This window comes from Hippopotamus amphibius, chromosome 4, assembly GCF_030028045.1.
Source record: "Hippopotamus amphibius kiboko isolate mHipAmp2 chromosome 4, mHipAmp2.hap2, whole genome shotgun sequence".
In the NCBI taxonomy this organism is placed as follows: domain Eukaryota; kingdom Metazoa; phylum Chordata; class Mammalia; order Artiodactyla; family Hippopotamidae; genus Hippopotamus; species Hippopotamus amphibius.
Window position 1 is genome coordinate 111,036,875 of NC_080189.1, and position 223,287 is coordinate 111,260,161.

Sequence of the window (223,287 nt, forward strand, 5' to 3'; positions counted from 1 at the left end):
GATGTGAGGTCCCCAGACAGACCCTGTGCTGAGTTCACCCCTCCTGTCTCAATGTCCCCAGGGGGTCGCACAGAGGACTTTCTGTTGGTGGTTCTCAGAGCCAGGACTGGACCTTGGATCTCCCTGGGACGCTGAGACCACGTAGTCGATGGCAGTGTCATGACCTCCCACCCCATCCTCCCCACCACACAGGCCATGCCCCGCCCCCCGCCCCGGTCTTCATCCAATTCCACTCGGTCATTTGTCCTGGGAGACCTGAGTTCCGTCCCAGTGCGGCCTCCATCCAGCCATGTGACCCTGGTCAGAGCCCTTGTCATGCATTCAACAGATGTGCCAAGGCTGGACTAGACCTCAAGAGCCTGCAGTGACCAGACACTCTCCCTGCCTCCAGGGAGATGGGCTGGCGAGAGATCCCCTCAGAGGCTGGAAATGCCCTTGGGTCCGCTCCCCAAGGACAGCCGTCCTGGGCGGCAGGAAGAGGACTTGCCTTGGAGCCAGGAGATCGTCCTGCGAGGCCGTTTTTGTTCCTCACAAACCAGCTGTACAGCCCTGGGTAACTGCTTACACTTGACGGGTTATAGTGTCAGGAAAATGCGGGGGTTGTGCTGGATGGTAGCTTTCAGAATTTCATTAGCAGCGGAGACACGTTGCAAGTGAAATCTTATTCGTATGAGAGATAGCAGTTAATATCCATTGGGCTCCTACCGAGCAGCTAGCCTCCTGACCCTGCCGTGCACTGAGGCAGTGCCCTGGGCCAGGCTGCGCCCAGTTTACAGGTGAGGCCCCTGACCCGAGAGAGCTGCAACTTGCCCGACACAAACCAAGCAGCTAATAGCAGACTTTCCCGCCTGGTGGTGGGGAAAGCAAGGATATCAGGCTGCTCCCCTTCACCTTGTCCTGTTTCCTCGGCATCTCTGGAAGGACCTCTGCAGAGTCCAAGGGTCTCCAAGAGCAAGTTCAAATCCACCGGATGAATGACCTCAAAGGGAGCTGGAATCGCGCTTTTTCCGAACCACCTCGCTCCTTCTGATGGCTGGTCCGGGTACCGAGCGCAGGCCCTAAGCCTCCTTCCTGCACACCTCACGTGCTCACCAGCAGGCACACGTGTTCACACATGAATGCTGGAGCCTGTGCTCGTGCGCGCACACACATCTTCCTTCGTCAAACGGGAAGGTTCTCATCACCACCACAAGCTTCAAAGGCTTGGAACTTGGAACCAGCGCCTTTCCGGCCTCTTAGGGAGTCCCAGACCCCTCGGGGGAGAGCAGCTTGTTCTCCGGAATGTCATCACCCCCACCGCCCCCACCTCCACCTCCATCCCCCCACCTCCCCTCCCCTGTGGCGACGGGGGGCCGCCCGAGCCACTTATCAAGTGCATCTTTGTATCAAAAGATCTGTAGCACAGAGTTCTACCCCCTCAGCAACATAAGTCCCTGTAATACTTTTGGTTTGTCAGTTTTTTTCAAAATATCAGATACAAGCTTGAAAGGCAGGGGGTCACACACGTGAGCTCTGCCCCCTCCAGCCCGCTCTCCACTGGCCTCTGCCCCAAGGCCAGCCCGGAACCCCTTCCCCGGCCTGCAGCACGGGGGAGGCAGGGAGTGGCTGCGGGCCGAGCTACTTGGGAAAAGTTGCCAAGCCCACAGGAATCACAAAAAAATGGTCCTTTTCCCAGGAAAGCAGGAAGTCTGAGAAGAGACTTAGACTTGTTTGGCTACTTTTATTGTGAGATTTAGCACTGATGTGCTTTGGTTTGGGGTGATGGTTTAATCCTAAATTACTCAAAGTGGCTCTTAGCAACTAAACACAGGCCACTTTATGCCCCTGTGTCTCCTTGGGCATGAAACCACGATGAGGGTGCAGGTGAGCCGCTAAGGAGTTGGGAGGACTAAAGGCAGGCTGGGCCCCGGGGGCCCCGGAGGTGGACTGGTAGCCCGGCCAACTGGAGGAAGCGGCAGGACCTGCCGTGAGGGCCCACCCACCCAGGAAGACCCAGGAAGACCCAGGAAGACCCAGGAAGCACTCAGAACAATCCAGGCATTCGGCTTCCTCCTGGCTCGGTGGACTTCGTTCCACAGGTGAGGCCTCGGGTCATAAACGCAAACTGCCAGGCAGCGAGTGACCTTGAGCAGAAGGCAGGAGGCAGTTCCGTGTCCTTGGAGGATGACGTACCTGGGTGTTTATCAGACTTCAACAGGGCACAGCTCCCCTCCACGCAGCAAAGGTCTCCTCCCTGAACTGGAACCGCAGCCCAGCCCAGCCCAGCACAGACGGGGAGGAATCTCGATGATTCACACCAAGACCGCGACCCAGCAAACCTCACCCCCAGAGCTGGCTCAGGCCCTGAGGCCGGAACAGCCTTCAGGGCGAGGGGAGAAAGGACAGCCCAGGCCCCTTGGCTCCCACAGAAGTTCCCCCACTAGCTGGGAAGAAGGCCCTCTCCTGGCAACGAGGTGGCTAAGAAAGTGCTGCTTTTCCTGTGGTCAGTGTAAGTCAGAAAGAGCAAAGAGACACCTAGGTCACTAGCCTCTCCCAGCCTCGGAAGGAGAAGCAGCAGGAGCTGGGCAAGACCACAGGCGCTGTCCAAAGGCCACCGCCGTCCCCACATGCGCTTGAACTTGACTGTTGGTGTCTCCTTACCACGCCCTGTGTTTGTCTGTGTCGGTGTTGTTGCTTCTAGACTGTGAGCTGCAAAGAGCCCAGAGCGACAGCGCAAGCTGCGTGCCTCCCCCACAAGCCCAGGCACGTCTGCTCACTCCTGGGAGATGTAGGGTTGGAAATTCACACGCAGGAAATTTAGCTGCTGAGACCAAACACCCCAAAGACAATCTGAGACGGGGGATAGCCCTACACTCACCTGGGATGTGGGGCTGGAAACGGGGAGACTCCAAGGAGCTATTCGGAGTTTCCCAGATTGTCCCTGAAGCCACAGGGGAGAAGGTGGAGGACCTACTCCAGGCCCTTGGGCCACACTCCCCATCCAAGGACCCTCTTCCTTCTCCGTCCTGAGCTCCCCCTCTGCCCCCTGCCTGGTCCCTCTAGATCCACGCCGGTTGGCCATTTGGCTTTGAGGGGAGGAGTCCGGCCTCTCCTGAATCCGTCAGCCCTCACTCATCACCCTGACTGTGCTTTGGCCTCTCTAAGGAGCCACTAAGCGGCTGTGGCCATGGTCCTGCCTGGAGATGAAGTAGCCTGGCTCGGGGATGTGTCAAGGTGAAGCTGAAAGATGGGGTATGAGCTGGGAGAGAAAGGGAGGAATTAGATGTGGCTCTGGGGTTTGTTCTGAACAACTGGGTGGTTTTTTTAAGACGTGGGGAGTCTGAGGGGAAGCAGGTTCACATGATGACCACCCACTCCCTTTGTCATGTTAACGTTGAAATGCCTTCTAAACATCAAAGGCCACTGGCAGGTGGATCCCGGAGGAGCTTGGCAGAGGGGTTCTGCACCAGCAGGTGCGTCCTGACACTTCCCAAAGTGGAGGACACCCACCACACACGTGAGGCCCAGGCCTCCCATGTCCGTTTTCCGGGTGTGGACTAAGAAGGTCTAAGACCGAGTTGGGGAGGACTTTGAAGAAAACAGCCACTGGCCAGGAGCTGTAGGAGTTGGAAGGTCTAGTTCCCATCAGAGTTTTCAGCCTGCTGGTCACCTGACCTTCATTCATTTGCCAATTGTCATATCCTGCATCTGTAACACGGAGACATGACACAACAGGAATGGAAGTGCCTTGCTTGCCACAGAGTAGCTGCCCACTGAACAGGCATTCGGTCCATAGATAGTCCACTGGATGGACTATTGTGCTGGGAAGGTGTGCTCCGCTCTATCTGTGTGCCCCCCGCATTCATGTGTGCAAATCCTGAGCCCCAAGGCAACGGTGTTTGTCAGCGGGGCCTTTGGGAGCTGATGAGTCACGGGGGCAGAACCCCCATGATGCAATCAGTGTCCTTAACAAAGAGACTCCAGAGAGAGCCCGGGTCCTTTCCATCAGGTGACAGAGGAAACAAGTCTGCAACGTGGAAGAGGGCCTTCACCCCCCCGGGCTGCCCCTGGGCCTCAGAGTTCCTGCCTCCAGGACCCTGAGCAATAAGTTTCTGCGGTTAACAAGCCACCCAGGGGCTGACATTTTGTTATAGCAACCTGATCCCACTAAGACAAGATGTCGTATTTGTATGGGGGCGGGAGAGAGCCAGAGAGAGGCCCGTGGCCACACCCATCCTAGCAGGGCACAGGAAAGGAGCTGGTTGAAAAGACTGGGCCTCGAAATTGGCATCTTTCTCTATAGCGCCCAGCAGGAGAGGCAGGAATTCTGTTTCACGAAGGCTATGGCAGCCCCAGTGCAGAGGGGAAGGTGACACCTTGGGTCATCTGCTCTTCGAAGGAAGTAGCTGCAGCAGGCGGCCCCTCGCTCTGTGTCTGTTAGGGTCCTCACTAACACCACACTCTGTAAGGCCAACCCCGTCCCCACCAGGATCCCAGCATCCTCAGCTCCTCTCACCTCCAGCCCAGGCAATTCTACACCCGGTTCATTCCTGGTGCTCAACTCCACCACCGTGGTCCTCCAAGTGTGTTCCGTGGATCCATCTGAGGGGAGGGTGTCCCTGACACGACACCCTTTCGGGAAGCCTGGGAGGACACAACTGTTCTAGTAACACCAGACGTGACTGCTGTTTCACGGTGTCAGCTTCTTCCACTGAGATCACCAGCCCCTTGGCAAGAATGAAGGTGGTGACGGCTATAAGCAGTCGTTACAGTCTTCACCAGCACGCGGTCTCAAGTTTTTAAGATGCTGGCTTCGTTTAAGAATGTTCTTGCAGAAGCAGTAAAATTCTTATTTTGTTAAATGTCAGCCCTCACACACACATCCTTAGTACTCCTCTGAGTAGTCAAGTACGATGGATGTTGCAAGAAAAGCACCCGTGTGCACACATGAGTCACAGGTAAGCTTTTTTTAATGGAACACCATTTGAGGTGAAAGAACAGCTGATAGACAAACTGTACCTGCTTTGGGGATTGATCGCAGGTCCAAACGGGAAGGGAAGAGTCCGGAGGAAGGTGGATGACAGACGCCCGGGAATTTGTTTTCCCCTTTCAGGTGAATCTTTGGACTTAATATCCATATTTTTCTCACTGGCAATGAAATTACATGGTGGTGTTAAGTACTCTTACACTAAAAGCAAATTGGAACTTTCCACAAAAATTCAAATTAGTTACCTAACAATCCCAATTATACGGAAAGGCTTCCAGAAATACCTGAAGAAGAGTGGTTTTTGTAGAGTCCTACCCACGGGCACAGTATGCTTCAGACTCCTCTTAATGTCATTGCCCTTCTGTTTGCTCTTCAGTGTGAGAATCACGGAAGCTTAAAAGCAAATAGTTTAGGGACCCAAGAGATGAAAGAGCCTAGCTCCCTCATGATGAGAAGACCATCACTGCAACAGGTATGCACTGCTTAGCATTTGCAAAGGGCTTCAACAGATGTTGGCTATGGCTTATTTAATACAACTCATATTATTATTTCCATTTCATAGATGCTGAAAATGAAGCTCAGTAAGAATACTGAGATGGGGACACTTCCCTGGTACTGCAGTGGTTAAGAATCTGCCTGCCTGTACAAATACAGCTGATTCACTTTGTTGTATAGCAGAAACTGGCACAACAGTGTAAAGCAATGACATTCCGATAAAGATCTGAAAAAAATTTAAAAAAAAAGAATCCGCCTGCCAATGCAGGGGACACGGGTTCAATCCCTGGGCCAGGAAGATCCCACATGCCGTGGAGCAACTCAGCCCGTGCGCCACAACTACTGAGCCTGTGCTCTAGATCTCGCAAGCCACAACTACTGAAGCCCACACACTTAGAGCCTGTGCTCCGCAACAAGAGAAGCCACCTCAATGAGAAGCCTGCACACCACAACAAAGAGTAGCCCCTGCTCCTCTCAACTAGAGAAAAGCCCATGCAGCAATGAAGACCCAACACAGCCAATACAATAAATTAATTAATTAACTAATTAAAAAAAGAGAAAACACACACACACAGAGAATAACTGAGATGACTGGGTTGCTGTATTAAGTAAATGATAGCCCAGTTTTTAAACTGATATCCTACACACAAGCCATTGCTCTTTTTATTTAAATTGATACAAATTGAATTTGTAATTTTAAAACTCCCCCCAAAATAAATCTCCAGATCCAGGAGATTTCACTGGAGAATTCTGCCAAACATTTTAAGAAAAACTAAGATCAATTCTATACAATCTCTTACAGAAAACAAGAAGGAACATTTCCCAATTCATTTTTCGGAATTAGCATTACCCTAACACCAAAAGCAGTGTATAAAAAAAAGGGAAACTGCAGACCAAAACCCTCAGTGACTCTAGATGCATTCAAAAATGGTAGCAAATAGAATTCAACAATATATAAAAAGAATTATACACTATTACCAAGTGGGGTTTATTCCAGAAATACAAGACTGGTTCAATGTTCAGAATCCATTGGTGCAATTCACCATTTTAATAGGCAAAAGAAGAAAATTCACATGATCATATTATGAGGGTGAATCCCAAATTATCCACACTCTGGTTATATCAAAACTTCTGTACATTCTACAGCCAGAGTGTGGATAGTTTTTGACTCACCCTCATGAATAATTCAGGGAAAAAAAAACTGACAAAATTCCACACTCATTTATATTTTTAAAACTATCAGAAAAAAAGGAACAGAGAAGAACTTCCTCAACTTGACAAACAGCATCTACAAAAGCCTACAGCTAACGTTATACTTCACAGTGAAAGACGGAATGCTTTTCCCTAAGGTCAGGAATGTCCACTCCAGACTGGGAGCAAATATTTGCAAACCACATAGTTGACAAAGGACTAGTATCTAGAATCCATAAAGAACCCTCAAGACTCAACAGTAAAAAAAAAATCCAATCAGAAAATGATGGGCAAAAAACATGAGACATTTCATCAAAGAGGATGCACAGAAAGCAAATAAGCACATGAAAAGATGCTTAACACCATTATTAGGGAAATGCAAATTAGATAAAACCCACAATGAGATATCATTATGTATCTTCATGATGACTGAACTAAAAAATAGTGACAACACCACATTGGCAATGATGCAGAGAAACTAGATCACGTATGCGTCACAGGCTGGAATGTAAAATGGGACAGTCACTGAAAAATAGGTTGGCACTTTCTTAAGAAAAAAACTAAAAACCTAAACGTGCAACTACCATACAACCCTATAATTGCACACTTGGGCATTATCCCAGAGAAATAACAACTTCTGTTTAAATGTTAAGTACACAAATGTTTATAATAGCTTTGTTATGCCCTAAAACTGTAAACAGCCTGATGCCTTTCACTGCAGTCCATCCACACCGTGGACTATTACTCAGCACAAAAAGCAATGAACGATTGATACATGTAGCAACCTGGTTGAATGAATCTCCAGGAAATTATGCTGAGTGAAAAAAAAATTGAATCCCAAAAGGCTGTATACACTGTATAATTCCATTTATATGACATTTTTGAAATGACAAAATTATAGATATGGAGTACAGATTAGTGGCTGCTGGGAGTTAAGATGGGAACGGGGACAGAAAGTGGGCATAGCACCGAGAGGGCGTCCCGAGGGACCCCAGCAGTGATGGAGACGTTCTGTGCCTTACGTACTCACGTCAGTATCCTGGCTGTGGTGGTGTACTATTTACAGTTTTGCAAAATATTACCATTGGGGAAAATTGGTCAAGGGTACACAGGGCCTCTCTGTATTATTTCTTTTTTCTCTTCTTTCTTTGTTAAGTTTACTTATTTATTTATTTATTTATTTATTTATTTTTGGCTGTGTTGGGTCTTTGTTGCCACACCCAGGCTTTCTCTAGTTGCAGCAAGCAGGGGCTACTCTTCGTTGCAGTGCACAGGCTTCTCATCGCAGTGACCCCTCTTGTTGGGGAGCACTGGCCCTTAGGTGTGTGGGCTCAGTAGCTGTGGCACATGGACTTAGTTGCTCCTCTGCATGTGGGATCTTCCTGGACCAGAGATGGAACCCGTGTCTCCTACATTCGCAGGTGGATTCTTAACCAGTGTGCCACCAGGGAAGTTTCTCCGCATTATTTCTTAAAGCTGAGTATGAACCTGCAATTAACTCAAAATAAAACATTTAATTATTTTAAATTAGAAAAAATTGGGATCACGCTTTATATGTGTTTTATATTTTATTTTTAATAATATGAGCATTTTCTCATGGTCTAAAGTAGTCATATGTTATATTTGTTGACTGCTTATATTCCATTTCTGGATCTATTATTATTTTTTAATCATTTATTTTTCCTAGGGATCTGGATTATTTTTAAATATTTTGCTATTATTTAAAAATGCTGAGAATAGCACTCTGGTGTCCATTTTTTTAAAAACAGCTCTAATGAGGTGCAAATAACATACCATACAAGTCACCCATTTAAAGTATACAATTTAATGGTTTTTAGTATTTTCAGTGTTGCACAACCATCACCACAATCTAATTTTAGAATGTTTTTGTTCCCCCTCAAATAAGCCCTATGCCCATAGCAGCCAGTCTCTGTTCCTCCCACTTGCCTGCCCCAGCCCTAAGCAACCGCTAATCTACTTTCCGTTTCTATCAATTTCCCTACAGAGACACGTTCTGGACATTTCCTATGAATGGAATCATGCAATATGTGGTCTTTTGTGAGAGGCTTCTTTCATATAATGTTTTGAAGGGTCATCTGTGTTGTGGCAAGTGTCAGGGCTTCATTCCTTTTATTGCTGAATAATATTCCCAGTGTGAATATGTCACATTTTATTTATCTATTCGTTGAACAGTTGATGAACATTGGCTCATTTTCATTTGCGGGGGTAATATGAATAGTCCTGCCATAAACATTCCCATACAACTTTTTCTCTATGGACGTATGTTTTCATTTCCTAGGAGGGGAATTGCTGCATCATATGGTCTTCCTATGTCTCACTTTTTAACCTGGTGCCCATTTCTGATTATTTCTTTAAGGTACATTCCTAGCCATGAAAACAATTGGTCAAATCACATGGGCATCTTTAAAGTCTTTGATGCATATTGTCAAGTTACGCTCCTAAAAATTGTACCAACTTCTGCCCCCACCAGCAGTGCAGGAAGATGCTTTGACAGTACAAATCCAGGCTTCAGAGGCTCTTCAAGGATGGGTCCCACAGTTATGTGATCTGCTTGGAGCTGCAGCGACTCACGAGGCAGCCCACTCCTTTCCTGCATGAGGCTTAGTAGCAGGAACCAGAAGACCTGGCTTCCCCCCTCCAGGCCTGCTGCTTGCTGGCCATGCAACCTCCAGCAAGGTATTTATTTCCTCCTTTGCAAAAGGAAGTTAATTCTTGTCTGCCTACCCCACTCAGCGTTGGCGGGTCAGTGTAGGAACTCGGTGTAGGAATGCTTTTCATTGTGCTTTTCATTCACCCAGACATGAGTGAGTCTCGCCAAGGGGTCATTTTTTGAGAAGCACTGCTTAACTGGTTGGTCCACTGGGCCTTGATATTTGGGGCGGAACTTGGTAGTTAGGGGTCAGTGGTGGGTTGGCTCAAGATATATCTACTTTAACAGAATCTGAGGACAAACAAAGCTTCCTTTTTTTTTTTCTGCCATGAATGTGATTGCACAGCACACTTTTGATGTGTCATTAAGCTAAACACACACACACACACCCCCAGCAGTGGCTCAGTTAGGGAGGGACAGAGAGGGCTGAGGTGCCGGGGAGTCCGTACCTCGAATGTAGGGTTTTCTTATTACTAATAGAAAGTTGTTTCCACCATCGGGATAAAATGTGCCCTCCAGAAATTGTCACCATTAGTCCTTACTCTGCCCTCCGTCCTGCAGCCATGGCCAGGGCAAGGCTGCCCTTCTGAGATGCTTCCCACAAGCCCAGGGCCTTCCTCCGTGGCTCAGTGGACAGTGGGCCTGCACATGAGCCAGAGGAGAGCTCTGTCTGGTGCAGAGCTAATGGTGACAATTTCTGGAGGGCACATTTTATCCCGATGGTGGGAAGGACTTTCTATCAGTAACAAGAAAACCCTACAATCGAGGTACGGACTCCCCGGCACCTCAGCCCTCTCTGTCCCTCCCTATCTGTCCCTCATGTATCACTACTTGGAAAATTAAAATCCAACTGAACTAAAGACCTCGAAAGCCCCTGCTGGCTGGGCGGCTCTCTAATTCTCTAAGGCAGCAGAGGGTTGACTGGTAGAGGATTCGGGGTGGGGGATGGGGAGGGAAGCCAGGTGGGGCTGTTCTTCCCTAAATACCAAGAGCAAGGAAACAAGCACACACCCTCTCCCAATTCTGTGATTTTTTCTCACCCCTCTCCGCTGGAACAAAAACCCTTTTGTGAGTTTAGCGGAGCCTGACCGCACACTTTTCTGTCTCCTCTCCTTACGTGGAGGAAAAAACAAGCCGTTCCATCCGGGTTTGCCAGGTTCTTTTGAAGGGCTTGCGGCTTTGGTTTAGGCAAACAGGAACCTGGCGGAGCTGCCTCCGCCCTGGCCTGACTTTTTGGCAGGACTTCCCCGGGGCCTCCTCGGGCAGAGGTTGCGGCGGGGCGGGGGAGGGGAGCACGGGATGGGCGTGGGGGGAGAGCAGGGCTGCGGGCGCCGTGCCAGGCGAGGGGCCTGGTGCTTAGGAGGTTTCTGAGCGCCAGGTACGCGGCAGGCAGGGCGTTGAGCCCCTCCTGGTGTGATTGGAACCTACCGACATCAGCTCCCAGAATCCTCTCCTGCCCCCGGGGAGGCAGGGACCACCGGCGGGTTCCAGGTCAGGAACGCGCAGGACGGCCTGCCTTTGTCGGAGGCCACCCGCACCAGGTGAGCCTGGCCTCGTGGCCTCTGGGCGCCGTCTGCTCCCACAGAGCCTCAGCCTTGGGGAAGCATCCTTCCCCAGCCCAGAAGGCGGCCTCCACGGGATGCGGCGGGGGAGCCGAGCCTGAAGGCACGTCTCAGTCACCGGAGAGGAGGGCGGGACGTCGGACTCCAGCGCCTGTGAGCGCCGCGCACTCTGCTCACGCCCGGGTTGGGGGGGGGGGGGGCCTGCCCGCCGCACGCTCACACTCACGTCCACATACTCCCCCCACACACACCCCTGGCAGCGCACCACGGGCGCTGACACGCAGGCACCTTCCAGGAGCGCGAGCCTCTGTCTGCAGAGAGCGCCCAGCAGCCCCGCAGGGTGACCAGTGATGGGCGTCATCGCCGAAGGTGCTCGGGGCCTGGGGTTGGAGGGATGAAGTCAGCTTCACGCAGTCTCCTCTCCGCGGAGTGGAGTGCCTGAGCTAAGCGGGAGGGAGGGCAGGTTGGGCAGGAGCCCACGTTTGGGGCAGGGGGTCTACGTTTGGGGCGGGGGTCTGTGAGAGGCGCTTGCCGGAAATCAGGACCGCAGTCAGAGATTCAGAGCCACCACGGCCCCGGGCCGCCAGCCTCACAGCGCCCATCCCTCTGCACAGACGTGCGCACACACAGGGACACACACACGTGTAACAAGCAAGAGCTAAATCGGACTCCATGTTGGATCTGTTTCTTCGACTTTAACCTTTGCTTTTCGTTGCTTTAATCATACACAGCGGCCTGCCTCGGGGAACCCTACCCACCTGTGAAATTAACACACCCCTTCCCCAAGGCAAGTCATTCCAGGAGATGTTGTGCAAGACGGATAACCCTTTTTACTTTACTTCCCCGCCTCTCCCTCTCTGATTCTATAAGAGAAACTGGCATCCAGACCCCGATAAGATGGTTTCTTTTTGGAGACTCTAGTCTGCCATCTTCTCCGTCTGCCCGCTTTCCGAATGAAGGTGCATTCCTTGCCTCAGCACCTCGTCTCCGATTCATCAGCCGTGGTGCTGCAAGTAGAGCGAGCTTGCACTGGGTCACACGCACACCAGCAGCAGGGCCTGGTGGGCTCCCCTAACGCTGCAGGGCTGAACAGAAGCAACAGAAATTCTGAACATCACCACTAAGACCAGCGTTCACTGAACCCTCAGTGAGGGCTGGGCTTTCTGCGGAGCTCTTTCCATGCGAAACAGAAGTTTCCAGTTAATTCCCACGACAAGCCAGGGAGGTAGGCACTGTCAGGCACCATCGTTCCCATTTTCCAGAGGAGGACACTGAGGCTTAGAGCTCGGGTAACCCCTCCAAGCTCCCACTGCTGATAATGGGCCGGAGAGGCACTCGGTAACTGGCTGCCCGCCTCCCCACCCCCGCCCTCACCGTGGGGCCTCTCGGGCACCATGAAAGCCCCTGCTTCCTGAGCACCTACATGCAGGGGACCATGCCCTGAGCTCAGACCCGACTTTAAGTCACTCCTTTTAGCCGTTCTACATTTCTGTGCCACAGTGGGTGGACTTGCAGAGCAGGACTAGGCCTTGCTTCTCACTGGCCCCCACCACGGAGTCCTGGTGGCAACAGCATGGAAGCAGTGGCCGGGGGGAGCCCGGGACACCTCGTATCTTTTGCTTCCCTGGCAGCTCCAGAAGATTTGCAAGGAGGCATGAGTTCGGGAGCCGGAGTGGAGAGGGGAATGGAGCTGAACCACGCCACATCCCCACAAAGACGTCATCCTAATCCCCAGGACCGGGGACTTACGAGGCAGCAGGGACTTGGCAAATGTGACTAAACCAAAAACCTTGAGCTGGGAGACACCCTGGCTTATGTGGTTGGATGACACCCACGGTAACCACAGGGTCATCGCCCATGGGCCACCATCCTCCCTGCCCTCGGACAGCAGCTCCCCTGCTTGGGGTTTGGACTGAAACTACACCCCCTTCCCAGAGGCAGGCAGGAGGGTCAGATCAGCAGCAGGAGCTCACAGATTCTGGGGTAGGTGAGGAAGGGGCCACGAGCCACAGAATGCGCAGCCTCTAGAAAAAGGCAAGGAAAGGGATCCTCCCCGACACCTCCAGAAAGAGCCGGCCCCCCGAAGGCTTGGTTCTAGACTTCTGACCTCCTGGACGGTCGGAGAAGGCATTCGTGTTGTTTCCAGCTGCTGAGTGTGTGGTAATTTGTCACACACTCCGCAGGAAACGAATACAGAGGGAAGCCGGAACAGGGAGGATGTAAAGCAGCTGGAGAAGATACTGGGGACAGGCTCCCTCTGCTCCGGCTGCCCTAACGGAATACCACTCGGGGGCTTAAACAGCAGCCGTCGCTGTCTCTCTGTCTGGAGGCTGGGAGTCTGAGAGCAAGGTGTCGGTGGGGCTGGTCTCCTCGGAGGTCTCTCTTCTTGCTGTGTAGACGGCCGCCCTCTGGACACACACTCCTGGCATCTCCCTGTGTCCTAATCTGTTCTTACAGGGACACCAGCCAGATCATGGGCCTCATGGTAACGTGTCACCTCTGTAAAGACCTTGTTTCCAAATACAGTCACATTCTGAGGTGCTGGGGTGGGATTGGGGAATTAGGGCTTCAACATGGGAATTCGGGAGGCATGTAACAGGGAGCCTCCAAGCCTGCCTCATTCCCACCAGGCCCTCACTTTTCTGGCAGCTTCCAGACCTCCCTAGGGCCCAGCTTGAGCCCAGGCAGCCACTGCCTGTAGAACCAGTTGCAGCTGCCAGGAGAACCAGTTGAGGCAGGCCAGGGGGGCGTGGGTTTGGAGAAGGGACCAGGATCCCTGAGGACTGGTGGTCAGGACAGGATCTAGGCGCGGGGGTCCTAAGTTGGGCGTGAAGAACTCAGTCTCTCCCAGGCCAGACCGCAGAGTCCCTCTCCCAGTCCTGACGGGGGCCCCTGAAGGCGCCAGGGAACAAGCGGTGGTGGTAGGTGGCCAGCAGCAGGGTCAGGAGTTAGATGTGCCCTGGTGACTCGGCTCTTTGCAGGGACATTGACAGGGGAGGACTGGAAGAGCCAGGGGAGTGTGCAGTACTCAGCCCCCACTGCAGCCCAGGACTGAGAGAGGAGAGGTTTCTCCCAACACCACCCGGGCCCCTGACCACACCTGGCCCCAGAGCCTCAGGCAGCAGGAGTGACTCAGAGTGCCTTCCAGACTCCCTCCTCTCAGCCTCCACTTGGCTCCCACCAGTATCTCTCCCCCCCGCTCCACCCCATCATCTCCCCATCACCTCCCCCTCCTCCAGGCTGGGATGGACTCCCTCCCTCCCACAAACTGCAGAGGCAGGTTTCAGACAGAAGACAGCCCATGCCAGGTATGCAAATAGAGAAGACTCAATACAAATAGTTGCATAAGGTATAAATTGCTACACCAGTGACTCAAAGGTAAAAAGAGAACTTTACAATATCACCCCCGAGGCAGAGGCAGAAAAGGGAACAGCTGCGATTATTAAAACATAGACATGTGGGCCTAGGACCTCAACCTCGGAGGGAGGGGGTCCAGCGGGTGCCAGTGTGTCTGAGGTGCCACAAAGTCGTTTTTACAAGTGTCGGAAAAGCCACCAATGGGTTCAGCTCCCCACCTCGACCCTCTATGAAACTATATTTCTACAGCTTCTTCATAAAAGCACAAGTCACAGGCATGCAGAAAGACCCACATCCTCTGTGACACCTTCCTCCCGCTTCGCCCGTGGCCTGTGTCGGCCAAGGGCACAAAGTCTTGGAATCTAATAGGGCATCGTGGAACCCAATGCTGGCCCTTTTCCTGTCTCACTACTTCAGCTTGTGTGGTGGTTGATCTTAGGTGTCAACCTCACAGGGCTGAGGGATGCCCGTAGCTGGTAAAACACGATTTCTGCCTGTGACTTCAAGGGCCTTTCTAGAAGTGATTCACATTTGAATCAGTGGGTGAGGAGCGCAGATCCCATCCCCATGGTGACGGACCCATTTGAGGGCCCACATGGAACCAAAGGGTGGAGGAAGGGGAATTTACACTCTCTGTTGAGCTGGGACGTCCATCTTCTCCGGCCCTCAGACATTGATGCTCCTGGTTCTGGGGCCTTCGGACTTGGACTGAATGACCCCCCCTTACCCCAGCTCTCCTGGGCCTCCCAGATGGAGGGACTTCTCAGCCTCCAAAATCACGTGAGTCAATTCCCAGCATGAGTCTCCTTCTATGTCTCTATATACACTGTTGGAGAACCCAGGCTAGTAGGCCAGCTGGGTCTCTCCTTGCCTTGAAGACATTCATTTTATTTTTTATTGAAGTATAGTTGATTTATAATATTATATTAGTTTCCGATACACAACATAGTGAGTCAATATGTTTACAGATTATGCTCAATTTACGGTTATAAAATATATTCCTATATTACAGCTATATTCCCTGTGCTGTGCAATATATCCTGTAGCTTATTTATTTTATACATAATAGTTTGTATCTCTTAACCCCCTACCCCTGTCTCACCCCTCCCCCCTTCCTCTCCCCACTGGTAACCACTAGAGTGTTATCCATATCAGTGAGTCTCTTTCTGTTTTATGTACATCTGTTTGTTTTATTTCTTACATTCCACGTATAAGTGATAACAGAGTATTTGTCTTTCTCTGACTTATTTCACTAAGCATAATACCCTCTAGGTCCATGCATGTTGTTGCAAATGGCAACATTTCATTCTTTTTTTTTTATGGCTGAGTAGTATTTCATTGTATAATATATATACCACAACTTATTTATCCATTCATCTGTTGATGGACACTTGGGTTGCTTCCATATCTTGGCTGTTGTAAATAATGCTGCTATGAACATTGGGGTGCATGTGTCTTTCCAAATCAGTGGTTCTGGTTGGGTTTTCTTTGTTTGTTTGTTTTGGATATATACCCAGGAGTGGAATTGTCAGGTCACATGGTAGTTCTATTTTAGGTTTTTGAGAAAACTTCATGCTGTTTTCCATAGTGGCTGCACCAATTTACATCCCACCAACAGTGTAAGAGTGTTCCCTTTTCTCCACATCGTCACCAATATTTGTTGTTTTTAGACTTTTTTTTTTTTTTAGACTTTTTGATGATAGCCATTTTGAAAGGTGTGAGGTGATATATCATTGTGGTTTTGATTTGCATTTCTCTGATGACTAATGATATTGAGCATTTTTTCATGTGCCCATTGGCCATCTGTATGTCTTATTTGAGAAAATGTCTTTTCAGGTCTTCTGCCCATTTTTAATCAGATTGTTTTTGTGTGTGTGTGTGTTGAGTTGTATGAGCTGTTTATGTATTTTGAATATTAACCTCTTATTGGTCATATCATTTGCAAATATTTTCTCCCATTCAGTAGTTTGTCTTTTTTGCTTTTCTGATGGTTTTCTTTGCTGATGGTTTCCTTTGCTATACAAAAGCTTTTAATTTTAATTAGGTCCCATTTGTTTATTTTTACTTTCATTTCTTTTGCCTTAAATGACAAATTTTTTAAAAATGTTGCTATGATTTATATCAAAGAGTGTCCTGCCTATGTTTTCTTCTAGGAGTTTATGGTTTCTGGTCTTACATTTAGGTCTTTACTCTATTTTGAGTTTGTTTTTGTATATGGTGTGAGGAAATGTTCTAATTTTATTCTTTTACATGTAGCTGTCCAGTTTTTCCAGCACCATTTATTGAAGAGACTGTATTTCCTCCATTGATTATTCTTGTCTCCTTTGTCATAGATTAATTGACCATATAAGTGTGGGTTTATTTCTGGGCTCTCTGTTCTGTTCCATTGATCTATTTGTCTGTTTTTGTGCCAGTACCATACTGTTTTGATTGCTGTAGCTTTGTTGTATAATTTGAATTCAGGGAATGTGATACCTCCAGCTCTGTTCTTCTTTCTGAAGGTTGTTTTGGCAATTTGGGGTCTTTTTGTTCCATATAAATTTTAGGATTATTTGTTCTAGTTCTGTGAAAATTTTCATGGATTGCATTGTCTGCAGATTTCTTTGGGTAGTATGGGCATTTTAACAATATTAAATTCTTCCAATCCATGAACACAAGATATCTTTCCATTTGTATCATCTTCAATTTCCTTCATCATTGTTTTACAATTTTCAGAGTGTAGGTCTTTCACCTCCTTGGTTAAGTTTATTCCTAGGTATTTTTTAATGTGATTATAAATGGGATTATTTTCTTGCTTTCCCTTTCTGTTAGTTCATTATTATTATGTAGAAAAGCAATGGATTTCTGTATGTTGATCTTGTGCCCTACAACTTTACTGAATTCATTTACTAGTTCCAGTAGTTTTTTGGTGGAGACTTTAGGGTTTTATATATATAGTAGCATGTCATACAGCAGGGTCTCTCTGGTCTGGCATCCCCAGAAGGCTGGGTACGCACAAGGGACCATAGGAGGTTTTCAGTGTGATTACCCAGGCCATGTGCCCAGAGCAAAGGATTTCCAGTTAGTTGCCAGCACTCAGTGAGGGATCCCAGGAGACAGGCAGGCACTCCAGTTCTCATCCACATCCCTGTGAACCCAGTCACGTGCGCACATGTCCCACCCAGCAAAAGTCCAGCGAGTGTGGGCTGTAATTCCACATAGTACTGCAGCCCTGAGCCCCAGGACTCTTTTTTAACTTCCCACCACTTGTTTGCTCTCCAGCACGTGTGTTTGAGGAGCTTTGTTCTCAGAGCATGAGAATGTTAAACGTAACTTTATAGGAAAGTCCAGAAAAGATGGCTTTCCAGTTAGGCTCATTCTAGGAGGGCATGATAAAGGGACTGGTTATGAAGGGTTAGACGGTGAGGAAACCCCGGGGCAGTGGAGGGGACCACACAGGGCAGTGTCTGGGCCCAAAAGAGATGGGAGTGGTTGAGTGGAAGAAAAAGTTGAGAGGAGCCCGACCTCCAGGTGAGAGACAGAGTGGGTCTGTGTAACCCAGCCGGGAGTGAGCCCGTAGCCACGGGCCCCGCACTCTCCTCCCCCACCAGAGCCAGAGGGTAAGGTGTCCACAGAGGCCTCTCAGGAAGGATGCAGGGTGGACGCGCAGGGGTGACAGGAAGGCACCCAGGTCCCCAGAGAAAATCTGCCTTTCTGTAAAAGATGCCTCTTGGAAAATGGCAATGCTGCTCCAAGATGTCCCCAAGGGCTCTCACCCAAAAAGCCAGGATGGGCACAGGACAGCCCAGAATGCCGCGTGGAGTCCTGGGGTGACAAGGGTGGTTTTAGGGTCTGAGAATGATGTGGACTGTTCTGTGGGTCCCTGGCCATCCAGACCTTGGGGTTGAGAATCAGTGGTTTCCCTGGTCTTATCCACTCTCTTTCCAGCACGTTCTCTCTGGAACCTTGGGATTTCCATTGCCTGCTGTGATTTAAAGCCAAATCTGAGAAGACCAGGTAGGACCATCCACTTGCCTCGCTCTGACCCCCGTGGATTTCCCTCTGAGGACCCAAGGCTCCTGCCTCCCCTGCATCCAGAGCTGCCGTAGGGATCACAGGCCCCGTAGTTGATGGGGGCCAGCTCCCCACAGGTCATTCTCCTGCAGCCGCTTTCCTCTCCAACCAGAAGTCCATACATGCAGAGCAGCACCCCTTGCCCAGGAGGGACAGTCTGCCCTGCCCCCTCCCCCCCAGGGCTGATGTTACCCAGAGCCCTCTGCGTGTCTCTCGAGGCTCCTCAAGGGTGCTCAGCACTGCCGGTCAAGGGCAGAGCAAGCACAGGGCACCAACAGGGCCACATCTCAGCCTTCCGCAGGCCAGCATTCAGGCCAGGGCTCAACACCCATCACTCGGTTCAAAACCAAAAACAGTCCTGCAGGAAAGCTCATCAGGCTCGGCTCCGGGCCAACCAGCCAAACATGGATGCTGGTCCCTCGGAGGCTCACACAGATCATTTCTGCTAATTAAACAAATGTTTTTCCAGACCTGTCTTAGTTTCCTCTGCTGCTGTTGGCCCCAGTGGCTGGCACGCCATTGGAGCCATGCCCTGAGAAGCAGCCCAGATCAGAGGATAGACAGAGCTCTGGGGGCAACAGACGTGCCTTCAGAGCAGAGGAGTCGGAGTCCAAACAGAAAGAAGGGAGAGGGAGGAAGCATGGATGCTCCAGCCCTGAGTCACAACCAGCCCACAAATGTCGGCTCCTACACACACACACACACACACACACACACTTTTGGAATGCACAGTCTGTCTCCCTCCCTGAACCCCCACTGCCCTCCATCCCAGCCCCCCCCACCCACCATGCACACAAATAAGCGACATAGTGCAGGAAAATAATTCCAAATTCCGAGGCTTGAGGGCATTTTGTTCCTACCTCGAAGGAAGCATGAGGGCAGCTCAAGACGTTACTTGGAGCAAGGAAGCTGGAGACTGGTTCAAGGTCTCCATGTGGTCAAGGTCAGCAGGGGTTCTGAACCCCTTCCAGAGCATAATTATCACAGTCACCCCCCACTTCCCCTCACCCAGCAGCCCCCGCATCCCGGAGAAATGCCCGCACATATCACGTTACCACACGAGGTCAGGAAGTGCGGGACTCTGAGGCTGGCCAAGAGCAGACCACTGACAGCCGGTCCGGGGTCCCAGTGCTGGAGACGGCGGTCACTGAATGGAAAGCAGTTTGTCCCCTCTTTGCCCCCCCAAGACCCTGACCAGGAGCGCTCCGCACCCCAGTGCCCCCACTGCCATGCCCCCACGCACCCTGCACTGCCCTTTATGCTTGGACCCCTGGCTTTTCTCAGAAGAGGCTGGGCATCTCACTGCCCCACCCCCACGGAGACCGGCCAGGCCCGGCTGCACAGAGGGAGCCGTGCCCGTAGCCTTTTCCTCTCTGAACTCCAGAGTCCTTGCCCACAACACCATGCACAGGGAGCCCTTGCCAGGCCAGGTCTGTAAAGCAGAGAAGAGGGGGTGGGAGAAGACCCCCACTGACCCCTAGGTCTCTGGGAAGCACAGTTAGAAAATGCTGGACCGGCAGATTCCTAAGTGCCCTGTAGCCCAGGAATGTTATGATCGGAGACCGTGGATCTAAAACACTCCCCTCCCCACATCCCACCACCAGTCACCGGTAAAACCAACACTCACTTGACTGCTAATGCATTCCTTCTTTCCAGATCATTCCATTGCCATGAACTGATGAACTAGCCACACTTCAGCATCCAGAGGGAGTTATTAGATCAGTGACCCAGTCCAGCCCATGAGGGAGCTGCGTGGTAAAGGGGCTCACTTTGCTCCAAGTGAGAAATGTTAAAATATATTTTTTGCATTATTTTTAATGTTATAAGCAACTGCTGTACCATAGAAATACATTGCAGGAGAGGTGACAACTCCCCCTCTCCTCTCCCTCCAAGTCCAAGGTCTTGGGATAAAGCAGTGCTTGAGTGACAAACATTGAGCACCTCGGCAGGTCTGGGGATTCCTGCCAGGACAGCTGGATGCCTCCGCCTCCTGGGGGCTCTGGCCAGTGCAGGTGCTGCCGACCAGGGTTCTTGGCCTCCTAAATCAATAGAAATTAATCAGAGGCCAAACAAGAAATTAAGGCTTTCTTAGGACCCCTGCTGCAGCAGGAGGAGCGAGAACAAACAAGGGGGGTTGCGTGAGCTGGCTCCTTACATGGGTTGAGTGTAGGGGTGTGTCCAAGGGCCCGGCCAGAGGAGTGGCTTAGGTGTTCTGCCCACCCCTTTGGTGGTGTTGGGTGCAGGGCACACGTGCGGGGCGCTGGGTTTGCTCCCGACCCCCTATTTTTGCCCCCGGTTCTTTAGGGGTGGCAGTTGGGTTTTTTGGTCTCTCTGTATCTTATCCAGAATTTGCCCCTGCTGCACACAGCACACAGTTATTTTTAGTCCCTTATAGTTTCTTTGTATTTTGTTGCTCGAGGAGACTTTCGTCCAGGTGCAAAGGGTCCTAGGTCCCAGCCTGTCTCACAGCAGCTGCCACGAGAGCCTTTCCTGGAGGCTCATAAAAAAGGGGGTGTGTGAATTCCAACCCTCACTCCCTGAACCAGTGCAGCTCTGAGCCTGTCGCTTGCCGCTGCTGCCCTCCTAATATAAAGGGTTAACCTTTATCTGACCTCACAGGGAGAGAACAAAACCATAAAAGCATCAGTCATCCCCTGATGTAGAAATGGTGGTCCAGCTCATGAAGACCAGACCGTCGGGACTGAATCATCATCAGAGCTTCCAAACCAGCATCATCAGAGCTTCCAATCCAGCAGGCCTCTGAGGTGTCTGCAGACCTGTGCTTCCAGGAGCTTTGAATTAGCAGGACTGCCAAGAAGCATCGAGTCCAGCACCACATGTCGTCTTGTGCAGACTCTGCTTGAACACTTCCGGTGACAGGGAGCTCTCTACCTTGCATTGGGAGAAGGTCCTGGTAATCAGGAAGTCCTCCCTCACAGGGACCCCAGACCCTCCTCCTGGGTTATGCACACCCCCTGGGGCATCTGCTCAGCCCCCCACATTTGGGAGCTCCCCATACTGTATGCTGGCACCTCACCAAAGAAAACATGCCCACCTCACATCAGAGAAACCACTCGGCGTTATGAGTCGCCCGGCGTCTTCCAGGCTGGACATTTTCTCCCCTCATAACCAGACCTTCCCTGAGCTCAGCCAGGCCAAGTGTTTCATGTTCGCGCGTGTCCTGTTTGAGCACCGGGGAAGTCGTGGGTGCATCTGATCTTAGTTGAGGAGCTGGGAGCAAACAATACATCAAAGGCAGCTCCTTTTGAACGTAGCGACCGTCCTGTTAACAATCCTGGGACAAATTCCACCTGGTGTTCCAGGAGGAAATCCCCGCTGACCTCTCCCTCCCCGAGGTCCTCCGGAGCTTAACTCACGGCCCGCACCATCCATCAGACACACCATCACGTGCTCTTTCCAGGCGTCTTTTCTCCCGGAGGGAGTCTGGGCAGACAGGGCGTTTCTCCTTCCTCAGCCCCACATTCTGATCATAAGCTAAGCACGGGTGGCAGAGAACCCCTGAGCTGTCTGGCTGCGGGCTCGCCCTCCAGAGCCCCTCGTGCTGCCACCGCTGCAGCGCTGCACAGGGGGGCGTGGGCCCGAACTCAGTGCCTGCCTGGGGGCGGGCGGGCGGGGGGGGGGGGCGATTCTTCCCGCAGGACCAGGGGCACCAGCTCGCGGACGGCACTTCTGCACCGTGGCGTGGGAGGGTGGCACGGCCTTCCCATGAGCTGAGCAGGCGTGGCAGAGGACAGGCTAACCCGGAAAGGAGGCAACTCCAGGGGTGCAGGGGTGCAAAGGCAGAGCAGAGCTACGGCGAGGAGGCAGACGGGAGCCCAGTTAGGGAGGTGACCCCCACGCGGGGGAGACGGCTGTGCTGGGGACTCACCCCACAACAAATGCGCCCCCAGCGAAGGCCAGCGGTGACGCCTGGGGCAGAGCAGCCATCAGGACCACAGCACCGCTGCCCCTGCATCTCTCCTCTTCACCGTGGCCCCCGGGAGCCGGGGGCCAAGGCAGGAGGCTCCAGCCCGAAGCTGGGAGGGCAGCGGCCAAGGCTGGACAGGGCTGGACCTACACTTCTGGGCACACGTGCCTCATCCCTGGCAGGATCCCCAGGCCCCCTCCTGGCGTAGGGAAGGACACTGTGCCCTCCAGCTGCCTATGTTAGAAGCGGGTTCCCGGACAAAAATGAGGGGCAAGGCGACGGTCTCCACCTGGACAGAGGAATGAGGCACCGTCCAGCTCGTCCGTCTCCATCACCACGTGTCAGGGAAAATTTCCCCTGAGCTCCTCCCAGGGGACTTGAAACTCGACATGCGGTATCGATCTCACCTTTGATTCCCAAATGCCCTGGATAATAGAATGTCTGGTACAAAGAAAGTGCTTCCAGAACAATTACTGGATTGAGTCTAGCAAGGAATCCCGAGTCTGGGGAAAGCTCTGGTGTTTTCAGCATCACAGAATCAGCCAGCTGTCTGGCTCTATCGTCCTTTACAAGTAACAAGGGCATCCTGCCTGAAATCACTGTCTTGGAGGCAGGAGAGTCTTTGGAGGAACGAGGTGTGGTTCCAACTCAAGGTCATCGCGTGCTTCAGTGTATTGGGGTCCAGATAAATCACAGATGATACAATCCGAAATTCTCTCCCAAGTGTCCTTATATGGGAGATTCATCCTACAGCCATAACTCAATTTTACGTAGATGAACTTTTTTTGGTAAGTGCACGAACTTTTTTATGTGTCTTCCCCTCCACAGAGAATGCCTCAGCGAAGTGCTTAATAAATTGAGAACATCGTGTCAGCAGATATTTTGCAGTGTAGACCCTTGGGGCAGTTTCGCACTGACCATTGCTATGGGTGAACTTTTGATCTTTGATCAAGTGGGTTTGTTTTTTTTTCTTTTCACTCTTCCCCCAGGATCCACAATACCTCTGGGTAACCTGGACCATATAAATATTTAATCAAGTTATTCCACGTGGAATTTTCAAGCATGAATGGTGCAATCTCCCTCGTAAGAAAAATCTATGCTTTCCTGATTTTGCAGGCACAACACCCCCTCCCCACAGACACCTTCCCCCTCCGCCACCGCCCCCCCGCCCCCCACTGCCTTTTTCTTACCACACACACACTGTCTGGAGAGAGAGCCAAGGGCTCTCCAGGGAGGAAACTGAGAAGAAACAGAATGTCTAAATAAAGTCAAGTCTTCTCTGAGCACCTCGTGGTCATTATTCAAAGAACATTTCACACATACCTTCTTGCTCTGTACAAAGCGCACCTTCCTGGTGGCTCAGAAAACTCACAGGCAGACAGGCCTAATCAGTAGACACACATCCATAAATATCTGGTCCTCTGAGCCAGCCTCTCGTGTAACGGCAGTCTTGGGAGGAAAATGCAAAGAATATTTAAACTTTAAACGATGACACATCACCAAAACGAACAGGCGAGGGCCCGTCAGGTTCTCGTCTAAAATTAAATGCAGTATTGTTTGCAGTACAGTAACTCAAGTCCCTTCAGATTCTTGCCTGAAATAGATTTGAGTCTTAGCCTCTTGCTCTTGGCTTTGTCTCCAGACAGCGTGCGCTGATGGGAAAGGTCGGAGTGGGTGCTGGAGGAGGGGCCGTGACCGCAAGGCTGGGGGTAATGGACTGATTCCATCCAGAGATCGTTTGGATACAAGTTGGGAATGATCTTCTAAAGGATTTGGACACTTTAAGAGAAACATATTCTACTTTATTTAAAACAGGCTTGCGGCTCAAGCAATCACTCCGTGGCTGTTTGCTGAGAATAGGAGGAAAACGACCAGCCAACACGGGCTCTCAGTGAGCCTGCGGTACAGTTCCCAGAGGCAGGGAGCCGAGTTCACTGGCCTGAGGCCGGGGAGGGTCGAGGTCCAGCCCTGCCACGTACTAGAGTCTGTGCCTCGCTCCGCAAGTTATTAACGGTCCAGTTTCCTCATCTGTAGAAAGGGAATGAGCTTTGTCGTGAAGGCTAAGTGCAGACGTACCCGGGGGCCTGGCATATACCAGTTCCCTATGAAGGTGGGTTATCACTGCCTCCGTACATAACTCCCCGAGGCACCAGGTGACATAGCAAGTAAGTGGCACCATCATTGAATTCATGGAAGCTCAGGGATGGAGGCGACGCAGAGAGGGATGTGCCCCTAAGATGTCCACAGAGGAAACGTTTAGCCGTGGCTGCTGTTTCAAAGGTCTGGTCACTAAATGTCCCACCCATGACCCTCACTCCTCCGTAGGCTTGCTTTATTCCGGTCTTGGCCAGACGGGATGACTGTCTTGTAAAGGGTGGGATTCGGGGCCATCTGCTTCTGTTCTACTGGCTCCCCCTCCCACCCTGGACATCACATCCCTGTGAGCAAGTCGAGATGGGGGGGCGGTCCTCAGGGTGCCCCCAGGGCAGGGCTGCAGAATGTCTTCAGTGGCCTCAGTGAGATGGCCACCAGCTTCCTTTTCCACCCCAAGGAGGACCCGGAAGGATGGGTGGGAGGAGTAGGGAGATCCATCCACCCCTGCAGTTAGAATCCATTTGACCCGTCCCTCCCCACCCTGTGGCCGGCCTGGGAAAGGAAGCGGACCCTGCGTGTCGTATGCATCCCGGACGAAGGGCTGGCCGAGGGTCACGGTGCACAGCCACCTGGGGAGGGTCAGGGAGAGGCTGCGTTGGGTTCCTGCCCTCCTTTGTACACCCTGCTGGTGCGCATCTGCTGACAGGTCATCCAGTTCTCTCAGGAGATGGGGAAAGGTGAGTCAGAGCACATGGGGGCTCGGACAGGTGCCCAGGGCACTGGACTTCATTCCAGGGACAATGTCCCCTCTGGCTTCTTGTCACCGTCAGCATCCCATCAGTGATAACAGTAAGAAAATAACAACAGCAATACCTAGCATTGCCTGGGCACTTAGCATGAGGCGTTGTTTGGAGATTTTGCATGAATTAATCCTTCAATCCTCACTGCACTCCGTAGGGAGAGACTTCATTTTACAGATGAGAAAACCGAGATGCAGGAAGGTTAAGGACACTTCCCAGGGGCAAAACTCCAAGTGGCAGAGTGAGGGTCTCGACTCTGCCTCTCCTGACGGTCCCCTCCCAAGTTCATGTCACCTCCAGGGCCCCCTCCTGCTCCCGACAGCGTCTACCGCCCCGTGCTCTGGTCCTAACCCTCCACCAGGGATTATCTCCACACCTGGTCCATCTTCACCATAGCCTTTCTCAGGCCAAAAGCAGTCTGACAGCCCCATCCCTGTCTCCAAAGTTGGGCTGTCTCCCAGGGGCGTGTTGTATGCTCTGTAACTATCCATTTGCTCCCGTCAGCAGCAGCGTCTGCCGCCTCCTTCATCCCCCAAACTAAACTCAGAGGCCTGGGGTTGTGTTCACTTCTCACTGTGTCGCCTGGACACAGAGCGCGGGGCTCAGCACAGACCCCCAGAGTCCTGGTGGAGCACCCATGCCGAGGGGGTCATGCCAGCCCCAAAATGGTTTCTCGGGCATCCTGACATTTTCTTCTTTAAACCCTTTGAGTAACCGCAGCCAGAGTCCTTTGCTCTCCTGGTACCTCCGTCCCCCAGAGTCGTGTCCTCAAACTTCCTCCCCACCTGGAATGTCTCCATAAAGGAGTGAGAAGGCCATGAAGGGACAGCCCCCCAACAGCAGAAAGGCCTGGCATCACCACCTTCGTGGCCCCAGCCACTAAGGCTTCCTGACCCCACAGACCGAGGCTGAGCCCAAGGAAGAGAGGACATGGACATTTCATTTAACACAACTGAAATCTCAGTGAAATGAACACCAAAGGCAGTAGCCTGGTGTTCCCCAAAGGGAAGGGACTTTGAAGTACGGGAGATCTGAGTTTTTACTATGCATTCTTTTTGTGCCATTTGTGTCATCTGTGAAGTGTGTGTAATTCCTGCTGTATTAGTCCGAGGAAGTACCAGCTGCTATAACAAGCAACCCCAAGCCTCAGGGACTAAATGCAGTAAAGCGCTTCCTGTTAGCTCAGGCAAAGCCGCGTGATGGTGTGGTTCTCCAGGTGGTGCTGCCCTGAGCTCTGGGCTCCATGCTTCTCCCGCACGTGGCTCTGCTCTGCCCTGCGGCTGCGTGGTCCTCCATCCGACCTGCTACCCTAACCAGCTGACTGGGGAGAGGAGGATAGAGAGGAGGGGACTTGGGGCCAGCCTGGAAGAGGTGTCCATCAACTTCAGCCCAAGTCCCCTATCTAGAAAAGGGGAGTGGGGGAGGAAACATGGAAAATGAAATGATTTGGGGATTTCCCTGGTGGCACAGTGGTTAAGAACCTGCCTGCCAATGGGGAGGACATGGGTTCAGTCCCTGGTCCAGGAAGATCCCACATGCCAAGGAGCAGCTAAGACTGTGCACCACAACTACTGAGCCCATGTGCCACAACTAATGAAGCCCGCATGCCTAGAGCCTGTGCTCTGCAACAAGAAAAGCCACTGCAGTGAGAAATCCGCACACCACAATGAAGAGTAGCCCTAGCTCACGGCAACTAAAGAAAGCCTGCACACAGCAGCGAAGACCCAACACAGCCAATAGATAAATAAATAAATAAATTTATTTTTAAAAAAAGAAAGAAAAAACAACACAAAAAGGTGCTGAACAGGGTCCTGGCCTGTGGTAGTTGCCAAAACAACAAATTTCCTTCTTTCTGTGCCTTTGGTGGCTGGTTGGGGATGGAGGGTTACTAGAATGATCTCTGTGTGTAGATGAGCCCTAGGTCTTTTTACTTTTTTTAAGCACCTGCTAATGAGGCTTTTTGAGGCACTAGCCCATCATTAGAGGCCCAGGGGTGTCTGGGAGGTCACCTTGATCTTCCAGAACATTTGAAAAGCTGCGCACTGAGGACCATGACAACGTGTGTCCCCATGTCTCCACCCACACCCGTCAGCCACAAACACACATCTGTCCTGCTCCGGAAGGAGACGGCGGCTCAGGTGACTGGATTCCAAATTTCCTCAGTGCAGATTAAAGAGGCTTAAGGAGTCTGTCTGTGCAGACGGGGCTGGGGAATGAGGTGTCTCTGGCCGAGAAGGTGTGATTCAGTGTGGGGTCAGCTGTTGCCAACGGGCATTAGGAGGCTGGTGGGACAAGACGCAGGGGAGGCGAGAGGCAGAGGCTCAGACTCTTCCCTCCCCTCCCCTCTATCACTTCCTGCCCTCACCTGAGGCTTGTGGATGTACGGGGGGAGGGGATGGGGGGAGGGGATGGAGGGGGCTGTTGGCCGAGGACCCTGTGTCTTGGGGGCAGAGAGAAGGTGCTGGTGAGGATGGGTGGGCTACAGGGATTCAGATCCGCCACCAGGAAGCAAATGGAGCTGAGCACCGGCAGACAGTCAGGTGCACAGGAAGGGAAAAGAAGCAACTGACACGGCTTGGTGGGGGGGGCATCCCCACCGTGGCCTGTGGTTCATTGTCTCTGAGTCTTCCCACCAGGCTGAGGGAGCTTTCTGTGAGATTCACAGGTTATCAGCTTCCGGGAGGAGCCCCAGTACTTTCTCACCTTGGTTTGCGACATCCCGTTGCTATTGGTTACGGCAGCATCCAAATCCAGCTGCTAAGTGGTGGCCAACCCCTCGGGCAGCCAACCCCTCCCACAGCCCCGTGCTCCCCAACGATCCCTGGGGACACCCCACCCGCTCCTCCCCAGGTCCCTGGGCCTCTCAGTGGCTGCGAGCATGGGGCCTCCAGACCCCTTGGGTTCCTTCTTCCCACACCTGCTCTTCACTTCCAGCCCTACCCCACCCCCACCCCCACCCCCAGGAGGAGGAGAGCAGGGAAAACAGTGCCGTGAGAATCCATTCTTCTTCGGGACTATCATTCTCCCTTCGTCTCTTAAGGTTTGGAAGGTGAGGAGGCCCCACGATCTTCATCCTAAGAAAAGAGGCAGAACGTGGCACCTCCGGCCGTGAGCACCCAGGTGTGGGGAGAACTCATTTTCCGTGGGCCGTCTTCCTTTCCCTTCTCCAGAAAAGCCACAAAAGGCAAACACACATGTTCAAATCCAAGCTGGACAAAACCATCAAGGACCCTAACACAGAAGCTGGGGACGCGCCAACCAACGTCTCACTAGTTTCAGGGCACCATCTCCTGACTCGATTTGGTGGTCACGGCACCTGGCTGTGGTTCTGGCCACCGGGCAGTTACTTTAGAGGCTGAATTCCCATAACTGTGTGTCAGGCCCTCCTCTAGGCCTGGAGATGCTCCCCCTGCCTTTCTTTCCCGTCTTCTCCCATATCCGCTCTCTCCCTCCTTTTAAGACTCATATTTCATCTTAAACCAGATTTCTCTTTCCTCCTTCATCGTGTTGCCTGGCCATCACCATGACAACCCTCCCACCCGGCCAACCTCCTCTCAGGAAAGGGCCCACAGGCAGGGGCTTGTCCTTGTCCCGTGTTAGTCACAGTGAGTCAAAGCTCAGCTTCCGCCAGGATCATCGATGAGGACCCCTCCCACTGTTTCCTCGTTGCTAGGACGACTCTGGCCCTGGTGAGCTCTGGGTAGGGCAGCAAAGTCCTTCCCTGGGGGCAGGAACTAGCTTATTTGCCTTTGGAGTTGACTCCCCCAGTGATAAAATGGGGGCTGCCCTGGTCCCTGCACGGCACATTTCCTACAATGCAAGATCATAACCGTCTTAAAACATATGTATTCTTGAAACAAATATATATTTTAAATGTATGTTTAAACATATATATTTAAATATAGATAGATACATGTATACGCATACACTATGTACAACCAACTACTTTGAAGGTTTTTCTCACACACATCGTCAGAAACTGCTTTGATGTGTGATTTTGCTCAAAAATTAAGCTACCGTAAATCCACAAAAGATGTGCACGAGTGACAGTCACCTCACAAACCTGGCTGTATCTTGTGGGAAGTAAACGTACCACACACATTTGACGTCTCAAGATATTATCAAAAGATTTGTGAGGCAAAAATATTCCGAAGGTGTAGATTTAAATAAATTTTGTTAACCATCTATAAATGTTTGCCCAGTGCTAAGGGGAAGTACTCCCTTGCTTAAAACTTGTATTCCTTAAGGAATCGCTTTAAGAGAATCAGCTAATTAAATAATACCAGTATTTTTCACCGTGGTGGAAGGGAGTAACCCACCTTTTCCAATACCTGTGTGCATTTTGTTTTGTTTTGTGACAGGAATGCTATCACATATATTTTATTAATTTATGGCCATGTTATTGAACCTAACTAGAAAAGCCACACCTGGGTGTGGGTGTAGTAGGTGCGGTCTCTCCAACAGGTGAGGTCATTCCTGACATCACTCACCAGGTAAAAGGAGGGAGGTGGCTCAGATCTAAAATGATCGGAGGATCAGCGATCTAAAGTGATTGTTAAACCTTGATCCAGTGGTGATTTCACAGGTGTATCCACATGTAAAAATTCATCAACCTGTGAAGCTTTGTACACGTCACTACATCAGGCCCCGTCCCCTAGAAAAACAGAATAAGCGATGAGGGAGGTGCTGAATGCAAACTTCAGAGAGCATCTCCGTTCCCTTGGCTTTGACCGTAGAGGTGTGGAAATACTCCCCCCTCCGCCCCCATCCCCCACCGCCACCCTCCCCGTCCCCCATCACCCACCCCTGAATTGCAGAGAGAGGCTAGAAGGGAGGAGAAAGGGGCCCAGGCAACACTCCTGTGAAATGCTGCACCCTGTGAGGGCTGGGAGATGCTATCTGAGTAAGCAGGGCCATGCGCTAGCTTCTCCCGGACTTTGTAAGCTGCTTTGTTCTCCGCGTCCTGGATCCTCTCCATTGATTTCGTTTATTGCTCACTTGGTATCAGACAAAGTACGGTTGCTTATTGCTATTCACCGTAGTGAAGTTGGTTAACGTAGGCCGTCGCTCCTGGGTGCGGGGTGGGGGCGGGGGGGGGGGTGTGGAGGTTGGATACAGAACCAGGCTCCTGCGAGCCGCCGGTCACACATCTCATCAACCGCTTAACACGCAACCTTGCTTAGCGCATTTCTACCTAAAGACACCTCACTCGGCGAGTACCGTGGTTAGCACTGATGTGCACCTGAGCACGGCTGATGTAGCCACGCGTTCCCTCTGTACCGCACGTCGCAGCCTCCTTGCCACGGGAACACCGAGCCCCCGCGTCCACGCTAGGGGTGGGGCCCCTTGTAAATGTGAAGTCACCAAGCTAAAGCACAAAAGGAGAAAAAATGTGGCACCAGGTAGGCAGCAAAAAAGACATTTTTCAGAGATGGACGGAGAAGGCAGAGGGTCACCTCCACTGGCTTCAGCTGGGAGCGTGCTTGTTGGGTGATTAAGACTTTTGCTGTTGGGTGCATGTCCATGAATGAGTCTGAAAGTGCTGTGAGTATGGATAAGGTTACCGATAGGTTACCGATAGATTTCAGCAAGTGGGTGAATTCACAAATACAGAATCCCTGTGCAGTGAGGGTCCACTGTATTGGTTTAGCTGTGATAAGAGGAACTCAGGGAAAAAGCTATTGTCTGTACCGATGGTTGCCCAGCTTTACTCCGTGTTAGAATCTCCTGGGGAGCTTTTAAAACCCTCGAGACACAGACCACACTCCCAGCCAATTGATGAAGAATCTCGGGGACGGAAACCAGGTACCAGTTGTCATGTTGTTGTGGTTGTTTTTTCAATTTCCCCAGGTGATGACAAAGCTCAGCCATGGTTTTGTTTGTTTTGTTTTGTTTTGTTTTTTAATTTTATTTATTTATTGGCTGTGTTGGGTCTTTGTTGCTGCACACAGGTTTTGTCTAGTTGCAGTGAGCAGGGGCTACACTTCATTGCGGTGCGCAGACTCCTCATTGCTGTGGCTTCTCTTGCTGCAGAGCACAGGCTCTAGGTGTGCGGGCTTCAGTAGTTGCAGCACACGGGCTCAATAATTGTGGCTCACAGGCTCTCGAGAGCACGCTTAATAATTGTGGCACACGGGCTTAGTTGCTCTGTGACATGTGGGGTCCCCTGCATTGGCAGGCGGATTCTTAACCACTGCACCACCTAGGAAGTCCTCAGCCATGGTTGAAAGCCAGTGATCTTTGCTTTGACCAAAAGTTTACTGGGCATAGCCCATGGAGGGCTAGGATGGTGCTGGTGGCTGCAGCAACTGGAAGAGAAAATCCCAAACGGCCGTTAGGTCACCACATGTACGTTATCTATTGCTCTGTAACAGATTACCCTAAAGGCTTAGCGTCCTGAAAGAACATTTATTATCTCACAGGAGTACAGACATGGCTGAGCTGGGTCCTTGGGCTCAGGGCCTCTCACAAGGCTGAAATCAGATGTCAGAGGGGGCTATAGTCCCATGTGAAGACTCAGCTGGTGGGGAAACTGACTCCAAGTTCAGCTCAGGGATCTTTGGCAGGGAGCAGCTTCTCGTGAGCAGGTGGACCAGGAGCTGGACCACGGACCGGTGGTTGCATGACACCCTCAGTTCCCTGCTGTGGGGGCCCCTCTGTAGGGCAGCTTACAACACGGCAGCTGGCTTTTACCAGAGTGAACAAGCCAAGGCACAAGAGGGAATGTCCCCTCTTTTTGTAACCCAGTCTAAGAAGCACCATCCCGTCCTTTTGCTATATTCTGTTCATTAGAATCAAGTCAGTACCCAAGGCGAGGGGATTACACGAGGTGTAAACGCCAAGACGTGGAATCACTGGGGGTATCTTAGAAGGCATCTACCACACCAGCCCTTCCCACCTGGAGATTTTATTTCTAGAGCTGAAATTTGGAATTGCTAGTTTGATCTTAAAGAAATGATTTCCTTATATGTATACGTTCAAATAAAACATCTACTTATGAATAATTCACCTCCTGGATTATACATGGATAAACCCACAGACTCCAGGACTTTCTTCTCCTTTTCTTAATTTTTGCCTTTCAGAGTTGATAAACACAATTCCACACAGTTAGAAAGATGCGTCTTCCACCAAGAAATCACGTATCTCAGGGCTAAATATAAGTTATTTATGTTAATTATAAATCTGCTATAGTTATAAATATAATTCATATTACAATGTTTAGCTTATATATTATAATTTATAATTCATTATAAATTATGTTAATTATAAATGTGTTAATTTCAAGGCAGAAGAAATACAAGTGTAACGACCCTAAGGCACATTTTCAGCAAAGAGGCCAGTGTGGCTGGAGGAAGCCTTGGAGGGGGGAAGGGTGTTGGGCAGGGAGCTAGTGGAAGGAGAGAAAATTCTAGAAGTGATGCAGGTGTGAGGGTAGATTAAGCAGAGCCCTATAGGCCAGGGATACTAGTCATCTGTTGCCACATAACAAATGACCCTGAAATTTCACCAGGATGGCAACTTTACTCCCCATCGTGACATGTTGTCGTGAAGTGTTTGTTTCTGTTTTCCCTGCATCTCTTTGCACAAGATTCTCTGCCTAGTCAATCAGAGTCACCCACTTTGCCTCAAAGAGGGTTCAGTTTTCCTACAAGAAAACAAAGCGGGGGGGACTTCCCCGGTGGCTCAGCGGTTAAGAATCCACCTGCCAATGCAGGGGACACGGGTTTGAGCCCTGGTCTGGGAAGATCCCACGTTCTGCAGAGCAACTAGTCCCGTGCACCACAACTATGGAAGTCCACGCCTAGAGCCCGTGCTCTACAACAAGAGAAGCCACCACAATGAGAAGCCCATGCACCACAACTAGAGAAAGCCTGCTTGCAGCAACACAGCCATAAGTTAATTAATTAATTAATTAATTTTTAAAAAGAAAGAAAAGAAAACAAAGGGGAAGAAGTGCCCGGGCTCCATTCCTCACTTCCCGATAAGCCTCCAATGCCCAGCCCAGAACCCAGAGCTAGTAGAGTGGAACGTCTGATTCCAAGAGGAGGCGCGCCTTCAGAAGAGGCTCTTTGATGATCAGAGGGGCGGCATGTGAGGAAGTGGGCAGAGCTCACCCCTCACGGCAGGCTGGGGAGAATTCAGGGGAAAGCTGGGGCCACCCACCTCCCAGGAGGACTGGATGACGGTCGCGGGCTGAGGGACAGGGAGCGGGGTGGGCACATCAGAGGGGCCTGAGATAAGGCATCAGATCTGGAGAATCACATCGGCTGCTCCCTGGCGCTGGTCAGAGGCCAGGAAGCCGCATCAGAGCACCAGGCTGATGCCTGCAGATCCCGGTCTGTTCACGCGGGCGAGCCTTCTCGACCCCCACCAAGGGAGACACTCATTGTCCGCGCACCGTGCGTTGCACCGCCCCATGGGTTTCCCCAGAAGGGACGCAGCCGCTGCCTCCCTTTCCCAGAGACCCTTCAAAAGTCCTGCCTGAGTTCCTTTCCGGACAGCCCAGAACGCCTTTCAACTCCAAAACAGAAGGTCAAGTGCTTGTTACCCAGAGTGAGAAGATGAGCCCAGGTGTCTGATACAATTACTTTAATCAGAAAAGAGGTAATTAGAAAGGAAAGAGGAAAAGGGAAAAAGAAAGAGAAAAGAAAGGCAGAGAGGAAGAATGAATGTCAGGAAGAAAGGAGAGAGGAAGAAGGAGAGAGAGAGATACCTGCCCGCTTTTCTCCCGCCTTTCTCCCCTCTTTCCCTTTCCTCTGGCTGAGTCGGATCAACACCTGCCGGCTGGTGGCTTAGCGCTCTCGTAACCCAGGACAGTCACCCACTCCGGAAGTTTCAGGGCCTGAGCAGGAGAGAACGTGGGCCCTGCCTGCCTGGGTGAGTCGCTCCAGGCTCCTAAAAGCAGGGTGACGAGACGATTCTCAGCCGTGTAGCCCGAGTGGGAGGCAGGCAGGGAGGCCTTTGACGCTGCTTCCAGCCAAGAAATGAAAACCCGAGAGGGGAGGCGATTCACTCAAGGTCACACAGCTGGCAACTGGCCTCACGTCCCAGCTGTGACCCCAAGAGCAGCTGTGCTTTCTCCACGGAGCCCTGTGGTCCAGGGATGTGCTTCACAGCCTGACCACTGGCACGGACGGACGGTGCCCACGTCCTCGTAAATTCTACGTTCAGTCGGCAGCACATCGACAGTAATAAGAGCTAACATTTCTCATATACCAGGTCTTTTCTAAGCATTCTGTATTCACTCTCATTTAGTGCATAGAACAAGCCCATTGACAAGCGAGGAAACTGAGGCACAGGACGTGAGCAACCGTCCTGTGCACACAAACGTGGACCCCAGGCTCAAGCATGACAGTGAGACTCCAGAGCTGTGACAATGACAGTATCAGGGGCCCCTTTAGAACAGGCCCCATTTAAGGTGCCTTAAAATGGAATCTTCAAAGAGTCTCAACCAATGTGAAGCTACTTCATGTAGTGCTTGAGCACAGACACCCTGTCCTGAACTCCACACCCTACAGTAGCCCTGATTCCTATCCAGCCCCACCCGGGGTCTCACCTGTACAGGTGTGATGCTGAGCGTTGCCTTGCAGACGTCTGTGCACGCAGTGGGCGCTCAATCAACGTTGGGTTGCTGTTGATCAGTTGGTTGGTGAACGAAACAACGAATATTGTCGTCTCAGAAGCCCACCTCCCCAAAGCCCTTCCCCAGCAGCCTCAAGACCTGACATTTCCAATGTGAAAATCACCAGTTCAATAGCTTGATGGAAACATAAGTACTTTTACAGGATCACAGATTATTTTGCCAGGGAAGGTAGAACCTGTTAACAAGCTAATGGTTACCCAGCACTCATTTCTCTAGTCCTTCCTCCCCTTCATCCAAAGACAGGCACACGGTGGGTGTGCTTTGATGGAAAAGAGGGAAGAAGTCAGAAAAGGTCTGAAGCAGAGCTTCCAAATTAGCTCTAGAAAAACTGTTGTGAGGCCATCTGCCCCTCAAATGAGCTCGTTTATGCATCTTTAAACAATGCTTCTCTGCTATAAAGGGGTATCCAATCCCATCTGAAAATGTCTTTATTCTTTTTTCTTTCCTTTTTTTTAATTGGGGTGTAGTTGCTTTACAATGTTGTGTTAGTTTCTACTGTACAGTGGAGTTCTCTGTGCCACACAGCAGGCTCTCATTAGTTGTCTATCTCATACATATTAGTGTATATATGGCAATCCCAGTCTCCCAATTCATCCCTCCCACCCCCTGCTTTCTCCCCTTTGTGTCCATACGTTTGTTCTCTACGTCTGTGTCTCTATTTCTGCCTTGCAAACCAGTTCATCTGTACCATTTTTCTAGATTCCACATATATGTGTTAATATACGGTATTTGCTTTTCTCTTTCTGACTTGTTTCACTCTGTATGACAGTCTCTAGGTCCATCTCTACCAATGACCCAACTTTGTTGCTTTTTATGGCTGAGTAATATTCCATTGTATATATGTACCACATCTTCTTTATCCATTCACCTGTTGATGGGCATTTAGGTTGCTTCCATGACCTGGCTGTTGTAAACAGTGCTGCAGTGAACATTGGGGTGCATGTATCTTTTTGAATTATGGTGTTCTCTGGGTATATGCCCAGTAGTGGGATTGCTGGGTCATATGGTAGTTCTATTTTTAGTTTTTTAAGGAACCTCCATACTGTTCTCCATAGTGACTGCACCAATTTACATTCCCACCAACAGTGCAAGAGGGTTCCCTTTTCTCCACACCCTCTCCAGCATTTGTTGTTTCTAGATTTCCTGATGATGGCCATTCTGACCAGTGTGAGGTGATACCCCACTGTAGTTCAGATTTGCATTTCTCTAATGATGAGCGATGTTGAGCGGAAGTCCTCAATGTGAGCTGGACTTCTGGAGTGGAAATGAGCGTCTGCGAGCCCCTCCCCTTTAGTCTGGAGTCAGACCCGTTCCGCGTGTCCGTGGACTTGCTTGCCAGCATCACTAGGGGACAACCCTGTTCTGCAACCCCTGCTCTCCGCATGAACAGGGGAGCAGACCTTGGGCGTTCTTGCCTCTGTCTGATCTGGGGAGGGGCCGTGGGGCATCTCAGTTCTACCAGCTGTGCGATCTGAACCAGCTGCTCCACCTCTCTGGACAGCAAGGCAGAGGCTTGCACGGAGCCCACCACTCTGTGGTTAAAGTTCTATTTACCAGTAAGGATGTGGCTCACACATCAGCCGTGTATGCAGACGTGTGTTTGTGCCTGTGGGTGGTGCGTGGGCCGTGTGGGAACGCGCACCCTCCCACATGAACGCCCCGGCCCAGGGCCAGGTCCCTCTAGTGTGAGGGCCCAGGACTTTGTCGTGGGGACCCTGTGCTCCCAAGTCACAGCCTCTGTTCTCAGGACCTCTGAGGACATGGGTCGTGCAGCTGTCACTTCGCAGGTGGCGGGGCTGGAGGGGAGAATTCTTGCAGCAGGAGTCGTTCAACAAGTATCTATTGAACACCTAATGTGTACCATGCAAGGGGGTTAGAATCTTCTTTAGGTGGATGGAGACAAGGTCAGGGAGCCAGTTATTGACACAAGGGTTTTTTTTTAATAAATTTGATACATATTCACACAATGTATGGAATGCTTACTGTGTCTGGGATTTTTTTTTTAACAAATTTATTTACTTATTGGCTGCTTTGTGTTTTCATTGCTGCACACGGGCTTTCTGTAGTTGCAGCAAACAGGGGCTATCTTCATTGTGGTGCTTGGGCTTCTTATTGCGGTGGCTTCTCTTGTTACAAAGCATGGGCTCAAGGCGCACAGGCTTTAGTAGTTGCGGCACACAGGCTCAGTAGTTGTGGTGCACAGACTTAGTTGCTCCGTGGCATGTGGGATCTTCCTGGAGCAGGGATTGAACCCATGTCCCCTGCATTGGCAGAAGGATTCTTAACCACTGGGCCACCTAGGAAGTCCTGTGTCTGGGATTTTGAAAACAGGGGAAGAGGAAATCTATCCATGACCATGATTGGGGCCAGGTTTGCACCAGCCCTGCGGGATCCAGGAGCAAAGGAGAAGGGCTGCTCCTGCCTGCACACCCGAAGAAGCGGGCACACCTGCTCACACCTGCTTCCACACCTGGGGCCCAGGGATGGGGTTCAGAAGGCATGCAGTTGGAGAAATGCAGCCTGGACGGTAGATTCTGGGCGGGGGCCAGGGACAGGAGAGTGACCACAGAGCTGAAAGCAGTCCCATCTGTGTGTCCTCTTTCTCTTGCTTTTTGGGCCATGGACTTGGTAAAGACAGAGCTTCGCAGTGGCATCTCCGGGGGCAGGACTCATACCCGCTGAATTGCTGCCTTGTGCTGGCGGGAGGCTGAGCGTGTATGGTGCCCCCAGGGCCCCCAGGCTTCGGGGGCCGTGTTAGCCCTCTCCCCCACTCTGTCACGGCCACCTTTGCACTGTGCAGTCCTCTGAACCAATAAGCCAGGCCTCACGACCAGGATCCCAAAGCCACGGGCTCTTTGCAGCCCTGACACCGGGGAGGGTGGCTCTAGGCCTCCCTTCAGGGTTGGTTCCTTCTCTACAGGGCATTTGCAGGTTCCCTGGGCCTCCCCCAGCGCTGTTGTTCACGTGGCTTTCACGCCCACAAACCCCGGACCTGGTCACCTTGGCCGCACCCACCTGCATTACAGCATGTGGAACCCAGAGTTCAGGGAGATTGAAAACATCGCCATGGGCAAGCCGATGAGGACCTCTGAGTCACCCAGAGGCCTTACAAACACAGTCTCAACAAGGACAGAGCCCGAGGCCAGGCCCCCCTCCCCACCCCCCCACGGAAATGAGACGCAGGGAGAGAGAAACCCTGAGACGGGGCACGTGGCTAGTGTAAAAGCCAAAGAACAAACTGAGACGCACAGCACCGCCCCGGGCCCCTTCCTCCTGAGGTGCACACTCCATCTGGGACGGTGCCGTGCGTGCCTGACGGGCACTGTACAAAGGCCGGCAGGGGAGGGAGAGGGCTTGGCGGCCCGTGGAATACCTTGGTATTTGTTTAAGTCAGTGTGGTTGGGTCTCCCGTTGGAAAGATGGGGAATCAGTGAGTGTTCATTCGACCTGTCAGGACCTGTGCAAAGTGTTTTCTGTGCAGAAAATTCTCCAAGAGCCCCGGGAGATGGGTGTGGTTGAGGACCAGGGGCTCCTGGCCCCTGGCTGTGGGTGGTACATCCGGGCCATTACATCCCTCCCAGGGGCACATCCAACTCCACTGGGCCTTGGAGGCCCCCGTCACCATGCCCATCTTTTCCGGAACAACATCCCGCCTGCAGACTTACTGCAGCGCCCGACCTGCCCTGCTCAACCCAAGTGGGTCCTCCTTCTCCTCCTCCCAGCCCCAAGGCCAGCCCGGAGGAGGCTGGGGACAAAGTGCAGCTTCTCCCTCTGCAGCGAGCAACACGCGGCATTCCTGGGCCGGACACATCCACCAGAACTTCATGATCTCACAGTATCTAACCTGAAAAACTCCCAGGCCGCTCACGCCTGCTGCAGAGGAGGGGGTCACGGGGAGAAGGCTGCAGGCAGGAGGCTGGGCTGCCCACCTGAAAGGATGCCCGGCTGAGCATGAGGGACCAACGGGGACTTTGGAGAAGACGGGTGGTCAGAGGTGGTGGGGGTGTCACCCAGAGGGGTGAGAGTCAGAAGCAAGGCTGGAGCCCAGGATTCTGACCTCTGTAATGACAAGGGCCACACCCAGCACTCAGACTGATGTTCCCAGGAACCACGACCAACCAGGGGCCAGCACAGCTGTTCACTCACTCCCTCCCCTCCGCAGCCCTGCCGCCCGAGTCACACCCGAGGAATCGGAGGCAAGGGACAGGAGGCCGGCCCCAGGCCACACCGGCCACCTGGTTAATGACCGACACCGTCTCAGGATCCAAAGTGCGTGGGCAGTGTGCCCAGCCTGCAGCTCACCGGCAGCTGCTATGCCACGGACAGTCGTAAGCGTCCTGTGACCATGAGGACCGTGGTTCATAGGCTCTCAAGGCACATCCAGACACACAGCCACCCGGGCGGACGCTCGACGCTTCCTCCGGATGCCAGGCACCACCCCATCGCCCCTGCTGCAGGAGGCCAGCCCACTGTCCCCACCACCCAGGTGTCCCCTTCCCACGCCTGCCTTCTGCCCGGCCCCTGCCGCCACGGGCCTCCCTGGGACGTCCCTGCCTCTTGAAAAGCCTTCTCTGACCCTCCACTTCCACTTCCAAGTGATTCCTCTGATCAGGATATTTTGAGAAAGACAAAGTTAATCCCCCAAAGTATCGCACAATCAAGGGATTAGATAGAAGCCTGCAGGGTGGGGGGGATGAAGAGAGCACCTAAAGAAGTGAGCCCTGGTCGAAGCCTGCGCTCAGGCCAGGGGGCTCTGTGAGTACCTGGACCTACAGGGGTCTCCTCTTCTGGAAGGAAAAAGAGCTGGGGCTAGACACGCATGAAGCCTGCCTCCCGAGATATGGCTGCTCCAGACGGGCCAGAGGGACCCACGGAGCAAAGGAAAGGCCACGTCTCTCAAGGTCTTTGAAGAGCAAAGCCCCTCTGATTCCCCAGGAAGGGCACTATCGAGGGTCCTTGTAGGGGTGTCCCAATGATGGCTGACCTGGGTCCAACATTGCTGGGACCTTCGGAGGTCGAGGTGCTGAGGCTGCAGAGCGAACCTGCCCAGGTGGCCACCATCCCTCCCTCCCCAGGCCTTGCTTTCATCTGATTTTAAACTTACGTCTTATTGGTTCAGTCTTTTGATACTAATGTTCTCATACTTGGGAAAGAAGGGGGGAAACGTCTCACTAGAGGAAGAGAGAAGGGGAGGAAGGGACTGAAGACACCATGGGGAGGGAGGATGTATACAGATGAAAGGGCTCCGCAGGGCCAGGTGGACCCCAGACGTGCAGACGCTCAGGAACACCTGTCGGTGGACACAGCCGGGCGCTGTGGGGGACGCTGGCCGCCCGGAGCAGACAGAGGGATCCGCGGTTGACCTGTGGGACAGTCGCTCCTAAACATTGGACCTGGGCCCAACCCTTGGCCCTCCCCTCCACGCCTTGACCCCCGGAGGCCAGGCCAGAGCCTCTGCTCTTTTCTTGCACTCTTTTCTGCACCCCTGGTTGCCTTGGAAACGGCTGCCGCTGGCCCCTGGCCTTCCTAAGCCCTAGCGGTAATCTGAATCTCAGGCAGGCTTGTTCGCTCCGCTGGCTCTGAAGACAATACGGGAGGGAATGCTGCAGCTCTGGTTTCAGAACCTGTCCCCGAGGACACCCCCCAAGTGCGGGAACAGGATCTGGGAGGAAAGGTAAAGACAGAGCCACAAAGCAGGCAGCTGGGAGAGGAGCCCCCAGGGTGGGGCGGGGGGTGGCCAGGACCTTCCCGAGTACACCCTTTGGATCAGTGATCACCGGTGTCCACAGGGGCTGGTCTGTAGTCGAAGAGAGTGTCTTGGGCCCAGCCTGTTCCTTCGCTGTTTTAATCAGTGACCAGAGTGAAAACACGCTGCTGAGATCCACAGAGGACACCGGGCTGCAGGGCAGAGCTAACGGGCTTCAGAGGACCGAACTGGTAAAGCAGACCTCACTGCATTAGAATCACGGGCCCAGGGTTTCCCTGGTGGCGCAGTGGTTAAGAACCCGCCTGCCAATGCGGAGGACACAGGTTCATAGCCCTGGTCCGGGAAGATCCCACATGCCATGGAGCAACTGAGCCCGCGCACCACAACTACTGTGTCCACACGCCGCAACTACTGAAGCCCGTGTGCCTAGAGACTGTGCTCTGCAACAAGAGAAGCCACTGCAGTGAGAAGCCCGCGCACCACGACGAAGAGTAGCCCCTGCTCACCACAACTAGAGTAAGCCCGTGCACAGCAACGAAGACCCCACACAGCCCAAAAAATAAAATAAATAAATAATAAAATAGATCTTTTTTTAAAAAAGAGAGAATCATGGGCCCAAATCAATCATTTTAAGCATGACATTATGGGAGAACTTTGTACAGAACTTGTCTGGAGGGTTTTGTGGGTTTTTTTTTTTTAATATTTATTTACTTATTTGGCTGTACCGGGTCTTAGTTGCGGCATGTGGGATCTGGTTCCCTGACCAGGGATCAAATCCGGGCCCCCTGAACGGGGAGCACGGCGTCTTAGCCACTGGACCACCAGGAACGTCCCTGTCTGGAAGGTTCTAATCACTCACCAGCCCCGTGTGAGCAGGTAGGAAGAGGGCATCTTGGAAAGCAGATGTGACCAGAGCACACCTGCGCACCTGCCCATCACCTGCTCCCCTCCACTGCCCAGAAGCTGGGAATCCCTCTGGCAAAGTCTGTGGATCTTGGAAGTGAAGGTGACGGAGGCGCTATGCACGCAGGTTCCCGTATTGCACTTAGAATGTACGTAACTGTGTAACTCAGGAGCTGTTTAATGGTGTGTTTAAACTAGCTGGGCTGGGACCTTAACTCCAGTATTTATAAGCTGTGTGTCCTTGGAAAAGCTGTTTACCTCTCTGTGTGTCAGTTGCCTCATCTGTAGGATGGAGGTAACATTCCTAGGATTTCAGCGCGGTGTGAGCCCGTCACTCCAGGTAAAGCGCCTAGGAAATGTTTCTACATGGGTGCTGCTGGTGTTCGTGACTCAGCTGCGTGCTTTTAAGAGGTTGATGAGTTGCTTTTCCTGGAGGGCTCTAGACTCTCAACGCTTGCCCAGCCTCAGTGTGCTCGGACAGCTCAACCTCCAAACTCCTGGCCGCCCCAATGCCATTACGATAACCACATAATGAGCTCAAGGTCCACTGGAGGCCCCGTCTTCCACCATCTGGGGCCTAACGGCTTCTGACCGGTTCATGTCGCTTCCTCGCCGGCTGTGTCCTTCTTTTGATGGTTGTGCCCAGCCCACTTCCCGTCTGCCTCATCGGTGTTGATTTCGGGACCCACACCCGCACTGGTGAGAGACGTCAGTGATTTACGCGGCGCCCGGGGACAGTGCAGGCCTCCGTCCCCAAGACTGGCTGCCAGCGGGGAGGCCGTGACTTTCACTGCTTGTCAAGTTCCCTGTTTGGGACCCTCCTTCCTGCCTGTGTGCCTCTCCCCAAACCCAAACCAGACTCAAAGCAGCTGAAACTAGGCTGCGTCTTAAAACTGGAATACCGCCTCCCTTCCCCCCACTCTGGCCCTTTACTTAGGGCGGTTATTTGTTTTGCCAACACTGTGAGTGTGGGATGCGGGCGCTCTCCTAAGGGCTTTGCAAACAGTGACTCCTTTCACCCTCATAAGAGCTCCATGAAGCAGATGTTTGTCTTCATTCTCATGGGGGCTGGGGGCGGGGGGGGGGGGGGGGTGGGCCACAGCCTGGAGCACGTCCGTACACGCCCCAGGTGCACAGTGAGTAGCCTGGTCAGGATTTAACCCAGGGCAGCGAGCTCCAGGGTCCCTGGTCTCCTGCTGCCTCCCGTCCTGCCAGGCTCGTCTGCGTTGTCCGTAAGTAGCCTGGAATCTTCTAGAAGGTGGAGACTGTCTTCATAAAAAGATCTTGTAGTGAAGGCAGCCAGAGATAACCTGTGATGATGCTGAAAGCTGTCGACCCAGAGGCGCCCTTCACCCCCTCCCCCCCACACACGGATGAGCAACCGCAGCCCCGGGAAGCAGCCCGCGTGCCCTGAGGGGCGAGGGTCCAACCGGCTGGGGAGGGCAGTCTCGTGATGCCCGTTCCTCCAGGGGAGGCGGCTTCCCCGCGGCTCCCGGCTGACCCCTCGGAGACCTGTAGCCGCCACACGCCCTCCAGCTTCCCCAGCGGAAGACGGCATCTCCTCTCCTACTGTCTTCGAGGAAGGCTGGCAGTGGGCACAGACCACCTTCCCTCCAGGCCCCCAGGCGCCCCTGGAGTCCCCGTCGGAGCGGCAGCTCAGGGGCGGCGCGGTCTCGCTCGCTGGAGCTGGAGGGGCTGAGCTGGGAGGACAAGGCTGGCCCCCGGTCACACCCCCAGCAGCTCGGGTGGCCTGAGCCCCAGGGCCGGGCAGCTGCTGTTCCTCAGTGGGGAAGACCCCCGAGCCTGGCACCTGCCTGGCGTGAGCCGAGGCCGCACCCGTGCCTGTCCCCGTGTCCGCAGAAGAATGACAGCGCTCACCGGTGTCACACAGGGTGGGGGCGTGCATCTCCCCAGCCCAGGTCAGGTTTACGGCCCTCCCCTCCCCACGGCTGGGGTCTCTGAGTACACAGGCAGCTGTGCTCTGGGAGGCCCTGAGGTTTACAGCGCGAGGTCTGCTGTGGAGAGCGCACGGATCGGCACCCACGCCTACTGCGGGTGCCGGGTCTCCTCCCACGTGCCAGCGAGGTGGCGGGCGAGGACAGATGTGCGACCTCAGGGCAAGGCAGGAAGGGACACTCGCCGTCCAATGCTCTCTGCACATCTGCCATCGGCAAGCAGGCGGCAGGGCTCTCCGAGGATTGCCCCATCTCACATGAGGATATGTGATCCCAGCAACTCTGCAAAGTAGATGGGCTGGGGCCTTATTACGCCCATTCTACAGGTGAGAAAACTCGGGGCCAGAGATGTGAACAGTGGAATGCTCCCCACCCCCGGCCCTTACTCTTTGCTTTAACGCACTGTGGTGGAGCACAGTACCAGGCTGGGGGTGAGGGGGGAGAGGGAAACGAGGAGAGGGATTGCACAGACTTGAGACTGAGCACCTCCTTGAATTGGGGGCAGGGCGCCCTGCCTGCCTCCCCCCCAGTCCCAGCCCTGCAGAACCCTCCATCCTGGAAGTAAAGGCAGGCATCTCGGCCAGGACCCTGTGGTCACCAGCCGCCACTGTCCCCTTACCCACGCCAAGAAAAGCCCACCCAGACGTAGCAAGTAATTCCTCTCTCCAGGCACCGTTACCTGGTCATCCCCAGGATGTCCCTGGCCAGAGTCGCCTTCCCTTAAGCAAACCGGGGGACACACAGCCACTGTCGGACAGAGAGTGGACCAGAGGGACCTGGGGGGGTGGGGGCGCTGGTGTGCATCCGGAGCTGCCTAAAAATAGGTCTGCCCTCTGGGACGCTGAGTGACAGCCCCTCTGAGGGCACAGCTGGGACCCGGTGACGGGGCAGTGGGGATTGGGAGCCAGGGAGACTGGGTGTCCCCAGTGGGCTTAGTGAAGCTATTTTGAAGCCGGCTTATTGGGCTGCTGGGACAGCTCCCCTGCGATGGCGTGGTGACCCGGGGGCGTGGGGTACCGGGAAATGATGGGAGAGACAGCTCAGGGAAGCTGGGTCAGCCAGCGTGGGAGCAGAAAGAAGGGGGAGGGGCACTGGGAGGGAAGGGGGCGTCCACGGGACTCCACGGGGCATTTCACCAGACCACAGGCCCTGCAGCGGGCAGGCCAGCTGGCCACCTCCAGCCTCCGCGAGGGCTGGGCTGGGGGAGGGGTGGCAGGTTCTGTCACGCGGGCAAGTCCAAGATGCCCCGAGCGAGTGGCCTCCACAAGTGTGTCCTGAGGGCCGTCACCCCAGCTGCAGGTGGTTCTATCCACTGGTGGAAGCCTGTGGCCGACCGGACACCCAGCCCTGCTCTGGGTTCCTGGAGGTCCCTGGGCACAGTTTCCTAGAGAGCAATCCAGGTGCAGAGGTTCTGGTACTGCAGCCTGACACCTGTGACACCTGCTGCCCCAGCCCCCCTGCCCCCCCCCCAAGATGCTTTGTGGTAATTCAAATTCTGCTGAGAAATGACTACACGGATGTCCCAAAGTTCAATCACATGAGACACAGGTGCAGATGGCATTATCATCTAGTGATAGAGTATGTGTGTAAACAAGTGAGTGGCTCTACAGTGGTAAGAACCAAAAAAGCCTCGCTACAATAAAGGCGGTTCTGAGAGTTCCAGAAGGGGACACTGCAGTGCCCAAGGTTGGCCAGGCTTGAGGGGGATTTGAGGTTGAGCTGAACTCAGACCCCCATCGCGTCATGGGGACATGGGGCGGGGGGGCAGGCGGGAAAGCAGGAATGCACCTCTTGGGGATCGAGGTCTCCTCCTGGGGGTCGTTGGGGGAGCGGGGGCAGATGAAGGAACCTGTCTTAGAGCTGAGGGCAAGGGGCTTAGTCCCCGTCCTGTGACCAGTGGGCGACGGTCAAAGGTTTAAAGTGTGGGGGGCCAAGTGGGGTCTCGGGTGATTAGTCTGCGTGCAGTCTGGCTGGGCTGCAGGGAAGAAATAGCCGTGAGGACCCGAGCAGAGTGCAGGTCGTGAAGCAGAGAGGCGGGGACCGGTGAGGTGGGGGAGTGGGGAGGAGGGGAAAAGGATGGCTCCGCAGTTTCCAGACTAGAAAATCCAATAAAGGGATGCTTGCTAACTGCCCTCTCGAAAACTTAGCAGCCTGATTACCCGGCATCTTTGTAAGCGGTCCCTTGAGGAGTGAGGCTGGTGCCGGGAATTCCAAACACAGCAGGCGCAGGGTTTGCGGCAAAGTGGTCCCGGCTGGCCACCCTCTTTCTGTGCCTGTGACTGGCGGGGCGCTGCCTGCTGGGCTGTGGAGCCCAAGGATGAAGGCAGAAGGAGCCCTCGGCGTGGAAGAAGAAAGCCCCCCGCCCAGCGGACAGACCCCAGCCCCGCATCCACCCTCCCATGGCCGACTTTGGGGGCCCCCACCGCGTGCGTCTGTGGAAGGGGCCTGCCCACCCTCTGGCACAGACAACCCAGGTTTGCTCCAAAGCACACGTTTCACTTCAAGCTTTACTTGGCATAGGGCGTAGACTCACAAGCCTTCCGCGCTTTCGATCATTCTGCTTGTGACCTGCGGGACCTCCCTTCTCCAGAACTTGTTCTCTGTCTCCCATGCACTGTGACTCTGTTTCTGCCCCCCCAAAAAAAATGAAGGAAAAGAAGTAATGAGGTGACGAGGTGACATGTGTCTGAGCGATCAGAGCAGGGCAAGGAGGAGGGGAGGCACGGCTGGACTTCCCACTCAAGGAGGCGGGCGGGAGCCGGGGCTGCAGGAGGACAGAACTGCAGCTGAGGCTGGGATTAGATGCAACTCCCCCGACCCCACCCCAGCCCAGCCTACCACACCCCCAGGCTTGAGGGCCCCTCCAATCCATCTCACACATGCCTCCCCCCACCTCCCCAGCACAGTCTCTCTCATTAGGGTCTTGACCTTCAGTCCTCCTTGTTGGTTCTCTGTCATATTTGGCAAAGTTATCCTGATGCCTATAAATCTTCATCTTCTCTGAGTCCAGACAGGATGCGAGCGGTGCGATGCAAACACAGTTGCATTTTGCTTTTATTTCTCAAGGCTTCATATATACATAAAGTACCCAACTAAACCATTAGGAAGAACCTAAAAGGCAGACTCACAGAGACCACCCCTAAGTGGCCCGCTTGAAGATTTGGGAAGGTGGGCAGACAGAGCACCCCGGGCTGCCCTGCCGGTGACAGGGCCCCAGCCTGGAGGTGGAATGTACTCTCCAACCTGCACCGTCAAGGCCCACACCTGTCCCTGCTTTTCACCCCGCCCCTCAAGAGGTCCCAGGGCGGCTTCCCAGGCCCAGACTGGGAACTTTCGAGGCTGGGTCTGGAACGAGGTCTTTCCGGGTCACCGTCGTGCAGAGAGCTGGCCTCCCAGCATGAGCCGCTCTAAGCTGGAGGTCTGCGCCTGGCGAGGGGGTGACAGGCGTAGCTAAAGGCTTCCTGGGACAATGAGCCTGGCCTGCTTTCACCTGTTGTTCTCTGCCGACAGCTGCGGGAGATGAATGAGGCAGAGCTGGGCCAGTGGAGAAGGGGAGGCCTCTCGGCCCCTGTGCGCCCCCTGCACGCCCAGAGCCCTGCAAACGCAGCCTCTGGGATGTGCCCAAGACTCAGGCTGCAGCCTCTCCATGCAGGATTCACAGTCCCCAAGCCCCAAGGCGACCATGGCCCGAAGCTGTGCTTGTCACAGGATCTTGGGCCAAGTTCCTGGGGTGAACCTCTGGAAAGATGCATGGAGGAGGCAGCAGGACCACAGCTGTGCTTTCCATCAGGGTCAGTTCTGGGGGCCCCTCCAGGCCACACCTGCCACAGCTGCTCCTCGACCACCCAGCAGACAAATGCAATGACCCGTGACCCCCAAGGTTTCGCGGCCTTTCCCTGCATATTCTGCCTGCTCACTGTGTCATGCCCTGATGTTCAGAACTCATCCTCTTTCTCTGTCGTATTTGGCAAACTTCATTCTGATGCCTTGAAGTCCTCAACTTACAGAATCTCAGAATTCAAACAGGATGCTGTCAGTGCAATTCAAACACAATTGCATTTTGCATTTATTTTTCATTGCTTAATATATATGAAGCACCAAGCTAGGCCATTAGAAATAATGTAAATGCTAAAACTGGAGCGATCCAGAGACAATTATCCTGGCCCTAAAGCAAGGGTGACCCATAAGTGCATGAGGCATTCCATGTTTTTGAATGTAACCGAAATTATTGTGGTAATGATTTTGCTATACAGACATAAAGTCACTAGTTTGTACACCTGAAACTTACAAACTGTTATATGTCAATTATAGCTCAACAAAGCCAGGAAAGAAAGAAAGAGAAAGAAAGAGAGAGAGAGGAAGGAAGGAGGAAAAGAAAGAGGAAGGGAGGAAGGAAGGAAGGAAGGAAACAAGAGGGAGGTGACATGATTACTACCCACAAGGGACGTGCTTGAAGATCTGGAGAGGGAGCTCACAAATGGAGCTGAAATACTGCAAGGACAGCACGAGAAAGATCAGAGTTCAGGGCCCTCAGACATGGGGCAGAACTGAAATGCTGTGGAAGGAGAGAGGATCCACCCAGGCCACGGGTGTCCCACAAGACTGGCTTACGAAGGATGGAGTCATGTGATCCTGTGTGAGGTGCTGATATAAGAGGAGTGTGTAGAATTGCCCAAACCCCAACCAAGAGGAAGGAAGAGTGGGGTGGTTCTGTCCCTGGGGGCGGCAGGAAGCCCATTGCCCTGGTCGCGGGGAGGACCCCCCCATCATTCCTAAATTATTGATTAAATGGGATTGAGATTTTTTTCTTGATATAATTCATCTGTGTTTGTGGTTAAAGATACAGAAAATACAAATAAACAAGCAGAAGAAAATGTAAATCATGTGTGTTCTCACCCATGGTACCACTTCATCCCACCCATCTTTTTCCTCTGAGTGAGCACAGTTTTGCTAAACTGCAATTTGCCAAACAGAGCATCGATTTAGGGCACGTTTATCTTAGTCTGTGCTGTTGTTGGATGTGTTCAAAAGGTTCCCAGTGACAGCGATTCCTCTTTCGTGTGCAGAGGGCTGAAAAGAGTTCCCCTTTGGGAATCATGGCCGTTATTTGTCACCCGTCGACCTGGACGTCTTTGAATACAGAAAGGCAAGCCCTCTACCTGCCAGGTAGGATGGCCTGTTACCACCCACTTCACCTTCGTTTTCCATGGTGCACGTCTATGATGCAAAGTGGGGAGTGAAGCTTATTTCAAATTCTTCTAAATAACCTTCCTGCCTCTCACTTAACACCTTTGGTTCAAGAGTATTGAACCCATAGGGGCGAGAAGTGGTAGAGAAATAGCCGTGTACCCCCAGACATGGCCCCTGACCTCCAGGAAGCGTCCACCTTGGGAGAGAAGGCACGTGGACTAAAAACACCCACGTAATACACAATTGAACACACTCACGAGCTTGCACAATGTAAGGGCTGGAGAGGGATTGAGAAATAGCCTGGTGCCCCACCCCCACTGTGATATCACAGATGAGGAAACCAGTTCCACAAACAGACTTGTCCAAAAGCCTCTTGCAGAGGCTTAAAGTGTCTGTTTCTGAGCCCTCATGTAATTTCTAAGCAGTTTCTGTGCCTTCTGGTTGGGGCACAGACACATCAGACACATTTTTGGTGGGTTTGTAGTAAATCACTGTGACTCACCACCTTCCTCCAGAAGGCAAAATCGCCCAGAGCAAGTCCAAGGTCTTCCTCAACCTCAGAGCGTTGAGTGGGGGCCAGTGACGTAAGTGCTGATCCCACTGGTGCTGGGACAGGAAGAGAACTCGGGGGCTGTTTTTCTTCTCCGAAATCCCCTCCCAGTGGAGTCGCTGGGCTTTTATAAACCAAATGTCTTCACAGCTAAAACGAATAACCATGACCTCAGCCATCACACACGCAGCCCCTGCTGCTATACATTTAGCATCACGGGGTCCGGGCGTCCTGTAAATAACCTACGTCTGGGGCACATGTGGGGGACGAGCCGCCATCAGGAAGGGTTCTCGTTGGAGGCCAGAGACCGGAGCCTGTGAGCCCCATCGTCATCTGTTAGCGATTTCCCGCTCCCATTAAAGCCAGACGCTGGATCCGTTTGCGTCGTCCAGACCGTCACAGGGGATTCGTTTTTATTGCTCGGACTCGGGTCTCTGAACCACATCAATTACAGCCCTTGGTGTTGCCAATGGGGGTTGTGGGATGAAATGAGGACAGTCTGGTTGGGAACAGTTCACAGATTGTGCGCAGACGGATCCTGCATTCACGGTGAGAACAGAGGAGGGAAAAAAAATCTAGGTTCTAGGCAAATCAACCCCCGAAATACAGTGCCTAATCATGATCTGCGAATCATTGCATCGGGGCGTTTAGGCTGCATTCAAACCTAACTTTACGAGGGTCACGCAACAGAGATCTAGGACCCAAATTTAAGGAGTAACTTCCAGAGTTACAGAAACAATATGCCATTATTATTATTATTATTAATTACAGCACATGAAACATTGAGTTGTTATTAACTAGCCTCATGGAAACTATAAAACACACAGTGGACCAGCCGGAGCGGAAGCTGGTGTTTGCCCACGTTCTTCCGTGAATTTTCTCTGTGACCTTGGCACGTCACAGGTGTGGACCCTCAGTTTCCTCTCCCGTCAGATGAAGGGTTTAGATGATCCAAATTTCCCTCTATCTCTAACTAGGACTCAGATTCTAAGCACCCTTGGGAGGTGTGGAAATAAAATCATCAGCAGAAAAAGTCACACCTGACCTGAGAAATCATGGTACCGTGGCCATGAGCTGTGCTGGCCTGAGAGGCACCAAAGCCTCTTAGACAGAAAGGCTAGTGCCTTCCCAGAGTCCACAGTCTAAGCTGTGATCACAGCCACGGGAACTTGGATCCACAGCACAAAGCCCTGCACCCTGGAGGCTGCTAGAGAGCTATGAGGCTACAGGCTCTCCAGCCCCTTGGCAACCATGTCCTGCCTCCCAGGGAACGCCACCCCCCCCCCCCCCCCCCCCCCCCCCCCGCCCAAGGAGAAGAGCTGAGGTTATGCCCTGGGACAGGGACTCTGGAAAGTATGCGGAGAATAGTCTTCAGGGAACTCCCACCTCACAGAACAGGCCTGACTTAGTCAAAAGACACCCCAGCCCCCCATGACAGTTCCACCAAATCCTAGAAGAAAAGGGACATTTGCAACCAGGAGTTTGCAGCCTGTCCCTTCTCTTGCTCTCTTCTGTTTCCTGCGAGTGACTGATGATGCCCTGGTGAGGAAGGGCCGCCAGGGAAGTCATTTCCTCCTCGAAGGTGCTTGACTCACCTCTGATTCACCTCGAGCAAGTCTGCTCAGAACCAGACAATGAGGGCATTTTTCCTGAGACTCTGATCTGTTGTGGTTCTTGACTCAAGCACCCCACCACCCCACGTTGTGCAGGAAGTTGGGGTCTGGGGCCTGTGGGGCTGAACCCTAACCCTGTTTCTCTGCTCAGAACTTGGTGCGGCTTAGAAGACATCCCACTCATCTCCAGCTTCTGGGCCAGGAGAACAGGAGGATAAGGCTGCCAGACTCACAGGGGCCCTGGGTCCAGCCACAGGCGGGACCAGGCCCCACTTGTCCTGAGCACACAAGAGACCAGGGGCCCTCGGCAGTCACCAGCCTGGCCTTACAAAGGAGTCTGACAGCAGCATGCACCAGGCTTGACATCCATGGAGATCACATCCTAAGAAAACGCAGACGGTATTTTCCACTTTAAGAAGCCTTAATCATCCACTAACCACATTTCTTCCAGACTTACCCCCAGGCTTGGTGGAGGGACCTGCACCGGACAGCCTAGGAGAAAACAAGGAGACTCCATACTGTGCCCTTTTTCTGAATGCCGTGTGCCCAGGGACACACACACGTACACACACGTATACGTACAGCTAGCAGGGACCATACATTAGCAGCCACATCAGGATGGGCAAAGGGGTCAATGAATAGAATGGTCTTGGCCAAGACAGAGCTGCCCCATGGGCTCCAGCTGGTGGGAGAGGAAGTGGCAACTCCACCTGCATCCCATAGAGGATGCTCTCAGCCTACATGGAGGTGACCTTCCTCTGCCCATTCACACCGGTCGTTCCGTGAATAATCACTGACTCTACAAGATGGACCGGCTGTGGTCAACTTGCACCTTGGCCATGACCTGGGCCTGGCCACTGACTCCATCAGACCATGTAGGGTGCTTCCTAGGAGACACTGAGCTCACAGGTGACACCATTGAAATCAGGTGGGGGCAGCAGTCGGTCACCCAAAGGAGGACGGAAGTGCTGGGATGAGTGGGTGTCTCTGCAGAGCTGCCTGTCCCTGGGGAGCCTGAGCGCAGGCAGGATGGGGGACCCGGAGGCTGTGCAGAAGCTTCCAAAGACTCTGCTGATTCTCACAGTCCATGGATCACCCAGGAGCAGGCTTCTCCATGACCAAAATACGTGGTGTGCTCCAAGACAGGAGAGTGGCTATGGAGAAGGGTACTGGGGGAGGCCCCTCAGCCCTACACTTTTGGGCACTGAGGGACCACCGAGGCAGCCGGTGAAGGTGGGACATGGTGTCATCCTCAAGCGACATGGGGAAATATGAACACCAGAGGGCTTCTTCTTCCTGAATTTTCCCCTCTCCAATTCAAAATCTGTGTCTCAACATCCCCTGAGTAAAAGCGAGCAAGAGTGAGAATTAGGAACATCTATTGGGCACTCGTGTGCACTAGGCACATTTATTATTAACTCACTTAATCCCAAGGGAGGCAGCAGGCGGGCAGGAAGCAGAAGTGGCCCGCGCGTTTCCCTGGTTTGTGCAGAGGACGGGAGAGAGTCGGCGTCTTGACAAAGCTTACAGGGAGAAGGGTCTGGCCCGTGAGGAAGGAACCAGGGGAGAGGAAAGGAATGAGAGAGAGTCTCGTGTTTCCTGGGTGGGAGCTGGTGGGGCCCTGTGCTCTTGGCTTCTCTGGGGGAGGGGACACGTGGGAGCATGAACAAGGCCCCCCTCCTACCTCAAGCCTGACGTGGAAACACAGGGCCGACTGGTCACTGGACTGGACAGTGAATATCTCAACGGCTCCTGTGTAGACTGGGCGTCACGCCGTAGGACTGCACCCCACCCCCCAGAGCTTTTGCACTACTCAAGACCCCGGGACTCCCACAATCTTTGGATGGGGAAAGCCCGAGAAGGACTGAGGCTAAGTTTCCCAGCAGCCTGGAGGAAGATGGGCTTGAGATCAGATATTATGTTGTCATAGAAAGATAAAGTCGGCTGTTTCTTTTGTAACCGCGTTTTGGGGCTGAGACTCATATATTTATCTTCAAATTCCCAGCTTAGCACTCAGCAATTCTTCAGTGAATGTTTATTACATGACAGTATGAGCTGGGGTAAAAGATGTTAAAGCTGGATAGATCACAGACCAGTGGTTCTCACGGTGTGGTACAGGGAACCCTAAGGGTGTCCAGGATCTTTTTGCAATAATCCAAAGACATCACATTTTTGGATTTTTTTTCACTCTCAGTCTCTTACCGTTGAGTTTTCCAGAGCCTATGTGACGTGTGATATTGCAAACGACTGAGTGTAGAAGCAGATATAGCAATCCCACCATCTTCTCTGAAGCCAGGCAAGAAAATCACTTGCAAAATGTAGAATAACACCACTCTTTTCACTAATTCTTTTGTTTTGGGAAACAGTTACTCATCATAAAATATGTTGCATTAACATGCAATGAACTTATTCATGTATTTTCATGAATTAATGAATCATATACTTCTAAAATGTCTCAGCTTTAACTTTTTTTAAAGTTTTTTTTTAATAAATTTATTTATTTATTTTATTTATTTATTGGCTGTATTGGGTCTTCGTTGCTGCACACAGGCTTTCTCTAGTTGTTGTGAGCGGGGGTTACTCTTCATTGCAGTGCGCAGGCTCTTCATTGCGATGGCTTCTCTTGTTGTGGAGCACAGGCCCTAGGCGGGTGAGCTTCAATAGTTGCGGCACATGGGCTCAGTAGCTGTGGCTCACAGGCTCTAGAGCACAGGCTCAATAGTGGTGGCACACGGGCTTAGTTGCTCCATGGCATGTGGAATCTTCCCATGTCCCCTGCATTGGCAGGCGGACTCTTTACCACTGCTCCACCTAGGAAGTCCTCAGCTTTAACTTTTAACATGGCATCCATGGATAGCTATGACCCAAATAAGCAAAAGCTCTTGGGGGTCCTCAGTAATTTTTGAGAGTGAGGGTGGTCCCAAGAGCAGATTCTTTGGGAACTGCTTAACAGACACAGAGCAGGAGGGATTGGAAGTGGGGGTGGACAGGAGGACAGTTTTGCAGTTGACCCTCGACCTCTCCAGGCTCACCCCCCAAAGATGCTGGACCGATGGGCTCCATCCTTAACAGTCTCTAATTTCACAGGCAGAGGCAGAGATGGAAGCTCAAAAAAAGCCAATGGGGCCCTCCCTGAAGTTCTGGCTCCCTTGAGTGAGCCGTGGGAATGCCACAGGATGGGTTTGAGGCTAAAAATACCTGCCCTAAGACCTGGGGGTCAGAGGGCTCCTCCCAGAGCCAGAAGGGAGGATGATGTCAGCGCCCGGGAGCCGGCAGCATTCCTGGCCACTCAGGTCTGGGGGCGACTGCTCAGGAATCCACCATCCTTTTGTGCCTCCAGATCTCTGCTTGAGCCATGGGGTGTGTGTGTGTGTGTGTGTGTGTGTACGCGTGCACTCCATCAAATGCTAGAAGTAATCCGATTCAGGCGCTGACGTCCTTTCAGGGAAGCCTCGGTGGAGGAACAAAGCTCAGAGCCCTGTTTTTCAGTCACCACGCCCACCCGCATGTCGGAGCCCCAGTGAGCAGAAGAGCTAAGGAGAGGGCGGGTGGTGATGCCAGCAGTCATGACATCCTTTCTCCCCCGTGCTGCACCAGGGCTGGAGCCCACGCTCCTTCCCGGGACTTTAGAGAAACGGTCTGAAACACTGTTATAAATAGTCACTAGTAAATAAACATGAGTTATTTCTGAAATGTACCCAGGAATAGCCAACTACCCAAGTAACCAAGGTTGTTCTTTAGATCCTGGGAAAAATAGAAATGTAGGCATCGTTTATTTTTCCACTGCCCAGAGCAGAAGCATCATGCATATATGCCTAATTTTAGGTTTCTGTTTCCATTGCTTTTTTACCTTATCATCTTGTAGCTTGGGGCAAGAGAGAAGAGGGAGAGAGAAAGAAGGAAGAACAAAACAGAAGAGGGAAGGAAGATACTTCTCTTACAGCTCTTTTGATAACATCCCGAAAAACAACATAGTCTAAGTTTTCATGCTTCCTTGACCCCGGCAGAGGTGAATGCCAAAGACCCAAGGTGGCAGGTGAGCTGTAGAAGGATGTTATCAGCTTCCAGGTCCCAAAAGAATCAGAAAAAAAAGAGAGAAATCTGGGGAAAAGAGGCCATAATAAAGACTGGAGTGACGCGAGGCATCAGAAGAGGAGTTTAGGGGACGTCCCTGGTGGCGCAGTGGTTGAGTCCACCTGCCAGGGCGGGGGACACGGGTTGGATCCCTGGTCCAGGAAGATCCCACATGCCTCAGAGCAACTAAGCCCCGTGCACCACAACTACTGAAGCCCGCACACCTAGAGCCCGTGAGCCACAACGAAGCGTAGCCTCCGCTCGCCGCAACTAGAGAAAGTCCACACGGAGCAGCGAAGACCCAACACAGCCAATAAATAAATAAATTTATTTTAAAAAAAAAAGGAAAGAAAGAAAAAAGAAAAAACAAGGAGTTTAAATGTAAGTAATATAAAATCTCCAGTATTTTTTAAGCACCTGTGGTCCACCTGTCATTTTACATGCATTGTCTGGTTTAATCACCAAAATCCTTTTCTCCTTGTACAGACGAGGAAGAGGCTCAAAGGGGTGGACTCATCTCTGAGTTCTCGGTAGTCTGGCTGCTGTTGGGGCCCCTCGGCCTGTCCGCTAACCGCCACACCTCAGTCCTCTGTCTTTCCCGTCCGTCCCCTCTGGGCAGCAGAGGACCCCTTGAGGAGGGGACCCGGGGTCAGTCAGCTCTGCAGCCCCAGCCCTCTGCCCAGCGCTGACACCAGGCACCAGCACGATTCTAGCCAAGCACTGCGGTTGGCATCTAGGACGCGGTGCTGGAAACAAGAGGAACCCGTGTCCTCACGTTCTCAGAGGGCTTGAAGGGCCCAGAAAAGGGACCGCCCTAAAGGGCGGAGGTGGCAGAACCAGCCTACGACCACCTGACCCCACCCAGGTGGATGACTGCAGAGGGGAGCAGGAGGTCAGGGTGCGGCCCTGCGGGGGGCTACGGCGAGGGGCTTCTCTTCCCCAGCCCACGGGATGCCGCACTCCCCTGCGGCCAGGTGAGGCTCACTCAGGTGCCCTTCCTCCAGGCAGGGCACTGCCTTCCCCTCCCAGCCGGTACCTGCAGAGCAGGAGCGGAGCACTTGGGGGGACCCAGGAGTGTGTGACACGGCCCCCCAGGTGTGGGGCACACGTGAGGGCGAAGGTCACCGTGGCCAAATCAGCAGGTGCTTTAAGAGACCATGGCCCGGGAAGGACAGAGAGGACATCCAGTTCCACGAGGGTCCGGAAGGTCAGAAAGGGACGCAGGGGCTCTCACGGCCACCCCAGAGCAGAGGGGAGGAGGGGAGCCTGGAGCAGGGGCCCCCACGCAGGAAGGATATGGGGAGTGTCTGCCAGGGGACGGCTGTGGGGGTGTAGTGGCTCCTTCCTCAGGGAGCCTCCAGCCACAAAAGGAGCCTGGGACCACTACACACGTGTGTGTGCCCACACACACACACACACACACACATATGCACACACACAGCAGACCCACCATCTACACAGGACCTGCAATGTCATCAGAGGCCCCAGTGCCCACAGAACCAGACTGAGCTCGGGCCCCTCCACCACCAAGTACAGCCTCACTCAGGTAGGCAAACGTCTTCCTATGCCACCCCACACTTTTGTTAAGTTGAAGTATAGTTGATTTACAATGTTGTGTTCGTGTCTGGTGTACAGCAGAGTGGTTCAGTTATACGTATATGTTCTCTTTTTGATTCTTTTCTGTTATAGGTTATTACAAGATATTGAATATAGTTCCCTGTGTTTTACAGTAGAATCTTCTTGTTTATTTTAGATATAGTAGCTTGTATCTGCTAATCCCAAACTCCTGCTTTATCCCTCCCCCTTCTGCTTTGGTAACCTGAAATTTGTTTTCTGTCTCTGTTTCTGTTTTGTAAATAAGTTCATTTGTATCATATTTTAGATTCCACATATAAGTGATATGTGGTATTTGTCTTTCTCTGTCTGACTTACTTCACTTAGTGTGATCATCTCTAGGTCCATCCATGTGGCTGCAAATGGTATTATTTAATTCTTTTTTATGGCTGAGTAATATTCCATTGTCTATATGTACCACATCTTCTTTATCCATTCCTCTGTTGATGGGCATTTAGGTTGCTTCCATGTCCTGGCTATTGTAAATAGTGCTGCAGTGAACATTGGGGTGCGTATGTCTTTTCAAATTATGGTTTTTTCTGGGTATATGCCCAGGAGTGGAATTGCTGGGTCATATGGTAGTTCTATTTTTAGTTTTTTAAGGAACCTCCATACTATTCTCCATAGTGGCTGTACCAATTTACATTCCCACCAACAGTGTAGGAGAGTTTTTTTTTCTCTATATCCTCTCCAGCATTTATTGTTTGTAGACTTTTTAATGATGGCCATTCTGACCGGTGTGAGGCGATACTCGTAGTTTTGATTTCTTTTTTTTTTTTTAACAATACTTTTCTTTTCTTTTCTTTTTTTCTGTCTTTTTTTTTTTTTTTTTTTTTGGCTGTGTTGGGTCTTAGTTGCTGCACACAGGCTTTCTCTAGTTGCGGTGAGCAGGGCCTACTCTCCGTTGTGGTGTGCGGGCTTCTCATTGCAGTGTCTTCTCTTGTTGCAGAGCACAGGCGCTAGGCGTACAGGCTCCAGTAGTTGTGGCTCACAGGCTCTAGAGTGTAGGCTCAGTAGTTGAGGCGCATGGGCTTAGTTGCTCTGTGGTATGTGGGATCTTCCCAGACCAGGGCTCGAACCCATGTCCCCTGCAGCAGCAGCTGGATTCTTAACCACTGCACCACCAGGGAAGCCCACTTTGGTTGGACTTTAAAATAAAAAAGCAGCAGCAGCAGCGTGGGCTTCACAGGAGAGCCTGTGTGTGTGCGATGCCTGGGGTCAGCCCAAAAAGCGTTCCTCTTTGGTGGTTTCCTGGGCGGTGAGGGCAGGGCATCTTCCCTGGGCGTCGGGGCTCCTTGGCCCTGGGAGGCTGGGCAGCACCCCCGGCTGCATCGTGGAGGCTGTTTGGAGGCAGCACTTTGCACAGAGGCCTCTCTGGACCCGCCCTGCCTTCCCCGCAAGGTCCTGTTGGGAAGCTGCCCGCTGGCTCCGGCGTCCGGATGACACGGCTTTGTCTGGGGGTCCCTCCAGGGAGGTGGGACAAAAACACTCAGCAGAGGGAGCCAGACACAGAGAGCAGACCCTCGACACATGGCCCCAGAAGGGGCAGAACCACTGACCTGCTGGCGTCCGGGTGCCCTGGGCTTGGGGGCCAGTGGGAGGGACAGCGACAAGGCGCCTGGGGGCCGACCTGCTCTGTGTCTCCAGCTGCGGCTGACTTCACAGCTGGGCGCAGTTTATGTCAATTAGCTGAACGTGCACGGCTTGGGTATTTTTCTGTCAGTACATTCAGTGAAAAGTGAGACACAGACAGAGACAGAGAGAGACAAAGAGAAACAGAGAGACAGCGACAGTCAGAGACACAGACAGAGACATAGAGACACAGGGACAGAGACACAGAGACAGAGAGACAGAGAGACAGAGAGGAGTGAGGCACCAGCACAGCCAAACTACCCTCCAAATGGTGGGATCTGTGCAGACTTCAAGCTCGCTTGTCCTCTTCTACACGGGATGAGCTCCTTCCCGCCTTCCCATAGAAGTGATACTAATGTTTAATGTCCCAAATCAGAAAAAGCCTGTTCTCCAGCCTCACAAGGGAGAAGTTCAGCCACGGCCCCATTCCCTCGGCACCCAGTGGCCCGAACGGGAAACGGCCCCAGAGGCAGGCGATGCTTGGGCTCCAGGACACCAGGCAGATGTGATGCAGTTCCTGTGACGTAATTACTGATCAGGACCGGGGACAGGCACCCCCAGGGGCTGCAGGGACACAGAGACGCCCGCCCCGCCTGTCTCAGAATTAGGCTCCCTCCCTCTGGCCCTGTCTCCACCTGCTTCACCCAGGACTCCTCTGGGGAAGCCCCGAAGGTGAGGTGGAAACCGAGGCCGGGGGGCGGGGGGTGGGGGGGGAGTGCGGGGTGGCCTGGGACGCGGTTCCCGAAGCTGCTCATTCCCAGAACCCAGGTGAAAACAGCACATTAATTCCCAGAACAGGCGTCAGCCAAACTGAGTTCCACGCCTCCTAAGACCTGATAAGTAATCTCTCTCCACCTGAAAATATAATCTGGCTTGAGAACCAGCCCACGGGGTTATGTAAGGCGTAGGGATCAGGGGAACAGCAAGGCTGAGACGACCACCCTCAGAAACAAAAGCAAAAGTCGTGCTGACAGACCCTGCAGAGGTCCCCTCTTGCCCCCTGATTTCCCCAGCGCCGGCCCTGATGGTTTTGTGAGAACACGCCTCACGGACGCGAGTCAAAACCTCCGCTCAGCTGCTTCTCTCACACTCTGTCACCTTCTTAAAGCATCTTAAGGCTGGATTCCCCTAGGGCCACAGTGGAAAGGGACCACGATGTCCCCTCCCGCGACAGTTACCTCCTGTGCACCAGCACAGGAGCTCCGAGCTCTTTACCAGAGAGTCCAACGAATCAGGTCTCAGAATCCTGAAATCTGGACGGGCCCGCCCCCCCCCACTCCGCCCTCTACCGGACAGGTGAGAACGGACAGGTGAGAATCCATCTCAATATGACCGGAAGGCCAGGAACTGGAAGTGATGACTGCTTATCTTTAGGAACCTTTGCTATTTGTGTGCATCTATTATTACACAGGAAGTAAACACATTGTGCTTGCTATAAAGGTCACTCCAAGGCAACTTCTAATCCCTCCCATCCAGCCAGTTGCCCCACCACATCCCCCTGTCCAAGAGCCTCCCAGATGTCCCATCGTGACATCCCGACTTGTCCCCACGACATGCTGAAGTTATAGATCCTTGAGCAGAAAGGGGGACGTGATGAGCGAGAGATTCTAGGATCATCTGTCGACAGGACAGAAGCCAGCGGGAGGCTGCGGCAGTGATGCTGGCGGGGAAGGGAGGACTTTGAGAGACACGTCCAAGGAGGAAGGGCCAATGGACTTAGCGGGACCAGGTGCCAGCAGGGACCCCGAGCTGCGCAGAGCCTGGCAGAGAGGAGGACATGGGGGGGGGGGTGCGGGGCGGGGACTAGGAAGACAACTGGTTAAATGAACCGCGATGCCCGCAGGGGTGGAACCAGGAAGCACCTATTTTGGTCTTAGATCATTTACAGTTTCGTCTTTGTTTTGCTTCTCGGGGTGGGTGGGAGTTCCAGTGTTGAGTGGGAGATTTATGGGAGAGCCTGAGAAATCCCTGCTCTGCACAGAGCAGTAGAGACGGGGATGAGGGGAAACAGGACTTGTATTTCACTGTTAAAACCCCATTGGCTGCGGGGCGAGCATCACCAAGGCTGCCGTGCGGGGAATTCTGCGCGGCTCCTTAAAAGGTAAGTTCAACTGAGAAGGTCCTTCCCTCTAGGAGATATTTTAGAATAAGTGGAGTAGTTTCCCCCACACACACACAATGAGATAAACTCCTGTAAAGCGGCTGACGTTTGTTGGGTAACTAGAGGCAGAAAGTATCCCATTAAAATAAGAACATTTTACAATGAGGAAACGGCCCCAACAGACGAGCGGCGGGCCGGCCTGGAGTCAAGTCTCCTGGTCCTTGCACTAGAGTCTGGGGTCCGTCCAATCCAGCATCATTATTGGGCTCCCGCTTGCACGCTGGCAAGGGCCTGATTTGGACAATCCGTTCTTCGGTCCACTACCTACGGAATGGAAGCGTCTGGACGCAGAGTCACCAAGTCCTTTTCTCAGTCGCCGTGAGAACCTGGAGGGAGACTGGGACTGAGCGGAGGTTACTCTGGGTTTGAGAACCTGCATTTCCTGCCCACTGCCTGGGGGCTCTGTGTGGGGGCTGGGAAAGGGGTCCCTCCTCTTCGGAGGGTGCGGTACGAACTTCTCTCTTGAGTCTGTAGTCCGCGAGTCACCTGAATGCCCGCTCATCCAGCTCTCTCCTCCCAGCAACCTCCTGGTCCACTTCTGAGCCATCTGGCCACCAAAGTGCTGTCACCGTGGGGACCGCAGGCAGCCAAGGGCATCTGCATCCCTCCCCACCGTCCACACGTCCATACTGAGCTCTCACAGCACAAGTTCAGTGGCCACAGACTCCCAAGTCCTCAGGGTTTCAGGGAGCTGGCCTGGGCCAGGGGTCCCTGCTCGGGGTCACCGCTGTTTGCCACTCGGGACGCACGGCCAAGGGGGAGGGAAGAGGCGGGAGAAGGCTGGTGTGGTTCACGGTCACAGGGGTGTGGCCGCAGATGGGGGACAGAGTCCTGTCAAGGCCTCGTTGTGCTTCCAGGCAGCTGTGCGGTCTGCTAGCCTGTCCTCACTTCCCCGCAGACTGGTGAGAGGAGGGAAGGTAGCAAGGCGGGTGTATCCTTTCCAAAGAGGAGAAAACCAGTGATTCCTCTGCATGTGGAACCAGAGTTCTCCCCATGTCCCCCTATGCCCATGACCCTGGCCCGTGCGGAACGAGGGGTCTACCAGTAAATGGACAATCAGCGATCTGACGGTGCTTCCCACTAAGATGTGTGGCGTTAACAGAAGTCACCGTGAAGGCGGGGTGTCAGGCACCCTTCCAGCCACTGATCAGTTCTGACTTTATTCCCAAAGTACAGCTGAGGAAACTGAGGCCCAGAGATGTTGGCTATTTTTGGTCCAGGTCACATGGTTCGGCAGAGGCAGAGGGAAGATTGGAACCCAGGTACTTGGAAAGGCAGCAGTGCTCCACCATTCACTGCATAGACGCCACACCCTCTTAGACCTGAAGAGGCGTCTCCACGTGACCCCCAAGAGCCCATCCGCCTCCAATGGCTCTCGTGTAGCAGCAGGGCTGGGGAGATTTTTAATGTCCCCCCTTTGTGTTAGTGAGCTCGGCTGCTGCAACACAGCACATCAGACTGGTGTCATTTATAAACAACAAACGTTTATTTCTCACAGTTCTGGCGGCTGAGAGTCCAAGATCAAGTCCAGGGTCTGCGTCTGGTGAGGACTCGCTTCCTGGTTCGTAGTTGGTGTCTTCCTTCCGTGTCCTCACCTGGAGGAAGGGTGAGGGGCTCTCTGGGGGTCTTCTTTATAAGGACACTGATCCCACCATGGGGGCTCCACCCTCATGACCCCATCCCTTCCCAAAGGCCCCGCCTCCTGACCCCATCCTTGGGGGTTAGGGCTCCACATGGGAATCTGGTGGGGGACACATGTTCGGTCTGCAGCACCCTTCCTCTCCTTCCTGGGGCCTTTTGGTTTGGCCCCAGAGAAACATTATTTGTGGGAGGGGTTAAGAATCTGCCTGCCAAGGCAGGGGACACGGGTTTGAATCCTGATCCGGGAAGACCCCACATGCTGTGGAGCAACTAAGCCCATGAGCCACAACTACTGAGCCCATGTGCTGCAACTACTGAAGCCCAAGCGCCTAGGGCCCGTGCTCTGTAACAAGAGAAGCTACTGCAATGAGACGTCCACGCAGCGCAGCAAAGAGTAGCCCCCGATCTCTGCAACTACAGAAATCTCATGCGCAGCCACGAAGACCCAACACAGCCAATAAATAAAAATACATAATTTTTTTTAAACTTTAAAAAAAAGACTGTACATAATTTTAAAAAAGGAAAAAAAGAAACATTATTTGTGGAAAAACTCAAAATGCACAAGCTTTGGGGAAATGCTGGGGGACTGACACGGGCGTGGAAAGAAGCTGACGTCCTGAGGGCAGGCACCGTGTCGCCTGTTCCCTGCTGACCAGCGTTGGCCCAGGTCCTGGTGCGGAGCAGTGGGAGTTCACTGATCACTTCCTCAGTGAGTGACTGGTGATTTTTAGTGGGTCTAGCCTGTGTGACGGCCAAGCAGATCCACTGAAGCCTCTACATCCTCGGGCTTTGTTCACAGCCTCGACAGCATCCCGTTAATTACATGTTTGTGGACGTACACATTCTTCAGGTCTGCTCACCATACAGGAGCCCCCAGGTGACCAGAGTCTTTACCCTGGTCACCTTAGCATCACCAAAGAGAAGAAGCATCTCAGGGAACCTACTCTCCACCTGGTCCTACCCTTCCGGACACCCCAGGCTCTGCTGGACCAGGCAAGCCTTGTACTATTAGCTTGGTGCGGCCAGCCCACGCCCTCGGGTGTACACATCACATGTGTGTATCTATATGTACGTGTCCAACACCGTTTCCCGGAAGGCCACGGCTATGCCGTGAGGAAGCAGTGACTCACTGCCCCGCAGCAGCCCTCACCAGCTCGCAGGCCTGTCTGGAGCTGCCCAGAGCCCGGGTCTCATGGTGAAGGGTGCTCAGCTCACTGTGGGCCAGCGCCCTGGCCCCCGCCCTCAACCATCTCTTTGGCTTTTAGCCACTGAGAATAGAAACCTGCTCTCTCTCTGGGTAATACCCTCTCTCTTTAGCTTCTAAAGTATATATTCCAGAAGGGGAAGCAGTCAGGGTTCCAGACAACAGCAGAAGTCAGAGAAACCGGGTCCCGTACCTTCCCATCCAGGTCACCAGTCCACTGTCTCCTCTGCATTTCCCCCACCTCTGGCTCTGCAGGTAACCTCTCTGCCCTCCTTCCTCTCCCCCTGGCATTTCCTGACTCTTACTCATCCTTCTCTTAACACTTTAAGAACCCACTCTGTGCTCGATTTTAAGCTTGGCCCTGAGGATACAAGGATGGAGCAGGCAACATCCCTGTCCCGAAGGCAAAAACTGAGATCAGCTAGGAGAAAAGTTTGCTCCGAGCCCCACTGAGTGTTTGGAGCAGGAAAAAGAGAAGCTGAGTCCTGGACCACTTCTCCTTGCAGGTAAGCCGTTTGCAGAGGAAAGTCTTCACTGCTTTGAGTCGTCCTTGGAAACTAGAAGGCAAGGCTGGCGTGGGTAACTGCATTCCCAAACAGTTCTGCCATGTCAATGGTATGTAGTGGCTCCTCTTCCAGCCCAAGCACCTCTGGTCTCCCGGAAGTACTCTCTTCAGCATAGAATCAAAGATATGGCCTGTGTGTGGTTGGTCCTGCACAACCAGACCCGCTAAAAATGGCGAAACCAGACAAGGATGGGACTGGAACAATCTGATTGATGCCTCTGCGCAGAAGTAGAGAGAACACGGGGAGGTCCGGAGGCGTCCTGAACCCAGTCTACCTTCGTCCTGCCTCTTTATTAAAGCCCACGAGCCAAACCATCTCACAGGATGACCTGGACGGTCAGGAAGCAGAAAGAAGGTCTGTGTTCACCATCCCCTTGAATCCACTGGCCAGGGTAGAATTTTCCTCCCAGGCAGGTCAGGTCTGGGCCATCAGAAGGATCTGTTTGCTTGTGTGTTTTGTTTCTTCGATGGTGGGGTGGGGGAAGCCTGGAAACAAGGTGCCTGTTGACTTTTCACCAGTTAAGGTCCTAAGGGCCCAACACCCATGTGAACAGGTGGTAGAGGGGCCAGTAAGCCAGGGACAGGTAGACCACCCCCCGCCCCCCCACAGCCCCACTGATCAGGGAGCAAATGCAAACAAGGCAATCCGTGACATCCTTGAAAAGCATGCTGCAGGCTGATGTCTCCAGTCCCGGCAGAGAGACGGTGGGAGGCTGGGAGAGGCTTTAATCATGCACAAGCCCCCACACCAGGGAGGTGCGTCTTCAGTGCCCCCCCACCCCAGCCTGAGACGGAACCTGAGATCTGTCCAGTTCTGGACTCCACCACCCTCATCCCTACAAGCAGCACAAAAAAAAAGAGGGACGGGGACTTCCCTGGTGGGGCAGTGGTTAAGAATCTGCCTGCCGATGCAGGGGACACAGGTTCGATCCCTGGTCCAGGAAGATCCCATGTGCCATGGAGCAACTAAGCCCGTGAGCCGTATCTATTGAGCCTGTGTGCCACGACTACTGAAGCCCATGCACCTAGAGACCATGCTCTGCAACAAGAGAAGCCACCGCAGTGAGAAGCCTGCACACCATAACGAAGAGTAGCCCTTGCTCGCCACAACTAAAGCCCATGTGCAGTAACGAAGACCCAATGTAGCCAATAAATTAATTAATTAATTAAAAAAAAAAAAAAGAGGCACGAGCACAAGGTTGAAAGCTCTAGTCCGGGCAGTTAGGACCACGGGGTTTGCTCCGTCCTAGAGCTCCAGGTGGACCCCCAGCTCTGAGAGGCTTTGTAGCTGGAGGGGATGGACCTGTGGCTCCAGCCAGTTGGGAGCTGGGGTGGCATCCCTGGGGATGTCGGGTCCAGTCTGTGCCAGGTCCACAAGGTGCTGGGTTCACCCAGCCCAGGGAGCCGCGTGGGGCGGGGAAGGTGAACAGAAGCCTCGGTGGTCTGTAGGGGGGTCACAGATGAAGTCATCAACCTCAAAGCTGCTGCCTGTGATTATGGGGCAGAGGGTGGTGTGCCATGGCTTTGGGATCACTTTGTGGAGGATTTTCAGGAAATCAAAGGTCTGCTGGGAACCAGGAATCCGGGTGTGTTTAGCTCCGCACCCTGCCCTCGACAGTCATGGAATCGTCCTGAAACCCACATGGCTGGCCCGCCCTAAACGCCCTGTTTTGGTTGGGTTTGTTTTGCTCTGTCTCATTACTAACCCTGTGGTTTTCGAATGCCTCCTCCCTGCCCCTGTTCCATGAGGTCCCTCTGTCCCCACAGGGGTCTGCTGCCCGGAGCCAGAATAAATAAAGGGAGTTGGAAGAGAGGAGGGTTGAAAGGCAGCGGCTCCCACAAGTCTCTCTGTAGGGTCTACACCCCACCCCACCTGCGTTTCAGCTGCACACCACGGCCGGCTCCGGTCCCGCCCTGGCCCCAGCTGCCGGACTCCTCGAGTTTCTTTAGGTTGGCAGCAAAGGGAACTGGACCCTGCTGTCCTGGAGGGTGTCGTGTCTTTACATCCGCCTCAGACCACGGCCCTGTGACCACAGAGATGGAGAAATCGATTTCTTCCCTTTCCCCCAACCATCCCCAGTGTGGGTACCTCTGCCCCACGGCCTGTGAAGCAAGGAGAAGGCACAGCAGACACTCCCCCTGGGGCGTGGTCTTTGGTTGCCTTGGATACGAGTTCTGCTTTCCCTGTATCCACAGACAATAAAGGGCTGAGATGTCACAGCTCTCATATTTCATAGCCACGGCTCAGATGCAATCACTACCTTCCTATAACAACCCCACGCAAGATATGGGATCTTCATTAAGTCAACAAATATTCATCACAACTGAGACTCAAATAGGAGCCCGATTAGCAATTGGTTTTCATTCTTCTTGGTTGTGGTATTTTAGCTATTTCCTTCCTTTCTTTCTCTCTTTCTTTTTCTTTCTTCCTTTTCTCCTCCCTCTTTCCCTCCCTCCCTCCCTTCCTTTCTTCTAACTATTATCCCTAATATCCTTATTCTTCAAAGTATTTAGGTAAAAAGAGTTTCAAAAAGTCTTTGGTCACTTATTCTAGTGTCCTTCAAGGACCACGGTCAGCAAGTTCTATTCACGTTCTAACTTAAATCATGTTGGCAGCTAAAATAAACAGGCCTGCTTTATCTCAAAAATGTGACTGTCTGTGCTAAAAAGCCTCAGGTTCCCATACAAGTCATTCTGTGTTGACATAGGAAGACTTGGAAGACTAGCCTGAAGTTCAGGAAGACATAGCATCAAAGAAGGGCTGATGACACACGATCTCAGAAGGTGAGGCCTGGATCTAAGAGGCTCTCACATACCCAGGGCTGGAGTGAAGCTGGTGAAATAAGAGTAATTTACTGAATGATTACTCTAGGCCAGTCCTGTGCTGAGCAAACTTATACATTATATTATTTTATCCTCACAACAGCCCTCTAAATAAATATTGTTACCTCCATACTCCAATCAATACCTGCAGAGTCCACGTCCTCCCCAGGGTCAGCCACTCACAGGAGCAGCCTGGTTCAGGCGGGGCTGTCCGGCTCTGAGGGCTGGGCTCTAACTGCAGGGCCCTGGGGTTCTGGGTCAGCTTCCCTTGTTCACATCCTCGACAACAAGCGACAAATTACTTTTCTTCAATGACTTCAGTCTCCTTACTTGGCAATGGCATCACTGTCCGCCGTTCGCTAAAGAACATCAGTGGACAGTTCCTGGCGCTGTGCTAAGGGCTGCGAATGGGAATTGAGGCTATGTAGCCCCCAGGGTTGTTATGAAGATTAAATGGGATGGTGTATGGAGATCGCTTAGCACAGAGCTGGTCCACGGCTGGTACCTGACAGACAAGGGCTGACTCATAATGATGGCCCCACGAAGCCTTCCTGGAGCGCCCAGGGCCACCAAACTTCTGACACTGCCCCCACTGTGACACGGCCACCTGCTGAAAAGGCCTGGCTCTGGCGGACCTGTGTACCTCCAGCATCTAGCAAAGCGCTAACGGTGTAGAAGAGGCTGAGAAACACGGCTTCGTTGTTGCCCCCAATGCCCTCTCCCCACTGCACCAGACACACAAGCATCTCCATCCACACCACCAGTGTGATGGCTGACTTCGTGTGTCATCCTGGCTGAGCTGAGCACCGCCCGGTAAATGTGATTTCTGGGTGTGGCTAGGAGGGTGCTTCTGGAAGAGATTAGCATTTGAGTTTGTGGGCTGAGAAAAGACCGTGTTCACCCATACAGGTGGGCACCATCCAGTCCATCGAGGGTCCCAACAGAACCAAAAGATGGAGGAAGGGGGGGTGTTTGCTCTGAGGTGAGACATCCATCTTCTGCTGCCCTTGGACATCGACTGATACTCCTGGCTCTCGGGCCTTTGGACTTGGACTGAATCACCTCCCCCCTCCCCACCCCCACCCCGCAGCCTCCAGCTTGCAGACAGCAGGCGGGGGATTTCTCAGCCTCCATAACCACCTACCACAAACCTCCTCTGTGTGTCTATAGTTCCCACTGGTTCCGTTTCTCCAGAGAACCCTGAGCAGGGCAGCTGGGTCCTAGGCCCTCTCCTCTGACCAAAGCAAACAGACGATCAAACCCCTTGGTACCGAATGAAACAATTCTCTTTGAATAACTGCTTTTTTTTTTTAACAGTCATTTTTGTCCTAAGAGATTTCAAGTGCTTTTAAGGACCCTTGAAGCTTGAGGAGACTTCTGCTGAATCAGCTGGGCCGGGGGCTGGGGGGGGGGGGGGGTGGGCGGAGGCGGGGGGAGCTTTCTGGTCCCTCCGCTGTCAGCGAGGGGATGTCAGGTCCAGACCCCTTTGGGAGAGTCGGCAGGTAGAGTCTTCTTTGAACTCAGGACGGGGCAGAGACCCGAGGCCCTGGGGGAGGGGCAGTGAGATCATGTCTGCAGAGGCCCCCAGCCCCTTGGAAGGCGATCCTGCGGTAATTGCTTGGAAAAGCCTTCTCCTTCCCGTGGTTACTGCTCACACCAGCTCAGTTTTCCTCCTCTGGCCGCCGCTCCCAGCAGCCTCTCGCGCTTGCCAGGTTTCCATCTGCTTGCCCCCCAGCGTCTCCTCTGGGTTCTCCCCGAGCCCAGATGCCCGACTGACCACAGCAGCCTGAGTTTAAAATCGTGTGGGCTCCACCAGCTCCTTAATCCTCCGGATCACTCTAACAAAGGGTGTTGGTTGGGGGAACATGTTTCATTTTATTTCATTTTTATGCATTCTCTGACTCTGGATACGGGCGTCTGGGGAGGGAGGAATCTGGGGAGTAGGTTTTCTCCGTAGGAGATGCTCACCTGTTGGAAGCACAGTCCTGACACCTGGGCGGGGGGGGGGGTGCTCTGCCAGCCCCCAGCTTGTGTGCAATGAGCCCCAACCACGGGCTCCTTCCCAGCGCCTGGGGGCGGAGGGGGGCCTGCCCCTCCGTAAACAACTCAGCTCCACCCAGGACACCTCGGGTCTGGGTTCTGGTTCTTTTTCTCATCTTAAGACTCTTGGAGGTAGGAACCACGAGTCTCCCCATGTTCCTGGTGAGGAAACCGAACCTCAGAAAGTTAAATACCGGGCAGCATCGCGCAGCGGAAGAAGGGGCAAAGCGCAGTGGGGAGGCTCTCCCGTCACCCAGACGGGCGGGGAGGAGGGACACGCAGGCCTGAGCTTCACAGAGCGTCTAGTTCAGGGGCACAAAATGTGGGGGCAGGTGCTTCCTGCAGGGGCGCTCCTGGACGGGGCTGCAGGGGTGCAGGATCAGAGGCGGCGGACGAGGAGGCAGGACACCGGCGGCCCCAGCGCACCGCACCGGCCCGCGCTGCTCCGCGGCTCCTCTTGCAAGCAGGAAAGACACCGGCCCCGACGGCCCAGCTCTGCATGCCGGTACTGGGCCCCAGCTGCCGCGGCCGGCCCAGGCCCAGGCCCCGTGCCTTGTGGTTCTGCAGGCTGGCCGAGCTGCAGCATCGCGCCTGGCTGTCTCTGGCCCCACGCGTGGAACCGCCCGGAGCGCAGAGTAGATGCTCACGCAATGCGGAGCACACGCATGCGCGGGGCTGAGACGAGGGGCCTGCGGTGCAGGCGGCCCGGCGCCTCGAGCCTCACGCATCACGGATGCGTCACGGCCGCAGCAGCAGGAGGCTGACCACCCGGGTCTGTCCTCCGAGTGACCGCTCGCGCTTCCCCTGTGCGCCGCGCGCCGGGACTTCGGTGGCCCCGAGGCCCAGTGCAGGGAGAGGTGAACGGGGAGGGCAGGGGAGGGGAGAGGAAAGGAGAGGGTGGGGAGGGGAGGAGGGGGGAGGGGCCGGGCCCCCTCCCAGGCAGGGGGAGAGAGCTGAACTGCACAGGCCTCTGGCAGAAGCACGTGGAAAGACTTAACAGGAAGCCCGCGAGCCAGACGCACCCCAGAGGCCGGGGTTGGCTGCGGGGGCCGAGGAGGGGCTCAGGGAGCGGGCAGGCGGGACCACAGCCCGCCTCCTCCATTCGCCGTGTCCTCCCCGGAGACCCCTCCCCCGCGCCCCCACCGGAGGCCTTTCTCCGGGACCCGCGAAGCAGAGCCTTCCGCCCTCAGCCCGCACGTGGGAGCCTTGCCACTTCTCTGTTTTATGTGGTTTGGAAGTGAACCCGATTCTGGGTTTTGAGGCCAAGATACATTTGTTTGAAACGTGTTCCCCCCTTTCCTCGTTGCTGAGCTTGTTATGACTGGTTTTGGAGCCTGGCTTTCGGAGCGAGCGGGGAGAGCGTGCAGGCTGTGGGGGTGTCGGGCCCTGACACGGGGAGGCAGCCCCGAGCGGGCTGAGGGCCCTGCCCTGGGAGGTCGGAGGTCGGGCAGGAGGAGGCGCAGAGGGTCAGCCCACCTGGGCGGTGTGGGGTCTAGGAGGCGGGAGGCGGGAGGCAGCCCGCAGGTGCGGGTACTCGGCGCCTGTGGTTTAGTGTTCTCTGGTGCGGATCCCCTCTTCCTCCGGTGCTGGGGTAATCGAGGCCCACCCGCGCTAGAGAAGCTCCAGGGGTGCCCTCGGCCAGCCCCGGGAGGTAGCTGGTGGTGGCCCAGCTACCCCAGCAAGTGTGGGGGTTTGAGGGGCGCCCGGCGTGCACTTCCACCAGCATTCCACAGTGACCGCAGCCCCAGAGAGGCCAAGGACACCACCCCAGACTAAACATGAGACGGAAAAGCCTGGCTCTGAAAAATGGCTATTTTTACATCCCCCCTTCCCCAAATTCCAAGGTGCTGAGATACAATTTAAAACAAAAACAAACAAATAAATAAATAAATAAATAAATAAAGGATGGGGGGAAAAAACACCCACGAATGAAAATTATTCGTTCTTTCAACGTTTCTCTGGCGTGCTTGCACCTGGCTGCTGGTTGAAAGAATGCAGATTTCGGGGCCCCACCCAGACCTACAAAATCCATCGCAGGACAGGCCTGGAACTCTGAATTTTTAACCGGCACGCAGCTGACTCTTCTACAGCACGTCTGCTCGTTGTGGGGGCTGCTGCCTGCCACGGGGCTAGCACTGGGGACACTGGGTGTTCACATACCAGGGAATTCACAGCCGTGTGGAGACGCTTTCCACAGAAAACAACTACTCGGTACCCCTTATCGCAAGGGGGTCTGGGCAGAGCCAGTGAGAGCTCTTGTTGGAGGATCTGGGGTTGGTTCTGCATCCCCAGAACCAGGAGTTTCTCCAGGCCTTGGAGGCAGAAAGCAGAAGATTCTGGTTTCCAGGTATGGGGCTGCCCCGGTGGCCTATGTCCGGCCCCTTTGCTCTGATCCGGCCCAGCCCTTTCTCGGCGCAAGACATCAAAGGTATCAGGGCCCTGGGGACACTCTGGACAGGCTGGTGGCCCACTGAAAGACCTCTCTCTTACTGCAAGCAAGTGAAAACCAGAGAGGGAAAGTGACTTGGCTGTGGTTGCTCAGCCAAGGAAACGGCAGAGCAGAAACAGGAAACCGGCTTTGGGGCCCACAGCTGTACGTGCAGCTAAGTTTCAATAAGGAGCCCAAGGCTGGGGAGGTGACAGTCCTGGCCCGGGACCCCACAGCTCAGTGATGGGAGGTGGCAGCCCACCTGGCACTGAGTTGCCTTTCGTGTCCAGGGGTCACTGAGGGTGGCAGGGAGAGAGGGGCCTTCTAGATAAACACCCAGCTGCAGCCCAGGCCTCGCACAGCTCAGCAGCACAGCTCAGCAAACAGGGGCCAGACCTGGCAGCAGCCTGGACCGTTGGTGCCCCCTTGTGGCCAAACCCCAAAACACCGGGCTGGGCACTGGCCCCTGGCTTTGCCCTGATGGATGACCCTTTCACCCAGCGGGTCATCCGCCCGTGAGACTAAGGAGTCTGCGTGTATGGGGACTCCTCCAGTGGCTGGCTAGCATTTGGGGGTGAACCCTTAAGTCACCCCGAGAGCTGCAGACATGCGGAGAACTCCAAGCTTAAGGGAGGTTCCTGCTGAGGTTAAAAAGCTGACTCGGGGACCTCCCAGGTTCTGGGGTCAGCAGATACAGAGTCCGGAGGCCGCATCCCCAGAGCAGCCCTGCGGCAGTCCACCCGGAGGCCGGGCCCCGGCCTGCCCATCATCAGGCTGACTTTTCCAGGCAGGGGGGCTGCGGTGCTCAGCCCCTGCCGCTTCCAAGGGTTCGTGGAAGTGTTTCAACGTGAAGTTCTTCTAAAATCCGAAGGCAAAAATGAATATAACAGTGGTGGATGTATACTAACCCAGCCTGGATTATCGTCATCTTTGTACTAACACAGTCCTGAAGTATAACTTTTGTGTGTGTGTATTTTTAACGGAGGAGGAGACCGTGAACCTGTCCCTCGGGCCCAGGACAGTCCCAGTGCGACCTGGAGCTCTTATGAAGGAAAAAAAAACCCCACATTTCCAGAGAAGGAACACAATCAAGCCATCCTCATTTGTTTACGCGGGGTGGACTGACTCACCTGTTCTCTGAGACGGGTGACAACCTTGAATGAATGGTTCAGCCTCTCAGAACCTTCTCCCATCTGAAAAACGGAGAAGAAAGGAATACGTCCCTAGTACAGCTCCTGTGACACGCAGTAGAGGCTCAGGAAGTGGGAGCTTAATAGTAATGTCACAGAGGACATCCCCAGCAGTCCAGTGGTTAAGGACTCCACCTTCCAATGCAGGGGGTGCAGGTTTGACCCCTGGTTGGGGAGCTAAGGTCCCACATGCCACGGCCTAAAAACCAAAACATAAAACAGAAGCAGTATTGTAGCAAATTCAATAAAGACTTTAAAAATGGCCCACACTGGGCTTCCTAGGTGGCGCAGTGGTTAAGAATCTGCCTGCCAACGCAGGGGACACAGGTTCGAGCCCTTCTCCAGGAAGATCCCACATGCCGCGGAGCAACTAAGCCCGTGCGCCACAACTATTGAGCCTGCGCTTTAGAGCCCATGTGCTGCAACTACTGAAGCCCACGTGCCTAGAGCCCGTGCTCCACAACAAGAGAAGCCACGGCAGTGAGGAGCCGCTCACCACAATGAAGAGTAGCCCCCATTCACCGCAACTAAAAGGAAAGCCCGTGCACAGCAAAAAAGACCCAACACAGCCAATGAAATAAATAAATAAATAAATTTATAAAGGAAATGCCTTTAAAAAAAAATGGTCCACACCAAAAAAATCCTTAAAAAAAAAAGTAATGTCACAGACTGGATGTTTGTGTCCCCCCAAATTCCTGTGTTGACACCCTAACCCCCGCCGTGCTGGTACATGGAGGCAGGGCCTGGGGAGGTGATTAGGGGTAGATGAGGCCACGAGGGTCCTGGGATTAGTTTTCTTACAAGAAGGAGGAGACCAGCGCTCCCTCCCTCCACCCTGTGAGGACACAGGGAGGAGGCCGCTGTCTGCAAGCCGGGAAGCGGGCTCTCTCTCACCAGAGCCAGGTCTGCTGCCCCCTGACCAGGGCCTTCCAGCCTCCAGGACAGTGAGAAACGAGCGTGTGTTGTTCCGGCACCTGGCCTGTGCCGCTGCATTATGACAGCCTGAGCTGACTGAGACCTTGTTCTTTGCAGGACTGACTGCCAGGCGGGAGGCAAAGCAGACTCGTTTGAGTGAAGGCCAGTGAGTACCAGCTTCACCGTCATCTCAGAGCAAAGCCCGAGTTGTGCAAAGAGGGGACAGACACCCCCTGGAGGTGGCCAGTCCCACCTGTGGGTGGGTGGGTGGGCAGGCGGGTGGTGAGAGCCTCCACGAGGGTCCGGCTCAGGCCCACACACTGCAGGGGAGGTGCAGGGAGGAAGGAGGACGTCTCCCTCTGCAGGGGAGACAGGACCAGGCTTAGGGGGAGTCACGGGGGGCCTGGAGGAGCTACTCTGTATCCCCCTGGGAGGCAGTCTGTCGCCAACCACCAGCACGGCGGGGCTGGCTCTGCTTTATCTCTGGCTCTCACTGAGTCTCTGGCTTGAGGACAGCGTGCTGCTGCCTCTTTCAGCCTCCAGGCACTGTGGACGGGTGGTGAGGCAGGCTGCTCTGCCAGCACACCTTAATCACTGCTGGTTTGAAGGTCAGAAACCCCAAATGGCAGCGAGCTTGTGGCCGCGGTGGGAGATGCTCTGGGCTGGTCTGAGAGCTTGGGGCTTTCTGCAGCACAGGCCCATCGCGACCATGGCCCTTCCCTCACCGGCCCCTTCCTCTCTGGCGTTCTCTCTTTTCAACTTTCCATGGTACTGGGGCGGGGGAGGGGAGGGGGGAGGGTGGGAGCGGCGGGCTAAGACCCCTGAACCCAGTCAGGCCCACCACCTGTTTTCGTAAACCAAGTTTTATTGAAACACAGCCATGCAATTCATCTGTGGCTGGTTTTGCCCTGTAATGACAAAATAGAGTAGTTGTGACATATGTTCCAAAAAACTAAAAATATTTACTATCTGATTCTTTACAAAAAAAGTTTAAAGCAGAGGTACAACCTCTGCTCTAAACCACAGGCAGTACCTATCTATCTATCTCTGGACTTACTATGTAAAAATAATGAATCCTCCTATGTTTAAGATATGAGGTCAGCTTTCTGTTATTCACAGTCTAATTGATCTAATACTTATACTTGAGGTACATACCCATACACAGCTATGGGAGCATCGCATAATAATTTTGGGGAAATTAAGAAAAAAGCACCTCCCAAATTCTCTTCATTAGAAGAAGGATCCCAGTCATCCAACTGGACATAGTCCTACATAACTCCAGGAGGCTCTATCCACACCCCAGTCTGGGTGGAGTTGTGCAGTACACAGCCTGGGCAGCTGTACATGGCAGCCCTGTAGCCCTGCCTTCATTCATTCAGCCACTATGTGTGGATTATCTCTGTGCCAGATACTGGGGAAGGTGAATAAAACATGGTCCCCAAAACAACTATACTCCAATAAAAATTAATTAAAAACAAAACAAAAAAACATGGTCCCAGATCTTTAGGATCTTACAGTACAGAGGAGAGAAACTGAGTATTGATACGTTAGGGACAGAATTATGTGCCCCTTCCCCCTAATTCATGTTGAATCTATAACTCCCAACGTGACTGTTTTTGGAGATGAGTCCTTTAAGTAAGCTTTGGGGTGAGTGTTCTTGAGAGGCAAACGTAATTCAGAAGGTAGCTTAGCTCCAAGCCTGGGGGACCAAGGACGTGCCAGCCCACCTGTCTGCATTCAGATGGCGAGTCACGGCTGGCACCTGCCCTAAATTCAGGCGGGTGCATCGACCCTGAGATTTTCCTTGATTGATGTGCTATTTGAGAAGCAGGAACAGACCTGAGAGATGTGAATTCAGTTGCCCGGATTTCTTCTTTTTAAAAAGATATTTATTTATTTTTATTTTTGGCTGTATCGGGTCTTAGTTGCAGCATGTGGGATCTTCATTGTGGCACGCGGGCTCCAGAGCGTGTGGGCTCTGTAGTTGCAGCACACAGGCCCTCTAGCTGTGGCTTGAGTGCTCAGTAGTTGCGGTGTCCCGCAGCATGTGGGATCTTAGTTCCCTGACCAGGGATTGAACCCACATCCCCTGCATTGGAAGCCGGATTCTTAACCACTGCGCCACCAGGGAAGTCCCGGTTGCCTGGATTTCTTCTCTCTGGTCTAAATCAAAAGGCCCTCTTCTGTCTTGGGGAGTAAAATGCTGACAGGTCCTGACGGGGCTCCGAACTCACGTAGGCCTCATACCTGAGCTGTTCCAGGTGAAGCATGTTGGACTTTAAGCTTCTGTCTCCCTTTGAATGTTTGATTTCCTGAGAATATGCTATTTTGGAAAATAGTGCTTTCTTTGCCTCGGCTCAGATGGGGACTCTTTCTGCCGCCCCTCCTGTCTCCCTGCTCCTTAAGTGTTGGCGTGAGGCTGCGTCAGAGAAAACGTGGCCTCTGCTCTGCCCGGTGGCCGGTCCTCCCCATCCAGCGTCCCGCGGGGCCAGAACCGAGTCAGGTTAGATTGTCCCAGAGGAGGACAAGAGAGCAAGGACGTGACATCTGGCTCCAAGAGGGACACAGACACGCTTCGGCCCTCATGGCAGAAAGGTCCTTCTCCTCCCTCCTGCGTGACGGGCACAGCAGGTGCCCGGGGGGCCTGGCCCAGGCCTTAGACGAGGGTGCATCTCCTCCGCCAGCACAGCTGGGGCCGAGTCAGGAAGGAGGCTGCGTTTGGCACACCTTATCCCCAGACCTGCAGAGGGTCTTGCTGATGTTTCAGCCTGGTCTGTGGGGATGTCACAGGTGGAACCAGGGTCCTGAGCTGAGTGAAGGGGGTGGTCAGCCAGCTCCGTCTCTTGATCCCTTTACTGTGTGTGGGTGTGGTGTGTGTGTGGTGTGGGGTGTGTGTGTGGTGTGTGTGGTGTATGTGGTATGTGTGGTGTGTGTGGTGTGTGTGTGTGGTATGTGTGGTGTGTGTGGTGTGTGTGGTGTGTGTGTGGTATGTGTGGTGTGGTGTGTGTGGTGTGTGTGTGGTGTGTGTGTGGTATGTGTGGGGTGTGTGTGTGATGTGTGTGTGGTGTGTGGTGTGTGTGTAGTGTGTGTGTGTGGTGTGTGTGGTGTGTGTGTGGTGTGTGTGTGATGTGTGTGTGGTGTGTGGTGTGTGTGTGGTGTGTGTGTAGTGTGTGTGTGATGTGTGTGTGGTATGTGTGGTGTGTGTGTGTGATGTGTGTGTGTGGTGTGTGTGTGTGGTGTGTGTGGTGTGTGGTGTGTGGTGTGTGTGTGGTGTGTGTGTGTGTGTGTGGTGTGTGGTGTGTGTGTGCTGTGTGCTGTGTGGTGTGTGTGTGTGGTGTGTGTGTGTGTGGGGTGTGTGGGGGGGTGTGTGGTGTGTGTGTGTGTGTGCTGTGTGGTGTGTGTGTGCTGTGTGGTGTGTGGTGTGTGTGTGTGGGGTGTGTGGGGGGGTGTGTGGTGTATGTGGTATGTGTGGTGTGTGTGGTGTGTGTGTGTGGTATGTGTGGTGTGTGTGGTGTGTGTGGTGTGTGTGTGGTATGTGTGGTGTGGTGTGTGTGGTGTGTGTGTGGTGTGTGTGTGGTATGTGTGGGGTGTGTGTGTGATGTGTGTGTGGTGTGTGGTGTGTGTGTAGTGTGTGTGTGTGGTGTGTGTGGTGTGTGTGTGGTGTGTGTGTGATGTGTGTGTGGTGTGTGGTGTGTGTGTGGTGTGTGTGTAGTGTGTGTGTGATGTGTGTGTGGTATGTGTGGTGTGTGTGTGTGATGTGTGTGTGTGGTGTGTGTGTGTGGTGTGTGTGTGTGGTGTGTGTGGTGTGTGGTGTGTGTGTGGTGTGTGTGTGTGTGTGTGGTGTGTGGTGTGTGTGTGCTGTGTGCTGTGTGGTGTGTGTGTGTGGTGTGTGTGTGTGTGGGGTGTGTGGGGGGGTGTGTGGTGTGTGTGTGTGTGTGCTGTGTGGTGTGTGTGTGCTGTGTGGTGTGTGGTGTGTGTGTGTGGGGTGTGTGGGGGGGTGTGCGGTGTGTGTGTGTGTGTGTGCTGTGTGGTGTGTGTGTGCTGTGTGGTGTGTGCTGTGTGGTGTGTGTGTGGTGTGTGTGTGGTGTGTGTGGGGGGGGGGTGTGTGGGGGAGGTGTGGGGTATGTGTGGTGTGTGGTTGTGTGTGTGTGTGGTGTGTTTGTGGTGTGTGTGTGGTGTTGTATGTGTGTATGGTGTGTGTGTGGTGTGTGTGTATGGTGTGTGGGGGCGTGTGTGTGTGGGGGCGTGTGTGTGTGGGGGTGTGTGTGGGTGTGTGTGTGCTGTGTGGTGTGTGCTGTGTGGTGTGTGTGTGGTGTGTGTGTGGGGGGTGTGTGTGTGGGGGTGTGTGTGGGGGGTGTGTGGTGTGTGTGTGTGTGTGTGTGTGGTTTGTGTGTGCTGTGTGCTGTGTGCTGTGTGTGTGCTGTGTGTGTGATGTGTGTGTGGGGGGTGTGTGTGGGGGGTGTGTGTGGTGTGTGTGTGGTGTTGTGTGTGGTGTTGTGTGTGGTGTGGGGGTGTGTGTGGTATGTGTGTGTGATGTGTGTGTGGGGGGTGTGTGTGGTGTGTGTGTGTGGTGTGTTTGTGGTGTATGTGTGGTGTTGTATGTGTGTATGGTGTGTGTGTGGGGGGGGTGTGTGTGTGTGTGATGTGTGTGGTGTGTGGTGTGGGGGGGGTGTGTGTGGTGTGTGGTGTGTGTGTGTGATGTGTGTGGTGTGTGTGGTATGTGTGTGGTGTGTGTGTGAGAGAGAGACCACCATTTTCCCAGGAACTCGGTGAAATTCACGAGACCACCGCCCAGACTTAATGCAGTCAGCCTCTCAGTGCAGTCATTTTTGTCCCTGAGCTGGCGGGCACGACCTTCCTCCCTGGTTCTCCCTCACTGCCGCCTCTCCTTACCTCTCCCCCGCTGCTGGAGAAACTAACGGGCCTCGGATCTCGCGCCTCCAACCTCCGTAGTCTGTCTTTCTGTCTCCCAGCTCCTGTTATTCCCTGACTGAAATCCCTCAGAGGCTCCCCTCTGCCTCCAGAATAAACCTCCCACCTTCTTTCCTTTCCACCATATCCCCTGATCCAGCATCACACGTGTCCTGTTTCACAGGAGGTGGTCTTTACTCTGTTGCCTGGCAGTCCCTTTGGGGCCCCAACACCCATTTCACCCCAGTGATTAGTCTAAGCAAATCTTCATCACTTCATTGCCAGCCATCGGTTCAGAAATGAACATTCACGCACATCTGCCCAATGTCTGCAGGGGTGGGGGGAGAGGGAGGGGAGCTGTGGAAAGGTGAGGGATATCTGCTAGGGAGGTTTAGGGAAAGTTTCCCCCATCCTAAAAGAGAGCCCCAGAAAAGAGATGATATCACTTAGGTCCTATACGTGAGCTAAGATCTTTGCTTTCCCGTTCCGACACCCAGCTCAGAACCACGTATCGGACATCTAATACGTTTCTACTAAATAAGGCATAGACAGATAAACGTAGACGGATGGATGGATGGATGGATAGATAGATAGCTAGACAGGCAGACAGACAGACATACACATAGACACGTAGATGCGATGGATGGATGGCTAGATAGCTAGCTAGCTATAACGGAGAGAGGGAGGGAGTGAGGGAGGAAGGGTCATCGGTAACTTGAATAGCCGTTATCTCTGGCCCTGGGGGGATGCTGTGGGAGCCACGTTACAAGTCCTGGCTGCACTGCGCAGGGGCTGGGTGCACTCCAGCTGTAGCTTCCTGAGCACTGTGAGAAACACGCCTGACCCCTGGTACCTGCCTTCCTCAGTGTCCCCTCTGGGAACCAGCCCACTTGAGCATTCTGATCTCTTAAGGGGACCGGATGTCCCAGTTTGGGAAAAGGACCTCCTGAGGAAACAAGGTGCAGCTGAGGGCTCGGTCTAGCAAATCCTCAGAAAGGAGAGACGTGTCCCCACCCTGCCACGCACTCGGATGCAGTCCCTCCCCAAGTTACACTTTTATTCTGCTGTTTTCAGTGCAGCACGCCCTCTCCTTTACCTCATGAAGCTGCTCAAAGGCAGAACTTTACAGGGGCCTGGATGTGCTTGCAAATATGAAAAACACCAAAGGAAACTCAATCCACGGTGGCCTGCCCTCGTTCACTGGTAAGGCATTGATTTCTCCCATGGCTCTGGATCTCTTCCGGTCATCCATCACTTCCTTCAGTGATCAGAACATCCAGAGGAAAATAATGATTCACACCTGGGCTGTGATCAGAGTCGTCTGTCCGCACCAAGTCCATGCAGTTACAGTGTTCACTTCCTGAGCTTCAGACGCTTGGGTGCAGCTGGAAGTCGACACAGACAGCAGCAGAGAGAAAGACAGTGCTGTTCTTTGTAGCCAGGACCTGCAAAGCAAAGTCCCAAGGACTCCAGCCTCAGAAGCCTGTCTCCCTGCGATTCCTCTGGAGGGAGCAGGGTCCATGATGGGAAACAGCTGTGGCTGTGCCCAGCCTCTCGAGGCTCCAGACATCGAGGACATTTCACTGAACGGGGCCTAGAAACTAAGATCTGAGAGCCTGGTGAAGAGGAACCCACAGAGGCCAGAGCAGTGGTCCCCAAAGTGTGGGTCTTCCCGACACCCTTCCAGCAGCAGCCCCGTCCCTGAAACACAGTTGAAATGCAGATTCTTGGGCTCCACCCCAGACCCACTGAATCAGGTTCTAACAAGCCCCCAGGTGACTGTGATCCGTGCAGAAGTTTGGGGGCCACTGGAATAGAAGCTGAGGAAGGTCGCATAGGCACCTTCATCTCCTACCTGGCACATCAGGGTGTGGGGTGAGATATTTCGGGTCCATCTGACCCCAGCCCTGGAAATCTCAGCCTAGGTGCCCTCCTGCGTTACCCCCGATGGAAGACACTGTTTAGTAGGTAGCAGACCGTGCTATGTCTTTTAACAAATGCCAGATTTTAAGCCGCGTTCTTTCTTGGCAAGTGGTGGGTCCCAGGTTCGTGTTCAGTAGATACCACCATGTCGGAATCACGACAGTCAGATTTGCAAAATACTCCTTTCTTGTGTCAGTCAAGGTTCTCCGGGGAAGCAGAACCCACGGGCTGTGTGTGCCCGTGCAGACAGAGAGCGGAGGATTCATCCCACGGGGCCCACCCGATTGTGGAGGCGGGAAGTCCCACCATCCGTCTGCAAGCTGGAGACCCAGGGAGCTGGTGGTGGGGTTCAGGCCAAACCTGGAGGCCTGGGGACCAGAGGCACCAAGCGTGTAAGTCCCAGCCGAGGGCAGGAGAAGGCCCCCGCCCGCTCAGCAGTCAGGCAGAGAGCAGATGCCCTTTGTCCCTGTCTTTGTTCTCTTCAGGCCCTCAAAGGATTGGATGGTGCCCCACATTGTGAAGGCGACCTTTACCCAGCCCACTGGTTCACGTGCTCGTCTCTTGCAGACCCTCACAGACAGCCCAGGAGAATGTCTGACCTGCTACCTGGGCACCCCTGGCCCAGTCCAGCTAACCGATAAAATTAACCATCACACTCTTCGTAGACTCCCTTCCTCCCAGTCCACTCTGCGGCCTCTGGCCCCGCATGTTACTCCCGGTGGTAACCAGACTCTGCTGGGCCAAATTCCAACATCCCCTTCACCCCTAAACTGTTCCCTTCTCATCAAGCTTTTGCCCAATACCTTAATTTCTTTTCCTTTCTCTCATTATTCACTTTATCTCTCTCTCTCTTCTCCCATTTTTGGTGCCAAACTGGCCTTTCTGGTGACACACGGGACTCCTGGAGGCACACCTGTGACAAGGAGAAGGCACCACCTCCCTTTAAAGTCACATCGGTGGCACAACCCACATTACAAACTTCTAAAACCAGAAGTGCCTTGGGCATCTCAGTAAGAGTTTCCTCCTCCCGCTTTCTCTCAAGTTTAATATAAACCAAAAGTGTCTTTGACATCGTGTTTTGTTTCATCTCAAGGGGATTCGGTCCTGATCCTTCACCATCCAGCCTTTGAACTCCATTATGCTTCCATTCAGGGGTGGTGGCCCCTCCCCAGTGTCCCCCCAGCCCTGAGCAGAGCCCTGGAGTTTGCAGTCAGCTGGCTGCCTTGCTGTGGGTTTTATTCCTCTGTGACCCCGACTGACCCTCGCAGGATGCTCTAACCATCACAGGCAATGAAATCGATTACATGTTGCTAGAATGCAAAGGAATACATTGTTGCAGGACAGCCTGGGAACTTGTCACATTTGTTTCTGTGAAGAAATGTGTTCAAATAAGAAGCAAAAGCCCCCGGCTGGGGTCACAGTTTCCTTGCGATTAGAAATGTCATTCAGCTTCATTGAGTCTCCACAATTGTGTAGCCCTCGTTTTAGAGGCATGTGGAACTGATGCTGGGGCTGCCTTTCAGATATGGCTCCCTGGGTTACAGGTGTAGGGGTTGACGTCCTCCAGGCCTGCAGGTAACATTGCTCTAATCAGGGCCGTATTTGTCAGAAACGACGCCCTACTGTCAGCCTGTTCAAAGAGCTTCGGGCGGTCTTCCCTCGGGAGATGCCACCAAGGGCAGTGGGTAGAACTCATAATCCTAACAAGCAGGACCTGGTGCCCCCTCCATCTCCCACCCCCTCTCTCTGCCTTCCCCTTCTCCGTGCCTCCACCCTCTCCCTGTGCTACTCTTTTCCCATTTCCAGTTGGCTCTTAAATAGGACTGAATCCTATTTTTGCTGTATCCACTCTTTGCTTTTTTTAAAAGAAACAAGGAACCCCTCTGACTCTCCAAAAGAAAAAGGGGGAAAAAACCCTAATGATTAGACTCTTTTTTTTCTTAAGATTTATTTATTTTATTTGTTCATTTATTTTTGGCTGCGTTAGGTCTTTGTTGCTGCACATGGGCTTTCTCTAGTTGTGGAGAGCTGGGGCTACTCTTCGTTGCAGTGCACCGGTTTCTCATTACAGTGGCTTCTCTTGTTGCAGAGCACGGGCTCTAGGCGCGCGGGCTTCAGTAGTTGTGGCGCACAGGCTTAGTTGCTCCACAGCATGTGGGATCTTCCCAGACCAGGGCTCGAACCCATGTCCCCTGCACTGGCAGGTGGATTCTTAACCACTGTGCTACCAGGAAAGTCCCTGATTAGACTCTTTGAAGGTAGCTTGTGATGGATTTTTTCCTATGGCTCAATTAATTTCAGTTTTTTAATCACTCATCCGTGTTCTGCATGGTGTAGATCCCCAGAGGCTCAGAGGCAACATCTCTTGCTCCCTGCATGGCCCAGTCTGGCCCTTTGTAAAAGTCTCCTCCAGGCCTTTGGAAACAATAAGCACAAGAAGGGATTAGAGTAAACGCTTTACACAGGGAAAATCCTGCGGGGTTAAACTTCACTCTGTTGTTTCCATGTTTGGGAGAAAAGTATGAAACAAAAGAGAAAGTGCATCAGTGAGTCTTTTGCATCTTCACACTCACTCTGGGAAAGTGCTGCCAATAATACAAGTCCTTATAAAGCTTTGTAAACTGCACAGCATCATGGATGTAAGAAGGAATGCAGCTGTATTTATTAACCCAAGACTTGAGAAACAGAGTCAAGGTCGTCTCTCTCCTTCTCCTCTAAGAGAAGAGTTAGGGCTTCCTTCCTGTTTGGGGCTCATGCCCCGCACTTGCCTGTGTCTGCACCCTGAGAGATGGTCTGAGATCCTTCAGAGCCAGGATCCCTGCCCAGCAGAGAACCTAAAATAGAATAACTGGTTAAAAAAAGAAAAAAGAAGAAGGATAGATGTATAGAAGGAAGGAAAGATGGATGGCTGGATGGAGGGGTGGACGGATGAAAGGAAGGATAGATGGATGGATGGAAGGAAGGAGGGAAAGAAGGAAGGAGGGAAAGAAGGAAGGAAGGGGGGACGGAAGGAAGGTGGAAGGAAGGTGGGAGGAAGGGAGGGCGGGGTGGGGGGAAAGTAGATCAAGGGCTCCTAGAACATTCTGCTTCTCATCTCATCCAGTGCCCTGTCTCTACCACAGCAGAATGAGCCTCGGGGTTCGGTGCACACTGAGAAGCAATGGGAGTGTTCTCTATAGATCATACAGGAGGCAGAGAGCTAAGCTACTTGCACACCCAGCTCAGAGTTCAGCTGCCAGCTCTCATCTCTGAGGTCTGTGGTTCATGAGAACTGCACACCTGGAGACCAGCTGCGGAGAAGTCAAATTCTGTATGAAGAAGGAAGATGTGTATATGAGAGATTGTCATGAATCTCTCTTCCCTTTATTTGTGGTTTTGAGACATTAGGCTTTTAGGAGGCACCCTGTTGAGATGGGGACAACTTAAGACGTATTTGCATTCAAACTGCCAGAGATCACAAGACTTTGATGCCAACATAACAGGGGCGTAGCTGTCAACGCCATATGGTACCCACACCGAGGAAAGAGAAAAAGCAAAGTCTCCGGGATCTGAAAGTCTTTTTCCAGGCCATCACAGGCAGAACAGTCCATGCTACAGGGCTGCCGAGGGTCAGAAAGCAGTCAGCTCCCGTCCATGAGCCCTGCTGGTGCTCCCTTGGGACAGCACAGCTGCTCACAATCTGAGCTGGGGAGCTGCGTGCTGGGAGCCAGGTTTAGGCTCGTTCTCCTGAATAAAGGAACTCAAATGCTTGAGCGTGAAGGGTGTTGCCCCCTGGAAAGGAAGCATGAGCACTGGTTCCAACAGAGCAGTGCGGGGGGAGGGGAACACGGGCTTGCCAGTCCTTTGTGTCCCAGAGAACTTGTTAAAAGGTCAACTGAGGCATATTAAAAACTAAGAGTTTATTTGAGGAAACTGGGTCAAATTCAGTGGCATCCAGTCTAGCAGACAGAAGGGTGTTCTGAGAAGCTGCACAAAGTGAGGGACTTGACAGGCGGGGAGGAGCCAGATTGAGAAAGTTATTTTAGGCAAAAGCACGGGCTGGTGGTTGCAAGGCCACTTCCTCTTAGGGGTGCAGGGTCTAGCAGGCAAGTTGTGTAACTCGTGCTGGTCAGATGGTCCCTGATTGACTGCTCGGATTCCCTTTCTGGGAGGTGGAAACTGTAATTGTCTCAGTTTGGTGATGTGGGGCTTAGTGTAAGTGGTTTTACTGAGGGTCTGTTGTCTTGCTTTTAACAAATGCCAGAGCTCATCTGGATGTATCGATGGGTCACCCCATGTAGCATCTCTGTGCAGGCATCAGTGAGGGACGGAGGGAGGGAGGAGGGTTGCAGAGGCGGGCAGGAGAGGGAGGTGCAGCCGGGAGACCCCTCTTTCCCGCACCTCCCCTCGTTCCCACCTGCAGAGGGCGGGCAGCCCCCAGGAACCAGAGGCCGCATCTTCCTGCTGTGAAGTGGTTCCTCTGTTAGCAGAACAGGCTTGGAGCCCTCCGAAGGCTGGGGACTTTGGAAGGTTCATAGTCATCTAGGGAGTAAGTCACACCAAAGCAGGAGAGGCCAAGCAACGGAAGGGATCTTACCCAACGTTTTCCTTCAGATGAGATGCAGGCCGGTCCTGGGAGGCACACAGCGCACTCAGGTCCTTTAAAGTCTAGTTTATCTAAGGAAGTGGCTGCAGCCTGTTTCCTCGTCCCAAAACGAGGTGGGTCAAAAAGAAGTGTCAGCACATATTGTGGAATGAATACAAGATCTTAGAACCCAAAACACGACCTCATGGCCAATAGGACGCTGAAAGGGATTCTTAAACAGACTCTACTTGATAGCAGTCACACAGATCTCTTTTTTTATGAAGACAATTCTGCCCTCTGTCCCTCCTCTGCATTACATTTTTATTATGAGTAAAAATACTGAAACACATGGAAAATAACACTCATGTGTTGTTACATGTGTGTTAACGCCACGTACGTATTCACCACCCAACAGGAACAAACAGCGGCATCCTATCATATTTGCTTCATATCTTTTTTTAAGCAATGAAATCTCACAGAGTGAAGTTCCCTTTGTTCCCATCCCCAAGTCACATGTATGTCCCTTCCTCCTGCAGAGGAAACCATCGTAGGACACTGCGTGTGGGTTCCGTGATGTGTTCACCACACACACGGGTATCCTTAGATACTTAGACTGTTCTGTATTTCAATTTATACAAATAGATTCATACTATATGTAAATAAGTTTGGCAACATTTTTTCGCCTGCCTTTATAATTTTTATCTTTTTTATTTTTATTTTTAATTCACTTTGTGTGTGTATTCACCTGAGTAGTCAGGGAACTTTCACTTATTTATTCAGATTCCAACCAGAAGCTAAATACAATTGGAAACCTGTAAGCACTAAGTTTTACTCCAAAGGAGTGGGATCATTCAGGTTTACTCCAATAAAAGTATGCCACCCTTAAGCAAAGCTTTTCTTCATTAAAAAAAAAAAAACTATACAGTAGTCTTTCCTTATGTTCATTGCACAAAATGAGTTCTCCTTTTAGAACTTTGACACACAGTGGTGTTTTTTTTTTCTTTTTTTCACAATTTAAGATCCCAACTTTAGTAACTTTTCTACTTCAAAAACCCCTCATAAATTTTCCTTTAGGGTGGTGTACAAACCAGTATTTCTGCACAATTCACTGGAATTTTTTTCTTTATAACAAAAATCTCTTTTTAAAACTAAGAAACTAAACAAAAACCAAAAGGAAAGTCCTCTACCTACTATGGTTTCTGCAGCTATGAATGTGTGTCTCACTTTTACTAGCTGCTTAGCTACTTCAGGCTCCAGATCTGCTTTAATGTGTATAACTGTATCCACACTCAGCAGAATACTCTTTCATAACAGCAACTTGGGGAAAGAGATCTGGAAATAAAATACATATATATATGAGTACCAGGAAACAAACATGGCCCAGTAATATATGAGGCAAGAATGCCTACAATGAGATGCTTTTTTCATTTAAGATGTCTTTCCCACGGTTGTGTTTTCTTCTTTCTTTTTTAAACAATCACTTCTGGTCATTAGAATGAATCTGCCAGTGCTCTGGAACAGTGCTGATTATAGCAAAGCTGTCAGTTTTTACAGTGTTATTTATGCTGGCTACATTCACGTCTCACCCTCCAAATACTCATGACAGACGTCAAAGAGGCAAAACCCAGCACCAATGGAAAGCCCATCAAAAATGAGTATCACCTTGTGCTTTCAGATACATTTAAGCATTTCAGTGTACAATAGTCTTTTCATTTCACGTTTTTAGTAACATGCTGATGCAGTGCAGCAAGTATGCAAAGCATCTTTCACACAGTCTGTGCAGAAGACATTTAAGTTCTGAGATACAAATGATTTAAAAAAAAAATCCAGGATGAACAAGTTTCAAAATGCATAGTGTTCTGTGCATGAGTCCATTTTCTTTAAACTCTGAAAGAATAAAGTGGTAAGAAAAAAAGAAAAGAAAAATGCTGCTGCACTCTCTGATCGTCTCATTTTGCTGGTCAGCACTCTATCCTGGCATAGAAGGATGGAGGTGATCCTCTCTGGTGCCAACTGCCCAATGGGTAAGCTGTTCCTGTGGCAGGTAGAGGCAGATGCTGCAGAACTTGAATATTGTAGCTTCGTTTTTTGGAGTCTGCAAGTGCTGTCTGTCCATGAAGAGAAACACTGACTGGTTGGGATTGTTGACAACAATTCCAGTCTTGTCCTTTTGGCTCAGGACATGCAGAAACTGTTTTTCATAGTCACCGTGATGAAACTCAAATTTGGCCTGGACAGGCCTAAAAGGCCATCAGATTCCTTCCACCTTGAGAACAGGAGACAGTTTTTTCAATATCATTCTGAGGCCAAAGAATGAAATCCATTTCCTGAGTGCAGCCAGTTACATCCCTTGTCATTGACTGGTATCGGGGAGCATGGAGCTATACCACGTCCTTCTGTAAAAGCGCTATGGAACTTTCCAAGGAATAGCTGGAATCTTTCAGGATATTTTCTTCGTAATTATTTGTCATGACGGGTATAACCTCAGACACTTCAAAAAGTGCTGATTTTTTTCTTCTTCTCCTTGAATACAAAGGCAGTATACATCTTGAAGTCAAACTGGTCACCTAGAGATTTTTTCTTTCTAAGCTGAGCACGTAGTCTGTTCAGAGCTTGTTTCTTCCAGGAGTTTGGGTCCCCCGTTTTGAAATACAGGTGGTACTAAAGCCTTTGAAAATTATCACTAAACTATAGGCACTTTTTCTTAAGACTCAAGTACAACAGAAACAAGTCATTTTTTTCCTGTTAACATGATTGAATGGCTAAAGTCATGACCGTAACCCCAAAACTGCACCTTCTGGCAGTATTAGCAGACTGTCATATTACAGGGTCAAGAAACAAAAGCTGCTGTCCAGTCGTGTTTGGACAATAACGTTTGGGGTCAGATGGGAAAAAGGAAGGGAAGGAAAGAAAGAAAGAGGAGAAAATACTTGAACTAACTTTTTGGAAAACACATTTGGCTTAACTGCCAAAATAAAGGTGGGGGACTGAAAAACCTATTAAAAGGATTCAGGTGTGCAATTAAACACACCTGACACCAGTCCAATCCTTAAAAGCCATCCAATTCTTACCCCTCTTTTTAGATAAGGGATTTTGAAAAGGAATGGGGAGGGGGACTGTGATCCTTGCTTTCCAAATATCAAAAAAAAAAAAAAGACAGAAAAGAAAAAAAAGCTACCAAAATAACCACCCCCCCGCCAAGCACCAGAACAGAGTAGGTGAATGAAACTGAACTACCCAATTGATTTTACCCAGCCAGATCTGTGGCTGTGGTACCTAATTAATTCTCAGTTATTTCAGATTTCACTATTGCTGTGTGTGGGCAGTGCGTGTCATTGATTACACCTGGTAGTGAGCAAAGAGAAAAGTGCAAAGTGGGTAGAGAAGGAAGGCGAGAGGCCCAGGGGTTCCCTGCAATCAACTACAGTATATACCGGGGGCGGGCAGCTGTTGCCCAAAGGAGCCATGAGAAAAAACAGCGGTGACATGACCAACTTCCCCATCACCCACATCTTCACCCTCAGGCGGCTGCTGGTGCTGCTGCCAGGAGAATCGTGATGGCAGAGGGAAACGGGGTATGTAACACCACACAATAATGCTTCCGGCTCTGTGGTTAGGCCTGATTAGTGCCGGGGATCCCAACACCCCCCTTCCTGCAACGAGGCCTGCATTCCCGGAGGGAGCCTTCCCTACGCAAGACCGTGGGGAGTGCGACTTAACTTCTTGTGAGCACTGCTGAGGCAAAGGTGGCAGGTTTTTCTCCCAAATCCCAGGCAGTGCCCGGGGACCACCTGCCTGCCACCCCCCAGAGGTCCCACCCCCACCCTTTGCCTTCAGTGGCAGCGACTCATTCGCACCGTGGGAGACCCTGGATCCCTCAGGTTTCCGCTCATTTCATCGTGGAAACAATCCCCGCCCAGGCAGAGGAGGCAGGAAAGGGTAAATGGGAAGGATCCGAGGGAAGAAAAGAAATAGCGGCGTTCATATTTATTCCTTTTTAAGTTATGCCCACCCCACCCCCACTCCCCAAGGAGAAAAAAAAATTAAGTTCCCGATTCCGGATTCAGCTCTCATATTGAACAAACCATGTGTCCCGAGTGCGGATGGTTTAGGGCGGGGTTGTTCGTTCCCGAAGAGGCAGAGGGTGGACTCACAGCTGGGGCGAGGGTGGGTGACGGGGGGCCCTTCCCTGTCCCCGCGGAGACTGGGACTCGCAGACCGGCTCTCGGACGGGGTTGGGGCAGAAGTGGAGGGGTGCTGCTCACAGGCCGGGCAGGAGCCACGTCCAGAGAAGACCACCAGCCCACTCAGCCTCATACTGAGCAGGGCCCTGTGGGGCTCCTGGGCACAAAGCCTTTCTGTGTTCCCTATTTCTTTGATTATAGGAAAACAGGCTTCATTCAGCCTTCATGACTTCCCCTGAGTGCCAGTGGGCAGATCCAAGCAGGTGTTAATTTGTGAAGGGAGGGGATGCCCGAGACCTGGGAGAAACAGGCAAGAGCTGCCTTGGGGCAGGTCCTGTTTCCCCAGCAACAATACGCGCAACAAGATCTTTGAGCTATTTTGCAGAAGTTGAAATTCCCTCCAGGTGGGAGAAGTCCATGATTAATGGGGGTATGCGGCCCACAAGCATGGAGCCCCCAGACCAGTTGGACCTGAAGGTGGAGGATGCTGACTCCTCCTTAGCTCACCACCAGCCCATCAGAAGAATGCAGGACTGTGACGGCCTTCATCCTTATAGCTCACCCCTGACCACGACCCCTGACTATAAGACCTCTCCCTGCTCCCCAGGAAGGGGGCACAGTTCTCGAGGCACTAGCCACTGTGTTCCCCCTTTGCCTGGCGAAGTAGTAAAGCTGTGCCTTTCTACTCCTCCAAGGCTCTGTCTCCGTGTTTCTATTTGGCATCGGTGAGTAGAGGCCAGGGTTTCTTGGCAACAAGCCCCTGCATCCCCGCTGCCAAGCCCTGTGGCCGGGCCTCTCGGCCCCCACCTGGGACCCACAGGGTGGGCGGCCGTGGGAGGAAGGGGAAGGGAGCCCCACGCTAAGGGGGTCTGTCAGCGCAGTAAACCCCCCAAATAAAGTCATTTCAGTTCAAGCATCTGCTCTGAGTCTTTCTTCTCCGCACAGTGGGGTTCAGCTCTCGGAGAAATGGACGAGAAGACCAGAGGCGGGAGAAGCCGAGGTCCGAGGTGGCACAGCCTGGTCCCCCCACCAGTGGCGGCCCCGGCACCAACCAGTCTGGGGCAGAGGCGGTTTGACCACCCTTACAGTTTTTAGATCTGTTAGTGTTAAAACCTGTAACTCTAATTCATCTTAACTGTCACAGAGTGTAAGCATATGCGAATGTACGAACATCTTCTACAGCTTCTCCCCTGCTAATGGCGTCTCTCACTATGACAAACACTGCGGCACTAAACGTCCCCACTCATCTCCCTATGAGACATCTGAGAGGTTTTTTTTTTAATTTAAAAAAAATTTTTTATTTTATTTATTTTGGCTGTGTTGGGTCTTCGTTGCTGCGTGCGGGCTTTCTCTAGTTGTGGAGAGCGGGGGCTACTCTTCCCTTGCAATGTGCAGGCTTCTCATTGCGGTGGCTTCTCCTGTTGCAGAGCACAGGCTCTAGGCGTGTGGGCTTCAGTAGTTGAGGCTCACAGGCTCAGTAGTTGTGGTTCGAAGGCTGTAGAGTACAGGCTCAGTAGTTGTGACGCATGGGCCTAGTTGCTCTCAGGCATGTGGGATCTTCCCAGACCAGGGATCGAACCCGTGTCTACTGTATTGGCAGGCGGATTCTTAACCACTGTGCCACCAGGGAAGCCCCTGAGGGTTTCTTTAACGTACATTTGCAAAAGTAGAAATACAGGGGTGGAGTGGGAATCAGATGCAGACAGTAAAAACGTACAAACATCCAGTTACAAGGTAAGTGCTAGGTGTGTAACGCACAACAGGTGATAAAGGTGACACTGCTGTGCACTGTAGGAAGGCTGTTAAGAGAGTGAATCCTGAGTTCTCATCACAAGAAAAGACATTTTTTTCTATTTCTTTAACATTGTATCCATATGAGATGAAAGATATTCACTAAACCTAAGGTGGTCATCATTTCATGACGTATGTTGTACACCTTAAACTTATACACTGCTGTATGTCAACTATATTTCAACAAAACTGGAAGGGAAAAAAACAAAAGTAGAAATACTGTGCACATGTGGTATAAGCACTTTTAACCATACCACTTAATAGCTCTCTAGAACACACGCACCAATTTATACCCCACTGGCAGTCTGAGTTCCCATTTACCCATACAATCTATTAACATTAAGAAACCGTCAGACTGGACTTCCCTGGAGGCGCCGTGGTTAAGAATCCGCCTGCCAATGCAGGGGACACGGGTTCAACCCTTGTCCAGGAAGATCCCACATGCCTCGGAGCAACTAGGCCCATGCACCACAACTACTGAGCCCATGTGCCGCAACTACTAAAGCCCGCACACCTAGCGCCTATGTTCTGCAGCAAGAGAAGCCACTGCAATAAGAAGCCCAAGCACCACAACAAAGAGTAGCCCCGGCTTGCCACAACTAGAAAAAGCCTGCGTGCAGCAAAGAAGACCCAAGGCAGCCAAGCAATAAATAAATAAATTTATTTTTTAAAAAAGAAAGTCAGACCAAAATAGCCTGTATAGTTGCATAGGTGTCCAGCTGGGTTCCTAGGAGGCCGTCTGTGACTCCCTTAAGCTTACAGTGACAGAAACGTAGCCTTTTTTTAAACCCCCTTATTGTTCCTGGTTTTAATCATTCCCCAAGTGATCTCTAGTCGTACACTGTGCCCTTGCGTGACTGCACTCAGAGAGCCGTTCCTCTGACCTGGAGTTCCCTTCCTCGTCTGTGCGTGAGTACAGAGGTGGACACCACTGGGTAATCGGCGAACCGAATGAAATAAATACTGAGATTGAGTGAGTGCCCCCCTCTTTCCATTTCCGTCAGGGTGATGGTACCTAACAGTGTCATTTGTTGAATTGTGTATCTGCTAATTTGCATTTCTCTCATCATTACTGACCATCCGTTCCCGTCAGGGGACACCTGAGGTTTCCTCTTTTGTAAATTTCTTGTTCAGAGACTTTGCCTGTTTTTTTTTTTAATTGGGTTGTTAATCTTTTTCTGAATGATATATAAAACATCCTTCTATATTTCGATCACCACTTGTATCAGTGTTGCAAATGTCTTCTCCAAATCTGTTGGCTGCATGTCCAGGTTTTTTTTTTTAATATTGTTGAAGTATAGTTGATTTGCAATGTTGTGTTAATTTCTGCTCTAGAGCAAAGTGACTCAGTTATACATGTATATATTCTAGTTCATATTCTTTTCCATTATGGTTCATCACAGGACATTGAATATAGTTCCCTATGTGCACATTGAGTTTTAAAATGTAAACTGAGAGGTCTTCTGAATCGATTACTCCTGAAGTAGGGGGTCCCATCCCAAAGTCAGGAGAGACTCATTTACACAGCTGTCAGATCTACACACATCAGCAAAGCCACAGCGCAGTCATACATGTAACTTTTACATTTGAGGAACACATCACAGTTTTCAAGGCATCACCTAATTTTGGCCTCATGAAAACATCCGAGCCTAGCGAGGACTCGTTTTCTCATCGTAAGATTCAGTGGTTAAGCATCAATATCCTTGCAATGATCAAAGCCTGGCTTTTGATCCCTCTGCTGCAACTGGGAAGACCCAGGCTCGGGGGGCTGGACAGATGTGTCTTCAGCCACACCCTCCCAAGGGGTCTATTCTCAAGGATCTTTTGTCCATTACATCTCAGTAAATGTGGGGAGGGGGAGGTACAGGAGGCCCTGAAGTCTTAGTCATCTGACCCCTTGGGCAGGGTCCCTCCACACGCGGGGGCACTGAGACCAGCACCAGGAGAGGCGGGAAGATGGGAATGTGAGTCAGACATCACCTGACTGTCCAAAACCCAGGGGAGGTGACAGCAGCCCCTCGGACTCCCACCGGATGAAGCCCACCCTGTGCTTCTGCCCGCCCCCAGTAGGAAAAGGGCCATGTGAACACAAGGATGGACTCTCCCCAGCAACCTTTATTGAGCAGTGAGTGTAGGGACCGGATTCTGCACTGAGTGTGCCAGGCGTGGAAATGTTAGCAGCTTTCGTGGCTAGAGGCAGGTTCCTGTTTCAAAGATGAAAGGGTAGAACCCAACGCTTCTTTTTTTATTGTGATTAGTACATGTGATTTACCCAGAACATGTATCTCCACATGCAGCCGGATGGGAGGGGCTCTTATCTCCACACACAATGAAGCACCATCATCACAACAGCCAGAACCGAGGAGCTGGAAAGTACCACGGCCACCAGCATGGAGCTTCCCACCAGGTCTGCGGCCCCACCCAAGTAGCCCTGCCAAGGGCGGCTGGCGTGGCTTTGGCCCTTCCAGGCTCATTCTGTTCCCCACACTCCTGGGGGAATCTGGTGAGGTCAAGTTTCTGGGGATGCTGGCTTCAGGCCTGACCCACAAGAGGGTTCACAAGTGGTACCTCCTCCATTTCTCAAGAAACCAAATAGACCTCAACTACTTATACAAAAGTCCTCTAGTTTAACTCCCGGGCTTCAGGTTTGGTTTTTAAATTACAATATAGAATTTTAAGCAGACAGATGCAGTCTGAACATGCTACGTCATGTTACCTTATGGTTTAGAGTATAGAATTACTTGTTTCTATTACTATAGGAACAGATTGTTAAACATTTTCTTCCCCTGCCTGGGTGATGAGTCTGATTCTCAGCCATTCAAAGCACTGAGGCAGTGCCGGAAGCATCATAGACGTTCCTTAAGTACCCACAAAATACATGAATCCACGGTTGGCAGTGCCCACCGGGTACCGGCAACTGCTTCTGCCAACTGCAGAGCTTCAAGGAATTAGCAGAACTTAGGGTGGGAAAAGAATTCATTTGACAGCTGTAGAAAGAGACGAGAAACAATCTCTAAAGAGCTTCCTAACAGTGCTTCACATCGGAAATCACTACCCCTGGGAAGATGTACTAAGATGCCTCCTATTACCTGTTGCTTTAAAGACTTGTTAAAGAAACCTAAGTGTTATAGCCTATGTGTCTAAAAGTTTGTACCTCCTACATACACGTTTTAAAAGAGTTGAGAAAAACTTCCTAAGAAACCCTGTGCTCGTTGAGGGGAACAAAAAGCTGGAGGCTTCCCCACTAAGACCCGTATAAAGCCCCCTGAGTGATGGGTACACCTGGGCACAGGTGGAGCTTGGAAAGTGCCAACCGTGAGTCCAGAAAATAGCATCTGGTGTCAGGCCGTACCCTGCCATGGCCAGGACTCCCCTCCCCAGGGCCCAGCCCCTGCAGCACAGGGTCCTCCCTTTGAACACCCAGGGCCGCCCGGTGTTGAAGGAATCAGAGAGGGTGCCTCCGGGCGTGCCGAATCAGCATCAAGGCCCTGGACCCTCAGCCCCGCCCAGCTCCCCTGTGCTCCTGGGAGAGTCTTTCCTGAGAGTCCCTCCGAGGAAGGTCTGTGAAGACAGACAATTACATGGCTGACGTCCCAGGAGGGCCAGCCCGGGGCCCTCCCAGGGCCTCGGAAACATCCTCCGAGGGTCTGCAGAGAAGATGAGACAAGCACGGCCTGGAGGGACCGGGGGTGCGCAGTTCTCTGGAGCAATGGCACGGCGCCAGGCGCCCAGGGCAGAGACCCCGCAGCCCGACTCCAGGCTCAGCAGGGCCAGCAGCCCGGTGTCACCGACCCACCTTGACCCCATGCCTGCAGCTCAGTTGTAGGAAAGGTAGTCAATGAGCCGGGGAGGGATGTTCAAGCTGGCGATTTTCTGTAGCCCCCTGACGCCGGCCGCCTTCCTCAGGCGCACCCTGCAGAGCTGGGACAGGCTCAGAGGTGTCTCTGGGAAAAGGGAACGAGACGCACATGAGGTCAGCTTCAGCAAGAAGCACAGTATCCTTTGACCTAACAAGTACCCGCGTGGAACTGAAAACACCTCCCTTTTCCCTAAAAGAGGCTGAACCCTGCATACCTTCTCTGGAAGGCGACAAGGAAGTTCAGCCAGGGACCAAGGACAGAAGATTGGGAAATGGGATTTAGGTAATGGCCACTGGGATTTCATTTTGTGAGCTTTTGGCTTTTGGGGTTTTGTGATTTTTTTCCCCCATAATGTTATAACTCAGCACATAGATGTGTCAGCAGCTAGTAGGCTTATCTGTCAAACTTCCAGACAAGTGAGGGCTGAGGCGAGGGTTCAGGTGGCCGTGCTGGCTGCCCACTCCCGCTGTTCTGGGCCACGGGCTCCACTCTGCTCTGCTGCTGAGCACCAGGGGCCACAGGAACCCACAGAGGACTGACCCATGGGAGCAGACCGGCCGCGAATGGGCATCTGGGTGGCAGAGGGTCAGGACCACAGGCCTGAAGATGAAGCCTGGCATTGTGGCTCGCAAGGGATGCACACCAAGGCCAAAGAAGCAAGGTGCCTGGAGGGCAGCTGGGTCACAGGAACATGCTCAGAGCAGAGCCTGGCCATGGTGGCTGCCTTTACAACCATCTGTGTTTGATCAAAGTATAAATCAACCAAAGAGAGTATTCCGAACTTATGAAACATGAAAGAAAAAGCTCTCTGGGGACTTCCCTGGTGGCGCAGAGGTTAAGACTCCTGCTCCTAATGCAGGGGGCCCAGGTTCCATCCCTGGTCAGGGAACTAGACTCCACATACATGCCACAACTAAGAGAGTTCGCATGCCTCAACTAAGAGCCAGTGAGCCGCAACTAAGGAGCCCACCTGCCACAACTAAGGAGCCGGTGCAACCAAATAAATAAATAAAATACTTTAAAATGCTCTTTGAAAGAGAAATAAACAGAATTCCTGGTGACATTCATTCTCCCATTTACTCCCCACCCCCCCGAACTGTTTGGATGCAGGAAAAGAAAAACCTTCTAGGAAATGTTTCCCTGACCGACATGGATGGTATTTCCCTCTAAACTCATGATGGATTTTGGTTGGGTAAGGTTGGCAAAATTTTTAATAAATAGGCTTTGTTTTCTATTGACAGGTGTTTGAAAGCCTCTTGAAACTGTAATTCCACGTAAACTCATTTAAAAATGTGTCTCCTGAGATGAGGTCTTGTGTTAGCTGATGGTTTGTCCCTTGTTTCCTAAAGAGTGAGGGCTGCATCTACATCACCAGCCTCGCGGGGACTCAGTCCGAGTAAAGAAACCATCGACTCAGAGATGAGCTGACACGTGGTCAGAACAGAGGCGCCTGCACGAGGCGCCCCTGCAGCCCCGCAGCGCGGACGGTGCACAGGGACACACACTCACTCTCGTAGTGCTCCAGGCACTTGGCGGGGGCGCTGCTGCTCCACGTGTAGTCGGACGGCTTCCGCCCCCGGTTGTCCCGCGCGTAGATGTTGCCTCCAAACTGGATGAGCATCTCAATGAGGTCCACGTTCTTCACCTTGGCCGCGTGGTGCAGCGCTGTCTCGTGGAGCTTGGCCGCGTTCACGTTGGCCCCTGCGGGTCCAGAGCGGGAACAGACATCATCCAGGAGCCCAGGACACAAGAGCAGCACCCCCTCCTCCAGAAACGATATCAAGGCTCTGCTGCAGCCTTTTCAAAACCGTCTCCAAAATCCAAAACCACTGGTTCCTTTTATTTTCCCCCAGGACAAGAGAGTGAGTAACTATAACAGGAAACAACCAAAAAGAAGAAAAACAAGACAAAACCCTTCCCTGTGAGTTAACAGGCAGCTCTGATACCCTGTGCGGTCTCTTCCCAGGTCCTGAGGCTCTGGACGCTCAGGTGAGCTGCTCAGACTCTCCTGCCGTCCTCCACATGCACACGCACACACCACGGACACACACAAAAGCACACGTGCACACAGGCACACACACCTCAGATACACACATGCACGCAGACACATCACGTGCACACACACACCACGCACACAGGACAGAGGCTTGAAAAATGTGTGTTGTGTGAATGCATGAATATTAAATATAAGAAATCTTTCACAAAAGGCAAGCTCACAGGGAAAACAGGGCACGTTCCCCTTAAATTCCCTGAGGTTCATATAGAGAGGAGGAATCGTAACCGTGAACTCAGCTCTGCCGTCCACCTCTTTCTCAGGACGATGGGAGACGTTCAGGAAGATGCCAGTGAGTAGTAGCTAAGCACCGCATTTTTAGATGCATTTAAAAAATAGAGAATTTGATAAAAATATGATTTGTGTAAAACACCATTCTTAGGGCATAACCATCACAGGTCCATACAATAGGATCTCCTGGAGCCTCCAAATTTCTTTTTTTTAAGAAAATACCAACCTCTTTGAGGTCTGCTCCCAAGTGGATAAGGAGGCTAGAGGAGAAAGAGGATGAGAGGAGTATTTTCAAGAAGCCAGCAAAAAGCCCAGCATCAATGAAGATATTCCCCCAAATAACAGACTCAAATCACAATCATAAAATATTATCAAGATGAAGCTTAAAAAAATCAGATCACCAGCATGTCACCACGTACTAAGAAATGTTGAGGGCCAGAACAGGAGGAAATGAGGGGGTATAATGAGCTAGTCCCACAGCTCAAAAATACTTGAAAAATCCTTCTTTCTGGTTTCTGACTTAAAATCATTTTAATCCCCTAGTAGAATATAAGAACTGTGTTCCTAAAGTGGTCCGTGTGATGCTAACAGCACGGCAAGCACATCAACACATAACACACGTGAATAAAAAGGCTCCCATGCTTCCCCCAGCCAAAACACAGACGGCAGGTCAGGAAAAAAATCCCTCAGTTAGGAAGCAGGATAAATCACCTACTTATTTAACTTGACAGGTAGGTACTACAAAAATAATGGTAAAAATCAATACATGAAATTAAAAAAGCATTTCCCCACAATCAAAACGATCTACCACATCAGGGGTTTCTTCCAATATTGCCGCTATGAATAAGTAATGTTATAGTGTCACAGTCATGATGCAAATGTGAATTTGAACGTTAAACATAAACTTGTAATGAAAAATAAGTTGCAAAGTCTGCAGAATCTAAAGTGCCAGTGGCTTTCTCTCAGATCGTTAATTCTCACAATACTCTTGCCGGTTGGGGAGGAATAGAGGTCTCTGTTTTAGGGATGGAAAAGGGGGCGTGGGGAAACAGAGTGATTCTCAAGGTCAAGGACAATCAGGACTGAACAGCCCTTCCCTCCCGCCCACTGTGGCTTCTCGGTACACAAGGCTCAGAGGAGTGACTGTTCCAAGGGACAAACGGGATCTGTTTTTTTTTAATTAATTAATTTATTTATTTATAGGCTGCAATGGGCCTTCGTTGCTGTGTGCAGGCTTTCTCTAGTTGTGGCAAGCGGGGCTACTCTTCACTGCAGTGTGTGGGCTTCTCACTGCCGTGGCTTCTCTCGTTGTGGAGCACAGGCTCTAAGCGCAAGGGCTTCAGTACGTGGCACACAGGCTCAATAGTTGTGGCTTGCGTTCTCTAGAGCACAGGCTCAGTATTTGTGGCACATGGGCTTACGTGGGATCTTCCCCGACCAGGGATCGAACCCATGTGCCCTGCATTGGCAGGTGGTTTCTTAACCACTGCGCCGCCAGGGAAGTCCCTGGGATCTGTTTAAAATGTGCTCTTAGCATCACTGGATTGGGTGCAGAGAGAAGGCTGGTGACTTAGAGGGGCAGCTGGCGTCTCTGCAGAAGCAGGAAACAATGGACTAGAGCTTCGTGGAGTGACACGGGTGGGTCTCGAAAATTCAGGGCTGGGTGAGCAAACAGGAAGGAGAGTCAAATCTATAACAACACCATTTACCATAATGAGAAACTTATGCCTCACCTGATACATGGATACTCATTAGAACGGTGGGATGGGGAGGGGGCAGAGGAAAGAAGAGATGGGAAGCAGGAGAAAGTGGCCTTGTGGGACTAAGGGTGACATTGCCTGGAACTGAGGACCGGAGCCGCAGCCAGCAAAACACTGATGCACCTGGGCCTTAAAAATTCTCATGTCACACGTCAGAGAAAAGGGGTCAGCGTTTGCTCGTGATCGAAAGCCTGATTTTAAAGCAAAATAGGATTAGAGTGGACTCGGTAAAGCCTTAGGGAACAAGGACAGGGGCTGTCACGCAACTGCCAAGAACCCAGCACAACACTATGCAGAACAGTACGGAGGTTCCTTCAAAAACTAAAAATAGAGCTACCATATGACCCAGCAATCCCACTCCTGGCATGTACCCGGAGGACACCATAATTCAGAAAGGCACATGCCCCGCAATGTTCACTGCAGCACTGCTTACAATAGCCAGGATGTGGAAGCCACCTAGATGCTCATCAGCAGAGGAATGGGTAAAGAAGATGTGGTGCATATACACAGTGGAATACTACTCAGCCATCAAAAAATAAGAAAATAATGCCATTTGCAGCAACATGGATGGACCTAGAGATTGTCATCCTGAGTGAAGTAACTCAGAAAGAGAAAGACAAATGCCATGTGATATCACATATATGTGGAATCTAAAAAAAATGGTACAAATGAACTTATTTACAAAACAGAAATGAGTCACAGATGTAGGAAAAAAACTTAGGGTTCCCGGGGGGAAGGGGGTGGGGAAGGACAAATTGGAAGACTGGGATTAACATATATACACTATTACATATAAAATAGGCAATGAGTAAGGACCTACTGTACAGCACAGGGAACTCTACTCAATACTCTGTAACGGTCTATGTGGGAAAAGAATCTAAAACAGAGTGGATGTGTGTATGTGTATAACTGACTCACTTTGCTGTACATGTGAAACTAACAAAACATTGTAAATCAACTAGACTCCAATAAAAATTTAAAATATATATATTAACCCACTCGATGCCCAGGATGGGGTGTCAGGCACAGGGGCTCAAGATTTGCCCACTGAGACAACAGCAGAGACGTGAGGGACCAGCACTGCGCTAGGAAGGTGGTGATCCCTTCTGAACGCCCCAGCACAGTTAAATATTTACTGTCGGGCATCAGATTAAAAATTACCTCACCAGAAATAACTGGACTTTCACCCCACCGGCCCCAATACTCTGCAGAAATAATCCACAGCTTGCCAAGTTGGCCTGGCTGCCTAAAGAAAGCCCCACAGCCTCTGGGTCCACCCCGGGGAGGGCACCAAAAGGCCCCCCACGGCTCTGCTCCTCCAGCAGAGCCAGGACCCTCTCCAAAATCATGTGCAAAAGCACCTGCATGCCTATTTTTCTAGAGACGTGGACCATGGCTTTCATTAGATGCTTCAACAAAAAAGTGACAAATCACTACCTTAAAAAGAAAGCACATGCTGTCCTCTTCTCTACTTTTCTGTATGTTTGAGATTTTCCATAGTTAAAAAATAGTTTGGGGACTTCCCTGGCGGCGCAGTGGTTAAGAATCCACCTGCCAAAGCAGGGAACACAGGTTCGATCCCTGGTCTGGGAAGATCCCACATGCTGTGGAGCAACTAAGCCCATGTGCCACAACTACTGAGTCCCGTTCACCTAGAGCACGTGCTCTGCAACAAGAGAAGCCACCGCAATGAGAAGCCCACACACTGCAAGGAAGAGTAGCCCCCACTCGCCACAACTAGAGAAAGCCCGTGTGCAGCAACGAAGACCCAACGCAGCCAATTAGTTAATAAATTTAAAAAGTAGTTTCCTTTAAGGAAAAAAAAAAGAGTGCATGTGATCTAGGAAGGGGTGTCAAGGAGACCATTTGAGATTAGAACAGAATCAGGGATGAAGTGGAAGACGCTGAGACCACAGGGGAAATCTCATCTCTCACTCCCGGGGGATGGAGACTCCCTTTATAACCATGGGGTCCCCAGCTTAAGGCCGTCGTGAACATCACGGCTGCTTCCCACTCCTTTCCAACCCACCCATGATCTGCCACCCTGTGGTGTGGAGCAGGGGTCCTGGGGCAGGGGTCCCAGGACAGAGCTGGGCCCTGACTGGGTGAATCCCTCACCCCAACCCACGTCCCAGCCGATCAGAATGTGGCAAAGTCTGGCCAAAGAGGCTGGATAAGATTTGGACGGACACACACCTAATTCGAGCTGATGGGACACAGGGAGGTGTGAGGGAGAGATTTTTGCTCTTCTGAGATGAGGAAGCCATCAGAACCCTCACGAGTCAAGAATCTGCATTTAATGCAACTCTGCTGCAGCCATTTCTCCCCCACTGGGGACACCGGGCATAGGGTCAAGGACCGGTGAGGAAGGCAGGAATGTAAGATTCAGAGGAGGTAAGTTCTTGCCGACACTGTTGAACCCCCGAGTCAGCCTGACCCTGAAATCTGTTCTAGTTCCGATGCTTTCGGTTACTGAACCAGGAGTGGGTTTCCTACTTCTTACAAAGGAGTCGTCACTTACACGGGGTCCTCAGGACACAGAAAGGACAGTGGGTTAAACCACTCATTTGATCCTCTCCCCTGAAACCACAAGAAAGAAACTGGAGAGAAAACAGATGGTGTGCCGCGCACGTGCACGCCAGGTGCCCTGTAGAGGGAGGCTGCGCTGTGAAATTTTTATTTTAAAAGCTCAACAGGAACAATAGGTAGATGCCCTTGACGGAAATGGGATCCAGCCATCCCGTGAGCCACTCGGCTGGAAGATCGACTATTTCCAATCTATTGTAGATACTTTATCTTTGCATAAAAAACAAAAACTACCCCAATGACTAACCTTACACAAAACGAATCATGTTCACTGAAAAGACAACGGTGGTGCATCAAAGGGAATAAGACTCAGTAGTACAAAACGACGTATAACTTATGCTCAAAAGACCATTATCTGGAGAGAATTCATCCCCTTTCCAATGCTGAACCATTTTGGCTTTTCCCTAAATTGCACCCAGAATGGATGAGACGGCTGAGCTAAAATATTTTGTTATATTTAAGTTGGGTTCATAATAACTCCTTGCCCATAGCAGAAATCCCGTGTTTGACAAGTCCTGACTCTAGCTGCAGCTGGGTGGGTTGTTATTTTGTTTTTGTTTTTCACCATGGGACCCTCTCTATCAGGAACCTTCTTAGGACACCTGAGAGCCTCCCGAGTCCTGACGCAGCTGAACCGCTTCCCCTGGACCCCGTCTCCCGATTCAGACCAGGCAGGCCTTGTGGCCCGTCCCCTGTGGCCACCAAAAATAATCACTTGCATGCGTTGAGCACCTACTATGCAGCAGGTACTGCAGAAATGTTATCACGAATCCTCCCAACAGTCCTGCAAAATAGGTTTAACATGTCTCGTTTTATATACAGACGCTGAGGCCCAAGGGCTCAGCTGCAAACCTGGGCTGCCTGACTCCCGCAGCCAGCTCTCTGCAGCTCACGGCGCAGGTGAACACAGCCCACCTGCAGTGAGCAGCGCAGGGATACACACGACGCACCTGCGTTGAGCAGCACTTTGACGCAGTCCAGATGCTCCCGGGCGCAGGCCACGTGCAGAGGGGTCCCAAAGTGGCAGTCGTGCGCCTCCAGGTTGGCACCAACGTCAATGAGAAGCCTCACACACTCGGAACTTCCTTAAAAGAAATGGAGATGGAGGAAAGGTGTCATAATCACATCTTTGTGAAATAACAGCCGTGGCAGACGTGCGGCTGCTCGAGCAGACGAGTCCCGAGCTCGAGCTCGGAGGCAGGGGGAGGGAGGGGAAGCGGGCCTGCATCCCGACCAGGAGCAGTGCATGCGCGCACCCGGCGGGTGTCCTTCCCCGAGGAGCTCGGCGGCCCCCCAGGCAGCAGGAGAAAGGGAGGGAGGCACGGCCGGCGCCCGTGCTGGGAGAACACAAAGTTGGGGTCTCACCAGCTGTGGACGCAGAGAAGGCTCCTTACTGCTCCTGGGCCCTCGGGGTGGGCGGGGGAGAGAAGGGGCTCCTCACCTCGCCAGCTGCCTGGATGAGCTTCCCTAAACTTCCCCACTGCTCCAGTTCCCTGCCCCCCTCCCAGCAGATGTCTTTCCGGCCTCTCCCGCCCACCCCCCTCCTCTCTGGCATCTTTAACTCAGGTTTGGGGTTGGGGTTGGGCCCCATTCCGTCCCAGAGCCCATCCTCTCTCATCCCTTGATCATGCTTGGCTCTTGGCTACCAAGTCTCCTCCTCCAGCCCTGAAACCCAGCTCCACCTCCACCGCCAAGCGCTGGCCGTTCTTGTGTGGACATGTCCCCCAAGCCGAGGTCTTCCCCGTCCCCGGCCAGTCTCCTCCTCACCCTGAGTCAGTCTTGAGCCTGTTCTGTCCTCTCCCTCACATCAAAACCTATTGATTCTTCCCCAAAGCTCTACCCATGAATCCATCCCACCTGGGCTCCAAGAGTTTTACACTTGGGTCACTGAGATGGTCCTCCACTCATCTCTCCATTTCTGGGGCATTCATTTCACATTAAAGGACAGCAGAATACACCACCCCAAAATATGCCACTTTGGTGTAAGGATTATTTTGAACTAAAGACAAAGAAGCAGATAGAAAACAAACTCTGTCCTATTTGTCTACAAGCAGGACTAAAGGTACAAAGGTGTCCCCTCCCCTCTCTTCCAGGAAGGACAAAAGTTAATCTTAACCACCAGGGACAACTCTAGACCCTGATCAGCCCAGAGTCAGCACCAGAGGAGTCCACACAACGAACCTTACTAACTGGCCTTTGTCTCCCAGGAGTTCCCCAGTGTATCTGCCTTCCCACAACTTATCAGCCCTAGAAGCTCCATCCTCTTCCTTGGTCTTGTCACTGCTCGACAGAATTACTGCTCTTTGTCAAGATGCTGCATCAACCCCAACTCTAACCACCCTTTGCCTGAGCTCTCCCGTGTGTGTGTGTGTGTGTGTGTGTGTGTGTGTGTGTGTGTGTGCACGCGCGCGCGCAACACACACACTAACTTCTGCTTGTTTTTTTCTTGTTAATTGGTCCCTTGTCAGTCTCATCGGCAGGGCCCCGGCCAGTGAACCTAAGGTGGGTGAAGGAAGGAAAACAGCTTCCCTGCCCTATGCTGTACGTGGATGGCCACTGGACGAACCTTTCAGAAATGTGTTCCTATCATTCAGCATCTGCTCAAAACCTTCAGAGCCGCCTGTAGGGATCCCCAGTGCCTATGGGTGACAAAGGTGACCTAACCATGGGATTCAGGGTGGGGGCAGCAGAGACTGCCCTGTGTGGAGCCACGGAAGAACCCACACCCCAACAAACGCTGCAAAGACAAAGCAGAGGACACAAGTGTGCAAACCTTGCTTGAAACAGTCGAATCCAAACTCCCTACTCCGTGATCTAAAACATCTCCCACCAGCTGATCACGCCCTAAATTTCCAGTTCTGCCTGTCGTAGCTCCTCTCCTGGGTGCGTCTGAGCCAGTGAGGCTGGGGCGGCCTTATCCTCCCACCGTCTGAAATCCATCCATTCTCAGAGGGCAGCTGAAAACCCACCTGCTCCCTGAGCCTTGAGGACCCCCTCCCGGCTCCTCTGAGAGCGCCTCCCTGGGGGTACACCTGGGCCTCATCTCCCCACAAGATCAGGGCCCCACGGGGCAGAACGACAGCAGCCACCAAGTGCGTGGCTGCCGAGGGCACCCACCTCCAGGGTCAGGACCTGAAAGGCCCCGACTCACCCTACCTTCAGCCCCTAGCCCTGGGCGAGGCCTGTATCTCCAGGAGGAGAAGCGTCGGATGCCACGGCTGGCGGACCAAGAGCCAGACGCAGCCTGGGAGCCCCCTTCACCAGCGACGCCTTCCCCTCCCAGCTACACAGCTCCCCGACTCACCGCTCATGCAGGCCTCGTGCAGCGGGGATGCTGTGTACAGGGGCGGGTTGACCTTGGCCCCGTAGGACAGCAGGAGCTTCACACACTCGACGCTGCCCGAGGCACAGGCGTCACAGAGCGGGGTGCTGCCGTCGATGTTGCGGGCGTCCACCTCGGGGAAGAAACGAGCGTCAGAGGGCGGAGGGCGTGGTGCAGGCCACTCGCCTTCTCATCCTGATGCACGTTCGTCTTTGCGTAGTTTTTCTAAGTTCTTAGTTTTCTGTTACCTGCTGAGGCGCCGTGCCAGGCCGAGGGGGTTCAGAGATGGAAAGCAGGGCATGCCTGCGGGCCGCCTGAGGACAGCAGGAGTGAGATTGGGGGCTTTTTTCAAATCAGCCTCACCCAGCCACCACCCTAACACCTAATTAGCATCGGCAGGGTATGAAAACAGGCTTTAACTCCAGCCTCCGCTGGGAGGAGTGCCTGAGACTGTTCAATAACGTGCCTCCTCTAGCTGGAAAATAATAGGGCAGGAAAAAGGCAACTCCCCAAACTGGCAGATTCTGCTTAGAATTTGTCCAAATTCAGCTGTGTATTTGGGTTCACGCTGAGGCTTGTTCCATTTCCTCTGGAACCGCCTTCATAGCCAAGTTCTGGGAAGAGTGAGCACACAGTCTTGCCTTCTTCCTCAACCACCATCTCTCCCGCGCCAGCCCCTACCAGCTCGCCCAGCCGACTGGCAAACACTCAGCAGTTCCACCAGCCGGATATCGGATGTGGCTGGGGGCGCCCGATGGGCTGTGGTGTGAGTACTTACACCAGGGAAAGCAGCACAGCCGTATTGCTTTGGTTCCTTTTTACCTGTCCTTCCAGAGCTAGTTTGCCAGCATCCCACTTAGTCATCCTGTTCTCTGAGCCCAAAGGCTCCTGCAGCCGAGGCCCTGCCAGCCCCACCGGCAGCCCGCCTCTGTCACGCACAGCCTGCCTGTCCACGTACAGAGAGGAGCACGCCACCACTTTGCTAAACTGGCCTTCTCTTCCGCCATCAGTGACCTCCCAGCAGTCAGGTCCATGAGCACCCTCACCGGTCCTCAGGGTACAGTTGCCATAGAGACAAGCCCTCCCTCCTCCCTCGGCCCCCATGACAGCCCACTCTGGTTTCCTCCTTCCTCTCCTTCTTAGCCTCCTGCGGTGATTTCCTGTCTTTCTCTGCGTTGCCTAACACAGAATGCTCTTCCCAAGCCTCTTCTCCTCTGGAGCTGGTCCCACCAGCCTGGGGGCCGTGCTGCAGGCGGCTCACCTGGGCCCCGGCGGCCAGCAGCAGCTGCACGCACTGTACCTGGCCCTGCAGGCTGGCCGCGTGCAAGGGCGTGATGGAGTCCACGGTGACCTGGTTGACGCAGGCCCCGCTCTCGATCAGCTGCTGCAGCTGCCGGGTCTCCCCTCGCTGGGCTGCCTCGTGCACAGGGGTTCGCTCCACCCAGAAACCTGGGAAGGAAAACATGGAGTGCTAAGAGCACGCCACTTCTGTGCAGATCAAATGGACATACGTACGACCCCAGGACCCTTTACAAAACCCAAGCCACTGTATACAAGATCGTGTAATTGGTCCAGACACCCCCTACTCAAAATCATGGAGTGATCCCCACTGCCCGGAGGTGGAGTCCAAGTCTTTGATGAGGCCTACAAGGTCCATCATCTGGAGCTTGCTCACCTCCTGACCCAGCTGCCACCACTGCCCCGCACAAGCCGGCTCTCCAGCCATATGCCTGGCTCACCGTGGCCCCCCTGCCCTTGCACACCTGTGCTTCTGCATATATTCTGCCTGAGAAGCCCACTTTTGCCCCCAGCCCAGTCGTCCGTCCTGCAGTCTCCCGTTTAGATGTTACATCATCCACATGGACCCATTTGAAATATCTCCTCCTCCAGGAGACACATCTCCTGCAACCCTCGCGTCTACACGCTCACGATGCAGCACTTATACTGTCCCCCCTCCTTGCCTGGGAGGACTTTCAAAGTAGGGACTTGTTTTAATTATTCAATTTTACCAGATTCTTCAGGAGTTTCTACATTAAAAAAATCATGTTATCTGAATTTAGGTAGAGGTAGCTTTGCTTCTCCCTCCCCAACCTGGACACCTTTTCTTTTTCTAGTTGCCTCGACTTGAACGTCCAGCCCCACATTGAGCAGAAGTGCTGAGAGACAGCTCCTGCCTTGTTCCTGGTCCTGGAGGAAAAGCTTTGTCCTTCACCACGAAGCACCATGTGAGCTGTGGGTTTTCATAGATGCCCTTTGATGGGTCAAGGAGGTTTTTATCTATTTCTAGTTTGTTGAGTGTTTTTATCATGAGAGGGTGTTGGATTTTGTCAGGCACTTTATCTGTATCTGTTGCAATGATCATGCTAGCTTTTCTCCCCTTAATTCTATCAAAATGGTGTATTACATTAGTTGATTTTCAGATGTTAAACCAACCATGCATTCCTGGGATAAATTCCACTTGGTCATGGTGAGTAATCTTTTTATACAACGCTCAGTTTGGTTTGTGCATATTTTGAGAATTTGGGGGTCTGCATTCATAAGTGTCATTTTTCTTGTGGGTGAGGTATTTGTCTGCTCTTGGCATCAGAGTAATACTGGCCTCAGAGAATGACTTGGCAAGTGTTCTCTCTCTCAATTTTTGGAAGAGTTTATGAAGATTTGGTATTAAATCTTTAAATATTGGGTCAAATTCATCTGTGAAGACATCTGGGTCTGGGCTTTCATTTATTTCAGTTTTTTAATAATTCAGTCTATTTATTTGTTACAAATTTATTCAGACTTTTTTTTGGAGTCAGTTTTGGTAGTTTGCAGTTTGTGTTTTTTTTAGGAATTTGTCCACTTCATCTGCGTTGTCTAATTTGTTGGCATACAATTTGTTAGGGACAGAACTGTACCTCACACCCAAACTCATATGTTGCAACCCTAGCCCTGAATACCTCAGAATGTGACTGTACTTGGAGATGTAACTTAATCACAGAAGTGAGGCCATTAGTGTGGGCCCCCACCCAGTCTGACTGGTGTCCTTGTAAGAAGAGATTAGGCCACACAGACACCAGGGATGACTGTGAACAATGGAAAGACCACGTGAGGACATGCAAGAGGGTGGCCGTCTGTAAGCACAGGAGAGAGGCCCCAGGAGAAATCGAACCTGCCAGCACCTTGATCTTGGAGGCCTAGCCTCCAGACCCTGTTGTTTAAGCCCCCAGTCTGCGGTGTTCTGTTACAGCAGCCCAAGCAGACTAATACACAAATGTTCACACTATTCCCTTATAATCCTTTTACTTCTGTAGGGGCCATCATATCATCCCCTCTTTCACTGCTGATTTTGTAATTTGAGTCTTTTTGTTGTTCTTCTTCTTCCCTTGGTCAGTTTAAAGGCTTGTCAATTTTGTTGATCTTTTCAAAGAACCAACTTCTGTTTTGCTGATATTCTACATTGTTTTTCTATTCTGTTTCATTAGTTTCCTCTCTAATTTTTATTATTTCTTTCCTTCTGCTTCCTTTGGGTTTAGTTTGCTCTCCTGTTTCCAGTATCTTAAGATGAAAAATTATTGATTTGAGCTCTTTCTTCTTCTTTGAATGTAAATGTTTACAGCTATAAATTTCCTCTAAGTAAGGCATGAGTTGCAGCTTATAAGTTTTGGTATGTTATCTCTTCATTTGCATTCATCTTAAACTATAATTAATCATTTTTGCTTTCCAACCTCATAAAATACACGTTCAACAAAGATCTGTTGATTAAGAAATGAACAAAGGCACAACCCCTCCCCCCAAAAGGAGTAAAACTCTCTAACATCCCCCTTTTCTTCCTCGATGGCTTACCTCTCCTCCTCCCTCCTCCCTCGCCATCAGCTCTAGAGAACAAGGTGCAGGAGATGCAGCACCCCGACCTCCCATACCTTTAGCCAGGGGTTCTCAAACTGGAGCATCCATCAGCATCACCCCGAGGGCTTGTGAAATGGCAGGCTGCTGGGCCCCACCCCCAGAGCTGAGTCAGGGGTCTCAGTGGGTCCTGGGAACCTGAATTTCTAACAGGTGCCCAGATGGTGCTGATGCAGCTCGTCCAGGGACCACACTTGAGAAGTGACACCACTTCTCCCTCTGAGCAAAGCCCCCTTCTCTCCCCACCTCTGGCCTCTCTATCTTACCCTCCATGCTCCACCCCTCCCTGCTCATCCTAGATGATGCCTACTTGTTTCCTTGCCGACTGAAGTGCAGTGGTCAGGTCTGCAGGAGGCCCTGCCCCGCCTCAGCCCTGTCCACGCTGGGTGAGCCCCTCACTTGTGCCCCCACCAGGCCTTACTGTGCTGTGGTCCCCACCTGGTTGCCTACCGCGCCGCAGAAGTAGACGAGGTGGTGGGTTCCCAGAGCCATGCATCCCACCCAGACGAGCGGTCTGAGTTAATCACAGGATTCCCACTGCTCGTGGAACGTCTGCCCCAACTCCAAGATGTGAGGGGGAGCCTGCTGACACGCCCCTCCCCGCCGCGTTGCCTAGACGTGAGCTGGGAAGCGCCACGGCCATCAGGCCACCTGCCTGAGGATGGGAAGCACCAGGTGAGTCACTGGTCACATGGGGTCTGAAGCCCCGGCAGCCGGGCTCCTACGGTGTGAGCATGATGTTTCTTAACCGTCTAAGCCAGGTGCAGAGAAATGCACGCAAGCTCAGAGTGTGAACTCCCTGCATGCAGAAACTGCAGGGTGTTTTCTCAGCAGCCGTCAGAGCCCCTGGAATACAGGGGAATCTTCTAGACACACTTTCAAAATGTCATGAATGACAACAGTGCTGGATTATCCTGACACATCCTTATTGTCAAGCCCCCACCTTCAGACAAGCTCACGTTACATGCCTCTTCATAATAAGCAGTTTCTTTTTATTGTTACTGCATTTTATTATCACATCTCCCGAGAAAACCTTCTGATCAACCAGATGGTTCCCAAATCTTATCAGAGCACTTTTTCGAACCATTTCTGGGGCGAATGCGTTTCCTCGGCAGGTGAAAACCTTCCGGCTTATGTGTTGATGAGTACAGTTTTGTCACCTGTGAACCAGGATAATAACAGTTTATTCATCGGCAGGCTATGAAAATTAAATGAATTATAGTAAAAGCACTTAGGGTTGGGCCCAGCACAGAGTAAGGGCTGGATAAATGGAGTCTATTTGTGGTATTTTAACCCCCTCATGGTACCTAACTATGCAACCCCACGGGGGTCACGGCGGGCGGGGGAGGTGCAGGGAGGGCTGGAATGCAGAGGAAGGTCTGATCCCCACAAATGCAGAAGCCAAGCTTGGAGAACCTCGTACTTACTGTCCAGGAAGGGGACCCCAGCATGTCTCCCAGTCGTAGTGAACGGCTGCCCACGTGCCTGTCTTGGGGGGCCAGTAGTGAAAAGTGGCTGTGGATCACTCTCAAGTCAGTCTGAGGGGAGCAGAACCCCAAGGGCAGACTGAGCGGCTGCAACCCTAAAAAGAGGAGAGCAGGACGAGCCGTGGGTCCTGCAGGAAGGAGGAAGGTGCAGCTCAGGAAGGCGGGCGCAGGGGAGGCCCGAGCAGGTGGACGCAGCCTCTCCCACTGAGGTGCACAAAGATGACGGACGTGACAAGTTCACGGTCACGGGTAGTGGGGGGTGGGGGGGTGGGCAAACAATGCAAAACAACAGGACAGCTGCGACAGTGGAGGGGCGTGTCAAGTCACGGGAACGTAGAAGCAAGACGGCCCGTCGGGAAAGCCTCGCAGATGAGGTGGGCTGCAGTGAGCCGGCTGGGCATAGAGCCCAGCACCTGGCAGCATGAGGCCCAGCAAAGGTGCTCACGTCACTGGTTTGTTGGGTGACTAAGGGACGAATGGATGGAAGGAATTACAAATTATAAAGTGTGGACATAAAACTTTTTAAAGACAATCTCATATCTCTTTATGACCTGTCTATAGAGGAAGTGCAGGTTACGGGGAACCGTCTTTTCTAGTGAACAAACATCAGCTGCTGTTGTCTTAGCGTTGACTGAGAGCAGAGATCAGAAGCAGCAAGTGTGATAACAAAGGGGCACGTCTGTGAGCACCAGAGGCCACCGTCGGCAGGGAAAAGGCACCTACGGGATGGGGAGGAATACCCGTGAATCATCTCTGTCAGAATATATAGAGAATGCCTATGCCTGAACACAAATAACCCAATTAAAGAAGTAACAAAGGACTTCCATAGGTATTTCTCTAAAGAAGATAGACAAATGGTCAACAGGCAACACGAAAAGATGCTCCACATCACCAATTATCAGAGAAACGCAAATCAAAACCACAGTGAGATACCACTTCACACCCATTAGGATGGCTGCTATTGAAAAATAAAAAATAAAAATTGGCATAAATGTGGAGCAACTGGAACCCTTGTGCGTTGTTGGTGGGACTGTGAAGTGGTACAAGCACTTGGGACAAGAGTATTCTGATTCCTCAAAAATTAAAACAGAACTACCATGTGATCCAGCCATTTTTATCTGAAGAAAATGCAAACACTTAACTCGATAAGATGGATATACCCCGGTTCACTGCAGCACTGTTTACAATAGGCACGACATGGAAACAACCTAAGTGTCTGTGGACTGATGAATGGATAAAGAAGATGTGGTAGATACGCACAATGGAATATTATTCAGCCTTAAAGAGGAAAGAGATTCTGTCACAGGCTACAGCGTAAACGAACCTTGAGGACATGATGCTTGGTGAAATAACCAAGTCACAAAAGACAAATACTGTGTGATTCCACTCAGAGGAGGGTCCTAGAGTCAAAGTCACAGAGACAGAAAATGGAATCACGGCTGCCGGGCGGGGGGAGGGGAGAAGTGGGGCAGTGAACAGGTGCAGTTTCCCTGCTGTAAGATGAAAACATTCTGGAGCTCTGTTGTACCAAAGTGTGTGCACAGTTAATACAACTGAACTGCACACTTAAAATTTACCATCTTAACCATTTCTATGTGGGGTTTTTTAGGCAAAATTAAAACTAAAAATTATTTTTTAAAGAAGTAACAAAGATGGAAGAGGCCCTGGAGGTGGGGGAGGTTGTCACCCACAGCTGGTACCAACCACAGGCTGTCATCAGGGGGAACAGCTTCACAGCAGGAGGAGGGGGCAGTGGGGAGGTAGTAGTCTCAATGGCCTCTGGATCCCCTGAGAAGCAAAAGGGAAGGGACAGCCACCTCAGAGATAAAGAACACGGGGCACCTGGTAGCCCACGAAGGAGGGGAGTGCTGGCCCTCAGTGGGATGCTCCACCCCTCTCCTCCCCGACCCACACCTCCACCAGTGAGAAGGTGGGGGAGGGGGGGCATGTACCGATCAACCTTAAAGCAAAAAGACCTCTGCTTGCAGGGAAGAGAGGCAGGACTGACATCAGGCTTTGTTTCCAGCCCTGTGCCTGGACCCCAGTTGTGACCAGATGCCCCCACCCCTGTACCATCCCCCTGGCAGAGGGACTGCCCCTGAAACCTGAGGCCCTCCCTCTGGCAAGTTCCCTCTGGGATGAGTGTTCCGCTAAATCCCAGCCCTGCCACATAATTGGTCTCCTAGCACCCGCCTTCCCGTCACCCCTCTCTCCCGTGACACCCCTCTCTGGGCTTCCCCTCCCCCCATAACCCCTCCCTCGTGCAGCTAAGTCATCATGGGGTCACAGGAGGCCTGCTCAGGACCATTCAGTCAATCCTGTCTCCGGAATAACATCCACACTCCTTTGCAAGCCAGGAATACTGACCCTCCAGGATGGAGTCCCAGCCTATTTTTCTAGCCTCCCCCTCACCCCCCATGTCCTCCCGTCACCACCCTCACACACACACACCCTTGTCTCCAATTATGCTAAGCTTCATGGAGCTGACGTAGGGTCGTAGGGTCGGGTGATCCAGGCCCTGTGCCTTCGGGGTTGCCGTGCCCCCCTCAGCTCCCCACTCTCCATCCTCCCCACTGAGACCGAGTCTTAGCTCCTTCAGGAAGCCTTCCAGCATGCAGCCCACCCACCCACGCCCTCCCTTAGGCCGTCTCTGTACACACAGCTGCACCTGATTTCATGCTTCTCCCATCCTCCCACGAGCATCATTAGGACAGGACCTCAGCCGCCAACCTCCTGGTCCAGCACAGCGCCTGACAACACAGGTATCAAATAAACACATACTCTCCAGAAGCCTGTTCTACATGTCAGACAACATCTTCTACTGCAGCCCACCAGAGTACACCCCCGGACCGGCCGCTTACAGGCCTGCCCAGCCCTGACAATGACCTGGGCCACAGGCCCACACCAGCCGAGCCAGGTGCCGGGGCATCAATTAAACAGGAGTCTGTTGTAGCAGAGCCAAGGCCGCGGGCCCCGGAAGACAGAGCACTGGGGCGCTGGTGCTGCAGGGAAGATGGCAGCCTCCAGGCCCCTCCTGCCTCTTGCCGGCACTTCGGTTCAAGGTCACGGTCACGGAGATACCCACGTCACCCCTTCTGCTGACCAGCTGCTGGCAAGCCAAGCTGACCAAGGACTAAGTGAAAACCGTCATCTGCAAAACTGGAGTCTCACTGACACCACCTACAGACCTTCTGCCAGATAGGTGCAAGGTCACCCCGAGAACGAATGACAGGTGCTTGAGACCGTTTTTTGCCACTTTTCTGCACCCGCACCAGACCTGATTGATCCAGCCTGGGTCCCCGACATGCACCTGCTGGCTCCCAGCCCAACACCCCTGTGTACCTTGGCTGGGCCCTGACACCCTGCCCTGGCCTGGCCTTCGGGAATCAAGAAGCCCCAGCTGAACACGTCAAGCGTCAGCCTCCCCGTGGGAGCAGGGTACGTGGTGAGGAGACTCAGGAACCGCCCAGCTCATGAGTCCAATGCCATCTGTCGCTCAGCTCTGCGACCTGGGGCACGTCACGTACCGTCTCAAAGCCTCAGTTTTCCATTACACATCAATTTTTTTTAAGCCTCAGCATCTCACATATAAAATGATGATGTGTTTGCCTACCCTCCCACCCCACCCCCCCGGGGGGTGACTGTGACGACAGTGAATCCCGCTAGGCACCATCTGCTCGGTGTCTGGCAAGGTCACAATCACAACACACACCATGACCGTGACGGGATCGCTGGCATCATCCTAGTTCTGCTGGTCCTGTTTGGGCCCCAGCCTCCAGTTCTACTGTCTGTACTGTTCCAAAGCCCAGCCTGGGACCCTGGCCCCGGCCCCGGCCCCTGGCTTCTCTACTTGCCGCCCCGCAGTGGGTGTGCGGGACCAGCTCGCCCCGCCCACTGGTAAACATCCAGTAGTTCCGCCAGGCGGAAACCTCTGGGAGATGACATCAGCGTGGGGTGAGTATTTACACCAGGGAAAGCAGCAAATCAGATCAGCTTTTTCTTTTTTCTCCAGAGAGCTAATTTACCAGCATCCTGCTCAGTCCTCCAGAGCCGGCTCTTTGCACCCAGGCAGCCGCTGTCAACCAAGGCCCCGCCGGGCCTCCCAGAGAGTCCAGCCTTCCCGCCTACGTGCAGGGCACGCGGGGTCCTCTGCCCACAGGCAGAGCGGAGCACTCATTGGCCCCACCCGCCGGTCCAGAGTCCAGAACCCGGCCTGGTGCTGGCCCTGACTCTGACCGCTCCTCCCCCAGCCAGGCGGCCCCTCCACGCAGCAGCCCCGCTCTAACAGAGTGTTTTGCAACTCCACAAAGAACACCTGTACCACGAGCAGATCCAACACGCTCAGCATCCACCAGGCACCTTCAGTGCTGCCTGGGCCAGGAATCTTGCTCCAAGTATGTCATGAAGGGGAGCCTGGGGCCCTCGCTGCAGACATGTCCTTCTCTGCCACAGCTGCAGCTCTAAAATAAGCCCTTCTCCCCAAATACTCCAGTAAATAAACATTCTTGAAATGATGATGGATAGTTTTCCCTATACCTCATCCACACCTGCGGGGCACCTGTGTGCGGATGCAGCTTCCAGGAGCGGAGGTTGAAGCCGCTACAGAGCTGGTGTCCTGAGGACCACTCTCAGCGGCCTAACCTCAGTTCTTGGGAAAGTCAGGGGTCCCGAGTGACTTGTCCCCCAAGGTCCCAGAAGGCCAAGGATTTGTGTGTACAAAGCAAAAACGAATTGAAGAGCGAAAAGGACCTAGGAATTATGGCAAAGTGTACCCATCCATCTGATAGTAAAAAGAATAGAAAAAATAAAAAAGGGGCAAAAATCCACAAGGACAAAGTGTACCCATCCATCTGATAGTAAAAACAAAAATAGAAAAAACAGAAAAGGGGCAAAAACCCACAAGGACAAAGAGACCAGCACCTAAGAATGACAGACCTCTCCAGAGGATGCTGTAAGGACCAAAGACACAATACATGCAAAGTGCCTGGCACAGGTGGTGCTTAATGAACACTCTATGGTAACCACCCATCTTCATCAGTGCTGTCTGAATTAAAGTTCCGTGTGCTTGAAATTACCAGTCACCTTGATTCTAAGGGAAAATGGAAATCATTTTTATATGTAGAAACACTTGTTTAGAAATGGGGGCTGAGTACCTTGTTGCTTTTGAAGAGATTTTTCAACAAGGTCTCTTTCAATGTTTTAATTATGAATACCTTGTTTGTCCGTAAATTCGAGGTCAAAGGGCACACCGTGTGGTTTTAAGATGTGTTAAATTGGGTAAAAATTAAAGAGAAAAGGTCTACCTTCCTACAGGGACAAGACAGTGAAAGCTCAGTTAAGAGAGGCAAACAGAAAGTGAAAGAGAATAATGAAAGCAAAAGAGGAAAGTGGGCAGAGGTTACCAAAGCAGCAGAACATGACAGCAAGGGAAAAAGGAAAGAAAGACCTTCTTAAACAAGCTTGATGAAAAACGCCAAGTCCAACTCTCGCCCTCACTCAGCGCCCGCTCCTGACCTGTCATCTACTTCTCTGCCACCCCGACCCCTCCCCTCGCCTCCCGCCCACCCCACGGTGCAGATGAGGAGGGGAGGAGGGTTGCACCAAAGAATCAAAACTCATTTGTGCTGCTGTAGTCAGCAGCAACTCCTGGCCACAAATGACTCCCCGGAATCCCAGTTGGTGTTAAAATCAGCCTAGTTTCCTTCAGACGGTCTTATTAGCAGTGTAATATGGTGCCCAGAGGTTTCTCCACTAAAGGATATATCTAGACACTTCTAGAATGCAGCTTTCTCTAAGGCAGAAACACAAGCACGATCTGAGAAGATTTTAAGGAAGTTGACCTCCCAGCCAGAGCACTGATTATCTATTGATAGATCGCTCAAAATACCTTCCATACAATTCTATGTCTAAAAAATCAAATTCCGGAATCCCCTGGCAGCCCAGTGGATAGGACTCCATGATCTCACTGCCGGGGCCCCAGGTTCGATCCCTGGTCGGGGAACTAGGATCCCACAAGCCACACAGCTCCACCCAAAAAAAAAAAAATCAAATTCCACAGAAGCATGAACTTGGATATAGGTTCCTGGGCACCAGGACCCAGATCAACCTACCATCCTGATTGTGGACCCCCCGGAGGCAAAGATGTTTCTCAGAGCCCGAAAGGTGCTATAGTACAGAGATGATGGGCAGTAAGAGTGCTCCCCAGTCCCCTGAGAACCCACAGTGGACACGGCTCCTCCAACCCAGTCACAAAACCAGCCCAGCGCTCCAGGCAGCCCCACAAGTTGATCACAGAGGAACCTATCTGATAGGAAGGACATAGGTCTTTTAACGTAAAACAAGCAAAACAAAAAAGAACCACCTGCGTTAAAACCTCTGCTTTGCGACTTCCTAGCTGTGGGAACTCAGTTTCACCTCTAAGTTATCGATACTGACGACTGTCCTGCAGCTGTCACAGGGCTCATGGCCAGCACCCAAACAGCTCAGTGGCTCTCATCATGGTCCCAGGAGCTGCCTCCCCTTTTCTCTCTCCATCCCACCCTCCCAACACCCCAGAGGCCAATGAACGGGTTAGACTTCCTGGCTGAGGATACCTGAAGACCCCAGCAGCTCACCTTCTTAGAGCCCAGATCCCTAAGGCACCCTTTCATCTTCTGCCAGCCTCCTGCTTCCACGTCAGAAGCCTGTGAGCACAGATGCTGAATACCAGAGTCACTTTTTCAGCTTTACAAATAGACACAACCTGGGCTCAATAATGATGTGAATTACATTTGCTAAGTAACAAACGCTGGATTCACTTTAGGATGTGACCTGCCGCAAATTCTTTGTTTCTTATTGATAAGCCCATATTATTATAAGACCACAGCCTTTACCCCTTGAGATGTTATATGAAAAACAGACCCACACGGTTTGGTTAGAGTACACCACACGTATAGAATTTGAGACCAGAATGATAAAATGGGTTAAAGTTCCTACGATGGGCCTCTGCTTCTGGTGGGATAGCAGTGCTGTTTTGGATTCAACCCGTTGAGCTTATTCATTAGTTTTGAGAATAAAAATGTCAGCAGGATGCATTTTGGGAGAAATACATGAAATAAAACAATGACAAAGTCAAAAATAGCCATGAACCGCAGAAACTGCATCCATTAGTTTAGAATGCATTTTCTTCTAAAGATACATTCCTTAAACTATACAAAAAAAAAAAAAAAAACCGTACTCAGGAGTGATGCTGTGCTACTGAACCTTGTACATGAACAAAAATATTAAAATGTGTTTACATAGGCTTCCATGGTGAGCTGTTCATTGCTTATTTAATTGAACCAACCAAACACAGCTCACACTGGCAGGGTCAAAATCCTGTGCCTGCCTGGGGCAGAATGCCAAGTAAAAACAGAGATGCTTATTAAATGCCTTTGATCCTGTGGAAGATGGCTGGTTTGCAAAATAAAATGTCTTTGCTTTGCTAGGACTGCCGTTCCTCTTAAGCTAAATCTACCCTTAAGACGTCTCACTTTTATATGCACTACATTTTTTTATCAGCATAAAAATACTTCATAGGTTTTTTTTTTTTCTTTCCTGGCTTTCATAGCGTTTTTATCACTCATTTCATTTTCCCTAGAATTACTCCGCAGGCAGGAAAGTTTGCTTCCCCAAAGAACGGCCCTTTGCCCTGGAATCCATCTTATTCTTGGGTTGGCCAAACGGTAAAGAAGGGTCAGTGAGAAACCGAGGTCGCATGTCTCCCACAGCACGACAAGGGCACATGCTCCTCCCGGATCGGATTCCTGGATGTATCCGTAGGATGCTAACGACCCCGCGCACGACCTTCCCACAGGGCGCCTGGAAGGCGGTCCAGCTCCCATCTCCGGGCCCGGGCCGGGGCTGCCCCACGAGTGGCCCCGCGTGGGCACTCCCTAGGTTCTCCGAGGAACCTGGTGATGCCCACGCACAGCCCCGCGTCCTCCCCAGAGTGTGCGGCGCTCCGGGGCGTCTGCGGTTCTGAAGTCGCAAGGATGACCAGCCCGGCCACGCGCCGGCCGGCAGGGGACCAGGAGCCGGACGCAGACACCGCATTCGAGCGACAGAGGACCCCCGGCCCCGATTCTTTAAGGACACGGCCCCCGCGACCCGGGCCCAGCCGGACGCCCCTGGCGACCCCTCGGAGCGGGCGCGTCCCCGCTCGGGGCGGACGCCCGCAGAGACGGCTCTCGGCCCCCGGCGCCCCGTACGTACCCACGTCGCCCAGGAAGCTGCAGTCCGCCGCGCGGGGCTCCATCCTGCCGGGGCCCCGCGGCCCCGCCACCCGCGCCGCCGGGACCCTGGCCCCCACCGCGCCGCCCGCTGGGCGGGGCCGGTCGGCGTCTCCGCGCGTCCGGCCGAGGTGGCCGCGCGCGCCGGGAATTGTAGTTCCCCGCCCCCGGCTCGGGGCCAGCGCCACGCCGCGGCCACCTGCGTCCAGCGCCGCGATCGCTGCTGGCGTCTGCTGGGCAAACGTGTGGGTGTGCAGGATGTCTGCTCCTGTACAAACCGTGCCGCGTGTCCGCGTGTCCCTCTGCAAAACACGTGCCCAGGTGCAAAATATGTCCACGTGCAAAACGCGTCCGTGTGTCGGTGTGCAAAACGTGTCTAAGTGCAGAACACGTGTCCACATGTGCAAGTATCCATGGGCAGCATCTGCGTCCGTGTGCACAATATGTGTGCGTGCAAATTGCTCCCGTATGTCCATGTGCAGAACATGTCCTGTGTCCGTGTGTAAAACGTGTCCACGTGTCTAAGCGTCCACGTGTCCCTGTGCAAAAGTGTCCAGCTGCTGCAATTCACCACCTGCCTTTGCACTGATCGAGTTCGGCAGAGCTCCCCGCCCCCCCTCCCCCGCTTTCATTTTAAGGACCGCTTTCCTACCCGAGCTGGCATACCCCTGTTTCTTTCACCTTTCCAGAGAAATCATAAATTCCAAATAGTTCAGGGTCGTTAAACCACGCGCGCGCGTGCACTCCACGCTGTTTCAAGTCTCGTGAGGGAAATGAAGGCCCGGTTTACTGATGATTCCAAGGGGGAGATTGAGGAACCGATGGCAGCCACATCAACGGGCCTGTACGGAGCGTGAATGCAGAAGTTCATTTGAGCTGAGAAGTAAAAATGTTCCCGTCTGGAAATACATAAGGACTAGCAGAGAGCGGACCCAGGAGAGGTCTCCCCTATGACCGCAGGCGCTGTACCCACAAGGGTTTGAACCCTGTCTGTCCAAAGCCCAAACGTGGGCGAATTCATGACGCCAGGCCTGGGAGTGACATTTCAAGCCTATTAGCAAAGTGCATTTATACCTTTTTTGCCTTCTATCTACCAAAACTAGGCTCTTGCATTTTTCTTGCAAGTTTCTTGCATTTTTTACTAAATGTAGTACATTTTTGAATTAATATATTTAGCCAGGGGATGTTACGTTTTTCCCTATGACAATGCCATGTGTTTGTATGTTTGTATTTTCTTCAATATTTCTCCCTTGACAAAGTATCAACTAGATCTGAATAAAGACTATATTTTTAAATTTATATTTATATATGTATATGCAGTATATATTTATATACTTATGTGTAGATGTATTTATGTCTACATATGTATGTATATATACACATATATGTATGTATGCAAGTGTTTACTTAATATGTTAGAAAGCAAATATTTCCTTATTGTTGTCTTATTATATTATAATTTTTCTCCACTGTGTTGCTTGATTTCAATATTTTCTTGTAGAAAATATTGTTTTCTGTTTTTATATATTCAGAAATATATTCTCTTAGAGTATTTCTTCTATCTTAAATATTCCGAATGTATTTCCCCATCAAGAGCCAGAATATGTATATTATTCTGTTCTGTTCTGTTCTGTTCTGTTCTAAGTCTTTAACCTATCTGGAACTTGTTGCAATGTGTAGTCTAAGGTAATTTTTTTCTGAACTTAAAAAGAATCGTTCCCCAAATATTCATTATGTAGTAATTTATATTTACTTTTATTATATTTTTTGTTAATCTCCTCTAAATGTATATTAAGTTCCAATAAGTTGTATTGAGTCAAGTATCTATGTGAAAAAAGATGATTTCCTTCCTACCTCATACCATACACAAAAATTAATTCCAGATGGATTAATGATCTAAGTGCAAAGAACAAAAGTGTAACTATGGCATACAAGAAAAGTGTCATGATATCATGATATGGGAGAATTTCTTGTTTAAAGCATAAAGCACAAAGCATAAAGGAAAATATTGGTCAGTTTGACTTTTTTGGACAATGGACCCAATAAACAAAGTGAGAAGATAAACCACAGATAGAAGATAGATGAAACCCACGTAGTCAACCAAAGATTAGGCTCTGGTATAACATAATGAAGTTCCACAAATCAGTGAGAAAAAGATAAATCAATAGAAAAAAATATATTGTATTCCCTTTATACTTAACCTTTCCCTTTCCCCTCCAGCTGCTTTTAAGATTTTCTTCTTTTCTTTGATTTCTAACAATTTCATTATGATGTGCCTAGATGTGTTTTGTTTGTAATCATCCTGCTTAGGATTTTTTTAAAAAGATTTGTGAGGCTGTGAGTTAATGTTTTTAACCAAATTTGGAAATGTTTTAATCATTGTTTGCTTAAATATGTTCTACCCAATCTGTTTTTTCTGGGATTCTGCTTATATATATTTTAGATGGTTTAATATTTCACAGGTTACTGAAATTTTGTTTATTTTTTCAGACTTTTCCTCTCTACTGAAGTATATGTAGTTTCTATTGCTGTGTCTTCATGTTCACTGATCTTTTCTTCTGCAGTGTCTAATCTTCCATCTAGTGAGTTTTTAATTTTAGATATTGATTTTTTTCAGTTCGAGAAGTTCCGTTTGGTTTGTTATAGTGTTACTTTCTCCCCTCATTATTTCATGTTTTCCTTTAAGTCTTTGAACATATTGTAGCAATTTTTAAGTTCTTGTCTGCCAATTCCAATATCTCTATCATGTTCTACTCTGTTTCAATTGACTAATTTCTCCTCCTTATAGGTCACATTTTTCTGCTCTGTTCTCTGTCTAATGGTTTTAATTGAATGCTAAATATTGTGAATTTTTCCTTACTGAGTTTTTGGATTGTACACTTTTCCTTCAAAGTACATTGAATTTTGTTCTGGCAGGCAGTTTACTTGCAGGTCAGCTTGATTCTTTCAAGTCTTCATTTTAAATTTTGGAAGGAAATATGTAGAGTAGCTTTACTTTAGGGCTAGTTTAGCCCTACTAAGGCATGGCTTTCAGGGCTTTCTCTGGAATGCCTCAGGCATTCAACAAGGTCTTTCTTTCCTCTCTGGTAGGTCAGAACTCAAATGTCTCCCAAGCCTGTGTGAGCTTTGGTACTTGGTAATTCTACAGGTCCCCAGTAGTCTTTTTCTCAGAGTTGTTCCTTTCCAGACCTCTTAGAGTCTCCCACTGTACACGTGAAACTTAGTATTCAGTCAAGGACTTAAGGGAATCCCTATACAAATTTCTGGAGTTCTCTACATACCTTTCTCCTCCTTGTGTACTGTCCCCAAAATTCAAACCACCTTAGTTTCTTGAAACTCAAATTTCTATTTCCTTAGCTCAACAATACCATCATTCTGTATGGGAGTCTCCCTTCCTGCCCAGGGTGCAATAAATGCATCCAGTCAGAAAGCTTGTTTGTTCACTTTCTTTCAGTTCCTGGATCAAAGTCCTGGGCTGTCTCATGTTCAAAGTCTGAAAATAGTTGTTGTAAATGTTTTTCCCAGTTTTCCAGAAATTTATAGTGAAAAGCAGAATGGTACCGCTTACTCCATTGTGGCCAGAAAGAAAAACGCTATTTTGGTGTTTTAGCTTTAACAACTATTAATGAATGATTAAACTTGCTTTGCCTAAAATTTCCCAATTCTCCATGCCACGGGTTACTGTCTAGGAGCATCCTGAAGGAAGTGTGAATGCCATGGTGGGTCCAGTGGGCTGGCAGCTGGAGTCACTGAGTCAACTGTGCTTCCACAGCAGGTCCTCTTGAAGGAGCTCACTTGCAGTGCCCTCACAGTCAACCCCTCGCACCACACAGACCCATTTCTCCACACACATTTGGGGAGCAGTTCCTCCATGGTTCCCAAGGCCCTCTCAAGGGGGAGCTTAGGGAAAGAAGGTTTACTTGTTAATCTTATTAGTTATTCTATTCATTATTGAAAGTGAGTAATGACGTCTCCAACTATATTGTTTGTCTATTTCTCTCTTCATTTCTGCATTTTTTCTTCATGTGTTTCAGAGTTCGGTTATTAGGTGCATATCTATTTATATTTGGTATCGCTTCCTTATGAATTGACACTTATATCATTATAAAATTTCTCTCATCTCCAGGAACATCTTTTTTGTTTCAAAGTATGTTTTGTCTTATATTAGTATAGCCATTTCAGCTTTCTTATGGGTGAATATACTCCCATCCCTTTACTTTCAGTATGTTTATATCTTTGAACCTAACGTGTCTCCTGCAAACAGGTTATAGTTATAGCATCTTTTAGTCCATTCTGCTGATCTTTCTGCAAATCTCTTTTGATTTGATTGTTTAATCCATTCACATTTAATTATATTTATATAGTTGGATTTATGTCTGCCATTTTATTTTTTGTTTTCTATGTCTCATATCTTATTTGTTTCTCTTTTTCCTCCTTTACTGCTCTCATTTGCATTAAGTGAATATTTTCTATTGTAGCTTCATTTCTTTCATTTTGTTTGTTTATTTTTAATGTTGCTCTAGGGTTTGCTATATACATCTTAGAATCAGCTTCAGATTTATACTAGCTTAATTCAGTGATATATAAAAATGCTACACCTATATAGCTCTAACCTTTTTTTCTTTCCTTTTGCATTATTATTGTCATGCATATTACATCTACTAATGTTACAAACCCAACAATACATTCTTATAATTATTACTTTACCATCTGTCATCATTTCCTTAGCCAAATGCAGCTTTGCCCCCATTTACCTCCTTTGTGCTTTTCTTAGCAAAGGTATTATACACATATTTCATTTATACATGTTATAAGCCCCAATAAGCCCAATATTACATTATGTACATGTTTTTTCATGGCTTTTAAAGTTAGTTATGAGAATAAAGGAGAAAAAATATGTGTTTATACTGCTTTTTATCTTTATGTAATTAATTTTACCAGCATCCTTTGCTTTTCCATGTGGATTCAGGTTATCATTTGTGATCACTTGGTTTCAAACTGAAGAACTTTAGTATTTCTTGTAAGGCAAATCTGCTAGCAAAAAATTCTTTCAGTTTTTGTTTATTTAGGACAGACTTCTGTTCACTTTCATTTTTGAAAGATAGAGTTGCTGGATATAGGATCCTTGCTTGACAGTTTTTTTTTTTCTTTGAGTACTTTGAATATGTCATCTGTCTTCAAGATTCCATTGTTACTGCTGAGAAGTCAGCTGTTAATCTTATTAGGGTTCTCTTATAAGTGATGTTATTTTTTTGTTGCTGCTTTCAAGATTTTGTCCTTGTCTTGACTTTAAGCATTTTTTCTATGATGTCTGTTTGTGACTCTTTGAATTTATACCACTTGGAGTTCACTGAGCTTCCTAGATGTGTATGTTATTATTTTTCAATCAAAATGGGGAGTTATTAGCTATTATTTTTTCAAATATTTTTTTCTTCTCCTTTCTCTCTCCTCTCCTGCTACTCCCATTATACATGTATTGATATACTCAGTGTTATCCCACATTTCTCTGAGGTTCTGTTCCTTTTTCTTCATTCTTTATGCTCTCTGTTCTTCAGCTTGATCAATAATCTCTATTAATCTATATTCAGGTTGCTAATTCTTTCTTCTTCCAATTCAAATCACTATTGAGTCCCTCTAGGTGTTTTTATTTCATTTATTATACTTTTCAACTCCATACTTTCCACTTGGCTCTTTTTTGTAATTTCTCTCTCTCTCTCTCTCTCTCCCTCAGGATTGGTTTTGTTACTTCTCTTTACTGACATTCTTCATTTAATGTGACATGGTCAACATAGCTTTCCTTACTTCTTTTATCACACTTTCCTTTAGTCTGTTGAACATGTTTATAATGGCTACTTTGATGTCTTTCTCTCTTAAATACAATATTAGTCATTCTCACAAGAGTTTCTGTTGCTTGCTTTTTTCAGTGCATGGTCATACTTTTCTGTTTTCTTTTCATGACTCATAAATTTTGGTTGGAAGCTGAACATTTATGTAATAAATTCTGTGTGCAAGTCTCCCCTCACCCCCTGGCAGTCTAGTTACTGTTATTTGCTTATTTATTTGCTCGCTGACTCACTGGCTTATTTTGGTGGTATCTATTTCCTCAAATACACAGTGTTAAGCTTCTCCTGTTTCTTCTTGGGGCTTTGGGTATGCCCACAGTCACCCTGCTGTGACAGTGGTATTGGTAAACCTCTTTTCCTCTAAAATAATAACTCTATATCTAGTAATGAAATAAAATTTGTACTTAAAAAAACTCCCTGTAAAGAAAATACAGGCCCCTGATGACTTCACTGATTAATTCTATTAAACATTTTTGGAAGAAATAAAACCAATTTTAATCAGAGTATTTTGGAAATTAAAAGACAAGGGAGTACTTACCAACTCATTCTGTGAGGCTAGCATTACCCTGACACCAAAACTAAGATATTACAAGAAAAGTAAACTGTAGACCAATATCTTTCAATAACATACATGCCAAAATCCTTAACAAAATATAGCAAGTCATGTCCAGTAATATAGAGAAAGGATAATGCATCCTAAGTAAATTTGGTTTATCCCAGGAATTCAAGGTTGGCTTAACATTTGAAAATAATGTAAGTCATCATACTAGTAGATTTTTTTTAAAGCTATATAATCCTCTCAATAAATGCAGATAAAATTCAACATTCATTAATGATAAAAGCTCTCAAAAACTAGGAATAGAAGGGCAAGTCCTCAACCTAAAAATGGGCAGAAAATACCAAAGGTAACATTGTACTTAATTGTGAAATATTGAATGCTTTTCCCATAGATCAATGATGAGATGTTTGCTCTCACCTCTTATATTCATTATTGCATTTGAGGACTTAATGCAATAGGAAAAAAATACAGATTGGAAACAAAGAAAAGTATTTTTATTTGTAGTCAACATGTTTGTCTTAGAATATCTTAAGGAATACATACGCACACACACACACAAATAGCTATTAGATGTAATAAGTGAGTTTAGCAAGTTGCAGGATATAAGGTTACTATGGGAAATCATTTGTTATTTCTATATACTAGCAACAAACCACTGTAAATTAAAATTTTAAAATACCATAAAAATATAAAGAGATAAATATAACAAAATGTTCACAAGACCTGTACACTGAAAAACACAGATGTTGCTTAGAGAAAATATGAAAGACCTAAACAAATAGAGACATGTTCATGAATTCAAAGATGCAATATTAAGATGTTAATTCTCTCCAAATTGATCTATGTATTAAACACAATCCCAGGCAAGATCCTAGCAGCTGTGGGGTTTTGGGTTTTGTTTTTTAAGGTAGAAAATAAGCTGGTTCTAAAATTTATACAGAAATTCATATGACTTAGAGTAGCCAAAACTATTCAAATATTGGAAAAAGAACAAAGTTGGAGGCAATGCAAATTCAAACCATACCATACCCTTTAGAGTAGCTAAAGTTAAAAAATATTGGCCAAGATGTAGAGAAACTAGCACTCCCATACATTTCTTGTGGAAATGTAACTTTGTAAAACCAATATGCAAAAAGTTTCACTTTATTAAAGCTGAGCATATGCCTTCTTTATTGCCACAATAATGCTATATAATAGACCACTCCAAAGTCAGTGACTTAGGACAACAGCATTAATTCTCATACTCACCAATCTTTGGGATGTCTAAGTTTATGCTAATCTAAGATGGGTTTGGCCCGCAGGCTGGATTCACACGTGCTCCATATGTGCTTGTTCTTAGGGCCCAGACTGAAGGGGCAACAGCTACATAGACTGTGGTCTCCTCGTGTGCATCACCTGCACTCAGGAGCCAAATCAAACTATGTAAGCACACTGAAGACTCCCGCATATATATATTGTGTATGCTAATATTATTCTATCAGCCAAAAGAACTCATATGACCAAGAACAATATCAATGGGGTAGAAAAGTAAACCTGACCAACAGCAGAAGAGGGAAGGGAATAAATATCTGCTGAAGCAAAAATCCCAATTATCATGTCCAGCACACCCAGCATGTAATACAACCAACACAAATGATGCCCATGTGTACAAAGAGACGTGAATAAGAAAGTTCAAGCAGTATGATTCATGATGGCCAAGACCTGGAAACAATGCAAATATCTACCAACAATAAAATGGATAAAAAAATGTGCTGCATCCACACCTACATATAGAGCAATGAAAATGAAAGAATTGTGTACACAAAAAGACGAGTCTCACAAAAAATGTTACTCCAAAGAAACCAGGCACAAAACCATTCAATGTATATAAAGTTCAGACCAAAAGGAAAACTAAATGATAAAGTTTAGGGATGCATATTTAGGCAGCAAACCTACTAGGAAAGGAAAGGAAGACATTACTGTGGAAGTTAGATTCATTGTTAGGTTTGATGGTAGGTAAGGGCAGTGGGTTTTGATTCCAAGGTAGCACCAAGGGAACTTCTGGGTTTTTGGTTACATTCTATCTCTTGACCAGAGTGATGGTTTCCTGAATGTTTGCTTTGTGATAAACCAGGGAGTTGTTGTACATACTGGCTTTGTGTGCTTTGAAAACATCTGTTGTACTTCATTCTCTGCTTCTACAGCCAACCTTCCTCAGTCCTTGAACAAAATTCCACGTCTAGGGCTTCTGTACTTGCTCTGTCTTCTGCTTGGAAAGGGCTTCCTCCACATTTTCCAAGAACTAATTTGGTCTGTTTTTATCATTGAGGTTTGACCTCCAATGTCCCCTATTCAGTGAAACGTGGGAGCTCTGCCTCCAATCCCACCCTCAGCATTTCTGGCTTGTTTTCACAGCAGCATTATTAAATTCTGTTCTTGTGGGGGTGGTGTCACTTGTTACTGTTTGTAATTCGCCGCTAGGATAAGCTCCAGCATGTGCAGGGTCCTTGTCTGGCTTATTCATGCCTGTAATCTTAGTACCTAAGTCAGCACCTGGCCACAGTAAAATAGAAAAGGTGCTATTGAATGAGTCAGTCGTTCTATTCCCATCACGGGCCCATGGCCTGGCTCACGGTTGTCTGTGGCACCTAATAGTTCTCACTGTAGAAGTAACGCTATTTTTGGCCCCTTAACTCGGCACTGGAATATAACCTTCTAGCGGTGCCTTCCTAGGGAACCAGCACATAAACAAATGTTACACGGGTGGATCAACGTTTATTTAATTACAATAAAGGCGTGATTTCGTAAACGTCGCTGTGGGACAGGACCAAACAAGCATCGCTGCAGCAGCTGGAGCAAGAGACTCAAGAAGGTAAATACTCCCAACAGTGGAGCGAAGGAGCCGCCACAGCACGTGCAGGGGCACCACGGCGGGGCCTCCACGTCCCGCCTTGAGCGCCTTCCGCTTCCGGGGGCGCGTCAGCCCCGCGAGACGCCCCGCCCCCTCGGGCAGCCGCGCCCGCCAGAATCCGTCGGCCAGTCCCGAGCCACGAAGCTGCCTCGCGCCTGCGCAGAGGAGCGAGGCGAGCGCCGCGTGGACGCCGGCCGCAGCCCGCGCCTGCGCGTCGGCTTCTCCCCTGCGATTGGCTCCTGCCTCCTCGGGGACGCCACAGTTCAGTTTTCACTTTCTCTCCCCCCCACCCCCCCATCTCGTCTTCCTGTGGGCCTGGGGTTTTACTTCCGGGTCCCAGCGTCAGTCACTGAGAAAGTCGACATGTTCCCTCAGGTGGTGGGGCGACTCGGGGTCCGCGCCCTCCTGTGAGCCTCTGGGGCAGGGACGACGCTTGGCTGACGAGCGCGGCGGGACCGGCGGGCTCCGAGCCTGGACGCCCGGGCCGCGTCCCTCCCGCCGGCGCCCGCGCGGCGCTCCCGGCACCAGGGCGGAGAGGAAGGACGGGTTGCGACGTGGAGGGTCCCGCGCGCCGCTGACGAGCCGGTGCGAACGCGGGCCGCGCGGAACCCGAGAGGAGGGCAGTCCCGGCCGGGCGCGGCCCTTCGGCTCCCCAGCTCGGGGAGGCGGCCCGGGCGCGGCTCGTCCGCGGGGTCCGGCGGGCTCTGTCACGCTCGGCCGCGCGGGCCCGAGGGGAGCAAGCGCGCGTGCCGGCGCGGACAGCCGCTCGGCATGGGGAGGAAGCTGAACCGCGACCTGCGGCCCGCGGGGACGGTGGCGCAGAGCACAGGTGAGACTGCCGCCCCTGGACGAGCGGGTCCTCGGGGCGAGGGCCCGCTGTCGTCGTTTTCCTGGGAGACTCTGCGCCGGGCGACTCTGCCTGCTCCTGCTGGGCGCCGGGTGCGCTCCCGCGTCCTAGCCGGTCTGCGCCGCTCGGGGTGGGCGGGCCGGGGGGCGGTGGTTCTTCCCGCCGTTCTCGCTGTGCTGCTTCCGTGCTGGCTCCGCCCGCGGCCGCGCTCGGCTGCTCCCACGCCCACCCTCCCCCGTGGCAGCCGGCCGGCGTCCTCCCGGTGTGTAGGGCTCCCGTGTCCCTCCCTGCCCTGTCGGAGGTGGGAGGTCTAGGGCGGCTCCGCGCTCGCTTCGGGCTGCCTGTCCGAGGAGCGCCGCATCCTCGTGGACGTTGTACGCAGTTGCAACTTTGCTCCTTGGGCTGGGACTGGCCGTGAAGCGCTGGCCTCAGGATTCCCGGCGGCGCCCGGCCCTCCTCTTTCCTTCTGCAGCGGCTTCGTGGCCTTGTGTGCTCTCTTTCTTAAAGTCGGCAGGGAAGGAAGAGGTCTTTCCCCAGGGCGGGTCATTTAGCTGAGCCCGGGAGGAGCGCGTCATCGTAGGTTGGTCCGTGCAGCCAGCAGTTTGTGTGACGGTGGCACCCAGCAGCGTCTGTGGGAGAACGTGGCACGTTAACTTCAAAATTGGGGGGACGATCCTTTGAAAGTCCTCAAGTTTCATTTAATCGCCACTTGTCTACCTGAAAGCCAGAAATTTAAATACACCTCTCTTAGCCTTTATTCTCCCTGTAAGGTAAAATTGGAACGGTAAGGTTTTTGGAAATATGTTCTAGACTTAAGTGTTGCGCAAGCATATGGTGTTATTGCAGTAACGTTAGTGGTCCAAGGGCCCACTGTGTTGCCCTGAAAAAGCATTAGAAGGGGAAAGGGGTGTGGGTATGATGTTTAATATTATAGGCTCTGAGATTGGTGGTAAGCCTGCTCAGGTTTATAGCAAAGCTGCAATTCCTTAATAGTGTAAGAATACATTTCTGTCAAAAAAAAACTGCCTTCTAGAACCAGCTAGCTCTATACAGTGTGTTCAGTACACCAGTAAATAACACAGACCGGAGAAAAATTAAAAGTGACACAGTGTTTATTCACAACTATTTTAAGGAAGACAAAGAACAGCGTTTGAATATATGTGTTTTCAGGACGTTTGTCCAACTGTAACCAGTTCTTTTTAAAAAGAACTGTATCAGGAGCATCTCCTGTAATTCAGACATAGTTGCTTAAACGAGTTAAAATCCGCAAAGTGTCTAAAGACTTACCTGAGACGTAGTGTTTGTTAAATAAATGCAGTATGATATATCTATTTAGTATAATTAAATAGATACGGCATCTATTTATCAAATGAGTCTTTCATTCCTTTATGTGATGGACATTTAAGTTATTTTCAAGTTTTCCCTTGTAACTAAAATGCTGCCGTGATTCTCTTTTTTGCCATTATAAGCAGTGTTTCCTGTGCTTATTGTGAATCATAGACTTGATTCCTTCTGAGAATGATGGATAATGATGCTGTTAAGTTACCGTCAAATGATTGTACCTTTTTATATTTACTCTCTCAAAAGGTGTGTTTTATCTCCCCACTAGCCAGCACCAGATGGTAATATTTTACTAATTTTCTAATAGTTGAAATAACATCTCATTTAAATGTTTATCTTCCTTGCATAAGAGAATTAAACATTTTTAGCTAGGTCACATCCTTTGCTGTTGTTTTTTTTAATTGAGTTCGGAACTTTCTTTTCTTTGACCCATTTATCTATTACTACACTGTTTTAATTATTGTAGGTTTGTAATATAGTTTGGTACTTTCTTTTGAAAAAAGCTTTGGGCTCTTCTTTTGCATTTTTCTTCCAGATGAAATTTAGAATCATCTTTTCAAGTTCTATAGAAAATCTCGTTGGGATATTGTTTGTGATTGCATTGAATTTATAGATTAATTTGAGAAGAGATTCTTTTGAGTTTTTCCTTCTAGGAGAATAGGTATGTCTCCTTGTTTCTTCTATTAAAATTTTTATTGGGAAATATACCATTTGTATGTACTGTTAAAAAAAGAAAAAACTCTATATGTGTACTCTGCTTAATAGAATATCACAACTACCTTAGAGGCCTTTGGTGTGTGCTTTTCTGCAGAAGCAAAGAATTCTCTGCCCCCATCACCATGGTCATCCTGAATTTTGTGTTAATTATTACCTTGCTTTTCTTTACAGTTATATCAATTGTATCCTTAACCAATATATTGTTTACTTTCACCTGTTTTTGAACTTTAAGTAGAATCATATTGTGTTTTCTGTGAATTACCTTTGTTAAACATTGTTTCTGAGGTTCATGCCTGTTGAAGCATGTACCTACAGTTCAATTCAGAAACTTCAGGACTCCTTTCACATTTCTAGACGTATTGAGGACTCCAGAAATATTTTGCTTTATGGATTGTATCATATTAAATATTAAAACCAACCAATTTTAAATATAGATATTGGTATATTTACATATACTAATAAGCATATGGTATATTTATTGGTACCTCTAAAAAACACTACTGCTGATAATGGTAAACCTATTACATCTTAACTTTTTTTTTAATTGGCTATGTTGGGTCTTCGTTGCTGTGCGTGGGCTTTCTCTAGTTGCGGCAAGCAGGGGCTACTCTTCATTGCAGTGCGCAGGCTTCTTATTGTGGTGGCTTCTCTTGTTGCAGAGCACAGGCTCTAGTCGCCTGGGCATCAGTAGTTGTGGCACGTGGGCTCAGTAGTTGTGGCACACAGGCTTAGTTGCTCTGTGCCATGTGGGATCTTCCTGGACCAGGGCTTGAACCTGTGTCCTCTGAATTGGCAGGTAGATTCTTAACCACTGCGCCACCAGGGAAGCCCTTAAACAGTATTTTTAATGAAAAATAACTGTTTTCCAGAACCCAAAATATGCAAGTGACAAGAGTGGCATTGTTTTACATTTTTGCAAATATCTTTAATGACTCGAGTCTCATGTTTGTTTCTGTATTCAATTAGCTGCAATATATTGTTTTGGTTGAAATATATGAAAAAATCTAGCCTCATTGAGCTGTAAATTTAGAAGAGAGAGGGATATTTTAATAATCTTTTAAATAGTTACATTTTTCTTTAATAGTCATCAAAATCTAAGTTTCTTAAAGGTTAGCTGCAATGTAGAATTTGAAGACAATGAACTTCTCAAACTCTGTGACATTAAAACCTGTTGGTCTAGTTTGCATTTTAAGGGGATCTTTCACCCATACATTGGTCATGTGGAAGATGTTAGTTCACTGAATTATGTAGATTTCCCAAAGGATGACACATTTTAATGTATAGTATCAAAAAAATCACATATAGTATCTTCACCACTTTGGGAACCACTACTGTGACTCGTTCGTTTTTGCTGAAGTATGATAGATAATCTACTATAAGAATATATTATGCGTTTATCCATTTTACTCTTTATGAACATATTGGTTATTTCCAGCATTGGGCTATTATAATTAGTAGTGCCATAAACGTTCTTGGTCGTCTCCTAGTGCGTGTACAGTACTGTTGCTCACTCAGCATGTTAGTAGTGGAATTGCTAGATCCTTTGGGAGGATGTTTGCGTGTTCAAATTCATTAGATAATATCTGACTTTTCCCAAATGATGATTCTGATTTGTACTCCACCAGTTGTGAATGAGACCTCCCTCGGCTCTCCATTCTCTCTGCATGTGGCATTGTCCACCTTTTTAAATTTTTGCTGCTCTGGTGGAAGTGAAATGATACATTACTGTGGTTTTAAACTGCATTTCTCTGATTAGTTAGAAGAAACTGAGGGTCTGTTTTCTTCTGTGTGATGGTAGTCGTGTTTTCCTCACTTTTTCTACTGGCTGCTTGTTTTTTCTTATTAATATCTACGAATTAAAATGAAATATGTATACAAGTTGATGAACTCTTCCTGTTGCTAAGAAAAAAGTTACTAGGATCATTTATTTAAACAATTTAAAAACATGTAAAGGCATACATTGAAAAAAGTTCTTCTTCCCTGTACCTGTCCAGCTTATTACCCCAGTGTATATTTTTATATTCCTCCTTCTTACTCAGATTTCTGCTATGCTCCATTGTTTTCCTCCACTTATTGGTATATTCTGGAAGTCTTCACAAATCAGTATATAGGAAGCATACTCATTCTACAGAGTAGGAAAAACAGTTTTCTGTTCTGTGGCTGTACCAGTTTATTTAATCTGTAGTAGACAGAGTATTTGATATTTTTCCAGTCTTTTGCTGTTAAAAACAAACAGTGGTGCATGGAGTAAATTTGCAGAGTTGTGATTTTGTATGTGAGGTTTCTATACAATTAATTTCCGAAACTGTGATTGCTGGGTCAAAATATAAATGCTTTTGAAATTTTGATAAATATTGCTAAACTGCTTTTCCTTGGATTTTGCACTCTTACCTGCAGTATACCTAATTGACTGTTTTTCCTAAAACTTCCCCTCACAGAATATGCTAAACTTACAAGTTTTGATAGTGTGATCAGTGAAAAGTGGTATCAGTTTATTTGAACTTACATTTTCTTATGACTGAGTTTGAGAATCTTTTTATATGTTTAAAGGCCTTTTCTTCCCCTTTTCCTTTGTCCATTTTTCTGGTTTTTGTTGGGTTGTTGGACTGTGGGACCAGTTAAGTAGGTTGTAATTTTATTTTCTCTTTGTAGTGTTAGCAGTTCTTAATTTTAAAGAATTTTAGTTCGTGCCTCTATATTTGGAATTGTTACTTGTGGGTAGCTGGGAGTATAGCTATAATTTTAACTTTAATCTCAAATGGATAAGCAGTTGTAAAAATTACCATTGAATCCACTTGGGTCTGAAGTTTTGGTCTTGGCAGATTTTTGACTAGTGATTTAATTTGTTGTAGGATTACTTAAAGAAAATTATGTCAGTTTTGGTAAATTAGGTTTTTCCAGGACTACCCATTTTCTCTAAATTTTTGATATTTATTGGTACAGAGTTGTTAAAAGTGCCCTCTTCCTATTTTTAATGTCTGAAGGATGTGTAATTGTCTTCTTTTTTCATTTCTTTTTTTTAAATTTATTTATTATTTTTCTTTGGGGGGGTACACCAAGTTCAATCATCTGTTTTTATACACATATCCCCATATTCCCTCCCTTCCTTGACTCCCCCCCTCGAGTCCCCCCCACCCTCCCCGCCCCAGTCCTCTAAGGCATCTTCCATCCTCAAGTTGGACTCCCTTTGTTATACAACAACTTCCCACTGACTATTTTACAGTTGGTAGTATATATATGTCTGTGCTACTCTCTCGCTTAGTCTGATACTGCATATTTCTGTTCCTAATTCCCCTTCTCCCTTTCTGTTAATTCATCTTGCCTTTAGTTTATCAGTTATATTAGTCTTTTCAGTGAATCCTTTTTTGGCTTTGTGATTATCTCTATCATATATTTCTGTTTGTGTTTATTTTTTGTTTTTTCATTTATTAAACTATTTTTGAGGTAGCTGTAAATTTGTATGCACATGTGTTTTAGATACGCTTCTTTTAAAGAGCATCTGTTGGAATTTTAATGCAATTTTCAAACGTTTTTAGCTGGGACATATACCCTATTTACATCTGCTACAGTTACTCTTATTTTCTGCTTTCTATTTGTCCTGGATGTTTTATATTTCTTTTTTCTCCATTTTGTTATTTTTTAAAATAGTTATTTAATATCCTATATCATTTCATTTTTCCTGGATACTAATTCAGGAATTTTATACTTTTTTTTATTTTTATACTTATCTTAGAAATATCATGCATCCTTGACTTTTCAAAATCTAAAAATAACCAATATCCTCACCTTCCTCTTACATAATACAAGAACCCTAGAAGTTTAACTTCATTCAGCCCCTCATGACTTAACATGTTATTATCATGTATTTTAATTTTTTTTTAAATATTTTTACCAGACGGGAGACCTGTTTAGGGTTATTTTTGTGTTTTGCAGCCAGTCCTTTTTTATATTTCCCACATTTTTGCTACTTTCTCTGTTATTCATTGTTTTATCTTTTAGACCATCTATCTGGGGCCATTTTTCTTCTGTTTAAGGTCTATCCTTTGGAATAACTTTTACTGAAGGTCTATTGATGATGAGCTCTCTTAGTCTGTGTTTACCTGAAAATGTCTCTGTTTCACCATCATTTAAGGAAGATGTTTCTGCTGAATACAGCAGTTTAGGTTGGCAGATATTTTCTTTTAGCACTTTGAAGATTTCATTCCTCTGTCTTTTGGTTTCCATTATTACTGTTGAAAAGTCAGCTGTCAGTCTCTCAGTTCCTTTTCTCAGGCTGCTTTTTTTTCTCTTTGTTTTTAGTTTTCTGCTGTTTCACTTTATCTCGTTTGGGCTTATTTCACTTTTTTAAGTGTGTAAATTGGAGGTGTTTTGAAATGTGTTTATTGGCTATTCTTAATTCCTAAACTGTGAATTTCCATTTTTATATTCTATTGATCTATTTATCTTAATTTATAAGTAAATCTTTTATAACCTTCATAGTAAATATTGTCTCCTGGTCTTTTGCTTTTCTTTTCCTTTGTTTCCCACAGTTTCCCCAACAGACAGCCTTGCCAAATTCGTGGTTTTTGATAATCTGAGAAGTGAAAAGTGAACCTTGACAATAAAATTCTGGAACTGGTCTTTTGAGAGGAGTAGATCTGCGACTACTCTTTCAGTTTTTTCATCATAATTGGTTGATTCAGATGTTTCTTCCATTTTGACCAATGTTAGTAAATTATATTTTATAGTTTTCAAATTTATTGGTATAAAGTGTGTGGTAATTTATAATTTTAGAAATCTTTCCCTATATTTGTGGTTAGCCTCTTTTTGCTGATATTTAATTTTTTCTTTTTATTGATTATATTTGCTAAAGGTTGCTTATTCCAAAAGAATCAGCTTTGGGGACTTCCCTGGCCGTCCAATAGTCAGAACTTTGTCTTCCAATGCAAAGTGCAGGCGCAGGTGCAGGTTCAGTCCCTCTAAGATCCCACATGCCTCAGGGCCAAAAAACCAAAACATAAAACAGAAGCAATATTGTAACAAATTCAGTAAAGACTGTTTTAAAAAAACAGTTCATGTCAAAAAAAATCTTAAAAAAAAAACCAGCTTTTGGTTTTTATTAACTCAATTGGCCTTTTATTTTTATTTTTAAATTTGGCCTCTCTTTTATTATTTACAAATTTTCTAAGATGTGTCTGGGGCATACTTTCTGTTTTCTCATAATAAAATTTTAGTAACACTTAATTGGATAGCTAAATCCCTTGGTAATATTCTGTGTTATAGACTCTGCCCTCCTTGGTATGGTGAAATAGACCCTGTTTAGAACCTTTGGGTACACCTGCTCCCTCATTAGGAGAAAGAATATTCAAAACCATAACTCCTGAGGCCCATTTTGACCAGTTGAAGCACCTGCTTCACCCTGTGGTTATCCCCCACTTCTCTATGAGCCACTTTAGTAAATTGGCCTGTTTTGTGCGCAGGGCATTATTGATGGGATATATCTAGGGGTGGTGGTGATTTAAAAAAAAAAAAAATCGTTGCTATGGCATGGATTAGGTGTCATTTTCCCTTTCGTTATATATAATAATCAAAATATTCCAAAACAGGTCTTAAAGTGTAATTGACTCTCAGAGAAATTTAGTCTTAGGATTTTCTTGAAAGAAGAACAGAACTACTTAACAATATTCTTGTAGTATATAAATACAGTAATGAGTTTAATGCAGCCATTTCTTTGCAGGCTGATAGTTTAACGCTGAAGCACAAATTAGTAAACGTGGTTTGATGAGCCAGAACAAAGGTCGGTTCCTTCATACCGATGCCTGAAAATGGCACCATATAAACTTCGAAGTGATTCTAATAAAAAGTGCTTAATCTTGAATATGGAAAGTATGTTCTCCAAAGAATCTGTGGACTTTTTACATAGCATAGCAAGAAAGAAAACAAAATGATAGATACAAGATTATAAGCATCTGTCTGGTATACAGAAATCTTTTTTATAGTAGGATTGAATTTTGAAAATGTTAAAACAATCTTCAGAAATTGAATACTAAGCCTAAAAGTAAGCCACAGTTAAATGAAAAAATCATAGTACAAATGGATAACTCATTATTAGCAATGGAAATAATTTTTCAGAGTTGTTTTAAAAAGAAGGCAATTTCTCTCCAATTGCATATACTAAATACACAGTGATTTTGCTGTTTTAAATGGTAGTTAATCTACATGCTTCTTTATGAATTTAAGTAATTTTCTCTGTGAGTTAAGATTTTCCTTATGTTTTGTATTTGTACAGTACCACAGCAGCAGTGATTCTCTAGGAACTCCTGATTAGTTTTCCTCTAGCAAATGCAGATAATGGCCCAGGAAATGCATATGGATGACTTAGTTACTTGGTTAAAACATGAGCCAAAAAGGAAAGATGTCCTTAGATCAGGCCAAACACCACACACACACACACACACACACACACACACACACACACACGCCATTCAATTTTATTTTTTGTGAGTTTTGAGGGGGGCGGGGGTGGGGGCACGACAAGCGCCCCCATCCCAACCCCGGATGCTGGTATCAGCGTCTCCTGGGCATATATGGAGTATCCAAAACCGTTTTCAGTAGACCTTTTATTTTTGCAAATTACACAACAAAGCCCCATGAAACCATAATCAGTGAGCTTACGTAGACAGTAATGGGAAAGCTGTATAGCGGCGGTGAGTTAGAGTAACTTGGGGTCACTGTGGTGAAAAGACATGGATTTCAGGTTAGGTCTGGGATTTGCAGTCCGGAGTGGTTAATAACCTGCGGGCAAGACCTTCGAGGAAATTGAAGCCCGGAGCGACCGTTGTAAAATGAAGATAAAACTGCCCCCCTAGGAGTACTGGGAGACGTCAGAAACGGCGCCGAGGGCACTCTGCTTGCTCGTCCAGTCCTCGGACCCAATCGCAGCTCCCCGACCCCGCTACCTGGCTGTGTGCGTGTGCGGGCTAGCGGTTCGCCACCGGCCCTCGGCCCTCGTTGACTTTTAAAGGCGCGGCTCGCGCCGCCCCAGCCACACTGGCTTCCGCTGGCGGGAGGGGGCCGGCGGGGCCGGCGGGGCAGAGGGACCGCCCCCTCGCCCACGCACTATGAGGTGAGGAGGGGGGCCGGCCCTCACCCCCTGGCCGGGGGCTCCCGGGGACCCCTGCGTCTGGGGCCTCCCACCTGGCCAGCGAGGCGCCAGCGGGAGACCTGGGTGCCGAGGAGACAGACTGGGAGGAGGGACGGACTAGGTGTCCCACCTTCAGGGGCTTTAGGGAGTGAAGCTGTGGTGGGGCCGCGGTAGGCGGCGCACAGGTGGTTCTGTGCGCCTTGGGGTTGGCAGAGCGCCCTTGCTCCTCACTCGCGGGCTCTGCGGGCCCGGAGCGGGAGCCCTTGCCGGACTGCAGAGAGCCGGACTCACTCCGCACAGCTCTTAGGCCTGTGTAGGCCTGCAGCATTTTAGGAGCCTTTTTTGACGTGTAGAGCAGTAATTGCAAATGGGCTTTCGCGCTTCAAATAACAGCGAGGGCAGCGGGGTTTGTTTCTTCTGCGCGCCATTATCTTGACCTTAAAAAACGTTTAAACTTTTGTACACGGCAGCTTTTTTATATATTTAAAAATTGTTGTGAAAGCATACGTTTCTCATTCTATAGTACTGTATTTTTGTATTTTTTAATAGAGAAGCTTTGTCTTATGAGTCTTTTACTGTTTCAGTTTATGGGAAATGCTATTGCCATTCATTTGTTTTGTCTTCATTTAAAAAAAAAAAAAACTAACTTGCTGCTACTTAGGACAGTGGGAGTTCTCTTTTTCCAAAATGAAAATAGCGTTACTTCCCTAGATTGTATTTATGCTTACGTAAAATTTCAGATAATACGTAAATCTGTAAAAAATGAAACAAAAATTTCCTGTACTTGACCTACCCAAAGATAATCCTCCTTGGTAGAGGATTGAGTTCTGTGGTCCTGGGAGTTCTGCTGGGCACTGAGGGGCTTTGTGAGCAAGACAGAGAGTACCTGCCTCTGTAGACTTTACTTTCTGCTGGGGAAGGTGGACACAAACCCTCAAAAGTAAATTGACAAAATAGCTGTATGTCCTAATGAGCGCTTTAAAGAAAATACCTACTTTAGGTGGGGTGATCAGAGGAGGTTTATCTGAGGGAATAACTTCTAGGTTTCACTGAAAGAAGAGAGGGAGCTAAGTCATGGGCAAAACGGGAGAGCAGGCATTCCAGTCATAAATAACAGCAAGTGCAGATGCCTGAAAAGAGCAAAGAGCTTGAATGGATAGGCCAGGGTGACTGGACTGTAGGAGTAAGCCAGGGAAGGCGGCCCAGGTGAGGTGAGGCAGTAAGCAGGGGCCTTGGCAGGAAGTGTGTGCTGTGTTCTGAGGGCATCGAGAAGCCACCAAAGGGTTTAAGTAGAGAAGTGAAGTGATCTGGAATACGGATTAATTCATTCGTTACCTGAATGTTTATTGAAACCTTAACTGTGTACCAGGCACTGTTCTGGGTACTGGGGCACAGCAAAGAAAAGGATAAGTTCCCTGTATTCATGAAGCTAGTTATGTCTGTGACACCCGGACAACTATCTTTCTTCTACCCTGACAGGAGACGGAACGTTTACCCTCAAATAAACAAGAAAAACATCAGATACTGATAAGCATTATACAGATGATGACCGTTGTTTAAATCATAGTATGTGTTCTTAAGACTTTATATGTATACACATACACACACACACACACACACACTTCTTTGTAATCAGCTTTTCTTTCCCCGAACAGCTTTTGGTAGGACATTTTTCTGTTACATTAAATGAACAGCTTTTATTTGGGAGCACCAATCTGTTTTTTCGATTAAGTATGGCCAAGATAATACTACATAAATGAAAAAAAAATACTACACAGCAACAAAAACTTATCTAAGTCATCTGTTTGGAAAGAAGCATATAGTGACTTCCTTTGGAGAGTCAGACATGTGGCTTTCCTACCTCATCCTGTGCTCCGGCAGCCCCTCATGATAACTTTAACCTGTTAATGTGGTTAGTTAAATTTATGGATTTCCTATTTATTGAACCAATTCTTATACTCCTAGAATGTACCCTAATTGACCTAGGTTATTGTTTTAGGGTCCTGATGGATTCTCTTTGCCAGTACATATATTTTAGGATTTTAGTATCAGTATTCATAAGAGATAGCTCTATAGTTTCCTGTTTTGTCAGATTTTGGTATTAGCATTTGACTGCTTTATAAAAAAGAATTGGGAAGCTCTGTTCCTTTTTCTGAGTTTTGGAATAGATTAAATTGCATAGGTATTATTTTTTTCATTCAATTATCAAATATTTACTAAACATCCACTGTGTGCCAGGCATTGGGGTGATGCTGGCTAATCAGGAGTAGACAAATAGGCATGGTGTTCCTGTCCTCATGGTGCTTGGTTTATTAGGGAAGTAGACATTAGCAAAATAATTATGATTATATAATTATAAACTACGATAAATACTCTGAAAGAAATCACTGAAGATCTACTTTGTTCTTTTCAGTAAATGGTTATTGCATTCATACACACTAAAAATTAATTCTTTTTAAATTAATCTAACATTTGTTGAAAATTTGATATCTAGGTTTGTGGTAAATATGTAAGTAAATAAAATGAGGTCTTCATAATTATAAAAGTTAAAATAAAAATAAGGGTAATAGTAGCTACCATGGTAGGTGATATATTACACATTTATTGATTGAAGAAATTGACTTACATTAAGTAGACACTTCAGTTATGTCTGTGACATGTCTAATTGTACACCCCCTCTGGAAATTCCACTGCGATTGTAGTAAAAGAATAAAGATATAAATCCACAAAGATCAAGAGAATGCAAAGAAGATAAATAAAATCAGTATTTGGGAAACTAGAAAGAAGGTGGATTTAGTGGATGATGCTGAAGGCTGAAGAGAGGGAAGCCAACAAGAGAAGCAAGCTGACTCCCTCCATAGAATCTGGGAAAGGCTCAGGACTGGGAGGTACCAAGTACTTCTTAAGGCAGGAATATAGGTGGAATAGAAATAGGAGAGGTGGTTGATGATTTTTATAATTTATAATATGAATTTCTATGCCCTCTGTCCTCTTCACTCCATGCACCCGGACAGCTATCTTTCTCCTACCCTGACAGAAGACGGAAGGTTTACCCTCAGGAGACGTGAACTAGGCAGGCTCTAGACAGTTGGGGTAGGGGTGAAGCACCTAAATAAGAATAAGGATTGAGTGAAAATCTGCATACCGAACAGTGAAACCAGAGCTGTTTTTTTCTGTGTGGTCGCCAGAGCTAATAAACAGCTGCATCAGATCACCTGCGAGAGGGAGGGCTGCTGGTCAGGAAGCAGTGCCCATGCACCGGACTCTCAGCCAGCTTTAAGTGCCTCACCCTCACCCGTAAACGTAAGTGGACAGCCGAGGGTCACCAGCCATTTGCTGGAAGTCTTTAATGTAGAAGACACCCGGCAGGAGTAAACAAGTAGGAGATAAAAGGAGCTTGGTAGAAATAGATTTATTACTGCAGTCAACAGAAGAATCATCAACAAAATAAAACTGTACTATCTTTAAAGAGAAAAGAGAAGATATAATTTATGTGAAAGAAGAGATTTTATTTTTTAAAAAGGGAGAGAAATTATTCAGAAAACAGGATTAGATAATAAAGCTGAAGAACTCTCCTAAAAAGTAGAATAGCTGCAACATTAGCCAGAAAGAGTGAGAAGGTAAGAAGATAAAGGACCAGTCAAGAAAGTTCTTCATCTAATCCAATGGAAGGAAGAAGAACTTGTAACGAAATCAGTGCTATAAATGTGTGGGAGAATCTGGAACACGATACAGTGGGTGGATAGATACAAACAGCCAGTGTCATTGAGATGGGTCATGTCATGAAAGGTGTCAGGCACTGGTACTTGAAATCTGAGTAAGTATTCAAATGATAAGGAAGCCAAAAAAGGGCACTAGTGTATACGTTTTCAAGGCACTAGAAATAGGAGCAAGTGCAGAGGTAGAAACGTGATACACAGGAGGAGCTGCAGGCAGTTCATTATTTGAGAAATTCAATATGCTTTACAAAAAAATAGCATTATAGTTTTATAACAGTACACCTTTTTTCAAAAAGGACTTGAGGTAGAATTGTGTGGTTATGTTTAAGATTCTTTAAGAAAAATTAGCAGTATTAATGATATTCATTCATTATTTATGTCAAGAGGGGAGAATTAAATTGGGAGTTGGGAGACCAGGATTCTAGTGTAGACCTACCACTGACTTGTTCTGAGACCTTAGTGTGGTGATCATGTTGACTGCCTTCCCAATAATCATCTCTCTTTTTCTTCCCTTGCCCCAAATCACAATTTTGTCTAGGTTTGGGGTGATCCCATGTTTCAGGAACAGCTTGGGAGGGTGAAAATAGGGGGCTGTGTGAATGTTAGTTACTCTAAGCTCATTGTGGTAATTCCACTGTCTTTGGTTAGTGATTGTTTTAGAAATAAACATGTGACTCAATTCTGACTAATGCGGTGAGAATGGCCACCTGTCTAGAGAATCCTGGGAAAACTTTCTCACAAAAGGACAAAGGAAAGGATGCACTCTCCCTGCCTTCATCTTATTCTAGCTCTGAAGAGGTGTTTGAGCCCAGTGTAGGGATGCAGTGGAGCAGTTTTCAGGCTGAGGGGTTCCCTCCTCTGCTCCTGCATCCAAGGATTGTTTTTGAAAATGCAGTGCCTTTGTTGCCACTCCTCTTCTCACTTGCAAGTGTAATCTGGTTCAGGGGGTCTTTATTTCCAGCTCTGGTTCCCCTTTGAGACCACCGTCACCAGAAGACTCAACCCTTGCTTTTCAAAGGTCACACACTCACTTAAGGAGTATTTTGTGAACACATTCAAAGATCTCTGGGCCGCCCAGGCACTTTCATTGTAGAAGCTTTTTCTCATTTGTCTCAACAAAATCCAGGGTATAGCATAGTGCTAGATACATAATAGTCATCATTAATAGTTTTGTTTAATGAAGGGTGGATTGAATACTGCTTATTTAGGGGTGGAGAGAGGTTTTATTTGTGTTCTATTTGATTTTATTTCCAACCAGTAGAACAGGGGCGTGGTTCTATAATCTGTTCATTTTGAAAGGTTTTTTTTTTTCAGTGAGGCAAAAGTGATTCCTGTTTATTTCTGTGAAGAAAATTTTCTTTAGAAATTAAAGAATTGGGGGAAAAGCATTTCAATTTATGTGTGTTATTACTTCTTATGGAGCAAATTTAGCCTTTGGCTCTGGAGACTTGAAAAAGAAAGGTAAACATTACAAAATTGTACCTAAAGCAGACTAGATGCTCAGTAAACATTTATTTATGTAATAGATATGCCCAAAATAAAACTATTCACTTTATGATTTAATTTTTTCCTTTTTTCTTTTTAGCATTTATGACACTAAGAGAGAACAGGACTTTGTCGAGAATTCTGGGGGTATACTTGGTGAAAATGAATTAAGACCACCCTCTCAGCTACATTCCCTCTTAGAGAAGACCGAGACAGGGTTCGTTTCAGAAAAGAGTGGGTATTAAACTAAATGCTATGTTACTACTAATAAATCCGCAGTTGAACAATATGATTTTTAAAATTTTAATTTAGATCAATTCATTTCATTTAAAAAATGCAAGGATTTTTTTAAAAAATTAGAATTTCCAGTAGCTACAAATTTCTTATAATTATTAGTCCAAAATTGATAGGTGATTAAGTTTTCAAATTGCATCAGAAAAGATGTGTTCAGGAGAAATTGGTACACTCCTCTATTTGTATTTCTTTGAAATTATGATATATTTTACTTGATTTTAAATGAGATATTTTAAATACTAGAAGTAATACATGCTTATGTAAGAGAAATCTAGATTGTAGTAATATATAAAAGGAAAGAGTGTAAGTTCTCATCTTTTGTCCACTCCACAATCACCATTGGTATAAACACTGCTAACAGTTGGATTTCCCTTCATTCTAGATCTTTTTCTGTATACTTTCAAACACATAATTATGTTTTTTTTTAACAAAACGACATTATATAAGGCATATTATTCACTCAGTAGTATACAGTAGATATCTTTATATGTCATTATGTACAGATTTACTTTGTTTTTATTTAGTAATTGCAAGGTGTTTCCCTGTTGATGGCAATTTAGATTATCTCCTAAATTGTTTCTGCTGTTATAGATGCTGGTGTAGGGAACAGCCTTGTTCGTATAACCTCTGCACTTACGCTGGTATTCCTGAGGGATAGATACCACAGAAATGGAGTGGTTATTTGGTACGCCCACTTCAGTTTTTGTTACTTCCTGCCAAATTGTGTTCTAAAAAAGTTATATTTTTCTTAAACTGGCAGTCCTTTGATATCTTAAAAGTAACTGTAATACACTTCAGGGTTAGGTAATTAAGGAACGGGCTGTTCCTTCAATAACTGTCAAATGACCTACTTAGAGGAACTAAAGTATATAGGCGTCGAGAGCAGTAACAGGTGTAGATTGCATTCTACTAATAAGGGGCTTTAATGGTAGGTATTGTTGGGTGTTCTGAGTGTTTCTGTCTTTGGTAAGTGTTGTTGTTTAATTCACAAACAGGAGGTGTGGTCCTGTAAGTCTGGGGGAGATGTGAAAGTGGCTAGTTTCTGTTATCAGTAGAATTAGTGTGACACGTAAGTTGCTGGCATTTGTTCATCTCATGATTTGCTTTCAGACCAGATGCTTATAGAATGGAAAACAGATACCTGTGTCATAGCATCAGAAATTGGTTTGTAATTTTCTTATCTCTTATTAGAGGTTAAAAAAGAGGAGGAAGTGTCCAAAAATCAGACACTCAATATCCCTGTGATGGATTTTGAAATGGGGGAGATCAGTACAGGGCACTTTCAGCAGAATCTAACTTGTTGTGTCAAGCTTGACCTAACTTTTTTTGTTTTTTTTTTGTTTTTTTATTGGTTGCATTGGGTCTTTGTTGCTGTGGGTGGGCTTCTCATTGCCATGGCTTCTCTTGTTGCAGAGCATGGGCTCTAGAGCGCAGGCTCAGTAGTTGTGGCACATGGGCTTAGTCACTCCACAGCATGTGGGATCTTCCCGGACTAGGGCTCGAACCTGTATCCCCTTCATTGGCAGGCGGATTCTTAACCAGTGCACCACCAGGGAAGTCCTTGACCTAACTTAAGATCGAATCCGCAAATAGAGAAACGTGCCCAAAGTCAGGTGCTACAGGAAAGAGTATTAACTCAGTTTTCAGAGCCATTTCCATTGAACTTAATTTTTTCCATGTCCTCTCTGTTGGCCACTTAAGGCCTAAGGGACACTGTTTACGCTTTACAGACAGGTACTTTTCAAGTTACCTTCTTAGAGGTTGTTTTAGATTTCTTTGTGGAATAGCTCCCTCTTCTTTCTCTTAATATTCTGATAATCTTGAATGTTTAAATAAAGCATGTGTATTGCTCAGCAGAAAGTGAAACTATCCCTTTCTTTAGTGCTTCTTGTTTTGTACACTTGTTAGGAGCTTAAATGAAAGTGCATTGCGTGGAAAGAGACAATGTCAAATGATTTCTCAATAAAATACTCAACTGTCTCCTTAATTATAGAACAGGAAACTCGTGCTTTCTTGAGAGTATAATTGAGGTCATTTATTATGAAGTCACAAAAGAGTCGGGATTTACTATGGTTTTCCAATAACTTCTCTTTTGATATGCTTTTCCTTCTGCGAACTGTAAAGTTATTGCTTTTATCATATATGGCTATTTGGAGAGTGCTGACCTAAAGAGGAAGCATTTTTAACCATAAATAAATAGTTTTAGAAATTACAATATAAAAGTACAAAATAAGTCATTCTCGCTTGTTCCTCCTTGTTTATTTTAAATCATTACCATTAGTCATAGCTTTGTTGGGGACAGTATTGCTCACACTGTGTTACAAAGGGTTTTTTTCCTTTTTAATTGCAGTATTTCTCACATTTTTCAGTTTATTATTGTGCATTGACACTCAAAATTGGGGATATATGTAGTATTCAGTACTTCTGAAACTTAAAATCTGTACCTTCCTATTAACATCTTGCAGAACTTAGGGAAGTTAATAATCATAGATTGTTCATTTCCAAAGCTATGACAACTTCGATTTCTTTCACTTGTAAGGAACATCTTTCACAAATACTGAGCCTCAGAGTATAGTTAGGTTTTTTAAAATATTACATTGCTCTTTTAAAAATATTAAATAGTAGGTTTCCAAAATTATAATTTGTAAAGGAATCCTGATTTGAATTTGAGCAAGCAGTACAGATTATTTGTAAAATGAATTTGCAAGTGCATAGGCTTCCCTGTTTGAGTAATTAGCTAAAGAAAGCCATAATTTTTTTTTTTTTTAATTTTTTTTTTGGGGGGGGGGGGTACACCAGGTTCAATCATCTGTTTCCATACACACATCCCCGTACTCCCTCCCTTCCCCGTCCCCCCCACCCTCCCTGCCCCAGTCCTCCAAGGCATCTTCCATCCTCGAGCTGGGACTCCCTTTGTTATACAACAACTTCCCACTGACTATTTTACAGTTGGTAGTATATATATGTCTGTGCTACTCTCTCGAGAAAGCCATAATTTTTAAATTATTATCACTGGTGTTTTGTTGTTTGAGTCTAGAATATTCATATTTTTACAGCACTGGATACTGATACATAAAGAGAGAAAGTGAAACTGAGGGAAAAATTGATATAAATCAGATGTACCAACTTCAGCGTATTCTTAAATGTTTCATCCTCTTTTCTTTCCTTCCCTGTTATTTATAACCTTTTATTTTTGATAATAGGAAGTTTTGTTATTAAAAGTATTTTTAAATTACCTTGTGAATTGAAGTGTTAGGACAGTTTAGTCCAAATTAATTTTACTGAAATGTTTGTTTTCATTTCTGTAATAGTCTAGGGTTTTTTAATCTGTTGTTCATAAATTAATTTTAATTAAAAAGCTTATATTTTCTTTAACTTCTTAACTTTAATGTAATTGGCAGAGTTCTGGTAAAAGTAGGAAGCCATATTAATGTACTTATTTATACTGTAAGGCCAAAACTTCCAGTGTTATATAAATTCCTCTATTCTCTCTATTATTTATAAATAATCAATGCGTATCCTCCCCCCAGCCTTGTTAAAGAGAAAAGAGGATGCACATAGAAAGGAGTAAACAAATCAAATAGTTAGATGTTAGGAGAATTCATGAGGCTCAGTTCTTGCTAAGTAAGGACTTGTAAAATCAAAAGACACAAAGGCTCAACCAGGAGAATTACTGGGTTGAGTCAGTAGTTCTCAGCTACGAAACATGCCTCTCATGGGAGGGGTATACCAAAATCTCTGTGTTAGCACAACACGGGTATGGCTTGAAAAAAGCACTCTCAAAAAAAGTAATAAAGTTTTATTTTTGTAAAATGATGATTTTATAATACAGCCCATAAGAAGTAAAGTTCAATAGACGTGTCCAGGCTGGTGAGGAAGCCCCAAAGAAACATGATTTCTAATGTGTTTGCTGAGTGTGCAGTAACAGGCCCCTTCCAAGGAACCTAACAGACTTCCTTGGGGATTTGTTGAGAAGATGGGAAGGGTAAGTTTATCAAAATGTGGCATAGGTTTAAAAAATACTTGAGTGAGAAGCATTGGTCTGAGCAGTTGCTGACCACCAGCTTGACACTACAGTTGCATCTGCTTTTACCAGCTGTGGTTACAACGCCCTTTTAAACCAAAAAGGATTTACTCTTGCATTAAAAGTAAGTCACCCTCAGTTATAATCCATTTAGGTTATGTTCTTTACATATGAGATGTTTTAAGATAGTCCAGATATGGCAGCCAGAACATACTGTAAATGTCCTAGTTATTCAGGAAGGAAATAGGTGAAGTATTCAGTGATATGTAGTGTGCCACTTTTCCCCATCCTTTGGCTATCTTAAACAGTTGCATTATTTTTGTTTGTGTTTTACAGTTTTTGAGACAGTGTCCTTGAGTTCAGACTCTCTCTTCCAGAGGGCAGTTTCAATTCTCCATACTTCTTACTTGGACTCTGCATCTGAGCATGGTTTTCAGTACAGTCAAGTGACTTTGGTGAAAAATGACATTTTCTTAAATGAGGTGAGGTGCTTGGTACACACTGTGTCTGTGTGTTAGTTTTATTTTAGTTTTAAAGAAATAGACCCATCATTTTTGATATATAAGCCTAGTTCTTTTTTGCTATCACATTTCAGCTGAGATAAAAGATCCTTGGAAATAGTCTCTTGAAAGGTAATTATAATATATTCTAGGGAATAGAAAAATAATAAATTTCATTAGTCTTTTAGCAGGAGGAATTCAGATGATGCATTTTTAAAAATTAATTTGCAAGGCAGAATAACATGTTTATAACATTTGATTATTCTCTTTATACAGTACAAAACTTTTTACCAAGAAAAAAAAGCAAGTAACTATACTCACGAAGAACTTCAAGAAACTTATGGGTTTCTTCTGTTTGAAACTGAAAATCAGGTAAGGGAATTTGGTTGTAGAAAATTAATTTTGTGATGTTCATGTATAAAATTAATTCTGTCATTAAAGGTAAACACTGGTATTTTAGGTCTATAAAGTTTGTAAGATTGCTAGTTCATCAGTCTTTTGTTACTTAGTTTGGTAGCAGTGTAAATGACAGTGAAAGCTTGTCATGAAAGAGATTTGATATCTACAACTTTTCATAGGTTTTCTTTAGTTTTATCTTAAATACATTAGTAAGCTCGTGGTAAGATTTGGATTAATACAAATTTCTTAAGTACTAATAATGCCTTTTAATGGAGTGAATGGATAGTTTCCACTCTGAATCATTGTTTACATAGATATTTTCTATTTCCTGTGGAGGTTTTTGAAGTTTAAGTTACATGGTTTTGGGGATAAGATGAACACTTTCAGCATTCTAGTTACTTGGAATTGTTTCATGCCTTATTTTGAAAATTGAACATCCACGTTGTTGCTTGTACCTAAATTGTGGAGAAGGAAGCTACTGTAAGCAGGTATGTCTGGAAAGGTGTGTGTGGCTTCTAGACACAATTTAACAATGCTGGAGATCTGTGAGCCAACCTAAAGTATTTCAAAGGTAATATTTTGGTTGGGGTCATGATTTTTAAAGAACAAGGATAGATTTGCTAAGGAATAATTAACATTAGCATATAACTTAGAGATTATATAGTAATACCAGAGAGTTTATTTACTTAATCGTTGACTTCCAAATTAGATGTGTTATGAATTCATACTAAAAAAAAAAAGCGTTTGGGGGTAAGACATTTTCAAATGTAGTGATTCTCAAGCTGTAATTGAAAAAGAAATCTCCAAGAGAGGACTTCTCTGTGAGCTTGTTTAGTTTGGTTTTGCCATTGACATTCTTGTTAGCAGAAATGATAAAAATTTCATAAGAAAGTTTGAGCTGTTAATATGAACTAGAACACAATTGCCTTACATAAGCTTGCTTTGTGCCGTGAACGCATAGTGTTCATATTCTGTGTTGAAAGTTTGTCTATAGATTATAGAGTAATTTCATCTACTCTCCCAAGAATGACATGATAAGCAAAGTACGATCTTTTGTTTAAGGCAAAATTGGTATGTCAGCGTGGACTCTGTCTTGGCAGCAGTGCTATCACCACTCTGGGTGACCCAGGGAAAGGTACGTCTGTAAGGAAAAAGAATTTCTTTTACAAGGTAAAGTGGGGTTTAATTAGTTACATAAGATAAATATATTAAAAGCTAGTTTCACTGGTGATAAATAATAATCTTTGGAACCAGAACTTTAAACATATAAATGAGCTTTGGGTCTAAGACTTAAGGTTTTCTAATAGGAGTTACCATTTTTAAAAGGATGATTGATAGAAAAGATACCGAAGGCATCTTTCAGTGCCAAAAGATTGGTGCAGTCATCGGGGTTAATGAGGAGCTCTTCTAAACTATCATAAAGGCAGTAGGAACAGAGAGTAGATAGAACTGACCAAACTTGGCAACTGTGGAATGTGAGGAGTAAGAGAAAGGAAATAATCAAATAAAAGGTTTTAAACTTACACTGCATTGATAGTATCAATAGAAAAAGACACAGAAGGAAAGGATATTGTAGGGAAGCTGATGAGTTAGAAGAGAAAGGTAATCCTATCGTTAAGAATGTGGATTGGCACTAATTTCTCTAAGCTTCACTTTCCTCATCTGTAAAATAGATAAAACTATCATGTAGATTTGTTGCAAGGATTCCATGAGACTATGTAAAGTGCTTATTAGCTTGGAGCTCACACCTAGTAAGCTCTCAGTAAATGAACACTACTACTTTAGTGAGCTCAATTTGAGAAACAATGAGGTTGTCGTAACTGTTTCTGGAAGCTATCCTGCTGGGTGTAAAAATAGTTGGAAAAGGGATTAGGACTGGAGATTGGGGCTTAAGGTGGCAGAAGGTGGCTGTTAGTTGAATCCAAAGATATTGTTACATGGGGCAGCAAAGATGGCAAAGAACAGAACTTTTGGATGGTTATGCAAGCAAGAGGTGGGGCCGTGGGGGAGGATAGGAAGAGGGAGAGTTGAGAGCAGCCCCAGGGATGAAGAATCAGGAGGTGGAGTTTCACAGGGAGCAGACAGCTGTAAGGAGTGGGGTTAGCAGGGTCAGGTGCTACAGAAGTTGGAGATCAGGACTGAGAAGGATTACTGAGCTTCATGGCTAGATTCCTGCTGGCCATTTCTTTTAAATAACAGCTTTATCGAGATACAGTTCACATACCGTTCATTTCACCCATTTAAAGAATACAATTCAGTGTCTTTTAATGTATTCACAGAGCTGTGCAGCCATCAGCACAGTCAATTTTGGACCATTTTCATCCGTCACTCCCACTGCCACCAGCCTAGACAGCCACTACTCTACTTTTTCCCCTGTGCAGGGGCCTATTCCAGACATTCCATGTAAATGGAATTGTACATGACCTTTCGTGACTCACTTTGTTTACTTAGCTTATTAGTATTTTTGAGATTCGTCCATGTTGTAGCATGTACTTCATTCCTTTTTTGGCTGAATAATATTCCATTGTACCACGTTTTCTTTACCCATTCAGCAGTTGATGGACATTTGGTTGTTTTTACTTTTTGGCTATTATGAAAAATGCTACTGTGTATACTCACTCACACAAGTCTTTATGTGGACATGTGCTCGTGTCTGCTGGGTATATACCTAGGAGTGGAAGTGGTGGCTCATATGGTAACTCTGTGTAAAACAAACTTTTTTTTTTTAACGTACATTCAGCTCTTCTAAGGGACATGAAAGGGGATAAGTTCATAACCCCAATAACAGTTTACCTAAAACCTTTTTTTCCTTCTCCCCTATTCTTTTTAACCCCCCTTCTTTTTATTATGAAAAATGCTAACATAGGAAAGGTAGCGAGCATGGTATAATACACCCATCACCTACATTTAACAGATAATGTGTTGCATTATTCTCTTCATCTGTTTAAAAAATATTTTTTTATGAAAACTGTGAAAGTGAATTACAAGCAAATGCCTCAGCTTACATCTCTAAAAATTAAGGCCATTTTTCTGCATTCCTGCAGTCACATGAGTTTATTGTTGACATTTGAGAGGCTGGCTTCAGTGGGGTGGTGGAGCAGAGAGAGGCTGCATCGTTTCTACAAATACACGTTCTTCATCACATGCATGGGGGGTGATAACGAAACAGCACTACCGCCTGTGTATGTTTTATAGTTTTGGGCTCAAATAGAAATGGATAGTTCTGTGTATGAAAGTAATCCTTTATATTACTGTGGTGTATTATAGTTTTAAAAGTTTACAGATCTTTTTAAATCTTCCTGAGAACCCTGTGATGTTTGTATCTGTGATCCACAGCCACCCTCTCCACATGAGTGACATACTCCTCAGTCATGTGGTTATTAATAGCAGTAAGTGAAGAACCTGGAACTGGAACCCAGTCTTCCAACCACAGGTTTATTGCTCTGTCCGCTGTATCCGTGTTCTCACCACTGTCTTTTATATTTCAAAAGAGACACTTCGGGAATATCTGTGAAACGTGTCCTTTCCTCCTCATCCTCACTGCTGCTGCCATGTGGGGGTCCTCCTCTCCTGTCACAGCTTTATAGGAGTCTCCCCCCTCTTGAGCCCCACTTCTCCTTTAAGCAGTAGTAGGCTGTGATGTGGCCACAGTGCTGACAAAATGAACATAACCCTGCCTCACAGGAAGTCGCAGCCTGGCAGAGTGAGCTGCTTGAAGGCAGGGACCTCGTTCCAGTTCCCTTTGCATCCCTGCTGCCTGGCACAGACCTCAGCACACGTTCTTAAATACGAGGACTTACTAGGTTTTCTGCAAAAAAATAACTTGAGAATCAGATTACCATAGGCCTTTTCACTGAATGATTGCATGGAGGAAAAACAGACTAGTGAAGACTTTTCCCAAAATGCGATACTCTTATCCCTTTCCAGTTATTGTACCCAAATAGGAAATTGGTTGTCAAACAAATATATTCTATCTTAGTTCTAATGTTTCCATACCTTTAGAATATCTAAAATAGTTTTTAAAAGGTAAGCAGTTTCAAAATAGTTTTTTAACGTTAGCTTTTATTTGTCTTTTGTGTTGTTCAGTTAAAGGTAACCCATGTGTAAACAATCGTTTTAAAGTGTAAATTAATCTGTTTTTATACTTTTATAGGTGTGTACGTTTCCAAATACTCAGACTACCTTCATGCAAGACCTTGGTACCATGGGAAGTCTGGTTATGTTGTAATTTTTCATCTAATTAAGGTAAAGCCTAAATGTGCTCCTGTAATTTTTCTTCTAAAAACGAAAGATTATCAATCTGTGATAATGTTCTTTGCAGATCGTTTGCTAAACATACTCCCTGCCAAAGACAGCTATCCAAAGTCAGAAAAAATAACTGCTTTTTGCTTTCCTATAAGGACAAAGCTTTTTTTTTTACATTCATTTAATAATCTGTGAACATGTTTTTTAAAAAATGCCTCAAAATAATACAGAAGGTATTCAGTGAAAAGCTTTCCTCTCACCCTATCCCACAATGCCACTTTTTAAACATTAAATAACAGAAAACAAGTAGCTGCTTATAAAACAATGTGATTTCAGTTATAAGAAATGAATTTAGAAAGCAACATACATTGTCTGGTTTAAATTGTCAAAATGAGAAATCTTTATATTTTTTTATCCCTAAAACATTGAGAACTTGTTCACAGTTTCATGTGGCATGTATGACTGATGATCTCAGAAAATTTTAAATATCCTTAGATAGTCCAGTATAAGTGAATCACACAATTAGAATTTTCACTCAGATAGTAAGAAAACTCTAATTTTAGAGGTTGGGGCTTTTTGAGGACATATGCTGTGGTCTTGTTTTGTTTTTGCTTTTGTTTTAGCTTTCCTACTGTAATAAGTTCTTTGGTTATAAACCTAACACTACTAATTTTTTTTAAGACTGTGAACTCTTAATATTCCAGAATTTGTCCCCAAGAACTGGAGGGAAAGTAGTACTGCATTGGCACACAGTCACTGCCTTTCCTCCCTACTCTTCCCTCTCCTGCTCTGTGATAAGTACTGTAGTTCTGCTGCAGACGACATGCCTGTCAGCTCAGATAGCAAACGTTTTTTATTTACGTCAGGTTGTCCTTGCCACTGGTTTCGTGCCCCCCGTATCCCACCCTGTCTGTTGGGTACTGCTGTTTAGTTTTTGCCTGTATGCTCTCAGTCCTCCTTGCTTTACTGCTCAGAAGCCAGCCCTGCCCGACGTCATGAGCTGTTTGATGGTAGAGGGTACAGCTTTTGATTCCTCGCTGAGATACCATTTATATTGTTTGCCTTCTTTGTGCCGCCTCTGGGGGTCCTGTTAATGAAGAGGCAGGACCTTAACAGCAAACATATATATGTGTTCTTTATTAGGCTTCTTTTAAATAAATCCTAGAGTTAAGATTATTGCCATTCGAAGACATTTGATTAGTCTTTAATGTTTTCATTCTAGGGAAAAGTCAAGTTTGTGTCTGAGAATTATACAACTAACTATACTAGCCCATCTTCTGGCTATGATTGCCATGTGGCTGCAAATACTAACAAAGTTTCTCACAAGACAAGTCATTTTCGCACCTTTGAACTGAGTCAGGTATAGTCACCTGGGAATAAATCATTTCCAAGATATGTTTCTGAATCTAATGAGTTCAGTTTGGGGTTGGATAGGATTGAAATAAACTTGATGCATGTGGAATTCTGTAGTGCTACCCTGATAATACTTATTTTACTTCTTTCAGTATTACCTCTATGAACTTTCAGGCAGCACTGTTACTGAGCGACCCAGACAGATCTGTCCTTATATGATTGTAGCTTTTCAGTACAAGGAACCTAAAAAGATGGCAGCACCAGCTCATAATCATAAAAGCATGTAAGTAATTATGTGCATACCTTGTTGTACTGGATTTGTTTTCTTTGCTCTCATAAAAATGCTTCTTTTTTTTCCCCCCAGACTTGGACTCAGAGAAGATGGTAAGAAATTATTTAATTGCTTCTTTTATTTTCTTTAAGTAAATGTTTTGTTCATAAATAAAATAATCAGTTTCTTTCTTACTCTCATTTCTTTCAGTTCTCACCTCTCCGTGGAAAGGGAAACTAATTATTCAAGGCTGTCTGCTATGTGATATAACTCTCTGGTCCTCTTATGGTAGTGCAGTGGTTCCAAAACAACTGTAAGTATTGAGTTAGTGCCCTTTATGAGTTCTTATGTAATTTTTTAATTCTCCTGTTGAGGTCTTGCTTGTTGGCACTGGTATGAAATATAGCAACTGTACTCGGTTTTAAGATTACTCTTGGGGAGATGTGTAGAGCGCAGGCCATGACACAGGAGACCTAAATTCAGATCTAAAGCTGACCTTTGCTTTGAAATAAGTTAGTTTTATAATCTTTGACAAATAACTTTTTAAATTTTAGTATCTTAATCCATTTATTGGAAAATGACCTCTCAGGCTAACTTAATTTACTTGATACTAGAAGTTTGACTTTCCCCAAGGAAGAGATTGGACTTGCCCAGATAACAGATGCAGATTATAGCCACTGAATTCTATTAGAGTCTTTATTGAGATTTGCAGTATCTAATTTTCCCGTGATTTCCCTAGACTAATATTAAACAGAGTAGCTGTTACATGTATTTACATTGCGATGAATTACAATATTTGCTTCTGGAGAACTGTGAAGGAAATCTTGTGATGTCTTTTTGTTTAATCTATTCTTAGTTTGCACCCAAAACCATTGAAAGTTAGACATGCTTTAATTGAAATATAAAGTGAAAACTGGTGTGGTATTAGAAATCATTTTCTTTCTACTGGCCTTTTTTAAGAAGAGGGAGGGAATTTATAGCCCATAGAATAAATTAAGAATTCTGTGAATAAATAAATGGGAGAGAAGGGAAAGTTCTTCCTCACTATAGAGTGCAACTAGTAAGTATAGAAAGATTGATGGAATTAGAAAATCACATTTTGACAACATCATAATAATCAATGGAGGCTTGATACAGTAGGTGAAAGTTTGATGGTATTGACATATCTCACAAAGGAAAAAACGTGGACTTTACAATGGAAGAAGCTACATATACCATCTTAACTAAGTGGTTAAGGTAACGTCACAGGAAAGAAGTAAACATCATGTGCTTCCTGATACGAAGCACAGAGAATGACATGATATCGCTTTTGTGGTATTCCTGCCAGTCTAATCGGGAGGAAGCATATTAGACATGCCCAGATTGAGGGACATCCTGCAAAATAAATGCTCTGTGTTATTAAAAAATATCAAGGTCACTAAAGATAAAGAAAGACAAAGAGACTGTTGCAGATTGAAGGAGACTAGAGAGACATAAGTAAGTGTAGTGTGGCATCCTGGTTGGATCCTGAACCAGAAAAAAGTGCCTTCTTTTGTTACAAGGGACCTTAGGGAGACAGTTGGAACATTTGAATAAGGTCTGTAGGTTAAAGAATTGTACTGTATCATTGTTAACTTCCTGATTTTCCTAATTGTTTTGTGGTTGTATAAGGATGCACATAAAGAAGTATTTGGGGTAAAAGGAGGCATCTGTAAGTCTACAAGTATTTCCAGATGAGTTTAAAGAAGGAAAAGGCAGTGGGGGAAATGGGCACGTCTGCATGTGGCCCATCTGTGGTGCTGCCTGGTGGGTAGCCCCAGATTACCAGAAGCTTTCCACTCTTAAATAGTACTGTTTCTAGAAGATTCTCATTCCAGTATGCCACATTCTTCCACACATCTGGATATTTTGGTTATAACAAAAATGCGTTCAGAAAGCGTGTACATATCTGCAGACCATGGTTTATGAGGTCATATAGTCAAAAATCTTTAATATTCATGAATATGTACATTATTTGACCTGGAGTTTATAGATTTAAGAATTTTTTGTGGTTATAATATTTTTTTTGCATTTATATTAGAAAACCAAAACTTACGAAGCTATAGTTTCAGTATTTATTACATTACATGATATTGTTGCTTTGTTTTTTAGACCACATGAACTAGATTTTAAGTATGTCATGAAAGTGTCGTCTTTGAAAGAAAGGCTACCAGAAGCTGCTTTTAGAAAACAGAATTACATGGAGCACAAAGGTCTGTTCAGATATCATGGTACACTGCATATCCTGAGCTTCATTCCAGTTATTTTCCACTCTCTCATACACACGTGTGCACGCGCGCGCGCGCGCACACACACTCTCTCTCCCTTTTACTTCTGTTTTCCCTTAAGTGATTTGTAAAGGGGTCTTTTGTGAAAATTGTAGAGTAGCTCTGTGATTCAGTTCCTGGGAGGCCAGCTAGAAATGATGAAAGGTAGTTTCATTTAATGTGGTAAAGACTAGCTTTAATATAGAATACTGAGGGAATTAAGCAAACAGAGACATGCTTACAAATAGTTGGAAACTTATAATCATTCCTTTCAAGGAGAACAGAGGTCTTGTGGTTGTTTTTATTTATGTGTGTGCCATTGACCCTGGAACAACACAGGTTTGAACCGCCCAAGTCCACTTTTACGCAGTTTTTTTCCAGTATTACATATTACAGTACCACACAATCTGTGAATGTGGAACCGTGGTTACCCAGGGGCAACTGTAACATTTTATCTGGAGTTTTGACTGCACAGGAGGTTGGGGGAGAGGTGTTCAGGGGTCAACTGTATGTACTTTTCAACGAAGAAATAAAGCAAGAAAACATGACAAAGAAATGTCTTGGTCATTTAGATTAATTCATGGGACATTGATATTTTTATTTATATGGTATGTATTTATCTTGTTAATCTGATAGTAGTGTCAGTATAAATAAAAGAATTGTTTTTAAATACTGTATACTGTAACTTTTTATTAAGGAGTTTTATAACCAAGAACATTGAATGATAAATGTTTTTTGAATAGTATTCCTAGTTCTTCTTTCATCTTTTTAACATATAAAATGAATAAAAAAGCATAATAGCATTTTAAAATAAGAAATGTTCTGTTTCTGATTTTCTCTGCAGTCTGTTACCAAGATATGTGCTTCAGTATGTATGAGGTGGAGCTGTCAGACAAACAAGGGGAAAAAGTAGATAAGCTAACAGAGTACATTAAAAGGGAGCAATTGGTAAGAATCATCAATTTAAAATATTATTATTTTTCTTTAAATTGAGAAATTGATATCTAATTGATTAGTTTGCTCTGCCTAGATTGAGTTGTTTTAGCATGCTTAAAAGGATTTTTCTGGCCATGCTGCGCAGCTTGCAGGATCTTAGTTCCCCAACATGGGGTTGAACCCAGGCCCACGGCAGTGAAAGTGCTGAGTCCTAACCACTTGGCCACCAGGAAATTCCCTTAAAAGGATTTTTATCATTTAATATTTATTGACTAACATTTTCATCCCCTTTGTATCTTAGTTTACCTTTTTTGTGTCTCGCTAGTCAGTTCATACTCCTGGCTTTAGGACTAGGAGGACAGTTTTTCTCAAATCCTTTTTAGTTTTATGACAGAAGAATTGAGTAGATTCCTAGCATTTCTGCATTAATCAAAGGGCCACTTGTGAGATACTTCTTTAAAAGTGACCTTTGTCAACACATAAAGAAAGAAAAGTTGCTGCTTCTATTGTTTTCATAGTGTAGAAAAGTAAGATTCTACTGAGAAATAGGTAACAATCCAAAGACTTCTCTCCTGTGTGTTAACCAGGGCTTCTCAGTGTGAGGATAGGAGTAGATGCTGACCTTATAGTCAGTGATTCCCACATCCTCAAGGAAGCAGTGAGAGTGAGGAACATGACCAAACACGTCTGCTCAGCCCTTTAGTGGCACAACAGACTGTCCTCACAATAGACAGCATGCAGCCAGTAAATTAACAGAATAGATGTGTCAGCTGCCTTGGCAGTAGTGTCAGGTAGGATGCTTCGAGTTGCATGTAACAGAGACCCAAACTGCCTAAACAGTAAAGAGTTCAAATAGGCTAACTTTTCAGTTCTAGTTGACAAGGCAAGTTCAAGTGCTATTTGCTCAGGACCCTTTCTTTCAACTTTTCCCTTCTCTGTGCGGTAGTTCTGTCCTAGGCTGCCAGTCAGGGCTGCGTGCTTCCTCTTTGCTTCCAGAGAGAACCCCTCCTCCAAATCATGGCTTGTGTCCTTAGACCAGTTCCATCATCTGCACATCTCAGCCAGTAACTGGAGAGGGAGTGACCCTCACTGATTAGCTCAAGCCACTCAGCCCACCTTCCGGAACTGGGTGCGAGGTCAGTGCCCCCCGTTCTGCAGTGAGGAGGTGCAGTGGCTGACATGGGATGCTGAGCAGATAACCACTGAATATCGGCTGCGATTATAGGCTATGTGTTTTTGAAGTAGCATAGTTCATTTTATATTTGAAAATTAAAAGGAAGAAAGTTCAGAGATGTTTTCAGAAAATGCATTGGTGAAGGGCCTACTTGTGAGTGCTTCTAGTATTGAACTCAGAAAATTAGATGCCTGGCTTTGCTTCACAGCCTATGTGTTAATATAATTACTTACAGAAATTACTTACCACATAAGGTCCTTCCCCCTCAGTGCATTTTTCTGTGTGTAAATGGAAAAGGCTAGAAGTAGATATTTCAAAGATTCTATGACTTTTCCCCACAGAGGTTAAAATAGGAACTTTAGATAGCCCTTTCATAATTGAGAGACTAATAAGAGACACCACTTTTATTTGCACATTTTTTGGAATATAGAAACGTATAGTTTTACGCAGACAGAGGATTTTGCTTTCTTCTATGTTACAAAACTAAAATGCAGAATAATGTAGCTAATTATTGTCACTTTTACTTTTCACGCTGAAAAAAAATTAAACAAGAATTACACCTGTTTGCTTATAAGTACAGAAGCCACGGGTGTATATAACTGTTGATACATTGATTCAGTGATTCTTTCTTGAGTGGTCACTGTGGCAAGAAGCACAAAGACAGACAGTCCCTGCCATCAAGGAACTTGCACGGCCGGAGGAGACAAAAGTGTAGAGCAGCCAAGCACAGGGGCTGTGACAGACACAGTAGTGCTTGTTCTTGTGGGTGAAGTGTCAGTCTCATAATTCATTCTAATAGAGAAGAAGTCTTTTTTCATACTTGAGCTGTTATTGAATAATTTCTTGATTTATTGTATTTGTAGGCTTATGTCCTGTCAATTTTTGAAATATGTCTTATCATGCTATAAAGTGGTATATTTTATTCAGTTTTTTAACTGACAGATCATTGTGTGACATTGAATTTTATCTTTGTTGTGGGTATGTAGGCTTTTGAAATGGTGACTGATGGGAAAGAAGAGCTGTTATCTTTGTGATTTAGAATGACAGGTGTTAGATAACTTCAAGATTCCACTGAAGACTGTGGTAGAGGGAAGAAAGAAGTGTTGATTTTCGTCTGCATTTCTCATTACCAGGGGACCTCATTATGTTATTTCCTATTATTACCCGTCTCTCGGGATCTGTAAAAAGGATTCCTTCAATGGATGCTATCTTCAGTTTTTCTAGTTCCAGGATTCTGTGATATGCTTTGTGTTAACATGAGCTTAACATGTTAATCATAGGTCTGATTAACCTTGAATTTGTAATGGCTGAATGGGGACAGAGCAGCTACTTAGCAGTATAAAATGTCAAACATGTCAGTGAAAAAATGAAAGCAGTTGTTTCTGATTGATTTGCTATGCAGTTGAACACTTTCCTAAAACTAACTCTTGATGTTCTAGTTAGTTACTATATGTAGCCCTAACAAGGCCAAGATTATTTGAGCACTAAGGAACTTGCAACTTCTGATACTGGGGACAAAGTTGTCCTGATTCCCATAAATACTAACATTTCAAGAATCTTTTTCTTTAGCTTTTCATGAGCTTAAAAATCACTGAAGAATGTGGTAGAGGGAGGAGAGAGGAATTGAATCTTCTTTCTTGCTTTTCTATGTTTAAGGCAATCATCAAATGCTTAGAAGATCGAGAATTTTTCATTTTACTTACGTCGTCAGCCTTAATGTCAGAAACAAGTAAGAACAACTTTTTTGAAAAAAATGTTTTCCAGTATGTTTACTTTTATTGTATAAGATCAGCAGCCTGACTTTTCTTGTTCTTCTCATTGTGTGTAGGTTTCGGAGAGGAGCACATGGGTCTGCGTGGGTTGCATCTATTCCATTCATCCCCGTCAGCAGGTGAGGGCACAGGGCTGGCGGTTCACCACCCCTGTGGGCCATTTCTCAGCCCTCATCTTAAACTTTCAGCAGCATGTGACCCTGGTAACTGTGCTGTCCTCTGAAATAACTGTCTTCTTTTATGCTCCCTGGTCAACCCTTCATCTCCTTTCCTGTCTGCTCCGTGCTCAGAGGTCCACCTGCCTGTTGACATTTCTTTCCACTTAGATGTTTCTCACATTCAGCATGTCCAAGTTCTCGAACAGCAGTAGCTAGGAGATGGTTTTATCATAGTCTCCCAGTCAGTAGGACTTCAGGTCCTCACAGAAGCACTTCCCTCTGTCTGGACCATTTGTCTCCTTTCCCCAGTGAGATGATGCTAACCCCCACCCCCCTGCCCCAGGACCAGGAATTACCTGTTAGGGGCAAAAAATATTTCCCCTGCAGTATGTAAATAGATATAGAGTATAATATTGCCCCTGCAGTATGTAAATACATATGCAGTATATCTGTGGTATTAGAATTTCAGAGAGCGTAGGAAACAATGTCTAGAAAGCCTCTGGGTGGGGAGAGGATGAATGAAACGGGAGGAGAAGCACTAAGGAACTCGCCGCTCGCCCCCAGCCCCCAAGTGTGGGTGTAAATAGCGCCGTATTGATGCCCGTCCCGCTCCTCACCCAGGGAGGGCGCCTCGGCTCGTCACCAGTATGGTTTACATTCTTATTTTTATAATTATTTAATGCCTGCCTTTCTTGTATTCTGCTGTATCCCTACTGCCTAGCAGTGTCAGGCACCTAATTAATAAAAAATTTATTTGCTGAGCAAATAAATAAATGAAAGTAAATGAGTCATTTCTTTTTGTCATATGAGGAAATTTCCCTCATTGTTTACACTGTGTATGTTTAAACATAATTTGTATATAGTATTTATAAAGCTACAACCAATACAAAAAAATTTTTTTTATTTCATGTTTTTAAATTATATTCAGCTACTCAAAGCAGAGAACTGCTTTATCTGGCATCTCGGAAATAAACAAAATATTACCATTTATAATAACATAATGGCAATAGCTACTTGCATTTTTCAAGCACTTACTGCGTGAGTATTCTGCCAGGTACAATTGATTTGGCAGCCCTTAAAATAGGTATTTTTACCATGACCGTTTCAAAGATGAGGAAACTGAAACTCAGACTTGCCTGAGGTCAGACAGCTGACTCTGCGCTGGTTTCCAGCTCTGCTCCCACTCTGTTGCCCCGCCCCCCACCCCCCACTCCCCACTGCCGGTGTGCAGGAGCTCTGCCTCTCTTCTTATTTTAGGTATGTGCCACCGCTTGAATGAAAAGCATTGGCTCCTGTACCATTCAGTGCTGAACAGCACAGGATTTCTTTTTGAGTAAACATTGGAGTGTTGTGTTCAATGCTCACAGCCTCTTCTAGTTCATTAAGACACTTTCTGTTTCTGGACATTCAGAAACGTTCAGTGCTGTGGTTTTTTAAGCTGAGTGACTCTTCGCTTAGCAGACTTAAAAAGTTCTTGGATTTCATAATAGCCTGTTACAAATCATTCTGAGCTCTGACTTTCCAAATTCTTGAAATAATGAAACTGTCTAGAGAAATACTACTTTATTGTGAACTGTTAGTGTATAAGAACTGTCATGTTTTATTTTTCCTTGTTACTTTCTAAATAAACTGCAGAAAAAGGAATTTTTATTTTAATGGCTAACCACATTTTCCTATTTATTTATATTTGCCATTCTTTTCCTGATACCTGCTCAAGTACAAAGCTAGGTGTTTTTTAATTTTGCAGTTTTTTTTTTTTTTTAAAGAATGGTATAATTCGTACTTCAGTTTAATAGGCACCAAAGGTCTTTATTATCTGTGGGTTTTTTTATTACTGATAACTTATATTTTCTAGGATTTTATTACCTACTTCTCAGTGACCTGATCTTTTCTCTTTTTTCCCCTTACTGTTTTCCTTTAGGTTATTGATTTGCTGAAAAATTAGCATTTCAGTCAAAAAGTGAGCCAGGGAGAGGAAGTAAAACACAGACTAGTCAGTCTAGTTACATAATATTAAAAAATTTCATTTGATAGAGAAGGTGATGAAATACACACCAATAGTTACCATGAGACTTGGGAGTTACTTGGGATTTACTTTTTTCTAGTTGAATTGGTTTGCATTGTAACTTTTTTTTCTTCCAGTTGTATTGCGTTCTCATAGAACTCACCTACAGCACTGTGTAAGTTTAGGGTTTACAGCATGATGATTTGACTTACATACATCATAAAACAATTACCACAGTAAGTCTAGTGAAAATGCATCAGATCATATAGATACAAAATTACAGGAATAGAAAAAATTCTCCTTGTGATGAGAACTCTATTTACTTTCCTCACAACTTTCAGATATAACCTCAGCAGTGTTAATCATTGTTATTATGTTGTACATTACATCTCTAGTACTTCTTTATCTTATAACTGAAAGTTTGTACCTGTGACTACATTCTTAAGAGAATTTGAAACAGGTCATATAAGGTACAGAAAAGATATACTTTAAAAGCAGAATATGAGAACAGAAAAGTAACTGCCAACTCTAAAAGCTGGTGCATTGGGCTCATACTGGGCTCTCGGTCAGCTTAAACAGAGCCTGCCTTCTCCGTTCTCACCTGGTGATCCCATCCGAGTGACTCTTCTTTGGTTCTGTGTGTGTGTGTTTTCATATATATGGAGATAATATATACTCATTAAGTGCATCCATAAGTCTTCTGTTAATTGTCGTTTAGATTACCATTTGAAACGCTATCATATTTAACCATCCTATCATTCTGTAATCTAAAGCATTTTTTCATGCATGTTTTTTGGGGAAAAAAGAACTTCAAGTTTTTAATACATGTGTATATATTTTAGGGCTGAAAAATTTGGAAGTTGAAGATGACATCTCATTGAAGGTGGTACCTATTCTACCTGCCCTTAATTGTGCCCTGCTAGAAGCAAAGAAATCATTTTCTGAAAAAGGAATCTGTCTAAACACACTAGTAAAGCATAATTTTCAAGAATTGTACAAGGTGGACAAAAATCCTTCAGTGACTGCTGCTTCTCAGGATGGAAGTAAAGAGACCGTGTTCTTTGGCAAAGTGTCCAGTGCTGTTGGCTCGACTCCTACAGCTGAGAAGTGCCCACTACAGTCTTTAACTCAGTTGAAGTCTTATTTTTCAGACCCTGCCGGGTACATCTTGGAGGTGTCTACCGTGTTAGGTTTATTAGCAGAGCGTCCTCAGTCACCTTGTATTTCAGATGGGATTTGTGATGCTGGATTTTCTTTAGTTATGACTCCAGATCCTGAATTTCACGACTCAGAGGCAGAAGTAAGAAAAGAAACGGACACAGAAAAGGATTCTGAAGAGATGGTTAAGGCAAGGCAGGGAGCTCTGGTCCCACTGAGTCCAGCATCAAATCTGAGAGTTCAGCCTAAGAGAAAGGCCAGCACGCTCCCTGTGGTACCAAGTAAAAGGGTGAACTTGTGCCGTCCCTTTCCCAAAAGAACTCCTGCTGGAGCCCACAAGGGTCCAGACTCTCCCACAACTCTCAAGTTAGTCAAAGGACAGTTTCCTCAGAAAAGAAAAAGAGGTAAGTACGGTCTGTGTGGATTTTCAGATAAGCAATTAGTAATAACTGTTGTGTTGTAACCCTGCTCCTGTGTCACCATCTGGACGGTAGCTTGACAGTGTTCGTTAGTTCTTGCCAGGTGACTTCTGTGTGTGCTGAAGCTCACTGATCTAGATAACAGATGAAAACCAAGAAATACAACAAAAGCCCACCCACCAAAAGCTTGTATTTCATTTGTAAAACTACTCACATCATCACTCAGGTATTTACTTACCTGTCTAAGAAATAAGGTCATCCAGTTTCTGAACTGTCCCTGGGCAGATTCAAGTGGAAGAAGGGGGGTCTCCTAAACTCAGGCACACTGAGAGCAAAGGGCAGAAAGTGATAAGGGACAGCCCAGACACATGTAAAGAGGCGGAAAGTGCCTGCACTGTCCAAAACTAGAGCATCCTGGGGCAGAATTTCTAATCCTGTGTGGGTTTGAAAAGTGGTCACCTGGATCCTACTACAGACCTATTAAAACAAGGGCCAGTGGCCTCGAGACATATACACTGAAACAGTTCCACAGGTGGCTTTGTTGCCTCTGAAAGCTGAGTGAGAATCAGATTCCAGAGCCATTTCATGTTAGTCAAATGCACTTCAGTGAACATAGCACGGCAAACAACACGATTTTAGCTTAGAGCCAACTCAGAGTATATGTAGTGTATTTTGTTTAAAACTAGGGAGCTTCTGCTCTGTGACCCCTTAGAGAAGGGGTGAGCACGGCCGTGACTGAGAGCATGTTCTGTCTGGTGCTTCACAGAAAAAATTGGCCAACCCTGTCTATAGTGTTGTGAATTTTAAAATGTTGATGCCTAAAGAAGAAACATCGTAGGTGTGTGGATCCCCAGGATCCCAGATCATTAGGATTCTACCCTGTGCTTTAACACGAAGTTACTTCTGGCTAATTATAGTTTGAGAAACAGAGAGAGAGAGAGTGAGTGAGTGAGTGTGTGTGTGTGTGTGTGTGTGTGTGTGTGTGTGTGTATAGGAGGGTGGTGGAAAGAACAGCATTGTGAAGCAGCAACACACACCCTAGGTTCCCTTACAAATTCCAGGCCAGCCACAGGGGATTTTTCTCCAAATGAACCACTTTGAAGGTATTAACTAAATTATCTATAATTCAACATATATGTTGTTACTGTTTCTCAAGTGTTTTGTTTTGTTTTTTTAAGTCATTATTGGATTTGTTACAATATTGCTTCTTGTTTATGTTCTGGTTTTTTGGCTGTAAGGCATGTGGGATCTTAGCTCCCCGACCAGACCAGGGATGGAACCCACACCCCCTGCATTGGAAGACGAACTCTTTTTTTTTTTGGGGGGTACACCAGGTTCAATCATCTGTTTTTATACACATATCCCCATATTCCCTCCCTTCCTTGACTCCCCCCCCCCTCGAGTCCCCCCCACCCTTCCTGTCCCAGTCCTCTAAGGCATCTGGAAGACGAACTCTTAACCACTGGAACCCCAGGGAAGTCCCTCTCAAGTGCTTTAATTTCATCCACTATAAGAAATATGTTTGTGGGACTTCCCTGGCAGTCCAGTGGTTATGACCCCGTGCTTCCAGTGCAGGAGGCACGGGTTTGGTCCCTGATGGGGAAACTAAGATCCCACATACTGCGCAGCACAGCCAGAATATAAACAACCACCATGTGATTAAACCAGACAAGATGATTAAATAAAATACCACAAAAACTCAAAAAAAAAAAAAGTTTTATATTGTAGTCCAGTACACACAAATTCATACATACTGAAACAAAATTCTCAGGAAACATTTACCCTAACTATGTGTAGTACAATCTGGTATCTCCTGTTTACTTTTCATTTAATGAAGAGTGTGGGTTGCAGCCATTAGGTTTGCTTCATAACACACCTGCGGGTTGTCGCCCATGGTTTGAGAGCTGTGTGACTGAGTGATGCGAGTGAGCAGGGGCCCCGCAGGGTCACCTGGTGCGTGTTTCTCCTTCTCCTCGCAGGACTTGGGTTGTGAGAGATGTTCCCCTCCTGCGCATGCAGATGTTACACTTCCCCCCAGTCTCGATCATCTCATCTTGTTTTCTTTCTCTTCTTAATTTAATCTTAACAGTTTTCCTGCTTGACTTATATTTTGCCTTTTTTTAATGCTGAAAATTTTAGAAATCGTGACTGATATAGAATCAGAAGTCTTATTTCTAAAAACAAATAAAACTGCTGCTTTATTGCCTTTAATAGTTTAGTAGGGAAGAAAATAATTAGACCCAGGGAAATGTACAACATTAAGAGAGTCTAAAAGATTTTTTAAAAAATCACTTATTTCTCTAAACTTCAAAAGAATAAAATGAGATTGGTCTCTTTTCTACATTTCACTAATAACCATCACATTCTTAAACTGTTTAGTATCATGTTTTCTGTTCTCAGTTAGAAATAGTATTTTCTGCATAATGTAGTAGTGAAAGTATTTGCAAATGTTCACATGTGATTATATAGTCAGTGGGGAAAATGTTTTCACAGGGAACATTTATTAACATGTTTTTCTTTAACTCTTAAGAGATTAAAACACTCTATGTGTGATACAGGCAGGTTCCTAGTAGTTTTTTCTCTTCATGTGCCTCCTCCTTTAGCTCTTTCCTTCCTTCCCTATGAGAAGTAAAACTGAGTATTTTGTGAGAGAAATGAGTGATTATAATAGATCTATAGGAAGTTAAGTCAGATGAGGACTTTCTTAAGTGCACCTTCCTCTGTCTTCTCTTGAGAGGTGGTTTTTCAGGGGTGTGAAGGCTCTGATAGTCAGGTGTCGTGAAGGAAAATGTGTTACATGGCTCTTTGTGAACCTACAGTCTCTTCTGTGCAGTGTGGTCATGGTTTCACCAAGTCGCATTGTGGGAGCTGTGTCGCTTTCTTGTAAATTGAATTATCTGCCACCCAGGGCTGTGAACCAGCATATTCAGCCTTACCTGCCACATCAGTCAGCAAAGATTATGGAATTTTTTTAAGAAATTGTCATGCCTTTGTTTTTATAGTTATTACTCTGATATTTTTCTTCTAATCCTTATGGCAATATAGACCAGCACTTAATTAGCAAGTTCATAGTTTTGTATGAGAGCTTTTAACTCTTGCTTTGCTAAAAAAAACTTTTAATGAAATACCTCAAATTTTATATTTTATTCCCCATTACTAAAGTCCCCCCACCAACAAAAGAAATCAAAGGAAAGCTTTGCTGATAAATATGTGAGCCCCCTACCCCTTAAAAAATGGTGTCTTTTCTGCATAAGGTGCTGAAGTGCTGACTGCACAGTTTGTACAGACAACCAAATTGAATAGGAAAAACCAAGAAGCTCCTATTTCTAAAGATGTTCCAGTGGCAACGAGTGCTAAAAGGGCAAGGAAACGAGAGACCTCTCCCGTCAAAACTGTGCCGAGGGCTAAGCCACCTGTGAAGAAACCTCCACAGAAACAGAGGGTAAATATAGTAAAAGGCAATCAGAATCCCAGAATCAGAAAGCAGCCACAGCCTGGTAAGAAATACTCTTCCTGTACATTTCACACCACAACACAGACTAATCGAGCTCGCAGGACAGTGTATGGGACAGTGTAGGATCAGTTGGAAGCTGTCACGTTCTTGCTCTCTTCTTTAGTTCAGACACAGACAGGATGAAGCACTTGGTTTCCTGTTGTGAATAAATTAGGAAGGTGCAAAGATTCATGCCTTCACTAAATAGATCCTGCTTTTCAGTTTGCAGAAAGCCTGAACATGAACTGTTTACCAGAGTTAAAGTACAAATGGCCTTTTTTAGGACTAAATTCACAAGCAAGTAGCATCTGGCAGTATTTTTCTGGACCATAATCGGTTATAAAAAGAAGATTGGAAGTTTGTCCAGAGGGAACTGTAAAGAGGTGGTTCACAGCAGTCAGTAATCCAGAATCCTGTATTTGGTTTTAAAAGGCATCAAATTAATTTTAAGAGTAGTTTTAGTTTTCTCCTACATTTGTGGATGTGACTAAGGAAGTCTCCTGTGAGCAGCATCTGACCACCCTAGTTCTGTGCTCCACCTGCTGGAGCCTCCCGTTACTGGAAAGCGCCCTCTCACCGCGACTCTGCCCCTCCCCGCAAAGCTGCACGTCCCTCTTCACGCCCAGCCCTCTGAGTGCAGTGCAGGCCCGCCAAGCTGCAAAGTCGTCTGTACATTTTACAGTATCTTCAGTATTGAGTCCTGTTGTGTTGTATGTGTGCTGGTGGTGTTTGTTGTTTAGAAAAACCTTCAGTTCCTCATACCTTTTTTGTATTTCTATCAGTTTTTTGTCTCATCTCACGATTCTGTCTTCTCTCTTATCTACTTTAGATTTTTAAAAAACCTCAAATTTAGTGGTGTTCAGGGAAAGAAACTCTTGTCTTGTTGGGGTGATGGTATTACAAATGAGCTTGGTTTTTTTTTTCTCAGCTTTTTTTGGTGTTTTTTTGTTTTGTTTTGTTTTTTAATTTTTTCAGCCACGCCTCACGGCATGTGGAATCTCAGTTCCCCGTCCAGGGATTGAACCCGCGCCCCCAGCCGTGGAAGCGCGGAGTCTTAACCACTGGACCGCCAGGGAAGTCCCTTTCCTCAGTTTCTTTACTGTTGTTTATGACTGAAGATTTTCTGAAAGCTCATCAGTCATATCACTGTACAACCTGAAGAGAGTTGTACCCCGCACCGACTCTGCTTGTCTTCCCAGGCAGCTTTGAGGTAGTCTTCCCCACGGGGCCATGTTTCTCTCCTGCCCTTTCCCAGTGCGTGCCTTCCCTGCCAGGCTCACAGTGCCACCCCGCACGCACCACACCTGTTGTCACTGCCGTGCAGTCCCCTCTGCTCAGCTGAGTCCATGTGGGGCAGTTCCTGATGCTCTGATCTGCACTCGTGTCTTCTTTTCTTTCATTTCTTTCTGGGTTTTGAGAAGGTTAGAGAGTTAAACGCATGCTGTTCTCCACTCCCCCGTGTGTCTTGGTTCCATCCTCTAGTCAGTTTGTCGGCAGGGTGAGCACAGACACACACACGATGCGCTGTGCTCCCAGCCTGGTCCGCAGGCGTCCTTGTGCTGAGTGGGCTTCCAGGTACTTGCAGGCTAATCGATTCATGCAGGAGGAGTGCACCTGGGCACTGGCAGAAAAGTGAGCCCAGAGAATGAAGTTTTCAGAGCACGTATTCAGAAATGGGCTGATTTGTATTGCAAATGTCTGTATATATTGTGCAGCCACATTCCAAGTTAAAATTTTAAGATTACCACCTTTTAAATAATGTGTTAGTTTTTCTCTTATTTCTGAATCACCCATACTAATCTGCTTCATTTCTTTTACTTGAAATATCAGAGTTTAAGAAGGCTTAATCATTTTGTTTTTGAAACTAATGGTTTTCTGTCCTTTTTAAAGTGTTCAGTATAGTTTTTATTTACTGAACTCTTTATATTTTTTATAATTTATTTGGCACCATCTTTTCTGTATTTCTTAAAAGAGACAGAATTGAAAATCTCTAATAAGTCAGTAATTAAATGATTTACCTGAAATGACATGTATTTATTAAAATGGACCCTTTCTCTTGATCTAGTACAATGTTCTCTATATTAGACCTTCCTCATAGTAATAGTGTGAGAGCCATGGTATGAAAGGATAGAATGAACTTAGAGTCAGCAAACACAGCAGACCCTAAAATGAACTTCGTGTTTCCAGCATACCCAAGGGGCTCATGAGATGACTCTCTTTGGGTCACTTTCTCCAGCCTCACCCCCCGTGCTATGATATTTTAAATATGCACTGGGCAGTGGTTGATTAATTTTACCCTGCTCGCCGTGCACATGGTCTTGTCTCCATGTTTGGTGAACTCAGGCCAGCGTTTTCTCTGTAAGTGTATTGTCACTGGCCTTGCAGACAGGCGAGTATTTTACCTCAGACCTGCTGCTGCTGATTATAAAGAGGAGTACAGCTGGTTTTTCTGTCCATCCAGCACCTGCTGCAGGGACTCACTGCCCAGTATTGTGAACTTTGTCCTTCGTGATAACCGCAGTGAAGAAATCTGAGTCAAAGTCCTGAGAAGGCGAAGGAGCCACCTGAGAATGTCACTTTTCTGACCGCCAGCAAATGGGTAGATTTGACTACCTGCTGTAAAGGAGAATTTTCAGTAGATGAGGAGATTTGCTTTTTTGCAGAGAGAGTAGAGAGGAAATGTTTTTAATACAGAAACTGAAGTTTTAAAACTTGAAATTAATTGGCAATTCCGAATATTCTTATGACTTTTTTCATTTTTTTATTCATAACATAACATAATTAAGCATCAATGTGGTTAAAAATCATCTCTATTTTGAACTTAGGTGATTTCTCTAATAACTTGTTAAGGGAAATGAGTTATAGGAAAAACATTAACATTCTATAATATACACTTTAAACTTAGAAATTCTTAGATTCTCACTAGATTATAAGCTCTCTGAGGGCAGGAGTCTTGTTTCCTTATTTTTTTTTTCTCTTTGTATATTTCTTTAGCTCAACACTGTGCCTTGTGTGTAGATCAGGACATGCAGTTTTGAAGGGAGATTTATTTTTAAGTGAATATGCGTTTTCCTTAAGACTTGTTCCTCTGGTAAATACATTATGATACGTCAGGAAGCTGGACGAGACCTAAGTCTGATAATAAAAATTTAACATACAGTTTATGCAACATATCAAAATGTTTTTCTTAAATATGTTGACTTAACCGTTGATTTTGTGAACCACAGTAATATGAGAAAGAAAGAATTCTATGTAAATCAAGCATTATATGTCTTTTTTTCTTTTATACTGAAGCCAAAAGAGAAACTGCTTCACAGCTTCAATCTGAAATTTCAGATGGTCAAGAAGATATTGTTAGCATAAACACAGCTCAACCAGAAAGTACCACAGTGGCTCCAAAAGACCCACCTGAAAACTCCATTATCAACTGTGACTCCCAGGCCCTAAATATGTTGGCTGATCTTGCATTAAGCGCTGCTACCTCTACCACACCATCCTCTGAGCCCAGAAACTTTTCCTGCTCCTCTGAATTGCCACAGAACGTTGCTTTGCTTTCTAAAGAACTTTCTCTGTGTGGCACATCGGACCACGAATATCATAGAGGAGTCAAAAGCCAAAAAGGTGGACCGTTACCCAAGGCCTCCTCTGAGAAGAGTAATCCGACGTCAGACCCCACAGTCAGCCAAGAGGAAGAGAGCTCAGTTCCTGGCAGGCAGGCCCCCGCAGAAGCCCAGTCGGCACTTGCCGAGGAAACCCTAGGAGGTTCCGACGCGAGCCGAAGCTCTTTTGTTGCTGTAGAACATTCCTACGCCCTGCTCCTTGCAGAACATTCAAAGAAGCATCTACAGCAGAGAGGGGCCCTAGGCCCCGCCTTTGCCAAGAATGGCACAAAAGGCCCTGAAGCAGGGACCCCAGTGGGGAAAGTGATGCCATTTCGGCATCAGCAGATCACCTCCCCGCTGCAGAAGCCCTCCAGGGCCCCGGCGCTCAGGCGCAGGGGCAGGTTGCTGCCCTCCAGCCTGCAGGACTTCTGCTGCTCTCACACCGTGTCCAGCTGCGACGGCTCCTTTAAGGTCACTTTCACATGTGAAGCGGATTACGTGTTCAGCTTAGACAGCAAGTATACCAACAACCCGCTGGAGAAGACTGTCATCAGAGCGCTGCATGGGTGAGTAGCAGTGACACTTGAGGGAAACAGATGAGCTTTTCTGTTGAGATAAATGCAGCAAGAAGGGATACTTGTGCTAAATTCTGGGGAAGGAGAAAGACGTGTTTACACACTAACTTGGGGTTAGTACCAAGTAGCTAATCGTTGACAGTTAAGAAAACTTTAGTCTTAATGCACTGCTTTCCATCTTGAGATGCTCTGGTCTTTGAATTATAGTATGTAAATGAGATCTTAGTGTAAAATAGTGAGGTAAAGAAATAATGCTTTGCCGACTGCATTCCAGAAGAAACATTTAAAGCAGGGGTCCCCAACACCTGGGCCACGGACCGATAGTGGTCGAGCCCTGTTAGGAGCTAGCCACACGGCAGGAAGCGAGCGCAGGCGACAGGCGAAGCTTCGTCTGTGTTCACAGCAGCTCCCCATCGCTCGCGTCACTGCCTGAACTCCACCTCCTGTCAGCATCATGGCCAGTCGTATCATTATGTCAGCCTGTATTACAATGTAATAGTAATAGAAATAAAGTGCACAATAAATGTTATGCACTGAATCATCCCGAAACCATCCCCACCCCCCCAATCTGTGGGAAAATGGCCTTGCACGAAACTGGTCCCTGGTGCCAAAAAGGTTGGGGACCGCTGATTTAAAGAGTTACTTGTTTGTCCAGTTGGTCACATTGCTACGAGCGAGCCGTTTTACACGGGGCCGTTCTATACATCTTCCTTAAGGGGTCAACGCAGAAGAGCAGTGAGCTGAACGCGGGCTTTGGAGCGTGGCCTGCCCCGGGTGCTGGCCGAGGCTCTCCCGCAGGGCAGCATCTGCGCCTCGCCTCGGGACGGCACTGCCCGCTCTTCACCGAGACTCATCCAGGGCCTCACTGCACTGCAGCTTCTGACTCAGTCCGTTTGGGATGGGCCTGGGAGTGTGCATTTCTAAGCAGTGTTCAGGAGATGCCAAGGAAGGCTGACGGTCTGCAGGCAGCGCTGTTAAGCATGGGTTTAGTAACAGGCATGGTATGAGGGAGGTGCATACATTAGGGTGTGCATGGGGAAGGCACAGGCAGCTGTCAGCGGGAAGCACTGTGAAACGACTGATGGGGCTGCTGCACGTGTGAGGCCTGATCGCCGTCAGATGGCTTTCCTTGCTCCAGGCACAAGCTCACGCCACGAGAGCCGACACTTCCGTCTCCATCTGCTCTGCTCACGAGGGTCACTCGCTTGACCTTAGCCCTGTCTCCCTGAAGGCCAGCTCTGTAGCCCCTTGCACATTCACTCGGTTCTGCTGGCAGATGGCCAGAAGTGCTTTGTGCCCCCCCCTTCCAGTTTCAGGAGAGTCTCCAGAGCCGTGATCTGAAAATAGTGTAGTTCTGCTGAATTGCCCAACTACTTTAGCCTTCAAACTTCCCAACTATTAGAAGAGACACATACATAAAAATAGGGAAGAAAGGAGTTGGCCAGACTTAACAGAAGCAAGGAGACGACGATTCGGGAAGTTGCTGAAACCATTACTCACATAACGTGTCTTGTACAGAGAGCTTGCAACTGCATATGAGAAAAATCCTCGGTTAAGAGCGGGGAGGCCTGTATTCTCATCATGGTGCTACCGCGCACAGATTTTGTGATTTGAAAGAACTCTCTTAAAGCTCTGATTCTCAGTTCCCTTCTCTGTCTCTGTAAAGAGTGAATTAGATTCACTGTAACTATTTGTTAAATCAACTTCATTTTTATCTTATTCATGTTTCATGTTCATGTAATTTTTAAAATAAAAGTGAACACAAAAACTAAAGTTAATAACACAGGCACTTGCTTATGGTAAGATAATAAACTAAAATAGTCATTTTCAGTGATTTTTGTTCTTTCTTTAAAATCTCAGGCCCTGGAATACCGATTTACCGGATGATGTGGAAGAAGTGAAGCTTTTACTTCATATGTGGGTAGCTCTGTTTTACAGCAATCAAAACAAAGTCATACGATCATCCCGGAAAGTAGTAGAACACAGCAACCCAGCAAAATATGTGTCCATAAATAGCACGTTAGAGTCGTTTGAATTCAGTGAAATGGAGGAGTCCTCCAATGTGGAAAGGTGCCCCGTAGACCCTCTGTTGGAGACTAACGAGGTTTCCAGAGGTCATGCCGCCGAGGTGTCCTTCCCTGATGCCGCCCCCCTGCTTCCTTTCGTGAAGCCGCCGCCTGTGAGAGGCTTGGAGCTCTGGGTGCAAAATGAACAGAAAGAAATGTTTGCAACAGCAGGTCATCCAGAGTCCCCAGAAAGCCAGAATTTCATCTGTTCTTGTAATAATGAGGTAAGTGAAGCTGAATGCGATAAATGCTGGTATTATTTTTGAAGAAATTTTTTTCTGTACATAAAATCACATTCAAAACAAGGCATTGGTTTCTTCTGGGAAACTGGATTCTGTAGCTGTGTAAAGGATTATAATGCTGGAAACTCAGTTCTCCAACTTTGGACTGTCTGCAGGTGGAGCTTATCTGCCATCTTGGTTGAAGAAACAAAAGTAGGAAAAAATCATAGGTGTCAGATGACCGAAGAGCCAGCCATAATTATGTAACTTTTTAGTAGTATGATTTGGGGCAAATTACTTGTTCTCTCTGAGCTTATTATCTTTTAAAAGAGGTGAATAATGTTTACTATGTCTCACCTAGAATAGTGCTTATGGATTGTGTGGTAATAATAAATACCAAAAATCTTTGATGAACCTTAAGCTAAAATTGAATATATTAAAATTATTTTTAAAAACAAATCGTGAAGCAGTAAATGAAATGCCAGACCTCTCATAGGTCTGCAGAAAACTGTTTGTAAATATGGAAAATACACTTCGTTTCATTTGACTGTTCTCACCTGATGTTCAGCCAGGCCAGATAAGCCAGTTTTAACTGGAGCAAATAAAAGAGTTGGATCAAAACCCTAAGCAAATGGATTGACAAAATACCTGCCTTCTTAAGCTTTCAGCCCAGATTTATTCTAGAATAATTTTGCATGGGTTAGGGCCCCTACAGAGCCTGTATTAACACCAAGTTTCTGTACCTGGGTTTCTGTGGTCCAGGGGCGAGCCTCAGAGGGTCTGTGAGTGTCTGCAGTTGCTCATCTTCATCAGAAGGAAGACTGGTGGAGCGCTGTGGGCCAGAGACGGGTCTGAGCCCTTCGCTCGCATTAACGCAGTTAATTCCCACACAGCCCGGGGAGCTAGGGACTGTGCCCCCCATCTCACAGGTGAGGAGACCGAGGACAGAGAACTGCAGAGTGGCCTGGAGGTACATAGTAAATCCTCCGGCCAGACTCAGATCTGGTCACTGCAGATGGTCCTCAGTGTGGAATTCTGTGGATACATTTATGTCTACATACACACAGGCACGTTCATATGTGTATATATACATACATGTTACGAGTGTATGCAGGTTTTTTCTGAGGATGGGGTTCATATATTTCATCTTATTCTCAAAAGAGACACATAAAATCCAGTAAAGAGCCACTACCTTAGAATAAGAAAGTATTTATAGTCTAGTCAGGCAGATTGCAGTTATTACTTGTATATGTTACATATATATACACACACATGCTAGTTTCTTATAAAATATTTTTGGTTATGGTAATATATATTAACTGTTACTTTAGTAATGTACATTAGGAATGATTTTTCACAAGCATGAAAGAGTATTAAGTAGAAAGAATATTGAAATTAATGATTCCTGACACTTTCTGTAGCATATACTTAAAAGCCTGTTTCCATTATCTTCTTGAATATTGTACCTGTCTTTAAAGGCACACACATGTCCTATGCCACTCCCTCCTCTAGGGCAAACGAGGATCATCACAGTTTGCATTTCACTAAGAGCACAGGCATGGCGAGATTCGTGACTGTGGCCCAACATTACCAGCCACCACGTGATGCCGGGGGCGTCGTAGAACTGTTCTCAGAATGACCTCGCCGTCAAGATTTTTCTATGCTTTGTATCTGGCCTGGCCTGTCCTTTTTTTTTTTTTTTATAAACTTATTTATTTATTGGCTATGTTGGGCCTTCTTTGCTGTGCGCGGGCTTTCTCTAGTTGTGGAGAGCGGGGGCTACTCTTTGTTGCAGTGGGCGGGCTTCTCGTTGCTGTGGCTAGTCTTTGCTGTGGCTAGTCTTTGTTGCAGTGGGCGGGCTTCTCGTTGAGGTGGCTTCTCTTGCTGTGGAACACAGGCTCTAGGTGCATGGGCTTCAGTAGTTGTGGCTCGCAGGCTCTAGAAAGCAGGCTCAGTAGTTGTGGCACATGTGCTTAGTTGTTCCGAGGCATGTGGGATCTTCCCAGCCTGGGGATCAAACCCATGTCCCCTGCATTGGCAGGCAGATTCTCAACCACTGCTCCACCAGGGAAGTCCCCAGTCATGTCCTCTTAAAACCAAGTCTGAGCTCCACCCTGCCAATTACTCAGGTCAGTGTCTTTCTTTGACTAACACAGAAATGTTTTTAAGAAGAGATTTGAAACACAGGTACTGACTTCCAACATGATTGCTTCAAAACATGGCAGGAAGTCTGTGAGCGTCATGTTCCAGAGCTACAGGTATATATAGGTCAACTGCATGATCAACTCACTTTACCACATTCTGGACAAGGCCGTTCTGCAGCCTTTAAAAAAAAATAAAAATTGTCCAGAGGTATTTCTGTTACTGTTTATCCTAAATCCTTTCTGGTACTGTTTAAATCAGTCCCTTTGGTTTAGTTTATTAATGCAAACTGCACTGTTTTCTACTGTTTTGTTGAATAGGGAGGTATAATGAGAGAGAGATTATGTCCAATTATAAGCTAAGAAGATAGTTAAAGGGTAAGGGACCTTTATTTAACAGGATAGAGATTGATACCTTGGGAAAGCTGCTAATCAGTGTATTCTGGGTACAAGAGAGAGTAATTACTTTAGTGTTTCCTCATGGGAAAGTTCCAGATGACATTGTGTTTATAATCTAATTGAAAGCTGGTACTTATATTATTCTTTACTTTAAAAATTATCTTTTCATCTTACTAAAAATAATTTGAGTACTTTTTCCTCTACTGCTGCATTTCTGAATTAAGTGATGCTATTTAGCATACAGGCTGCATTTTCAAGTTTTTAAATTGCCAGTGGTCTAGCCACTTTTCTTCCCCAAAGTTCATTAAAGAAAAAGGCTGGGGGCAAAAAAAAGCTGTGCAACTAAGAAAGTTTTGGAGTTCTCATGTATGTGTGTGTGTATTTAAAGAAAAACAGATTCTATTTGGGGGGTATTTTAAGCTCATGTGAGAAGAGGGGCTTTGCTCCATCTCTACCCTGTGAAGATGCAGAAGAACAGAGAAAACTGAAATTGATCTTTGTTCTCTTCTTCACATATGTAAATGCTTTAAAAAAATCTATTTGACACTTGATTTTTTTAAAATTTTCTTTTGCTTTTATCATTTCAGATAATTCGGGGGAAAGCTGAACAAGAGTCATCAGATAAACTAGAGACTTCTAATCTTGTGCTTTCTAGCATTGGAAGCACCCAAACTAATGGACGACCTTCTGTTCCTGCTGAAGATAAAACCTTTGAGCCACTTGATAGCACACAAGTGTCTTCTTATAATGATACTGTCACACAAACCACATTCGCCAAGACTTATGATGGGCTCAGCAGTCCATCAGTGATTTGTCAGAAGTCTGTGTACAGCACCCTTGAAAGCAAAGTTGATATTTTTCATCCAAAAATGCAAACAAAAACAGGTGCTTTGCAGGGCCTTATCCAGCGTAGTAGCCCTGTAAACAAAGACTGTCAGCCGTCGTTGGAAAGGAAGGATGATATGGGCTACGTCATGATTAATCTGGAACCATTTACCCTCACTTTTGAAAAAAATGCCCGTGCACCAGTACAGACAGAAGCTGTAAATAGAGCAGATAACCCTGCAGGCTTTAACATGGAGGTGATTAAACAAGTCTTACCTGCTACAAGCCTTAGACATCCTGTGTCCACGCTTGAAAAGCTGCAGACACAAGGTCTCAGGGACATTCCCTTTCTGGAAGTGTCAGGACAAAAAGATGCTAAGTACCTCTGTTGCTCCTCATTTGCTAAAGAAATGTGTTCATCACAGGAAGAACAGGCTGCCGCAGCCTCATCCTCACCGGCTGATAACTCTCTGCTAACAGAGGCGCTAGCATTGGTTACAGGTTCTAATTATCTGTTACCCAGAGAAGAAATGAAACTCCCTCAAGAATTTCTTCTGCCGCCTCAGAGTCTCTTCGGCATCTCTTCGGAAGAGATCATAGAGCCCTGCCAGGTTGAAGAGTTTATCTCATCGTCTGCCTCTGCCCTCTTGGGAAAAAGGCACTCCCTTAACTGTGTCCAGTCAACAAGGAGTATTTCGGATGGCTCTTCAGAACTGAAGAATGACAAGAGTGGTCTGAACAGTGAAAATATGAGTTTTGCATCATTTAATTCCACATTTACCAAACAAACCAGCCTATCTGTGAATAGAGAGGAGGTCAGCCTCGAGTTATCAGAGGATTCTGACCTTGACCTCACTCTCACCATATCGCCACCCACGAGTCCCCGGGAAGAAGCTCCCGCTGGTGAAACGGAGCAGCAACAGGAGGCCCCATTACCCTGCTTAGGACTTCAGGAGACGGCAGAAGAAATAATTGAGCCCAAAGAGGTGCCTTTCTTAGAAAACAGAGACGTGGACTCTGCTGATCACACGTCAATGAAACCACTAGAAAATGAGGAGAGAAAAGGTGATAATCTACAGACAGTGGCTTTCATACTTCCTAAAGAAACGTGTGCCCTTGAGGTTGTGGAGGAAGTTCATGTTGCTTCAGACTTCCCCTTTGGTTCTTTAATTGAAGAAGTGTCACCAGCTTCTAGCCCTGACCCCCAGGGAGCAGGTGAAGACGCACAACCAGCTCGGGCTGCATCTCCGAGGAGTTTAAAACCCTGTGATGCGCGCTGTGAGGAAAGTGCTGAAGCCTCCCAGGTTGGGTCCGTGGACTTGGCCGTCGCAGAAAACGAAAATTCTTTTGTTGGCCCCACCCACCCAGTGGGACAGGATAACTTAACTCAGGTACAACACATGCAGCTTTCTGCTGAAATGCCTCTGCTGTTAAAAAGTCACCCAGGAAGAAATGATAGATACATAACCCTTCCTGGTGAAGTCGCTGAGGAGCCTGCCCCAGGTGAGCACGGCGAGGGCGCCGGGTGCCGGGGTGCAGAGTCCACAGAGTCGGTGCGGCCTGCCTCAGCTGCAGAGTGTGCGGGGGCGCACGGGGGCCTGGCGCTGCCCGGAGACCCGCCGCGGCCGGCGCGTGCCAGGGACAAGGGCCCCCACCGGAGTCATCTTGTCGTGGGGACCAGCGAGCCTCCATTTCGTCCTCAGGAGAGGCTGGAAAAGAAGTCTCTTGCTGTCAGCTCTGTTTCTCCAGCCGTACCAGGCGGTGTGGTGAACGCATCATTAAAACAGCAGACCTGCCCTAAGAGCCTGAAGGAAAACCTCTTGAGCAGTGATGTGAAGACAAACGAACGCTGTTACATCCTGGTTAAGTCCTTGCGCTCTGACCCGGTGGCCGGAGCTGAGGTCGCACAGGCCCACGGGCACCTGGAGCTCCCCGAGCCCACCCTCTCCTCAGGTGGGGCCACCCTAACCCGCAGTGCAGGACCCAGCAACGCAGGGACAGGGTTTCAAACGCAGGAAATCTCAGTCGTCCGAATGGCCAGTCTGCTCAAGAGTGATGAAGCTGGAGCTGGGTTCCAGGAGGGAGCCGTGGATCCGGGAGGAGTCGCCTCCGCGGAAGGCAGACCAGGACCGGCCCACGTGCTGCAAGACGGGTCACCGTGTGCAGCAGGAGATGTGCTGAACAGGGGGCTTCTCCCCGTGTGTTTACATGCTGCTGCTTACCAGGATGCAGCAGCAGCTGGTGAAAGTATCCGTACAGAGCCTTCTGCTTCCTTTGTTCCCAGACCTTGTGCCCCTCTTGTGTACGGGGTCTCTGCAGAGCAGGGAGAAGATAAGAATGCTGGTGAGGGGCTGAGGGCCGAGGGGAGCTCTGCGCCCCTGGGTGCAGGTGTGGGTGTCGGTGTGAACTCTGACATCCATTATGAACCACTCTCTGGAGACTCCGATCAGGACTCCCTTGGCGAGTGTGGAAAACCCGGGTTAGATGCGGAAGAGTCCTATGCTTTGCGATGTAGTCACACTGAGAGGAAAGAAGGTGCTTCCAGAGATGCTTATGACTCTTTCCTGAGCCTGAACAATCGTGATCGTGCTGACTGGGGCTACGCTAGCCAGGTGCCAGGGGTGCCAGGGCTGGAGACGGGCGTACCTCCCAGAAACTGGCCCGTAGGATTAAAGAAGGAAGATAAGTGTGTGCCCTGTTACGTCCAAATCAGAGATCTCCGTGGGATCCCCAGGACCTATGCTAACTTCACCATCACTAAAGAGTCCAGAGACACCACGAGGACTCTGCACAGCCTGCGGAGGCTCCCCGGCGTCACGGCCACGGGTGGCTTGTTCAGCTCCTGGACAGACACTTGGCAGGTGGCAGACGACCTCACCCAGAACACTTTAGATCTGGAGTATCTGCGTTTTGCACATAAACTAAAACAAATTGTGAAGATGGGAGATGCTCCGAGGTCCGCCCCTTTTGCCCTCCAGGTCGCCACGGGGGCTTTCCCTGCGACAAAGGTGCCCGCGTCCCCAGGGCTGCCTTCCGCTCCCCGCAGCAGAAGTCCCCTCGTGGTGACAGTTGTGCACTCGGACCCCAGACACCAGGGGCGGCAGGCGAGAGGCTGGACGCCCAGCCGTGTGAGACGTTCCTCCTCCTCCTGGAAGGAGAGGTGTGGCCACAGGAGACATCATCTCACAAACTCTGAACGCAGTCAGGCTGTTTCATTCCACCTCAACAAACTGAAATACAACAGCACGCTGAAGGAGTCCCGGGGTGACATCGCCCTCATTCTCAGTGAGTACGCCGAGTTCAGCAAGGTGGTGAGGAACAGCCACCGGGGCGTCTTCCAGGAGGGGGAGCCCCACGCCGCTTCCGGGGAGGCCGCATCCCAGGAGCTGTGTCCCTGCAGCCCTCGGCCAGCGTCCTACGAGGACATGGTGGCAGACCTGTGCACCAGTCTGCGCGTCAAGCTGGAGAGGGTCGTGAAGGAGGCTTGCACCAGGACCTTCCTCTTCCACCTCGTGGAGACAGAGGACAAGCCCTTTTTTGTAAGAACAAAGGTAAACTACCAGCTTTTTCTTACACTTTATATTGTTTTTAAGTTGCCATCTAAGTTAGTTTTTTATAAGTAATACAGGCTCCTCAGCTTCAGGAAGAAGCCAAGACACGACGAGGCGTTTCAGCTGCTCAGCTCAGCCTCTCCCCACAGACCATGTGCACTATGTTTCAAGATTTGTATGATTTTCCAGAATTAGTGCAGTGAGTTCTTTTCATACAGCAGCACCAGTGTAGACATATTCAAGTGTAAACACAAACACAGGCCAAAGGCAAAATTCAGGTTTTAAGAAATTTTATCTGTGGAGAGGGGCGGGGGTCAGGGTGCTTCCCGGGTGTGTGGGTTGAGCCTCAGGGGCCAGCGGCGCCAGGGAAGGGCCACAAAGGCGGTGGGTGGGGCGGGCGCCAGGACGCCGTGCTGAGGGCGGGCCTGGCCAGCAGCCAGGGACGTGCTCCTTGAGGAGGGGGCGCCGGGGCTGTCGTCCCGGGGGTGCTGCCGCAGGCAGAGTGGGGCCAGGGCCCCGACACACCCTGGCCTCTGGGAGGCTCCTGCCCCGCGATGTCCGTGTGGGCGCGCCACGGTCAGTGGGCACCTGTGGGCCTAAGGCTTCCCAGAGCGGGGGGTGGGGGTCACCGTCGGGGCGAAAGGGCCACGTGGATGTCCCTGGGGGGCACTGAGAAGTGTTTCTGAAAGATGAGGAGCGGCACGTTTGCACCCAAGAGCACGATCAGGAAAGGAGGCAGCAGGTCTGACTCGAAGCCCCCGTGTTGCCAGAGTCAGAAATATGTTCTCCTGGAGGAGGGCTCATGACTCCTGTTTTGTATCATTTGAGTATGATTTCTAAATACGTAGTTTTTTCCAGATGCATGGAGTCTGATTTTCTGTATAAGTGATAGTGTTCCCTGTCGAGTAGCCTTTTGTTGTCCAGGGTTCTTCACAAACGGCTTCTGGTCTGTCCCTCCACCCCCCCTCCCCACCATTGTCTTCATTCCAACTTCCATGCCATTTTGGTAAGATTTTAGTTGAAAAAATAAAGCATTAAATGGCTTTCAGTCTTTGGAAGGTGCTTAGCCTCCAAAACTAATGACCCGGAAGTGATTGTCCGTGTTATCTTTAGCCTCGCATCACAGTTGCTTTTCTGCGGCAGAGTGCGTGCGACACAGCCTGACGTGTGCAGAGGCGAGTCAGGGCTCCACGGAGTTGGCACCATGGCCGCGTCCCTCTTGCCACAGCAAGCAAAATCCTTCATTTCTTTTTGCTTCCATCTCAACAGCAACAACCGTGCACTGTCTTAGTTCCCACGCCCTTTACAGAGCACAGGTGGTACTGGCTCACACGAGGGACCCTTCTAGGTAACATGCTTGTTTCAGTAGTGAATGTATTGTCTCGTGGTAATGTTCTGGCACGTGGCTACTATTCACAACAGAAAACCAACCTTCAAGTGAGAAAGCGGACGCGTTATAAATGTGCTTGAGAGTGAAGTGTGATCAAGGGCACAGTGTTTGGAAGCTCAGATGGAGCGTCTGTGCATCCCGGAGGGTTCTCCCAGCAACAGGGTGTCAGGCCCTGTCTACTCGTAAGGTGACGCAGTGTGTGACAAGGTGGCCCAGACTTCCACATGAGCCTGTCAGAAAATGTGTTAATTCAGATCGTTTATTAGCAAAATAGGTGAGGACTTACGTTTATGTTTTAGTGAGCGCTTTGTTAGAAGTCTTGTCTGTAGGAACAGCTTTGAAAATACATCACCACACTTTTCTTCTCATTTCGTTTTTAACTCTTTATTGGAGTATCGTTGATTTACAGTGTTGTGTTAGCATCGCCATACATTTTGAGTAAATTGAAAGTCAAAACTTGAGTTGTATTGAGATCTGGGGGAGACTGACTCAAGTAACCCCGTCTTTTTATGAAGTAAATAACAAGTGATGGTCAGTGTTTCTGGTGGTTGAACCTCCGGAATCCTGCAAACAGAAACAACGTCAGAGTCACACAGGAAGACGAGGTTAAGGAATTTCTTTAATCACATGAACGTATCCTCCAGCGAGGCTTGCTGCAGAGCTGCTCTGGGGAACACAGCCGCACCCCACAACCTGGCCCAGTGGAAGCCTGCTCCCAGCCCCTGCAGGCTTCTGCTGAGGCCAGAGTCCTTGTTAAGGCTCCTCAGAGTGGCACACAGGCATCGTGGGTACTGTCAAAAGTCCTAGCAACATTTTGCCTGGACCTGGCATTTTTAAAGGAAACATCTGCAGCCCCTCTTCAACATCTCCCTTGAAGAGGGTGAGCTGCACGCGTGTGTATCGCTGATGTTTCGGAAGAATCCACCTCTGACGCTTCATGGACATAAAAGATTCATCATCATGTGCTTTGCCTTTGACAGAAACTTGTAAATCCAGTTGTCGGGGACACCTCGGCGTCACCTTATGTGTGAACGCTTATCTAGGAATAAGACAAGCTGCCACCTATGCTGCCTTATTGGGACGTAGTTTAGTACATAGGATTTGGTATTTTTAGTAAACGGTGAAAGTAGTTCTATGCAGGTGTCCTTTTTTTAGACATAATGGCTGTCTGTACCTTTTTCAGAACATGCTAAGGAAAGGCGGCCACATGGAAATGGACCCTCAGCACTTCTGCCGGGCACCTCGCAGGGGGACAGACGTGCTCGTTGTCATCATCAGGAATGAGGACCTGGCGTCACGCCTGCATCAGGTGGGGTTGGAACTGGCTTTCTTACAGAGAAACATGTTCTGGGCATTCCACGGTATTATATCTCAGAGTTAAGAACATTTTCATAGTAACTAAGGGAGAACTTGGATGAAGAGACTGGTACATTTTCTCACCTGAAATAGAAATCTGCATCTCTTGATGTCTAACAGTAATAAATGTCGCTTTAAAAGGACTTGTCAAAATATTCTTAACTCTGTTACCATATTTACCTATTACTTGAATGAAAGTAATTGTCGCAAAAAGCGCTCACATGGAGGCGTGGTCCTGACACAAGACCTGCACCCCCAGCACAGACCCCACGTGAAGCTGGAGTCAGGGGCAGCGAGCTCACTACTGCCTGATTGCAGGTCCCAAACCTCACGTGTTGTAGAGGCCACTCTGTAATTAACTAATGTGAGTGAGTTTGCAGCATCGCTGATGAACAGAGTTAAAATTCCTTATTAACTGGTGGAGTTACCAGTCAGTCATCCAGGCTGACGGTATTTCCAGCTGTTCCCAAACCTGGACACTCTTGGATAAAAGTGACAAAAGTGACACAATGAGCTGCCTTCACTAGGGGACCTTTTTATGTTTCAGATTCCTTCTCTGCTGAAGCTGAAGCACTTTCCCAGTGTCATCTTTGCCGGAGTCGACAGCCCTGAAGACGTCCTCAATTACACCTACCAAGAGCTCTTCCAGACAGGTGGCTTTGTGGTGTCAGATGACAAAATACTAGAAACTTTAACATTAGGTTGGTCTCTTATTTTCCTTTCTTATCTAGTCTAATCAATTTCTCCTTGCCCAGTGACTCAAATATTATCTCATCAAAAAGAAATTATCAACTCAAAATAGTATCAGTCACCACTTATTGAGGGCATAACTTTTGCCATTTGCTGTGCTAAGCGGTTTGCTCTTAACCTCTTTTACCTTCACCACCAAACCTCTCAGTAATGCAGCTGAACTGTCACATACATTGGAGATTGGCTAAAAGTTAAATAATTTCTCTCAGGGCAGTGAATTTGACATAGAGGAATGTTAGAGCACAGACACTTTAAATATCAAACCTGCCCAGCCCTGGTGGCCCATCAGAAGTAAACATGGATACCACATCCTCATTGAAGAGGAGGAGGACGGACCTTAACAGCATGAATGTTGCATGCAAACTGGAGTTGAAAATATTTGTAGATTCTGTATTCAGAAGCTTAGACCTGTCTTTATTGAGATGGGATCCCGCTTTTGTCCTGTCCATGTGAGTTACATACACTCGGAGCTTTCACAGCTAATGACTGCCGTGCTCCTCTCTTCTGCTGCAGTGAGCAGGCAGGGCTGGGTTGAGGGGCCACGGGTTTGCAGTGCAGTACGGGATCCTGCCCAGCTATAGAGGTGGCAGCCATGGTCAGCACTCACACATGGGACCTTATTCTCAGAAGTAATCATCCCTGGGCTTTGACTAGACAAGCCCAAAATCCTAAAATACTTTTCCTTGTCAAACTTGTTCTATTCTGTAGTTCAACTGAAGGAAATTGTCAAAACCCTGGAGAAACTAAATGGAAATGGAAGATGGAAGTGGTTGCTTCACTACAGGGAAAATAAAAAGCTGAAAGAAGATGTGAGGTGAGACCCTGATGGAAGGCGAGGCTTGGGTATGGGGGAGGGTGGTACCACCTGGATTCACCCAGAAATGCTCCCTGAGCTCTGGACCAGTGGCATCCAAGTGCTGCCCCAAGGTCAGTTTGCTGGAATGTAAACCACCAACATCACTGAAGGCAGCGTTTAGGGCTATGGACTGTTTTTTTGTTTTTTATACAGCAAGACTTTCAGTGCAAGAAGCTGTGTTGTGACCATAATTCAGAGTCTGAGTAGCCTTCTCTGGACCAACAATGACCAGTCAGACACACAGGAGACCTAAAACATCCATATGACTAAGTTCAGGCTCTGCTACTTGTAAAAACGTAAATTTACCTATGGGCTTTTAGACATATTTATTCATAAATTAGGTTGCTGCAGTTACAAGGACAAAAATTGAGACCAGAATGTACCCTTAATTTTACTCTTAAATAATAGGCTAGAAACAGGCAAACTTCCTTACATGAAGAGACCTAGGGCCTTTGGGTGGCTCTTCCGAATCAAAGATGTGCCTCCAAGTTGCAATGAGATGGAAAGGGAGTGTGGGGACAGGGTCTGGAGCGCAAAGGCGGACTGGGGGAGGCTGTCGACGGGACAGGCCGTTTATCACGGGACTGTCCTAATAAGTTGATACGTAGGAAGTAGACAGTACAAACCCACTTTAATGATGTGGAAGTTAAGGCACAGAGGATGCCAGACCTGACTCAGGCAGACGAGGAACTCGGGAAGCTGGGCTTTGACCCCGAACGTTCGTCTCTGACCTGGCAGTCACCTTCTGTTTGACCATACTGCTTTCTCCGGAGGGCAACGGGCCTAGGCGTGAAGACCGCGGAAGTCGTGGCCGTGCATGATTTCTCGAGGAAAGATGGCCGAGAATAGAAGCTGGGGAAAGGCTTGTACTTAGGAGAGGAACTCGAACAGGAGGAAGTGAGGGAGCAGAACCAAGAGCAGCACTTTCAGGAAGGAAGAGGCTCCAAGGCGCCCTCCCAGGGCTTCACAGCAGCACTTCAGAGGGAGGGGTTAAGATTCAACTTCAGGAATAAGTAGAGAAGCAGAGGTGAGAGCACACGAGCCCAGTGCTCGCAGGACCGGAGGTGAGCAGACACTCATGTCGCTGCTGGCACTGGAACCTGCTCTTAAGATCAGGCCAGTCTCGCTCGAGTAATGAGAACTTTTCAGAAAACTCATCACATCCTTTTGCCCTTGAAGGCAGGAAGAATTTATCCAAAACTAAAACAAAAACAACAAAAAACAAAAAAAAAGAAATCCCTAGCTTTTAAAAATGACTATTTCTACAAAGATGTTTTATAGCCATGGGTGGTTATCAGTAATTATGGGTAACTACAAAACCAGCCTCTAATTCATCTCTACACAAGTATAGGACTAAAAGTTTTTTAAATATGCAAAATAATGCCACACATAGCTTAAAATAGTAACTAGAAGCATATAAAAAATTTCTATTCACAGTAATAAATTGTACATACGATGCCAGGCATATAGATTTATATACACGAAGGACAAAGCCTGGAAGGAAACTCCTCATCAGGACATACCTCATGGTGTGACTAGTGCTGTGGGAACACGTAGGCTTGGGGTTTTCTCCAGCAAGCAGGAGCGAGTGGGGGGGGGGGGGGGGGGGTGGCGGCGGCTGCAGGAAGAATAAAAGGTAGGAACAAGATTTAAAGTAAGGTGAGGAAACAAAAAAGAAAATTCTAGGTGTTACGATCTTAATGAAGTTGGTGACTATCTGACCAAGAAGAAGTAGAGAGACGTAAAAGACCAGGAAGACGGGATGCAGGAAGGGAGTGAGAGGCTTGCCAAGCCACAAGGCTCGAAGCGGGGTGGATGGATGTGTGATGTCCTTCCTGATGGAATCAGGCCCATACATTTTAAACACCTGTGTCTACAAAAAGAGTAAGTACGGGGAACCTGACAGGACGGTGATGTCTGGGAGGCCAAGTTTGTCGTGCAGAAGAATAAAGGGAAAAGGAGTCTATAGTGAAGGCAAGAAGTTTAGGAATGAAACACCTGAAAATTAAGGTACAGAAAAAGAAAACATTTCACAAACTTAGACTAATCTAAATTTAACATTTTAATGCATTTCTCAGAGTGGATTCAATTGCACATAAAAAGAACTTAATGTTGAAGTTGTATCAGAGCGCAAACATCATCGACTTGCTTCCTTACCACCACTGCGACTCTCGACCAGCAACCAAAGCTGAGCCCCTGAAGTGTCTGCTAAACCTGCAGATTCAGCACATCCACGCCAGGTTCGCTGTCTTCCTAACAGGTAAGTTCAGAGCCTTAGTTCTGCCTCATTTTCATCTACCAGTTAACGCCCAGTAGATCCACTCCAGAAATGTCCTTCCAAGTGCAGTAAATGCACACGAGGCTGGGGCGGCAGGTAGTGTGTGTTTTGTCTCATTATAGAAAAAAACCTGTATTAGAGGTTTGTTAAGTGTAACCACCTAAGCTTTTAAAAATCACTTCAGGGATGAATGCCCCTGGGTGGTTCCCGGAACCCCTCCCTCCCATCACTGCCCATGGAGGCGGCTGCTTGCAAAGCTTCTGAGTTTCTTTTTTTTAAATATTGATAAAATACACATTGATGAATTTTTCACCAAAAAAAGTTTTTTCTTTTTACAGAGAAGCCTGTGATCTCCAGAGAAGTCTTTGAAAATAGTGGGATCCTTGTCACAGATGTAAATGACTTTATTGAAAATATACAGAAAGTAGCGGCTCCGTTTCGGAGTAGCTATTGGTAATAATAGAACTCTGACTCTCTCCCACGTGAGCTGGAATGGACAGCAGATACTGACACCTGTGTCTACGAGACACTAAGTTCAAAACCTCTTTTGTGCGCTTTACATCATGCTGTAAATGTAAAGGGTTTGTTTATTTAGGGGTGGAACTGCCGCTGGTTTGGCATAAATGGGACTTTCTCAAGTATCACTAATGAAATAACTAACCTACTCTCTAAACGATGAGCGTTTTCCCAGGTGGTCCACCTGCTGCCAGGACAGGATGATGTAGCCTAGGTGCGCAGACGTTTTCCCCAGTAGACAGCATCTTAGGTATGGAATAGTTTCTTGGTTATTTTGTTTTAAAGACGGAATTATCAGTTTCGTGTTTATCCAGGTGATTCAACTGCAGCTTGCCTAGACATTGACAGCGCCAACAACAAATTAGTATTTTCCCTTCTCTTTGAAAACCTTTGAGAACCAAGTTGTTCTACAACTTGGGGGAATGTTTTCCTTCATATTTTTTTTACACGTTGCTAGAATGTTTGACTTGGTTCACAGCAGCACTGTAGTTTTCCATTAGCTTTGGGTTGCAGTGTTCAATATTATTGTTTTAAATTATTTTCATTTTAAACAGAACGTCTTCACAGCTATTAATTGAACTTAATGTTAAAAAGTAAAATTTTACAAGTGTACTCAATTGTAGCAAAAATAAGTCTGTTTTAACCAGTAGCTTTATTTTTGCATGTTAAGGTCAAAAATGCATATGTAATGCATGTTAAAAGTCTGTTTTAAAGTTTTTAACACCTGTGTAAAAACTACAATCTTAAGTGGTTTTATTTGCTGTTATTCACGCTACACTACATAAACATCTTTTTCCTAAGTGGTACAAATTTATAAACTGTCATTTTTCACTTACTCAGTTTTTGTAAATAGTGCACTACAGACTCAACCCTGAGGAAGACATAATCACTTATTTATATTAGAAATAATTTTTACAGTAATCCTTAAAACTCAAAACCAAGCAAAAAACATTTGTAAGATACACAGTATCTATTTGGAACAAAGGTATTTGTAACTAATTTGTTGCATTTTTTTTAATAAAGACAACTAAAAATCATTCAACTGCTTCTACAGTGACTTCATAGCAAAAATTAAATTTGTAAGGGAATGTCTTATAGCAGTTTAAATTTTTTAGGCCATTTAGCAGAATAAGTAGCTTCCAGAGGAATCCTACCACTTACCTCACCTTGGCCTCGTCCCTGCACACCTGCCCCGTGCTTCCCTCTCCCACGAGGGGACCTGCAGGACTCTCCGCCAGGCCCCTCCAGGGGTCATGTTAGGCCTGTACAGGAACGTCCCTCAGAAGCCTGTTCATCTGCTTTGTACGCCTCCCTACCAAACCAAAAGTGCTCACTTCACGCGTTAGTTTCTGAGGAAGAGGACGACTGAGCGGCTTTTATTTTTACCCTAGCTCTTGCTTAGAAGCCCACTCTGTCAGTTTTACCCCAGGAATGAGTCTAATAAGAGGACCATAACTGTATCTGGTGCACTGAATTAATTTGAAATTACCACGGAAAAGGAAAGTAACGTTTATAGCACAGCTATCTGTCGGGGTGCCCCTCCCCTGCTGAAGAGCCTCCCAGCGCCCATGAGGCCACCTGTTCCGTGACCGAAGGCTTAGCCAGGCCAGAGGAGCGGGCGCCTCCAGCCTGAGCTCCTGCAGAGACTCCACCCTCACTCTGCACCTCTGTACCCCAACGGCCTCGCATGGAAATATTCGTTGCTCAATAAATACACCGAATGCAGAATATGAAGGCATCCTGGTGCTTTCCTTGTGCTTATTACTTAAGTATTTCAGGACAAGAGGGGAAAGGCCCGCTGGAAGTGTAGATAACCTTAGGCACAGAAAGCAGTGGTTTTCAGCTGGGGTGGTTTGGGGTTGTCATGACAAGGAGGTGCACACAACGTGCGGGACAGCCCCCCACAACAAAGAACTCTCCAGCCAAAAGTGGACAGGTTTTGAGACTGAGAAATGGAGCTAACGTAATCATTTGGATAATCTAACTTACTACCCCAAGTCCTTTAACAGAGCCTATGTCCTCCAGACTCAACTATAAAAGAGAGTACAGTTACAGTGTCCTCATTCCTCTGATGTAAATAACACAAACACCGGGGAGAAAGGAGGTACCAGTAAAAACTATTACTACCTACAGTCTGAAAGGAAAACAAAGCACCCATTCCACCTGACAGTGCCACTTACTCTCTTATGGAAAAGAACCCTTGTTCTAAACCGGCATGAAGGACGTCTGAGTCTAATCATGAAGCGGTCCAGGGTCCACTCACAGGCCAGCTGGCAGCGCTCCGCCACCCACCGGGGCTTCACGCTCTCCTCCAGCATCCGTCTCCAGCTCTAGGGAAGAAAGTGGGCGGCTGGGTCAAGGCCAGTACCATACTAGCTCTGAATCGTCAGGGCACAAAAGACCAACAAGAGGGAGCTGGTTTCCAGAGTCTGGCTTTATTTTGCAGTACAGAAATCATGTGAGCCATTGTGAGACAGACATCATTGAAGCAGAGGCTCTGTCATGTCAATACTGCGTTGCAGCTTGGTCCACTGAAGAAGCCACACCTGGGGTACAAAAGAAGCTTTGACATTTACCTGCTTTATGATCGGTTTCTTTCCCCTCCGCTCTCACCAATTTTATTAGGCTAAAACACCACACACAGGCTTCCCCCAGAATGACTCTCCAAGCCTGGAGTTTGGTTAGAATCGGAGGCCCACGTAAACCGAGCTTGTGGCTGGACTGTCACCACACCTGATGTAAGGGGCGGGGCATGCTGTCCCCGATCACGGAGCATCCAGTCCCGAATCTCCGTACTGCCGGAAGGACAGATGGCACGTGAACTGTACTGACCCAGCTCTTGAGCGGCAGCAGCTCATGACCGCAAAGGCCGCACTGATTAAAAGATACAAATACTGTATCAAGTTCTCTGAATCAGTATCACAATGTTTTAAAACCGATCCTTCACTAGAAAAAACAAGCCAGTATTGGTTAAACGGAACAGAATGTGGGAACCTGCCAATTCTGAAGAGCCACTCCATGAAAAGAAGTTAATACATGATATTAGAAAGGGGAGGAATATTTACTGGTACAGTGCTCTGCAATCTCTCAGTTTTGATTACAAAAGCAGGCCTTACAATATTGATTTCATACAATATGCATCATTTGCCAAATTTTAAGTCTGTCCTAATTAGATGATAACATGTACTGCTGTTAGTCTTCCCCATAGATGTCATTTTTCTTGCGCTTCATTTCCTCAAAGTCAAACTCGGATCCCATCATCCTCTTGTAGATGTCCTTAATGTCATCACAGGTTGTCTCAAAGTGGGTGGTTGCATCATATGTACGGGATATAAAGATCTGAAAAGGAAAACAGACTTAAGACTATTTAGCCACGTCTCCCAATACAGTCTGGTATTTACCCTTTTCAGACTGCCCACTCACCTGGCTTTCTGTTCCCAAATCTTTTGGTACAAGGAGGTCACTGATGCTAACGAATCTGGATGGGAAAAGAATTACGTAATAAGCAAGGAGCTGACACACCCACTCACTGCTTTGCCTGAAATTCAAAGCCCAGGCGACAAGGCTGGTAGGAGTTGATGGCTGTCCTCACAGGGTTCAGCTCACCATGGAGCCAAAGTCAGCCCTGGCTTTGAGCAGATATAAATGAACACATCACTTACTTCTGCTCAATGGGTTCCAAGAGCTCCAGGGCTGGTCTGATCTCTTTCTCGGGCTCCTTGGTCTCCACAGTGGTGCTGGCGATGGCGATGTACTTGCCCTGTGCAGCCACGTTGTGTGCGGAGGAGATCATGCACACGTAGATATCTGGGGGCAAGCAAAGCCACCTCACTGTCTGCTCCGTGACCCTCGGGCTCACCCACACCTCACGGAGGTGTGTGCTACAAGTCCTGGGAACAGACTGTGTCTTCTAAGCTTAAGTTCTATACGGAGGCAAACAGGCTCATACACACAGGAGGCGAATATTCAGCAACTGGCAGCCTGCTGAGAGGAAGGCTTTATGTGGCGGTGGACGGCGGCAGGGAGATGAGGGGCTCTGCCCAGCTCTGCCACGGCTCATGTGGAAACCTGTTTGCCCTCTGAACCCCGCGTTTAAGAAAGGTTTTGAATAGCTAAGATAGGATTTATTTAACTACTGATTTCTCATTTTTTAATATAAAACTGCAAACACAATAATAAGCTCATAACAATTCCACAGATTCTACCTGTCTGTATACCACTAAAGGATCTACATAATTTCCAATATAGAAAGTAATTACTGGGCTCCCTTTAGTCTCTTTAGACTCTCCCAGACCGTGAGATCTACTTGGGAACCCTTGAAAGACTACTTTAGCCTAAGTCCCTTTGTTCTAGTAATAATCTTCTGCGATTTGGTTTCTTACATGGAAAAAAAAACACAGCTGACCATTTAAAGGCTAGTTGCCCCTTTTAAATCAAAATTTTTATAAATAAAAGCTTTAGGGCTTCTAACTGAAAGGAAGATGGAAAAAGCTACTGGGTGAAAACAACTGGTTAAAAGCAAACATTAGGAATTACGATTTCAGAGCTAAGTCGTGATCTTAATCAGAGAAATCAAAGTTATCCTCTAGGACACTGCTAAACTCAAACACAAGTATTAAGTTGACAAATTATGACATAAAAGCAGCACTGTCATCAGCTCAAAAATAACAGTGAAATCAGGTCAACTAGTAAGCATCCACCTCTGGAAGCACACCATGTTCCAACCAGGGGAGGCTGCCCGCTCATCCGGTCCAGCCTCTCATTTCTACAGAGGAGGCAACAGAGGCCCAAAGAGGTGGGTACAAGTCCAAGGCAGGCTTCTAGGAAAACATGTCCATTTCAGAGTGATGACTGAGGATCTCTATGAGCTAAAAGGGATATATCACATTTTATTTTCCATATGTAAACTAAAGTTTCTTCACTATAATAAAGCAGACAAAATTTGGCATTTCGGACTTCCTTGGTGGCGCAGTGGTTAAGACTCTGCCTGTCAACTTGGGGACATGGGTTCAATTCCTGGGCCAGAAAGATCGCACATGCCGCGGAGCAACTAAGCTTGTGCACCACAGCTACTGAAGCCTGCATGCCCTAGAGCCCGTGTTCCACTAGAGAAGCCACCGCCATGAAAAGCCCACGCACTGCAATGAAGAGTAGCCCCCACTCGCCACAACTAGAGGAAGCCTGCGCACAGCAATGAATACGAACACAGCCAAAATAAAAAATAAAATTTAAAAAACTGGCATTTCTACAAACATCTGCTGACATTCAAAACTGACCTGACTTGCGGTTGACTTGGTTCTGTGGAATGATGATCTGGCAGGAGTTGGCATCGTTGGTGTTCTTGATGGGGTGGCTGAGGACACAGATGACTCTGATCACCTGCCCCACTTTTTCTACTCGGTCCTTCACGTAGCTGGGGTCACAGATGAGCTGCTTACAGCGCGCAATCTGTAACAACACAGGGAAGACTTTCCAGTCCTCAGCGTCCTTCAGGATGTTTTCAGAGGGTATAATGATGTCATCGTTCCTTGGGCATCACCTGTTACCTTCAGCAAGTTAACTGGAATAATTAGTGAGTTATATCGACAGCTAACTATTAAAACTAGCTTTGCCAACAATCCCTATAAATTCTCCTGGAGCAAATCTATGAATTCTAAATCTTATTCAAATATTTGGAAAAATGTGTTGCATGAAAGAAGGTTCAAATCCTGGCTCTATCCAACCTCAAAGAGTTGTTTCCAGTGTGTTTAAGGAATATCATTATATGTGAATGGGCCCAGTGAAAAGTAAATGGTCCATAAATGGTACTAATATTACAAACAGGCTGTAATCACTTTCATTTTAAGACTATACTTTCTAAGTAACTTAAGTTGCAAGGTAAATTATGTATTATTATATTATAGTTTTCCTCTTTATATCAAAGCCCTGAAAGGTCCTAAGAGGAAGCAGCTGTCTGAAGCAAAGAAGAATGAGGTAAATAAAAACAACTCTGAGATATCCCTATTTACTAAATATCTATTATGTGTATGCTGAACACACAAGATAGTTACAGAAGATCTACAACAATAAAGGGTCAGATGGCCAATTAGTGCGTGTAGACTACATGGTCTGAACCCATGAAATACCATCAGGAATGCCAAAATATCTTTTAAAACATAGTTTTTGGGTTTCTCTTTTGAACAGTTCTACTTATAAAAGTTGATGGTTCATGAAATATGGTCTGGTTTGCATACCAACAGCATTGGCACCGTCTGAGAGCTTGCAAGAAAATGCAGACCCACCACTGACCTACTGAATAAGAAACGTGTACTTCAACAAAATTAACAATTTACACTCAATTCAAATTTGAGAAATACTGCTCAACACTCCACCTGGCCAGCTCCATGGCTAAACCCCTAATGAAAGAATAAATGTTAATAGTAATGATTATTAACATTATTTTTAATCAAGTAATAATAAAATAGTACAGTATTGGCCAAGCTCCATTTCAACCAACAAATTATAAGCGGTACATATAAAGCTAAATTTAAATGAAAATCTGAGAAGACAGGCACCAACCCTCACTATATATATAATGCTAACCATTTAGAGCACCTTGATAATTTCTATTTTAGTCTTAAGCAACAATCAACACAATAGAAGATATTAAGATTTTTTTTTAATAAAGTGCATCATCTATAATTAGTTTTCAGTCATTATGAATACCAAGTTATGGGAAAGAAAACATACGTGGTATGAAATCTAGGACCAATGTCCATACCAAATTTAGTACTTATTAAACCAAGTTTTCTTTACAGGAATACAGTATTTTTTAAATTGTAAAAGCTACTTACCTCTCCTTCAGATTTTACACCAATCACTTTTCCATTCTGCATAATGATTTCTTCAATTGGTTTATTCAGCATGTAGGTACCTCCATAAATAGCACTTAGCCTGGAAAAGAATTTAAACTACAATTAGTAATTTATAATTGTTTCAAGTACTAAAGTCTCCTTATTTAGATTTTAATGAGTTACAGGCAACACGCATTTGTTCAATTTCCTGCCAAAAAGCATTAATTTAAGTCATTAAAGCATCAATTCTAAAACAGTCAAAACCATGTAATGATGTCTCACATTCACAGTTATGAATATCAAGACAAAGAAAAATAAACCAACCAACCACAATGCCCAGTAATAGGAGAACAAGCTTAGAAGTCTAACTCTCCTGCATATAAATAAAACTCTGAACAAGCAAAACAACTACCGGGAAGCACTGGACAGTGACTGTAAGCAGACAGAAGCTAGACAGGCTCTTCGCCTGAGAGAACAACCTCCCCAGTCCTTGTAACAGTGGCAGCCAGAACAGAAGCAAAACACCTGCAGTCTTACTGACTGGCAGTGCCGTGAGGACAGAATTTGGGGCTGCACGAGATGATAAAAATTGTGGGAGAAAATCTTCCAAAATGGGGAGGGACCAAATTATAAAATCTCTTCAAATCCTTAACTAACTCCAGAAATGCTTGTACACATGAGAGAGACTCCAAGGAATCCAGGGAAAAGCAACACCTGGAAGGCACAAGGACTTAAGTTACAGCTACAGACGATAAGGACAAATGAGCGTGAAGTTCGAAACTGCCAGATTAGAGGAACTTGGTACGCACCTTGGGCTTTTCAATGAAACCCCGGAAGGACCACACCTAACTGTGCTACGACTAAGGATGCAGCCAAAGTCAAAAGACCCCCCCCCCCCCCCGCCACCTATAAGGTATAAAATGAAGTCTCCGAAAGTTCAAAGTGAATGGACAATAATTTAACTGCCAACTCAGAACTAAAATCAACACTCATCACAGAAAAGTATCCAGCATCTCTACAATGCACCAATCAGTATGTCCCAAATACAATCAAAAATTAACAGACACATGGAAAAAAAGAAAATGGAAAAAAGTAAAAAGGAAAAGCAATCAAAACAAACAGATGCCCCGATTTCTGATATTAAACTATGCAGGGAGTCACATGTAGCTGCTATAAATAGGTACAAAGACAAACATCCTTGTTCACAGATCTGTGTTCAAGAATGTTACATATTCATGAGAATCAAAATGAATAAACAGAAAACCTAACCAGAAAAATGAAAACTATATTTAAGAAATGGAAATTCTAGATCTATTAGAAAAAATAATAGTTTTTAAAAAATTAAAACTCATGAATGTGATTAACAGCTTACTGGAAATAACAGAGAAAGGAACTGGTGAACTTAAATGAACAGGCATTACCCAATATGAAGCATAAAGAGAAAAGACGAAGGAAAAAATGGGCAATTTCAGTGACCGATGGAATAACACCAAGCATCTAACATACAAGCAATCGGTGTCCCAAAGGACAAGGGAGAAGATAAGGCGGGATATCTGAAGAGGAGGATGATTTAAAAATTCCCAGCTTGACGTAAAAATCAACCCACACACCCAAGCAGCTCAGCAAATCCCGAGAAGCAAAAGCACGCCTAGACAAATCCTAGTGAGACTCCCAAACAACAGAATCTTGAAAGCAACCAGGAGAAAACAAACAAACAAAACAAACACCACAGCATTATAAAGACAGAAACAACTACTGTCACAGCTGACAGCTAACTTCTCATTAGAAACAAAGCAGGCCACAGTGACAGGAACAGCAGCTATAAAGTGCTGAAGAAAAAAGTCTTAAGCCAACAAGCATCCTTCAAAAATGAGGGTGACAAAACACTTTCAGATAAACAAAAGCTGAGAAATCATCACCTGTAACTACAAGAATGTCAAAGAAAAGTTGAAGAGAAATGACACCAAATGAAAAAAATATATATATCATTCAAACAGTAAACAGTAACAAGTTGGTATGGTTATAGTAGTATGAGACAAAGGAGACTTGATATAATCAGAGATTAGTATCACGTAGTCAAAGAGCTTTAAATGTCCGGAGTACAAACTGACAGAACTAAAGCGAGAAACAGGTAAATCCACAGTCTTGGTAGAAGACCCTCTCTCTCAGTAACAGGACTAGAAAAAGAATCAGTAAGAATACATGTTTGGGGCTTCCCTGGTGGTGCAGTGGTTAAGAATCTGCCTGCCAATGCAGGGGACATGGGTTCGATCCCTGCCCCGGGAAGATCCTACATGCTGCGGAGCAACTCTCCCCATGCACCACAACTACTGAGCCTGCGCTCTAGAGCCCATGAGCCACAACTATTAAGCCCATTTGCCACAGCTACTGAAGCCCATGCATCTAGAGCCCGTGCTCTGTAGCAAGAGAAGCCACCGAAATGAGAAGCCTGCGCACCACAATGAAGAGTAGCCCCCGCTCGCCGCAACGAGAGAAAGGCCGTGTGCAGCAACAAAGACCCAACACAGCCAATAAAAAATAAATAAAATAAATAAATTAAAAAAAAATACATGTTTGAACAACTCTATCAGCTACCTTTACAGAACATACATGTAGAACTGTTTTAAGGGCATATTCACTAAAACTGATCATGTATTTGGCCATAAATTATGACTTAATTAACTTCAAAGATTGAAATTTTACAAGTTTGTTCTCTGACCATAATGGAATTAAATTAGATGTCAGTAACAGTAGGACATTTAGGGAAATCTCCAAATGTTTACAAATTAAACACTATACTTTCAAATAACCCAAGGGTCAAAAAACAAACAACAAACCCATAGGAAAGACAGGGTACCATACTGGATGGTATATATTTGGGGGAAATTTAAACCTTCAAATGCTTACATTAGAGAAGTATAAAATCAATTACCTGTTTCAATGTTAAAAAACTAAAACAAAAAAAAAAAAAAAACAAAAAAACAACAAAAACAAAACCCAACTAAGTAAAAGGAAAAAATTAAGAATAGAAATCAATAAAACAAAAAATAACTACAAAGGAAATTAACAAAGCTAAAAATTTGGCACTTTGAAAAGATTAACAAAACTGCTAAAATCTTATCAAGCAAAGAGAAAACATAAATTATCCATCACAAGAATGAAGATGGGAACCTCACTAAAGATCCTGTAGACATCAAAAAGATAATAAAGAAATATTATGGACAACTTTTTGTCAAAATATTCAAGGACTTATTTGAAATAGTCAAATTCCTTGAAGAACACAGCTGAAAATAAGAAACAGTACATTTGAACAGTCTTATGTCTATTAAAAGAAAATGAATTCACACTCAAAAGCCTTCCCACAAGGAAAGCTCCACAAGGCCCAGACAGTTCCACTCGTCAGTTCTATCACACCTTTAAGAAAAATGCCGTTTTTCACAAACTTTTTCAGACGACACAGTAGGAGGAAACTCTTCTAACTCATGTTATTAGTCTACCAAACCCTGATACAAAAAACCAGACAAGCATATTAAAGGAATTATAAACATCTATCAGAAACATAGGCACAAAAACTTGTGTACGAATGTATACATACAAACAGGCACACACAAACACATACATATACACACATTTATGCAAATTAAATCCAACAATAAATTAAAAGGAAAGTACATCATGAATAAGTAGTGTTTGCTCTAAGAATGCAAGGTTAATTTAATATCCAGAATTCAATCTATAAAATGCACCAAAGAGCATAAAGTCTGCATGACTAAACGCAATGTCAACACCCATTCATAATAAAAATTCTCAGCAAGCTATGAATAAAAGGGAATTTAATCTGACAAAATCATCTATTAAAAAAACCTACAGAAAACATTTAACAATAAAATATTGGAAACATTCCCTTGAAGGCTGGGAACAATGCAAGAATGTCCATTTTCACCACTTCTATTCATCATTCTTCTGGAAGTCCTAGCCACTTAAAGTCAAGTGGGTAAAAACACAAAGGTGGTAGAAGAAGAAGCTAATCTCTCTACCCACAGATGCCATAACTGCATACAAGGAAAACTCTAAGAAATCTACAAAACTAACAGAGTAAGTGCAAGGTCACAGGAAGTACAAAAATCAATTGTACTTCTGTATATAAGCAGCAAACAATTTTAAAATAAAATTTAAACTTTCATTAACAGCAGCATCAAAATAACATAAAATACTTATGCATAAGTTTGAACCAAGAAAGTGCTGCATCTCTACAATGAAAGCTACAAAATACTGCTGAGCCAAAGAAAACCTACACACATGGCCAGGGAGAGCGTGCATGGAATGGAAAACTCCACGTTATTAAGATAATCCTCTCCCAAACTGATCTGTTTTTCAAGAAACTGACCTCTTGTTCTAAAATGTATGTAGAAATGAAAAGGACCTAGAATAGCCAAACCAATTTTGAAAAAGAACAAAGTTGAAGGATTTATATCAAGATTTACTATAAAAAAAAAACTGTAATACAGGATAGTGTAGTAATGGAATAGGAAAAATGAATAGCTCACTAGAACAAAACAGATGTGTATATGGCCAACTGATTTTCCACAAAGGCACCAAGACCACTTTGCAACAAATGGTGCTAGCACAACTGCGTTATCAGTACAGACAAAAATGAACCTCGCTCGATCCTCACCTCACACCCCAACATGATTTCAAGATAAATCACAGATTTAAACACAAAGCTAAAACTAAAAGGCTTCCAGAAAAAGACCCAGGAGAGTATCTTTGTGCTCCTGAGGTAGGCAAAGCTTCTTGGGAACCGAAAAATACTAAACATAAAAAACGACTTTGGTATGTTAGCAAAATGTAGAACTTATGCTTATCAGAAGACAAGCCACAGACTAGGAGAACATTTATAATACACATGCTGACAGAAGGTCTGCAGTCAGCATACATCAAGATGGCCTACAAATCAAAAAGGCAACCCAATCTTTAAAACTGTGCAAAAGAAATGAACACTCAACACAAAATTATACAAAACCAGCTCATGAAAAGATGATCAACATTAGTCCTCAGGAAATGCAAACTAAAACGATAATGAGATAGCATTTCACACCTACTTGGGTTGTTAAAATGAAAAAGACTGACAATGTTAAATGCTGGCAGGGAGGGGGAGCAACCAGAACTCCCGCATGCTGCCAAGTGCAGGTGCAACCACTCTGGGGAGCTGCGGGGCAGCGTCTTATCAAGTTAAACACAAACTGGAAGTCTCAGCGTCTTATCAAGTTAAACACAAACTGGAAGTCTCCACTCCTAGATGTGTAATGTGCCCAAAGGAAATGATAACTGGTGTCCATGCGCACCTTTACACTTCATTCACAACACCCCAAAACTTTCCAAAAACTACCCAGGTGTCCATCAACAGGACAATGTGGTATATTCACATACTTCACATAATGCAACACTACTCAGCATTTTTTAAACAAACTACCAGCCCATGCATCAACATGGATGAATCTCTAAAATACTGTTAAGCAAAACCCACATAAAAGTGAGTATATATTATTCCTTTTATATCAACTTCAAAAACAGGCAAAAATGATCTATGGTGATAGAAATCTCAAATGTAGTGTGTGATTATGAGGGGTCACAAGGGAACTTCCTGGAGTGAGGAAAATGTTCTACATCTTGCCTGGAGTTTTAGTTATACAGGTCTATATATGTGTCCAACTCATTTTTGTTTTCACCACAGATCTGTGGCTTCCCTGTACATAAATTTTACTTCAATAAAAATAAAAAGCACCTCCCTACTCACAGACATAGCTTATCTCATTATTCACAACCGTATCTCACACACTACCATTCACGACGACGTGCAAAGTCAGCGGGGTTCTAGCACACAGGTTAAACGTGGCCTCTCACCGTGCAAATCCTTGCGGCAGTTCTCCAAGGCCGTAGAGTGGGTAAAGGTACGGGCTTTTGCCATATCTTGCCAAAGACTCACTGTAAAGTTTAATCCTATTAATGGTTTCACAACATGGTTGATCTAAATAGCTAGATAAAAGGAAATGACCATTAGAAAAAGGCTTTGATTTGCATTCTTGTGTTCAATTTAAAATCTTTTTCTGAAGGGATTTCAATTGAATACCTCCACATTTTACTTAAAATGTGCTAACACTAATTTGCAGCTAGAACCTCTTCTTTAACAGTATAATATAGCTATATATTTGTTTTGTTAGAATTTCCACTTCGCAAAACTGGGAAATTCAGTGAGAGTTCCAAGAAAATTATAAATCTAAAAACCAAAACACTTACTCATCAGTTCTGTAAAGTGCCAGGGCATGACCAGTAAAATCTATAACATCCTGGCCCAAGTCAAACTTCTTATACACGTCTCGCATTGCCGTCTTCTTAGGGTCGACGCCCTCAAAAGTCCTAGGGTCGTTCTCATCAAAGTTGGCAACATACACCAGGAATTTTCTGAATCGACGTTTTTCAAACAGCCCCATGAGACCTAAAAAAGAATTTTTCAAAGAGCACACACTCACAACAGGACACTAAGGAAAAGAAAGTGTGAGAGAACGTTTAAATATTCCATGTTGTTATCCGAGGCTCTTCTAATGCAATGTGCAATTTAAAACATGGGAGTCTGGACGATGCTTTACAAGAAATTGACAGTTTCATAACATTTTAAAGTATCATGGGGTGATTAATAAAAAGACTTTCAAACATGAAAAATAAAATTAAGTAAACTGTCATAATTACAACAGATCAGCTATTACGTCTTCAATTTTACAACAGTTACGAGTTACACCCGGTAATTACTTAAGTGGAGGGTGCCTGATTATGTCTCTTGTTAGATACGAGATAAACATGGCTGAGAAAAACCATCACCCATGAAGGCGTGTGTCTGAATGTTCTTTTGACCATTCTGATCTCTACTCCACCAATGACCTAAAATTCTAAATGCTCTTCATTTTTCTCCTTCTCTGTATGCTAAGACACACTCTGGCTCTTAATGGAAAAGCAGCTTAGATACCAAGAACAAACTGACTCCAAAGAAATTTAGATGCGGATTATGCTGCCAGTCATTGTAATGAAGTCCTAGATAGTCAGTTCACTGCTTTTTATACTCAACAACAGAGGAGGAGACAGCTATGAGTGACCACCTAAGAAACCTCAGGATTCCTACCACTGTAGATAGCTGGTAGAAAGACAGGTCAGAGGAAAACATGTGCTGGTTCCATCTCCTTCTTCCCCTTTCTTAAACTATATGGCTACTTTAAAAACAACTACAGCTTTAAAAATACTCTTAATCTTTTCCTTTACATCTGTTGACAGCTGAATATTCTGATATTTTAAACATTATTTCCCCGACTATAGTTGAAATCAACAAAACTAAAAATTAAAATGATCATGAGGGTATTCATAACAGCTGACTACATTTAATTTTTTTAAATTAATGTTTACCATCTAGCTTTTAAAAAACTGGACAGAATGCATACACAGTGAAAGCATAAGGCTACCACACAGCTCCTACTTAAGAAACAAATGTAGTCGTCAGGGAAATGAGTAAGACAGCCAAGGAAACAAGTTACCACTGCAACGCACTTACAACTCGGGGGTCACTCTGGTGGACACTGCCTGTTGGAAACTAAAGCTCTTACCAACAATTTACTGTGGAGTTATCGCACAACTTTTTTTAAATTAAAATGAGAATCTACTGTTTTCTTAAATTCCCCACTCTTTCCTCTTCTTTCATCTCCCTCCTTCCTCCACGTCTTGAGCCTGACAGGGACAACTCTCCCAGCACAGTGGTCTCCTGTCTCCCAGCACAGAGGAGATGCTCTAAGCTGCTCCTCCATCCCTTTATGTCAGAACCAGATACCACGTCTAAGAGACGAGGTGCTCATTCTGAAAAAGTCCTAATTTAGGGGATTCAAATATGATTTCCTACCATGTAATTTTTATAAGAGCTACTTCTACATGACGATGGCTTCCCTGGTCACCCTATTTGAAACGATAGCCCTCACTCCCTCCTTGCATCTCCACAGCCATCTGATGCTTTTATATCAGATGATATGCATCTCCTTATTTATTTATAGCCAGTTTCCCACTAATGGAAGCCTCAATAGGGAAAGCGGGGACTTCCCTGGCGGTCCAGTGGTTAGGCCCTCACTTTCCAATGTGGATTCGATCCCTGGTCGGGGAGCTAAGATCCCATATGCCTCATGGCCAAAAAACAACAGAAGCAATACTGTAACAAATTCAATAAAGACTTTAAAAATGGTCCACATCAAAAAAAATCATAAAAAAGAAAAAATACGGAAAGCATTTTTGTTAACTCTTTTCCTTCTGTTGCACCCTCCCTACCCCCACACCTAGAAGGGTACCTGGCGTGTAACATGCACCCAATAGGTATCCAACCCATATGACTCACGTCTGAGGGAGTGAATATAAAAGAAGCTGATTTATTCACATACCAGACACACAGCACATAAAGGAAATATCAAATTATATGAGAAAAGGACCAGAAAAAAATCTTTTTCACAATTAGTCCACTGAGTTGTGTCTTCATTTCAAATGGTTTTACTTTCCTTCATTCGCTTGCACACTGAGATTTACCAAAAAATACACTTATGTCAAGACTTTTAAAACATTTTTAAAAAGCTACAAAATCCACATCTTAATCTTACAGAAAAACCCGAATGAACTTTTTGGCCAACTCAATATATGAGAAACCACCACAGGAAGTGGAAATGGGTAGCATGGAGAAAAAAAGAATTTGCAGGTTTGTGACCAGTTGTTAACATACCTGAGAAGCTATATTTATAAACTAGATAGTTCAGAGGTGAAGAGTGTGGGGTTCTTGAGTCAGACAACTCTGGCTTCAAACTAGTTTTACTAGTCATGAGCTACGCTACTTTGGTCTCTTTCACACCTGTATACCTCAATGTTCCATCTGTAAATACAGATAACAGCACCACATCTCAGAGGGTAGTAGTGAAGGGCTATATAAAATAAATGTAGACCATACACATAAAATAATTAGTACATAAGTGCCTGCACATTAGCTATTTTTTAAATTAATTAATTAATCTATTTTATTGGCTGTGTTGGGTCTTTGTTGCTGTGCACGGGCTTTCTTTAGTTGCAGTGAGTGGGGGCTACTTTTCGTTGTGGTGCGTTGGCTCCTCATTGCCATGGCTTCTCTTGTTGCAGAGCATGGGCTCTGGGCATGTGGGCTTCAGTAGTTGCAGACATGGGCTCAACGGTTGTGGCTCACAGGCTCTAAAGCACAGGCTCAACAGTTGTGGCGCACGGGCTTAGCTGCTCCACGGCATGTGGGATATTCCTGGAGCAAGGATCGAACCCGTGTCCCCTGCGTTGGCAGGCGGATTCTTAACCACTGCGCCATCTAGGAAGCCCAGCTTATTATTAAAAGTATAAGATCCTTTGTTTTTATTTATCTCTCTTGAACTGTCCCACCCTCTACTTTTTCTACCCCATTCATTCATTCTGCCTAGAACTGTCTTCTCTGCCATTTCAACTTCAAAATCCTATCCATTAATATAAAAACAGTTGACAAGGTAGTGATTGGTAAAAATGCATGAAACTGTATACTAAAACAGTAAATCCTACTGTATGTATAGTAAACCTCAATAAACCTAACCTTAAAAATACAGGGACTTCCCTGGTGTCCAGTGGTTAAGAATCTGTGCTTCCAATGCAGGGTGCACAGCTTTGATCCCTGGTCAGGAACTAAGATCCCGCACGCCACACGGTATGACCAAAAAAATAAAAATAAATTTTTTTAGAAGTACATTAATATATTTGCTTAATTTGCAAAAGGAAACATAAGGAGGATAAATCAGAAATAAGTAAAAATGACCACTTATCAGGGTGGAAAGAATGGAGTGGCATATAATATAAGAATAAGAATAAGAACAAGACTCTAATATATCTTTTAATATAATTTTGACTTTCAAGTCATGTAAATGCTTTACATATTTGAATATAGTGAATCAAAAAGGGGAAAATAAAACTGTCTTTAGGTGAGAAATCTTTTCTAATCTTAATGCCAAAATAATTATTGGAGCGTTTATTGGCACTTTTCCTATTCTCCCAATGCAAACCTTTCCCTCCCGTAAACTCCTACAGCACTTATACAATTTATCTACCCTTTAAATTTATCCTTCCTCAAACTGCTCTGCATGGCAACAAAAACACGTTAAAGGACAAAAGGTCTTTTCTAGGGGCGTTTGCTATTTAAGAGACTCAGAATAGAAAATGTTAACCAGCAATCTTTGATGAGCCAATAGAAGAAATAATTTGCGGCAGAAAATAAAATCACTCCACACGCACTGGGAATTCCTAGAAAGAGAGATGCTGGAGAATGACAGCAGCACCAGCCAGAGGATGAGTCCCACCAGAAGAGCAGGCTGCACAGAGGAACACAGGAGGGTGGCGAAGATGAGGTACATGGGCTCTGGAGCAATCCCACCAGGGTTTCAATGCTGTCCTGCCACTCACTACCTAAGTGATTTCAGGCCTGAGTTTCCTCATTTATAAAATGGAAACCCTACCTCACAAAGGTCATTTCACAAGTCAAATAAGAAAGCAAATGCGAAGTGTCTCCCATAGCCTAGCACCCAAGAAACACTCCAAGAGACAGTGGCTCTCACGAATTATTAATCTGACAAGAGTTTACTCGACCCAGGAAGGCTCAGCTTCACCAGCAACAGGCTCCACGAGATAAAACCTCTCCAGGCTTCAGAAGGGCAGGGATGTCTGAGCATCTTGTTTCCTGAAGCACTCTCAGCTGCCTAGAACAGTGTCTGGCATATAACAGATATCCAATCGATCTTTGTTGACTGGATGAATGGGTGGATGGCTAATGCAGGGGACCTTAAATTTTATCCCTAAGATCTCTTTCCACTATAAAATCTTAATATTCTGAGAAAATAAAAGCACTTACTAGATGCCAGGGCTTCTGCTTCAGTGGAAGGAACCTTGTAGATTTTTCCTCCCTTATAAACAAAGCTCCCTTCAATAACTTTGAAATCCAGATAGCGAGTGACCTCTGTAAAAAGCAGCATCTTAACCAGCTGACCTGTAAGAGTCACATAATTCAAACTGTTACTTAAATCTTACTACTTTCAAAACTTAGCAGAAATAAAAGTACATTACTAATACTAATGGCTTTCCAAATTTTTCATAACATCATCCATTAACTCCTACAAAAGTATCCAAAGCCAAATTTTAAATAGGACAATCAGAATGCAGACCGACGGCTTAGCATATTTAGACTTTTTTTTAATGTTACAACTTCAAGGTTAATAACTTAATCAACATGTTTTTGTAAAAGTTATACAATAATTATTAGAAGTATGAAGTTTAGATTTACGGTACTATTGCAAAGGGGTTTGGGTTTCTTTAAAGCTCCTACTGGATTTTAAAGAGAGGCAACTCACAGGCAAAATTTTCCAGGAATTTGTACTTTTCAGTTTCTAACTCAATTTATATTTATTAAAATGAACACTATACAATGGTGTAAAGCAATTATATTCCAATAAAGAGCTTAAAAAAGAAAAAAAAAAAATGAACACTAGTTTTGCATCAAGAAAAAGCTAGGATGGGGCTTCCTAGGTGGCGCAGTGGTTAAGAATCTGCCTGCCAATGCAGAGGTCACGGGTTTGATCCCAGCTCCAGGAAGATCCCACATTCCGCGGAACAACTAAGCCCGTGTGCCAAAAAAAAAAAAAAAAGAAAAAGCTAGGATGAACCAAACAAATTTTGGTATACTAAAAACAGTAAACTTCTTTGAGAAACCAAACAAAACTATTTTAAAGTTCATAGGAAAGGATAAACATACAAGGACAATCAAAAAAAATTTTTTGAGAACAAGAAATAATGAGGAGACCTTAGTCCATAAATTAGTGAAAAATAGAGATCTACATAAAAGAATTTAATATATGATGAAAGTTTTCTAATCAAAGTGGAAAAAGATAATGCTGTAGGACAACTGACTAGCCATTTTGAAAAAATGAACCTCTATCGGTACTTCTCCAACAACAGGTAATAAAATAGATAAATTTATTCATATGTTAAAACAGATGAACCTTGAGAGATCAGTATTGACACAGACACACTATATATAAAATAGATAACTAAAAAGGACCTACTGTATAGCACAGGGAACTGTACTCAGTACTTCGTTACAACCTATATGGGAAAAGAATCTAAAAAAGAGTGGATATTTGTATATGTAAAACAGATTCACTTAGCTGTACACCTGAAACTAACAGAACATTGTAAATCAACTATACTTTAATAAAAATTTAAAATAAAATAGTTACATATTTTCATAGTTCTATGAAGGAATAAAATAGATGCTCTGGCATAAAACAAAAAAAAACAGATGAACTTTTACAGTGAAAAAATGAAACCATAAAACCATTAAAAGCAGATATTAGTATTTTTATAACCTTGAGGTGGAGAGAAAACTTTTAAACATAGTCTTCCAAATCAAAACCAATGAAAAAACTCACCAATGACTGCGTGAAAATTAAAAACTTTTGTACAGGAAAAAAAACACAAGCATTATATGTAATGCCAACCACAAACTGGAAAAGACACATTCGACACTTTAAAAGGGCATTTAATAGCCTTTATAATGAGCTCTTTTACATCAATGAGAAAAAACACAAAAACATCAACAGAAAAATGTGCAAAGCACAAGGCTGGCCAGTTCACTAAAGAACATGAAAGCCAATAAACTCTAGAAATCTTTTCACCCCCTAGTAAGTAGATATATTTTAAAAATCCATTATTTTGTCTTTTAGTATGACAAAAATCACAAAATCTAAAATGAGTAATACCTGGGTGTGATAAAGGTACTGGGAAAGGGGCAGTCTCTGTCTACTGGTGAAAGTAGAATTCGGCAATATAAAGGAAAAGCCTTAGAAACTTACTGCCTTTATCCCCGTACTACATTTCTGGGAGTATACAATGAGATTCACCAGCTCCCCCACTCCTCCCTCCCTTCCTCCCTCTCCAATGTTCACAGTATACTAACTGAAAAACATGTTAACTGGGAAGGGGGGGGGGGAAACACCTGGCAGGTTATGCACCAAAATATTAACCACGATTCTAGATGGTAAGATTTTGGTTATGAAAATTTTAATTCTTTCCTGCTTATCTGTGTTTTCTAATTTTAACTAAACAACTGATAATAAAAATTTTGTGTTTACAATTAACTAAGAGAATTGTTATTTATATTTCAGAGAAAATTCAAATAAGATTTTTCCACTGAAACAAATTATAGAATATAAATTCAAAAAAGGGGGAAATGGTGGTACATACTTTATTTCCTGGGACACAAAGAAACTTACAACTTAGTTTTTCAAAGTCATCTCAGAAAAAGATGCTAAAATCACAGCAATTTAGAGATACTTAGCTCTTCCTATAAAAATGAGAAAAAGTTAATATGAAAAAATAATTGTGAAAGCCCTCAAAGTAGAAAAACATTAACATGGCTGTTTCTGAAGGCCCAGGTATCTAAGCTTGTCGCCTGAGTGTCAGGAGGAAAGTCTGTTACAGACGCTTACAATTCTGATACGTATTACTCCATGGCATAATTGCTTCCCCAAAACCAGTCACTAACAAGTCACCCCCTTCCCTCCACTCTTAGTTTACTGACTCCAGGCGCCTCTAATGGGTCCTATTACCATACTACTGCCATTCAACAAAATCCACGTCCACACACCCAGAATATTCTCTGTCAACAGTTGGTTTCTACTTTCAAATCAGATGCAATGTACTGTCATAAATTGAAGTTGGAATTCTTTACCATTCGCCATAAGGAACTTCGGAATTAAGTCAACATTCCAGTCTCTTCCTCTCCCCATTGATGCTGGTGGTGTTCCGGGTATTTTAAATCTTTTGTATAACTAAAACCAAAACAAAAAACACCCATAATGTAACAAAATTTAACTTTTATTACACAACAATTTTTTGCTGAAATGATTTTGGTTTAACTAAATGCCACCAACATGAGGTAAAGTACAAGCACATTTCATTTCTAATCAGAACATTTAGCACTATTCCAATATATATGTAAATGAAATGTACCACCAAACTCACGAATGCTAAAATAGATAATGAAGAGGTGGTGTGTGTTTGCTTTTACTAGCAAGAATACAAAACAAACTATTTGTTACTGACACACTAGTTCTGCAGATACATCTCTTACTACCTGCAGATGTCATTTAAACTCATTCTCTCTTGAATAAAAACCTGAAGGCTTAATTTTGCTTCTGTGATTATGTAGGGAGTTAAAAATAAACTTTGGATTATTCAAATCAGAAAAGACAAAATTAGTTCCAGTTAATTTATAATTTACATGAGTTTGAGGCTCTAGATAAAAAGCAGCTTGCAGGGCCCTTTCCTGGTGATCCAGTGGCTAAGAGCGCGCCCCCAATGCAGGCGGCCCGGGTTCTTGAATACATTAAACAAGAGGACAAAACCCAATCAAAAACTGGGCAGATCTAAACAAACATTCCTGCAAAGATGACACACAGATGGCCAAAAATCTCATGGAAAAAAAAAAACAACAAAAAATCTCATGAAAATATGCTCAACGTCACTAATTATTAGAGAAATGCAAATCAAAACTACAATGAGGTATCACCTCACACCCATGAGAATGGCCATCATCAAAAAGCCTACAAACAATAAATGCTGGAGAGGATGTGGAGAAAAGGGAACCCTCTTGCACTGTTGGTGGAAATGTATATTGGTACAGCCCCTAGGGAGAACAGTATGGAGGTTCCCTAAAAAAAAAACTAAAAACAGAGCTACCATACGATCTGTCCCACTCCTGGGCATGTATCTGGAGAACACCATTAATTTGAAAAGATACATGCACCCCAATGTTCACTGCAGCGCTATTTCCAACAGGCAAGACATGGAAGCAAGTGCTCACTGGCAGAGGAATGGATAAAGAAGAGGTGGTACATACGCACACACACAGAATATTACTCAGCCATAAAAAAGAATGAAAGAATGCCATCTGCAGTAACATGGATGGACCTAGAGATTATTATACTAAGTGAAGCAAGTCAGCAGAGAAAAACAAACATATGATTATCACTTATATGTAGAATCTAAAGAAAAAAATGATACAAATGAACTCATTCACAAAACAGAAACAGACTCACAGACTTCCAAAACAAACATGGTTAACAAAGAGGAAAAATGGGGGGGGGGGGGTGTAGGGATAAACTAGGAGTTTGGGATTAACAGACACAAACTACTATACATAAAATACTCAACAAGGACCTACTGTATAGCACAGGGAACTCTACTCAATATTCTATAATAACCTATATGGGAAAGAATCTAAAAAAGAATGGAGATATATAGATATATATAAAACTGAATCACTTTGCTGTACACCTGAAACTAACACAACATTGTAAATCAACTATAATATAAAATAAAAATTAAATTAAAAAAAAAAGAAAGAGGACAGCTGGCTCATCTTACTTAAGACTAGCTAATAAATGTACTAGGTGAGGAAGGACGGGCACCAGCACATCGCCCCACAGATGAGTCACAGTGGAGAGAGCAGTGGTCATCACCTCAACCAGGTCACACTGAGCATCATGAGCAGTGGTTCTACTGTGCCTCCTGACGGGATGCACTATGACGCGCCCGACAATACCTTCTTACAAACTGGCCTAGACTTCCCGAAAGAGAAAGGTGGCGAAACTTGTGCAGATTAAGAGAATAAAGGGAAACAACACAAAAAAACACTCCTACACAGCAATATACAACACTCTTAGGATCACTGGGGAATTTGAATAAGGCCTGGATATTATGGTTAATTTTCTTAAGTGTGATAATGGTATTATGATTATGTAGGAGAATGTTGTTCTTAGCAGATGAAGGCTGAAATACTTAGGTCAAGTATCATGATGTCTACTATTTTTTTTTAATTTATTTATTTATTTTATTGGTTGTGTTGGGTCTTCTTTGCTGTGCACGGGCTTTCTTTTGGGTTGCGGGTGAGTGGGGGCTACTCTTTGTTGTGGTGCGCGGGCTCCTCATTGCCGTGGCTTCTCCTGTTGCAGAGCACGGGCTCTAGGCACATGGGCTTCAGTAGTTGCAGCACATGGGCTCAACAGTTGTGGCTCACAGGCTCTAAAGTGCAGGCTCAATAGTTGTGGCCCACGGGCTTAGCTGCTCTGTGGCATGTGGGATCTTCCTGGAGCAGGGATCAAACCAGTGTCCCCTGCATTGGCAGGCGGATTCTCAACCATTGCGCCACCTCGGAAGCCCGATGTCTACTATTTTTAATGGTTCGAAACCAGTAACACAAACGGACATGAGGCAAAAAAATATTCCATTAGTATTATTCTTTCAACTTTCCTGTAAGCCTGAATATAGAAAAAAAAAAAGGCTTTTTGATATAAGCATTAAGTTTACTTAATCAAAGTTACTATTTTAAAAGCAACTGGGGAATTCCCTGGTGGCACAGTGGTTAAGAATCCACCTGCCAACGCAGGGGACATGGGTTTGATCCCTGGTCCAGGAAAAGCCCACATGCCACGGAGCAACTAAACTCATGTGCCACAACTACTGGGCCCGTGTGCCGCAACTACTGAAGCCCGAGCATCTAGAGCCCATGCTCTGAAACAAGAGAAGCCACCACAGTGAGAAGCCCACGCACGGCAATGAAGAGTAGCCCCCGCTCGTCACAACTAGAGAAAGCCCGCGTGCAACAACAAAGACCCAATGCAGCCAAAAAAAATAATAAATAAAATTTAACACAGGGAGATCACAAAAATTTAACACAGCTCGATGCTTTGTGAAGACCTAAAGGGGTGGGATAGTGAGGGTGGGAGGGAGGTTCAAGAGGGAGGGAATATGGGGATATATGTATACATATAGCTGATTCACTTTGTTGTACAGCAGAAACTAACACAATACTGTAAAGCAATTATATTCTAATAAAGATAAAAAAGAAAAAGTAACTGAAAAAAACAGTTACAGAAAAAAAAAAGTAACTGACAACATCTGTGTATCTCCTATAAAGCACAATACAGCTCAGATTCATACATGTGGATGGTGAAGAAAACCCACACAGAGAAATAAATACATTCAGTAAAACAGACTTTGGAAATGCTTCACGTGCTCATGTTCTAAAAAAAGTAGGAAGCAGGGAGTATAGCAAAAGGAACTAAACTTTGACATGGAAACAATCTAAATGTCCACAACAGATGAATGGATAAAGAAGATGTGGTACATACATACAATGGAATATTACTCAGCCATAAAAAAAGAAATAATGCCATTTGCAGTAACATGATGGACCTAGAGGTTATCATACTAAGTGAAGTAAGTCAGACAGAGAATGACAAATGTGATATATCACTTATATGTGGAATCTAAAATATGACACAAATGAACCCCTCTATGAAACAGAAACAGACTCAGAGACATAGAGAACAGACTTGAGGTTGCCAAGCGGGAGGGAAGGTGGGTGAGGACAAGTTTGGGATTAGCATATGCAAACTATTATATATAGAGAATGGATAAACAATAAGGTCCTACTGTATAGCACAGGGAACTATATTCAATATCCTGTAATAAACCATAGTGGAAAGTAATATGAAAAAGAATGTGTGTATATTTATATGTATAACTGAATCACTTTGCTGTAAAGCAGAAATTAACATAACATTGTAAATCAACTATACTTCAATAAAATAAGTTAAAAGGACTAAGCTTTGGAGTCATATAACCTGGGTTCTCAGCCTGTCTCTGTGATCTAAAGCCCAAAGAAACTATTTTGCCATCTGAAAAATGGGGGTAAAGTCTCTTAGAGTGACTAGGAAGGTAAATAAGGCCATGTGGAAAGCACGGGCACTGTGCCCTGCGTGTGTCGGGCCTCCATCCAGAGGCACCCTATCCAGCCCACACACTACTACTAACTTTCAGAGAGAAGAGGTAACTGCTCCAGGGGGCAACAAAGGTCACAATATAAGTTTCTACAAGCCCCAAAACTAGGAGCTGCTAAAAATTATGGTTACAGATAATCTATTTAATAAAATAAAATTAAAACCATCTATAAAAAGTAGAGATTCACAACGAAAAGTTTCAAAGTACGAAAGGCATATTAATTTATTCTAATACTTACATCTTCCAGCGGTGTTATAGATGCACTCTCTCCTCCATAATATGGGTTTCTATCCATGTGAAGAACTTTCTTCCCATTCACTGACATTATACCGGACAGGATACATTCCTAGAGGGAAAGCATAAGTATCTTCAAAGGAAGGAAAATGCTACAGTATGCTTCAAACATAATTTTTTTTAAAAAGTCTGTCATTAAACATTCTTGTAGTAATGAATCCTCATGTAGATGCAATGTAATTTTTAAGGACAAAGCCCTAAAGCAACCAGGGTTCAAAGTGTGTTGTGTGAACCCCTCTGGGTCCCAAGGTTAGAACTGTTTTCATAATAACACTAAGGTAGCATCCTCTCTTCCCCACGGCGCTATGTTTGTGCTGATGCAACAAGATCTATGGTGTATAAAGCAGATTAAGACAGTGGCCCTCACCGTACCAGTCATTACATTCTTCACCACGAGGCACGCATGGTTTAAAAACACAAGCCCAGTTTCACTTAAGGCTGTCCTTGATGAAGCAGTAAAAACCTCCTCTGTTACACAACACCGTTGAACACCCATCTTTTAAATATCCTGTGTAGCAAAATGGAAAGTACACATAAAGCAATTCTGGCTCAAGGAAAGCCTCTTGTGCGACTGATCTGTAAGCTGAACTAGCTACTTTCTCACGGATCATCATCTTTAATTGGAAAAATTACGGACTGACAAACTATGATTATTCAGACTTAGGTATCTGGCAGACATTTTCTCAAAAATGATCGTCAAGGAAAATAAGAACAGTATTTGTTGCCAAAAAACAAAAAGTCAAAATTTTGAATGAAAATTTGAATTTTGGAAAACTTATATCCACCACCACGGGCACATCAGATCCCCAACAATTAAACGACTTTTCAGACACCATCAGGGATATTAACAAACATGACTGTTTGACACTGCCTAATGAAATGTGTCAACAATTCAGAAGACCTGCATTATTCAGTAAAACAGTACTTTCCAAGTGACCAATGAATGATGTTCCAAAATCACACAGGGGGTTACAGGAGGAATTCAAAGTGTAAGCTAGATTAATGCATTTTAATGTAATGGAATAAGGAATATTCACTGATGTGGTTTCCAATTTCATATTGCAATTAATCTTTAAAATAAAACCCGCCACTTGTGTTTAGGTGTAAATCGAAAAAGGATATCCACAACAATCTTAAAGGCTATTAAAATACTCTTTTTTCCAACTACACACCTGTCTAAAGCCTGATTTTCTTCATACACTTCAGCTATGGCAAAAATCACAAGACTGAACACCTAAGCAGGTAAGAAGCCAACTATCTTTTACACCAGGTATTAAAGAGATGTGTGGAAAATACAAAACAACGATACTCTTCTCAGAAACTTTTTTGTTTAGGAAAACACAATCACACTTTAAACCCATTACTCATGGGGACATGCAGCAAGTTCCTCATTGTCTTTCAGTGCGTTTATAAAAAATATTTAATTTCTCAGCATTGATTTCTAATAAGGAAAATATTGACAGATACTCTTACAAACAAAAGTTCTTCAGGGTCCTCAATTTTTAAGAGTGTAAACAGAGCCTGAGATCCAGAGTTCGAACCCTAAATGAAGCATCCAGGACAACCATTAATCAACTGACAATCGACAGAGGGTTATAAAAGATCACTCTCAGGAAAAAGGTAATTAAGGCATGAATATACTCAAGACATATCAAATCAAGGGGGAGGGGGCACTCAAGAAAGAATCCAATTGGGGCTTCCTAGGTGGCACAATGGTTAAGAATCCGCCTGCCAAGGCAGGGGACACAGGTTCGATCCCTGCTCCAAGAAGATCCCACATGCCGCGGAGCAACTAAGCCCGTGCGCCACAACTATTTGAGCCTGCGCTTTAGAACCCGTGACTCACAACTACTGAGCCCATGTGCCACAACTACTGAAGCCCATGCACCTAGAGCCCGTGCTCTGCAACAAGAGAAGCCATAGCAATGAGGAGCCCACGCACCACAACGAAGAGTAGCCCCCACTCACCGCAACTAAAGAAAGCCCGAGCACAGCAAAAAAAAAAAGACCCAACACAGCCAATAAAATAAATACATTATAAATAAAAATATAAAAATATTATAAAATAAATAAATAAATTTTAAAAAATAATCCAATTAATGGATTATTGAGAAAAAACACAGAGATGGGATACACATTCACTCAAAACCATCATATCAGAGTTTAGGTGGTAGCAGCTTTATTTTTTTTAAAAAGACAAAGGAAATACCCTGTAACTTAATAAATCCTAATGCTTCTCAAATTTATCCAAGACTCCAGACAACAGAGAACAATCTCATCCCCCAGAAGCCTGACTCCGAAATCTTTATTTTCAAAAATTCATACATATTTCAAATTTTCCTTCATAAAGTACTATTCATTTTAATATTTTAAAAATATTTTAAATTAGTTTCTATGAGGTTCAAATTTTACTACAAGAGGGTGCATAATTTCTTACTTAGATCAAAAAACAAAACATTGTGAGCACTCCAGAAGGCCACCTCCAGTCATAACCACTCCTCAAGCCCAAGCCACACTCACGACTTTTAAAAGCAAAGATTTCTTCTACCTGTTCTTGAACTCTGAATAAACAGAATCTTGTAGTATATACTTCTTGCATACACCTTTTAGTCAACATATGTTTACAACATTCATCCACGTTTTGTCTGCAGTTGAAATGTTCTTCCTCTTATTGCTATACAGCAGGGGTCCTATTATCTGTAAATAAAGTTCTCCCGGTAACACCCATGCCCGTTCATTTACATACTGGCTGTTTTCACAGTACTACGACAGTTGTGACAGAGTTGTAGTTGTGACAGAGACCACATGGCCTGAAAGACCTAACATCTGACTCTGGACTTTTACAGGTTTGCCTAACCCTACCAGCAGTCTCATGCTCCTGATTTCGTATCACCTGTGAGCTCATTAGAAATGTAAATTCTCAGCAGATTCTGAAACTTCACTTTGCATCCGCATCACCAGGCCGGCTTGTTAACGCAGATCGCAGGGCCGCACCTCGAGCTTCTGAGCCAGCAGGTCTGTAGTGGAGCTTGAAAATCTGCATTTCTCACCAGTTCCCAGGTGATGCTGATGCTGCTGGTCCAGGAGCAATGTCCAGCACCACTAGGACAGCAGGCCACTCACACTATCACACCCGGGGCCATGCTCCACTGCAGGCTCTGACGCCACACGTCTGGGGTGAGGCCTAGCCTTCTGCATCTCTAGTAAGTTTTTAGGTGTTGCAGAAGCAGCCAATCCACTGACCACAATGGGTAACAAAGCCACAGGAATCTGCTGAATGAGTTCTCCCTACGGATATGCTGCCACGAGTTATTCACACACTCCACTACTGATGGACACTGGGATGGTTCCCAGTTTCTGGCTGTTACAGATAATGCTCTATAAACATTCTCAGTGTGTCTTCCATGTGTGCACTCGTTGGGTAAGTACCAAGGAGAGTACAGATACTGCCACACAGCTTTCCAAAATGGGTGTACCAATGTACACTTGTGTCAGCAGCATATGAAAGTTCCTGCTGTTTCAAATCCTTGCCCAACACTTGTGTTCTGGCCTTTTAATTTTAATCATTCTTGTTAGGATGTGTTTTACTCTGTATTTCCTGACAAATAATGAGGCTGAGCACTTTTTCACAGTTTACTAATTGTGGTATCTTATTTTGATAAGTGCCTATTCATATTATTTGCCCATTTTTAAAATGGGCTTTTTTTTTTACTGCTATATAAGAATTCCTTCTATATTCTAGATATTTAAAACTGCTTTATTGGTTATATATATTGCAAATATCTTCATCCATTTCACAGTCTTTTAACTTTCTTAATGAGGTCTTGATAAACAGAACTGAAGGTATTTCAACTGAAAAAATTAACACCAATATTATCAAAAGCAAATCACTTGCTTAAACAAAAATCTAAAGAAGCACTAAGATATGATTCAAAATATTACATGAAAGTAGAATAATATTTACAATCTCAAAACAGACTGTGACATAAACAGAGAAAAACCAAATAGTCACATTTCCAGTCAATAAAAGTACACTTCATGGTTCAACTTTTAGAAGCAAAATCACAGCAAGCGACTCTGAGTGTTGCACAGCTTCTATATATAACCTTTCACACTCCACTGCAAAAAATCATGACCCACTTGCTGGACCGTGGGTCTAAAGCAAGCACTGAAGGCTGGGGCCTAATAAAGAACCAAATAATATAAAGATTCAGCAGTTCAAAGAGCTGATACTAACTACCTTTAAAGGCATCACTTGGAGCAAATATGATAAAAGCTAGCTACTAACTTGCAGGTTCACCTATTCCTCTAAACTCATCTATAAAAGACTGCTTTTACACTTCCAAGAGAATAAAATACACAGTAGCACAAATGTAATACTTTAAATTTTACTTTACAACATGGGATGAAGTCATTAATTCACCGATAAAACTGATATCTGAGTATAGGGTGTGCATTAATGATCCCCAAATTTTTAGTATCTTCCCAAATTAACTCAAAGTTAAAATCTACTACTACTATACAGTGAACACAGAATAAGAAGCAAAGCACATCAAAGTCAGTGAAAACACTCTAAATGAATTTCCTTTTTTCACACTAGAAAACCTGGACCATCCATCATCTATATCAAGAATCCTGATAACTTTTACCAAGAAACATATATGAATATTAACCAACACATTCGTTTTAAAACTAACAAACAGGTGAGAGTGCTCCACATTTAATTTCAGACTCCCCCACGACTGATCTGAACAGGATATACAGACTCACATCCAAAATAACTGAAACTACAAAACCATTTTCTGAATCCAACTTCTTTATGATAATGGCATCTGCCACCTAACTGGCTCTTCATGTTGTCCTACATAAAGGGTATCCAGATTAAACTAAATGTTTAAAGTTCAGCTGCAGCAAAATTCTAGTCTCTGTAGACGTGTGGGTGTGATGATGGTCAGGAAGGACCAAATCAGTGATAATGAAGCTCATTTTCCTTCAGCACCTACACACATCACTAGGGTTGCAATAATCGGAGTAACTCAAATGGACAGCACCCAAACACACTACGTGGAGTACCTCTTATGTACTGAAGCAGCCTGTATGGTGTTCCTATATATGAACTGTGACGAACCTAAACAGAGTTTCCACGGTCACTGGTACTAAATAGTATCCACTGTCCTGGAAAAGTTAATGCCCCCCCTCTCCTACTTAAAGGGCAATTTAGGCTTGGAAGAGAATAGAGCCAGAGTATGCTAATATTCTGATGTAACTTCCAAGTGATCAAACTAAACACTATTAACACTCTCAATCCTCCTGCATTTTAAAGTTTCGGTATGATTTAAAAAAAAAATCAGAAAGTAAATGCACACAAAAATGTGATTAGGAAAGCAAGGTACCTAATAACTCACACTGAAGCAAAGTGCCTGTTGAAAGCTACTTGTCTAAAAATATGAGGAAAATGTATTAACTAGAAAATTTTTAAATTAGTTAATCTCAGTGGTATATGTCTTACAGCAACAACACAATAAAAATGAATGTTAGCTTTCAGCAGAATAAGTGTTTCTTTAAATGTCTCTGTCCCTCTAACGCATCTCATTAAAAGCTGGCAAAAGATAACTTTTCCTGAAATTTGGCTCTAATTATATCATTCCTGTTCAAAACCCTCTCTCCTTGCCTAGAAGATAAAATTCAAACTTCTTAGCCTAGTATCTTCAACATCCTTGGTGGTATACCTTCTTTCCAACCCGATTTCCATTACACCTCTTCATACCTTCTGTTTCAAGCAAAATAAACTCCTTATCCCCTAAATATATATCCTCTTCTTAATACTGACTTACACGGCTTTCTCTGCCTAGGAAATCATTCCTCTTCATGTTCAAAGCTTGCCAATATTTTTTAAGTTTTTCCAGTTTTATTGAGATATAACTGACATACAGCACTGTAAAGACTTAAGGTGTACAGCATAATGCTTTGACCTACACACATCATGAAATGATGACCACAGTAGGTTTAGTGAACATCCATCATCTCATATGGATACAACATTAAAGAAACAGGAAAACATATATTTTTCCCTGTGATTAGAACTCAAGATTTACTCTTAACAACTTTGATTCATAATGTACAGCAGTTAACTATCTTTATCATGATGTACATTACATCCTTAGTGCTTATGTGTCTTATAACACACAAGCACTTTGTACCTTTTGATTACCTTCATCTAATACCCTATCCCCCTACCCTGCTTATCAATTATTTTTAAAAGCCTGCTTAAATACCTCCTTCTTTATGAAGGCTTTCTGATTCCCCTGTCTGAATTCCCACACGTGAGTTCTCTTATGATACTCAGTACTTTCTCATATTAACTCGTATGACAGTTACCCCCACATGAGAAGCTACTCATAGACAGGTGTGTTTGCCTTTTTATTGCCCATAATCAAGCACAACAGCCACAGGTAACTGAAATTGAGCAAGCTATTACTCCAGTAAGTTTTTAATCAGGTACTGTGAGAGGGGACACAAAGGTAACTGCAGGGCATCGTATGTGTGAGCCAAACGTTTACCGAGTGGTCTTTCCAACCAAATGTCTCACAACTACCACGAAATGCTGAAAGAGGTCTGATTTTACTTCTATTCTACTGCACCGGTATGCTTAAGGCTGATTTAAAATACAGACTGCCTACACAGTCTTTAATATTTAAACCTTCCAAAAATAAGACATTTGCACATACTGGCCCTATGATCACTACTGCAGTGGACAGAAAGTCCTCTGTCTACAGAACTCTAATAGCAATGGCAAAATTTTCAAGGAGCAAATATAAAAGGCAATTCAAGATTATAAAAACAGGCACAAAAACTCCTCGTTGAAGTTACAAAATTTTAATAAAGAGAAAGGAGGAAAAGTATCTTTGGGATATAAAACAAGGGTTTAAACGAATAATCTGGTTAGATATCTATCACTAACGTGTCCTTCACGATTCAAAACTCCTTACCAGAATAAAGATGCAGACATAGAGAATGGAGTTAAGGACATGGGGGGGGGGGGGGACCTTCAAGGGGAAACTGACACAAAGTGAGATAGTAGCACTGACATATATACACTACCAAATGTAAGATAGCTAGTGGGAAGCTGCTGCATAACACAGGGAAATCAACTCGATGATGGGTGATGACTTAAGAGGGCTGGGATAGGGAAGGTGGGAAGGAGTCGCGGGAGGGAGGGGAAACGGGGATATATGTATAAATACAGCTGATTCACTTTGTTGTACAGCAAAATCTGGCACAACAGTGTAAAGCAATTATATTCCAATAAAGAGCTTAAAAAAAATTAAATAAAACGCTCCTGGGCGATTAAAAAAAAAAAACTCCTTATGAAAATTACCATGTAGAACAAAACAAAATCCAGCTGGGAAGCACAAGCAGCTGTGGAGCTAGTTACCCTTATTCTATTATTTATTACTGTTTCTAAGAAGATTTATGAATTTATTGCCCAGCCCAAGGTCAATCAGAAATAGCAACTTAAGTAGTCAGAGGCTGTCAATAGTCACCAGCCTAACCAGTAAAATAAACAAAGAGGAAAAAAAATGAAAAGCAGACTCTAGAACAAACTCCCAAAGCCAAGCAGCCTAAGAGGGCTTAATAAGGAGGCCAAAGTTCCTACAAAGCTCACTGGGTCTCAATGGCCTCATCACGGTATAGCGTAACTTAGTAATTAATTCTCCTGATGTGAAACCTTTGTTATCAAGCACATTAATTATGTTCCTTAGTTTGTTAAAGAAGTTGTGGTATCATTTGAAAGGCTTTTATCTAAAAGTTATGCCGCTTTCAAGGGATAATTCTCAACTCCTTAAAAAATTCAATTATATGGAATATTCCATTTCTCCTAGACAGAATAAGGATTCTGCTCTAGTTTACACCAAATCATTTTATGCCTTCTTTATTAAAGTTACCATCAATATTTATGCACTAATATGACCTTATTTTAGATGTAACAATCGATACAAAACAATGACAACATTAGGCAACACACAGAAACCCCAACACTTCCTCACACTTTATTTTAAAAGTAACAAGTTAAAAAAAAAAGTAACTAGTTAATTGCACTAAAAAATGCACTGACACACAAGTATCATGTAACATTTGGTACCCACAGCTGATAGCATACATCTGTTTTTAGGTTCTTAAATCTCAGGCACTAAATATTTATAAATCAAAAATTAAGAAAAGTAAATAGTATGTTCACATCAAATACTCAAATTATAATTTGAGGATTTTTAACTTTGGTGGTCTCTCCATTTAAAGCAACCAAAGTCCCTGTATCACTAAAAATGAGGGTATAAGATTTATCACTATCAAAATCATCCCATCACCATTACTCCTACCAACAAAAATAATAATGTGACCGCCCTGAATTGATATAACACTCAAAAAATATCTCGCGAAAACAGTCCAGGAAGGCTCACAGGGATTAAAGTTATCACAGCTACAAAAATGAGAGCAGAGATTTATCTGATTTCTAGTTAAGTATGTATCTACCATTCATCACAAAGGTCATAATTAATCCCAATGAAAATGTAAATAAAGTGCATTATCTTAACTTGGTTGTTATACAATAAGACTGTGCCCTCTTTGATACAAAATGATGCTCTGAGCCAGGCATGTAGAAACCTGCATGAGGAAGGATTTGCACTCATTTGTCCATGTTTAACTGACCTAATCAAGAGCAAATCTGAAAGACCAGCAATAACCGTAAGAAAAACAGTGGAACTAGCTGGCTCTTACAATATGCTGGCAGCAACAGTGCCCATTCCAACGCGCAAAGGCCACCACAAACTACTAAGCTCAGCTCAGAATCCCAATTAAGCACTTCGAAAATGGAAAAACCACCCTGCAGCGGGTAGGCTATTCATTCAGGCACCCAAGAGCCCTCCAAATCACCACGAAAAGAAGAAATGCAACCCAATACCTCACACTTGAAATGACTAAATAGCTGTCTAGGTAAGCAATCTCATCTATTTGGTACTATTTCCTAGCCAGTCCCATGTCTTTTTCTGGACTGGTCAAACACAATGAAAACTTCAGAAATGAGTATTATCCAACAATCACCATTAATCACCATAAATAGAAAAATGACATGCCAAAAAAGTGCCATTCTAGTTCTCAACAATGTTGTGCTAAAAAATTAGCCACATGCAAGTTTGACAGTTTTCTCTTGCCCAGAGAAATCTGAAATAGTTACTCTGGAGTGCTATCTGAAAAAAATTTTAATTTGATCTTGAGAGATCACAATGCATTTCAACAAATCTGTGGTAGTTTACACTAAGTGACTCAGGACTTTGAGGTCAGTTTATATGGGATACACAAGAGCAAAACCAGTGTTCATCCTTTAAAAGCAAGCACCCCCATGTCAGAATTTCACATTTCCAAACAACTTTTGACAACGGAAATGCTCCTCTCTGCAAACGGAATTCTTTTGCAAGATGAACAGACTTCATCTTCTTCAAGAAGCACAAAAAGAAGCAAAACACCTGCCTGCATTATTTGTGGAACATTCCCTAAAGTTCTCTAAGCGGACAGACAGCCAGGAAAATAAATTCACCATGGTATTACGAAAACCCAGTCGTAGTAGGGAACCCGGCCTCTGGCAACACATCACCCACCCCTTTCTCCGCGGAAAGCGTCCAGAAGAGACAATGGAGGGAAAGGACAGACCACGCAGAGGGGAGAGACGGCAAAGGCCGGGTGAGAGCGCCCCGGGCAAATCTGGAGGAGGCTCATTTCCAACCCTACAGCTGCTCAAGGGGCATGGGAGGGGTTCACGGGGACGCGTGAGGATGCTCACCCGGCGTGGGGGAGGAGGCCAAGAAAGCCGATTTCCCCCTGCCGGACAAGCTCATTCAACGTGGTCACCTACGAAACGGGGACTACCCGGCGGCCGCGCACCGACGGCGACCGGGGGCAGGGGCCGCGGGCCGAGGAGGAAGCGCCGCCGCGGCTGACCTCCTCCCTCCCCCACTCCCGAACGCCTCCCCCGTTTCCCGACGCGGGGGCCCTCCCAGCGCTGGGGGGGGGCGCCGCGGTCCCCGGCCCGGGCTTCCGCGGCCTCCTTTCCCATCTGCCCCCGCTCGGCCTTCGCGGCCCGTGCGGGCACCTGCCGGCCCGGGCTTCCCACCCCGCGGCGTCTCCTCCCCGCGCCCGCAGGCCCGGCCGGCCCGGAGACGGCCCTGGGCGGAGACCCGCGAGGCGCGGGCGCGGAGAGGGGGCTGGGCAGGGCTGGGCATGCGCCCCCCCACCCCGGCCCCGGGCCCCCACCCTCACCCCCGCCCCCGGCCCCCTGCCGTCGCCCCCGGGCCTCACCGTCAGGCCGGTGCCCAGCACGATCACGTCGTACTCCTCGTTCATGGCGGGGCCGGGCGCGCACGGAGGCCCACACACAGGCGGCGGCGCGGCGCTCGAGGCGGCGGGGGCGAGGCGGCCACCCTGAAGAGGCGGGGGAAGCGCTCAGGCCGGGGCCGAGGGAAGAGGGAAGCGGAGGCAGAGGGGAAGCGGAGCTGGCGACGAGGGCACCGGCCGCCACCTCAGACGGGAAGAGAAGACCGGGACGGGGAAGGCAGGGAGGGCAGGCAGCTGGGGAGGGAGGGACGGAGGCGGCGAGGGGGGAGGGAGAGGCGGGCGGCGACCTCGGCCTCCGCAGTCGGGGCGGGGCTTACAGGCGGCCGTCTATCACGCCCTTCCCGCTCACTCATTGGCTGCGTCCTCCCCTCCCGCCGCCCGCTCCACCTTCTTCCTCTCCCACCTCTCGCGAGAGGAGGGCGGGCCGTGCTCCTGCTGGGTTCCGGCTCGCTGGCCCGCGCGCGGCCTCGGTGGGTGGGGGCGGCAGCGGAGGCCGCGCGCGGGCCTCGGGATCCGGG

At 46.7% G+C, this 223,287-nt stretch overlaps 3 protein-coding genes, 2 long non-coding RNA genes, 1 other non-coding gene and 1 pseudogene across 26 annotated transcripts; 4 read left to right on the forward strand and 3 right to left on the reverse strand.

Annotated features, from left to right (window-relative positions):
• The first annotated feature begins 9,153 nt into the window (after positions 1 to 9,153).
• Positions 9,154 to 20,058, forward strand: LOC130851636 (uncharacterized). Its single transcript, XR_009053237.1, has 4 exons — positions 9,154 to 9,349; positions 12,517 to 15,022; positions 18,170 to 18,238; positions 19,952 to 20,058. It is a non-coding gene; the product is annotated as an uncharacterized LOC130851636 (long non-coding RNA).
• A 27,374-nt stretch (positions 20,059 to 47,432) lies between these two features.
• LOC130852742 (U6 spliceosomal RNA) lies at positions 47,433 to 47,536 on the forward strand. Its single transcript, XR_009053463.1, has one exon. It is a non-coding gene; the product is annotated as a U6 spliceosomal RNA (small nuclear RNA).
• A 15,552-nt stretch (positions 47,537 to 63,088) lies between these two features.
• Positions 63,089 to 65,574, forward strand: LOC130850876 (uncharacterized). Its single transcript, XR_009053036.1, has 3 exons — positions 63,089 to 63,259; positions 63,359 to 63,510; positions 65,337 to 65,574. It is a non-coding gene; the product is annotated as an uncharacterized LOC130850876 (long non-coding RNA).
• A 16,172-nt stretch (positions 65,575 to 81,746) lies between these two features.
• On the reverse strand, positions 81,747 to 117,906 carry ASB13 (ankyrin repeat and SOCS box containing 13). Of its 14 annotated transcripts, none has more exons than XR_009053134.1 (12): positions 117,752 to 117,872; positions 112,188 to 112,269; positions 109,460 to 109,647; positions 108,471 to 108,687; positions 105,412 to 105,599; positions 104,399 to 104,464; positions 104,133 to 104,283; positions 101,779 to 101,913; positions 95,708 to 95,899; positions 94,135 to 94,282; positions 84,376 to 84,474; positions 82,222 to 82,633 (listed from the first exon to the last, which is right to left on the reverse strand). XR_009053134.1 is itself a non-coding variant. In XM_057731084.1 (11 exons), exons 4-10 carry the CDS (start codon positions 108,526 to 108,528, stop codon positions 94,155 to 94,157), a joined length of 918 nt encoding a protein of 305 aa, XP_057587067.1. In that variant the 5' UTR covers positions 108,529 to 108,687; positions 109,460 to 109,647; positions 112,188 to 112,269; positions 117,752 to 117,872; the 3' UTR covers positions 81,747 to 82,214; positions 94,135 to 94,154. The 14 variants fall into 14 exon arrangements, 12 of the variants coding, with proteins under 12 accessions (XP_057587067.1, XP_057587066.1, XP_057587060.1 ...); XR_009053133.1 differs by having other exon boundaries at positions 82,222 to 84,299; XM_057731084.1 differs by lacking the exons at positions 82,222 to 82,633; positions 84,376 to 84,474 and adding an exon at positions 81,747 to 82,214.
• LOC130851168 (uncharacterized protein C6orf62 homolog) lies at positions 84,471 to 92,284 on the reverse strand (annotated as a pseudogene).
• Positions 117,907 to 127,338: 9,432 nt separating the features above from the next.
• TASOR2 (transcription activation suppressor family member 2) lies at positions 127,339 to 188,569 on the forward strand. 8 transcript variants are annotated; one of them, XM_057733770.1, is made up of 23 exons: positions 127,515 to 127,889; positions 146,947 to 147,092; positions 147,387 to 147,482; positions 148,572 to 148,644; positions 151,663 to 151,754; positions 152,977 to 153,114; positions 153,260 to 153,390; positions 153,472 to 153,491; positions 153,589 to 153,691; positions 155,509 to 155,609; positions 156,508 to 156,611; positions 159,430 to 159,502; positions 159,602 to 159,664; positions 162,551 to 163,270; positions 166,540 to 166,782; positions 170,073 to 170,946; positions 172,816 to 173,245; positions 176,370 to 180,158; positions 182,732 to 182,857; positions 183,452 to 183,605; positions 184,363 to 184,468; positions 186,589 to 186,770; positions 187,127 to 188,569. In XM_057733770.1, exons 1-23 carry the CDS (start codon positions 127,832 to 127,834, stop codon positions 187,243 to 187,245), a joined length of 7,941 nt encoding a protein of 2,646 aa, XP_057589753.1. In that variant the 5' UTR covers positions 127,515 to 127,831; the 3' UTR covers positions 187,246 to 188,569. The 8 variants fall into 8 exon arrangements, with proteins under 8 accessions (XP_057589752.1, XP_057589751.1, XP_057589754.1 ...); XM_057733769.1 differs by lacking the exon at positions 166,540 to 166,782 and having other exon boundaries at positions 127,339 to 127,889; positions 187,127 to 188,567; XM_057733768.1 differs by lacking the exon at positions 152,977 to 153,114 and having other exon boundaries at positions 127,339 to 127,889; positions 187,127 to 188,567.
• Positions 188,570 to 189,719: 1,150 nt separating this feature from the next.
• On the reverse strand, positions 189,720 to 223,026 carry GDI2 (GDP dissociation inhibitor 2). The gene is made up of 11 exons (XM_057733776.1): positions 222,734 to 223,026; positions 212,325 to 212,432; positions 207,972 to 208,071; positions 205,098 to 205,232; positions 200,435 to 200,633; positions 200,042 to 200,173; positions 194,138 to 194,237; positions 192,581 to 192,752; positions 190,967 to 191,111; positions 190,728 to 190,782; positions 189,720 to 190,643 (listed from the first exon to the last, which is right to left on the reverse strand). The coding sequence occupies exons 1-11, from the start codon at positions 222,776 to 222,778 to the stop codon at positions 190,497 to 190,499; spliced, it is 1,338 nt and encodes a 445-aa protein (XP_057589759.1). The 5' UTR covers positions 222,779 to 223,026; the 3' UTR covers positions 189,720 to 190,496.
• Between the last annotated feature and the right edge of the window lie 261 nt (positions 223,027 to 223,287).

Coding starts and splice junctions, on each gene's coding strand:
- ASB13 (XM_057731084.1), bottom strand. CDS start 108,528: ATGCATGGCTCTGGGAACCCACCACCTCGTCTACTTCTGCGGCGCGGT. Junction 104,284..104,398: donor CTGGCACGGCGCCTCAGCAG/GTAACAGAAAAC, acceptor TTCTTCCCCGAG/GTGGACGCCCGCAACATCGA. Junction 95,900..101,778: donor CAAAGTGCTGCTCAACGCAG/GTGCGTCGTGTG, acceptor CTGGACCCGCAG/GGGCCAACGTGAACGCGGCC.
- TASOR2 (XM_057733770.1), top strand. CDS start 127,832: ATGGGGAGGAAGCTGAACCGCGACCTGCGGCCCGCGGGGACGGTGGCG. Junction 155,610..156,507: donor GAATTACATGGAGCACAAAG/GTCTGTTCAGAT, acceptor TTTTCTCTGCAG/TCTGTTACCAAGATATGTGC. Junction 159,665..162,550: donor CCATTCATCCCCGTCAGCAG/GTGAGGGCACAG, acceptor TATATATTTTAG/GGCTGAAAAATTTGGAAGTT.
- GDI2 (XM_057733776.1), bottom strand. CDS start 222,778: ATGAACGAGGAGTACGACGTGATCGTGCTGGGCACCGGCCTGACG. Junction 200,634..205,097: donor AGCAGAAGCCCTGGCATCTA/GTAAGTGCTTTT, acceptor ATTCTTTTTTAG/GTCTCATGGGGCTGTTTGAA. Junction 200,174..200,434: donor GCACTTTACAGAACTGATGA/GTAAGTGTTTTG, acceptor CCTTTTATCTAG/CTATTTAGATCAACCATGTT.